General features: G+C 53.4%; 11 protein-coding genes, 1 long non-coding RNA gene and 1 pseudogene across 26 annotated transcripts; 9 read left to right on the top strand and 4 right to left on the bottom strand.

Annotated features, from left to right (window-relative positions):
* The first annotated feature begins 21394 nt into the window (after window positions 1–21394).
* Window positions 21395–29128, top strand: DES (desmin). Its single transcript, XM_061187697.1, has 9 exons — window positions 21395–22093; window positions 23347–23407; window positions 23529–23624; window positions 23740–23901; window positions 24062–24187; window positions 24594–24814; window positions 26463–26506; window positions 28029–28111; window positions 28324–29128. Exons 1-9 carry the CDS (start codon window positions 21516–21518, stop codon window positions 28363–28365), a joined length of 1413 nt encoding a protein of 470 aa, XP_061043680.1. The 5' UTR covers window positions 21395–21515; the 3' UTR covers window positions 28366–29128.
* An 8087-nt stretch (window positions 29129–37215) lies between these two features.
* On the top strand, window positions 37216–92786 carry SPEG (striated muscle enriched protein kinase). 7 transcript variants are annotated; one of them, XM_061187752.1, is made up of 41 exons: window positions 37216–37594; window positions 46701–46790; window positions 46873–47209; window positions 50327–51627; window positions 53450–53593; window positions 53937–54119; window positions 63120–63295; window positions 63530–63618; window positions 64547–64722; window positions 67156–67416; window positions 68544–68702; window positions 68801–68990; window positions 69097–69320; window positions 71720–71839; window positions 72085–72189; window positions 72757–72963; window positions 73348–73471; window positions 73586–73761; window positions 76359–76471; window positions 76820–76988; window positions 77236–77332; window positions 77434–77634; window positions 78673–78730; window positions 79329–79406; window positions 79525–79703; window positions 80228–80254; window positions 80889–81041; window positions 81224–81266; window positions 82297–82365; window positions 82607–84563; window positions 84869–85000; window positions 87706–87822; window positions 87932–88099; window positions 88193–88315; window positions 88490–88657; window positions 88787–89402; window positions 89896–90135; window positions 90220–90443; window positions 91249–91324; window positions 91577–91726; window positions 92089–92786. In XM_061187752.1, the coding sequence occupies exons 1-41, from the start codon at window positions 37216–37218 to the stop codon at window positions 92279–92281; spliced, it is 9792 nt and encodes a 3263-aa protein (XP_061043735.1). In that variant the 3' UTR covers window positions 92282–92786. The 7 variants fall into 7 exon arrangements, with proteins under 7 accessions (XP_061043735.1, XP_061043692.1, XP_061043703.1 ...); XM_061187720.1 differs by lacking the exons at window positions 37216–37594; window positions 67156–67416; window positions 68544–68702; ... (28 more) ...; window positions 91577–91726; window positions 92089–92786 and adding exons at window positions 44071–44140; window positions 45103–45145; window positions 46071–46100; window positions 66041–66507; XM_061187735.1 differs by lacking the exons at window positions 37216–37594; window positions 67156–67416; window positions 68544–68702; ... (28 more) ...; window positions 91577–91726; window positions 92089–92786 and adding exons at window positions 44109–44140; window positions 45103–45145; window positions 46071–46100; window positions 66041–66507 and having other exon boundaries at window positions 46873–47032.
* A 2822-nt stretch (window positions 92787–95608) lies between these two features.
* Window positions 95609–97504, top strand: SPEGNB (SPEG neighbor). Its single transcript, XM_061205180.1, has 4 exons — window positions 95609–95736; window positions 96082–96389; window positions 96978–97119; window positions 97312–97504. Exons 1-4 carry the CDS (start codon window positions 95609–95611, stop codon window positions 97448–97450), a joined length of 717 nt encoding a protein of 238 aa, XP_061061163.1. The 3' UTR covers window positions 97451–97504.
* Window positions 97505–98105: 601 nt separating this feature from the next.
* On the top strand, window positions 98106–105154 carry GMPPA (GDP-mannose pyrophosphorylase A). The gene is made up of 13 exons (XM_061205192.1): window positions 98106–98196; window positions 99101–99161; window positions 99267–99364; window positions 100250–100353; window positions 100622–100808; window positions 101168–101227; window positions 102278–102408; window positions 103447–103581; window positions 103695–103792; window positions 103961–104007; window positions 104191–104283; window positions 104406–104574; window positions 104853–105154. The coding sequence occupies exons 2-13, from the start codon at window positions 99122–99124 to the stop codon at window positions 104951–104953; spliced, it is 1263 nt and encodes a 420-aa protein (XP_061061175.1). The 5' UTR covers window positions 98106–98196; window positions 99101–99121; the 3' UTR covers window positions 104954–105154.
* Window positions 105155–112993: 7839 nt separating this feature from the next.
* On the top strand, window positions 112994–135228 carry ASIC4 (acid sensing ion channel subunit family member 4). Of its 2 annotated transcripts, XM_061205220.1 has the most exons (10): window positions 112994–113677; window positions 129312–129456; window positions 129543–129670; window positions 129861–130023; window positions 130530–130586; window positions 132544–132697; window positions 133904–133995; window positions 134072–134151; window positions 134484–134588; window positions 134789–135228. In XM_061205220.1, exons 1-10 carry the CDS (start codon window positions 113096–113098, stop codon window positions 134885–134887), a joined length of 1605 nt encoding a protein of 534 aa, XP_061061203.1. In that variant the 5' UTR covers window positions 112994–113095; the 3' UTR covers window positions 134888–135228. The 2 variants fall into 2 exon arrangements, with proteins under 2 accessions (XP_061061203.1, XP_061061194.1); XM_061205211.1 differs by lacking the exon at window positions 130530–130586 and having other exon boundaries at window positions 113029–113677.
* On the bottom strand, window positions 116770–119003 carry LOC133100765 (uncharacterized). The gene is made up of 4 exons (XR_009702524.1): window positions 118956–119003; window positions 118055–118199; window positions 117113–117304; window positions 116770–116818 (listed from the first exon to the last, which is right to left on the bottom strand). It is a non-coding gene; the product is annotated as an uncharacterized LOC133100765 (long non-coding RNA).
* A 780-nt stretch (window positions 135229–136008) lies between the features above and the next one.
* On the bottom strand, window positions 136009–140868 carry CHPF (chondroitin polymerizing factor). Its single transcript, XM_061205232.1, has 4 exons — window positions 140354–140868; window positions 138737–139310; window positions 138048–138227; window positions 136009–137715 (listed from the first exon to the last, which is right to left on the bottom strand). Exons 1-4 carry the CDS (start codon window positions 140665–140667, stop codon window positions 136456–136458), a joined length of 2328 nt encoding a protein of 775 aa, XP_061061215.1. The 5' UTR covers window positions 140668–140868; the 3' UTR covers window positions 136009–136455.
* A 321-nt stretch (window positions 140869–141189) lies between these two features.
* Window positions 141190–146657, top strand: TMEM198 (transmembrane protein 198). Its single transcript, XM_061205246.1, has 5 exons — window positions 141190–141478; window positions 141791–141995; window positions 144215–144790; window positions 145844–146046; window positions 146401–146657. The coding sequence occupies exons 2-5, from the start codon at window positions 141830–141832 to the stop codon at window positions 146536–146538; spliced, it is 1083 nt and encodes a 360-aa protein (XP_061061229.1). The 5' UTR covers window positions 141190–141478; window positions 141791–141829; the 3' UTR covers window positions 146539–146657.
* Window positions 146658–147403: 746 nt separating this feature from the next.
* Window positions 147404–167108, bottom strand: OBSL1 (obscurin like cytoskeletal adaptor 1). Of its 3 annotated transcripts, XM_061187770.1 has the most exons (21): window positions 165809–166908; window positions 163960–164229; window positions 163624–163875; window positions 163156–163458; window positions 162689–162985; window positions 161140–161412; window positions 159751–160023; window positions 158852–159124; window positions 155742–156014; window positions 154688–154963; window positions 154327–154614; window positions 153863–154138; window positions 152967–153236; window positions 152555–152827; window positions 151277–151543; window positions 150306–150418; window positions 149608–149764; window positions 149271–149432; window positions 148861–148965; window positions 148284–148553; window positions 147404–147552 (listed from the first exon to the last, which is right to left on the bottom strand). In XM_061187770.1, the coding sequence occupies exons 1-21, from the start codon at window positions 166818–166820 to the stop codon at window positions 147404–147406; spliced, it is 5832 nt and encodes a 1943-aa protein (XP_061043753.1). In that variant the 5' UTR covers window positions 166821–166908. The 3 variants fall into 3 exon arrangements, with proteins under 3 accessions (XP_061043753.1, XP_061043757.1, XP_061043748.1); XM_061187774.1 differs by lacking the exon at window positions 147404–147552 and having other exon boundaries at window positions 148276–148553; XM_061187765.1 differs by lacking the exons at window positions 147404–147552; window positions 148284–148553; window positions 148861–148965; ... (8 more) ...; window positions 154688–154963; window positions 155742–156014 and adding an exon at window positions 158155–158455 and having other exon boundaries at window positions 165809–167108.
* A 743-nt stretch (window positions 167109–167851) lies between these two features.
* On the top strand, window positions 167852–170506 carry INHA (inhibin subunit alpha). Its single transcript, XM_061187786.1, has 2 exons — window positions 167852–168149; window positions 169515–170506. Exons 1-2 carry the CDS (start codon window positions 167888–167890, stop codon window positions 170345–170347), a joined length of 1095 nt encoding a protein of 364 aa, XP_061043769.1. The 5' UTR covers window positions 167852–167887; the 3' UTR covers window positions 170348–170506.
* A 5450-nt stretch (window positions 170507–175956) lies between these two features.
* Window positions 175957–176687, bottom strand: LOC133091980 (UBX domain-containing protein 2B-like; annotated as a pseudogene).
* Window positions 176688–183881: 7194 nt separating this feature from the next.
* STK11IP (serine/threonine kinase 11 interacting protein) lies at window positions 183882–198244 on the top strand. Of its 5 annotated transcripts, XM_061187798.1 has the most exons (26): window positions 183882–183940; window positions 184110–184195; window positions 186275–186480; window positions 186692–186766; window positions 187045–187140; window positions 187539–187646; window positions 187772–187843; window positions 188873–188999; window positions 189242–189345; window positions 189475–189570; window positions 189822–189863; window positions 190061–190207; window positions 190385–190469; window positions 191015–191320; window positions 191493–191698; window positions 192009–192125; window positions 192224–192401; window positions 192899–192952; window positions 194078–194302; window positions 194397–194500; window positions 195521–195618; window positions 195722–195900; window positions 196107–196188; window positions 196393–196463; window positions 196932–197179; window positions 197840–198244. In XM_061187798.1, the coding sequence occupies exons 2-26, from the start codon at window positions 184135–184137 to the stop codon at window positions 197987–197989; spliced, it is 3237 nt and encodes a 1078-aa protein (XP_061043781.1). In that variant the 5' UTR covers window positions 183882–183940; window positions 184110–184134; the 3' UTR covers window positions 197990–198244. The 5 variants fall into 5 exon arrangements, with proteins under 5 accessions (XP_061043781.1, XP_061043790.1, XP_061043798.1 ...); XM_061187807.1 differs by lacking the exon at window positions 192899–192952; XM_061187815.1 differs by lacking the exon at window positions 187045–187140.
* A 12344-nt stretch (window positions 198245–210588) lies between these two features.
* SLC4A3 (solute carrier family 4 member 3) lies at window positions 210589–223558 on the top strand. 2 transcript variants are annotated; one of them, XM_061205262.1, is made up of 22 exons: window positions 210589–210662; window positions 210993–211158; window positions 211768–212045; window positions 212185–212300; window positions 212710–212909; window positions 214532–214680; window positions 214831–215011; window positions 215491–215626; window positions 215908–216091; window positions 216520–216619; window positions 217067–217251; window positions 217927–218152; window positions 218361–218579; window positions 218888–219036; window positions 219213–219407; window positions 219857–220075; window positions 220429–220518; window positions 221044–221210; window positions 221677–221930; window positions 222253–222422; window positions 222574–222747; window positions 223394–223558. In XM_061205262.1, the coding sequence occupies exons 1-22, from the start codon at window positions 210612–210614 to the stop codon at window positions 223469–223471; spliced, it is 3687 nt and encodes a 1228-aa protein (XP_061061245.1). In that variant the 5' UTR covers window positions 210589–210611; the 3' UTR covers window positions 223472–223558. The 2 variants fall into 2 exon arrangements, with proteins under 2 accessions (XP_061061245.1, XP_061061242.1); XM_061205259.1 differs by lacking the exons at window positions 210589–210662; window positions 210993–211158; window positions 211768–212045 and having other exon boundaries at window positions 212228–212550.
* The last annotated feature ends 53681 nt before the right edge of the window (window positions 223559–277239 follow it).

Here is a 277239-nt window from a genome sequence, read left to right on the forward strand (position 1 = left end):
ATTAAAAAAATAAGTGAAAATAAAACTTAATTCAAATAAAAATAAAAGTGCATTGTCTGATAGTTAAAAAAAGAGTACATGTTAATGTGAGCAATTCAAATATCAACAAAATGCAAAACTTAGAAAGTGAAACTAAATGTTTGAAAAATGGAACAGCCGGTCTTAATAAAAACAAAACCAGGAATTCCCTGACGGTCTAGTGGTTAGGACTCCGCGCTTTCACTGCCAAGGGGGCAGGTTCAAGCGTGCCAAAACAAAAACAAAACAAACAAAAAAAACCCAAATCCTCTTAAGAAACCAGAAATCTACAGCAGACATTAGTAGGGAAATATAGAAGTGTCCCTGTTCAAATCAGAAGCAAGGTACTGATGAGCTATTATCACTGGTAGTCAGTGTGGACCTGCAGTCAGAGCCAGTGTCACAAAACAAACAATTATATATAGAAAAGCACAGTCTGTCACTATTTGTAGATTATTTGATTAGCAAGAAAATAAACAGACAAGCTGTTAGAACTGGAAGAAGGGGTGGCCTGATTGGAAATATCATCGGCTTTCCTGTACAGTAATCAACCAGAGAATATAATAGTAAAAAGGTCTTATTTACAAGAACAAGAAATACTATTAAATTCCTAGGAATGAGCACATGCATGACCCAATCTCACTGTAACCAGGGAAATGCAAGTTAAAAATGAGATACCATTTTTGATTTGTCAGATTAGCAAAAGTGAAAAAGATTGGTAATATCAAATGTCGGAGAAGGCTTGGAGTAATGGAGTATGCTTTTCTACCCAGTTTCTGTGGTGTGAACACTACCCGTGGCTGATTCTAAGCTGCCAACGTGAACTGAATGTGGAGTTGGGAAGGAATGTGGAAAAGTACACCATGGTGTAGATTTCCACCAAACAGATGTAATAGACACAAATAACCTTAGGAACATAGATTTATAGTAAAATAATTAGGAAAGTGATGATTTTTGAGTATTTATTATCTGTTTGTAATATAATTTATTTAATTGTAAGTTTAAATAATTTCATTTTTAATGATTGCTGTGTTTCACAATAGGACCACAAAATTCCTGGAAATTTGACAATCAGTTCTTATGAGCGGGTCCAAGTCGGTTCTACCACACAACTTCACCCATACTCTACACCTTTGTTCCTCAAGTTGTGATTCGTTGACCTGGGAATTTTTCAGAGATTCAGAATCTCAAGGTTTACCCCAGACCTACCGAATCAGAATCTGCATGTTAACAAGATCCCTAGATGATCTGAATTCACATTAAATTTTGAGACACAGTGTTTCAGAGTACCGTATGGCAGTAAACAACAATGTGAGGTCAATCTTTATGTATTATCATACGAAAAAGGGCCAAATTTATTGAGTGAAAAAAAAAGTAATTTCCAGAATAGTATTTATAGGACAAGAGTATTTTGGTAAAAGTCTCACAGTGAGCTAAATTCCTAGATTTTATATAAATATGTATGTAAATTCATGGAAACGGGTTTGGAAGGAGAGTGGTCATCTCTGGATAAGGAAATGGTATTGGGTATGAAGTGAAGAGTCAAGGGGGGACCTCGGCTATCCACAAAAAAGTCTCTGAGAATCATTCTTGCCCTCAGCCTCCAGAGAATACCTTCCCTACCAGCCCTTAGTTGGTGTTTACAATGCTACCATTATTCATTTATCTTCTTGGTTTAACAACTATTAAAGTGCAAATGCCTGTGAGTTAACATAGCAGAAGGTTACACATTTCAGTGTGAGTTGATTTGATATGTGGGTCCTTTCTGATCCATCAGTTTATGAGAGAAGGTTCCTAAGTAGTAATTTGTCACATAATGCATTTGGGATACAGAAGACCAAAGCAAAGCTGTAAGGAAGAGAAGGCATGTGGAGTGTGTGTGTGTGTGTGTGTGTGTGTGTGTGTGTGTGTGTGTCCCCTGCCCTGTCTGCTAAAATGGATGCAGTGAGGAGCTGAATCACATGATCTTGATTTCCTGATGCCAAGACAGCCCTGGGTATCTCATCGCTGGTAGATATCTTGGTTGTTTCGATAAGTAAATAATTTGCTTCTGGGTAGAATGATAGGGTCTTGCATAACACGGTACAATTTGTTCTCTTACGTTGTTGAAGGGCAGTTTAGTTTCCAACACGTGTCTTCTGCTCAGGTCCTGTTTTCCAAGTAAGACTCAGCTGAGTAAGAACTGCAAATCCCAGGATGCCTTGAGATGAGTAGCTCAGGCAATATTATAATTTTCAACCAATCATGTTCTAGGAGGGAGGTTTGAAAAGCATTTTATATAGTTACAAAGAATGAAGTGCCTCTACAGGTACAATTTCCAAGATATATTACTAAGTGAAAAAGCAAGGTGGTGCAGAATAGCTGTTATGGTATGTTGTCATTTGTGAGTATAAATACACAGATACACACATATTCTTATGTGTTTAATGTATGTCAGGAGCCACAAAAAATGGTAACTGACTCTGGAAAGGAGAAATGGGGTAGCTGAGGGCTGGGGAGGTGGGTAGAAGAAACACTTCCTTTATCCTATAAAAAGGATTCCTATGAATCCTATGAATCCTTTTGCACTTTTTGAATTTTTTTCCTATGTGTGTATGTAGAAAAACTTTAAAAAACTAAATAAGTAAAAACTAAATAAAAAGTTTAGAAAACTAAAACTTTAAAATACTAAACTAAAAAGTAACAGGTGGAAAGATGATCTTTAAATACTTTCTGTGACCATCATTTTTGTTTTCTTCTGTACCCTGATTGAGTTGGTAAGCATTTGTTGGTTAGCATTTAACCCTAAAGCCTTCAGTTTAAAAATACCTACTTAGGGGGGTTCCCAGGAACTGAGATCCCACAAGCGTGCCGCATGGCCAAAAATAAAAAATAAAAAACCCCACTTAAAGCTGTATTATCGGGACTTCCCTGGTAGTCCAGTGCTTAAGACTCCGTGCTCCCAATGCAGGGGGCCTGGGTTTGATCCCTGGTCAGGGAACTAGATCCCACATGCCGCAACTAAGACCCGGCGCAGACAAATAAATAAAATTTTTAAAAAGGTTACATTGTTTATTAAAAAAAAAATCCATATTATCCTCTGATACAGAAATTGTGTCGTTTGTGTTGGATGGAATGTTTCTTTTGATATTGATATTTTAAACAAAAAGTAAACTGCGAATGAGGTAGGGAAACCCTCAGAAAAAGGTACCCAACTCTATTAATTCCTCACCTACACAAGAACTACAAAGTATTGATCCTACCTCTTCCCTGTTCCTCACTCTTCTCGTCTCCACTCCCCTCCGAACCATCATAACTCATCTGTTCCATCTATAATCACTCCTTTGCACACACGTCCATGTTCCTTTCTTGCTCTAGGTTTGCTTACTTGTCTGGCGAAAACCGAAACCCTGACAGCAACCAGCTCCCCATGCCTCATGTCTGCACCTGGCCCATAGTAGATATACAATGAATATTTATTGAATGGATGAAATTTTTTAAAGTGATTGTTATTTGTGAGAAATGGCCCTCGTAGAATACTCCCCAGCAATAAAAAGGAACAAACTATTGATAACCGCAGCAACTTGGATGGATCTCATAGGCATTATGCTAAGTGAAGAAAATGACAAAATTATAGATATGGAGAACAGAGGAGTGGTTGCCAAGGGCCAGGGAAGGTGGGGGAAGGGATGGGTGTGACTCTAAAAGAGCAGCGCAGGGAACATCTTTGTGGTGGTGGAATGGTTCTGTATCTTGATTTTTTTTAAAACTCTTTTTAGATCAGACTATTTTTTACAAATATTTATTTATTTATTTATTTATTTGGTTGTACTGGGTCTTAGTTGAGGCAGGCGGGCTCCTTAGTTGTGGCATGTGAACTCTTAGTTGCAGCATGCATGCAGGATCTAGTTCCCTGAGCAGGAATCGAACCCGGGCCCCGTGCATTGGGAGTGCGGAGTCTTAACCACTGCGCCACCGGGGAAGTCCCTATATCTTGATTATAATAGTGGTTGCGTGACTACACATGTGATAAAGTTAGGGATGCCTGTGAAAATACAGGACACCCAGGTAAGTTTGAATTTCAGATAAACAAAGGATAATTTCTTAATATAAGTGTGTCCCAAATATTGCATGGGATATACTTACACTAAAAACAAAATTTAACTGAGTGTCCTTTATTTTTATTTGCTAAGTCTGACAATCCTGGATAACATGGCATAGAACTGTACACACACATTTCACCAATGTCACTGGCCTGGTTGTGATACTGTACTGTAGTTGTGTAAGATGTAACCATTGGGGGAAACCAGGTGAAGGGTACACAGGACCTCTCTGTACTATTTTTGCAACCTCCTGTGAATGTATAATTATTTCAAGATAAAAAGTTTTTTTTTTTTTTTTAAAGGCCCTCAAAAGAAAACCAACTGTTCCGTGATAAAAACAAAGAGATATAGGGAAGTGCTGGTGATTAACCTTGGGAGTTTTATGGAGCATTGTAAAACCAGCATGTCACATAGGTCTTAAGATGTTTCCCTCTCAAATGTCAATGACCTTGTGTAGTTATTGACAGTATAACAAAGTGGTTAAGCACGTGGGCTCAGGATCAGACACCCCTGGGTTTAAGTTCTGGCTCCTTCATTGACTGGCCATTTGCAGTGCTGTGATGGAGCCAGCTCACACTCTCACCCCTTCCAACTCCACATTCAGTGACTTCAGGCTGGTGGCTTGAGACCGGCCTGGGAGTATTTACACCACCGCAATTGGTACATCCTACAAATCAGGGCTTTGTTCTTTTCCTCCAGAGAGCTGACTGTTAAACATTTACCATCATACCACAGACACTGAGCCTCAGTTTCCTCACCTGTAAAGTGGGGGAAGATAACAGTAATAACCTTATAACGCTAGGAGGATTAAATGACATAATGCATGTGAAGTGCTTATCATTGTTTGTCAAATAATAAATGATCAGTAAATATTAGCTATGATTACACACTACTATATAGAAAATAGGTAAACAACAAGGACCTACTGTATAGCACAGGGAACTATATTCAATATCTTGTAATCACCTATAGTGGAAAAGAATCTGAGAAAGAATATATATATATATATCTGAATCACTTTGCTGTACACCTGAAACTTAACACAACATAGTAAATTAACTATACTTCAATTAAAAAAAAAATGTTAAGAAAAAGTTAGCTATTATCATCTCTGAATCTTATCTCTCATATTAAACTGTGAGTAACTTGAGGGCAGGTTTATGCCTTACTTTGATACCTTTAGTGATTGGCACAGGGCGTGAAACACAGTTAGTGCTAAACAAATGTTTAGGAAATTAACGAATAAACCACAAGTAGTAATGACTTGAGGGGCTACACCTCCAGAAAATGCACATTTCATCAGAGGTGTTTTAGGGCACACTTCTTGATCTTTAATCTTGGAGGTTTCAGGCCCTGTAGCAGGCAGCTGGGGAGTTCTGGGGAGCACTCACACCCCCAAGGCTAGTGGCTGCCCTTGCAGGCCTGGCCCTGACCTCCTAATGTGCCCCTGCAAAGCCGGCTCATGCCCCCAGGTGGCAGGGAAAGACCCTCACCTCATCTTCTAGGAGCCAAGATGGGGCGCTTCTGGCTCCGAACCTCTCTGACTAGAGGTCATTTAATCCTCGCTGGATTTGTCCTGTTTATTTTGGTGAACAGGGCTGTTTAATTTCAGTTCGTATTTCTAGGTGTGCCTGCTCATTTTTCTTCCCTATTATGTACTCTTTGCAAGCACTTGGGTTTGAGTAAATATGTCTATAAAGATCCAGGGACTGGCTTATTCTTTGTCTGGTATTTTAATGGCCTTTAAACAGTGCCTGCTCAGGTAAGCATATTATAGATGAATCGAAAGTTAGAGAATTCTGTTCTCAGTGGCTACTGACTCCTTCCAAGCTGACAGCTGGCCACCAGCAACCTCTGAATCACGGCTTTTCATCAGTAATAAAGTATCAAAAGCCGACACCCATCTCTGGACAGAGAAACCAACCAACCCTGGTCAGCCAGATATGGGACCTGGGGACCGTGGTAGGTATTTCCACTCCAGGGCAGTGTTTAGGATAAGAATACCTAGAGTGCTTTTTAAAGTGCAGATTCACGAGCCCCACACTTGAAAATTCTTCTTCGGGAGATTTGCACGAAGGCCCAGGGGATGCACATTTTTAACCATGCTGCAAATAATTCTATCTTTAGACCATTCTGAGAAACACTAATCTAGATTCCCGAAACCACGAGCGCCAATGGGTGGGCTGCTCTTGAGCTCAGTGCCCTGCTGTGGGGTGACACGGAGAGAAGTTAGGGAGCTAGATTGGGCTGTTTGGAGCATTTCCTTTTTATTGGCCTCGCTGTGTGGCTTTCAGGACCTTAGTTCCCCAACCAGAGATTGAACCTGCGCCCTCAGCAGTGAGAGTGTGGAGTCCTAACCACTGGACCACCAGGGAATTCCCTGTGTGGAGTATTTCCATCACCACTTAGCACACTGTTCTGCCAAAGTTAACCAAGAGGATGATGAATTCGTTCCGGTGAGCCACTTGCTCAGGGTCTAAGTTGTCAGCAACTTGAGGACAGGGACGAAGTCTTGTTCATCTTTCTATCCCCCCAGTCCCTGAGCCAGTGCATGGCTCACAGCTGGGCGCTCTGCGCTGGCTGGGACCTTCCCGCAGGAGAATACAGGCCTGGAATGCAGCCCTGGTTACCTCAGGGTAGCCTGGGAGCCAGTTGTTGGGAATGGACGTGGCGGAGAGGCTGAGCGCCGTGGTCACCTGCTGGCCTCCTCCCGAGCTGAGCCCGGGTCTGTCAGAGGCTGAATGGGCACCACCAGCCCCTCCCCTGCCTTGACCCCTCTGCTCTGAACTGCAGGGTCCTGGTCTATCCCACAGGGCCCATTATGATATCATCAATGCAATTTGAAACAGTAAGGTCCTCACAGCACCCAAGGGTCAGTCTAGCCTACTGTGGCCAAGGGTCTAAATGATGACCCTTGACCTGGGGAAGGCTGTCCTGTATTCCAGGAGGCTACAGAGGTCTGTTTCCCCTGCTCAGACTGTGAGCTCCAGGAGGGCACAGCCCACATCGGCCTTGTTTATGCTGAGTCCTTAGTGTCTAGCACAGTGCCTGACATGTAGTAAGTGCTCAAAGGTTTTTTTGGGTGCATGAGTACATGAATGAGAGGCTTGGCTGGCTCCAGCCATCCATTCGTTTATTCATTTGACAAATATGTTTTGTGCACCTGTTGCGGGTCAGGCTCTTGTCGATCTGAATAAAACTCCTTTTCTGTCCCGAGGAGCTCCCAGCCTGGTGGTGGGATGCCAGAGACACATCCTTTGTGTAATGGTCCCTGACAAGGGCTCTATCCGAGGTCTAACGGAGGTGGGGTTGCAGGGAGGAGCACACGATGGCAACGACAGGCTCTTAAGCCAGAGGAATGGTACATGGTCTGGCAGGATTTCCCCGGCCTGGGTAGGCGAGCCCCATCGGCCCCAGGGCTCTGCCTGTGCGGACGACCAGGCTGCTTGTTTCTGCTAATACTGCAGCAGGGTGCATCTATAGAAGCAATCTATAGCACACCATTTACAGCCATAACGAAAACACAAAAATCAATCCCCAGCGCTCACTCCCATCAACAAACGTGCTTGCAGAGCCTTGTGAGTGTGGCGCACAGCTTTAAGGTGCCACGGGAGATACAGGGATGAAAAAGTGAGGACTCTGACACAGGGGACTTTGAATCTCCCTGGGGAGACAGGACACATGGAAATGAGATGATCAGTCACGCAGAGCGAAAGAGAGTATGCCAAGTCGTGAATGCAGGTTCTGGAACTGCACTGCCCAATACACTAGCCACCAGCCGCCTGAGCAGCTTGAAATGTGGTTAGTCCGAATTGAGAGGTGCTGTACGTATAAAATAATGTATACATCAGATTATGACAAAATATTCATACATCTCAATTTTTGACCATTGCTTACATGTTGAAATAATAATATTTTGGATACATTGGGTTAAATATATTGATCTCACTTGTTTCTTTTACCGTTTTAAAAGGTGGCTACTAGAACATTTGAAATGACATATGTGGCTCCCGGTTACATTTCTGTTGGACAGCACTGGTCTAGGAGTTGAGGGGACCCAGCGAGGGCCCAATAGCCTGTGCTACTACAGTTGGGAAGAATTCTGAGGAAATGGAACAATTAGGAGCAAGCAAGAGAACACTGAGGAAGGGTGTGGGAAGACATTTGAGAAGTTTGATCATGAAGGGAAGGAGGGGAGATGGCAGCTTAAGGAGGCAACAGAGTCCCAGGAACCATGTACACATCACCGACCCAGCCCTTCCTCCCGTTCCTGACATCTTCCAAAAACATGGTGGTACCTCCAGTCACCCTCCCATGCAATGACTCTGGAGGAAGGCTCCTTCCTCTCAATCCTGGACAATGGGGAGTTGGCCTGTGAGCTGGGTTTAGATGCTAAGTATTGGCTGATTCTCAGCCCCGGGGAAAGGGAAGTGGTGGGGGAAGGGAAGGGAGCTCAGGGACCCCCGTGCTGTTGGAGCAAGGAGTTTGGTCAGTGTTTGAAATGGGGAGGACTTCTCAGAGGAGCAGAGTGGGAGGAGGAAGTCAGCCCTCAAACCTGGCCAGACAAAGCATCCACTGTGGACACATTTCATCAGGAGAAATCAGGCAGCCTGAATCTGATGTTCCTGCCTCTGCCCTTCCACTCAGCCACACGGAGAAGCCGTAAACACTCAGATACAAGGATTAACTCTGCATGTGGTGTCTGGGACATTGTGAACAACTCTTGGCAGCTGTGTTAAAATTGATCTTTCTAACCCCCAGCACCTAGGATGTGGGGCCTGGTACACAGCCAGTGTTCAATAAATATCGATGGATGGAGGAAGGAAGGAAGGAAGGAAGGAAGAGAGGGAGGGAGGGAGGGAGGGTGAACAAAATACAAATCTGTCACAGTCCAGAAGTAGATACTTGGAAGGGGCTACACTTGTTCTATGCTAGAGTTTTGGATGTGGGCAGCAAGAGGGGTCTCTCACAGGCCAGATCCCATAGTGTCCAGGTCAGAGGAGAACCGATGCCCAGCACACAGCTTCCACCACCCTACCTCCCTGCCGCAGGGCCCTGGGCCCACAAGTTTTGAGAGACAGTGTATGTCCAGGCTGTAGCCTTCCTGGGTTAAAGCTCTGCTCCTAGTCTCTTATCCTATTAAGTACTTTTTAAAAGCCTCTTACGGCCTCTGTAAAAGGAAAGATAATGTGAAGAATTCCAGGAGGGTTGGACGAGCCTGTACCGGGCTGGGGGTGGCTGAGTTAGTTCCTGGACCAGCAAAGGAAGGACTCCCGAAGCACATCAGAAGCCTGCAGTTTTCCGATATGGCCACTGGAGGGCACTTCAACCAAGTAATAACAGTTCTCCTCCACCTCTGTTGTCCTTGGAGAGCCCAGATTTCAACAAAAGTTTAAAAATCATCACAATAATGATAGCTGTCCTGGTTGAATATCCAATAAGGGGCTAAACGCCTTAAACATATATCATCTCATTTAATATTCACTACAATTGTGAATTATTTTAGCTATTTAGAAAAAACTGAGGCTTAAAGGAGCCGAAGAATTTACTGAAAACCCCCTAGCTAAATACAATTTGGGAGTAAGAACCTGAAACCAAGCCCTTGGGCACTGACTATAAACAATGAATACACAAGAAGCTGAAAAGGAGACTGGATAGAAGCAGAGTCTGCTACACAAATATTGTTACTGAACAATTTACACATATATGAAATTGGAAGCCGTCTTACAGATAATTTGTACGTTTCATACAGTAATGTTTCTTTTTTTCCCCCGAAATGATGTAATTAAATAAATGAAGTGTTTCACAATTCATGGTGTCTTAACTTGGAGGAAATAAAGTCATTGTAATACAAGGCAGGAAAAGATATTTTCGTTTAACCACGTACCCAGAACTGTTCTCAGCACTCTATGTAAAGTAACTCAATCCTCGTAGCCACCCTCTGAGGGATGCACTATTATGATCCCCATTTACAGATGAGGAAATGGAGACTTGGAGAGGGAAGCGACCTGCTCAAGGTCACATGGCTGGTGCGAGGCAGACCTGGGATTAGGGGCCCAGGCAATCTCTGGAATTTGGGAGACCGGGCTGAAGCTGGCCCTTGAGAGGGGAGAGGGTAAGAGTTTCATAGAAAGAAGTGCACTGTGGAGATGAGGGTATTCCAGGCAGAGGGAATTAGCATGGGCAAAGGCTCTGAGGAGGTGGGAGAAGACGAGGTGAGGAATCAGGATCGTGTCAGGCCTGGGCTACAGAGTCCACATGGCAGAGACTTGCGCAGCCAGAGCTCCCTGGGGCCTCCTAGGGGTGGGGAAAAGAAGAGGGGAACAGCAGGAGTGCCCGGGATGGGGCTGGGTGGGGCGATGCTCCAGTGCAGGGAAGAGCGGAGGCCACCCTGCCGCCACCCCACCCCTCTCCAGGGACTGGCAGTTTGGGAAGTGCAGTGTGTGCTCAGGAAGCAGTCGGACTGGATTACAGGGAAGATTAAAGGAGCTAAATTGGGCCTGAGGCTGGGGGAGGTGTGCGAGAAGGGAGCAGCAAAGGGCCAGCAGCTGGAGGACCAGGAGAGGCTGCCGGGAGCTAGGGGTGGGGGCGGGGATCCCACAGCGGGCAGGAAGCCCTCCCGACCCCAGTAAGGCTGGAATGTGGAGTCACCAAGCAAGGGCATCCTCACTTAGAGGGAGGTGGGGGAGGGATGGGGGCAGAGACCCAGCAAACTCGGCTGGGGGTTGGGGGGCAGGGGCCCTGGGGGAGGTGGAGACAGACCTGGAGGGGGAGGGGGAGGGGGAAGAGGAGTGACCCGGAGAGGAGGGGAAGCTGTGGGCAGAGACTCAGCCGGAGCCCCGTCCTGAGAGGGTGTCTGGCACTGCAAGCCCATCCAGGCTGGGGAGTGGGGACACAGGCTGCCTGTCGGGTGTTGGTGGGGAGCCCGTTGCACTACGCTGAGAAGCAGCTGGAAGTGGCCTGGGGCCCTGGAGCACCCTCCTGCAGTCCCAGCTCCCCCTTCCCAATCCCCTCCCCCAGCCTGAGTGGCAGCGCCGGCTGTGGCCCCTCCCAGCCCCCAGGGCAGGTGGTCAGTGGTCTATTCTGGTACCCAGGATGGCTGGGGAGCCTGGGGAAAGGCAGAGGGAGAGCCTGGCCCATCTTTTTGAGGCTGGATGGGGAGGGGGCAATGGGGGGGCTCTCTGGGACAGTTGGGGAGATAGAGTTCTGAGCACTGTGGGTGGGGAAACAAAAATTCCAGTGCTCTCCGTTTTCAACAAATTGTATCTCTCAGGACCTTTAAAATTGGGAAGAGGAGCGTATCTGGGATGTCTTTAGGCTCTGGGGCCTGGGAGCAGGGCAGTGGGAATCCCCAGCAGCTGACAGTGGGCCCCAGAGTTTCTTTAGAACCTTGAGGCCACAGGACCAAGCCCAGCCCCCAGTCCCAGTCTTCCAGGCAGCCTCTCCAGGACAGAATTGTGGGTGCTGTTGCCTAAGGCCTCCTCCCAGGCCTGTTGGGGGCAGTCTGGGGCCAGGGTGCCCTGAGGGGAGCCTCTCCAGCCTGAGGGGGAGCCCCAGTGCCTGACTGACCTGACGGTGGCACAGGGCAGAGTGGCCCCAATATTCCCCAGACAGGAAATCTTCAGTGTCCCCCAGCTCCTGTGGGATGAAGGCCAGATCCCTCTGCTGCTGGTCCCTAACTCCCTAAAACCTGCCCCTTCCAAGCCCAGCCCCCTCTCTGGAGGGCAGTGGAGTTGGGGAGAGGAGGAGGGCAGAATGTCAGGAGGGATTTGTCCACTACTGGACAAAGGACTTTTCAGTGGAGATCCCCGGGTAAGGCCAAGTTAAAAGGGGAAGGACCTAGAGCTGAGCCTGCCAAGTCAGTCTATGGCAAGGCCTTAGCGACCACACAGAGAAATGAGCTGGGTTTCTAGGAGCCATGGACTTAGGCTCAAAACCAGACTTTGTTTTTACTTGCTGTGCAACCTTAGGGAACTTACCTAACCTCTCTGAGCCTAGTATCCATAACTGTAAAATGAGGTTAATAGTTACTTCCCAGTGTTGTGAAGATCAGAGATGCAGTGATTTTATGTGGCAGGTGTCCAGAATACCATGCCTAGTATACAGTAAGTGGTAGCTACGTTATTATCAGAGGCAGCATAGCCTGTGATAGAGAGATTTGGAGTTAGGCAGTCTCGGCTATGAATCTTGGCCCTCTATCTGCTGTCCTAAAGCAAGGACTCAAGCTAGTTCCTGGACCTCTATGAAACAGTTTCCTTATCGGTCCAAAGGGGATAAAATATTTTAGTAATGGCTGGCACTTACTGAACGCTCACTGTGTGCCGGGCACTGTGCTAAGTGCTTTACGGACAATTTCTCATTTAATCTTCCCCAAATCCTATGCTGCTTTATCATTTTACAGGTGAGGAAACCGAGGCTCAGAGGGGTGAAGCAACTCACTGAAGAGTGGTAGATCCTGTTTGAACCCAGGCAGCGGCCCAGCAGCTGCTCCCCAAATTCCTTCCCTTGTCCATACCTCCGCGGAGTCAAATGGAACTTAGGCCATTGACTGTCTATCTGGACAGGTGTGAGAGGGTAGACGACTGGGGCTATAAAAACAGTGAGAGACTGGGGGCTTCCCTGGTGGCGCAGTGGTTGAGAATCTGCCTGCTAATGCACGAGACACGGGTTCGAGCCCTGGTCTGGGAAGATCTCACATGCCACGGAGCAACTGGGCCCGTGAGCCACAACTACTGAGCCTGCGCGTCTGGAGCCTGTGCTCCGCAACAAGAGAGGCCGCGATAGTGAGAGGCCCGCGCACCGCGATGAAGAGGGGCCCCCACTTGCCGCAACTAGAGAAAGCCCTCGCACAGAAACGAAGACCCAATACAGCCAAAAATAAATAAATAAAAATAAATTTAAAAAAAACACAAAACACTGAGAGACCAAGAATGGGTGTCTTCTGGAACCCAAGACTCACTTTCATTGTGTATTTGGATGATTCAGAGAATAAGCATTTGAGCCAGCAGTAAGAACAGCTCAGGGTGCTGTCATGGGCTGTGGTCTGGAGTGGCAGAGAAGACCCTGGGGTCTGAGTGGACTCCGAGGTGACTGTGACTCAGTTGGCTGGAGGAAGAGGAGGTTGAGCCTATAAGGCTATAGATAGCAACTGTGCATAGCGGCCCTGTGAGGTCATTGCCAGCCTGCTCAGCCCCTGTTTAAAGCACTCTACAGCCTCAGAGGGCTGTAGAAAACCTGGAAAGCACCCAAGACAGCAGGGATATGACCAAACTGGAGGGGCTGAAACCAAAAAAAGCCTATGAAGAAAGATGAAAGGAATGGGGATAAAGCAGGGAGAAGAGAGGGCTGAGTGATGGCACTAAGAACCTGGCAGAGAATTCCAGGGAAGAAAGGAAGCTGCTTTTCTCTATCTGGGTTAAGGTCTAAGAAAGAAAGAAGGGGCTTACATTTCAGCAGAGGGATTAGAGTTAAGCCTTGAGCGACTCTCTAGGGTGTGAGTCTGTGGGTAGGTAGAGAAGCCCATGAAATCCCCTTCCACGGAGGTTGGAGCAGGGCTCAGTGCCACCCTACACCTTCTCAGCTGCTCCCAACTCACCCTGACACCTTCCCACTCCAATTCTCACACCCCTGCCCCTCTTCCACCCAGATATACCCTAGTCTGGTCAAAGAGAGTTTTCTCTTGTTCTTCTTGGGGGTTTCAGCTGAGGGAAGGGTGCGTGTTTGTGCTGGGGAGAGAGGGCTCCCCTGCCTCTTTAGGAAATGGCTCAGGACTGGGGGGATTTGGAAAAGTTCAGGGGTATCCTCCACAGATAGGTGGGAATTGTGGGGAGGTGGCTGGATGTGGTGGGGGGAGAGATGTGCGGGGACAACTGAGACTCCAAGAGCCCAGGAGGGGGTGGGGGGCTGCATCCATTTTGTTGGGCAGGACCAAACGCTCACACAGTCAGGATGGGAGCCAGGGGAGAGGGAGGAGGAGAGGCCGGGCAGTCAGGGGGAACCTGGGGGGAGGGAGAACGTGTGTCTATGGAGGAGGCCGATTCCATTTCTGCTGGCAGGTGTAGCCACGTCTCATCAACACTTGGTGGGACTGGGTCTGTTCTGGGGATGCGCCAGTGTCTGGGTTTGGCTTGATGATGAGTCTATCTGAGCAAAAAGGCTTCAGAGAAGGCAGCCCAGGGAGGCAACTTTACAGAAGAAAGGGCCTCTCTCACTCCTCTTTTGGGGGTCAGAATGGGGGGGGGATGTCCAGGATATTTCATTTTAAGCAAGGAGAAACTGAAACCCAGAGAGGGGATGCAACCAGTCCAAGGTCACTCAGCTTATCCAGGGTTGCCCAGGACTCCGGCCTCCTGACTCCCAGCCATATGCTGCTTCCAATGCACCAGGATGTCTTCCTGGGGACCTTCCCTTCATGCTAGCAAAGCCCCCTCCTCTGCCTTCAACCTGACTTCTGTCTCCGTCCTCCCCACCTCAAACCTCTTACTGATTCAAATAACACCTGAAATTTACAGGATGTTCAGAGTCCACAAAGCATCTCCACCATCTCATTAGCTCCTCCCCTTGAGGCTCAGCTTCCCCCCCCCTCCCCCCCTCCCCCCCCCCCCCTCCTCCCCAGTCTGCAAGGCATCCTATTTGGTAGAAGTTGGGAGCTGGGAGGAGGTGAGATTAGCCTCAGACTTCTCCTACTTTGGCAGAAAACCTGCAGCACTCCATGTCTGTAAAAGGAGTGTGGGGCTGGAGGGTGTTGGAGCCGGGGCTGTGGAGCCTCCCCAGAGAAGGAGCTAGGTCAGGGGGGTGGGGTGCCATGAAGGAAGGGGCCCAGGAGAGGGTCTGGGGTCAGGAGGTGGAGAAAATTGGGAGAGGGAGGCTAGGAAGCCTTAAGCCAGTGAGATGTGGACGGTGGCAGATGAGAGGGGGTGGATTGCTGGCTGAGCGCGCGGCAGGGGGGCCAGTGCAGCGAGAGGGAGATGAGATTCAGGGAGAATCCTGACGCCACCCTTCCAGCTGGGCCCCCCAACTCAACCTCCCCCTGGTGATATCAGGAAGAAACAATTGCCTCTGGACATTCCTTCCCTTTTACAGTCACTCCCGGCTCCTCAGCCGCCTGTGGAGCTGAGAGGAAGATGGGGGTGGGGCGGGCAGCAAGGAAGGGGACCATCGTGGGGAGGGGCTCTGGGAGCACTGAGGCAGGGAGGGCTCAGCCAGGGACCGCTCCATGTCCCACCCCCTGAGCCCAAAGACTCAGGATGTCAGAAGCTGTGAGGGCTCCAGAGATGACGCAGCCTGATCCCCTTTCACATCTAGGCATGACAGGGCCAGAGAGGAAACAGGAATTGCCCAGGTAGTTCAGATGGTTAGTTGGTAAACTTCCAGGATAAGCACCCACATCTTAGCCTCTGGCTGACCACCCCACCTCCACACCCCCTTGCTTGGGCCTCCTACCTCGCCACAAAGCTGAGGCAAGAGCCAGGTCTCAGAGTTCATACCTGCTACACTGTCCCCAAGGCTCTCACGCAATGGCTGTCTCCTGGCCCAACCCAGCTTAGGATGGAAGCATGAGGATGCTGGGAAACAGAAAGAGGAGGAGGATGGGCCCTGGACAAAGGGACAAAGGCAGAAAGAGGCAGATGGGCCCTTGATAAAGGGACAAAGGCAGAAAGAGGAGGATGGGCTCTTGATAAAGGGACAAAGGCAACCCTGGAGGTGGGGGTCAGTCAGTGGAAGGAGGGCGCACCGTGGGGAGGCATCAGCACCGTCTCACATCTGGGATCCTGGAGTAGACCAGGGGTGGATGAGATACTCCCTGACAGGGCAAGGTGGAAAAGTTACTTCTGGTTCTCTCCTTTTTGACCTCTTTCAGTTTTTTCCTCAATCCAAATGCCCTGTGCTGGCCAAGTCCGTGTCCCCATCCCAGCGATCTACCCATAACAGCCACCTGTCCCCTATCCATGCCATCTATGGGGTCTGGGAGGTCCTTTGGGTCGCCAGGGCCCTTGTCTTCTAGGGAGCCCTCTGTGAGGTTCAGAGATCTGCCCAGGCATCCACAGCCCTCTAGTCACTGAGCTTAGGGGAAGGCAAGGGAGAGCTTGGCAGTGTCACCCAGCAGAAAAGAGGCTGTGTGGCTGAAGTGAGGTGAACCGAAAGCAGAGGTGAGTGAGCTGAGGTTGGCAGGATGGGCAGGGCCAGTTCTGTGGGGCCTTGGAAGCTATGATGAGTTTGGGTTTTGCTGGTTCATTAGTTCAGGGAAGGGAGAGAAATTGGGAATGGTGAAACAGGCAAAGTCTCCAAAAGGCATGAGCACTGCCCCCAAATATTTGAAGAGTGGATCTCTGAAAGCGGTTTCTTCTTGCTCTATTTGGTTCCCAGGGCGGAATAATAGGCATAGCAGAGACATCTCCTGGGTTCAAATATAAGGAAATGTTTTCCAACAGCCAAGCTGTCCGCTGTCCCATAACAGAGGCTTGTTAGGTACCCAATACTCTTTGTGGAATGGAATGGGCTGCCTGGAGTTCCCAGGCAGTAGAGGGGTTCAAACTAGAGCAGTGCTTGCTGGAGTCACAGTAGAAACTAGTTAAGCCTTAACTGAGAAGTGGGGGTGTGGGATTGGTCGACCTCATGACCTATGAAGTTACCTCCAACCTTAAGTTTCCAAGATTCTCCAAGGTCAGAGTAATCTGGGAAGATTTCAAGCAAACAACAGGACTGACTTCCTTCTATAATTGATTCAACAAAATATATTGGTAACACCCATTGTACAAGGGACCATACCATGTGCACACATTTATAAATTGTCCCCTTTTTCCAGCAAACCCTGAATGAAATGGTTTGTCTTGGTGGACCTTCCCGTTTCCAATATTATTTAGCTCAGGTGAGAGGTGTGACCACAAAATAATGTGAGTGCTACATTTTTTTTTTTTAAACACCTTACCAAAATTTATGTGTTCAAAAGTTTATCCCAAGGATGTTCATATCAGCATTGTTTATAATAGCAAAAGACTGGAAAAAATATAAACGTCTATCAGTAAAAAATTGGCCAATTGGCCAAATAAATTATGGTAAATCCATTCAGTGAAATACAAATGAGGAGGGACTTCCCTGGCGGTCCAGTGGTTAAGACTCCGTGCTTCCACTGCAGGGGCCACGGGTTCCTTCCCTGGTCAGGGAACTAAGATCCTGCATGTTGTGCAGCATGGCCAAAAAAAAAAAAAAAAAAAGGAAAATAAATACAAATGAGGATATTAAGAAGAATGACTCAATACCTCCCAATAAAGAAAAAAGTAGGACAAGACAGCTCTCTTGGTGAATTCTACCAAACATTTCAGAATTAACACCAACCCTTCTCAAACTCTTCTAAAAATTTGAAAAGGAAGGAATATTTCTTAACTCATTCTATGAGGTCAGCATTAGCCTGATACCAAAGCCAGACAAAGACATACAAGAAAATAAAGCTACAGATCTATATTCTTTATAAATACTGATGCTAAAATTCTCAACAAAATATTAGCAAACAAAATTCAACAGCATATTAAAAGGATTATACACATGATGACATGGGAGTTTTTTCCTGGAATGCAGGGATGGTTCAACATACGACAATCAATCAGTATAATATACCACATTAATAGAATAAAGGGAAAACCCCTCATGATCAACTTCATTTACAATAGCAACAAAAAGAATAAAATACTTAGAAATAAACATAACCAAGGAGACATAAGATTTGTACATTGAAAGCTACAAAATATTGCTGAAATAAAGAAGACACAAAAAAATTGAAAGACATCCAGTATTCACTGATTAGAAGACTTAATATTGTTAAGCTGTCAATAATACCCAAAGTGATCTGCAGATTCAATGCAATCCCTATCAAAACCCCACCAATGTTTTTTGAAGAAATAGAAAAACTCCTTCTATCTAAAATTCATACGGAATCTCAAGGGACCCTACATAGCCAAAACATCTTGAAAAAGAACAAAGTTAGAGGATTCACACTTCCTGATTCCAAAACTTACTACGAAGCTAGAGTAATCAAAACAGTGTGGTACTGGTGTGAGGACAGATATATAGGTCAATGGAATAGAATAGAGAGCCCAGAAAAAAATCTTCACATATATGGCTAAATTGTTTTCAACAAGGGGAAAAGGACAGTCTTTTCCATGAATGGTGCTGGGAAAACTAGATATTCACATGCAAAAGAATGAAGTTGGACCCTTACCTTATACTATACATGAAAATTAATTCATAATGGATCAAAGACATAAAACTGTAAAGCTCTTAGAAGAAAACACAGGGGATAACATTCATCACATTGGATTTGGCAGTGATTTCTTGGATATGACACCAAAAGCACAGGCAATAAAAGAACACATAGATAAACTGGAGTTCTTCAAAATTTAAAACTTTTGTGCATCAAAGGATACTATCAAGAGAGTGAAAAGGCAACCCACAGAATAGGACCTCTTGAATTATGTGCTAAGTACATTACCCATCCAGATAAATTATCATTTTTTTTAGCAAGTCCAGTTCTAAGCAGTCCTCAGGGGAGTCTAAAATCTTACTCCAGTGGTGCTCCCTGCCTGGTTCAGAACATGGTTTGGAATGCTCCTCTTTCACCTGCCTTCCAACCCTCAGAGTGTTGTTTTGCTGCCCTCCATGGCAGCAAATCCTCAGGGGTGGAACCAAATTTTGGAAGCAGCTCCAAGTGATTTTGACTAGAGAATAGATGGTGTAATTTATTTATTTGTTTTCTGCCTCATTTCACTAAGGAACTGAGGCCTTGGGCTGGTCCGAAGGGCAATTTCCTTTTGTGGTCTGGAGACTATTCACAGAGAAGAGTCCCAAAAGTGTTCTGTCCTCCCTAATATTGTGGAAATGGTTGCACAGTCTCCTACAGTATATTAGCCAGGATTGTTCTGGTTACAAGTAACAGTAGCCATTACCAAGTGTCTCAAGGAAAAATAAAGGAAAAGTTTATTGGCCCCAAAGCCAGGAAGGACACTGGGGAAGCTCACAATATTGAGGGGAGAACTGCAGAACCAGGGCCCCAGGGGATGGAATTTAGGACTTCTAGCCCTGCATTCTCCTCCTCTCTGGGTGTCTCTGTTTCTCCTGGCATGCTGACCTCTCTTTCTTCCTGTGCCAGAAAGAACTCCCCAGTGGGCAGGAAACATGGTTACCACAGGCTCCAGTTTAGTAATTCCAGTTCCATCTATAAATTCCAGGGTAGATCTCTGATTGGCCCCGCTCAGGTCTAGGCTTGCCCCTTGAGCCAATCACTGTAGTCAGAGGGATGCAGTTGTAAGACTGACTGGGAGCTGAGTCACCTGTCCACTCATGGGTGTGTGTGTGTGTGTGTGTGTGTGTGTGTGTGTGTGTGTGTGTGCAGCAAAATAAGGGGATGGGAAAGAAAGCTGCCTGAACTAAAACAAGGACAGTGCTGCCTGGGATGTGCTAAGGATTCACATGATCTCCAAAATTCTCCAGGAGCCTACAGTCTAGTTTGGGAGACGAGACACAAAAATAACCAGAACACAACAGCTTGCACCGACTCGAAGGCTGGATAAGAATACCTGGAACTCCCCACCCACCTCATAAGCTCGTCTCTAGGATAAAAATTAGAAACTGAATGTGAAAGGGCTTTGCAAATACAGCAGCAACAAAGCCCTTTGCAGTTCACCTGGCACATTCACACCCACTCTGGGGTCAGACTGCCTCAGCCTCCTGAGCTATAAAATGGGAATGGTACTACTTCCTACCTCATAGGGTTGTCAGAGAATTGGGGATCATGGGTGGGGAGTGCTTAGCAGAGTGGCACACAATGGGTACTCAGAATACATAAGGTGTTATTATCTGCATATTGTTACCTGAGCCTCTTCAAAGCCCTAGACGGTAGACACAGCCAGGATGACCACTCCCACTTTATAGTTGAGGACACAGAGAAGTGAAGGACCTGCCTGCTTGTAATTACATCTGCTGGTAATGGCAGAGCTAGGGTAAGACCAGTCCCCTATTTCCAAGCTTTGCCTTCCAAAAGGGTCAGGCCTGAGAGAGGCCTGTAGAGTGCCAGGTGAAGGTACAGAGAGACAGCCAGCATTCATGGAGAAGTAGGGATGTCCTTAGGGGTCAGCCAGTGCCTTGTACTAAGGAGGAGGCCTGTGAAGGGATGGACAAGCCCGCTGCAGGGCTCCATTCCTGCTGGGGGCTTGGAGCATTATGGGGGTGGGAAGTGACTGGGGCTCATCACCCCAAGCCTTCCTCCACCATCTGACACCCTTGTCTCCTCAAGTGCTCGGCCCCCACCCCCCAGAGCTCCTCTCCTGTGCGCTTGTTTCCCGGACTGATGCATTCTCCTCTATAAATACCAGCTCTGGTATTTGGAGTTGGCAGCTGTTGCTGCCAGGGAGATGGCTGGGTTGACATGAGGCTCCTGACAAAACACAAACCCGTGGTGTGTGTGGGCGTGGGTGGTGTGAGGAGGGGTATGAATCAGAGAGGGGGTGGGGGAGGGCTCAAGGGGGGCAGAAGGCAGGCGAAGCTGGTGGTGCAGGGTTGAGAGTGTGCAGTTATGTTATAATTGTTATAATTGGAAACTGAGAGCCTACCAGACCCTTTCTGGAAATCACCCTGTTGTTTATAAACTTGAGGCCCTGCCCTCACCCGTAGGGGGGAGGAAAAGGGCCTTCACTAGTTCAGAGGGAAACTGAGGCTGGGAGCTGGAACCCAGGGGCTAGTGGACACACCTGAGCAGGCGGGCTCTGGCAGGGATGGCTGAGTGCCCCGGGCTGGTCCCCCCCATCCTCCCTGCCTGTCTAGAGACCCTCCCCCTCTAGGCCTGGCTAGTGGGCTCCTGGTCTTTGCCTGAGCCCTCCTAAATGTTCGTCACTTTCAGAGGCTCTTTAGAAAAAAAGGTGATTTGGAGCCTTTCTTGGAAATAGGCCTTGTCCCTTCAGGAAATGACCCAAAGTATCTGCTTGCAGCAAAAAGGAGCCCCTCAAACTACATGGAAGCCTCTCCCCTGCTCTCTCTCCTGCCCGCAGGCAGGCGGGCCTACCTGGGGGCTCCAGACATGCTTGAGCCCTGGTGAGGCGGTTGGCAGGCCCGCCCATCTTCTGCCCCCCCTAGGTCCACCAGCCTCTCCCACGCCCCTCAGGGGCCCCGCACCCGCCGGCTGAGGGGCGCAGGCTTCTTGCGGGGAAGCTGGCCTCCCTGCCCCCACGACAGAGGCCGCCCTTTCCTGGCAGGACAGCGGGATCCTGCAGCTGTCAGGGGAGGGGCGGCGGGGGCTGATGTCAGGACGCATACAAATAGTGCCGACGGCCTGGGGCCCTGTCTCCCCTCGCCGCAGCCACTCTCCGGCCGGCCGCCCGCCGCTTCCTCCTCCGCGCCGCGCCGCCCAGCCTCGCCCTCGCCGCCACCATGAGCCAGGCCTACTCGTCCAGCCAGCGCGTGTCCTCCTACCGCCGCACCTTCGGCGGGGCCCCGGGCTTCCCGCTCGGCTCCCCGCTGAGCTCGCCGGTGTTCCCGCGTGCGGGCTTCGGCACCAAGGGTTCCTCGAGCTCGGTGACATCCCGCGTGTACCAGGTGTCGCGCACGTCGGGCGGGGCCGGGGGCCTGGGGTCGCTGCGGGCCAGCCGGCTGGGGGCGACCCGCGCGCCCTCCTCCTACGGCGCGGGCGAGCTGCTAGACTTCTCGCTGGCCGACGCCGTGAACCAGGAGTTCCTGACCACGCGCACCAACGAGAAGGTGGAGCTTCAGGAGCTCAACGATCGCTTCGCCAACTACATAGAGAAGGTGCGCTTCCTGGAGCAGCAGAACGCGGCGCTCGCTGCCGAGGTGAACCGGCTCAAGGGCCGGGAGCCGACGCGGGTGGCCGAGATCTACGAGGAGGAGCTGCGCGAGCTGCGGCGCCAGGTGGAGGTGCTCACCAACCAGCGCGCCCGCGTCGACGTCGAGCGGGACAACCTGCTGGACGACCTGCAGCGGCTCAAGGCCAAGTGAGGACCCAGCGCTCCCAGAACCCCCCTCTCCATGGGCTGGGCGCGGGAGGCTAGGCCTGGGGCTGGGTCCAGCTGTCAGCACCCTGTCGTACCCAGGGAGAGGGTCGTCTACCTGTGTCCCCCCGGGAGGGGAGAGGGACGCCAGGTCTCTCCCCTGTGCCCGCAGTCTGCAAACGAGGAATTTTCTTGGGGACATCATGGGATGGAAACGGGAGACCTTGGGAGACCAGGTGCTTCTTAAAAAAGTATCTTAAGTTGCTGGGGGTTGGGCAGGCACATGGATGGAGAAAGGAGGCCCATGTGCAGTCAGAGGGAGAGGGGAGGTTGGTAGAAGACAAGGAAATCTGGGGCCAGCAGTAGCTCTCAGCTCATCTGTGATGAGGCCCTGCGGATGGGGATAGAGAGGGGATCTTGGCCCCTGGGCCCGGCGGAAGCTTTCCAGGGGGGACCGATAAGCTAGAGGAAAGCGGAGAGTGGGTGGGGGCCGCAGCCCTCAGAAAGCTTGGAGGACCAGATGGTGGGCTCCACCAGGCTCCCAGTATGTACAGGCAGCAAGTGTAGTGAGCCGAGTCACTGGCCCACTACCCAGGTCACAAATGTTAAATGAGCACCTGCGTGGGCCAGGCTGGGGCTGGGGCCTGGGAACGCAGAGGTGGATAAAATAGACATGGTTCTTGGACCTCCCTAGTGGCGCAGTGGTTGGGAGTCCGCCTGCCAGTGCAGGGGACAGGGGTTCGCGCCCTGGTCCGGGAAGATTCCACATGCCGCAGAGCAACTGGGCCTGTGCGCCACAACTACTGAGCCTGCGCTCTAAAGCCCACAAGCCACAACTACTGAAACCCGCAACAAGAGAAGCAGCCACCTCAATGAGAGGCCCGTGCACCACAACGAAGAGTAGCCCCCGCTCACCACAACTAGAGAAAGCCCATGTGCAGCAACGAAGACCCAATGCAGCTAAAATTAAATAAATAAATAAATATTAAAAACAAACAAACAAAAAAATAGACATGGTTCTTAATCCCAGGGAAGTCACAATCTGGTGGGGACATAGACTTCCAGGGTGTGGCTCCAGGGCAGAGATTGGGCCACTTCCTGTTCCCTCCCTGTGTGGGCGGGGCCTCCTGTCTCTATCCAGCAGCCAGGCCTCCTCTCTCTGTCCTGAGCCCACTCCCTGGGAAGCCCCCAGTCAGTCTTCTCCACTGCCAGTTTTATCCCCACCAACTGTCTGTCCTTCTGCCTGTCTCTGCCAGGATGCAAGAGGAAATTCAGCTGAAAGAAGAAGCGGAGAACAATTTGGCTGCCTTCCGAGCGGTGAGCCCTCTTTGGTCCCCCAGCAGCCTTACCCCTTCTGTCCCCTCTGTGTCGCCCTTGGTCTCCCTCTGCCCTGACCGGGTGATCAGTGACCCTCTCCCTCTCACTTGACCTTTACCAGGATGTGGATGCAGCCACTCTAGCTCGAATTGACCTGGAGCGCAGGATCGAATCTCTCAACGAGGAAATTGCGTTCCTTAAGAAAGTGCACGAAGAGGTATGCCCTTGTGAAAGCAGCTGGAAGGGGGGTGGTGGTGCTGGGCTCCGGGAATGGGGGTGTGAGGATACGTGCGGGGCCTGGTCGGGGACTGAAGCCCAGCTGTACCCTGCAGGAGATACGTGAGCTGCAAGCCCAGCTTCAGGAACAGCAGGTCCAGGTGGAGATGGACATGTCCAAGCCAGACCTCACGGCCGCCCTCAGGGACATCCGGGCTCAGTATGAGACCATCGCGGCTAAGAACATCTCGGAAGCTGAGGAGTGGTACAAGTCAAAGGTGGGACTCTGGCCCCTCTGGCCCCCTCAATCCCAGTTTGGAGGTACTTCCTATGGCTCGCTCCATCTTTGGGGAGGAGGGTGATCCTGGGGTCTCTATGCTCCCTTGCCCACCCCTACCTGTGTCCTGGTCATCTCAGGGCCCCTCTCTTTGCCCTTAGGTGTCTGACCTGACCCAGGCAGCCAACAAGAACAATGATGCGCTGCGCCAGGCCAAACAGGAGATGATGGAGTACCGCCACCAGATCCAGTCCTATACTTGCGAGATCGATGCCCTCAAGGGCACTGTGAGTCCCTGCCCACCTTGCCTGGTCTAGCCCTTCCTGTCTGCAGCTCACACTCTGTGACCTCGGGCCCATCACGGAGTCTCTGTCTGCTCAAATCTACCACAGGGATAAAAAAAGATAGGTGGATTCCCAATGGGGCTCTCAGGAATCATGGGACTCCGGCGTGGAGGCGAGGAGGCCGAACAGTCATGCTCCCTTGTATCAGTTCTGTTCTCTGAGTTTCCACATGAGACTTCATTTGAGTTCAGAGTTCCCTGGCTCAGAAGAGTTTGACAAGCCCTAGACTTGGCCATCTGGGGTTGCCTCCCAGCCCCAAGGCTGTGCCTCTCTCCATCCTGGGCCCCGAGTGTCTCCCCCACCACCACCACCGCAGCCTGTCCTTGACCCGGGCGCCCCTCCCCTGCAGAACGACTCGCTGATGAGGCAGATGCGGGAGCTGGAGGACCGCTTTGCTAGTGAGGCCAGCGGCTACCAGGACAACATCACACGCCTGGAGGAGGAGATCCGACACCTCAAGGATGAGATGGCCCGCCACCTGCGCGAGTACCAGGACCTGCTCAATGTCAAGATGGCCTTGGACGTGGAGATTGCCACCTACCGCAAGCTGCTGGAGGGCGAGGAGAGCCGGTGAGGGGCAAGGCAGGGGCTGGCCGTGGGCTCCTGGGGGGTGCTGGGGGCCCATTCCTGCCCTGAAGCAGGGCTCAGGATCACCTTCACAAGATCTGGAAACAATATTATACGAGTCCACCACTCTGCTAATTGCAGAGAATTAACCAAGGCCACCTGGGTAAAAAGTGATTTAATTAATAGCTTTTATAAAAAGAGAAGTATAAGTATTCCCACATCCATCTTCAGAATTAAGAACCAGCAGCATAAAACCATATTCAGCAACCAGTAATAAAACATTACTGCCAGTCAAGAGAAAGATGGAAGCAGAGCGGGGAATGATGAGGAAGGAAAGGGAGGGGGCAGATAGAGACAAACAGAGACAGAGGGGCTTGGACACGATAGGCTAAGAGAGAAGGTGCAGAGACTCGTGCTCAGAGGGTGCACACACACGCACATGCACATGTATACACACACATATGCTCATAGGAAAAGACACAATGATACGCTCAGAGCAAATCACCTCTAGACACAGAAAACAACATACAACCAGAAAGGGACACGAGGGAACCTTCTTGATTGATGGAAATGTTCTATATCTTGATTTCAACTGGTGGTTACATGGTTGTAGACACTGATCAAAACTCACTGGATTGCACACTAAAAATCTATGCATTTCACTATGTAGACTTTTTAATATACATTTATTTTATTTATTTATTTAATTTATTTTTGGCTGCGTTAGTTCTTCATCGCTGCACGCGGGCTTTCTCTAGTTGCGGCGAGCGGGGGTTACTCTTCGTTGTGGTGCGCGGGCTTCTCATTGCGGTGGCTTCTCTTGTTGTGGAACACAGGCTGTAGGCGCATGGGCTTCAGTAGTTGTGGCACATAGGCTCAGTAGTTGTGGCACGCAGGCTCAGTAGTTGTGGCACACGGGCTTAGTTGCTCCATGGCATGTGGGATCTTCCCAGACCAGGGCTCGAACCCGTGTCCCTTGCATTGGCAGGCGGATTCTTAACCACTGCGCCACCAGGGAAGCCCCTTCACTATGTAAACTTATCATCAATTAATAACAGGTCAATTACTCAACAAAATGATGCCCATTGATACTCACAAAAATGATAAAATCTGAAGTTTAAAAAAATCGGCAGACATATTTAGATACAGATTTATACAAAGAAAGATTTCAGATGTTGTAGAATAACATCTGCATATAATGACCCCTTAAGTGGCATTGCATTTTCCCAGCACTAGGCATAAATGGGGGTGGCAGCTCCTGGAACTTGCCCTCAAGTGAATGGGCCAGAGGTTCCCAGCCTGACTGGAGGGTGGGCACACACAGTGGATGTCACCCACAGCTGCCGTTGATACACCCTGCAGTGCCAAGGGCAAGAAGGAAATCCTGGTGCAATGGAGGGTGCAGTGGTGTCGGGGGTTCTGGTGTCACACCAGCAGGTCAGAGATGGAATGGGTGATCCTTCCAGAAGGGACAGTTCCTGGGACAGCTGGAGTTGGCCTTTGGCCCCATGCCCCGAGCAGTGTTGGAAGTCAGTGGGACTGGGACAGCTGAGGATGGTGTTTACAGAGGACCAGGGCAAGCTTTGAGGGGTGATCACAGAGAGAGATGGAGGGTCCTAACCCTTTGGGGGCTTGGTCTCTCCCCTTTCAGGATCAACCTCCCTATCCAGACCTTCTCTACCCTCAACTTCCGAGGTGAGTGCATGTTGGCAAGTGGAGGCTGGGGTGGCAGGGGATAGGAGTCCAGCGTGGGCACTGCCCAAGGCCAGCCAGGAGGGGAGGATAGAACCGTAGGGACAGGGCTGGGGTCTGGGGAAGAGAAAGGGGGCTGCTACAGGAGGACGGGGGAGTTTAGATAGAGGCGCCTTCTAAGAGAGGGAGCTTTTAATTTTATTTTATTTCATGGTATTGTATTGCATGACCATGTCCCCTGCACCTTCTGGGAGTATTGAATGGCCAGTAGTTTCTGTTTCCTAATATGCCCAAACTCCAAGGTACCAGGGGTGTCCTTGGAGACCAGGCAGCAGGAGCATCTAGAACCATATATCCTGGGCTACAAGGCACCCACCACTCATTGTCTGTTTGGCAAGTTGCCAAGCACTCCCCCCCGCCCCCCCCAGCTGCTTGTTGAACACCTCCAGTTTGCTGGAGCAAGATGTTGGGTGCATGTTTTAAAAAATGAAGCCAAACCTTAGCAAAGCCAAACAATCAAAAGAACGAACTCCTAGGGCATTCTGCCATTCTGATGTTAGTAATATGCAGATAGAGTGGTTTCCAAACCCCGGAGAGCAGAAAAACATGCTATAATGATACATTAGGAAAGCAAGCTGGAGTCCTTGGCAGCTTCGCCTTTCCTAGATCAAACCTTTTATATATTCGATGTTCATTTTCATCAGGAAAAAATATACGCCGTGCTCCACCGAGTTACAATGTTCATCACAGGCTGGTTGCCTGCTAAGGAGATTCACCAACACCAAACTCATAATACCAAGGACCTAAATTTGACCCTTCCTATAAAACTCAGAACGTCTCTTTTCAGTTAGTAGTTTATCCAGACACCAAGTGTGAGCCTTGCATTTAAAATCGCTTAATGGTTTTACAAGCCAATAGTTCTGGGCCATTATAGGGAAAGTACCATTGTTACCATTTAACTGTGGGGAAACTGAGGCACAGAGGGACAAGTGACTGGCCAAGGGCACAATGAATCAGTGACTGACTCCTCTCCATCTCTCTTTCATTAAGACATCAAACTGCTCATCTGGAGTCTTAAGGGGGCTGGGTACCATGAGGTCCTCCAAAAGAGTATCTTGGTTCTGGGCTTTGGGGTCCTGTCAGGGTACAAATTCATGCAGGGCTCTCCTGCAGCCAGGGGTGTAGAGGGAGCGAGGAGGTGTGTGTGGGGGTGGTGGTGGGAATGCTGGGTGGCCTGGGCCTCGGGGATCCCCTGCCGTCCTGAACCCGCCGGCACCTGGAGCACATCTGTTGGCTCCTGATCTTATCCCAGCCCTGGGACAGGTCCCTGTATCTGCAGAGCCACCTGTTGGGTGCTGGGCTTAAGGACAGGTGAGGACATTTTGCTGAAAAAGTAACAGGCCCGTCTTGAGGGGGTGGGCGTCTTCCGGGCTCTGCCCGGTGGGACCAGGGAAGGACTCCCAGCCACAGGAAGAGCCCAGGTGTGGCCTTGGTCAGTCTGAGTATGTGGATGGATCTGTTATAGAAACAAGCCCCGAGCAAAGGGGTTCTGAGGTCCATACCAAGAAGACAGTGATGATCAAGACCATCGAGACCCGGGACGGGGAGGTGAGTGGCCTGCCTGGTCCCCTTACCCTTGACGGGGACCTCTGGGGTGTGTCCGGGGGGCTGTCAGCCAGGTGCTTTCCACCAGCTGTGCTGGTTCAGGCTCCTGCCTGGGGGCAGAGGGGATCCTGCTGTGCTGGGGTGGAGGTGGCCCGGGGCCATGGCTCCATTCTCTGGCCAGCACTGTGTTAGACTGGGTTTCTCTTCCTCTCCAGGTCGTCAGTGAGGCCACACAGCAGCAACACGAGGTGCTCTAAAGCCAGAGACCCCTCTGCCATCAGAGACCATCCTCACCCCTGTCCTCACTGCCTCCTAAAGCCAGCCTCCTTCTATCCCAGGACACCGCACCCAGCCACAGTGCTCCCCTCACAGCCTCTGACCCCTGCTCACCGACCACCCCTCATGGTCCCCACAGGGGACGTGGCTGAACCCTCTCAGGCACAGGGAGCCCCCTGCTGTGTGAGGTGTGGATGTTGGAAGTGAGTGAGCCTGGCCCTTGGCTGCCCTTGTAGTGTGCTGGGCAGAGCCGGGATGGAGCCAAGGCACAGCAGTGGCCCTGCCCCTCCCACATCCATGACCTCAGGCTCTAGCCTCTGGCTTTGGAGAGGGCTCCAGAGCAGGCTGTAGGGACCCCGCAGGGTCAGGCTCAAGCCCCATGGACCTCCCCCACCCCCCCTCCCCAGCCTGAGTCAGAAAGGGCAGCATCCTCAGCAAGCCAGGCAGGTAACTAGGGACACAGCCCTCTGTGGAGACTGTGGGGCTTGAAACTGACCCCACGGTCCATTACTTTCCCAGGGTGGGCTTAGAAAGCAGGGGCTGCAAGAGGGAACCCCCGAAGGTGCCAGATGTGGGAGCAGGAGATTCAGAAGGAGAGAGGGTGGGCGAGATGCTAGAGAGAAGAGAGGAGAGAGGCAGAGAGCGGTCTCAGGCAGGTGGCCGGGGTGCCCACTTCCCTGTGCCTGCCCCTCCCTTGCTGCAGAGGCTCTGGACAGAAACAATAAAAAGATAAGCACAAGCCTAGCATGGCCCCTGCTGTCTTGACTGCCTGTCTCTGGTGAACCCCAGGGCCCTGTCGCACCACCTCTTGAGATGGACTGTGTGCTGCCTTCCTGCCCAGCTAGACTGTCCCCCAGGGCCTGTCACCCCTTCTGTCCCCAGAGCCTCCCAGCCTTGCTGTATGTGTGTAGCATATGGGGGAGGGGGCTGGGCAGGGGTCTTTGGTTGGGGAATCACAGATACCTCTCGTTAGGCCCCAGTTCCAGGACTGACCCCACAGACTGGCTCTGAAGTAGGGCTCCCTCGGTCCCTTCCCTAAAGAAGCTTACACTTTCTTCCCACTAAACCTGCATCTTTTAAGCTCAAAGCCAGATTCAGGAAAAATAACAATGTTAAGAAAAATAGAAAGCCCTATCTTGTTCTTGGAGAAGAAAACTCAATACTCTAAAGATGTGATGTCAAGTCATCCTATGTTAATTTATAATTTCAATGCAATACAATCTCAATTAAAATACCAAAGGGAAATTTAGGGAGAATTTGGGAAGATGGGAGGGGAAGGTAGGACATATTAAAAAAAAAAGGAAATCATGGAATGAAACATTAACACAGGTACGTTAAAGGTTTCTGTGGGGAAACCTTAATTACTCAATATAGGGCGTGGGGGCATTTGGGTAGCCATGGGCAAGAGCAGGAGTGAAAGCTGGCTGTCTTTACACTCCTTCCAAAAAATAAATTCCAGGTGGATCAGAGATTTAGGAAGCTTGATGGATCCACATAGGTCTCAGCCTTCCAGCCACTCCTCAGATTTAAGGGATTACACTTCAGAGGTGGGGAGAGGGTAGAGATCACAAACATGATAAATTCGGACAGTCTGTAGGTGAAATAACTCTAATGGGGTTTTACTCTTAAAGTCCCTAGTGTGCCATTCCTAACTGGCTTTTTCCAGAAGCTTCCAAAGCCTTTCTGGTGTCACTTTCTCCCCCTCCTTGGATGTGGCCTTGGCTCACGAGTTGCCAGGCTCCCCCTCTAGCTTGTGTGGTCCCTCCCTCCAGGAAGGACCCCTTCTTCGACGTATGCTATCCTTCACCTTGCCCTGGGAGCATCTGGGGCTACACCCCATGTCCACACCCTCTGCCACTGGTGACTAATGTCCCTTTCTTTCCCCCAAATTCTCCAACGGAGTGAACCCTGCAGGCCCCAGAATGCCCCCAATCAACTGGTGGTGGAACCCCAAATGAAATTAGAAGTAGCATTTTCTGTGTCTTCACATTGGGATCAAGGAGGAGGGATGGGTGAGGGGCTTCTTAACCGCGAGCTTGTTGGGGGCGCTGGAATCAGAGCTAGTCTCTCTGTGAGAGAAACACCTGGGTGAGGTGGGCCTGAGTGGATAAGTGGTGGTGTGTGTGTATCTGTGAGTAATCTCCGGAGCCTCTCGCCTCTTTCTTCTTTCCCCTGAATGAGTTCCATGCGCTCACCTACCCCACAAAGGATAAAGGGACACAGAGGTCAGAGAAGGTCTTAGAGTCATCCCTACCTTCCCATAAAAGGCTTAGGTGCAGGGACTTCGCTGGTGGCGCAGTGGATAAGAATCTGCCTGCCAATGCAGAGGACACCGGTTCGATCCCTGGTCCGGAAAGATCCCACATGCCGCAGAGCAACTAAGCCCGTGAGCCACAACTACTGAAGCCCGTGTGCCTAGAGCCTGTGCTCTGCAACAAGAGAAGCCACCGCAAGGAGAAGCCCACGCACCACAAAGAAGAGTAGCCCCGGCTCGCCACATCTAGAGAAAGCCTGCGCGCAGCAACGAAGACCGAACACAGCCAAAAATAAATAAAATTAAATCTTTAAAAAAAAAAAAAAAGCTTATGTGCAGACTGGTCACTAAGAAGGAGGGAGTGTAGGACTTTTAGACTCTCAGATCCAGACCTCAGAGTCCCCCAAGCAATGACCTCCACAATGTGGAAATCCCCTCCCCGGCCTTGTCTCACACCTTGATGAGCAGTCCTCAGGCTCTGCTTGAATGTCTCTGGGTCCGAGAACACAGTGCCTCCTCGGTAGCCCCTTCTAGCTGGGACAGCTCTGAAGGTCAGAAAGTCCTTCCTTCTCAGCACACATCTGCCCCTGTGACGGCTATCCACCTGTCCTCGGAGAAGAGGGGAGGCCCAGGGGAAAGCATTCTCTGAGCAGAGCCTTCCTGGGACTGGAGATTCTGGAGATTCTAAGCCCTCTGCTTTGTCTTTCTCCTTAGGAGCTGAGCAGTGACCCAGGAATCTAGGGCAGAGGAAATGGATGTGGGGCTCCCAGAGAACGGACAAAAATAAACCAAAAAAGATCTGGGTCTCATGTGGTCGTACACATACACCCAGACCTTCAGTGTGCCCTCACCCCGCGCCCACACATACACCCCATCACCTCCATGGCAAATCCTCTCCCTGCTCCTTGGGACACTGGCATCTTCTCCTTCAAGACTCTGCAACCACCAGGTGTTAATTCACCCTTGGCATTGCTGGGTTTTACCTCCTTCAGCCATGAGTCATGGGGGAAGGGGAAGGGAGTTAGAAGGTCAAAGTAGTGGTGCTCTAGTGGGAGCATATGAGCGGGGGTTGAGACCTCGGTCCTGTCTTCTGCTCCTCTGTACCCTACCCACAGCACCTCTGGACCTTCTGCCCTCCTGAGCCTAACCAGAAGACAGTGGGGTGTGTGACTAAGCCATAAATTGTGCAGTTGGAAGTATTTTATTTTTACTTTTGAATACAAACAACAAAAGGTTTAATGCTGCATGATGTTTGTTTAATTGTAGAGTACAACCGTATAAATAGAAGGTAACAGATGAGGTCTTAATATGTGTTTGATTCAGTATTTTTTGAGCATATAGACTGTTTTCTAAAGTACTGTGGAGGAAAGTTAAGCTAAATAAAATACACCCTGCCCTCTAGCAGCTCAGAGTCAAATACTAATACAGTTCTTATGGAATAGAACCCAGTTGTTACTTGTGTTGTTAAAAAAATGTGAAAATCCATGAGAAAAGCAAATAAAAATGCAATACCAGCATGATTATTTTTAAATCTGTAATCAGAATATTGCAAACTCTTCTTAGAAAATCTAGGAAATACAAAATTTATTAAAAGAAAACCAAAATCACTCTACTCAGAGATGAAAAAAAAAAAAAGACTCTAAATACTGAGAAATGAGAGGGTTCAGAGAGGGCTAACCAGCTTCGCACTGGACCGGTGGGACCAGTTCCAGACCAACTCAGGCCCCACTTGAGGAGGTGGAGTGGGAAGAATTGTGGAGGCAAATAGGTCCCTAAGCCAAGAACTGAGGTCTCAGTGGGTACTTTCCTACCCTGTCTGTCCACTCTGGCTACCCTGCCACCCCTCTCCCTGGAGACAAATCATTCCACCCATTCACCGCCTCCCTCATTCCTCCTCTGACCACAAGCCTGACCAGGACACATATGCAAATATATCATAGACCTTTAATTCGACACCTAAAATGTCAGCTACCCAAGGGCAAGGTTTTCATTCATTTTATTCACTACTACATTCCTGGTGCCCAGAAAAGGGCTTGGTCCACAGAAGGTGCCCATCAAATATTTAAATACTTGTTGAGTGAATACCCACTGGGTCCTTTTATTTACTTTTCTCTAAATTAAATATTTATCAGAAAGGCTGATGGTCCCCACTTCATTCACTGATTCAACAAACAGTGAGCTTTTACCATGTGCCAAGCACATGGTGCATCATTATGACTTGGAGGAAACTCCCCATGGCCCAGAGAGGTGGAGTGAGCTGTCAAGGTCACACAGCGTATCAGTGGCAGAGGAGTACCGGGGCCCCTGCTCCTTGGCCTCCAGAGCGCAGATTTCTTTCCATGACACCACAGGCTTGTGACTGCAAGGCAGGGCAGACTGGCAGTACACACCAGCCCGGTGCCAGGCCGCAGGGCACTGTGGGGCCATTCTGAGGGACAGATGAGCGCCTTGCAGCCAGCTGCTCTGGGTGAGGGCCCTGGTTAGGGCCTGAGGGCTTCCAGTGTCACAGCTAGTGCAGGCTCCTCCAGGAGAGGGCGTCCGCGACTTGCAGGGGCCTGTACCCTCCCTACCCAGGCCCACACACTCCTGCCCACACCTCAGTGAATGCCCCCATTATGGACATTCAAACAGAAGATGCACAAGCCATGTTCCAGGCTCTGTGCCAGGCCCTTTTAAATAGTTAATATTCATTTTAATATTTAATATACTAATTTAAAGCCATCACAACAACCTACGTCAGATCATGTAATTCCTTGGCTCACAAAATCCTCTGAGATGACTTCTGTTTTCACTAGGAATAAAAAAGCCACGGCCAGGCTTCCCTGGTGGCACAGTGGTTAAGACTCCACCTGCCAATGCAGGGGACATGGGTTCGAGCCCTACTCCGGGAAGATCCCACATGCTGCAGAGCAACTAAGCCCGTGAGCCACAACTACTGAAGCCCGTGTGCCACGAGAAGCCACCTTAATGAGAGGCCTGCGCACCGCAAGGAAGAGTAGCCCCTGCTCGTTGCAACTAAAAAGAAAGCCCGCGTGCAGCAACGAAGACACAATGCAGCCATAGATAAATAAATAAATAAATAAATAAATAAATAAATTTATTAAAAAAAAAAAAAAAAGCCATGGCCTACAAGATTCTAGGTTACCTGGCCCCTGCTGCTTGTCCAACCTCTTGTCCCTCCAGTCTCCCCACCTCACTCCCTCCAGCCCCGCTGGCCTCCTGGCTCTTCTGGAGCCCACAGGGCATATCCCACCTCTGTCTGAAGCAGTCCTGCCCAGACTTCTACCCCGTTTGCCTCCCTACCCCTTCAAGATTGGCTCAACTGCTCCTAGCGAGGCCAATTCCCACCGTCACCCTGTTTGAAAGTGCAAGCCCCCCACTACACTCCCATCTCCCTTATCCTGCTCCATTTTCCCACAATACTCATCTTCTTCTAATGATCTCTATCATTTCTTTATTTCTTTATAGTTGTCTCCTTCCTCGAATATAAGCAACATGGGGGCAGGAACCCTTGTCTGTTTTGTTTGCTGCTATTTCCCTAGTGGCTAGCACAGCGCCAGGCACACAGTAGGAACTCAAAAATGTTTGTTGAATGAATGAGTAAACCCTGAGTTGGGCTACCCCCAATTTATAGATGAGGAAGCTGAGGCTTAGAGATGTTAGGTGACTTGATCAAGACCATACAGTTCATTTATTCAACCAACCAGCCAACCAGCCAACATTTATTTGCAGACCACCTACCGTTTTCCATGCAAATTGTTGAGGCACAGTGGTAGGAAGTTTTGGATTATTGGTTTTTAAAAACAGTCTTGAATCCTTTGGTATTTATTTATTTATTTATTTATTTATTTATTTTGGCTGTGTTGGGTCTTTGTTTCTGTGCGAGGGCTTTCTCTAGTTGCGGCAAGTGGGGGCCACTCTTCATCGCGGTGCGCGGGCCTCTCACTATCGCGGCCTCTCTTGTTGCGGAGCACAGGCTCCAGACGCGCAGGCTCAGTAATTGTGGCTCCCGGGCCTAGCTGCTCCGTGGCATGTGGGATCTTCCCAGACCAGGGCTCGAACCCGTGTCCCCTGCATTGGCAGGCAGATTCTCAACCACTGCGCCACCAGGGAAGCCCCAAATCCTTTGGTCTTGGTGTTCCATCTGCTTACAATGTCTTCCCCCACATTTTTACTTTTTAGAATTCAATTTACATTTAAGAATTCAATTCAGCGTCAGTGGTTGCCTGGGTTGGGGAGGGGGCGAGGTTGACTACAAAGGGGAGGCTCCAGCCGATCTTTAGGGTGAAGAGACTGTCCTGTACGGTCCTGGGGTAGCAGATGCACAGTTGTCTGCATATGTCAAAACCAGGAGAACTGCACATCGCAAAGAGTAAGCTTTAATGTATGTAAACTAAAACCAAAGATTTTATTCCTCAAGGCTCTTGGTCCCTGTAGGCATAATTCAGTATTTAAATTGTTTCTTCTCTGCCCTCTCCATGCACACACAGACACAAGCACACTTCGACTTGGGCCTCCCAGAATGACGGGGTGGGGGGCATGGGGGGTGAATAAGAGTACCTTTCTCCATCTAATGACTCCCGGCTCTTCCTTTGGCTCCCCCCTGCCTTTCCCAGGCTTCATCCCTCAGGGCTCAAGGTCAGGCCTGTCTCTCACCTAAACACCTTTTTAAACTTTTTGTGATAATCGTAGATTCACATGCAGTTATGTGAACTAGAAACAATACAGAGGGACTTCCCTGGTGGCCCAGTGATTAAGGCTCCGCACTCCCAATGCAGGGGGCCCAGGTTTGATCCCTGGTCAGGGAACTAGATCCCACATGCTGCAACTAAGAGCTCGTATGCTACAACTAAAAGATCCCACATGCTGCAACGAAGATCCCGCAAGCTGCAACTAAGGCCCGGCGCAGCCAAATAAAAAAATAAATAAATACTTTTTAAAAAACCCAATACAGAGAGATCCTGTATATCATTCATCTGTTTTCTCCCAATGGTAACGTCTATAGTACAAGATCACAACCAGGAAACTGCCATTGATATAGCCCACCTTCTTCAGGTTTTACCAATTTGTGCACTCAGTGTGTGGGTGTGCGTGTGTGTGTGCGCACGTGCATTTAGTTCTGTGCAATTTTATTGCATGTGTAGATTCATATGACTACCACCAGAGTCAAGATACAGACTGTCTCATCACAAAAGTCTCACTTAGACTTTTAAAAGCAGTAATGTCCTATCTTGATGTTTCTCAAGGTACAACTCTTAGATGCATCAGAGTCACTGGGCTACTGATGTACCAATTCCTGAGCCCTCCCAGCGCCCCATATTGAACCTGCACCTGTGGGAGTGGAGCCTGGAAATCTGTATTCTTAACAGAGGCCATATTTTGAGAACCATGGGTCTAACTGCCTTCCACGTCTCCCATCTCGAATCCACCCTCCACACTGTGGCTGCTAGAGGGATCCTTCTAAAACACACCTCTGACCACATTCTCCTACTGTTTAACGCCCTGCAGTGGCCCCCATCAGCCACCAGGATAGAGACCTTAGAAAGCAAATGTCCTCTTGTCAGGCCCCACCTCTCACCTCCACTCACCTCACCCCACTGCGGTTCAATCCCTCCAAACTCCTCTGATTCTTTTTTTGGCTTCGCCGTGGGGCTTGCGGGATCTTAGTCCCCCGACTAGGGTTCGAACCCCGCGCCCTCGGAAATGAAACCGCCGAGTCCTAACCACTGGACCGCCAGGGAAGTCCCCAAACTCCTCTGATCCTTAGCACACGTCATCTACTTTCATCATGCTCTGATTTTGGTCACACTCTTCCCTCTGCCTGGAACATCCTTCCCACTCTTCTCTGCCTGTTGCAACTCTATACAACTACTCATTTTTTACAAATGAGGACTTGGAGGTTGAGAGAGGTTTGATGTCACCCAGTAAGTAAGGGCAAGACTAGCTGGGATCCAGTCCACCTGACTCCCTGCTCCAGGTCTTACTGTTCACCAGGCTGTCCTGGAGTCTGCAGGGACGCCACTGGTCCCTCTTCCCCAGGGTCTGCTCACCTCCACTTGGGCCTGCCTGCCCATCTGCCTCTCAGAGGTCTCACCCAGGACCTCCTCTCCCTCTCCCGCAGCCGCGTGGGGCTGGGAATCAGGGGCCTGAGAGGAGGGAGGAAGGGAAATGGGATTGAGCCCAAGGGTAACCCGACTCCATGAGTGGGTGGCTGGGGGGTGGGGCACACCACGGGGGAGGGGGCTTGGAACACGTCCTCGGGGACCCCCTTAAGCCAAGGCGGGCGATGGGGGCTCCTAGAGGGGGAGAAGGAGCAGAGTGGAGTCCAAGTCCCCTCCTCTGCTGCCCCCTCCCTCCACAGCTCCCTCGGCAACCCGAGACGGGGGGCCTAAAAATAGCCCCCGAGGCGCAACCGCGGCCGCCCTGGTGACCTTCTGGGTAGCACAGGCCGAAGGCGGGCGGGCAGCAGGAAGGCAGGGCGCCGGTCCCCCAGGACTCATCTCCCAGGGCAACAATCCCCCGGGTGCCCCCGTGGCCGTCCGGTTCCAGCGTCCCCCCAGCCCAACTCGCAGAGACCATGCAGAAAGCCCGGGGCACGCGAGGCGAGGACGCGGGCAAGAGGGCACCCCCCAGCCCCGGGGTGCCCCCGAAGAGGGCCAAAGTGGGGGCCGGCGGAGGGGCGGGGGCCGGGGCGCCCGTCTTCCTGCGGCCCCTGAAGGACGCGGCGGTGTCTGCGGGCAGCGACGTGCAGCTCCGGGTGGTGGTGAGCGGGACGCCCCAGCCCAGCCTCAGCTGGTTCCGGGATGGGCAGCTCCTGCCCGCGCCGGCCCCTGAGCCCAGCTGCCTGTGGCTGCGGAGCTGCGGGGCGCGGGATGCCGGCGTGTACAGCTGCAGGGCGCAGAACCAGCGGGGCCAGGCCTCCTGCGAGGCTGTCCTCACAGTGCTGCCGGTCGGAGGTAATGGGGAGGTGGGGGCCAAGCCTGGCAGGGAGGGGTACCCACAGGTAGAGAAGGGTTACCTGGGCCACACCGGGGAGGTACCTGTTCATCCAGCCTTCTTCCCGCATTTCTGGCTTCTCAGCTGTGCTGACCCAGGAGTGCCCATCAAGAGGAACGTGCAGGGAAAGGGGTGTCAAGGTAGAGAGGCTCCCCACAGAAGGTCAGAGGTTAAGGGTCAGCATTTGGTAAGCAAAGCCTGAGCCCCACCCAGGCGTTTCTGGGAATTCCATAGTGGGAACCCTCCTAGTTTCCCTGTAGAGGGAGGCTTCCTGGGGAAATTGTTTTCATCGGCTCTGATAATTTAGACTGGAGACTCCTAATCAGCCTCTTACAGGTGCGTGCATGTCTGAAGGACGAGGCCAGCTCCCCTGGTCTGCTGCGATGTTGAGGGGATGGGTCAGAACTCCTCACAGGCCATTGCTAGGGCAGGTTGGTGTGGTCAGCACCAGGCCGGTTGGAGGAGGCCAGTGGGTGGACAAGTACGAACAGGGTGCAGAGTATCAGGGAGTAGAGCTAGGGCTGGGGGCTCCTAGGCATGTATGGAGGTGAGTGCTTGAAAATCCACATGCAAGCACGCCCGTGTGCATGTGCGTGTGCACGTACAGGCTGTGCGGGGTTCTGGTGGTACCAGCAGTTGAGGGGTTTGTGGAGTTGGTATAGAAAGTGCATGGGCCATGTCTGTCTGAAGTTCAGAGGGCATGGAAGGGGGATGCTTAGGCCGCTGTTGGGGACCCTGCCTGTGTGTGTGAAGGGGTGGATGATCCCCGCATTCCGAGGCAGAAGGGGAGGGGTATGAGACTGGGCCTGGTGCTCAGGGTCCTGCTGGGGCTGATGTGGGTGCAGGCCAGGGCGGAATCTCCTTGGGTCAGTGTTTGGGCTTCCTTTTTGACTTCCTCAGCCCCAAGCCAGTTCTTCTCTAGGCTGAAGACATAGCCTCAGCAGACTGAGTCTTAAGAAATAGAATTCTGAGGAATTAGGCTGCAGCTGGAGGAGATGGCAAAGAGCTTGGGGTCACTGAGTCTGCCCTGGATATTTTCAAGAGGGAATTCTCACTCCAGCTGGGTAGTGTCATATAGGGTACATCCTTGGGGGCTGAGGGGGAGGCATACCATGCCACCCGGGTTACAGTGGGACTTGGGGGCTCTAGCATCCTGAAGGAACTCAGCAGCTGGAGGGAAAAGAAGGCCGCAGGGTGCAGCTGTATCAGGAGCTGGAGCAGGGGCTCAGCCTCCCTCTGTCAGCATCTCCACTGTCTCCCTAGCCCTGCCCTGCCCACCTTCCTCTTCAATGACAGAGAGGGCCAAGGCTGGCTCCTCTTGGCTGCCTTCGCACTTGGCCAGGTAAAGGCTTTCCTTGCACCCTTCTGGGGTCAGGGGCTGGGGCCCATCCTGGCGGAGCTCTGAGCTGGGGAAGGATTGGACTGCTTGGGGGTCTTTGCTCTGATGCCCTCAGGGGCAAAGGGGACTGAAAATAGAACATAAATAAAGGCACAATAGATAGATTGATGAGAATACAACTTGGAGGAGAGAGATATTGGGCAGAGAGAGGAAGCGCTGAGAAGGAGCTTGGTGTCATAACGTTTGTTTAGAGTCAGAAAGGACCACAGAGAACCCCAGGTGCAAAGGCTGCCTTTTACAGGTGAGGACACTGTGGTCCAGAGCAGAGGGAGAGGCCATCACTAGCTAACTAGCTGAAAGACAAACAGCTAGTTATGTCCATCCCAGAACTCAGAACCCAGTCCTTTTGGCTTGGGCTCTGGGGGCATTTTACCTCTTAAGTTCTGGAGGGAGGAGAGAGAAAAGGGAGGGGGAGCTGTCCATTGTATGGAGAGTAGTAGCCCAGCCCTGGCCTTTCTGAAGATGAGAGGCTCCTAGCCTGTCCTTGTCCCCCAAAGTGGGGAGAGTGACATCATGCTAGAGCTCCCCAGACCCTCTGTAATCCGGGTGGCATGGTTGGTAGAGCTGAGCCGTGGCTGGGCATACCTAGCCAGAGGCTGGGAGGACGGTCTTCAGGCTGCTCTGGCAGAACAGCATGTTTGAAAGGCTGGGGTGAGGAAAAGACCGTGGGTGCTGGATTGGGGGCCTTTTGCCAGTCATGTTAAAACAAGAAGAGGGTTGGGCTGCAGCAAGTCACATTTGAGAACTTTTTCATGCTGGTAAAATCTTTGCCCCAAGAGCAGGTTTATAATTATGATTAATTGGTAATAATTCTTAGTAGTATTGATCATTCGTAATAATATGAATAGCTACTATGCTGCTGTGTGGTAGGCAATATGCTATTGTATCCTTTGATATATCATTTAAGTCCCAGAGCAACCCTAGGGAAACTGAGGCCCAGAGGGATTAAATGAAGCATCTTGGTTGTACTGATAGGAGGTGGCAAGGCAGGGATGGAAGCCTGGGTCTGTCCCACTGCAAAGAACCACATGCTTAACTCCTATGCCCCTCCAACATGATTGGCAAGGGAGGGGCTTTGCTTTGGTGATGTTGGGGGACTGACTGGGTGAGTCTGTCTTCCTCTTCTTCCTGTTGCCCGCCCTCCACCAGTCCCTGCCTAGTGACAGGTCCTGGTCAAGGTCAGTTGGGCAGGCAGCTCAGCATTGCTCAGACTTACTCATGGAAAATTTCTTGGTTGGGATCAACAGCAGGAGGACTTCAGGGTTCTCGAGGAAGTCCAGCCAGGACCTGGCTACAGAGGGAAGAAGACAGTATCCTGGCTGGGATTGCTGTCTGGCTCGGCAAGACGGGGTGATGCTAAGGTTCCTGGCACTCCTGAAGCCTGAGATGTTAGCTCAGGGATAGAGGGATATTGGCATGGCTTGGGGAGGCTGGGGCCTTGAGGAGACAAGAGGGCTGCAGGCAGGAGAGTTTGGAGGATGGGAAACAGGAGGGTGGGATTTGGGGTGCAGAAATGAGGAAAGACCAGAAATAGTGAAGATGGCAGAGATGCAAGATACTTGCAGAATATGTCACATGTGTAAAGCACCCTATCTCATTTTGGTATTTAAACTTCTAAGCCCCAGGTTACTGTTATGACCATTATATGTATAAGAAAACTGGGGTTCAAAGAGGGAATTTACCCCAGGTCACATGGCTAGTGAGGTGGCAGGGCCAGATCTGAAAGCTGGGTCTCTGGGTCTAGGTCCACAGTGCCCGTCCTCAGAAAGAGAAGTGTGGGAAGACTGAGGCAGGGATCTGTCAGCCTGACCATCCTTCTGTCAATATCCCCAAAGCCGTCTTCTGCCTCAGTCTCCAAGATAGGCAGGCATGCTGCTCTCTCAAAACATCAGGCTCCCACTTGCATGGGCTGAGGAGCCATGTGCCAATCAAGTAACCAGAGCAAGCGCCACCATTAAAGCTTGGGGCATGTGTGACCGGAGCGGGAGGCCTGCACTGAAGGATAGGGGGTAAGGAGGAGAGAGCACAGCCAAGGGAAGGCGCAAGCTGACAATGCTGACCGTGTTTGGCAGTTGGAAGTCTCATAGCCAGGGCCTGGGAGACCCTGGTGCCAATCAGAAGGACCAAAGGTCAACAGATGGTAGTGAACCACGCAGGGGACTTGAAGGCATGGAGAGGAGAGATTAGAGAGAAGGAGAGAAGGCCAATTAGCAAGGGAAAGGTGGGGAATACACCAGGAACTGCATGCGGGTAGATTGTGCAGTAGCATCTTTTTCACCTACAATGTGGAATGTCCGGATGAAAAGCCAGGAGGAAACTAGTATGGAGTTGGGAATGGGTATTTAGAGTGGCCCCCTTCATTCATGCCAAGCCCTAATTAGGGAGAGGAGGAGGGGCCAAAGAGGGAGCAGTGAGGAGCCCTGGGAGGGAAGAAAGGGAAGAACAGAGAGCCCATGAAGTCAGCCAAAGCCCGTGCAGGAGAACTTTCCTGAAGCTAAGGCAGGCCCTCCCAGGAAGATCCTGAGTGGAAAGCAAGATTGTCACTTCTCCAGTTTCTGGAAAAGGGTCTGCGTCAGAACAGAGAAGGAAGGCTGGAGAATGAGCTGCTCCAGGAAGATTTACAGTCCCCATCCCCCCATCCCCATCCTCTCCACCAGCAGCTCTGTCACCCCTTCCCATGTGTATTGAGTGCCCACCGTGTGCCAGTCACTGTGCTAGGTGCTTGAGATTTATAAGTGGGGGAGGGGGAAGACCAAAATTCTTGTCCTCCTAGAGATGACATTCTAGGGAGGGGACACAGCTTATATGCAATAAACATAATAAATATGTGAAAATGATATAGTATGTCAGAAATACAGAGCAGGGTAAGCAGGAGGAAGGAAGGGATAAGACTGAAGCAAGGCAGGAGAGAGAGGGGAGTGGAGGTCTGGCTCAGAGGAGGGTCTGTGTGAGAGATGAGGCACGGCATGATGACGGGTTTTCTCTGGTTAAGGAGAAATGCTGGCGGGGCAGAAGTTGGAAGTCTGGTTTGGGGAAATGGCGGGGGAGCCCAGCTGCCCAGGCTTGGAGGGAAATGGGACATTCTGGGGCCAGCTGGGGCCCTGAGAGCATGCCCCAGGCTGGCCTATATGGGTGAGCAGTGCAGGCCCAGAGCAGGAACCCAGAATCTCATGGGCCTCTCCTTGGCCCAGCTGTCCCGTCACTCAGGCCTGCTGCCCATTGGTTATTTTTGCTACGGAATGTGCCAGCCCCTCGGATTCTCCTGGGCAACAGGGGCTCAAGTTACCCCCTCTCCTCAGTCAGCTCTCCCATCTGTGAGTGGGTGTGTTTGGGGGTGGGCAGGGAAAGCGCCTGTGTGAGTCCAGGGTCCTCTGGTTGGAACTGATGTGGACATGCACATGTACCCTCTCATTGCACGTCCTGTGCGTGTGTCTGTAGGCGCAACCTCTGCTTCTGGGGGTCTGGGAAACAGGACCACCTGTAGGCACTGAGATTGTACAAGACATGACCTAAAACTTTAAAGGGCCACAAACTCAAATAACTTCAGGAGCCAAGTAGAAACTGAAAAGGAGCGAGCTGCTGTTGTCAGCAGCTGAATTTGAGCGTGTTTGCCACGCAAAATATTGGGCAGGCTGAACAAAACTCATCAGTTGGCTCTGTATTTATTCTGGACCCATGCTTTAAAGAAAAAAAGTTAGGCGTCCCACTGACCAATCAGCACATGAGGCTTTATGGCACAGTGGTCAGTAACTCAGTCACAGTGCCTGGGTTAGAATCCTGGTCTCCCAATTACCAGCTCTGTGACCTTGGGCAAGTAACTTCTCTGTGCCTCCGTGCACAGATTAAATGAGTTTATTTATATCAAGTGCCTAGGACATTCCTCAGTACATACTAAGCATGCTGTCAGCATTAATGATAATGACTTAGTAGTCACATCTCAGAAACCAGATTGGCACTACTTGTGCAGGCTGGGGTGGGAATTTGGATCTGGGGACACATGGAGGCACAGAACCTGTGTGGCTTTGGCTAAGTGATAGGACTTCTCTGAGCCTTAGTCACTTATCAATGAAATGGAGTCAGTTACATGTTCATAAGGGTTTCAAGCTCACCGTGTTGTTGTCAATAAGGTAACGTTTATAAAGTGCCTGGCATTTAATAAATGCTTAAGAAACTTAGTTATAATGATTGTTGGGGCGGGTAGTTTTGTGTAGGCAAAATATGCATGGTACCAAATGAGAGGAGGACAAAGAAAATTTGGTGAGTGTGCTCACCTGTGAATGAGAAGGTGGGTTATATGTGTGAATAATAGGAGCATCTCTGGGCACCTTAGCTCGTGTGTGTGTGTGTGTGTGCGTGTGTGTATGTGTGTGTGTGTGCGCGCGCGCGTGCGCGCCCGTGCGCCAAGATGCACAAAGTACCTATCATCACTGAACTCGAGGGCCCTCTCTGGCTTTCCTAAGCAGCCTGGGGGGATTCGCATTCTGGGTATATGTCACTACGAGGATCCTTGCCCTGTGTATGATCTGAGCGCCCCCGCCAGGCGCCACTGCCCTGCGGCTTGTTGGGTACTGCCTAGCAAGGCGGACGCGTGCGCATGTTTGTGGAGTGAGCCAGTGGGGATGCGGCTGACCTTCCGGAGCAGCCCCGCTGGAGGCGGGTGGGGGTGGCGTGGACGCCGCGTTGGGCGGCCAATGAGAGAGTGGCCCGAACTCTCCTAGAGGCCACGGCACCCCTTTCTGTGCCTCAGTTTCCCCAAGTGCCGATGCGGGGCGGGGGGGCCGCGAGGCGGGTGATCGTCGCCCCAGGGGACGCAGGGGAGCAGGCGAGGGAAGGGGCGTCCGGTGGGGGGGGTGCGGGCTGGCGGGGGAAGGGCCGGCTCCGGCCGCCGCCGCCGCCGCCGCCGCCGCCGCTGCCGCCTTCCCCCAGCCTGGGCTCCCGCGGCCCCGAGGCTCCTTCCGCCACCGGCGCCGGCCCCCACCCGCTCCCCGCCTCGCCCCGGGCCCCGCCTCCGACTCCGCCCCGCCCCCGCCCGTCCCCTCCTCGCCCGGCCGCCGGCCCGGCCCCCTCCCCCGCCATGAAGAAGCTGTGGGTGAAGAAGCGTTTCCAGGTGAGGGCTCTGGGGGCGGGCGGCGCAGGGAGGGGGCAGGAAGGGCTGGGCGCCCCAGAGGGAGGGCGGGTCGCCGCGGCCGGGCCCGGGGAGGGGGCGCCGGAGCCGCGCCTGCCCAACCCCGGTCCCCGAGGCCGCGGGCCGGGCGCGCTCCGGGGGGCTCCCCAGCCTGCGTCAGGCCCCTCCCCTCGCCCAAGCGCAGACCCCTCCAGCGCCCGCGATCCCCACGACCACCGGGGAGGCCCCCGCAGCAGCCCTCGGCGTGGAGCGCCCACGGGCTTCTGTGCCACCTCTCGTCTCTGTCCAACCCCTGGCCCCCGCCTGGCTCTCCCCAGCCCCCCACTCCGGAGCCTTCCATCTTCCGGTGCTCCTGAAAGCACCGCGCAGGGATCTGCGCTGAGCTCAGTGCATTCCCCAAGCCCTGCCCCGTCCTCCGCGGACCCGGGCCTCCTTCCTGCTTTCGTAAGGCTCCGGCCCTTTGGGGGATCTTGCCCTCTGCCCCTTCATCACCCTCCCTGCCCTCTTGACACCTATCCCAGCTGTCTGTCCTTCCCCCAGTAGGAATCTGTGTCCTGGTCCCTCCATCTCGCAGTCATCCAAGCATGTCCCACCCCCGCACCCCCACCCCCAGTCTCTTCCTTCACATCAGTCAGCCTCTGTCTCTGGGGGGTATCGCTCAGGTCCCCAGTCCTCTGTCCAGCCTTTGGCCCTTAGTCCTCTCTCCTTCCTCCCCGCTCCTCCCCAGAGGCATGCTGGAGCTCCAGCTGGCAGGCCTGACAGGCAAGGAAGAGTGGAGACATTCGCTACAGGGGAAGCTAGCTGCCCGGGGTCTCTTCCACTTCCCCCACCCACATTGGCCCCTGGAATGACTTTCTGTTTGATATAGAGGTTTGGACGAGAGGTATAGGAAGGTCAGAAGCAAGCCTTCCCCTCAACAACTCATTCTGGCTTTTCTCTTTCAGAAAACCGGCCACTCCCGCCGGGCCTTTGGCCGACTCACCCATGGTGCGTGGACCATGAGCTGCCTGCTGTAACCCATGAGCACTCCTCCTCTTGGGTCATGTCCCTTCATGAGGCACCCAGGCCTTGAAGATGGCCCATGAGATGCGGGACCCCCCACATGCCCACACTCACCCACCCACCCAAGAAGGCCCCTTGCAGCTGAGAGAGGACCTAGCAATGGGGGTGAGGGGTTAGCTGGCACACCCCATCATGGGCCTGGGCTTACTGTTCTCCAAATGTGGGCCCTGTGGGGATGAGTTCAGTGCCATGCTTCTATAACCAGTACACGGCTCCTGCTTGTCATGGCACCCGGGGAGAAACTGAGGCACAAAACCTGATAGAATTTGGGGAAGTTAAAAAATGTGCCCAGGAAACTTTGCTCCTAGCCTGACCACATTTCTGAGGACCATTCAACAGTAGAAGAGAGGGATCGGGAAGAGGGTGCCTGTCACATCGTGATGCAGAACAGATGGGGAGGTTCGTTTGAAAGGAGAGGTCACAAGGCAGATGCACAATGCAGATATTGTAATAGAGGGTGGGCCTGACCCCTAATGGGGGGCCTGGGTCTGTGGCTGGGCCGAGCACAAGTAGGTGTGTGTATGTGTGTACATGTGTGTGTGTGGCCAGTGGGAGCACCAGTGAAAGTGCCAAGGATGCCAAATCGTTTGGGTAGTTAGTTGAAGAATCTGCCAAAGCACATGGGCTCCCCAGTGCGGGGCCCTGTGGAGCCTGCAGGCAGTCAGTGAATGAGAGATGCTTTGCCCATCCCAGGTGTCTTCCTCCCCCCACTCCCATCCCAACAGGGCATCTCTGGGCACTGGGTAGCCTCATGGCCCCTCTGTCCTGCCTGCCCACCGTGCCCTACCCCACAAACCCTCTGATAACAGTCTGTCCATGTCTCTCTCCTGCTGCTCCTATGGAAGCGAAGTTTTCCGCTCCTGCAGAAAGCAAAGTTACGGTAGGAAACTGGCTCCTGCCCTAGCCCTCCACTTCCCCACTTCCCTGCCGGACCCCGGCCTCTCCTCACCCTGCCTCAGCTGCACCCTGATGTGTTCCGGCTGGTTTGGGGTGGAGGACAGGCTGGCCCTGCGGTTGGTCGAGTGCCCTGACAGTACGACTCTGAGGTGACTCCCCTTTGTTCCTGGGGTGCCAGAACCCAGAACTTAGAGCCTTGGAACCTAGGACCTTATTATTTGGGGGGCTGCACAGGAACTTAAGTTATCACTGACAGGGGAGGAGGGAGAGGGGCTGCAGCCCTGCAGTCCATTAAGTGGCCGGGAAGGGGGACTGTAGGTAGCTTTGAGGGCACCACCAAGGAGGCAAGGGTGAGGAGCCAAGGGCCCAGAGATGGAGCCAGGGGACTGGCATGGGAGGGGTTACACTGCGCCTCTCAGGATGGGCAGCAGGATGTGGGGAGAAAAGGGGGGGAGGAGATAGATGCTGGAAGCCCTGCCGGTGGCGATACGGAGCCTCCTGTGGGGGAGGCAGGAGGTGACAGAGGGAAGAGTTGGAGTCGGAGGGAGGGGAGCCCTGCCCACATAGACCCCTTCTGCTCCAGACTCGGAGACGGGCGAGGATGACATCAGCGACGTGCAGGGGACCCAGCGCCTGGAGCTTCGGGATGACGGGGCCTTCAGCACCCCAACGGGTGAGCTCTCTGGGGCGCTCACAGAGCCGGCAGGCGGCCTTCCCACAAGAGGTGCCTCGCTTCACTGTGCTCCTTTCTCTAGGGGGCTCCGACACCCTGGTGGGCACCTCCCTGGACACACCCCCGACCTCCGTGACAGGCACCTCAGAGGAGCAAGTGAGCTGGTGGGGCAGCGGGCAGACGGTCCTGGAACAGGAAGCGGGCAGCAGGGGTGGCACCCGCCGCCACCTGGGCAGCCCAAGGCAAGCACAGGCAACCGGGGCCGGGCCACGGCACCTGGGGGTGGAGCCGCTGGTACGGGCGTCTCGAGCTAATCTGGTGGGCGCAAGCTGGGGGTCAGAGGATAGCCTTTCGGTGGCCAGTGACCTGTACGGCAGCGCATTCAGCCTGTACAGAGGACGGGCGCTCTCGATCCACGTGTAAGTAATGGCCTCACCTGGGCCCGCACTGTCCCACCTTACCATGCCGTCCTGCACTGCCCCTCACTGCTCGTCAGCCTCCACCCCCCCCATCCCCTGCACCATCCATCCCTCTGTGCACTTCTCCACCCCCCCCCCCACTGCTTCCACTCCTGGCCCCCGCTACCCACTCTGTCTTCCCACACGGTTCCATCCTCCTCCTGTGCCGTCACCACCCACATCCTCTTGCTGCCACCTGTCCTGGCTCACTGTGCCATCTCCATGGTCTCGTGGACCCCTCTCTCCCTTCCTCGTCTCCTCCAAAATCTCCACTCTCCCGGGGGCCCTCTCCAGCCTCACCCATTCAGGCTCCAGTTGTCCCCAGGATCCCCCCCACCAGGGGCCCCCTCCGTGCCTGCTGTCTCAGCAGCTGCTGCCTTTTCATCTCTCTGCACATTCCTGTTCCCATGTGGGCCTTTTTCTGGGAGGAACTGAACCTTTCCGCACGGCAGCTCCCGGGAGAGCAGGAGGGAGCAAGAGCACAGCCAGGAGACAGAAGCGAGCGAGGTGGTCAGGGGGTAGTTGGGGCCAGGGGCCTGGGAAAGCAGGGGGATGTGAGGTGGGTGGAAGGCAGAGGGCTGGGGCAGGGAGGAATGGCGATGGGGGGGGCCTAGGGTGGAGGCAGAGGGCTGGAGTGATGGAGGTGGAGGCATGTGAGGATCTTGCGGGAGACGCCCAAGGGTGGGGTTGAAGGTTGTCCTGGTAGGCGGTGGTGAGGAGCAGAGGTGTTGGAGGGAGGCATTGGAGCCATTTTTGGAGATTGGAGGCTGGCAGATACAGGAGGGAGTGCTATGGTAGAAGAGGGGAGTGGCTGATGAGAGAGGTATTAGGGGGCATTTGGGGAGCTGACGGGGGGCCTGATTCGTGATGGGTATGGGTGTGTGGGGGAGGTACCACCATGGAGGAGAAAGAAAGGGCCTGGTGGGGGGAGGCCTTTGTGAGAGTGGCTGAGGTTGCTAGCGGTAGGCAGGGGAGAGGTCCCGGGCAGGCGCAGGGGAGGCGCCCTTGCTTTATCTGGTTGGTGCTAGCCAGGCACTCCCGTGCCCTGGACTTGCCTTTTCCTTCCCTGCCTTTCTTTGCCAGGCCCCAGCCTGAGCCTGGAGTTGCTATGGCAACTTCGGAGGAACCCATTTCCTTAGTGATATCTGTGGTACAGAGGCTGGCCTAGAGCTCGAGACTGCCGGCAAGAGGCCTCCTCTGCTGTCCCCAATTTCTCTCCATGCCTCACCCAGTTCCCAGAGGCCATTCCTCAGGGACTTTGTTGTCCCTCCCCCAGAGTAGACTCTGCCTCCCTGTAGGTGGCTGGCTGAGGTTCTGCTCCCTAGGGCACTCTGGATTGCATCCCCGCCCCCCACCAGAGGTGAGGTCTGCAGTGTAGGTGGCTGACCCGGGTAGTTTAAAACATCCTGACACTCGGGCATCCCTAGAACTTCTGCTCTTGGCCAGTACCGTACTATTTCTCCTCCCTTCTGTGCCCCCAAAATCTCATTTTGCAGGAACAAGGGCTCAGAAGCCAGACTACCTGCGTTTCAACCTAGCACCAACCATTTACTAGCTGTGTCACCTTAGTAAGGCACTTCACCTCTTTAAGCCTCAGTTTCTTCATCTGTAAATGGAGATAATAACAGTCCTATCGCAAAGGACTGTTGTGAGGATTAAATGACTCAGTGCATTTTAAGCATTCAGTACATGCCTGACACATGATAAGTACTCAGTGAGCCACTTGATAAGTTTTTTCTTTTGTTTTTTTTTTTTATAAATTTATTTATTTATTTTTGGCTGCGTTGGGTCTTTGTTGCTGCGCGCGGGCTTTCTCTAGTTGGCGGCGAGTGGGGGCTAGTCTTCGTTGCGGTGCGCGGGCTTCTCATTGCGGTGGCTTCTCTGGTTGTGGAGCACGGGCTCTAGGTGCGCGGGCTTCAGTAGTTGTGACTCACAGGCTCTAGAGCACAGGCTCAGTAGTTGTGGCGCACAGGCTTAGTTGCTCCGCGGCATGTGGGATCTTCCCGGACCAGGGCTCGAACCCGTGCCCCCTGCATTGGCAGGTGGATTCTTAACCACTGCGCCACCAGGGAAGTCCCCATAAGTTTTTATTAAGCTGTCTCTTATGTGTTAGGTATGACGCTAATATCTCAGATTCCTTTTTTTGCTAATTTCTATACTTGATTTGCCCCTAAGAGTCCAGATGGGGGAAACTGAAGCCCAGCTCTTGGGCATCAAAGCTCTGAAGGTGAGAGGGGCACTCTGGGCTGACCAGCTCCTTCCCTCCTCCTCTCCTCCCACACCCACTGTTCAGGGCCATGCAGTAGTTATTCAGGAGCTGAGTTATTTCGGAGCATACCCCTCTGGGGAGTTTCTGTGTTTCTTAGGGGGGTTTTCAAGGACTCAAGGTAACTTTCCCAGGGACAGGACAAAGTCAAAGCCCTGTACTGGGGGCAGATTTATCAAAGGGAACAGGAACCTGGGTTTCCCACTCCAGGGACCCCAACTGCCTGCCACCTGCTGTTAGCACTGCTGAGGGGCTCAGGTCTGAGGAGGTGCTAGGCAATCTCAGGGATAAGGGCATTGCTCCTGGAAAGCTTATGCCTGTTCTTCCAGGGGCACGGTGAAGGGGGTATGTCCTGCTGAGGATGGGCAGGGCTGTGGGGGCCAGCTGGGGGCAGGAATGAGTGGGAGGCTGCATTCCTGAGAGGGCCCCTCCCCATCCAGCCCTCCTGCCTTCCCTCACCACTTCATCCTCCGGGTGCTAAGCCTCATTCTTTTCTCTCCCACCACTCGGTTCTGTTTCTGCTGTTTCCCAGCTTCTGGGGCTGGGGGGAGGGGGCTGGCCAGAGCCCCTGGGACTGAGTCTGTACCTGGACCCAGCCACCAGCCCAATCTTCCGGTGCCAGAGCTGCCAGCCTCTCCCCAGCACCTGCTCTGGCTGTGCCTTCCTCTTGGGGGCGGGGGGAGGAGGAGGGGCTGGCCCATGTCACCCCCAAGCCTTCCCAGCATGCCCACCGCCCGATTCCTGTCACGACCTGAAGGTCTAGGAGGGGAGGCCCCCTGAATCTTCTGCCCCTCTTCGTCTTGGTCCTGCAGCAGTCTCCCTCAGAGCGGATTGCACAGGGAGGAGCCTGACCTTCAGCCTCAGCCGGCCAGCGAAGCCCCACGTCGCCCGGCCCTCCCGCCTCCCTCCAAATCCGCGCTGCTGCGCCCACCGTCCCCTCGGGTGGGTAAGCGGCCCCCACCGGGACCCGGCGCCCAGCCCCCAGCACCCCCCACACCGCCCCACCGGCGCACCCGGGAGCCGGTGCCGCCTGAGGACGCCACCGCCGAAGAGAAGCGAGGGAAAAAGTCCAAGTCTTCGGGGCCCTCGCTAGCGGGCACGGCGGAGTCCCGGCCCCAGACGCCCCTGAGCGAGGCCTCGGGCCGCCAGTCGGCGCTGGGCCGCTCTCCGAGGCTGGTGCGCGCCGGCTCCCGCATCCTGGACAAGCTGCAGTTCTTCGAGGAGCGCCGGCGCAGCCTGGAGCGCAGCGACTCACCGCCGGCGCCCCTGCGGCCCTGGGTGCCCCTGCGCAAGGCCCGCTCGCTAGAGCAGCCCAAGTCCGAGGGCGGCGGGCCGTGGGGCACGCCCGGGGCTTCGCAGGAGGAGCTGCGAGGGCCGGCGGGCAGCGTGGCCGAGCAGCGACGCCTGTTCCGGCAGAAGGCGGCCTCCCTGGACGAGCGCACGCGGCAGCGCAGCCGGGCCTCTGACCTCGAGCTGCGCTTCGCCCAGGAGCTGGGCCGCATCCGCCGCTCCGCGTCGCGGGAGGAGCTGGTGCGCTCGCACAAGTCCCTGCGCGCCACGTTGCAGCGCGCTCCGTCCCCTCGAGAGCCCGGCGAGCCCCCGCTCTTCTCCCAGCCCGCCACCCCCAAGACCCCGCGGGCCTTGAGCCCCGCCGCCGCCCAGCCGCCCCCTGCCAGTGTCGCGGGGAAGCCCGGGGATGAGCCAGGGAGGCCCCGGAGCCGCGGGCCAGCGGGCAGGACGGAGCCGGGGGAAGGCCCGCAGCAGGAGGTTAGGCGCCGGGACCAGTTCCCGCTGACCCGGGGCAGAGCCATCCAGGAGTGCCGGAGCCCCGTGCCGTCCCCGGCCGCCGATCTCCCCGAGACCAGGACGAAAGCGCCCCCGGGTCGGAAGCGGGAGCCCCCGCCACAGGCCGTGCGCTTCCTGCCCTGGGCCACGCCGGGCCAGGAGGGCGCCGCTGTGCCCCAGACCTTGGAGAAGAACAGGGCGGGGCCTGAGGCCGAGAAGAGGCTGCGCAGAGGGCCGGAGGAGGACGGCCCTTGGGGGGCCTGGGACCGCCGAGGGGCCCGCAGCCAGGGCAGAGGTCGCCGGGCCCGGCCCACCTCACCTGAGCTCGGTAAGGCCTCGGGGAGGGTAGAAGAGGTGCTGAGACCTGGGTGGGAGCGTGTCTGGGAAGAGGGAGGCTGCTAGGCAGCTGCAAGGGTGCGGTTTCCCAGGGAAGGCATGCACCCAGGTTCGAGTTTGAGTGAAGGATTGTGAAGGCCCCTTGTGTATAACCTGCCCGCTGGTGACGCAGAGTGTGAGAGTGTTTTGATGGAGGCTGGGCGGAGCCGAGGTGTGAGTAGAGACCTGGTGCCCAGTGTTTGCTATAGGCCCCCTGAGTCCAGTGGCCTGCTGGCCCTAACCGTGGACCTAATGGTGGGGGGAGGTACTGTGGGAACCTAAGGAGCCCCTCCACCCCCCACCCCTCTGTGGGGGAAGAGACAGAAGCCCGTCTCAATAAATAATTGGTCATGTCCCTAATTACAGGTGAGCTTTGGGCCAGCCAGTTCTCAATATTTACCTTCCCATCCCGGCACCATCTCCTGACCCATCATAGCTACTAAGATCTGACCTAGCCTCCCTTCTAGCCTCCTCTCTCCCATCTTTGAGTCCCTGCATGACTGAGCTGACTGTGTGTTGTCTCTCAGTCTTCCCGTGGGTGGTGGCCAATAGCCAGAATGCCCCTGCTGCCCCTAACTCTGCCTAACTGAACATCAACTTGGGGCCACTCCTGGAGCGAGACAGAGGAAGCCGTCCTTGACTCGCTGCCACCTCAGCTGCTTTCTCAGGCCAGATACCTCTACCCCCTGCTCCTAGGACGCCCTGTCAGTATCTCTTTCAGTGCCTGTACCACCCCTGGTTTTTTTTTTCATCACGTTATTTTTCATTTTAGTATTACTGTCTCAAAATCTTTAGAGATGATTAGGCATCTGTTCATGATCCTGCTAGCCACATTGTTGCATATCCACAGCCATGTCCCAGGCATTGTGTTAACTGGGCACTTAGGGATGTTACTTTATTTTAATCTGTATGTCAGCTCTGCAAGATGTTGGGTGTTATTTATCAGCTCCATCTTACAGATAAAACTGAGGCACAGAGGTTATCTAATTTGCCCAAGGTTATGTAGCTAGAAAACAGCGTAATTGGGATGCTCACTGTTCTTTTGGCTACATACGCTGTGCTTTATCTAGCTTATAGAATGTCAGAATTAGAAAATACCCAAAGAGAGCCACAACAGTGGAGTTTTATGATCTCTTTGTGTGTACAAGCTTCCTGTAAGCAGGGACTGCATCTTATTTCCTGTTGTGTCCCTGGTACCTGTACAGAGTAAGCAGTAAGTGCAGTATTACTGTTTGATGAATGAACACAATCTAAGCTGATCTTCATGAGTCCTCTCAGATGGCTACCGGAAGCACCTGCCACTCCCTCTTTTGAATCCAGTGGCATCACTAGTTTGATAGTTCACCACGTGTTGCCCTGTGACACTATCATTGCTCAAGTCTTGGTTTGCTGTTGGCTTGTCTGCTGTCTGTTTGGAAGCTTGTGAAGTCTTGTGCCCCTGAGAGCACCTTACACAGGGCCTGATCTACCAACCCTGATGACTGATTTGTGTAAAGACATACACAGCACAGTCCCTGTCTTCTTCCAGGAACCAGCACTCTAACTGTGGCTGAAATTGAGCAGCCAAACCATTGTAGAGTCCAGGCCGCCCTGTCCTGTTTAAGAACTCCCTTCTGTCTTCCTTTCTTTCCTGTCTCAGGGCATTCAGGAGAGAGGCCCTTTGCTCCCTAACCCTTGCCTTCTAGAAGCCCCTCTCTCTGGGTTTGCCCCCTCTCCCCCTGAGTCATCCCCACAGGGACCGTGTCCCCTGACCCTGTCACCCATGTCTCCGGCAGAGTCTTCGGATGACTCCTATGTGTCTGCTGGAGAGGAGCCCCTGGAGGCTCCAGCCTTTGAGATCCCCCTGCAGAATGCGGTGGTGGCCCCGGGGGTGGATGTGCTGCTCAAATGTATTGTCACCGCCAACCCCCCACCCCAAGGTGAGCTCTAGGCCTGGGGCCAGGCTAACATTGAGAGAGGGAGGGGAGATCCCCCCCATCCCTGCCCCCCACCCCAGTCCTCAGAGGGCGGGGTAGGGTGGGTGAAGGGGGGAGATCATCTGCTCCATGGGGCTGGCTGGGCTTCTCTGTGTGTGTGTTAGGGGAGCTTTTCCAGAATCCCTTGAGAGAGGGGAGGGCAGACCTGGGCTTCTGTGACTGAGGGGCATTCCTCGGGTTTCCCTAGGGTGGGAGAGGAGTACCGTAGGCTCTGTGTGGGGTGGGGCGAGCCCCCGTGGGCCCCTTTGGGCAACGGCAACCTAGTTATCCCGCTGCTTCCGCACAGTGTCCTGGCAGAAGGATGGGTCCTCGCTGCGCAGTGATGGCCGCCTTCTCATTCGGGCCGAAGGCGAGCGGCACACCCTGCTGCTCCGCGAGGCCCGGGCAGCCGACTCAGGGAGCTATACAGCTACTGCCACCAACGAGCTGGGCCAGGCCAGCTGTGCTGCTGCGTTGGCCGTGAGACCTGGTAGGGAGCCTGCGGGCCCTGGGGCCGGGTGGGGTGAGCAGTGACCCTTCCCATTCCTAGCCTGGAGCTTGGGCTCTCAACCAGTGTGCAGTCTGTTCTAGTGTGTTGGCTGCTCTGGTGGAAGCATTTTAAATGGCCCTGGCCTCAGGGCAGGGGCCAGATTCCCAAGGCACACACCAGATGGGCCAACTCATGAAGTCATTGAAATTTGTCTTTAGCGTCATCTAAATGCCATCCTCCCGTGGCATTTCCCTGATCAGGGTCCTGTGGAGAAAGCAAATTATTCTTGAGTCTCAGAGAAAAAGAATCTCCCAGCTCAAAGGGCTTAAAAGCCATCAGGAGTCTTCTGAGGCCATTTCCTGTCTAGAACGGCCACCCTCCCCACCCCCGCAGTAAAAAGAGATGCTTTTAAGTGCCACAATCCTCCCCCACTCCCTTGCACCTTCTGTGAACCCAGAGCCCTAAAGAAGGTGCAGCTGAGAGCGCCTTTCGGGAGGTGGCAGTGGCTGAGGCTGCCTCGTTTTCTATTTTTATGAAAGTTCTTTCTTGGTGTCGGACTACTTCCTTTGGGTTTAAGCCCACTTTCTTTCAGGTTGAGGACTGGTGTCAGTGTGCATGGCCAGTTCAAGTCATTCAGGTTGCTGGGCCTGACAAGGTGCTAGCCCTGGGCGGGGAGTGGCGGGGCGGGGGATAGGTGAGGCTGGGTAGGGGGTGTTCCAGAAGGAAAAGTCGCAGACTCAACCCTTAAGGACATTATCACTGGGTAATGAACTTAGATCAGAGGACCTGGGTTGGCGGACAGTGCAGGGCAGATGAACCCAGTGCCTAGAACAGCCAAGTGGTCGGTCAGTGTTGTGGGATGCTGGACTGAGAGACATCAGAGCCCTGAAGGAGCCTGGGAATTAGATGGGCAGGGGGTGGGGCCGGGCATGCCTGGAGAGGGAACAGCACGCACTGTTCTGTCCCTTTCTTTCACTCAGTGCTGCAGGAGACAAGATTACAGAGCCCAATTTGCTGTGGTCCTGGGGCCTCAGCACCTTCACGATTAGGGAGTTCTTGGTGGCATCTGACCTGAGTCCCAGTCCTGCATTAGATCCTTTGGGCCGCACATGTCTGGCTTTGCAGAACTGCAGGTCTCCCTCTTCCTTAGCTTACGTACACCTCCCAGGAGCCCGTGTGTTAGGCTTTCTCCTTCTCCTCACCCCTCCCACCACGCTGAATCATACCCATCCCTCCACTGCATGCTTCCGTCCTTCCATCACCTCTGGGATCTGCCTTCTGACTCAGCTCCCAGCTCCCCTTAGGTGGCTCGGACCTGGCTCCTGGACTCCGGTCAATACCTGGCTTGGGCTGAGATTTGGCATGGGGTTGTGGGCGGGTTGCCCCAATACTGGCTTGGGGCCATTTGGGAGCCTTTTAAGGTTGGGAAGGAGGCTTGGGCAAGGCAGCTGTCAGCACTTGACTGGGAGTTCTGCATTCGCTACGCCGAAGCTCCCTGCACTTCAGTTTCCTCGTTTGTAAACCAGAGATAATTATACCGTCCTTACGAATGAAAGCAAATGTGTGAACGAGCTTTATGAACTGTAAAACTGTAGACAAATGTTAGTTGTTAGCGTCATTAAGGGGTGATGTGCACAGGAGCATGGGTTTCCACGAGGTACCTGGGAAACTGCCTCTTCCTCTTCTGCCCTTTCTTCAGACTGTCTGTGCCTTGGGGACTCCTCCCCTGCCCTTGCCAGGCCTGCAGTCCCTCCATATTTCCCAATCCCTGGGTCTTCAGCCCATCACAGCATCTCTGTGCCTCCTCCACCCTGGGGAGCCAGAAAGCTTCATCACAGTAGTCAGCTGTACCAGGTGTTGGGCCAGGGAACAGCTTCCGTAAGTCAGGCTGGCTGGAGGGCCCCAGGGTTTGAGGGGCAGGCATGTGAGTCTAGATTTGGCTGTCATGGAAAAAGCAGATTTTCTTACCCTACAAGGCACTGTTTGGTCCAGAGCAGCTGGACGGGGACCAGTGGACCCAGAGGGCAGCAGAAATGGGCGGAACCAGTGGGTGGCACAGACATTTGGCGAGGGAGGGGGTCCCAGGCCTGGAGTCTGTAGGGAGTGAGGGGGCGGAGCAAGGGAAGGGGGTGTGCGCTGTGGCTGGGAGCGGAGCGGGTTGGGGGAGGGAGTGTATAGCGTCTTGTGGGAAGAGGCCTCACGGAACCACCTCCCTTTCTTGCTCCTCACGGCCCCCCCCTGCTAACCAGGGCTGGCTTCCCAGTGCCCTCTTGGGGTTCCCCCCTCAACAGGACAAGCTTTTGAGATCCCACAGATCTCAGTTCCTGGTTGGGAACTTCGGGAACAGGGAGAACTGAAGAGGTAGTTCCCTGAGTGCTGTGATTTGGGGGGCAGAGCCTGTCTTCACTGCCTCTGACAGCCCCACCCCCGCCCTGGCTCCCTCCCAGCCTGCCCCACCCCACTGTTAAACTCTGCGGAGACCATGGTCACGCTCCCAAAGGGGGTGTGTGGATTGGGGCGGGGGGTTGGGGAGTGTGGGAGGTGTGCTTAACCGAAGCTAAGCATTCTCAATGCTGCCCGCATCCATCACACAAGCCTTTACTGAGCACCAATCGGGTGCCGAGTGCTACATCTCTCTAAGCAGTTTCTTGTGTTTGGAGAGTGCCAGATACTTTTTTTCCAAACCCTTTCACATTTTTTCCCTTACTTGAGCTGCACTGCACCACATATACCCCTTGGAGAGGGACATCTCAGGTAGTAATATTACCATTTTACAGATGGGAAGATGAAAGCATAAAGTGACAGAGTTAGCACAAGGCCAGCAGCCTTTACTGAGCATCTATAATCTGCCTAAGAATGTTAAAAGCAATAGGTGATTTAGGGTGATGGAAATAGTCACCTGTGAAGCAGATAAACTTAGTATGGATGGCAGAATAAGATAACATGACTCCTTAGCATTTACTGCATGCTTCGTGTGTACCAGGCCCTGTGTTGATTGGGTTATCACATTTAATCCCCCCCTGGGAGATAGCCTCTATTATCATGCCCATGTTACAGATGAGGAAGCTGAGACTTGGAAAGCTTTAGTAAATTACTCCAGAGCATCACTAATCATAGAACCGATGATAGAAATGTTCTTACATGCACTAAAAGGGTAGCCACTAGCTACATGTGGCCGGCCGTTGAGCACATGAAGTGCGGCTAGTGTGACTGAAGAGCTGACTTTTCCATTTTATTTTAGTTAAAGTGCACTGAAATAGCCTAAGGAAGCTAGTGGCTACCCTACTGGGGTGCTCAGCTCTAGGAGCAGAAGCCACTGGGAGGCCGGGTCATGAAATGAAGCCCTGTCCCTGGGTCTCCCAAACCTGTACTCCAAACTACTGTGCTGTACCGTCCCCTTTCCCACTACTCTGAAAGGGTTCAGGGTTAAGGTAGAATTGTGAGCATGAGCTCCTGGGGCAGGGGGTGGGGAGGCAGAGACTATCGATGCCCTCTGTGGGTGGGTCAGCCTGGGGGGAGGGTTCCTCTCCTTCCTCTCTGAATCCCCACCTTCCCCGTGGCTCTGGTTCTGCTTTGTTTCCCTGAGTGCCTGGTGTGCCCATGCTCAGCTCACCCCCACCGCAGGCTCTGGTCAGGAGTAGCGGGAATATAGGGGATTCGTGCACCCGGGCCTCCATCCTGCTGCCTTCAGTCCTCCCCTCAGGCACAGGTCTCATATATTTGAGCCCAAGGTTCTAGCATTTTCCAGCTGAGACCTTGGCTTCTATACTTCCCCTCAGCTGGCCACCGTGTTCTCATCTACAAAGCAAGGGTCATTGTAACTCCTGGGCTACTTCCTTGATAAGATTTGTGAGGCTCTGTGGGGCTAATGATTTAGCTAAGGACATTTTGGCCAGAGGATAAGGCTTAACAAAGCTCATTCTGGTCCCACGTATAGGACCAACACCACCATAACAGAAAAGAGGTAGTTTATTGAAGGTCATGAATATAAAAGGAAAAGAAGAAGAAATCACGGCACCAACATCTGCCCCCCTCTTTTCCTGGCCCTGGTCTTGGCCGGCTGCTGCAGAATTACAGGTTTTCCCTTGGGAAGGCAGTGGCTGCCCATGGAGAGGATCTTGAAATGCCACACGGCCCTTTTGTCCATCCTTGATGGGGGTTTGGACAGCATCTAAGAAACCAGTGTGGTCCCTTGACCCGACTCAGCCCTCCCTCCCCACTCCTGTCTACCAGAAGCAGGTCGGCCCCAATCGGTGCCTTCCCCCAAGGCTGTTACCTCAGAATGGGGGTCCTCACGCACAGCTGTCAGAAGAATGAGGGTGGGGAATTCCCTGGCAGTCCAGTGGTTAGAACTCAGCGCTTTCACTGCCGAGGGCCTGGGTTCCATCCCTGGTCGGAGAACTAAGATCCTGCAAGCCGTGAGGTAAGGCCAAAAAGAAAGAAGAAGAAGAAGAATGGGGACCTAATCTACCATGGGTGCCAATTTATCTAAACATGCAGCAACCCCAAGTAACACATGTAGGGAGTTAACCGCTTCCATGGCTAGGTCAGGCTGCCCAGGTGAAATTCTCTCCGCTTCCTTGTCCATTTTAAGCCAAAACGGAAACATTCTCAGCACAGCCCTTCTCCTTTTCCAAGGGGAGATACTCACGGCAGCACCTGCGGAAATTCCCAGCTGCAGGCCAGCCTGTGCATTCTTTTCCCTCACTTCCGCGGTGGGATTGCACAGCAGACATATATAGAAATCCTGAGACGGTGCGTGTGGAGAGCCGGCTGTGAACAGCCAGACCATTTATGTACGTGCTGTGAACCTCCAGCATGTTACTCCTTCCTCAGAAACCTCACGGAGCTCCCCTTTGCCTTCAGAGTGAAGGCCACACTCCTGGCCTCGACCACCTGGACCTGAGGATGACCCAAGGGTGGCTGGAGGCACCTGCTCCAACACTGCCATGTCCCACTTCTTTCTTGTTTACCCAGTTCTGAGCCAGAAGGTTGAGCTACAGTTGTCTGCACACGCTTTCTGCCTTTGAGCATTTGCTCAAGCATTTCCTCTGCCAGGAAACCTGCTTTTTCCTGCTTAAACCAAACTCTTAATTCTAATACCACCCTTCCATCAGTTTTCCCTTCTTCCCTGAGCCAAAAGCAATGTCCTGCTCTCTGTACTTGTCTGGCCCTTATCTGCCCCTCTCTTGCCGCCTTATTCGTGCTTGCTGGTATAGTCGTGTGTGTATCTGGTTTGTCATCCCAACCAGCCAGAAGGTTCCTGAGGACATCACTATGCCTTCACCACTGTCAGCCCTTCCAGCCATACCTGAGGCCCTCCTGGACAGTCAGGGGCTGAGTGGACCGCAGGGACTGTGTGTGAGGTGGCACAATGGGGGTAGAGACTTTCACAAGGCCCTGGAAAAACCTGGGTCACATGGAGAGGCTGGGCGGGACCTGCGTCTGCAAAGGGTAACGAGGATCTGCCTGAGAGTGGAGGTTGGGATGGCAGAGGAGACCACAGAGTAGTGGTCCTCAAAGTGTGGTCCCCAGACCAGGAGCGTTGTCAGCACCTTGGGAATGTGTTAGAGATACGTGATATCAGCCCCAGCCAGACCTACTGGATCAGAAACTCTGGGGCTGGGGCCCAGCGAGCTGTGATTTAAGGAGCACTCCACACGATTCTGGTGCCCGGTGAACTCCGAGCGGCACTGCCGTGAGTCAGGGACCTTGCGCCAGGTGGGAGGCCCGGTGGTGCAGTGCGGAGCATGTGGGCTGTGGAGCCAGGCCTCCAAGGTTCGGAGCCTGGCCTTGAAGTTTGTTAGTCGAGTGAGGTGAGACTTAGTGATACTACCTCTTTGGGTTGTCCTCCTCCCATGAGGGTCCCAGGGGTCCCTAAACTTTTGTGTGCATAAGAATCACCCTGGGGGGTGCCTTTTAACAAATTTCCCGTGTTTCTTCAGGTCAGAGTAAGGCCCAGAAATTTATAGTTTAAACAGGCTCCCAGGTAGTCCTGATGTGGGTGGTTCAGGGACGACTCTGAGAAACCCTGATGTAGAGGGCCCTGCGTGACGCCTTTCATGCAGGTGGCTATGACTATATCCATCCTGGGGACACCTTAGGGGATGTTGAGATGCACTGGTCTGGAGATGAAGGGCTTCCCAACTTGTGGGCTCCCCAATGCCATTATTTTCATTAAATGAATCTGACCTGGAAGCAGTGTTGAAAGGCGAGACAAGGGCACAGAGTGTATAGGGGCAGCACATGGCGGGCATATGTGCATCTTAGATTTGGGGGGCACCTGCTGTCGTCTCCCTGGCTGGTGTAACTATGTTCCCCACAGTGAGAGCCAGGCTTGTGGGTGGAGCAGGGCTGGGATATAGGGACAGAGATGGTTTTGGCAGTGGAGCCAGTGAAAAGTCGGGTGGCACCAGGGCCTGGTGTGGAGCCCCAGAGGCTCTGCGAGCTGGAGACAAATCCTTGATCAGCCTCCTTGTTCTTGCAGTTCTGGGGGTACAGAGGGGTGAGGGGCCACTGCCTTGTTTTGAAGAGGCCTAGTTCTGACTCCTTTGGAGCCTGAGCGTCCTGCCTGGGCTGCTCTGACAGTTCCCCTCTCTAAGGGGCTTGAGGACTCCTGAATCACTTGGTCCCCTGATGCCCCTAGGGTGCTATTCCCCCAGACACCACCAGGGGTCTCTGGCTCCCTGCAAACCCTGCCCATCCAGCTCTAATCTCTGCAGTCCCTCCCTGGGCCCTTGAGCTGCTTCAGTGCCGTGCAACCTGGAAGTGACCCCAGAGGAGGAGGGAGTGCCTTCCTCCAGGGACCATGCCAGTGATCTCAACATCAGCTAGTGGCCCAGCCCGGAGCAGAGGCTCATCAAGTGCCATCCTGACTTCCCTTTCCACCCCCATGTCAGGACAGCCAACCTGAATGGTGCCTCCCCCCCCCCCCCCCCCCCCCCGCCCTTCTTCACTGGGAATGTTGGGAAACACGGGTCACAGCTTGGGAATGTGGCCCTGGGGCATGGGTGATAGGAGGCGGGAGAAGGCCATGTGACCTCTCCTCAGCGGCTCCCCTGCTGTGCCGCTCTTTCTCCAAGCCCCATCGCCACCAAGTCCAGATGGGTGCTAGTTGTGAGGGGTCGCTGAGGGGAGCAGCCTCCATCCTCCTGACTGTTGGCTCTGGTGGGGCTGACGGGGTGAGGGACCGTTGCCAACAGGTCCCTGGTAGAGCCTGTAGGAGGGGGGTTGGGTGCAGACCCAGGAACCCGGGGGGCTGCTGGGCCAAACCTGCCATGGCAGGAACGGGGAGGCAGAGGTGGGATTCCGGGCCCCTCAAGTTGAGGGGCCAGCATCTCTGGGAAGGAGGCCGAACAGCTCTCTGATTCTTAGCACCAGAGAAGACTGGGTATGGCCCGGTGCTAGAGTATTTGAGGCTTGTTGGTGTGGATTCCAGCATCAGGGATCTTGGCAATTTGGTCAGGGAAAGGGGCACCACAGGGGCCATTTGCCGTCAGTACCTCCTCTGGTGGACACATCAAAACAAATGGGTCAGTGCGAGCATGTTGGCTGCTGCAGTGAAGTGCCACCCCCATCTTCCCCTGGGGACTGAGGCCCCCATCCTTTGAGTGGAGGTGCCACTGAGGGGGCTTTGTTTGTCAGGGTCCAGAAGCTGTAAGGAGAGAAAAGGCAGATCCCGCTGCTTGGGAATGAGCAGGGTGGCTAAATACAGCTGGCTGCTCTGCCCCTCCCCTCTCCTCCCCCTCCACTCCAGGGCCCAGGCTGCTTGTGGTCTCAGCAGGCACCACCTCCCCAGCCAGCTGCCTGCCTGCCACCCAGCCTGTCCCGGCCTGGCCAGCCCTCACCTCCTCTTTCCCCCTCCTCAGGCTCCTTCCCCTCCCCCAGGACCTCAGTGCAGAGCCTCAGCAGAGTGAGTGGGGCTGGGCAGGCTGGGCTCCTGCTCCCTGGGGAGCCGGCCGGCCGGGGGTGGGCAGTGGGCAGGCAGCCGGAGGGCCTGGTGCCAGGACAGAGCCTTCGGGGCAAGCGCAGGCTGGGGTCCGTGTGCAGAGTCTCGGGGTGAGTTGGGGTGCAGCCCTGCCCCTGGCATAGCCAGAGGGGCTTGGGGTGGGGGGTCAGGAGGAGGGGCCAGGGGGCTGCGGCAGATTCATGTCTGTATTTGGCAGTCGGATAGGAGCCAGCTCAGTGAGGCTGGGCCCCTGGCCAGTTGCAGGGGAGGGCATCAGGGCTCTGGGGACACCCCTCCCCCAAAGCAACGCTGGTGCCCCCTCCTCTTCCCCAGGCTGAGCTGCCCTTCTCCGTGGATGAGTCAAACTTTGCTTTCCCAGCCCCTGAGAGTTCTGGGGTCTCTGCTGTAGGGATGGGGCCAACAGGTGTCCCTGGGGTATCTGGGGCAGGAAGCTGAGAAGGGAGCGGGGGAAGGGCTGGCTGGACAGTGCTGCCTCATTGGCCCTGGCACTGAGGTCAGGATAGGGCTTGTCTGAGGTGTGTGTTCCTCTGCACCAGGCCCGGCTCACCCGAGAAACACGTGTCCAGGTTGTGCCGCTCTGGGGTCCAGAGATGTGAACCACCTGCATTGGGAGCCTGCAGTTCTGTGCCGGGAATGTGGGTTCCCTGCTCCGGTGGAATTCCAAGTCTCCCACAGGGCCTGGGAATGGCCCCTCTGGTGCCTGAATCCTTTGCCCCAGGCTGTTCCCTATGGTTCCCCCACTCAAGAGGATCAGGGTCAGGGTTGGGAGAGTCTGTGGCAGAGCACGAGTCAGGGGCTCAGGGACAGGAAGCACCTGGGCAAGGTTACTCAGCGAGTGAGTAGGAACCCCGGGAAGTGAAGTCAGGGCAGGGTTGGCCTGTGGGAGCTGCCTGAGCTCCTGGGTTCTGGGACATTGCAGACCTTATCAGGACCTTGATCCCAGGCTGTTACATCCAGTTCTCTCAGTCTCCCTGCCCCCCTTTCTCCCCTGGCATCTCTATGCCACTACCTCTCCTGTGTCTCTCCTCCAGGCGGGTCCACATCCCCTTTCAGCAGCCCTATCACCTCTGATGAGGAGTACCTGAGCCCCCCAGAGGAGTTCCCAGAGCCTGGGGAGACCTGGCCCCGAGCCCCCACCATGAAGCTTAGTCCTGGCCAGAACCGCCGTTCCTCCGACACTGGCTCCAAGGCGCCCCCCACCTTCAAGGTCAGATCCCTGAGGCCAGCCCCCAGATCCCTGGGTGCCCCTATTCCTTTGTGTGGCCCCTTGGTCTTGGGGCCACACCAGGCTCCAGTAAGGCCTGGAGCCTGGTCCCATTAACCCTTCTTATCCAGAGCCAGCCTTAGACTGGTGTGGAAGAGGCCTCTGTCCCAGATCCCCCTGCCCCTAGGAGCCAAAGCTGGGCCTTGTCTCACCTGACACTTTGGGGTCCCCCTTCAGGTCTCACTTATGGACCAGTCAGTAAGAGAAGGCCAAGATGTCACCATGAGCATCTGTGTGCAGGGCGAGCCCAAGCCGGTGGTCTCCTGGTGAGTAGCAGTCACTGACCACCATCTGCCAGCTTCCCCCACTCCAGGCTGGGCCCTGTGAAGCCTGGCTTTGGGTGGAGGGCAGTGGACCCTTTGTGCACTTCCCAGTGATCTGCCCGGGGGGGCCTCATCCCAGGTGCAGTGGTGCCACTACCCCCAACGTGCCCCTGCCCCTTGCCTGGTGTTCATGCTCATTCAGGGCTTCCCCTCTGGGGAGGGGTTTGGGTAACACATGGTCTCCTGTCTGTCTGCTTGGCATGACTAGCCAGGAGTCATCTCACTCCTGAAGAAGCCTGTCCCCTGCCATTCCCACCTCAACACCCATCCTTTGACAATAGGGTGATTTTTGAGGCCTGTTCTGCGCTCGGCCCTGTGCTAGACCCACACACAACAATTTGTGTCTGAGCTGCCAGAGTCCAGAGTTAAACTCGGGCCTCAGCTGCAGTGCTTCATCCCAGGTGCCATTTGATTACTCAGTTCACTTAGCTTCCTATCGGTTTGGGTTCTGTTTTTCATTTTTAATTGATTATCTAGTCCCAGTGCGATCTTTTAACATTCATAGTCCTTTTGGGAAGTGGGAAAGCTATCTGTTCGTTAAAATAAATAAAAACAAAACATGAAATCTAAGAATTGTTAAGATCTGAATAGCTTTGGTGCTGCTCTAAGTGCAGTTAGGTTCCAAGAGGGGAGAGACCCAGGTGGGCAGAGGGGGCTGGAAGTTCCTGGAGGGGGTGGGATGGCAGAGTCAGGGTGAAAAGCTAGCCCCGTAACCCAGGGGTGAGGGGTGCCCACAGTCAGCGGGATAGGTCTGAGGAGTGGACAGATGATGTGGAGGGAGGGGAGGCCTGCTTGGCTCTGCAGCCCCACTTCCCCACGCCTGCAAGTCAGGACCTTGGGCCCAGGGACTGAGTTCTAGCCCCTCTGACAGGCTGAGAAACCGTCAGCCCGTGCGCCCAGACCAGCGGCGCTTCGCCGAGGAGGCAGAGGGTGGGCTTTGCCAGCTTCGGATCCTGGCCGCTGAGCGGGGCGACGCCGGCTTCTACACTTGCAAGGCGGTTAACGAATATGGCGCTCGGCAGTGCGAGGCGTGCCTGGAGGTCAGAGGTGAGTACCTCACACTCTCTACGCACCCCCTGCCCTGGACCCCGCCTTGTCCCTGCCCAGTTGTCAACTTTGACACAAGCTTAGTTATAGCATGCCACAACTGAGAGGGCCTTCGAAGTCCCGAAGTTCAGCTGCTTGTGCTGTAGTTGAGTAAACTGAGGCCCAGAGAGGGGAGGTGATTTGCCCAAGGCCACACAGCAAATTGTTCAGTGCTCAGTTTCCTACACAGTACTGCCTTCCCTACGCTCAAATCACGCCTGCCCTGGTGCCAGCCAGAGAGACCCTGCTTCGTGTTGTCGGCCGTCTTCCTCCCACACTCTTCTAAGCCTTTGTCACCTTGCCCTTGCCAGGCCCCTTCCTCACACCCACTCCCCACTCATCTCTCGCCTCCTCTATCCATCCCATGGCTATGCAGAAGATACTGTGGTTGGGGGTGGCAGTGGGGAGTGTCTGATAGTTGGACCCGTCCGGAGGGGCCCTTGGAGTGACTTGGGCATGGAGCATCGCAGGGCCCCCAGGGGTGTCAGGGTGAGCAGAGCTGGGAAATGTGGAGAGGGCTGGGCCCCCGGACTCGGGGCATAACGGCGGGTGGCCTTCTGGGCGTCAGGGACGGCAGGCCCTGGCCAGGCTGCCCTCGGGGGTAATGGTTTTCCTCGTGAGAGCAGGCCGTCTGCCTCACATTCTACTCACCCTTCCCCGTGGGCAGTTCAGGGCCAGGAACCCCTCGGTAGCTCCACACTCAGCCACCACCCCTCTCTTCCTGGCAGAGGCCAGCTCTGAGGAGACCCCCAGCCCCCTGTTGGAGCCTGGACCCTGAGAGTCATGTTCATCTCCCTGGGCACCCCCAGCCTCAGTTCCCCTGCCCTGTGCCTCCGGTTCCTGGGGTTGCCACCTCCTCCGTCTCTGAACTCTTCAGCTCTCACCCCCCTGAACCCAGCCCCATTCTCTGGCCTGCTCCTTCCCCTCCAGGGTCTGGCTCTGCCTTGCTTCTCTGTGTTAACCCACATCTCGGTGCTTCTCTTTCTTTGGAATTCTTCCCACTATCCCCCAGGCTTTGGGGTGCCCCTGACGCCTAGGAATGCCTCTCCCTTGGTTGCCCAGGGCCTCTGCCTGCCCAGGAACCCCGGAGACCTGGCCTCTGGCTGACTGCCAGCCCTCACCCCAGCGCTGACCTTGGGGGAGCTGAAAGTGGCAGTGCCGCCCTGGCTGTTTTAGAAGGGCCCTAGCCAGGTCTGCGTGCGCGTGCGTGCCTGTGCGTGGGTGTGCGTGTGCTGCACTAACCTGCCGCTTGCTGACTGAGGTTTTTGTCTGTACACAGGCGAGTGAGCTCAGGGGCCGCCTGCGCTCCCCCCGCTACCCTCCGAGCCGCGCCCCTGTCTCAGGCACCTCTCGGACCTCGCTGTGTTTCACTGCCTCCTGCCCACAGACCCTGCCGGCCCGGACCCTGTCCCAGCCTCCCCTCCCCTCCCCACCCACGCAGCATCCTGGGATAGCCCATGAGCCCCTGTGGACCCTTCCTCCCCCAGTGGACATATGGCTGGGCAGGCTGGGAGCCCCCCCCACGGACTGAGTGCCGGGAAGGGGCGGCCCTGAGGGGTATCAAGACCACCCCCCAGTCTGTCCCCGAAGGGGAGCACCCAGCGAGTGCATGTGCTGCCGCTGCTACAGGCCCTGTCTGTCTTTCCGTTTGTCTGTGTGTCTGTGACAGTCAGGGAAGGAAGCCTCCGAGGTGGTGTGGGGTGAGGCAGAGGGGGAGAGGACAGGGCATGGCATCCATAGGATGGAGGGGGCCAGAGGGGCAGGGGGCTGTGGACAAGGGGATCAGGGGGCACTGACCATTCCCGATATGGGTTTCAAATGGCACAATACTTTTTATTTCACAAGAGACCAAAAGCCAGAGGCCCCTGGGCCTTGTGCTGATGAAGAGGCCTGGCTGAGTTCTGGCCCGGGGCAGGCTTAGGGCCCATTTGGGGCTCCCTTGTTCACGGCGAGGGCCAGGGATGCTCTGGGAGTGAGGGAGTTAGCCAGGCTTGGCGCAGGAGTAGGGGCCTGCTGTAGTGGGTGTGGACATGTTCAGAAATACCTGTTTCTTAGCTCAAATAAAGTCCAGTTTGTACCCAGCTGGTGTGCTGTGTTTTCTTTTTCTGCCGCCGTCTCTGCCCCTATGTGGCCCTCTCAGTTTTCATGCCTTTGATTCCCTCCCACTTCCCCTGAGTTCACCCTCTCTGTCCCACGTGGGATTGCCATCCTGAAGCCAGGCCTGGGAGCTCCTTGCTGTCTTGGCCTGCTGGGTGGGCGGGCTTTCCCTGTCTCCAAAGGAACAAAATGCATCTCTCTCTCTGTGTCTGTCTGTCTCTGTGTGTGTGTGTGTGTGTCTCCCTTGCCCCGTGTTTCTCTGCTCCACGTGTGCCCCTTGTGGCTGCTTTCCCCCAGCGCACCCTGAAAGCCGGTCCCTGGCCGTGCTGGCCCCCCTGCAGGACGTGGACGTGGGGGCCGGGGAGATGGCGCTGTTTGAGTGCCTGGTGGCAGGTCCTGCCGACGTGGAGGTAGACTGGCTGTGCCGAGGCCGCCTGCTGCAGCCCGCACTGCTGAAATGCAAGATGCATTTCGATGGCCGGAAATGCAAGCTGCTGCTCACCTCTGTGCATGAGGACGACAGTGGCGTCTACACCTGCAAGCTCAGCACGGCCAAAGGTAACTGCCCGCTTGGGCCAGAGGGCTGCCGCCGGCACCCAAGAGCTGGAGGGAGGGGAGTGGAGGTGAAGGACCGGGTGCAGAATAAGACGCCCAGGAAACGGGGCTCCATCTCCTGGGAGAAGAGCGGTGGGGTGGGAGATGGTGCTGTACACCTGCCTCCATAAATCAGCACTTGTTGTCGCAGCTGACACAAAGCACGTTCTGTGTCAGTGTTCGCTATGGTTCCTGTTAGGGAGCCAGCTGCTGAAGTGTGGTGACCACACCTGCGCTTGGGTTCCAGTTCTTGCCCTGCCATGTACCGGCCACGTAACTTTGGACAAGTCATTTCATCCCTCTGAGCTTTAGACTGTTCATCTGTAAAAAGGGATCATGATAATACCTACCTCATAGGGGAATCGATAAGACTAATGAGATAATGTATGTAAAGAACAAAGCACAGCACCTGGCAAAGTGTAGCACCTCATAAATGTCAGCCATTGTTATTATTAACGACATCTCTGACCTGGTCTTCGTCCTCATTTGAAGAGCTGAGATAATGCCTCATCTGGTTGTGGTGATGAGCACCTAAGGTGACACTAGAGGGGCTTTGTAAGCAGGAAAGGATCAGGTCAGCGTAAGGGGCTCTTATTTCCCCCAGAAGATTCTGTGTGGGGTGGTAGAGTGGGGCACAGGGGCATTTGCTCTGGGTCTGGGGTGCGGGTGAGGGAGTGTGGGCACAACCCAGGGGCAGAGGAGGGTTCCAAGGGTAGGGGAAAGGGGTGTGGGGGAGGGAGTGGGCTCGGCTTCTAGACCCTTCTCCTAGTGCTGTGCTGAGATTCATCCTGGGTGGGCAGGATGAGGTGAGGGGGGGAGAGCCAGGCCGGGCCCTGGAATCCTGCCATATCCCCAGCCACCGTGGCAGCCTGCCGCCCACCCTTGCTGACTGCCAGCCTCCTGAGATGGTCCGCTCTTTAGATCCTGCCCATTGCCTCACTCGGGTGCCCTGGGACCTCGCTGGGCTCTTGCCAGGCTCCAGGTTCTGGCCCAGCTCCTTTTTCCTGCCCAGCACGAGGGCAGGACCCACGGGTCGGGGTGCCTGGGGCTCTGTGGCCTTCCCTGCCCCAGTGCTGACCCCTCCGCACCAGATGAGCTGACCTGCAGTGCCCGGCTGACTGTGAGGCCCTCGCTGGCGCCCCTGTTCACGCGGCTGCTGGAGGATGTGGAGGTGCTGGAGGGACGTGCAGCCCGCTTCGACTGCAAGATCAGCGGCAGCCCGCCCCCCTCTGTTACCTGGACTCATTTTGGTATGGCCCTCCGCCCTGCAGATGTTGGGGGATGCCCCAGGGCCAGAGGGCAGGGCCCCTGGCTGAGGCCACTCTGCACGCCCGCCCCTCCCTCCCAGGCCGCCCCGTGGTGGAGAGCGAGAACTTGCGACTTCGGCAGGAAGGAGGTCTGCATTCGCTGCACATCGCCCACGTGGGCAGTGAGGACGAGGGGCTCTACGAGGTCAGTGCCACCAACGCCCACGGCCAGGCCCACTGCTCAGCCCAGCTCTACGTGGAGGAGCCTCGGACGGCTGCCACTGGCCCTAGGTACCACCCGGGGCCCCCGGTGCTGCCAGGGCTGCCTCTGTGGGGCCCCGGCCCTGTGGTGGGAGGTGCGGCTCCAGGCCTCTGGGCAGTTGTGTGGTTCTTACAGCTCGAAGCTGGAGAAGATGCCGTCCATCCCCGAGGAGCCGGAGCAGGGCGAGCTGGAGCGGCTGTCCATGCCCGACTTCCTGCGGCCGCTGCAGGACCTGGACGTGGGACTGGCCAAGGAAGCCATGCTGGAGTGCCAGGTGACCGGCCTGCCCTACCCCACCATCAGCTGGTTCCACAATGGCCACCGCATCCAGAGCAGCGAGGACCGGCGCATGACACAGTGTAGGTGTCCGGGAAGGGACCCTGCGGGTGTCCCCTCCAGCACCGTCTTTGCTTGCAGTGCCCGCCCCCTCTCCCTACCCTCGGGCCTTCCTTTTCTCACCTGGTCAGGGATGGGGCGTCTGGGAGAGGGGAGCCCAGAGAGGCTTTGGGGTCACTGCCTCCTTCCTTGAGCCCACACGGCACCCATCTGCTGGGTCACCACTCTGGGCCTCGGTGTCTTGTTAGCACTTACTGGACTGGCAGTCCAGCCTGCTGCTGGCCGTGGGCAAGTTACAGAACGCCTCCAGGCCTCAGTTTCCTCATCTGTGGTAGGCTTGTTGGGAGAACTGAAGCAGTTAATACACAGAAGCACTTAGAGCAGGGCCTGGCAAATAGCGAGGGGCCAGTGAGTGTTAAATCTTAGCGTTACTGCTGTTATTGTTGCTGCCATCACCATCCGTGTTGATGAAGTGATGCTGCTCACGCCCCCCTGGAGAAATTCCAGTGAAAAGCCTGATGTAGGTCGTGTCTGCTGTCAAAAGGATGCTTGGTCCAGGGTTGTTCAGTAGTAGATAAAGAAGACAGAGCAGGGAAAAATACTTTCTCACGGTGTATCTCAGTTCCATCCTTGAAGGAGTCTGAGTCTCGTGTGAGAAAGTCTACCTATGCCTCATCAGACAGTGCCACCCCATGACCCGTGGTGGGCTCCTCGTACGGCTGCCACGTGACAAAACTCCCCTCTCTTAAGCGCTTCCTGAGTGCCAGGCGCTGAGTGCTAAAGGCCTGACGTGATGGTCTCACCTTCCTCACCACGGGCCTGTAAGGCAGGTACTATGACCCCTGTTTACAGATGGGGAAACTGAGGCTTACAGAGGGACAGGGGTTTACCCAAAAGCAGACAAATACCGTCTGACTTCCTAACCAGGACGTCCCCTGTCACCCGTGCCCCACTCTCCCCTCCCATCTCCAGTGTCACCACTGCGGCTCTGACCCTCCCCTCGGCCCCCTCTGCCACTGACTTTGCTCAGCCCACAGGCTTCCTATCTCTCAATCTGCTCTGAGGCCCCCGGTGGGTGTCTGTCTCAGGATCTGAGCCGGCGCCTCTGCTTCTGTCTGTATCTGGGGTCAGTGGCAGCCCTGGGCTTCTCTTCCTTTATAAATAGTGTCAGCAGAGATGAATGAATGGGTGGGTGTTCCATGCAGAGATAACCGCTAAGAGAAGGGAGGGGTGTTTGGGGATGGCCCTGACGTCAAGGAAAGAGGACAGTGCAGATCTCTTCCCCTTCACGTCCCGCCAGGGATGGCCTCCTGACCATCATTCAGGAAGCATGGTGTAGGGAGAGGGCTTTGGAATCAGAGGGAACCAGGTTCAAGCCATGGCTTCATCATTTATTAGCCGTGTGACCTTGGGACAAGTTCGTTAATGTCTCTGACCTCACTGGTAAAATGAGGATACTTTTGCAGGGTTGCTGAAAGGATTATGGAGAAAAAATGTATGTCAAGTATCTGGCATGGGCTGGGTACAATGCAAACAACTCGTACTGTAATTTATAATCTAATGTATTTACACTTAACTGCATGCAAGGCATCCAGTTCTGGGCCTGGCAGGACATACAAGCTCTGTCATTAAGGAGCTTACAGGAGGCGTGACGTGTGCAAGAAAAGAGAAAGGACCACCCAAAGCTCTATGAGCTGGGCGCTGGAGGTCCTGGGGAGGGAGTCAGAGATGGAGGTGCAGAGGGGACCAGGGGCGTGGAGAGGAGTTCCCAGGGCTGGCACTCACTTGAACTGCATCTTGAAGGAGAAGGAGGCCTTAGGTAAGAGAAGAATGGTCCAGAAGGGAGGAATTTTGTTAGCAAAGGCCTGGAGAAGGAACTCATGTGGCTTGTTCAGGGACCTGATGGTAGGTCAGGATCAGGACGTGTAGGAATAGCAGGAGACGAGGCTGGACGGGAGTTTGGGCTGAGGGCTTTGGAGGTCACCTAGTTAGCAGTAGGTGCCATTAAGGTCCCTAGATAGAGAGATCACATGCGATGCTGCTGGTGGGGTGTGGACCGCACGCGTGGAGGCTTTCATGGGCTCTGAGCTGCAGATGGGACCGGCAGTGGCTGTGAGGATGGAGAAGAGGGGGCTCTCCAGGGCAGGAACCCACAGAGAGTGAACTGGCGTGGGAGGAAGATGAGAAGTGGCTGGGCCTGTAGTGCTGGAGGGACAGGCAAGAGGTGCAAGGCTGCAGGTGTGCACTTGGTAGCCTGGACCTAGAGTGTGCTGCACGATGGACACCCTTCTTGTGTCTCCCCCACCCTTCCCCTCCACCTGTAGCGGGGTGGGGTGAAGGGCCAGGCCTGGGTGGCATGGGCCCACCCTCCAAAGTATCCTCCTAGCTCAGACACGGTATCACTGTCCCACCCCGCCCACAGACCGGGATGTCCATCGCTTGGTGTTCCCTACCGTGGGACCTCAGCATGCTGGCGTCTACAAGAGCGTCATTGCCAACAAACTGGGCAAAGCGGCCTGCTATGCCCACCTCTACGTCACAGGTGAGGCAGGTACCCTCCCGGTCAGCTGTGTGCACAGCCTAGCCTCTGGCCCACCCAGGGGCCTGGGTGAGGGCGGGGCCTCCACACCAGTTCCCTCCCCCTCGGTCCCCTGGGAAGCCAGCTGGCCTTGCCTCTGCCCTCGTGGCTGTGCCCCTGGCCCCCAGCCCACTGCCTGGAGGCCTGGTGATCCTGTGGGGCCATTGAGCCTGAAAGGACCCAGCGGACGTCAGACCTGTGGCTTTCAGATGTGGTTCCAGGCCCCCCAGATGGCGCCCCACAGGTAGTGGCTGTGACCGGAAAGACGATCACACTCGCATGGAACGCCCCCAGGAGCCTGGACATGGCCATCGGTGGGTCCAGCCACACAGGGCTATGGGTGGGGGCGGGGGCACTGAGGGGGCCAGGAGAGGAGGGCAAGGCCCAGGGGGACATACAGGTGCGGGTAGGAACGGATGGAGCCTGGCCAGGAGCGGCTTTGCGGGCCTCCTCCCCATGGTGGACAGAGCCCTGGCTCTGGGTCAGGAGAGGAGAGAAAGGGGGGCTGCCACGTGCCCTTCTCTTCTCAGAGGGACTGGGTGCTTGGGTCGTGGTCCTGGGGAACCCCTCTCCTTCCCTGTGCACGATCTCCTACTGCTCTGTGCCTCAGTCTCCCTACCTCAGGTAGTAGCAAGGAATCGGGACTAAGTCAAGGTCCCTCCATGCCTGTAACTGGATCCCATGCCTGACACCTCGTGGGCTCTGAGCCTGGCCAGGCCTGTGGCTGGGCAGGAGCAGATAGGGGGCGGGCAGAAGCGACAGGAGAAGCTGAGGCAGGTCCTCAGAGCAGACTGATGATGAATCCCTGAGTCCCGAGCCAGCTGAACGGGGGCGGGGGGCACCCCAGCAAGGTCCGCCTCTAGCAGCTGCCTCCCCACCAGACCCGGATGCCCTGACCTACACTGTGCAGCACCAGGTGCTGGGCTCAGACCACTGGACAGCACTGGTCACGGGCCTGCGGCAGCCTGGGTGGACGGCCACCGGGCTGCGTAAGGGGGTCCAGCACGTCTTCCGGGTCCTCAGCACCACCATCAAGAGCAGCAGCAAGCCCTCGCCCCCCTCTGAGCCCGTGCAGCTGCTGGACCGCGGTGAGCCTGGTGTTCTGTGGGGCGGGGGCGAGAGCTACTGGGCCAGGGAACTGGGTGTCCATGGAGGAGGCTCCAGGGCTGGTGTGGACGTGATAACTAGGGCGGGATTGGCGTGGCTGGGCGCGACCCCTACCTGTCAGAGTGCTTCCTTCTTACTCCTAAAAGCAGCACACGCAGTGGGCAAGGCTGAGGCTCTGGTGTCCAATCCCAGCTCTGCTGCTTGCTTCTGGCTGAGTTCCCTAGACACGTCGCTAAACCTCTCTGTACCTCGGCTTCCTCGTCTGTAAAAATGGAGCTCGCATGGCGATTGGGAGGGTTCAAGGAGCAGTGGGTGCTGAGGATCTGGTGTCAAGCCCAGCATAGAGCCAGCCCTCCTGCTCCCAGGCCCGCCCCTGGAGGAGGCGCCCGCCGTGCTGGACAAGCCAGACATCGTGTGCGTGGTGGAGGGACAGCCTGCCAGTGTCACCGTCACCTTCAACCACGTGGAGGCCCAGGTCGTCTGGAGGAGGTGGGGCCCACCTGGCATGCCCTACTCCTCACATGAGGCAGTCCCGCTCCAGCCGGCCAGGCCGACCTCCCTGGGGCTGGATCCTGGGTGACCTCCCTGTGCTGTGTCCCTTAGCTGCCGAGGGGCCCTCCTAGAGGCCCGGGCGGGTGTGTATGAGCTGAGCCAGCCAGACGATGACCAGTACTGTCTTCGGATCTGCCGTGTGGGCCGCCGGGATGTGGGGACCCTCACTTGCACTGCCCACAACCGCCATGGCACACAGTCCTGCTCGGTCACACTGGAGCTGGCAGGTAGGTGACAGCTGCCTCCTTCCCTCACCTCCCTCTGAGGCCCACAGCCCTCGCCTCACACCCCCAGGTGAACACACCCACCTGCCAATCCTATGTCTCCCCTCTCAGGCCTGTCCATCATTAGATAATACTATAATTAGATAGTACTGCCATAATAATAGCAGTACTAGTAACAATAGCAGTACTAATTAGATACTTATTGAGCACCTAGTGTGTGCCAGGCTCAGTGCTAAGTACCTTACATGTATCACCTCATTTAATATTTACATCAACCCTGTGAGATGGAGTCAGTTATTATCGCCATTTTACAGATGGGGAAACTGAGGCCCAGAGAGTGTGCTAAGTAACAGGCCCAAGGTCACACAACCTAAAGTAACAGGCCCAAGGTCACACAACCTAATAAGTCAGGAGCTGGGATTCAAGCCTGGATGCCCTACTCCAAAGCCAGCCAGTGTTCTTAGATCCTGTGTTAAACACAACAGGAAATAGTACTTCAAATGAAACAAACTGGGAGGAGGTGGGGGACCAAGTCAATTTAAAAAAGAAAAAGGCCCAAGTGAGGCATCTTATCCCCAGACTCCCAGCTCTGGGGATCCTGGCTACTGCCCTTTCACACAAGCCTGTTTGACAGGGCCTTCCAACCTTTGCAGTGAGGACCCTTTTTATAATTTCTCCTTTCGAGATGTAGTCTCTCAGACTGTAACATGCATGAAGTAGTAATTATCTTGTTTTCCGGTTTGTTAATTAACTCTAGACATATGTAACTACCACTCCGAACGTCAGATCAGCGTGAGCTAAACAGTGTTACCTGCTGAGTAGATAAGATTCCAACCAAATGCAAAGAAAGTGACATTTTAGTTAGCACAGGCCATCTTATCATGGGGTAAATGTACATTTTCTAGTGCTTTAAAAAAAATTGTTGCAGTTCACTTGAAACCTTCTGATCCTTTGACCTTCATAGACTGACTTCTGTCACTGCTCCCATCCCCACTCCCAGCAGACCAGGGACCAGATTCCTAGAGGGCAGGGCAGGCAGTCTTAAAGTAGGAGAGAGGTGGCAGTAGGGTGTGTGAGGAGGAGATGTGGGGGCGCTACTGGCCCCGCGGTAGATGGGGTACTGCTTTCCCTTTTATGTGTCTTCCCCTTTGCCCAGCTTCCCTCCACCCCACCCTGGCACTTCCTACTCAGCCACCGCTTTGCTCCTTGGTTGTGTGTGTGTGTGTGTGTGTGTGTGTATGTGTGTGTTTTGTTTCGTCGGCCGCACTACGTGGCTTGCGGGATCTTAGTTCCCCGACCAGGGATTGAACCTGGGCGACCCGCCCCGCCATGCAGTGGAAGCACGGGGCTAACCACTGGACCACCAGGGAATTCCCAACCACTTTGCTCCTTGACAGTACCATCTGCAGGACTCATCTTTCTTCCCAGATATAGGAGGAGCCCTGGGGTTTGGGGAGGCTCTGGACACTGAGAGCCCTGCAGCCAGCGTGGCTGGGACAGTGACTGAGGGAGACCGAGTCCCAGCTGGCCAGGGCTAGAGCAGGCCTGGGGCTTGGATCCACACCCCCTCCTGCTGTGCCCCACCCCCTACCCCCCAGGTGGGTGGAATGGCCTCTTTCCTCCACACCTGCTCTGCTGATGCATCTTCCCCAGGATGACCTCCCCCTTTATCTGTATAAAAGTTGAGCTGTGTGCCTGTGGCCGGGTAGTGCTCCTTGCCCAGCACCCCTGCTTTTCCCTCAGGGCCTCTCTCCCACTCCCTTTAAAGCCCAGATCCTCAAACATTCTCAGAGGAGGGGGAGGGCACCAGGAAGTCACAGGCTTCTCCGAAAAGCACAAGCACATTGGAATATGTATTTAATTCCATCATGAGAATTAGAAGCTGCTTTACCAGGAAATAACACAACCGCATGTTATGTGCAGAGAATAAAATCAGTCACATGTGGGAGAACTAAACTGAGAATCGGTACCCGTGGATTCATCTTGCCATCTCCCAGATGGTTGAAGTCCCCTTAAATATTTAAATAAGATTCAGAGAGAAAACTTCAAGATAGAGGCAATGCCCTCCGTGAACTTGATTCAGGGTCACAGACTGAGCCGCCTGCAGGGCCCAGGACGGTTAGAGTTCGAGAAGCCCACGGTAGGACTGTGCTGAAGGGCCACCACCCACAGGGGGCAGTGCCGGCCACTCCTCGCCAGCCCATTAATGCAGTGAGGGAAGCAGCTCAGGACAGCCAGTCCTGATTTTCCAAGAGAGGCAGGAAGTCCAGATTTCTTTTGTGTGTGAAAATCTCCTAATTTCAAAGCTGGCAAATGAATACTGAGAGCCAAACAAAGCAAGCCTGCACCCCCGGCTTGGGTTTTCTGAGATTTGGAGAACGTCACGTTTGGATTTGCAGGGACAGCATTTGGTCCAGGCCAGGAACTCATGTTGCTGGGGGCGGAGTTTGAGAGCCCCAGGGTGGGCTGCTGGGGCTCTGGGGGGGGGCGGGAGGGGGGTCTGGTGTTCTGCCTGAGCCAGTTGCTGAGGGAGGGCTTAGAGAGGCAGGCCCCCACATTCTCTCCCCTCCCTCCCCCACCCTCACCCCTGTGTGTTTCAGAGGCCCCTCGGTTTGAGTCCATCATGGAGGACGTTGAGGTGGGAGCTGGAGAAACTGCTCGCTTCGCCGTGGTGGTTGAGGGGAAACCACTGCCGGACGTCATGTGGTACAAGGTCAGAGGCTGATGAAGGCCTCCATGGAGTCCGAGCTGGGGCTGGCCAGGAGCCTAGGGGGAAGGGAGGAGTGATTTCCTGGGGGCGTGGGAGGGGTCAGGGGAGCCTGGACCGAGAGCAGAGCAGTTGCCAGAGGTGTGATAAGGAGGAGGAAGTGGGACCCAGAGGTGCTGGTGACACTGGGAAGTAAGGGTGGAGCTGATCCTGGGTCTGAGCAAGGTCCCTAGGGCGGAGATAATGGTGGGCCCTAAGGTAGGGATGAGACTGGGTCTCTGGCGTGGAGGTAAAGCTGGGTCCCAGGTGGAGGGGAAGCCAGGCCTGGACTGGAGGTGACGGCCACCTCTGCAGGACGAGGTGCTGCTGACCGAGAGCAACCACGTGAGCTTCGTGTACGAGGAGAATGAGTGCTCCCTGGTGGTGCTCAGCGCGGGGTCCCAGGACGGAGGCGTCTACACCTGCACGGCCCGCAACCTGGCTGGCGAAGTCTCCTGCAAAGCAGAGTTGGCTGTGCACTCAGGTGGGCTGGAGTTCAAGAGGAGTAAGGCCAAGTGCTCACCCAGGAATCCTATGTGAGCGCCCTCCCACCAGGAATCACTCACCCGGCCCTTCACTCCAGACCACCACCTCCTCCAGCCCCAGCAGCTCTGCCTTGGGCGCCAACATTCTTGCTTCTCTTCCTTGTCTTCCATCTGCCCTCCCTGTCCCAGTCTCTTGCCCTCATTCCTTCTTGCCCTCTCCACCTAACACCAGGCATCTCTCCTCAGCTCAGACAGCTATGGAGGTGGAGGGGGTCAGGGAAGACGAGGAGCAGCGAGGAAGGAGACTCAGCGACTTCTATGACATCCACCAGGAGATCGGCAGGTGTGGGGCTAGGAGGGGGTGTGGTGTCCGGGGCCCAAGGGAGGCTGGGCCTGAGGCTCAGCAACGCCTGAGCCCTGTCTGCTCCCCGTGTCCTCACCCAGGGGTGCCTTCTCCTACCTGCGGCGTGTCGTGGAGCGAAGCTCCGGCCTGCAGTTTGCAGCCAAGTTCATCCCCAGTCAGGCCAAGCCAAAGGCATCGGCGTGGCGAGAGGCCCGGCTGCTGGCCCGGCTCCAGCATGACTGCATCCTCTACTTCCATGAGGCCTTCGAGAGGCGCCGGGGACTGGTCATTGTCACCGAGCTGTATCCTGGGACAGGCTGGGCGGGTGGGGGACACATGGCCTGAATGACTGGTCCTTGTAACAGCCAATTAGCAACACGTTTCACACTTTACAAAATGGTCCCATTGACAACTGGGAGTTCTGAAGACATCTTATAAATACTTCACAGAGTGGAGTCTGGAGACTTGTGTGAAAAACAACATTTTTTAGCTTAAATTTACATAGCGCTTGATGTGTGCCTGGCAGTGTTCTAGGAGTTTTACAGATATTAATCTATTTAATCATCACATATGCTTATCTCTTGGAATTTTATTATCCTCATTTTATAGATGATGAAACTAAGGTATAGAGAAGTTAAGAAACTCACCTGAGGTCACACAGGTGGCAAAAGGCATGTGATTTTTATCATGAAATGCAATACAGTATATCTGAACATTTGCAGTGACCCCATTAATACTTGGCTTTATTTGAGAGGCTCTTCTCATAAAGAATGGATTTTATCCTTTCATAAGAGCTATGGTTAAACAAAGTCACACTGAGGTAAGGATGCTGGATGGTTGGCTTGTCACTGCCACTAGCAGGGTGACGGTGTCCTACATGCTAGCCTCCCAGTCTGTACTGTTAGAACCCAAACCTCAGTAAAATGACAAATTATTATGTGTCGTGGGCCTTCTGGGTCATTCTCAAATAGAGTCAAGGAGTTCCATCCACAGTCAACAAAATGCTGCTCTAACTTGATCCTTATAGATACTTCACAAGATGGGTGAGAGGAGTCTTATCCCTGTTTGACACCGGAGGGAACCTAGGCTCAGAAAGGTTAGGTGACTTGCCTGAGATCCCACAGCAAGTGAGAGTTCAAGCAGGGTTGTCCCATCTAAGCACCCAGATGACAGGGGGAAGAGGGAAGGTGCAGTTGCTCACTGGTAGCAGATGTGCTTTTCGGGGAGGGAGGACCCTGTGCTGAGCTGGGACCCGACTTGAGCTCCGGGGGTGGAGGGCACTGCCTAAGGCAGGCCCAGCAGTTGGCACTGGTCACTGTTCTCCTTGATCCAGGACATAGCTGCACAGAGGAGCTGCTGGAGCGAATGGCCAGGAAACCCACCGTGTGTGAGTCTGAGGTGAGGGCAGTGGGTGGTAGGGGCCAGGTTGGGCACCAGTGTTCACCCACCTGAGCTCTGAGACCCGAGGGGTGCGTCCTGGGCATGCCATCTGTGCCCACGAATAGGCCAGGGGTGGTGGTGGAGAGCACTGTTAGGTAGGCAGCAAAGCCCCCTTCCCCCATCAGAGCAGACCCCCACGCTGGGACTTAAATTGTCTTCTGAAAATTTCAGCACCCACCCTGGCCCCCAACTCTGTTGTTTCCCAGTATTCATCACATAAAGGTTCCTCAAGCCTTACCCCAGGAGGAGCCCCATCTAGACTCTGTTCAGTCTCAGTGCTGTCCTGCCATGTAGGACTGTACAAGTTGTGCACTGCACAATTCTTTTTATTATCATGCAAATGGCGCTCTCCTATAATGGTGCTGTGCCCAACTTGTGCAGCTGTATATGGAAGCCCTGAATCTCAGTAACCCCAAACCTATGTTTCAGCCCCCTCCACCAGCCACCTGAAGGCCACTTCCCAAGCATGGCCTGGCTTCTTGCTACAACCCTGGTGGTGATCAAACGTAATACCCCCCCCGCCCCGCCCCGGACTCTGGGCCTCCTGTTTCCACAGATCCGGGCCTACATGCGGCAGGTGCTAGAGGGAATATGCTACTTGCACAAGAACCGTGTGCTGCACCTGGATGTCAAGGTGAGATGCAGGTGTGGGGTGGGGAGCGGGCAGCGCCTGTGGGTGTCCTGTGGGAGCCAGGCACTGGGGTGTCCTCCCCGCTGCACTCAGCTCCCGTGTCTTGCCTTGTGTCCCGCAGCCTGAGAACCTGCTGGTGTGGGATGGTGTGGAGGGTGAGAAGCAGGTGAGGATCTGTGACTTCGGGAACGCCCAGGAGCTGACTCCGGGAGAGCCCCAGTACTGCCAATACGGCACACCCGAGTTCGTGGCACCCGAGGTTGTCAACCAGACCCCTGTCTCTGGGGTCACTGACATCTGGTAACGTTGGCATACTGGGCTGCTGGGACGGGCCAGGGCAGCTTCCCTCAGTGCCATGCTGAGGGCTCGCTCAGTGGCAGAGAGGAGCTTTACTAAGCCCGGATGCCTACTGTGACAGTTGGCTGGTGGCATTGCTCATGGGGGTCTCCTGCCCATGTCACTACCTCCCCCTCATCCATTAGGGCTGACCCAATCACTCAAGGCCTCAGCCCTCACAGTCCTGGGTGCTGGGCCTCTGCACCTACAGCCACCTTGTCGCCCCCAGTGAGGCAGGCACGGTCTCTTGGTCCCCAGACTCCTCTGGGCTTCCTAGGCCGGCCCTGCCATGACCCTTGAGTCCTCCAGGCATGTCGGGATCTCTGGGTTCAGGGTCCTCCCCCAAGGAGGCAGCCCTGTGCCCATTTGTCCACGGCAGTGTTCACAGGGAGGACCTTTCCTCAGTAGATCAGTGGTAGCAAGAGGATTGCTCATTTGTGGTGGGAGCTGGGCTGTCCTCTTATCCATCCACTCTCCTTTCCCCTCAGGCCCGTGGGTGTCGTCGCCTTCCTCTGGTAAGGACCCCTCTGCACTCAGGACCCCGTCCTCTAACAGTCTCGTAGCAGGCCCGCCCCTAACGTTTGCAGAGCCTGGGGCAAGAGAGAAGTTGGGGGCCTGCAGCCTGCCTCTTCTCTTCTGCACCCTGGTTCCTTCCTGCACTGGGAGGGGCCTCACATGCATGAATGTGGACGCCCAGACTGAGTGTCCAAGCTCTGTCCGCCACCACACTCCTCCATAAGGGGTGGGCACACGTGGCGTGCTTGGGAGGCCAGTGCCGGCTCAGTGCCATTTAGGCAGGGAACTAGTCCAGAACATGGGCTACAAAGGGAAGGCCCAGGCTCCGGGGGCATATCCCCTTGGCATAGGCTCCTCACCTCAGGGACAGGCCGCGGCTGGAGGAGGGCTGGAACAGGTCCTCTAGAGCACGGGCCTGGGATAAGGACCTGGTGGCCCAGGGCTCAAGGCAGTACTGCCTGCTTGCCCATTCAGGGGATCGAGTAGGGGCAGGGCAGGCAAAAATCTGCAAGATTCTGCCCAGATTCACCCAGCCTCCGCCGGTCCCCGGCCCTGTGCTCCCACTGGCACCCCACTTTGTCTCAACTCAGCCCCAGGGCCCACCTCTCACTCCAGCCATCTCCACCCCTGCAGCCTGACGGGAATCTCTCCGTTTGTCGGGGAGAACGATCGGACAACATTGATGAACATCCGAAACTACAATGTGGCCTTCGAGGAGACCACGTTCCTGAGCCTGAGCAGGGAGGCCCGGGGCTTCCTCATCAAAGTGCTGGTGCGGGACCGGCTGTGAGTACGAGGCCCGAGGAGCCTCCCCCATGCAGAGTCCCCTCAACGCCGCCCCTACTCCTGCCCAAGCCTCCGCCCATAGACAGTCAATCCCCCAACTCCTTAGAGGCCCCGTTTTCCCAAACATTTATTGAATGAATGAATGAATGATAAATCCCTTCTTAATCCTCTTTCCTTTGCAGGAGGCCTACCGCAGAGGAGACCCTAGAACATCCTTGGTTTAAAGTGAGTCTTGTCTTGCAAAATGGTGATAGAAGAGGTGGAAGGAGCGAGAACGTTATTAACAGCTCCATTTTATTGAGTCCCTAGTGTGTACAGTAACCATGATATGCATTTTATTTACATATGATCTGTTAGCCTGACAATAGCTCTACAGAGGAAGGTATTATCACTCCCCTTTTGCTGATAAGGAAACTGAGGCTCAGCTTGGGGTATCATGGACTCCGAGGCACAGGTCTGGACCCCCACCCCTCATCCTAGGGATGGTCATCTGTGTTCTCCCTGGCTCTCGAGACCAGCCCCAGTCCTCCTCACTCCTGTGGCTCGCCTCCATCCTGCCCTGGTCCCACACAGTGTGCTTGGTGGGTGGCCTGGCTGTCTTGTCCTCTTGGTTTTGAACTCCCTATGGCAGAGTTCTCACTCATCTTCAAACTCCAGCACTGCAGGGCACAGCGCCAGGCAGAGGGAGGGGTTCAGCAAATGACCCAGAAAGAGCGAGTGAACAAACCGTCCAGGGAGCATTGTGCTGGGTCAACAGAAGGCTGAGGTCATTCTGGTATCTGTCCTTGGGGTACAAACCTGGTCTCTCAGATCAGAAATGAGCTCTGAAAAGGTGGCTGAGGGAAGCATCTGAGGTCTGGCCCCCCAGGGCTCCAGATAGATGTCTGGGGCACTGTCTCTACATGGAGACAGATGGTGAGCTGGGGAGCAGGGTTCAAGCTGGGGGCCTGAGCACAGGCCTCCCAGGGCAGCCAGTGCACCAGGACAGGGCCTTGAGCCCTGGTGTAAGCTCTGAAGCCTAGGAGCCACCGATTTCCTGCCTCTCCGCTTAGGTTCAGGGAATTTGTCCACACGTGGGAACCTTGACTGTGGGAGTTATTGTGACAGATCCCCTGGGAAAGGGAGCCCCAGGAGCCCAGACTCGACGCTGCTCTGTCTACTGTCCCCTCCTGTGGACGTTGTCTCTCCGTTGCCAAACCTGGAAGGTTAGGGTTGACAGAGGACTTTCCCTCAGTCCCTCTTTCTTGGTTTACAGGCACAGGCAAGGGGCGCAGAGGTGAGCATGGATCACTTAAAGCTATTCCTCTCCCGGCGGAGATGGCAGGTGAGTTTGGCTGGGCCCTGCTCTGTGGCTTCATCTTCTCATTCTACAGCCTTCTCTCTCTAACCCTGCTTTTTCTATCAGGTGCCCTCACTTCTGCTCATCTGTCTTCATCCACCTTTTAATTCTCTCAGCTCCCACTTCTGCCTGCCGTAGGCCTTCTCCCTCGGGGATGAGGTGGGCCTGAGTGGGTCAGTTTGGCCCCATGGGTCCCTCAGGTCTGACTCTAGTACCCTGTCTCCAGCGCTCCCAGATCAGCTACAAGTGCCACCTGGTGCTGCGCCCCATCCCTGAGCTGCTGCGGGCACCCCCGGAGCGGGTGTGGGTGGCCGTACCCAGAAGACCACCCCCTAGTGGAGGGCTGTCGTCCTCCTCCGATTCTGAAGAGGAAGAGCTGGAGGAGCTGCCCTCAGTGCCCCGGCCGCTGCAGCCTGAGTTCTCGGGCTCCCGGGTGTCCCTCACTGACATTCCCACTGAGGATGAGGCCCTGGGCACCCCAGAGGCTGGGGCCGCCACCCCCATGGACTGGCAGGAGGAAGGAAAGGCCCCTTCTCAGGACCAGGAGGCCCCCAGCCCTCAGGTCCTCCCCTCCCCAGGCCAGGAACCCAGCCCCCGGCGGGGAGAGCTCCGGAGGGGCAGCTCGGCTGAGAGCGCCCTGCCCCGGGCCGGGCCGAGGGAGCCGGGCCGGGGCCTGCACAAGGCAGCGTCTGTAGAGCTGCCGCAGCGCCGAAGCCCCAGCCCGGGGGCCACCCGCCTGACCCGAGGAGGCCTGGGCGAGGGCGAGTATGCCCAGAGGCTGCAGGCCCTGCGCCAGCGGCTGCTGCGGGGTGGCCCTGAGGATGGCAAGGTCAGCGGCCTAAGGGGACCCCTGCTGGAGAGCCTGGGGGGCCGTGCCCGGGACCCCCGGCTGGCTCGGGCGGCCTCCAGTGAGGCAGCACCCCACCACCAGCACCCACCCGAGACCCGGGGCCTGCAGAAGAGCAGCAGCTTCTCGCAGGCTGAGGCGGAGCCCGGGGGCCGGCACCGCCGAGCTGGGGCGCCCCTCGAGATCCCCATGGCCCGGCTCGGGGCCCGCAGGCTGCAGGAGTCTCCCTCCTTGTCCGCCCTCAGCGAGGCCCAGCTACCTAGCCCTGTGCGGCCCAGCGCCCCCAAGCCCAGTGTCCCTAAGGCTTCAGAACCTCCTGTCGCCACACCCAGTGATGCTGCACAGCCCTCGGCACCCCAGCCTGCCCGAGAGAAGGCCCCAGAGTCCACGCCAGAACCAGCCCCCAAGCCTACACAGCCCCCCCTAGCCCCGCAAACCCTAGCGGCCCCCCTCACACCCTATGCCCAGATCATGCAGTCGCTCCAGCTGTCAGGCCACGCGCAAGGCCCCCCGCAGGGCCCTGTCGCATCGCCGTCGGAGCCCAAGCCCCACGCGGCTGTGTTCGCCAGGGTGGTCTCCCCACCTCCGGGAGCCTCGGAGAAGCGCCTGCCTTCGGCCGGGGCTCCGCCAGGGCCAGCCGAGAAAGCCCGGGTCCCTACGGTGCCCCGCAGGCCAGGGAGCAGTCTCAGCAGCAGCATCGAGAACCTGGAGTCGGAGGCCGTGTTCGAAGCCAAGTTCAAGCGCAGCCGTGAGTCGCCCCTGTCGCGGGGGCTGCGGCTGCTGAGCCGCTCGCGCTCCGAGGAGCGCGGCCTCTTCCGCGGCGCGGAGGAGGAGGATGGCATGTACCGGCCCAGCCCGGCGGGAACGCCGCTGGAGCTGGTGCGACGGCCCGAGCGCTCCCGCTCCGTGCAGGACCTCAGGGCGGTCGGGGAGCCGGGCCTCGTCCGCCGCCTCTCGCTGTCGCTGTCCCAGCGCCTGCGGCGGACCCCACCCGCGCAGCGCCACCCGGCCTGGGAGGCCCGCGGTGGGGATGGGGAAAGCTCAGAGGGCGGCAGCTCGGCGCGGGGCTCCCCGGTACCGACGGTGCGCAGGAGGCTCAGCTCCACGCTGGAGCGGCTGTCGAGCCGCTTGCAGCGCAGCGGCAGCAGCGAGGACTCCGGGGGCGCGTCGGTCCGTAGCACGCCGCTGTTCAGCCGGCTGCGCAGGGCCACGTCCGAGGGCGAGAGTCTGCGGCGCCTGGGCCTCGCGCACAACCAGCTGGCCGCCCAGGCCGGCGCCACCACGCCTTCCGCGGAGTCCCTGGGCTCCGAGGCCAGCGCCATGTCGGGCTCCTCAGGTGAGGAGGGGCCCAGGAGGGGAGAGTGGAGGGCGAATGTGTGAACGAGTGTGTTTGGAGTGCGGGTGTGGGGCTGGGATGACAGGTGCGCTGGAGGGACGCTCTGGGAGAAGGAGAGGGCCGGGGACACCCACCGCAAAGAGGCTCAGGCGTTTCTGGAGGCCCTGAGAACGGAACTGGCAGGGCTGGGCTGACAGGAGGCGGAGGGGCAGAGGCTGGTGTGGGAACAGGCTAGGGTCGGGGCCAGAAGTTCTCTATTCTCTCGTACCGGCTGGGCAAGTGCTCTTGGGCCTGGTTCTTAGCAGCTCCTGCAGAAAGCCGAAGCCGCCTGCGCTGGGGCCTCTCTCGGCTGCGGAAGGACAAGGGGTTGTCACAGCCAAACCTCTCTGGCAGCGTCCAGGAGAATTTGGGTCACCAGTATGTGCGCAGCGAGTCAGGTAATAGAGGCCTGCTCGGTGAGTAGTCCCCTTTGAGCTGCCCGGGAAGGTCACAGCCGGGTGGGGAGATGGCCCACGTTGGGGGAGCCCTGGCAGCGGTGGAGGGAGCCTGGAGTCAGGAAACGACAACAACAACAATAATAGCAGCAGCTACCGTTAATTAGCAATGCCAAGCATCCTATTAATCACTTTACAAACATTGCCTCACTCAACCCTCCCACATTGCTTAGGAACTATTCTCGTCATCTCCCTGTCTTACAGGTGAGGGAACAGAGGCTTCGCCATGCTAAGTAGCTTGTCCAAGTCACAGAGCTGGTAGTAAGTGGAGCAGCCAGAGGGCTGGACTGTATGATCCCCTGCAGTCAGAGCCCACAAGTGGCTTCGCGACATCATACTAATGCCTTTCTTTGGCCAGCCTCCTCCCCGGAAGGTCTCTGTCACTGGGTGTGGTACTGACGGAGCTCGGGATAGGGCTCCCTGCCTCTCAGCCCCCCTGCAGATGTGTGTATGCATGAACATGCTCCCAAAGACACCCTTTCTCTCCCAGCCTAGCGGCCCGCAGTCTGAACTGTGCCTCCAACCTTCCATTTCTCTGTAGCCCCAAACACCCGATCGCCCCTCCCTGTCCCCTCTGCCCCTACAGAAGGCACTTCGCACAGATAAGCAGCCTCTAGGGCTCTTTGCTGGGGGGAGGGACACCTGGGATATGCCCTGGTCTGTTTCTCTTGCCACTTGTCCTGGGGCTGCAGGGAGGGAGGTATTCTCCACCTGGGTCACCTCAGTCCTCTACCTGAAAGGGGGGTGTTACTCAAGGACGACAAGCAAAGGTTCAGGAGGCCAGGGTTTCCAGACCAGCCTGCAGAAAGCAGCAGGCCCACCAAACCGGGCTTCGTGCAGCACCTTTATCAGTCACCTCTGTTCTTCTCCAGTTTCTGATAAAACTCCTCAGAGCTGTCCCAGATGCGCCTCAGCCAGGCTTGCTACTGGACACGTAACCGTGTCTCGCCTTGGCCAGGGGAGCCAGGGCATCTCACCCGAGGCAGTAGACGGTGGGGCTCTAGTGAGGGAACAGGAGGGAGGGAGGCCAGCTGGTGGGGGCAGTGGTGGAGAAGGAGCGGGGAGAGAGAGGGAAGCCAGCACTGAGGCCTGGGGACAGCTGATCCCTTCCCACCTGGGGCGTCCCTCCCACCTCCGTTTTGCTTGTGCAGCTGATTTCTTGCCGAGGCGAGGCTGTGTCCCCTTACTTCATCCTCTCCCCGCTCCCCGCAGGAGGAAGGCCCCATGTCCACTTTACCAACTAGGGCTGGCCCCTGGGGAGATGGGGGTGGGACTGGCAGAGCTGGGCCAGGGTCACCTTTCACCTCTCCTCCTCGGCTCCCTCTCTCTCCCCCCTACCCAGTACCCTCACTTGGTCTGAAGGCAGCCCATTGACGAAACTATATTCACTTTATGTTATTGGAGCCTCGGTGTGGGACCCCTCCTTGGGGAACACTAGGGTACAGTGGGAGAGGGGGCACGCTGTTGTCCTGATCATCCACTTCTGCAGATCCTCTTCGGCCCAGTTCATCCGTACCCCACTCCCTCCTGATTCCGCAGCCAGGCAGCAGCTGGGGCTCCCAGGGGTATCTACCTCTCAGCTCTTCCTGCCCACATGAAAGAAATCCACCCCCTGCCATCCCTGGACCAGAATGGGATTTTCTCTAAAAAGACATTCCCAGGGAGCAGGAGTGCAAATCCTCATGGCACTAAGGAGCCACAGGCCAGCAAACACCTGGAGCAAAGACATTGGCCATCCGCAGCCCTGCCGTGGGCCCATTCACCAGCCGGCTGTGAAGCCAGCTTTGCTGAAACAGCCTCTTCCTCTGGGGGTCTGTGCCTGGCTTCTCTACTGGGCATATTAACAAGATAATAATCACAACAACAATAGAAGCTAACATCTTTGAGCATTTATTATATGTTAGACATCTGCTAAGCGCTTTACATGCCTCTTTGAATTCTCATAACAACCCTCTGAGCTGGGTGTTATTAGTTTCCTCAATTTACAGACATGGTCCAAGGTCATGCAGATATTGTCTGTTTCCCCTTCAAAAGCTCTCACCACTTAGCTGACCTGAGGGAGTGCGTAGAAGGTCTGGGACGGGCTCCCCAGACCCCAGGGGACATGAGGGATGGGAGAGACTGACACACACTTTCGGGGTCTGCCCCGGGTTTGCCTTGACTTCAGGTCTTTTGAGATTGCACATTTTGACGGAACATTTGTTCACTCCTGGGAGTCTCAGCTCAGGTCACCAGCTCCTGTCACTTGCCCTACGGTGCCCCAGAAGTCATAGGTATTGCAGGAGCTTAACCATTGTAGTTTTTCAATATTTGTTTTTGTTTTATCTAATAAGTGCTTACAGAGCACTTACTTAGCGCCAGGCCCTGCTCAAAGTGACTTACAAACATACGAGGTAGCAGCTACCAAGCATCTTCAATAGTCAGTAAAAGATAATTCTACACACAGTGAATGCCTGGGAAACTGATGCTTGCCCCAAAGGAGATTCTCAAAGGCAAGGCCTTCTACTTCCCACCTCTGACTGGGAAGAGATGGCCTTTCAGTCTGCTCCCTGAAGGCAGCGCCAGCTCTCACATGCATCCTCCCGTCGGTCAGCAGCGAGTGAGCCAGGGTCCCCGCAGACCCATGGCTGTCTTTGCTCTCCCTCCAGACTTCCCCCCGGTCTTCCACATCAAACTGAAGGACCAGGTGCTGCTGGAGGGAGAGGCAGCCACCCTGCTCTGCCTGCCAGCGGCCTGCCCTGCACCCCACATCTCCTGGATGAAAGGTGAGGAGAGATCACTTCTCCCCCACAGAGAGGGGTAGGCAAGTGGCAACCGGGGGTGCCCAGAGGGGGCTTCACTCAGCAGCCCCTCCTGCTCCTCCTTTGCCCCCAGACAAGCAGTCCCTGCGGTCAGAGCCCTCAGTGATCATCGTGTCCTGCAAAGACGGCCGGCAGCTGCTGAGCATCCCCCGGGCGGGCAAGCGGCACGCCGGCCTCTACGAGTGCTCAGCCACCAACGTCCTGGGCAGCATCACCAGCTCCTGTACCGTGGCTGTGGCCCGTGAGCCCGGGGCAGGGACCAAGGGGGATGTGATGGGGGACGGCCCCTAAGCTAAGGCACAGGGGCTCACTGTGGCTCCCTTTCTCTTGCCAGGCATCCCAGGGAAGCTAGCTCCTCCCGAGGTGCCCCAGACCTACCAGGACACGGCGCTGGTGCTCTGGAAGCCAGGAGACAGCAAGGCACCTTGCACGTACACGCTGGAGCGGCGGGTAGATGGTGAGGGACCGGCAGGCTGGTGGGGGTGGGGGGGAGGGAGGGCGGGGGGAGGGCAGAGAAGCTGGGGAGACAAGTGCCTTCCCCGGGCACAGGTCCCCAGGCTCCTCACAGATGGCACTGGGAGCTTGGGCCACCCCTTCTGTGGCCTCAGCCCCTCCCCCATGCTGCCTGTAGGCGAGTCTTCCTGGCACCTCGTAAGCTCGGGCATCCCTGACTGTTACTACAACGTGACCCACCTACCAGTTGGCGTGACTGTGAGGTTCCGTGTGGCCTGTGCCAACCGCGCTGGGCAAGGGCCTTTCAGCGGCCCTTCTGACAAGGTCCTCGTCAGGGGCATGCGAGGTCAGTGGGACAGGGTGGGGGATGTCCAGAGAGGGCAGGGGACTCTGAGTCCAGGGTCCACCCCCTCCTTGGAGCACCCGGTTTTGCGCTTGGGGCACCATGGTGATGATTTTCTCTGTCTCCACTTAGACTCCTCAGCTCTGCCATCTGCTGCTCACAGAGACGCCCCTGTTACCTCAGGGCCAGCCAGGGCCCCGCCTCCTGACTCTCCTACCTCACTGGCCCCTTCACTGAGCCCCTCCCCAGCTCCTGCTCCCCCAGGCCCCCAGTCAGCCCTTCTCAGCCCCTCATCTTCCCCAGCACCCCCCAGCCAGGCCTTGTCCTCACTCAAGGCTGTGGGTCCACCACCCCAAACCCCCCCACGAAAGCACAGGGGCCTGCAGGCTGCCCAGCAAGTAGAAGCTACCCCACCCAGTGCCCAGGTCCCCCCGAGTGAGCCCAAGCCTTCCGTCCCCGACACTGGGACCCCGACCACAGCTTCCACCTCTCAAGGGGTGAAAACAGCATCTTCCTCAACTCCCCTGTATATGGTGACCTCCTTTGTGTCTGCACCACCAGCCCCCGAGCCCCCAGCCCCCGAGCCCCCTCCTGAGCCCACCAAGGTGACTGTGCAGAGCCTCAGCCTGGCCAAGGAGGTGGTCAGCTCCCCTGCGGGTGGTCCCCCCAGTGCTCCCAGGCCAGAGGGCACCACTCTTCGAAAGGGCCCCCCTCAGAAACCCTACACTTTCCTGGAGGAGAAGGCCAGGCAAGCAGGGCCAGGGCTGGGGAAGGGAAGGAGGACAGAGGTGGGGAGCGTGTGGAACTTTGGCAACACAGGGATTTGGAGAGAAGACCAGCCTGCTGGGGCCTGGGGAGGGGGCAGGGAGCCGGGGGAGGGGACGAGATCTGGGTCCTTAGCATGATTCAGTTCAGATTTTCTCTGTGCCAGGCACCGTGCTAAGTGCTTTAGCCATATGATCTCATTTAATATTCACAACTGAGAGGGAGACACTGCATTATTCCATTCCACAGATGGGAACACTGAGGTTGGAGAGGTTATGGGATTTGCCTGAGGTACTGAGCCAGTTAGTGGCAGAGCTGGGGCTCAAACCCAGGTTCCTGGGATTGAACTCCAGAGCCCCCCCTGGGAACCACAGCATTCTTGCCCCCAGCAGTCGCTGCTACTCCCTGCTTAGCCCACATAATGCAAGTGTTCCCCTGTCTCCTCTGAGCCTATGATATCCCCCCCCAACGCACAGGGGCCGCTTTGGTGTAGTGCGCGCCTGCCGGGAGAATGCCACCGGGCGAATGTTCGTGGCCAAGATTGTGCCCTATGTGGCCGAGGGCAAGCGGCGGGTCCTGCAGGAGTACGAAGTGCTGCGGACACTGCACCACGAGCGGCTCATGTCCCTGCACGAGGCCTACATCACCCCACGTTACCTCGTGCTCATCGCTGAGAACTGCGGCAACCGGGAACTCCTCTGTGGGCTCAGCGACAGGTAGCTGGGCATTCTGGGGGAGCAGGAAGCAAGGATGGGGGGAGCTGAGCTGGGATATCACCTGACCCCCCCCCATTCCTCTAGGTTCCGGTATTCAGAGGACGACGTGGCCACCTACGTGGTGCAGCTGCTACAAGGCCTGGACTATCTCCATGGCCGCCACGTGCTGCATCTGGACATCAAACCAGACAACCTGCTCCTGGCCCCTGACAACGCCCTTAAGATCGTGGACTTTGGCAGCGCCCAGCCCTACAACCCCCAGGCTCTGCGGCCCCTTGGCCACCGCACGGGCACGCTGGAGTTCATGGGTGAGGGCACCATGCCAGCCGGGGGGGAGGTGGGGTACTGCCAAAGGGGCAGCAGCCAGGGCTCACCCCACTTCACTCACATGTGTGCCATTTATTGAGTGCTTACTGTATGCAAGCAATGAATTAAGTCCTTTCCATGGATTTTTTTCAGTTTCTCTTTGTAATAGCCCTGGAGATTGGCATAATATTACCCCTGTTTTACAGATGAGGAAACAGAGGCGCCGTGAGGTATTTGTTCAATATCAGACAGTTATAAATGGTAGTGCCAGAACTTGATAAAGCTAGAAAGACAGGAGAATCAATTATTAATTTATTTAAAAAAGGGGAACCAGCTACCATTTAGCTACCTGCTAAATACTTTCTGTTCGTCATCTCCATTCCTTAGAGTAATTCTGCAAGCCACACTTTACAGGTGAGAAGATGGAGAGCCAGACAGGTTTCGTACATTGCCCAGGGCCCTGTCGCTAGAAGGGGCAGGCTGGGATTAGAGCCAGCCAGGCTGATTTCGAAGGTGTTTAATCTTGGTGTGGGCCACACCCTTTGTGAATGGGCGCCCACCTTCGGAGCTGATCCAGGAGAGCTTGTGACCCTGGTTCTTAGCTCCTCTGCAGTTCTGGGGACCGCCCACCATTCAGTGCCTGGGCTGATTCCTCAGGTGCCCCACATCTCCCCTGGGGGCCACTCTGCCCGCTGGCATCCAGGGCCTGCTGCTCTGGTTGTACCCATGGTCTGGGGCCTCCTCTGCCTCTCCCTGGTCCCTTGCCACCAGGAAGCTGGTTCAACTTGGCCTCTTGTCTCCTGTCAGCTCCTGAGATGGTAAAGGGAGACCCCATCGGCTCTGCCACGGACATCTGGGGAGTGGGTGTGCTCACTTACATCATGTGAGTGCCCCCAGGACCCACCCTCTGCCTGTACCCTCCCCCCCCGCCTCCCCAGCCACACATGCATGTGCACACTCGTGCACGCACACACTCGTGCACGCACACACACACACACATACACACACGAGTACCCAGGTGCGGGTAGCCTTGTCCCCGAGCGCTGTGCCCCTAAGAACCTCCACACTAACGTCCCCCTGGACCTGTGGGTTGACCCTCAGTCTGCATCTGTCAACTGAACTGTCTCTTCCACAGGCTCAGTGGACGCTCCCCGTTCTATGAGCCAGACCCCCAGGAAACGGAGGCTCGCATTGTGGGGGGCCGCTTTGATGCCTTCCAGCTGTACCCCAACACGTCCCAGAGCGCCACCCTTTTCTTGCGAAAGGTCCTCTCAGTACATCCCTGGTGAGTGGGTCCCACATCTGCCAACCTCCCAGCATTACCTGCCTCTGGCCTCAGACTGCCCTGGCCCAGCCCATGCCTAAGCCCCCAACTCCTCCCCCGCCCCAGTAATACACTGCTGCTGCTACTACTACTACTTTTCCTACTCCTACTCCTCCTAAGTGGCTGCACTACCACCATTTAAAGCCCATAACAGCCCTATGACGTAGGCAGAATCACTGTCCCCATTTCAGAGACTGGGAAACTGAGTCCCAGAGTTGTCTAAGCTCACTCACTAGGGGCAAAGCCCTCTGGGAGGGTGGGGTCCCCCTCCCTGCTCTGGGAGCCATGCCTGCAGGCTCACTGTCCCTGGCTTCCCCTGGCAGGAGCCGGCCCTCCCTGCAGGACTGCCTAGCCCACCCATGGCTGCAGGACGCCTACCTGATGAAGCTGCGCCGCCAGACGCTCACCTTCACCACCAACCGGCTCAAGGAGTTCCTGGGCGAGCAGCAGCGCCGCCGGGCCGAGGCTGCCACCCGTCACAAGGTGCTGCTCCGCTCCTACCCAGGCAGCCCCTAGTGGCTCGGACCACAGCCCGGCCTCGGGCTTCGACTCGGGGTTCCTGCTGACGCCCCCTGGACATTCCAGGGCCCACGCTGAGCCGGGTGGGCCCGGGGCTTTGGACACCAGCAGCAGCAACATCCGGCCGGGCTATTACCTCATGGACCTGCGGGGACAGAGACCCCGGGCTTTGGCCAATGCCACCCGGCCAGAGCCAGAGTGGGAGACCTGTGGTCCAGGCTGGGTGGGGTCAGGAACAGGAAGAGGGGCAAGAAGGGAATGGGCAAGTGACGAGGAAAAGAAGATGAGGAATAGGGAAGGGGAGACTCTCGGAAGGTTCTGGGGGAGGGAGACAGTGCATCTGGGGGAGAACCAACCCAGGAGGGTGTGAGTGGCTGAAGAGGAGGAAAAGGGGGGAGACCAGGGTGTCTACAGGCCATGGGCTGGGAGTGTCAGTGAAGCAGGGACAGGACATGTAGACGGTGCCAGGAAGCCAGAGCCAGTATGTGAGAGAGGGCAGTGAGGTGGGGGAGGGAGAGGAGAGATGACTCAGGTGGGGCTGGGGTGGCCAGCTGCCAGCATCCCCAGAAGGAGAAGCATGGAGGGCTGAAGGCTGGAAGTAGTGGTCTCTTGAGCCAGCGGTCTCCTCCTATCCCAGTGGATGCAGCTCTGGGCACTGTGCTGGCCCGAGGATGTTCTCATCACCTCTCCGTGGCCTTCGCCCTTCTTCCCATTAGTATTTATTTATTTATTGACTTTTATGAAGTCTCTCTGCCATCCAATCCCTACTGCCTATGTTGTCCTGACCTTCCCCCAAGCCATTCAGGTGTCTGTGCAGCTGTCTGTCCGTCTGTCTGTCACAAGGAAAATAAAAACGGCAAGCAGCAGGACCTATGTGTGTGGTCTATGGGGAGGGATGGCTAGGGGTACAGGGGGTGCACGATGCTGGGGGTACTGGGACAGGGGCATTCCAGCCTTCTCCGGGCCAGTGAGAGCCAAGGTATACTAGCTAGCACCTTGGGACCTTCCTACCCCACCCCTTGACCCTCCTGGCCCCTCACTTCTCCCTTATTCCTAGAGGGAGGAAAGATGTAGGTCTGTTTCTCCATCGAAAGCTTCTGGAATCCTGGCAGGACCACTGAATCCCCACCACCGCCCTCTAACCAGACTGGTGGCCCCCACCTCTTCTCACATGTTCCATCATCACAACTGGGAGGACGCTGGGCTCTGGAATGGACCAGCCCACACCCCAATCCTGGCTCAGCCTTCTGCACTCTGCCCAGGAGACAGGGCAGCTCTGGTCCTGACCCCTGGGGCAGAGGGGGTTTCATCAGGATGATTGGTCAGAGCAGGATGTGTGAAGAGCTATAGAGGAAACCAGGACAGGCCCACGTGCCCACGCTCTCAGTGTTGGAGCACCGATCAGGACACATGGGGTACCAGCTGCACAGGGCAGCTGTGAGTGCTCTGGTTGGCGTGTCTGCTGTGATGGGGCTGTAGACGATCATTTTCCTAGGGCCCAGGGACACTCAGTCTGGACCTTAGTCCCATGGCAAGCCAGGGGTCCACTGGGGGCTAAGGGGCCTTGACTATAAGTGCCCCCTGCGGTGCCACAGAAGGGTCACTGGGTCCTATAACTGAGCTGCCCTGCCCTGAGGTGGGGGGAGGGGGAGCCAGTTCTTGTGTCCGGAGGGACTTTTCCCCCCTGCCCCTCCTCCCATTGCAACTCTGCTCTTGGCAATGTAAAAGGAATAAAGGCTTTCACCATAAGCAGAGGGAGCTGGTGCTGGTGTGTTGCTGATTGAGGTTGAAGGCCCCTTGGATGTAGCCCAAACAACACTTTGCCCAGCCCACCCCAGTCTCTCTGGCTTCCCAGGACCCCAGGGAAGAGGCAAACCCCATCATCATAAAAGAAGAGGATATTAAAGCCAGCTGGAAAGGGCCAGAGGAACATTTCCCACCTGCCATTTTAGCGATGAAGATATACAGTTTGCCTGTGAGAATCTCTAATCCCCTACACACTGCAAGTGTTTTCATATAAAAATCAGGTGCCTGAACTCATATCTTGATAAATGGTAAAATTCTTCTCCCGTCCCCCCTCTGATCTTGAGCTTCCGTCTCATCTCCATTGGAAATGGCATGTGAACTGCTTGTTCCAAACCCAGAGGAGCAAAGGTAATTTATGTCAGCAGAGCCATGTCAAAATTGCTCTGATCAAAAGGTGACAGCGCTCCGCACCTGGGCGGGCAGTTACAATGAATAGAAGCAAGGCTTACCTGGTGCCCTGGCCTGGGCAGACTGGACTCCAGGCAAGTCTCAGAGGGATTAACCCCTTCATCCCAGGTGCTCTGATGCCCCTATGCACCAGCTGATGCCCAGAGAGGGAGCTTGGGCAGACCTAGAGTTTTAGAGTCAGTATTAGTGCCAGTCTCCAGGGACAGTGTAGCCCAGCCGGACCCGACCATGTCACATGGAGGGGAGTGAGTGGAATGGGGTGGCAGGAGAGGAGGCTGTTCTCAAAAATCTTTAAGGTCCCCTCTAGGTTTATCTCAGTTTACCACTGGGAGGCACAGTGTGGAAATGACAACCCTAGACTCCTGGGGTGGGGGGAGTAAGGCGCTTCCGGATTGGTTCTGACTGCCGCGTGGCCCTCTCATAATTGGCTAGATGGACAGTGAAGTCCATCGCTATTCTGGCTTCAGTCAAGGGCACCTCCACAAACACTCGCACCCCTTAACTGACTGTGTCCAGGAAGGACACGTTGTCCCACTGTCCAGGGACTGACCTGAGTGTAAACTACCCCAGCAAGGAGCTGAGTCTCTTGTCGACCTGAGGCCTTGTCTGGTCCTCCTGGGAGTGGGATGGCTACCTCCTGCTCTGGGAGGGCATGGGGCCACATCCAGCTGCCCAGCTGTCAGGGCGCTGACGTGTGATGCACCCCAGAGCCGCTCGGGTTTCCCCCCGGGGCTGCCCCAGTGGCTGAGTTAGCATCCCAGGCATCCTCAGGCTAAATAAGGAGACTGTTTGGGTCAGGGGGCGGGGGCTGGGGTCCCCAGGGGCTTGGGGCAACCACGCCAAACAAGGCAAGGAGAGGAGTGATGTATAAAACCTGGGCCTGGGGCTGAGCACCTGCCCGCGCCCTTGCTGTGCCATCTGGAAGGGCTCCGTGCCTCCTGCTACACAGCCAGTGGACCCGAGTCCTGAAGTTGATCCCTCACGGTGAGTTCAGATCCTCAGGTCAGCCCTAGACACTCCCATGTCAGGAGATGTTCTGAATCCGCAGGGTAAGGGCTGAAGTTTGGAGTCTCTGTGTCAGCCTAGACCCCTTTGTTTTCTGTTTCGCAGATGTCCAAAGCAGCTCCTGCCAAAAAACCAGTGGCTGCAGCCCCGCCTCCAGGATGTACCCTGGATATCAAGGACCCCCAGGTCCAGAGGGCGGCCATTCGCATCCAGGCCTCTTACCAGGGCCACAGGTGAGGGGGAGCCCTGGAGAACCTCTGGAGGAAGGGAGCTGGAGCTGCAGAACGCTCATGACTGCATTTGGGGGATGGACAGGGGCTGAGCACAGTGTCATGGACCACTGGGGTCACTGGACTTAGGGGAGAGCAGTTACTGAGGTGTGGAAGGGTGGCTGACACAGAGTAGACAATTTTATTAGGGTAACAATTCAGTAGCCATCACCTTCCCTACCCAGCCCCATGTTTAAGGGTCTAGTGGGCTGAGGGGGTGGGCAGGGGACGGTGTACGGATGGACAGGGCTGCAGGCCGCCCGGGGCCGTGTCATGGGAGCTCTGGGCCCTGACCTGGGCCGCGGGTAGGTCCCGGAAGGAGCTGCGCGAGAAGGGGCCGCCGCGAGTGCTGGAGCCGCTGAAGGACGTGGTGCTGATTGAGGGCAGCGCGGCTAAGCTGACTTGCCGCATTTCGGCTTTCCCGGACCCATTCATCCGCTGGAGCAAGGACGGCAAGGAGCTGCGCGACGGGCCCAAGTATCGCTACGTCTTCGAGGACCCTGACGTAGTCGCACTGGTGGTGCGCGACGGCGAGCTGGCAGACCTGGGCCAGTACAGCATCAACGTAACCAACCCCTTCGGCCAGTGCTCCGACTCGGCACGCATCCTCGTGGAAGGTACGCGCGCCCTGGGTGCAGTGCCACCGTGCAGAGCAGCACCACACAGCGGGCGGCCGCAGCCGGCTCCAGCCGCGTTTACCTCTGAGCCTTGCTGAGTCCGGATGGGGATGTGGCCCAGCCCCGGCACAGCCTAAGGCGCAGAACGGGGCGCAGCGCCGGCCGCGCGTAGTCCTTTCCTACCCCAGAATTCTGTCCCATACAGCCTAAGGAGTCCACTATGGGCGTCAGTCACTCGATTCCAGGGCCTCAAGGTCACAGCGAGCCAGAAGCAGAGCCAGGGTTAGAGCCCTGGTCTTCTGGCTCTCAGCCCAGGGCAATTTCCAAGGCGCCGGGAGATGTGTAAACATTCCCGGACTTTCACCCCTAGAATCTCTTTTGATCCTCCCTTCACCTCTGCGAAGGGCAGGATTAGTCCCGTTTGACAGTTGAGGAGATGATGCCCCAGAGAGGCTAAAGACTTGCTCAACGTCACACAGCGAGCTTAAATCCATCTCCTACTTAGAGCAGGGTATTAGCTGGGGAGGCGATGCCCCTGCCCGCCTCACCTCTAGGTTCCACACTGGGTGGCCCTTTCCCTTCCTCTAGTACCGGCGAAGATTCAGAAGGGACCGGATAACACTAAGGCGCGCAAAGGCACCACGGTAACGCTGACTGCCGAGATCATGGGCGAGCCTGCGCCCGACGTGGGCTGGACCAAGGACGGGGAGGACATCGATGAGGACGACAGGTGTGGGGGGGGCGGGACTTGCAGCAAGGACAGCGCCTGGAGCAGGAGCTTGGGCGGGACGGGGCCCAGAAACTGGAGGGAGTGGGATGGGGGCGGGGAATTTGGGAGGCGAAGAACAGAGCTGGATAATTAGCCCGACCAGGGCGCGCGTAAACTGACCGCAGGCCCTGCCCTCCCCTTCTTCCCACCTAGAGTGTTCTTCGAGATCGGCAGTACCACCACGACGCTGACTATCCGCCGGGCCACGCCTGAGGACAGCGGCAAGTACGAGGTGTACGTGGAGAACAGCCTGGGCATGGACCAGAGCTTCGCTCGCTTGGACGTGGCCTGAAAGGGACCCTCAGACCCTTCACCCTGGCTGGAGCCCCGGGTGGATGGGACAGACAACCCTCCTTCATCTTGCTTAATAAAGCTGCTCTCGCTGACCCTCCGCGTCTATTCGGTTCTTTTGAGACGCCATTTCCCCTGCATTTGCACCCACGCTTTATTCCCAGACCTACACCCCAAGGTCACAGAATGTTGGGGTCAGAATGTTTGGGGAGTGCCTAGTCCAGTGCTTCATTCTGCAGACAGTAAATCTGAGATAGAACTTCTCTCACGGTTAGAAGTTCCTTCACTTCCCAGACAGACTGGCAGAGGAGTCTACGACTCCGCCTTCTCTCCTTTCGTAAACCTCAAGCCCCACCCTCTCCTGGGGGTTTGCACTCTGGGCCCTCCCATTTCAAGGCTGGCCACACCCCCCTCAGGTCTCTAGCCTCGCTCTTCCCTGTGACCCGGCTCTAGGCTTTGGCTGGTACCCCTAGGCCCTTTCCTAGACAGCTTAGGTCCTAATCTTAAATTCCAACCTCTGCTTCTCAGGCGTCATCCCTCTTATTTATATCCGCCCCTAGATTCCTTGGCCACGCCCCCGTACTTTCCCATAAATCCCACCTCCTCCCTCGGTTAGAAAGCAAGGAGATAGTAAGAACTACAATTCCCGGCAGACTCCGCGAAGGAGTTCTCGCGACTTGCGAGAAGACACGTGCGCGGAAGGAGCAAGCAGTAGTGGGCGACAGATCTGGCGAAAGGGAACTAGTGGTAAAGGGAGCCAGTGGTAAAGGGAGCCGGTGGAGGGGCGGCGAAAGGGGTAGAGGGCAGAGGACGGACGGTAGACCGAGAGAGGCTCGGAGGCCTCGGCTGGCTTTCCGCACTTCCGGTCTTGTGTTGGTTCCACAACCCCTGGCTATGCGAGGCTAGGGTTTATTAGAGTCAGTTGTGGGGTTCAGAGGGTTAGCAATCAGTTCTCCGAATCCAGCGATTCAGTACTTGTCGTCAGTATCGGTACTCAGGGTTTGGTAGGTTCGGTGTTTGGGATGCTAAAGGAATCTGTCTTTGAGTCAGGGTTCATCACCTAGAGATTGGTTTTAGGATACAGGTTCAGCCTATATAGTTTTTTTTCCCTAGGATTTGGGATGCATCAGATGCGGATCAGTATTAGTTCAGTACTTGGGATTCATTCTTAGGATTGTAGTTAAATATTTGGGGCTCAGTCAGGGTCTGGGGTTCAGTATTCAGGGTTCACTATTGGGGTTCAGGGCTTAACATCTAGAGTGAGGATGCAACAATTGGGAATCGGTGGGTTTGGGGTTTCGGTTTTTTGAGGTTTGGGGTCTGAGAAGGGCTTCTCTTGCTGAGTTTCTGAGTTTGCTGAATTTGTGGCCAGAGGGAAGTCTGTTAGGGGTCAAATTGTGGGGTGTGAATTTCAGAATTTGGGTGAAATCCCTGTGGGGTTTGAAGGCTGGCTGGAGGCTGGGCTAGGATTTGAGTTGTGTGGGATTTGTGAGGTGTTGTGTCCGGGGCAGGTCTATATTGAACTTCGGATTTACATCCTCCGAGGGGACTAAGTGTTGCTATTTGGGGTTTTGGGGCTTGGTTGGGGTCTGAGTCAGGTTCCTGGGTTGGGGTGTGAGATCTGAGCCTGACTTCTCTGTTGGGATTTGAGGTTTAGGTAGCAATCGCCATCATGCTCAAAGCTGTGATCCTGATTGGAGGCCCTCAAAAGGGTGAGGAGCCAGGGGAATTGGGGGAGGAGGTTGGGCTGGAGTGGTTGGTGGGGTGGGGACAGAGGGAGGCAGGAAGCTGAAATGTGCTTCTTTCTCCTCTCCCAGGGACTCGCTTCAGGCCTTTGTCATTTGAGGTTCCCAAACCACTGTTTCCTGTGGCGGGGGTCCCTATGATCCAGCACCACATTGAGGCTTGTGCCCAGGTAACCCCATAGGCTCCCCTCTCCCACCTCACTTCCTGCTCATCTCCTTCTTGCTGTATTTCCCCCTTTTCCAGCCGTGACCTTCCCACAGGGACCACCATTTACAAGTGAAAATGTGAATGTCGCCCCCTGGAGTTGTGCGGTACAGCTACTCTGCTGTCTTCCCCTAACCTAGTGTTTCCTCTGGCCTTGTGCTCAGATTGCACTCCTATTTTTAAAGCATGGAATGTGGGATCAGGCAAGACTCTTAGAGACAATTTAACACTGCAGCAGGGGGAACCTTAATGATAGCAAAGCACAGAACTCATACCTTTGCTCACTGTGGAGCTAATTTCTTTATTGCTTTTGGTATTGAGGCAGGCATGGTTTTATTTGAATCCAGTCTCTGCCTCCTGTAAGGACTTGAGCAAATTTCCCATCCTTTCTGAGCCTTAGTTTCCTTATTTGTAAAATGGAGGTGATTAGACCTGCTTTGTGGGGTGGCAAAGCTTGCAATGATGTTTGTAAAGTGCCTTGTACAATGTAGGCGCCTGATAAATGATATCCTCATCTCAAGCTCAGATTGACACATAATAAATATGGCGGAAAATTATGGGTTATTCTTTAACGCAGCTTGGTAGGCAAAATCTTCCCTAGGGTGAGCCCCAATTCAGATTTGAGGGGGCACGGGATAATAGAATAATAAAAGGTTAAAAGATCAGGGGCTGAGACTTCCTCCAACTTCCTCATTGTCCAGAGGAGAAAACGGGCCAGAGTGGGAAAGTGAGTGCCCAGGGGCCCCATAGCTGAGAATGAAACTGGTCTCTCCAGACTTATGGGCCAGTACCAGGGATTTCTCCCTCCTTTCAGATATTTTTTTCTTCCAACCTCTTCCCTTGTCCCCAGGTCCCTGGGATGCAGGAGATTCTGCTCATTGGCTTCTACCAACCTGATGAGCCCCTTACTCGGTTCCTAGAAGCTGCCCAACAGGAGTTTAACCTTCCGATCAGGTATTTGTGCACACATGCTGTATGGGGCTGGGGGGTCAGTGCGCTAAGCCTCTGGTTCTCGGGAGTGGGGTAAGTCAGCATTCGCCAGACTTCACCCTCACACACTAGGAAGATTCCTATTTGGGCATCTTTGAATCCCTGAGTATATTGCCTTCTCTGTGGGCCTCGGGCAGGTATAACCCTGGGAGCAGGAGGAGTCAGGTGCCCAGGCTCCTGGTATCTGTCTCCTCTGATCTCACTGAGCTGGCCCTGGGGTCCCTGGGGACAGGTACCTGCAAGAATTTGTCCCCCTGGGCACAGGGGGTGGTCTCTACCATTTCCGGGACCAAATTCTGGCTGGAGGCCCCGAAGCCTTCTTCGTGCTCAACGCTGACGTCTGCTCTGACTTCCCCTTGAGCACTATGTTGGATGTCCACAGACACCAGCCTCACCCTTTCTTGCTCCTTGGCACCACGGTGAGGGGGCCAGGGGGGCTGGAGGGTGCAGAGGGGGTGATCCAGAAAGGTTTCTGGAATGCAGGATGTCAGGGAGGCAGGGACAGCCCAGGCGGTGGGATCAGGCATCAGGAGGGAGATGTGCCTGAAACCCCAGCAGTGGTGGAGGTGGTGGTGGAGACCCCAAGCCCTTTGGCTGCTCAGCAGTAGGGAGCGGGGGAGGAGTGGCGGCAGCTGTCAGTTCTCACCCTTGCTGAAGCCCTGTCCACAGCAGCAGAGATGCGTGCCAGATGCTATAGGAGAGGGAAAGAAAGAAAGAGAAAACAGACCTTGCTGCCGTGGAGCTGGCAGGTCACTGTCTCAGTGTGTCTGTCTTTCAGGCTAACAGGACACAATCCCTCAACTACGGCTGCATTGTAGAGAATCCACAGACGCATGAGGTGAGAGCAGAGAGGGGGCTGGCTGGGCGCTTGCTCTGTGTAGCATCATTCCCACTCCGCCTCTAGAGAATGCTGGAATGCTTTGGGATGGGCCCCAGTCTTGTCAAGCAGGTGGGGCATACCCTAAGTTGTTCATCCTATATCCTTTCTAGAGAGATCGTCGAGAGTGAAGGGGTAACAGTAGATGAATGATCAGGGTGCTATGAGAGCACAAAAGGAGGCCCAACCCAGCCTTGTCTGGGTGGGGGAGGGGAGGGCTCCCTGGAGAAGGCAAGGTCTGAGCTGAGTTTTAGATTTGTTTAGATGACGGAGACAGGAAGGCGTTGCATGTAGAGGGACCAGCATGTGCAAAGGCCAGGAGGCAGGAAACAGCATGCATCCAGAATTATGGAGGGAGGAGCATAATCATCAAGGCAGAGGGTCTCTGTCCTTGTTTGTGAAGCTCCCTGCCCCTGAGCCTGACTGACTTCCATGCACCCCTTTTATTTGTTCAAACTTTAGTATTAAAAATACATGTACACACACACACACACACATGAGGTTTTTTTTTGAAGTTTTGTGCTAGGCACTAGCTAGGTGTGAGGGAAACACAGCCGAACGACAATCCCTGCTTCTCAGGAACCCTTGGACTAGTGGGAGAGACAGTCAAAAACCAACCATCGCAAATGATACAAGTGCTACCGGTGAGGTGTGGCCAGAGGCCAGGGGTGCCCAGACCTGAGAAGCCAACTCTGGGGCAGAGTGGACTCATAGAGGAAGTGACAATGCCAGCTGGGTTTTGAAAGCCGAGTTTTCCAGATGAAGAGATGGGAAGGGACATTCCCAGCGCAGGCGTGCGGCAGCATGGAGTTGTGTTCTGGAAGCTCTGGGAGGTGGGGAGGAGACAGGCCTGTAGTTCAGACTTATCTTGAAGGTGAAGGCCAGCGGCAAGATGCAGTCTGCATTTTAGGAAGACCACTCTGGCAGCAGGGAGGACCTGGAGGTCAGAGGGTCTTAGGGGGTGATGGCAGTGGCCTCTCCTCCACTGATCCCAGCCCACTGTGTCCTCAGGTCCTGCACTATGTGGAGAAACCCAGCACTTTTGTCAGTGACATCATCAACTGTGGCATCTATCTCTTTTCCCCGGAAGCCCTGAAGCCCCTTCGGGATGTCTTCCAGCGTAATCAGCAGGATGGGCAACTGTGAGGCAGGCCCCATGGCCCTGAGACCCCAAGTGCCCCCGGTCACAGACCAGCCCCCCCCCCCCCAGTCTCTGCAGGCTCCACCTCCACCCGCTCACCTTCCTTCCCCTTCTCATCTCTACTTGTCCTCTCCAGCTGGGCCTCCCAGTCCCTCCCTTCCTAACCTCATTCTGTCCCTCTTCCTTATCCATCCCAGTTCCTCTTCTGTCACCGCCTGCCCACTCCCCTTCTGGTCCATTTCTCTCAAGCCCTGAGTGTCCCAGAGATGCCTTTTAGAACAGACGGCAACACACACAGTTGAGTGCACACAGGCTTGAGACACACACACACACACACACACACACACACACACACACACGTGTACTCTCAGGCTGAGTGCCCCAGAGCCCTGCTCGCCACAAGCCAAAGTCCAGGGTCATCCTCCTAGGCCTGGAACCTGTTCCTTTCTGTGGATCCCTGCCTTTGCTCCCTCCTCCCCCGCCCATCTCCCCATCTCATGCCTCATTCACTCATCACCATCTTCTCACTCCCATCCATCTCTCTGCTTCTCTCTCCATCTCTCCCGGCCTCTCTGTCTGTTTCTGCTGAGCTGGCATCTCCACCATCTCTCTGTTCTCTCTCTTTCTGTGACTGTCTCTGCCCCCACCAGCTGCCTTCCTCTGGGGTGAGTCTGTCTGTGTTTCATTCCATCCAGTGAGTGAGAGGGAGGGTGACCGGAGGCGGGGTTCAGAGGAGTGGATGGGGTGGGGGAGAATGGGAAAAGGGGGAGGAGCCAGGTCTGGTCCAACTCCATCTGGATGTGGGGCAGGATGAGCAGCAGGTCTGTGCCTGGGGGCACAGACAGCTCAGGGAGGAGAGGAGGTGATGTGTATGAGGGTGATGGGAGAGCTTCCTGGGTTGTGAGCATCCTTTTGGAGCAGATCTGACCAGACCTGGAGAGGTGGTGGGATTCACTCTCATTCCTATCCCCAAGAGACTGTTGGCCCCCAGTTGGGCTCAGCTGGGGAACTGATGTCAGCATCCCTTCCTCTGTGCCAGGGAGGACTCGTCAGGCTTGTGGCCTGGGGCAGGTACCATCCGCCTGGAGCAGGATGTGTTCTCCGCCCTGGCCGGGCAGGGCCAGATCTATGTGCACCTCACTGATGGTATCTGGAGTCAGATCAAGTCTGCAGGGTATGGGAGGGGCCTCTGATGGGGTGGTTGGGTCACCTGGAGGTTGAAACTTTGGGGTGGTGGGCACAGGCCCTGCTGGCCCCTGAGCCCCTGCACCACTTTCTGGCCCCCAGCTCAGCCCTCTATGCCTCCCGCCTCTATCTGAGCCAGTACCAGCTCACTCACCCAGAACGCCTGGCCAAGCACACCCCAGAGGGTCCACGGATTCGAGGTACCCATCCGGCCCCAATTCCTAACCTTTGCCCCCCAGCCCAGCCCCCTCTCCCCTCTGAGCTGTGACTCCTGACCTTAGATCCAGACATGAAGTCTCAATCCCTGCCCTCCCTGAACCAGATGTGGTTTGGGGTATTTGCCCCCAGGTTCTCTCTTCTGCTTCTAGGAAACGTTTACATCCACCCAACAGCTAAGGTGGCCCCATCTGCTGTGGTAAGTGGTGGCCCAGCCCAGGGGAAGCATGGGTGGGGCGGTACAGATACCTCCCGTGCTCGTGCTCGGAGTAGCGGTCTCTCCACTTTGTCACAGCCTGTCCTATGGCCTCAAGCCTTATCTGTTTTATGAGGGGATTGGATTTGGGGCCCTCCAAGGCTATGGTTGTGCTCTTCTCCACAGCTGGGCCCCAACGTCTCCATCGGGGAGGGGGTGACCATAGGCGAGGGTGTGCGGCTCCGAGAGAGCATTGTCCTCCACGGAGCCACACTGCAGGTAGGCACCCAGGCACACCCAGCAGCCGTGGCACCCCAAGAGGCTGAGGGGAGGGGTGAGCCCCGTGGGCTCTGTACCTGGCCCCTTCTCACCCCCTCACCTCACATCGTCCTGTTTGGCAGGAACACACGTGTGTCCTGCACAGCATCGTGGGCTGGGGGAGCACCGTGGGGCGCTGGGCCCGCGTGGAGGGTACCCCCAGTGACCCCAATCCCAACGACCCCCGAGCCCACATGGACAGTGAGAGCCTGTTCAAGGATGGGAAGCTGCTCCCTGCCATCACCATCCTAGGTATGCTTCCCAGGGCCGTAGGCTGTGAGAAACCTCCACAGGTGATGGCTGTGCCCTGTGGGAGCATTTGTGTGTGTGTGTGTGTGTGTGTGTGTGTGTGTGTTTATTCCTTTAGCAAACATTTACCCAGTGTCTGCTCTATGTGAGTCACAGGGGGTATGAGGCCAGGGCACAGATGGGCAGGGAGGGATCCCTCCCGGATGGCGGTGGCCCCCAGCTCTTTGCCCCTCGCCTCCCCCCACCACGGCCTCCCCCTGGTGCCCTTGTCCACACTGCAGGCTGCCGCGTCCGGATCCCTGCCGAGGTGCTCATACTGAACTCGATTGTTCTGCCACACAAGGAGCTGAGCCGCAGCTTCACCAACCAGATCATCCTCTGAGGGGGGCTGCCTGAAGTTCCCCCCAACTCTGATCCGCTCCCCTTGAGGCTCCTGCCTGCATGGCCAGCCTCTGTCCAGGAGGGACCGGAGGAAGCCAGCCAGGCTCTTCCTGCGCGCACGCGCACACGGGGAGCAACGTGGGTGGCCGAGGGACTGGTGGCCTCCCTCTCCACTCCCTAATAAACCCGGGTGAACCTTGGAGCCAGTAAGGACTCCGCTTGTGCCTGGGCTGGGGGTGAGAGTGGAAGGGGGGTGGCTGACTCAGGCCCCCCCCACATTAGCATTTAAATTGGAGTCGTTGCTTCGGGCTCATGCATAATGAATCTGGAGCCCTGGTAAATCTCCCCCTCCCACTGCCTCAGCCCCTCCTGCTGCTCTGGAGGAAGGCCCTCAAGGCTCCCAGCCGGCTGGCCCCCGCCTAAACCCCTACCCCGACGCCGCCTCCCTGTTCCTCTTCACTGGGCCCGGCTCAGGCTCCAGAGTGGAAGGATTCCGAAGGGAAGGGGGGAGGGTTTCGGTTGGGCAGTGGGGTGCGGGCTGGGAGCCCTGGGCCCGAGGGCGGATCTCCCGGAGCCGCTCTCCTCGGTTGCTGCTGAGCCCCGGCCCGGCCTGCTTTCTGCTCTGCCAGCCCCATCTGCTCCCAGCCTGGCTTTTGGCGGGGTCGGGGTTTCTCTCCCGCCCGAGGCCTGGTGTCTGCCTCCTAGTTCCTGGCAGGCAGGGTGGGCCTGAGCTGGTGCCTTTCTCTCCAGAAGCACAGTGGGAGCTACTCCGTTCTGGGAGGGGAGGGGCCCTGGCCACCTCCCACCACCCTGGCTCTGCTCTTTGGGGGGGGTCTCAGTCTTCCTTCCACATTCCTGAAGCCCCAGAGATACCCAGCCATCTCTCGTGTTTGCCTATGACCCCCGTGTGCCCCTCCCGGTGCCCCCCTTTCCCCAGCTGTGGGTGCAGAGCTTAGTTGCCAGATGAGCGGGTAATGATGGTAATCTGCTAATTGAGAGGAATCTAATTACCCGAAGAGAACGGGGGGGGGGGCAGGGCGTGGGTGGGAGGGAGGAGGGGGTCCTGGCAGCAGGCAGGGGTGGCAGGCAGCAGGGTGCCGGGGCCTGGTTATCAGCACCAGGGTCTGGGACAGAGCCCAGGATTTCAGAGCTTCAGAGCTGGGCTGTTAGGAAGATGCACTTTCTCAGGAGCTGGGCAGAGGGCGGCCTGGGGATTGGGCTAGGTGTGACCACCTCGCCCCTGGAGGCCCTGCAGGCTGTGTCAGAGCGCATGTGCGTGTGAAACAGTCGGGGGTTTTAGCGGTCCTGACCTACAACCTGCCTGGACGCAGCCCTTTTCCTGGTTCCCGTTCCTGGTCCCTCCAGTCTCTGCCTCCAGCCCACACCTTCCGTCACCTCTGTATGGGGTCCGGAGGGGTCTGCAGATGCCTCCTCTGGGCTGGGGTCAACCCCCTGAGGGCAGGGCTGGGAGAGGGGTGGGCCACAGGGCCAGGGGCTGGGTCCCTTCCTCTCCTCCCCCGAGTCCTGACCCTTCTGTTCCGAGTGGTTGGCAGAGGCCATGGCAGCTTCATCATAAATATGATAATTTAATTATTTTCTCAGCAAAACACCGTGAAATCCAATAAGTCTGTGTCAGGCCCTGGCCCCCGGGACCCCCCCTCCTGGGCCCAGTGGGGGTGGGGATAGGCACTGGACAGGGACGGGGTCAGTGTTTAAAGTGAAGGGGGGTTAGTGAAGCTGAGGTCTCTGTGGTGCGCCCCCCCCCCCCCCCGCCAAGCAACGCGGAGGGCGTTACTGATGTACAGGTGCTCAGGTAGAGCGGGGTCTAAGGAGAGAAGTTCCGATGCCCCCCACTCCTCTCCAGCCTAGTCTGCCCTGGGAGGGCCTAACATCCCTCCACCTCTGAGGGCACAGCCCAGAGCCCAGGATGTGGGAGTACCCTGCCTCCGGAGGGGAGAGGGCAGGGAGCCCCCTTCACCACCTCTGGGACCTCATTGGTCCTGTAAGGGTAGGAGGGTGCTGGCCCTGTGAGAACAGAGGGAACTGGGGTGGGAAGTAGGGGATGAGGGGGGAGGGATGCGGGGGAGGGGTGCGCTCTTGCCATTAGTGCTTTTTTCAGTTTCCATAAAAAGATTATTCTGTAAAATCAGCGAGGGGGAGCGAGCTGGGGGCCGGGGAGGGGGGCGGGTCCCTGGCACTGAGCTGGATGGGGTGACGGAGGAGGAGAGCTGGGGACCGACCGGGACTGAGCGTGGAGAGAAATTTGGATGGGCTTCGGGAGCCAGCTAGGGGGAAGAGGCCGAGCCAAGAACACAGACTGGGGGGAGGCTGGCCAGGATGGGGTGGGGGGAGTGGCAGGGCCCTAATCTCCCTCCTGCCTGGGCCTCCTTCCCACCCCCATCCCCATCCCCTCCCCCTGGCACTTAGCAGCCATCATGGGGGAGCAGATTGCAGCCCCCTCCCCCTCTCCGGGAAGCAGGCACAGCTGGGGCCCTGCCACATCTGCCGCATCAGCACGGAGCACAGCTGGGTGTGCCCAGAGCCGCGCTCCCCAAAACAAAAAGTTGGGGCGGGGGCCAAGGAGAACCCAGGCCCCTGAGACAGACGCACTGACACTTCTGCCAACAGACACAGACTCGTCGAGGCAAAGCTACACTCACCACCACACACGCTCCCTCGTGTGCAGAGACAGGAGAACTGACAAACATGCAATTACTCTGCCCCGCCTGCCGCCCTCACCCTTTCCTCCTCCTTCCCTTCCTTCCCTCCAGGCTCCCCTCCACCACCTTGGCCACCTCTGAACCGCTCTCGCCCTCGTCTGGAGGGAGCAGGGGCTTCACCCTCCCCAGGCACACGCTTCTGGGAGGCTTGGAGAACAGGAGAGCAGGGGGTGGTAAGGGGCATCTGAGTCCGAAGCTTGAGCCTCGGGAAGCCAGTGCCCCCCTCCGTGCCCATGCCCCTCCCCACAAAGAAACCCCCTCTGAAGCACTGGTCCTTGCCACCCTGGACGTGACGGGGTCTCCATCCCAGGGCCGACTGGCTGGGCACCCTTGAGTGTGGTCAAGGTCCCCGTGACACTCTGTGTTCCACTGGCCGCCTCAAGGAGGTGATGTCCTGCACGTCCAAGTTCTAGCCAGAGCTCGGTGGCTCCCAGGGCCAGGCCCTGGTACTCCCGTCCCCAACAATCTGCAGTACCCTCCGCTCAGCAATGCACCCCTCTGCTTAGCTTTGCTACCCCAAAAGGCGCAGGGTATGGGGCCTCCGTTGGTGGTGGAAAAGTCCCCCCTACTCAGCAGGGGTGATCAGGAGTCCCTTCTCCCCGCCTCCACCATCCCGCTTCCCAGGCGATGACCACCTCTGGCCTCTGATTAAATCCTGCCCCTTTGCAGCCCTCGTTTCTCGCTCTCATCTCCTTGGCCCAGGTGTCTTGCCCTCAACCCTCTCCTCCCTGCCTCCCCCCACCCCCGTGTCCCACGCCTCGTCCCCGCCCCTGCCCCTCAGAGCTTTAATCCCTGCTGCTGCTGTGCCGCCTTATCTGCTCCCAGCAGCTTTCGCTGCTGCCAAGCCCTCTCCCCCTCCTTCTCGGGATCTTCTTCCCCCCTCCTTCCCCGGTTCTCTCTTCTCTCTGACCAGCACCCCCTGGCCTGTCTCTGCCTCTCAGGCCCCCCATGATGACTCCTGGCTGACACCAGATCTGCACCCCAATGCCCTTTGCTCTCTCTCCAGCCTCAGCCCCGAGGTTGCAGCTGCCCACCCAGCCCCGCACCGATCTCCTTCCGCCTCAACCCTCCCCCACAGGCCCCACAGACTTGGTCAGTTTCTGACCAGCCAAGATTTTCCATCTTTCTTCCTTCCCTGCCCACTCCATCTCCTGGCCCCCTCCCCCGGTTCCTCCAGCAGCCCCTCAATCTTGGACATGGTCCCCTTCAATCCCAGTAACCCACTGCCTCGGCTTGGGTTGTTGGTGCCCGCCACAGGAGAGGGCTCAGGGCTGGGCAGGGCTGGGCTGGTCCTTGGACAGGGTAGGGTGTGCAGAGTGCTGGCGGGCAGTGGGGGCAGGGCCTGGCGGCGGGACGCTAACCCTCTTCAGTTGCCTCAGATCACGTCCGGGCCTCCCCACCCCCTTCGCTGGAACTCTCATTAACCGCTTCTCCTGCCTCGTCCGCAGCATAAATAACCCAGATAAATCAGCCGCCGTCCGCCCCCCGCCCCTCGGCCCCCGCACAGCCCGTTTGTCACCGCTGCTCGCTCACCAGCCAGGCCTGGCCCAGTCCCGGCCTCCGCCTCCCCCATCCGTGTCCCTTCCCGCCCACGTCTGTCCCACACTGGCTCATGCCTTGGTCCGCAGCAGAGCCAGGCCTGGGACAGGTGTCTGAGCTGGGCAGGGTGGCAAGGGGTGTACTCTGCGAGCAGGGGGAGACTGGGGCCTCCCCCTAGAATGCTATCTAGGAGTTTGGGGGTCATGTCATTTAGGAGTGGGGCCACCCAGGCTGGGAGTCTAAGGCCCACAAATGGGGGGAAGGGGCAAATGCAGCTCAGCTTGGGGGTCCCTGCTGGGAGAAGAGGCAACCCCAGAGCTCGGGGTGCAGGATGGGCCTTGGAGCCTCCTTGGAGCCCCACAAGCAGGATCCTGGGAAGTCTCCAGGTCTACCTTTTGGAGCATTTTGCCTAAAGAAAACCTCCGTGCCCCCTACCAGGTGTTCTGAGTCAGAACCCTCCTGCCCTCCCTACCTCTCTGCCCCCCATTCCCATGCCCTGCCTTGTCAGGCTGTACAGATGGCACTCTAATCTCTGCCTCTCAGTCCATCCACCATTCTCTCTCTGTTAGGAAGCCTAGTTCAGCCCCTGGGGGGTGGGTGGAGAATTGGACTGCGAACAAATCTGGGGAATGGGGACAACTGGTGGGCAGAGGATGCCTGGCTGAGGCTTCACATCCTGACCCTGCACTCCACACTCCCCCCCGCTGCCCCTCCGGAACCTGCACCCACATTCCCACCCCCAGAGTCCTTGGCAGCCCCTCCCCCTTTGCTCACACCCAGCTTGGGTCCTGGCTAGCCACACTTGGCCCTGATGCTCACTGCAGGGGGCAGCTGGTCCCCTGGGAGTGGGTGGGGGAAGCGGGGAAGGGATGGGGGAGCTTGGGCGCAGGGCTGGGCGTGGGGGTGGGGAAGAAGCTGGGCTGGGCCCCAGGGACCAGCTGGGCAATGAGCCGGGGAAGCAGCCGGGAGGCTAAATGAGGGAGATTATCACCCAACTGCAGCCGGGCAGAGAGGGAGGCAGGCAGGGAAGCAGGGAAAGGGAGGGGAGAAAGGACAGGGGCCAGAGGGGAAAAGGGTGTAAGGGGACAGGGTGGGTGATAGAAGAGGCTGGGGGAGTGGGGGGAAAAGGCCAAGGGATGGCCTGAAAGGACATGGGGGGGGCTCCCACTGAGCACAACCATATCCCTGGGGCCTGGGAGACTGGAGGATGAGGACTTGGGGACAATTGAAGACAGCTTGCTGTAGGGCAGCGGGGGTGGGGGGGGGACATGCAGCTAACTGCTGCTCCACTTCCCGGTGGCCTGGAACTCCCCTCACCACCCTGCCCCTGCCCACCCCCCAGTACCAGCTTACCACCCAACTTCATTCCTTCTAGAGGTTGAAGGCTCCCCGACATGCCCTCAGGAGAAAAGAGGGCGTGCTTCGGGCTCGTGATGGAGGCCAGTATGTTGGGGAGAAAGACCCTGTGATCTCACTGGATGGCAGGACAATTTAGTGACACACACTGAGTCCTGGGTGGCAACCAGTGCTGGGGAGAGCTTGGGGGGCAGTTCCCCGCTTTCCTGGCAGAGCCCCAGACTGAAGTAACCTTAAAAAAGCAATTAAATCACCTTTAAAAAAAAAAAAAAAACCCAGTAAAGAAAAATCAATACCAGGAGAAAGGGGAAGAGAGAGGCTGGGGAGGATAAGGAGGTGGGGGAGGAAGTACTGGAAGGGTCTGGTAGTCTAGCAGGGAGGGGTGAGCATGGGAGGGGGCTGCCCCTGGGCAGGGGGCAGAGATGGGGACAGTCTGTCATCGCTTGGAGGCTCTGGGTGCTAACTCAGCAGCTGCTCTCCGTGCCAACCCCTTTCCCCTCTGGGATGCTGCCAGATGCAGCCCCTGACCCCAGGGGTCTCAGCTCCCCAGCTTGGGGGAGACGGCTTGTGGGGAAGCCCAGCCAAGGGGCCGCTGGGGAAGCTACGTTGATGAGAGGCTGGAGACAAACCCCAACAGGGTGCCCCAAAGGGCCAGGGTTGGTGGGCGGCTGTGTGTGGGTGGGCTCCGTGCTGGGATGACCTGTGATGGACGGGGCCTGACCTGGCCTTGCAACCAAGGGTGAGCAGAGTGGTTCCCTGCTCCCCAGGGGAGCCATCCCTGGGCCCCTTTCCCAGGCCAGGCAGGGGCTGCGACCGGCAGGGCAGCCCCGCTGCAGGGGAGGGGTGGCCACTGGGCAGCGGGTGGACCTCGGGCTCTAATCCCCAGCAGCTGCTGTTTTCCTCAGATCGATTCCCTTCTCACTTTTTTTTTTCAGCTGCCGGTTCCGCGGCTCGGATCGATGGAGCCGCCTCCCCCGCCCCTCTGAGCTTCCTCTCCCTGCTGCTCATTAGCGCCCCGATTAATCAGCCCCCCCTTTCCTCTAGGGGACAAGTACTTCCTCTCCCATGAGGGCTCTCGCTCTCACACGGGCCCCCCTCAGAGCACAAGCTGCTCACGGTGACCACCCCCACCCTGGGGGCACCCAGGCATCACCTCCTCTCCGCTGGCCGCCAGGGGCCCCATCCCTGCCTGTGATAGCAGCCCGCATGCCTGCTTCCTCTCCGCAAGGCGGCAGCCACCCCAGGGCTCCCCTGCCCCTCTGCCAGGCGCCCCCTGCATCCGTTTCCTTAGGACTGCATTCCTTCCCATTCAAGCGCAGCACATTTCTGCTCCCTCCAGCACCCCCATTTGGGCTCTTCCTGACCTCCGTTCCACACCCTCTCACCCACATCATACCTCCTCTGCTCCCTGGCCTGTCCACCCAACACGCTCCCCCCGACCCCCGGCCTGGCAAGGGATCTGGGAAACATTTGGGGAAGCAAAGCGGCCACAGATGTGCAAGTTAGCCAGGGTGCCCTCTGTCCCAGACACACGAGAGACTGAGTTTCGGGGGTGGAGGTGAAGTCGGGGAGAGGGCGGCCAGCATCCCAGAGGGGGCAGGGGTATGGTGGGTGTTAAGTCGGGAGCAAAGCTGTGGGAAAGCCAAGAATCTTGGTGGAGCCACCATTGTCCCCTTGTCTGTCTCGCCTGCCCTTCTCTGCTCTGCCCTCCCCTCCTCTCCCTCATTCAAACAAGTGGCTCTCCCAAGGAGTTTCTGGAAGCCGCGGTGAGTGGGGTAGTGGGGTCAGGTGGTGGCTGGGTGGCTGCAGTCAGGAGTCAGGGAGGCCAGGAGGTCGGGGATGGAGTCGGCTGACCCCTCCTGGGGTGCGGTCCAGAAAAGTGGCAGAATGAGCGAAGGACTCCGGGTGCAACCCTCCTCTCCGGGTGGCCTGGGAGTGGGGCCATGCGGGGACCCCACGAATGGCTAGGGTGTAGCAAGAGTTTGGGGCTATCCCGACGAGGTCTCAGGCATCAGGGACGGGCGATCCCTGTCCCGGGCTGGGGGCTGCCCCCTCCCCTGGCCTGGCTCCTGCCGCCCGTGCCGCCGGTGAAACGCTGTTGACATGTCCTGAATTATTAAGCACGGGGTGGGCTCCGGAGCACATGCTGAGCGGAGCGGCTGGGGCTGCGCGGCGTGGCGGAGCAGCGCTCGCTCCCTCGCTCGCTCGCTCGCTCGCTCGCTCGCAGGGACACACGCAGGGGCTGACAGCTGTGCCGGTGCTGATAAGGGAAGCCACAGGGAGACGATCGAGGAGAGAGACAAGCGGCGGCAGAGGCGGCGGCGGCAGCGCCAGGGCTGCGGAGCTGCCGGGAGTGGGAGTGACTCCCCCACCTCAGGTCCCCACCCTGTCCCCGTCCTCTTCCCGTTTGCCCTGAGTTTAGAAGAGCAGCCGCTGCCCCCGCCGCCACTCCGGAGGGCACCGGAAGCTGCTGGCCAGGGAGGGACAGGGGCAGGGAGGCTCCGGCCAGTCCCAGCAGCTGGGCACAGATGCCGATCGAGATTGTGTGCAAAATCAAATTTGCAGAGGAGGATGCGAAACCCAAGGAGAAGGAGGCAGGGGATGAGCAGAGCCTCCTGGGGGCCGCGCGGGGGGCAGCAGCCCCCCGGGACCTGGCCACCTTTGCCAGCACCAGCACTCTGCACGGGCTGGGCCGGGCCTGTGGCCCAGGCCCCCATGAACTGCGCAGAACCCTGTGGGCACTGGCCCTACTCACCTCGCTGGCTGCCTTCCTGTACCAGGCGGCTGGCCTGGCCCGGGGCTACCTGGCCCGGCCTCACCTGGTGGTAATGGACCCGGCTGCCCCAGCCCCAGTGGCGGGCTTCCCGGCTGTCACCCTCTGCAACATCAACCGTTTCCGGCATTCGGCACTCAGCGACGCCGACATCTTCCACCTGGCCAATCTGACCGGGCTGCCCCCCAAAGACCGGGACGGGCACCGTGCCGCTGGCCTGCGCTACCCGGAGCCCGACATGGTAGACATCCTCAACCGCACTGGCCACCAGCTCGCCGACATGCTCAAGAGCTGCAACTTCAGCGGGCACCACTGCTCCGCCAGCAACTTCTCCGTGGTGAGTCCTGCCAGCCGGCCCGCCCAGCCTGGGGTGGCCAGAGGCTGGCAGTGGGGGAGGGAGTGGTGCGCAGGGCATCCTCACCAGGGCTTCCCCTCCTGCCGCCGCCAGAGGCTGGCCTCGTGTCGCCCCCAAGCCCGGTGCTGCCCTCGGGCTCCCCGGCATGGAGCGGTGGACGCTCGTGGGGGCTTACCCTCCTGCTGCTGCCACTCCTCTTTGGGCTCTGCCGCCGCTGCAGTGCCTAGGTCTGGGGGCCGGGGGTCCTGGAGTGGGCCCGGGGGCCCAGAAGCTGGTCAGCTTGCAGGGAAGGGACGCACCATGCCACAGCCGGACCAAGTGACCCCTGCTTTCCTCTTGCTCTCCTTTTCTTCTGTGGCCACTGGATTCTTCTCCCCACCCAACAGGGGCGATGGGGAGAGGGTGTTCTGGGTGCTCCAGCAAAGGAGGGACTCAGGGCTGCCTCTGGGGGAGCTGGCCCGGCCGGCAGGCTGGATAGAGCCGATCTTCGCGTACACTGGGCGCCAGTGTCTCTTATCTGTCTCTGTGTCTCTCGCACACACCCCCTTTCACTGACTCCCTCACACATCCCTCTTTCATGCTGCCCCTCCAGCTTCTCCCGCTTTCCAGGCCCTCCCTCTGTTTCTTGGTTCTTGCTGCTCCCTTGCCCGGCTCTGGCTCTTACACTGAGGATCACTCATTCACTCTTATGTGCATGGCTCACCCTCAGTGCTGCCCAGTGTACACACACACACACACACACACACCCCTACTGCATGGGGACATAGTTTCCTGCACACTCTCTCACACACACTCAGTGTCCCTGTCACTACACTCACGTGCACACCTCCACACCCACACACCCGGAAAGCTGCTCATCCCCGTGCCACGTCCCAGCTCTTACTAAGCTGCTGAGGACAGGGTCACACCGTGGATGCCGTCCCCCCTTGTGACACCCCCATCTACCTCAGCCCCTGCTCCCCGTCTCTCCCATATGTGCGAATACACACACACACTCTCACGAGGAGTGGAGTGGAGTGCAGTGTCGGCTTGGGCTACCCTCCCATGCACACCTCCCACAATCGGGTGTGTGAGGCGTGTGTGGGGGGTGTGTCTTGTATGCTGTCTGTCTGTCTGTCTGTCGGTGCTCCGTTCACCCACCGTCACAGGCTGTCTATTATTCCTGGTGCTTGAGTTGCTGTCCCCAGTCCACAGTTTACCCCCGGCATTGTGTACGTGTGGTGTGTGGGGTGTGTGTTTTCATTCTTGGGACCACCGCCCAGCGCATGTGCAAATCCATGGCATCGACGTGGTGCCCATCCAGCCCAGCCTCCAGCGCCAGCCCCAGATGGGGACCTTTTCCTTCTCATGGCCCGGTGCCCGCACCCAGGCTCTCATTCACTCACTGCCTCAGTAGCACCAGGAAACGTGCTCCACCCGTGTTCCTGCCCCCACCACGCCTGCAGCCTCAGGGTCCTCCTGCCATTGGATGGCGGGAGTTGCGTAGAAATGGAGGAAGGGATGAGAAGGAGGATCGTGCTGGGAGAGGAACTGGGGCGGGGTGGGGTGGGAGGGATGGCGCTGGCCTGTTGTCCAGCTGCACGCCCCTTCTTCCAGGAAAAAATCACCGCTCTCGAAGCGATTGTCCCTAAGGAGCAGTGTGTGAATGTGGCCTTTCGGGTCAGTGGGGCTCCTCTGTGAGACATCGTCACCCCTGAGTTTTGGGGGTGGGGACAGAGCCCGTGTCAGCAGGTGCTGTTGGGGCAGAAATCAATGGGGGCTTTGTGTCCCTGAGTGGGAGTTTGTGTCCCAGGCCCCGGTGGCGGGTGGAAGGGCAAGGGGAAGAGTAACGAAGCCTCGGGGGGAGGGGAGGGGAGGGGAGGGGAGGAAGAGATGGAGGGGCAAGGAAGCAAGGTGAGGGAGGCAGGGGGTAGCTGCCTGGCCTCCTGGAAAGGAGAAGGTGCCTGGAGGATATGGGAACAGGGAGCCCCCTGATTAAAGCTGGCGAGTCCCTCTTAATTTGGGGATGGCCAGGCAGAGGTGAGGGTGGATATCCCACAGGCCCTTTCGTACCCTGAGGATGGAGAGAAAAGGACAGAAGTTTGTGGGTCTCTGCTCTGGGGCTGCAGCGGGACAATGGGGGGCAGAGGAGCAAAGCAAGCACTGGAGGCCAGGAATTCCCCTTGGACCCACCTGTCCCCTGGGGAATTCCGGTCCCCCCCACTCAGCCTAGTCCCCATACCCTTCTGCCCAAACCCCAACCCCCATCTGCTGAGTGTAACGCTCCCTTGGACCTGGCATTCTAAGGCTGAGTCTGCTGCCAGTTTACAAGGGTCTGGGATTATGGTTGGGATGGGATGATCCATGGTAACGGGGAAGATGGGGGCGTATGGTGTGGGCAAGACTGGAGAAGGGGTATGGAGACAAAGACATCAGGGGTCTCTGATGAGGACATGAGGTCCACAATAGACTCCGTGGTGAGAATATGGAGCCCATGATGGGGATTTGGGATCTATGGAGGGGTGATGGGTGCAGGAATCAGTGGTGGGTACCTGCCAGGGCACGTGTGCTGAGATGGTCAGTGACAACGACGCGCTTTGGGGAAGGTATGTGTTTTCTGTTGCTTTCCCCATTTCCTCCTTCCCACTCCCCACTCTGCTGTGACCTTTCTTCCGGAATCCAAGTTAATAAATGTCACATTTTCCAGCCTATTTTTACTCCGGGTAATGTGCCCTCCCCCAGTCCCCTCAGCTGCTGCTCTTGCTTCTGTTACCACTGCAGTCGCTCTCACCGCCATGCTCCCTAATATCCCCTCACTGGTTCCCAGTCAGTCACTCAATCAACACGGAGTTCTGAGCACCTACTACATGCCAGGCTCGCTGCCAGGTGCTGTGGTGGAGAACAAAGAAGGGGAGCCTTGGTCCCCAGTCCCTGTCCTCAAGCAGCTTCCAGTCTTGTGGTGGAGCTGGGATGGGGACACTTAAAAAGCTTAACCAATGGAAGAGTTAACCAGCCATGCAAGCAGTGTCAGGAGGTGCCGGGATTAATTGCCAAACGAGGTAAATGGATAGTAAGAGCCTGGGTTCAGAGAGAGAGGCCATTCTGGGCTGAAGAGGGCTGGGAAGGCTTAACGGATGAAGCAGGCTGGGCGAGGTTTGGAGAGGAGGGGAGGGGAGAGAGGCGAGAGAGAGGAGTGAGGCTCCCACCTCTCCACCCATGTGCCCCTCCACCCAGCTCACCCCATCTCTTCTCTTTCCCGCCCCCCTCCTCACCCAGTCTCATACCAACCCACTCCCACCTCCACCTCCTCCTTCCACCACCACTTATATGTTCTCTCTCTTCCTCCTCAATTCCTACCACCATCCGCTCCCCCACCCCAGCGCGCCAAGCCCCATCTATACTTTCCCCCCTGCGGCTGCTCTCAGCCTGCCCACTTACTAGAAGGCAGAAATCACTCTTCCTAGGCTTCGTTTCTTCAGGTGTAAAATGCGGCTCTAAATTCCAGTGTCTCCTCTCAGCTGAGGACTGTACGGTGGAGCGGTCAAGTGTGTGGGTTCTGGAGCCAGACCGTCTGGATTCAAACCTTGGCTGTGTGGCCTTGGAGAAGTTAGCTTCCGTGAGCATCAGTTTCTGTATTCGTGATATAGAGTATTAGAACCTAAAAAAATTCGGGTGGCTGTGAGGATTAAAAGAGATGGCTGTAAAGGGTGTAGCACACTGCCTGGCACACATGTGCACTCAGAGTGTCAGCTCTTAGAAATGCCACCACCCCAACTCCTGGCCCTCTTTAACCTGACTGTTCTCAGCACCACCTGCTGTTTTCCAACCTATGTGCTGGCATCTTCGCTAGTCTCCGTCACCTAGCCTTCCTCCTCTCTTGACCCTCAAGCCTCCGCCCCCAACCCTATTATAGCATCCCCATGCTTCCCAACCCTCCCCAGGATTCAGGCATGCGTGTGCATGTGTAGTAGTGCATACACTTGAGATCCGTGCTGTCCCACAGAACACTCTGTGATGACGGAAATATCCTGCATCTGTGCTGTCCAGCGTGGTCGTCACTAGCCACACCGGCCAGTGAGCATCTGCAGTGTGCTTAGTGTGACAGAGAGAATGAATGTTCTATTCAAACAGCCGAGTGTGGCCAGTGGCTGCCATATCAGACACTGCTGCTCTAGGTGGTCCTGGGGACGTGGTTCAGGCTGCCAGGTTGGGCAGGGCTAGGCTTTCCAACTGGCATCAAAGGATATAAAGTGATGGTGGTGGGCTGTGATCAGAAGTCCGGCCACCTACTCTCCGGGCTGAGGTCCCAGATTGAGCTGAGGATGGGGCCTGTGTCTGGGGACATCAAGGTGTCTGGAAACACCACATGAACAGATATACCTTTCTTCCCAGGTGCAGGACGTGACCTTGGTCTTTTCCATTCTATTGTCTGGAAAATTGAGGCATGGGGAAGGTAGAGAATCCATGAGGAGGCAGGGGGAGGGCCAGCCCCTCTCTGTGGGGTCCTCCGGGGTCCAGGCAGCCCCTGGAGGGGTAGGAGACCAGAGACCTGTGGGCGCTTCCCTGTTTCTATCCCCTCTCGGGCTCTCAGCCTTCCCTCCCCGCCTCCCAACCCTCCTTCCCCACACGCTGGTGACTGCCACCAGCCGTGACTATTAATCACTCGCCCTGTTCTCTTCCTCTCTACTAATCAGGCACAATTAGACAAGGCCTCTTCCAGCTGGGCAGTCCTCCTCCCTGCCCTCTTCCCTCCTCTCCCCGCCCCACCCCAGCTCAGTCAGGACGGCTCTGAGGCAGAGGGAGCTGCGTGCCAGCCCTCCATTACTCTCTGGCTCCCCCAGCCCACAATTCCAGGCTCCTCCGCCATCCCCTGCCTTCTATACAAGCTTCCTCCTGAGCCCGCCCCTTCCCTGGTGTGGTCAGGCCGGTACTGACAGTCTCTGCACCCACTCCTTGATTGTGGGAGGGGCTACTCCACAAACATCCCAACTCCATGCCTTCGCCACTGGCTCCGAGGGCCTGAGGGCTGCCCCTTTCCCCCGTGACTCAGGAAGGGAGAGGATTCCCCCTGAGGCCTCTCATCTACCAGATGAGCTTACCTCTGACCCTCATTCCCAGCCCAGCCCTCCGGCCCCACCTTCTCCTGAGGCGTGAACCTTGAGAACATTTAGTTCAACATCTAGTTCAGGGATGGTCCTGCCTTCGGGAGCCAGGCAGATCAGGTCAGAGAAGGCACACAGTAGGGAAGGGTGGGGTATGAGGAGAAGTGAAGGTCACTTACCCTTGAAGGGAGCAGCTGTTTTTCAGCCCCAGCTAACTGGTGCCCTGTGGTCAGGGATGCCCGGTGTTAGGGGGCCTTCCAATTTGTCCAGAGAAGCCCCGAGTCTTGATTATTTTAATTAAAAATTTCCTGAGTAAAAAAAATATTCAGAGGGCTATCTACAACTCCGACTGCAGGACCCAGCGTGCCTGCCCTCCCCACCGCTGGCTGCTGCCCCTCAGGCCCTCCTGGAGGGGGCGCTCTCAGCCTGGCTGCCTCCCATTGGCCGGTGGAGTTGCTGGAGGGGGATTTGAGCCCAGCAACCAGCGGCAGGGACTGTTACTGTTACCCAGGGCTGGCCTGCAAGGGCAACGGGGAGTGCCAGGAGGGACGACGTGCCCCGCCTGGCCCCGCTCTGCAGCCCTGTGGCCTCTTCATTAATCAGGAATCAGCCCCGAGCTGGGCTCATTATCAGCTCAGCTTCTTGTGGCACTGCCGGAAGATGCTGATTAGCATTTGAAGAAATGGCCCCCGCGTTTCCCTCCTGTCCTCCCTCTTTCTACCCGTGCTCCTTCCTGGACCCCCACCCCGGCCCTTCTGCTTCTCGGGAGGAATCTGCTTCCTCTCGCGGCTGGTGGCAGGGCCGTCTCTGCCAAGCCCAGGCCAGGGACAGAAAGGACCAGGACCAGGGGGCAGGGAGGCAGGAGCACCCCAAGGAGCAGCAGGAGTGCAGAGCTTCGGGGCTCCTCAGGCTGAGGTCACTGGGCGGAGGAGGGGGAGTGAATGCGGGGCGGAGACTCAGGGTGGTGGGGAGAGATGGGCAGCCTCCCTGGAGGAGGGGATGAGAGGGCAGCCTCAGGCTGTGAGTGTTACCAGTGTTTCCCTGTCCTTCTCCCGGCAATGCCACCTCCTTGGAGCAGCTGGGCAGAGGGGGTGGGGACAGCCAGAACCGTGGACAGGAGGCCTGAGGGTTTTGGGTTTTTGTTTTTTTGTAAATCCTGGTGGAGGCTTAGGGTCTTGGAGCCATCCCACATGAATGGGGGTGGGAAGGCAGGAGGAGGACAGAGACCCCGTGGGTGGAGATAAGAGGCTTCAGAGTGCTGTGTGTTTTCCAGAAGAGGGAGGGGGTATCTGCAATTCTTCCCCGGTTCTCAGGCCCCGAGGCCGGGGCTGGCAGCGCTGAAAATCCAACTCCCCCCCCGCAAATGTTCACCATGCCCTTGGGACACGCATTTTGAGTCAGAGGGGGAACAGTTCCAGAAAGACAGGCATAGGCAGCAGCAAGAGAGTTCAGAGACGAGCCACGGGATGATTAAGGGGAAATGGAGGATTGATTTAGGAGGAAAGATTAAAGGAGCTAAATCCATGGCGCTTGGCTCAGCGGTGACTAAGCGTGGACAGGATAATAGCTTACAAATGTGTGAAAGGTGTAAATACCAAACGGGGGGAGGGGAGGCGGCTCGGCGGGCCAGGAGAGCGGGGCTGGGGGGCTGAGGAGGCCCCCGGAAGGGCTGGGGGCCCTTGGGCGACTGCCCGGTAGGGCTGGTTCCTCTCCAGTAGGGGTGCGGGGTGAGCAAACGGGGTGTCGGGGAGCCCCGGGTTCCAAGCAGGGGTTCCATTTCGGGGCCGCAGCTTCGCCGGCCTGTGCTGACCTCCACGTCCCACTCCCGCCCCGCTGAGGATCTGAGGCCGCGGGTTCAAATCCCATCCGAGTCCTTCTGCGCCCCTCGGCGCTGGGCCTTTCCCTCTGCATCCATCCGCTGGGACCCGGGTCTCCGCCCCGCCGTGCCGGCTCGCGCCCCTCGCTCCTCCCCGGCCGCGGAGGGCGGCGGAAGGCGGTGTCTCCCTCCGCGGTGGAAGCCTTTGGCGCGGCTGTGTGCCGAGGTCACTTTGCCGAGGAGCCGGGAGCCGGGGGAATGCAAATGAGGCAAACCCAGGGAGGAGAGCGGAGGAGCCCGGAGGAGACGGGAGGGAGGGCGCTCGGGCGCCGTGATGGATGCCTGCCCCGCGGGAGGGAGGAGGGGGGCAGCGAGGAGCACGAGGCGGTGGGTGCAGCCTTCTGGGTGCGGCTGGGCCCAGCCTGGAGGCTCGGGTGCACCCGCGGGGTGGGGGCGATGGCGTCCCCACCCACCGCCGCCACCTCCTCCACCTCCTCGGTCTCGGTTCCTGAACTGCCGCCAGGACACGGATGCGATCCACTGTGTAAGCAAGCTCTTAACGAATAACTTTGCATCGAGGGCTGGAACATCAGGGAAGGACTTCGTTACAAGTTAAAAATATTCCCGTCTGCAAAACTGACTTTCTAGGGTTTAAGGCTTATGCGGTCGCTACCTGGGAACAGGTTTGGCTCTTTACCTGCGTCCTGGAGGCCCCGCTCTCTCCTCTCCAGTGGAGACGCGGCGCATCCTGAGTTCACCGTGTTCTTCCACGGCCCCAAGCGCTCCGGGCTCCCAGCTCCAGCTCGGCCTCAGCCTGGAGTCATACGGCCTTGACTGTCTCCTACTTCACTACTGCCCACACATTTACATTTGCTCAAACATCGTACCCATTTCCTCCTAGACTCACAAGCACTTCTACCTTGGAGAAGAAGTCGCCTTGAAAAGCACCTGGGTGGCTGGGGGCTGGGGGGATGCTGCGTTGACCCTGTGGGGGAGGGCAGGCGCACTAGGGGCGGGGGGTGGGGTGGGGTGGGGGGGTATTCTCCCTGTGTCTGACTGTGGTGTGATCAGATGCCTTTCCTGGGTGGATGAGTGCACTTGCTCTGGGAAGCTTTACTCTCCAACCCAAGTCGAATTCCTGTTCCACTCTCAGGGGACTTGGATTGGTCTCCCTATCATACCACCTACCCCAGCTAGTAATGATTTGCCTATCCCTGGGATTGTTGGTTTTGTGTGCTTTGTTCACCACTGCTGTACACCTGGCTCCCAGCCTAGGTGCTCAATAAACACTTTTGGAATGAATGAATGCCTCTGGGGCCAGACAGCCAACTCCCTCAGGGCAGAGACCAGTGATTTTGTTCTCCGAATCATCCCCAGCAGCAAGCATAGTACCTGGCATATTGTACAGGCTCAAGGAACAGTGTTGGACAAGTAAGTGTGATGTGAACACCCACCATTTCTTTTTTTTTTTTTTAATAAATTTATTCATTTTTGGCTGCGTCGGGTCTTCGTTGCTGCACGCGGGCTTCCTCTAGTTGCGGAGAGCGGGGTCTACTCTTTGTTGCGGTGTGCGGGCCTCTCAATGCAGTGGCTTCTCTTGTTGTGGAGCATGGGCTCTAGGCGCGCGGGCTCAGTAGTTGTGGCACGCAGGCTCAGTAGTTGTGGTGCACGGGCTTTGTTGCTCAGCGGCATGTGGGATCTTCCTGGACCAGGGCTCGAACCCGTGTCCCCTGCACTGGCAGGCGGATTCCCAACCACTGCGCCACCAGGGAAGTCCCCACCCACCATTTCTTGAGCACCTCCTATTCACTGGGGCTGTGCCAGGTATGTATCAGCACACAGTGGCTGTGAGCGCAGAGTCCAGTGCCAGATCGCCTGGTCCCCTCCTCTGCCACGTCATGTGACTCTGGCCAGCTCCTTACCCTCTCTGGACTTCCATTGTCTTGTCTGTAAAATGGAGATGTTTAGAAACCTCCAGTAGAGGGTTTTTGTGAGAATTAAGGAGTTAATTTATATAAAAGGCTTAGGACTTTGCTTGCCACAGAGTAAGCACTGAATAAATGTTAACTGTGGCTATTTTTTGTGTACATTATCTCTTTCCTCATAACACCTCCGACGATGCCTATTATTATTCCTATTTTACAGATGAAAAATGGAGGGTCAGAGAGGTTAAATGACTGAACCCGAATCCCACAGACAGTAAGGGCAGGGCTGCAGGCCTGTACCCTCCTCTGATAGGAGAGCCAGATCTCAGATCCTGGGGGGTTTGCTCTGACAGAATTCCATCCTCTCCCACAATTGCTGAGAGAGCTTTTACCAAGGTGCATGATGCCATGTGAGGATGGGCCCAGTGGGGAGCCAAGATCAAATGGCTGCACCATCTTGGCAAGAAGATTCCCTAAATGGGCTCCCCTGCTTTCTTGAGCACCTTGCATGCATCAGGATGGACTTATCTCTGATCCTCACTACTAACCTTAGGAGGAGGAATTACCATTCCCCCTTTTACTGATAAGTAAACTGAGGCTCAGAGAGGTTAAATCGCCACCCAAGGTTGTTTGTCCAAGGCTGGTGGCAGAGCCAGGATTTGAACCCTATTCTGTCAGGCTCCAAAATGTGCACTCGTTTTTCCATGTTATGAAGTTTAGGTGGATCCTTTTCCAGCACCATATTCAATGGTCGATCTCTGCCCCAGTTTGGACCTTACTGGTCTCCACAACACTCTTATTACTAATATTGAGGGCTCATGTGTATAATTTTACCTTGCAAATGCCTTTCACCTACTTCATTTCTTTTGAGACTTATAACCACCCTGTGAAATAAGTCGAGCAGGAATTTCTATCCCCACTTGACGGATGAGGAAACTGAGGACCAAAGAAGTCAAAAAAATCACTTTACTAACCAAGGTTACACAGCTGTCACTGGTGGAGCCAGAGCTGGCATCAGGGTCTACTGACCCCCAGGGGGGTGATGGAGGTTAGTGGAGAATGCTGGGGCCCAGTGGGGGGCGGGGGACTGGGTTCTAGTTCTGAATGTGCCCTCTTTGTTCTGTATGCCCTTGGATATGTCCCTTGCCATCTCTAGGCTTCTGATTTGGCCTTTGTACAATGAGGGTTTGGACTGAGTTACCTCCCAGTTCTGACCAGCGCAGACACCCCAGGCATTCTGAGTTGGTTCTATCTTCCCTGGCGAGGACAGAGGAGGAGAAGGCTTTGAACCTGGATGCTTGGGCCACCCCTGAGTGAAGCTGGGGCCCGAGAGCCATCTGACTTGGGATGCTAGCCACAATCCAGGGCAGATGAAGATGTACCCGCTTCCATTGGCCCACTCTGGACCCCAGGGCACTGCAGGATTAAGAGGAGTTTGTTCCAGGGCCCTAAGTGAGAGGCATGGGGCTAGACCACATCAGGAGAGGGCTGATGGAATTTGGAGGGATAAAGCTGCCATGGAAAAGAGGGCTGGGGGGAGGTGCCAAGGCCTTGGCAGAGGCAGGGTGCCCAGAAGGCGCTGGAGATAAAGCCCAGGCTGCAGATTAGCGCCGGGATTAGCCCAGCCTTGGCTGTTCCTGGCTGCTTCTTATCTCCTGGAGGCCCGGAGCCCTCTCCCCCACCACTCTGAGCCCTGGCCCTGCTAATTGCCTGTTAACCCTGTGGGCTCCATGACTGCAGGGAGGATGAGGGGGTGGGGTGGGGAGGGGTGGGTAAGAATGCGAGCCAGCCAGCCAGCCAGCCAGCCAGCCAGGGAGAGCTTTTCAAGGAAATGGGAGCTGTGGACAGATGGAACTCAAGGGACTGAGAGAGAAGCCACTGCTCAGAGGAGCAAGCTCTGGACGGATCTCTCCGACCCTGATCATTGTCTAGGGCAGACCTGGAGGGGAGGGCAGGGAGAAGGAGGGAAGGGCGCCTGGGGAGGGGTTCCTGGCTTGGGGAGGTGGCTTTAGGCCCAGGGAAAAGTCAAGAGGAGGAATACAAGAGTCAGTGACTGGACACCTAGACTAGAGAATAGACAGAAAAGGAAACAGGATAGAGATGCAGCGGGCAAAAGAACAGAGAGGCTGGGGGGCAGCCAGGCCAATGGGAGAAAGGCGAGGCCAGGGTGATGGACAGGCTGACAGAGGGCAAGGGACAGAGACACAGGCCAGATGGATAATTGATCAGATGCTGAGGACAGACAGGCCAGGAGGATGGAGAAAGACCTGAGAGATAGACAGATCAGGCGACCGAGGCTAGGGAGATGGACAGACCCAGGGCAGGGTCCAGGCCAACACTAAAGGGGAGGTGGTCCGAGAGGGACAGGCAGAGGGCTGGCAGGAAGGAAGCTGGTCCAAGGGTCTGCCTGCAGCACGGACATAGACCTGTCTAGAAGCCGTCCAACCTAGGTCCAGAGGGGTTCAGCCCAGGGCCAGGGGGATGGACCTAGGAGTGAAGGCAGAGAGCAAGGGAGGGCCGAGAAGAGGGAGAGCCAGATGGAAGAAGAAGGTGGGCTCTGAGATGGGGACAGGGCCCAGAGGCTGAGGCTGGGTCGGGGGGGGCGGGATCTGGAAATAGCCCCTTGGCCCGTCAGGGCACATCCTGGCCCAGGAGCTGCCCCTTTCCGTGGCTGGACTCTGGACCCTCAACTCCTGTCCACACACCCTCCTCTGGGGCCATTCGGGAGAGAGCAGTGGACAGCCAGTGGGACCCTGTGGCAGAGCGGCCGTGCCGTCTCCATGGAAGAGGTTGTGGGCTGTGCTGCTACCAGAGTTCTGCCACTTAGGAGCTGGCGGCTCCACTCGCTGCTGCCTGCCTGGCCCAGGGACCGTCTCCAGGGCAACGCTCTGCTCTGCCCCGCAGTTGGGCCTGACCCGGGCTGTGCAGGTGTCCTGGCCCTGCCAGTCTGGCCTGTCCACTCCCTGCAGAGCATTGTCCATCAGCAGACCCAGAGTCCTTCCACCCATCTCCCTTTGTCACCCCAACTCTGCACAGTCGCCTCAAAGCAGGCGTACCAGGTAGCCACCACCATCTGAAGCCACTGGAGCCAAAGCCTTCCCAGTTGGCTCTGCCCTGCACAGGGAGAGGCTCAGTGTCATGTAGCCTGTGGCTGTGTCTATGTGGTGGAGGTATCCAGTAGGGAGGCTGCCCCAGCCCCACCCAGGTTCAGGAGGCTACCAGACTCATTCATTCACTGAACACCTACCAGGTGTTTTATAAGCACTAACTCTGCTTTGGCATCAGGCTCAGTTCTGCTCGAATCTCTGCTGTCATTTACTTGCTGTGTGCCCTTAGCCAAGTCATTTTCCCTCTCTGAGCTTCCTCAACATGAAACGGGGGCTACAATGCTTACCTCATGTGGTTTTCTTGGAGGCTCAAAGGAGAAAATAGATCAAAAGTACAGGACCCAGTACAAAGTGGGAATGTTTGATAATGTTCACTTTGCATTCCTTCCCTCGACCTCACTCCTCCTTCTGCAAATTGCACTGGGCTCTGGGGATACCAAGATGATGAAACGGGGCTCCCAGCCTCAGGGAGTCCATGGTCCCATAGGAGAGACCATGACAGTGCCCAGCGGTCAGGGTCAGCCGCTGCACACTGGGGGGCACGAGTGAGCAGCTCACTGCTGGGATCCCCCACGCAGCTCATGCCTTGTTTAGCCTCCCAACTGGAGCACACACTGGAAAACGACTGCAGCAGCAAGAGCTGATTCCAGCATCTTCTTGGCCCGAAATAGGAAGGGGGTGAGTGCTTTGGGATTTGGGGCAAATACTTACATATTCCCCCCATCTGCCTTTCCCACACCACTGAGGACACAGGGATCTTGCCTTCAGCCCCCTTCAGGGCTCTCCTCCCTCCAGTGACATGTAAAAGCACAGGTCTAGAGTCAGGCTGTCTCGCTGGACTCTTGTCCCTTCGACTAGGGCCTTTCTACTCACGGTGCGGTCTGCAGACCAGCAGGTTGTTAGAAATGCAGAATCTCAGTCCTGCTCCCCAACACACGTTCACTGAATCAGAATCTGCATTTTAGCAAGATCCCCAGGTGCTTTGTGTGCACATTAAAGTTTGAGAAGCACTGATCCTGGAGACCTTGGCAAATCAGCCAACCTCTCGGAGCCTCAGTTTCCTCATCTGTAGGATGTAGGGTCATTGTGAGATTCGATTGGAAAGAGCATATTAAGCATTTAGTGCAGTGCCTGGGGCAGAGCGGATGCTCTGGGACTGTCAGTGATGCCTACTCCTGCCCCACAGATGGACACACAACAGGGAGCTGCGGCAGGGGTGATACAGACAAAGTCAAAGACTGGAACCCAGAAGCCGGCGAGGGTGCAGAAGGAGTGGGGGAGGGACAGGTGAGGAATCGAATTGAGAGGCAGCAGATATGGAGAAGAGAGTAAGGAAGGTATAGAGAAGTAGAGTGCAAGGGAAGGAGGGATGGAAGAAAAGGGGTCGAGCGTTGAGACTCCAGTCTCATTTCAGCTGGATGGGGCTGAAGCAGGAGCCGGGGCTTGGGGTGGTGTAGGCTTGGGTTGGGGGAGTTGCCAGTAACGGATTGCACCTCTCTGAGCTCTGGTTTCCTCATCTGTATTAATCAGGCTAATTAAACCTACCTGATACCAGAGTGGCTGAGGAGATGAAATGGCGTGGCAGATGTTGCCATGTTTTGTAAACTGTACAGTTCTTGTTATTTGCGTGCTTTTGTTTTGGGAATCTGAGGCGGGGTGTTCGGGTGATAGAAGAACTGTCTTGAGAGGGGAGAATCAGCAGGGCAATTAACCTAGGGGCATGGGGATGGGAGACAGCCCTGCCTCACAACGAGGGCACCCCCAGGTCCCCAGTTCTTAGAACTCCTCACTCCTACTGCCCTCCACCCAGCCCTCTCCCTTCCACAGCCTCCCTCTGGAGCTAGGCATTTAGGAATCTTTTCCCTTACACTGCCTCATGCCTTTTCTCCCAGCTTTCACCAGAGTGAAAATGTTCCCAAGGAGAGGGGCCAGGGAGAGAGAGAGTGATTCAGTGCGCTGACCTCCTTACCCCCAGGGAAGGTGCCGCCTGTGATGGGTTTGACCCGGGGGCTGGTCTCTGTGGGGTGAGCCTGGCAGGGGGGAACTCCCATCTGCCTCTCCCTCAACCTCCTCCCCACCCCAGCTGCTTGCAACTCCCAACGGCAGCTATGTCCCCGCCAGAGCCTCGGCTTCCATCTCCGGGGCTCTGGCGCCATCTGGTGTCCACATGGTAGGACTCTCCGCAGAGGAAAAGGGAAATTGGCAGCTTCTGCTCTGGCGGAACCGTTTATTAAAGTATCCCTTGTGCCCCGCACTGGGCCAGGTGCTGGACTCATTGCCCCTGCGCAGCATGAACTCTAGTGGGGGGAAGATGAGCAATGAACACGGAGGCAAACAGATAAGCAAGATCATCTCAGGTCTTGATGAGGACTTTGAGCAAACCAACAAATGCGTTTGATGAGGGGAGGCTGACGCTGGGAACGTGTGTGTGGTATATGACTGTGCATCTGAAGAAGGGACACAACCTCAGGCTTAAAAGATGAGCAGCTATCCATGCCAACTGGGGGGAGGGGAACATTCCAGGTGAGGGAACTGCGTGAACAAAGGCCTGGGGAGGGAAGTCGCTCCGTAAGTTTGAATTTGTCTCAGAGATCTGGGAGTGGAAAGGCAGGAGACAGAGGCAAAGGTCACCTCACGTGGAGACCTTCAGGCAAGGGAAGGAATTTGGCTTTATTCTCTGGGAAATGGGAAGCCATTGGTGGACTGCAAGTTGGCAAGTGACTTGATTGCATCTCCTCAGTTTAGAATGAGCACTCTGGCTACTGTGTAGTGAATGGCTTGGAGGGAGAGGCAAAGACAGATGAAGGACATCAGTTAGGAGCCTGCCGCCATGGCCGGGGAGAGATGATGGTGAAAGGGGGACATGAGATGGAAGGAAAGTAGATGGATTCTAAATAGATATTGCCTGGGACAGCAGCTGGATTGTATGCCTGGTGACCCCTGTCCCATATCCCAGCAACCAACCTACAGGGAGAGGGAGAGTTCAGGGATTCTGACTTGAGAAACTAGGTAGATAGTGGGGCCCTTTACTCATAAGAGGAGAATGGGTCGGGGACAGGATTTGGGAAGACATCAAGAGTTCTGCTAATTTTTAAAAATCAATTTATTTATTTATTTATTTTGACCGTGTTGGGTCTTCGTTGCTGCACGCGGGCTTTCTCTAATGGCAGTGAGCGGGGGCTACTGTTCGTTGCAGTGCGCGGGCTTCTCATTGCGGTGGCTTCTCTTGTTGCGGAGCATGGTCTCTAGGCACGCGGGCTTCAGTAGTTGTGGCACGCGGGCTCAGTAGTTGTGGCTCACGGGCTCTAGAGCACAGGCTCAGTAGCTGTGGTCCATGGGCTTAGTTGCTCCGCAGCATGTGGGATCTTCCCGGACCAGGGCTCGAATCTGTGTCCGCAGCATTGGCAGGAGGATTCTTAACCACTGTGCCACCAGGGAAGTCCAAGAGTTCTGCTACTGATATGTTAAGCTGGAGGTGCCTTTTAATCATCTAAGAGAGGATGTCAGTAGAAAAGATGGAGCTCAAGGGAGGCTGGGCTGTCCGTTGGTTGCTGGGATATGGGACAGGGGTGACCAGGCAGGTCTGGTGGCCCTCACAGGGGACAGGGAACCCTAAGCCTAAGGCATTGTCTTTCCTCTCCCCCCCTCCACACCCCCGCCCCTCCCGCTCCTGTCTCTTATCCCCAGGTCTATACTCGCTATGGGAAGTGTTATACCTTCAACGCGGATCCACAGAGCTCACTGCCCAGCCGGGTGGGGGGCATGGGCAGTGGCCTGGAGATCATGCTGGACATCCAGCAGGAGGAGTACCTGCCCATCTGGAGAGAGACAAGTACGCAGGCGGGAAAGGGACAGGGGCTCCGGCCTGGGTCCTCTGCCTGGGATGGGTTTCCAAAGGTCCCCATCTCTACTGTGCAGACGAGACATCGTTTGAGGCAGGCATCCGAGTGCAAATCCACAGCCAGGAGGAGCCACCCTACATCCACCAGCTGGGCTTCGGCGTGTCCCCAGGCTTCCAGACCTTTGTGTCCTGCCAGGAACAGCGGGTGAGCACCTCCAGCTGGGTCCTGGGTCAGGCACGGGGCCGGGCCTTTGGGCTCAGAGGGGATGCTGACCAGATCTGCCCCCCAGAAGCTCGCATCCCACCAGCCCTCCCATGGACTTTACTGGGGCTGTGGGCGCCGGAGGGCCGGGTGGGACGTCTGTGCGTGACCCCGTCATGCCCCACCTCTGCAGCTGACCTATCTGCCCCAGCCCTGGGGCAACTGCCGAGCAGAGAGTGGGCTCAGGGAGCCTGAGCTTCAAGGCTACTCGGCCTACAGTGTGTCTGCCTGCCGGCTGCGCTGTGAAAAGGAGGCCGTGCTTCAGCGCTGCCACTGCCGGATGGTGCACATGCCAGGTGGGCACCCCAACCCCCTGTGTCACCCTGCCAGGCTCCAGAACCTCCAAGGGCAGAACACTGCTCATGTGCAGGGGGGCAGGTGCATGTGTATGACAACGTGTGTGCGCATCTCTGCCCACCTGAGTGTACATGGTATGTGTTTGGGATTTTATGCCTGTTCTCACATATGTATATGGGATGCACACATGCATGTTTGTGTGCCTGTTAACATGTATTTATGCGTACATGTACTTGTGCATATCTGTACTTTTGTACTTGAGGTTGTGTGCATGTGCTTGAACACGTGCATGCAAATGCATGTGCATAAGTGTGTGTGTGCAAGCACGCATGGATTTACGTGCATATATGCATGCGTACATCTCCATGCTTCTATGCACAGGCATGTATAAATTCACGTGCGCACGTTTATGTGTGTGCATGCATGTGTGTGCCCACATTTGGGAATATGGGAGGGGATAGTGGATGGAACTATAGACTCCAGGAATAATCTTCTCTCCTTTCAGGCAATGAGACCATCTGCCCGCCAAATATCTACATCGAGTGTGCTGACCACACACTGGGTCCGTGCTGCCTTCTCCCCTCCCTGCCTCTCCGTCCCCCTCCTCCTCTTCATCTCTCTGTGCACCCTGCTCCTCACTGCCTTGGCTCCCCTCCTCCCAGTCTCTTCCTGGGGTTTTTTCCCTGGGGGTTGAGCCTTATCCCATACCTCCAGGGGTCTGAGGACCTTTGCAGTTGTGGTGGAGGCAGCAGGGTGGGGGGTTGCAGAGAACCGGAACTGAGAATGAAGGGCGGGGCTTCTCATCTTGGTTCAGCCAATGAGCTTGCCTCTCTGGGAAAGTGAAATGACTTCTCCCTTGGTGTGAGGAAAGATGTATTGCTGGCTATCGATGTGGGTAAGGCAACCCCATCTGTCCATAGGTCTCGCCTGATCCACACTTCATTCATTCATTCATTTATTCATTCTACAGATGTTTACAGCCTGCACTGGTGCCAGAGGTAAAAGTGGGAACAAGAGCCCTGCTCTTGTGGCGCTTACTGCCTAGCGGGGCTGTGGATGGGCATCACAACACAGCGTGTTAGTCCTCGTGTAGGGAAACCTCAGCGATCCTACAGGGCCCCAGCAAGGGCATGCAGCCTCACCTGGGCAGGCAGGGAGGATTCCCAGAGGAAGTGACATATGAGCTGAGACTGGAAGGGTGTGGAAGAGTCAGCCAGGTGAAAAGGGGGGAAGTGTTCTAGGCAGTGGGAACAGCTCGTGCTAAAGACCTGTGGCCAGAGAAAGTGTGTGTGTCTGGAGCCCCGAAAGGTCAGTGTGGCTGGAGGTCAGAGAACAAAGGAGGGCGTGGAAAGTGTGGAGGAGGCTCTGGGAAGCCAACAATGGCTTAAGGCAAGGCAAGAATGTCTTCTGATTTTAGGAAGGGGACTCTGATTAGATGTGAGGATGGACAAGTGGGGAGGAAGACTAGGAACAGGGTGACTGGTCAGGAGAGCACTGCGGTAATCCAGATGCTGGGGCCACGGGGGCGGGTTTGAGGTGCTGGGGCAGTAGAATCACACCTTCTGTGTCCCACACACCAACTACATCCGCCAAAGGGGTGATTGAAGCGTGTTTAATGAAGGAACAGATGTAAGTGGGGATAAGAGAACCACAAGGGGTGGTGAGACTCCACAGAACTAAGGAGCCTTTCTTCCCCCCGCGCCTGAAGGGGCAAAGGGAGGGGTTGCTACTGGCACCCAGAGAGGGACCTGTGGCTGTCTGAGATGGACAGGAGCCGGGAGCCGGGACCACAAGAGGAAAGATGCAGCCTCTGCCAACCTAAGCCCTGCAGTGAGGAAGCCAGGGAAGAAATACCCTGGCATCTCTCCCCTCCTTGCCCTGTGATCCTGACGGGGTTTCCCATTGGCCAAACCCAACCCAAAGCCACAGGACAGGGAGTCTAGGTGATGCATTTGGCAGAGATCAGCATCCTGGGACAGAGCAAGGTGGGGAGAGTGGAGAGTGGATCTGAAGGCGCGAACAGAGAAAACCCAGCATACTGAGCATAATGACCCTGCCCATTTGTTCTTCTGTCCGTCCATCCATCCATCCATGTATCCACTCATCCATCCACTCATCCATAGGCATATGTGAAAACATGCATAAATCCCATTCATCCCAGCATCCTCTCCAAGCCCCTCATGTGTCCGAGGCCTCATGTGGTTGACTAGCTCTGGTGGATGGCCCGTGCCCTCCCTCTGAGCCATGAGGACCTCTCTGTCCGTGGGGGCTGGGCAGCAGAGGGATGAGCCTATAGGAGTGTGCTGGGGGTTCTGCCTCCACCCACTTTCTTGGATGGTCTGAAGCTGGTCCAGGAAGGGACTCCCAGCCAGTCTCCTCCAGGCAGTGCCAGTGCTGGCCAGACCAGGCCCTCAGTGTGGGTGTGCCTGCCTCGGGACAGCCCCTAGGCTTCCTCCCTGCAGCTGGTGGGCCTCTGGGCCATCCCACCCCGCACAGCAGCTGGCGCCTCTGTGTTGCAGATTCCCTGGGTGGGGGCTCCGAAGGCCCGTGTTTCTGCCCTACCCCCTGCAACCTGACCCGCTACGGGAAAGAAATCTCCATGGTCAGGATCCCCAACAGGGGCTCAGCCCGGTACCTGGCAAGAAAATACAACCGTAATGAGACCTACATACGGTATGTATGAGTGTGTGTGTGTGTGTGTGCGCGTGTGTGCGTTCGTGAGTGTGTGTCTGTGTGTGGCGGAGGCCACCCTCAACAGGCCTGGTGCATGGTGGAGGCTGGGAGTGGGCCGCATCTTTGTTAATAAGAGTCTCCTGCCAGGAATGCCTTTCACGATCTTTTTCTTCTGGTTAACCCCTACCCATCTTCCAAGTCGCATCCTGTGTCTCCACCTCCAGGGGAGCCCTTCTTAGTCCAAACACCTTTCACCTGCACTCCCACAGCACCCTGTACATACCTCTGTCGTTGCGTTTACCCACTGTTTTGTGTTTGCATGTCTTTTGCATGTCTGTTTGTGTGTCTTTCTCCCCCAGCAAACTGGAGCCGTTAAATGCATGTCCAGTGAATGCTGTGCAGAGGGAGAGGAACTGGAAGGGATGGGGGAGGAGCCAGGTGGCCCACAGGAGGGGTCCCACTGAGCCTTGGGCCTGGTACCCTGCAGCCAATGTACCAATGCTGAGCATCCTCTGAGTGCCAAGCCCAGCGCTGGCTCCTATGGGGACAGAGATGATTATAACACAAAACTCATGCCCCAGTTTGTGGATGGGGCCATGTTTGAAGGTGTGGTACTGATTCTTAGGCCCCAGGAGAGATGAATGTGCATAGGGGAAGCAGGGGAGGCATGAGCTGGGCCTCTGAGCACCCCGGGTTTGGGTCCGTGAGAAGAGGAGAGAGGGGAGGCATCCCAGTTAGAGATCTGTGGGCTGATGTCAAGACCAGCCTGAGCAGCAGGGAGGCTGTGTGGAAAGAAGCAGATAAAAAAGCGGTCTGGATAAGAAGGTACAGTGCAGCTGATCATGGGCAGTCTTGAAAGTCTGGAAGAGGAATTCTGGAGTAGACCGTCAAGCAATAGGGAGCCACTGAAGGTTCAAGAGAGGTATGGGGATGAGGCAAAGTGAATATTATTTGCTGCTTTAGAGAAGGCGGGGGGGTGGGGGGGAATCTTGCCGGCCCAGGAGTTTTGTTTTTTTCTCCCAGGCCCTTTACTAGCCCTCAAAAGATGAAGCTGACAGGCATCTGGGCCTGTCTCCCCTCACAGCTTTTGGGAGCTTCTTGGCACAGGGGGGCCTCAGATCTGGATCTGCTGGGCCTGGGATGTCCCGCCAGCCGTCTCTTCAGGAAGACGGCCCCTTAGGGATACCCTGCTTCCTGTCTCTGCAGGGAGAACTTCCTGGTCCTAGATGTCTTTTTTGAAGCCCTGACATCCGAGGCCATGGAGCAGCGAGCAGCCTACGGCCTGTCAGCCCTGCTGGGTGAGCCCCGGCCCCGATTCCATGGGGGTGGACCGGACCAGCCTGCCCCCTCTGACACTGCTCTCGTGCTTCCCAGGAGACCTCGGGGGACAGATGGGTTTATTCATCGGAGCCAGTGTCCTCACGCTGCTGGAGATCCTAGACTACATCTATGAGGCAAGGGATGGGGCCCTGGTGGGGGCCACCCAGATGGGGAGTGGCAGGTAGGAGGAGGGGCTGGGGGGAAAGCAGAGGGGCAGCGCAGGCTTCCTGGTGGAGCTGGACTGGTGGGAGGTCAAGCTCAGGGTTATTTACCAGGGTCCCCTGACTGGTGGGAAGGCCCGAGCGCGCTGAGAAGTCAGGAGAGGGGGATGGGTGAGGAGGACTGGGGCATCCTAGTGGGGGTTTGCTGGGCCAGCAAGTCCTATGAGGTGGGCCTGGTGAGGCCCGTCCTTCTCCTTTAGCGAGTTTCCTGAGCCCACTGCTATCCCCCCACCCCGAACCCCCAGGTGTCCTGGGACCGACTGAGGCGGGCGTGGCGTCGTCCCAAGACCCCCCTCCGGACCGCCACTGGGGGCATCTCCACTTTGGGGCTTCAGGAACTGAAGGAGCAGGTGAGGGTGACCGCTGTAGAGTATGCAGCCAGCGTCCTCTCCCAGGACTGAATCCCCCCATAACTTCTGAACTAGCCTGCGGGAAGGGGTTCCTGGGCCCCCCTGAGGCCTCTGCCCCAGGGGACAGGGAAAGGCTGGCTGTGTGAGGCTTGGGGGTACCACTTGAGCTCTCCCTGTCCCACTCCCTCTTCGCCTCGCAGAGTCCCTGCCCAAGCCAGGGCCACGCTGGCGGAGGCACCGGCAGCCTGCTCCCAAACCACCACCCCCCAGGAGGCCTCTTTGAAGACTTCGCTTGCTAGGATGGTGCTGCGTCCAAAAGGACCCAGGAGTCTGGGACTCCAGCCCAGATCCCCACCGTAGTCTCCCGCTCTTAGGACCGAAGGCTTGGGGGCAGCTGAGGGGAAGAGGACGGTGCTCACTGGGAGGGTGGGGACTCGGTCCCTGCTCTCACCCACCCTAGTGCCAGCTGCTTTGCACAAGGGTCCCTCTTGTCCACACCCTCCACCCCCAGGCTGGTGCCCAGGGAGGGCTTGGGACCAGGCCATGGGCCCCAGTGGAGGGGAGGAGAAAGGGAGGTGGAAAAAGGGGCCCACCCCAGAGGGGGTGGAACTCTCTGTACATTTGTATATATTTAGGGAGGACAGGGCGGGGGTGGGGATACAGATGTAGCAGGTGGGTGGGGCTATGAGGGTCAGTAATTTAGAGACAGCCAGGGTCCCAGCCCTAGAGTGTCAGCAGGAGAGGGCAGGCCACCAGGACTCAGGACTGCGGGGCTGGTCCTGCTTCCTGCCCCTCTCCAGGCCCAGCTTCCCTTTTGGCAGGGGGAGTGTGTGGTCCAGCAGGCCTGGCCCAGCTCCCAGTTCCCTCTGCCCCAACCCCACTCCCAGAGTCCCCTCCACAGGGAGAGGCAGATCTTTCAGAACTTGGCTGAGCTTGGGGGTGGGGAAGGGGGCCTTCTCAGGCCTCTCTGCCTCCAGTCTGGTTTTATAAAGTGCTGACAAAGTTGGGAATAAAGAGGCATAAAGAATTCTCTGTGTGTATATGTGACTAAGCTGGGAGCTGGGGCGGGGCTGGGCATATGCATGACTCCGTCCCTGGGAAAAGGAAATACAGGCCCCAGCCAGGACAAGGAGCCGCCATCCTCAAAGCCCTCCCTGTCCCCATGCCTGCCTTTCAAAAACTCAGGAATCACTAGCTGGGACTTCCTGGTGGTCCAGTGGTTAATGCTCTGTGCTCCCAATGCAGGGGGCCTGGATTCGATGCCTGTTCAGGGAACTAGATCCCACATGCCACAACTAAAAGAGGCCGCACGCCACGACTAAAGTCCCGCATGCTATAATGAAAATACCATGTGCTGCAACTAAGACCCGGCGCAGCCAAATAAATAAATATTAAAAAAAAAAAAAAATGGAACCACTAGTCCACACTCAGCCAGTTTATTAAAGGCAGGGAGCTTCATCAGGACTGCAGAGGAGAGAGGTTGGGCGACACCGCCCCTCCTCTCTCAGCTCCCCCCTCTTCTCCAACAACTCATCTACAGCCCAGCCCCCCAGGGGACCCTAGGAGGTGGGGCTGGCGTCAGGCAGATTGCACTGCATAAATACTCGGAGGCCACAGCCTGAATCAGCAGCGTCAAGAGGGCAGGGAGACCGGGTTTGGGGCAGAAAGGGGTGGCTCCAAGGGTACCTCTTCCAGGCTTGCTCTAAGCCCAAGGGTCCCCCAAGCCAGAGAGAGGGGGCCAGCGGGCTGCCCTGGGGTCTGAGGCTGCGGCCAGCCCTGTCCTGCGAGGCTGGCAGGTGGCTCTGGGTGGCTGGGGAAGAGCGGGGCGGGGCACCGCCTTGCCAGGGTTCAGGGGCGCAGGGCGGGGTCAGGTGCTGTTGCCCTGCTCCTGCTCGAAGAGCAGCATGGCCAGCTGGGTGCGGGAGCCGAGGCTCTCGAGCGCACTCTGGCGGCAGCGGTGGTACAGGTCCTCGCTAAGCCGCGCGCTACACGTCTGGGCCCGATAGCGCTGCAGCAGCGCGGGCTCCACCGCCCGCAGCACGTGCAGGCTGGAGAAGCGCAGGAACAGCTCATACACATCCAGGCTCTCCAGCAGCTCCTCCTCCTGCTCCGAGGCCGCCGCCAGCCGCGCTCGGGCCGCCACGTAGTCGGAGTTGTAGAAGCAGGCCTCGCTGGCCGCCTGGCGATCAAAGCGGCCTGTGTCTCGGCCTAATTCAGGGGGTCCCGGGCCCTGGGGTGGGGCGACGGCCGGGTGGAAGGCCTGGAAGTGCATGGGAAAGAAGGCTTGCCAGCCAGAGATGGCATGCATGCGGCAGCGGTTCAGGAAGTCCGGGGTGAGCACCGTGTCTGGCCCGGCCAGCAGGAACAGCGTGTCCAGTGGGTGCTTCTTGGAGAGCAGATCCATGAGGCGCAGCGGTGAGGGTGTGGCTGTCTGCACGCTGAGCCAGGGCACCCGGGCACCGGGGAAACGCCGCTCCAGCTCTGCCACACGGGCCTTGACAGGTGCAAAGACATCGGCGTGGGCCGCCCGCTGGGCCTGTCGTGGCTCATACAGTAGCAGCAGGGTCAGGGTGGCCGCAGAATCGCCAGGCTCCAGTGCGGCCACGGCGAAGGCCTCCAGGAAGCCAGGGGCCAGGTCACACTCGGCTGCAGCCAGTGGCAGTAACACGGTGAGACGCGAGGCCTCGGTGACATAGGGCACGGGCAAGATCTCCACGCGACTCAGTGGCCGTAGCAGCTGAACTCGGCGGGTGAGGGGCCGGCGGCCACCCTGGGGGGTCAATGCCTCCAGCTGCAAGTCCAGCGTGTACTCCATACCCCGGGCAGGATCGAAGCGTCGGTAGCCATTAACCAGCTGCTGCTTCTGGAGCCGCAGGGCCGGGTGGTACCGGCGGTTGAGCTCCTCCAGGGCTGCCCCCAGAACATCGGCCACATCAGCCTGGTCAGCCCCACGCAGTGGGCAGCGGGGCGAGCCATCAGCGCAGGAGAAAGCATGCTGCTCTGTGAAATAGTCCCAGCGCAGCACCTCAAAGCGGGAGGCCGGGCGGGACGGCGCTGGAATGCCCACGGGCCAGGTGGCTGCCCGCTCCCCATCCGCTGCCAGACGGCTGGTGTTCTGGATCTCCCACTGGGTTGGAGGAACAGGCCATGAGCGAGGCATAGACCACAGGGGCCAGCACACAGCTGGGGGGCTGGGCAGGCAGAAGGTGCCACTCAGGACAGGTTCCCAGTCCCTTGCCAACCTCTGCCCACCCAGGGCCCCCACTTATTCTTTCCCCAGATGGAGGCAGCCTAAGGGTTAAATGGGGGTCTCTGGAGAGGCTCCAGAGAAAAGGTAGAAGCAGACAGGGACTGGGAAGCAGGTTTGTTCTGTGATTCTTGTGCTAATTTTGTATTTCCCTGGGATCTCTGAGACCTCTCAGGATGCCCTCACCCCCCCACCTCCAGCCCAGACCATACCTGTAACTCCTGGATCTCCTGGTATGTGCGTTCCAGTTCAGCTCGGGCAAAAGCCTTGTGCAGCTGGTACATGTGCACAGGGTCACGGACAGGGTGAGCTGTCAGGGCACTGCGGAAACGAGGGTCCCCCTCCTGCACGGGCTCCCCAGGGCTCAGCTCCAGGTAGCTATAGTGGACTCCCTGGGGAGAGGAAGGGAAGTGGGAAACATGAGGGGACAGTCGCACCCCCCCCCCCACCCCATAGTTTGTGTCTCATTCCTCCATCCTATGACGTGTTGTGGACTTGGGGTCAGAATTCTGTGGGCTTCAGTCTACCTTGACCAGTTGTGAGCCTGTGTGACCTTGAGCAGCCTCTGCTAGCTCATCTGTGAAACGGGCATGCATCCTATCTCAGAGCTGTCCAGGGGCTCAAATAAAATAATAATGGCCAACACCAAACACCTACTATGTGCAAGCCTCCCTTATTTTTTCTAATCCTTATAAAAGCCCTGAGAAAAAATTATTTCCATTGGTATGGATGAGGATACAGAGGCTCAGGAGATTCAGTAATTTACCCAAGGTCACAGGGATAGAAGATGACAGAACTGCATGGAAACCCAGGCCCATATCTCCAACCACCCCCTCTGCCTCTCAGGGGGAAGTGCACACGCCCAGACAGGAGGCACCAGTGGGGTGGCTTATCTTCCTACCTCGTGGCCACCAGTGCAGCCCACCCCGGTGGCATCGAGGATGCAGCGGCCCAGCCACTCATCCGGGTGCGCACTGACGATGTCGTTGCGGCAGGCTTCCAGGTGGGGGCGCAGCTGCTGCAGCAGTGTGCGTGACAGCAGCACCCCAAAGCCACCGTGGCAGTAGCGGCCTGGGGCGGGCTCTCCACTGATGAAGTCCTGGGGCCGGCCCAGATAGAGGTGGGCAGCGGCTGCCAGGCTGAGGTGGCCAGCTAGGCGAGCCAGTCCGTGCGCCTCGGTGTAGGTGGCATCGGGCACTAGGAAGAACCAGTCAAAGTCGTTGCCGTGCTGCTCCAGCAGGTGGCGCAGTGCCAGGTGCAGGTGCCCGATGGGCCGCTCCTCGCCTAGCGTCACCACGGCCATCCCCGGTGGTGCCCGGCGGCCCCGCGAGCCTGTCAGGAACACCACACGCTCTAGCCGGTGCCCCAGCGTGCGGTTCACAGCCACGCCCAGTGTGGGCAACGTGGCCTGTGAGGTCAGCACCGCCACGAGCAGCCTCTGCCTGATGCCCAGCTCTGTGCTGATGTAGCGGGTCCTGGGGGTGGGGGAAGAAGATGGCACAAGGTTACTAAAAAGACAACAGGGCAGGTAGAGGGCAGCATACACAGGCTCCGGCAGGTCATGTCCTCTTTGGGCCTGTTTCATTTATGAGAGAATAACAACTCTCCCCCAGGGATCACGAGTATTTAAGGGAAATACTGGCCTTACCATAGTGCTTTTGGGAGATGGCATTATCCATGCAGATATGAGAGATATATTTGGGGTCTGATTCCCTGTTTCATTACTTAGTGGTTGAGTCCTTGAGCAAGTTATTAAACCCATCCGAGCCTTGGGTAGCCTCATCTGTAAAATGGGGCTGATTGTATCTCTTTAAAGCACTTAGCCAAATGCTTGGCACATAGGTGCTCCACACATCATGTATACACTTATTTCTAAATAATGTGCCATTATACCACAAATACATCACATAAATGATGTAACAGAATAAACGGCATAGAGATGTAGTGAATGTGTTTGGGGGGGTCAGGGGTTCCAGAAACTTACCTTCCGTAATACAGAAGGTAAGTTGCAGAACTGGAATTTGAACTCGGTGTTACTTCGGAGAAATTATTTCAACTCATAGGCAGAGAGGCATTAATGGAATGGGTACATCACCCTTTTCCCACAAACCTCCGCCCCCCCTCCCCCAGGTGCCCACCCAGGAACAAGAGATACAGGTAATCCTAGTTCTCTCTTTTCTCTTTCCCTCTCTCTATGCACCCACTCTATATACTAGTCATTTCTCTAAACCTAACACCGAGCCAGGGAGCTATGAGGACCTCTGGGGGGTCCATGGGGTCAAGCAGGTTTAGGGCAGAAGCGGGCAAGTTCTGCCCAGGCCTGGATGGGGCCCAGAGAGGCCTCAGATGGGCTCCAAACCTCCCTGGGAAGCAGGGCCGTCGGAAATTATCGGGGCCCAAAGACTTCCTGGCCGGTCAGACCCTTCCTTCCGGGGCCCGACCCAGCCCCTGGCGGCCTCCACTGCGCGTCCGTCCCAGCCGGTTCCCAGGGGGTGGGACTGGCGAGTCTGATCCCTACCTGACGGCCTTTTTGGCGGCCTGGCCAGGCTGTGCGGGGTGGTAGGGTAAGACACGCGGCTCCCAGTTCTCCCCGGCGCCTGCACCGGCCCCGGGCCTCTCGCGCTCCGCTCCGGGCTGCACCGAGTTGGGCCGGCGCGCCGCGTTGGTGTTGCCGCGCGGCGGCAGCTCAGAATCTCCGGGTTGGGGCGGCCCTGGGCCACAAGGCTCCTCCACCCAGGTGACGCTGAGCAGGCTCAGAGTGAAGCCCAGGGAGATGCCCACGGCCACGGGCCCTGCGGGCCGCAGCACCGACAACAGCAGCGATGCCCGCATGGCGCCCGGACCGCGGGCCCCCGGCCCTGGAGCAGCCCCAGAGCAGCAAGAGGAGGCTTCGAGGGGGCGGGACCGGGGAGGGGGCGGATCCGGAGGGCCCGAGCCAAGCGGGCGGGCCCCCCTCCCTCCCCGCCGAGCCGAATCCCCTGCGCCGCGTTCCGATCGCCCTCCAGCCGCCGCTCGGTACCGCGCAGGGTCCCGGCGCTGGGCGCGGGAGCCTCAGCCGAGGCCGCCGCTGTCCGACGTGTCACTGGGAGGGCCCCGCCCCCGGGGTGGGGTCTCGGGCTCCAGCTACCGGAGAGGGAGGAGAAGGGGGAGGTTAAAGGGGAAGGACCCCCGGAAGTGCCCCCTCCTCAGTGCGGGAGAGGCAGACGTCGGGGGCGGAGTCCCCTACCTCCCTCCGGCGTGGTTGGTGCGTCCTGTGTGACGTCAGAAGCAGCCCGCCCCTGCCTGGATGGTGCGCCCTGAGTGACGTAAGGAGCAGAGGCCGGAGCTGTCCATCAGCACCAAAGGCCGCGGGCGGGCTCAGGGCATGGGGCCGCGGCTCTGGGGCAGCCCGAGCCCCTACTCCTGCTCCTTTCCCTTCCCCAGGCCCAGCCTAAGTGCCCGGACGTCGCGGGACTGGAGTGCCAGCCGGTGTTGGAGGCGGAGCGGCGTCGCCGCCGCACAGGGACCGGTCCCTCCGGCCCAGCAGCCCCCTTCCCCTCACCGCGGACTTTTACCGGACACCAGTCAGCTGGAGCCTCTGGCGCCCGGCAATCCCGGCCGGAGAGCCTCCTTCGCTCAGAAGCTCAGGTCGCCTCCAGCCCAGGTAGATCTTGGACCATCCCAGATTTAGCCGCCCACAGACCAGTCTCCTGGCTGCCTCCTCACCGGCAGCACACTGCCCTCATCTCCCTCCAACCCAGTCCCCCTTTTAACTTCTTCATCCCAGCTCCCTCTAGCCAGGCACTTCCCCCCCCCTTTGTCTTTGTCCCTTACTTCAGGGGTGCTTCCAGAGCTGTGTGATGTGGGCACCACTCCTTTGTCCACTGTGTCCTTCCCTAGTTCTCCACTCCTATTTTCACCCTTATCCTGGTGGAGACCCAGGACTCCTCCTTGACCCCAACTTCCTCTCTGTCAGGCTGACGTGGGAGGGTGACTCCCTACTGTTCCCAGCACTATGCCGGGCACTGCGGCGACACTTCGGTTCCAGCTGCTGCCCCCCGAGCCAGATGATGCCTTCTGGGGTGCACCCTGCGAACAGCCCCTGGAGCGCAGGTACCAGGCACTGCCAGCCCTCGTCTGCATCATGTGCTGTCTGTTTGGAGTCGTCTACTGCTTCTTCGGTGAGACCCTATCTCATTCCTCACTCGGGCCCCCCACTGTTTCCTCAAGTTATTTTCCTGAGGCACCCCAAACCTTCTTTAGAACTTTACCACTACCATGAACTAGCTTTCGTTTCTCTTTTTTTCATCCCACACGTTTGTAGATAATTTAGACTCTAGATCCTAGAGAACACAGGGTTTTGAATTAGGCATGCTTGAATTTGAACCTGGTTCTGCACTTTACAAATTATGATGCCTTGGGCACATTAAGCTTTCTAAGCCTCAGTTTTCTCATCTGAACAGTGGGAACAAAGATATTTGTCTCACACGGGGGGCGGGGGCGCTGTGAGAATTAGTAAGCACTCAATAAATAATAGCTATTGTGGTGAAGATGTGTTTTGGTCACTGTGCTAGGTAGGCATTGAAAACATTTAGGAGGGTGAGTTAACTTGGTCCCTTACCACAGGGCATATTGTCTGATGAAGAAGAGACTTCTGGAACATTCACATCTGTGATACATATCAGAGGAAGCTAAATGATACATATTAGAGTCACACACATGGAGATGTGTGTACAAGTCAGCCTCCAGTAATTGGGGCCGCTGTGGATAGTTGTCCAGGATGCACAAGGGAGTTCAGTTGGAAAGGCAAGTGGGGGCTGAAATCCAGCCCATGCTCTACTTGCCAAACTCTAGACCTTGGCACAAGGCTGCTTTGCCTAGAGGAAGGCACAACTATTTCTAATTTGCACCAAGGTGCCAGATGGTCTAGTGGAGTAAGTGCCCAGTGACTCTACAGCAAGAGGTACAGAACTTCAGGTAAAGGAGAGCTTTATGGGCTGGGCATCCAAGGGACGCCTCCAGGCAGAGCATTATAGGTGGCTGGATGAAGTGAAAAGGAGGCTTGGAGGTCTGAGTTCCAGGTTGAGCAGAAGTGGGGCAGGACTTGTGCTCGGCAGCCTTTACATCTCCCCCTCGAATGGCTGGATAGTAGGCAGGGATGGGAGGCAGATGGTCCCTCCACTTCCACCCCCAGACTCTGGACCAAACAACTGCAGAGTGGGCAGGGGGAAGAGCCCCTCTAAGGGTTCAGGACACATTCTGGGTCTCCAAGGAGTCCGTGTGACCTCGCCCCCTCCACTATTCCCACCCAGTCCCTCTACAGTTGCTCAGTGCAGCCTGCCATTCCCTCTCCTGGGCTTCCCGGACACCCTACCCTTCTTGGAGGCTCCCACTCTCAGGCTCTTGGACTCTTTGAGCCCTTGTGCATGCCCTACTCCTCTTTCCGACCCCAGAACCTCCTGGACTCCAAAGCTTCCCCTCATTCTTAGAACGGACTCTCCTCTTTATGACCTTTCTCTTTGGCTCTCCCTGACCCTTTGACCCCCATCTCTGACTTCCATCTTCTCAGCTTTTCAGGATCTACAAGTCCCTCACACTTCCAGGTACCCTTAATGGGCCTAATGGCCCTATAACCTCCACTTTTCTGAAACACCACAGCCACTATTTCCCCCGATAATCCTCTCTGACCCCCTATGACTCCTTGTAAGCCCCAGTGACCCCCTAAGTACCCCCCAGCTATCTCATTACCTTCCATCCCTCTGACTCCCTCTATTACTCCTAACATAGGGGAATCCCTATGATCCCATCATCTGTTTGCCGCCACCATGATTTCAATGATTCCATTTCTCTGGCTTCAGTATTACCCTCGCTCAGAAACCATTTCATACTCTCAATGATTCCACATCTGTCAGTTCCCCTAACCTGAAAAGACCTCATCTTTCTGAACCCGTGTGACCTCACCTCTCAAGTTCTTTCTGACTTCCAAATGCCTCATCGCCCTGAACAATCCCTCTTGAAAGAGCCCAGTGACTCTACTGCTGATCCACTTGTGACCCCAGGGGCCTCTCTCTCTGACCTCTATGATCCCAAAGACCCCAGTGACCCTATTACTGAGTCGCCCTTGACTCCAGTGATCCATCGCTGTCTCAGAAATCCAGCACTCATCTCAATGACTGCCGCTCTGTTTTCCCAGTGACTCCCGATGACCTATTTCTCTGATCGCCCTTGACCCCAGTGGTCCCTTCACTGCCGCCCTCAGGACCCCAGTGACCCCCAATTCTCTGATCTTAGTGGCCTGCCTCTGGTTCCCCTGGGATTCCTTGTCCTTGACCCCTCTGACCTCCCACCTCCAGCCCAGTGACCTCGTTTTGGGCTCTCACTAGCCGCTGTTCCCTTCCAGGTTACCGCTGCTTCAAGGCAGTACTCTTCCTCACTGGGTTGCTGTTTGGCTCGGTGGTCATCTTCCTGCTGTGCTACCGAGAGCGGGTGCTGGAGACGCAGCTGAGTGCCGGGGCGAGTGCAGGCATCGCGCTGGGCATCGGGCTGCTCTGCGGGCTGGTGGCCATGCTGGTGCGCAGCGTGGGCCTCTTCCTGGTAGGGCTGCTGCTCGGCCTACTGCTCGCCGCTGCCGCCCTACTGGGCTCCGCGCCCTACTACCAGCCAGGCTCTGTTTGGGGCCCCCTGGGGCTGCTGCTGGGGGGCGGCCTGCTCTGCGCCCTGCTCACGCTGCGCTGGCCCCGCCCGCTCACCACCCTGGCCACCGCCGTGACGGGTGCCGCGCTCATCGCCACGGCCGCCGACTACTTTGCCGAGCTGCTGCTGCTGGGGCGCTACGCGGTGGAGCGTCTGCGGGCCGCCCCCGTGCCCCCCCTCTGCTGGCGGAGCTGGGCCCTGCTGGCACTTTGGCCCCTGCTCAGCCTGATGGGCGTTCTGGTGCAGTGGCGGGTGACCGCCGAGCGGGACTCCCACACGGAAGGTGAGGAGGCACAGGTCAGGGTGGGCGTGAGAGAAATGGGTGCTTGAGGGGGGGTGGGTCTGAGCGACGGTGGATGGGGGAAGGAGCTGTACACACCAGCAGCGGAAGGCCTCAGCTGAGTTAGAGAGCTGACCGGCTCCGGGTCTGGGAGCTTCAGTGCCCGGACGGGCACTTCAGTGCCACCATTCCTGCCACAACAACAGATGGAGCAGCGGCTCTGCGCCAGCCCATTCCAGGCACTGGGGATGCAACAGAGACAAAACAGGAAGGGCCCCTGCCCTGATGGGGTTGCATTCAGGGTGGGGGAGACAGACACTAGACACGCACATTAACAAGATAATTCCCATTGTGTGGAGTGATACGAAAGAGATGTGCAGAGTGATGTGAAATACAGACAGGGTGGCCAAGGAAGGTCACTTGGAAGAGGTGACATTTAAGCAGAGACCTGAAGGATAAGGGGCCAGCCATGCAAAGAGCTCGAGAAGAGGGAATAGCAAGGGCGAGGGGAATGAGCTTGGCCTGTTGAGGAAGTCGGGCGGGAGTGGTGGGTGAGGGATGCCGATTGTATGGGCACCGTGGGCCATGATGAGGACTCTGGATTTCATTAGATGGGTGGTGAGATGCCACTGGAGGTTTAAAGGAGGGAGGATATAGTCTAATTTAGCATTTGGGATGCTCACTCTGGCTGCTGAGTGTAGAAAGCATCAGGGAAGGCAAGCATAGAAGGGGAACCAGTGAGGAGGCAGCTTAGTTGTCCAGTCGAGAGATGATGATGGCTGGTCTAGGTGAGTCACCTATGGCTCCAGACTGGGAGAGGGGTAGCAGCTGGGAAGCAGGCACCTAGAGTCTAGGAATCTTCCATAAAGACCTTTGGAAGAAAAGAACTGTGGGAAGTCCCATCTGGGAGGTGGGACACCAGCAAAGTAAAGGAGGAGAGGTTTTGGATGAGGGGAATCTGGGAGCCTGGAGCCCTCAGGTTAGAAGGGACAGGGAGGCTTGGGCGAGATGAGGCACGTGGGCCTCTGAGACCCTGCTCTGCCCACCCCTTCACAGTGGTCATCAGCCGGCAGCGCCGTCGTGTGCAGCTGATGAGGATTCGGCAGCAGGAAGAGCGCAAGGAGAAGCGGCGCAAGAAGAGACCCCCAAGGCCTCCCCCTAGAGGCCCCCGGGCTCCTCCAAGGCCTGGGCCCCCGGACCCTGCTTATCGGCGCAGGCCAGTGCCCATCAAACGCTTCAACGGAGACATCCTCTCCCCGGTGAGCACCCCGAGTGGGGAGAAGGGAGTGTTGTAGACTCTGTCCAAGCAGGACTGGGCCTTCCCCAGGGGCTGGTCACTGTCTAGAAGGCCTAGCGCTTGTCCACCCATCGTAACCCCTGTACTGGGAGCCTGATGGGTGGGGGAGAGGTGTCCTGAGCGCGAGTTTGAATGAGGTATAGTGCGGGGTAGCGTCTCAGAGCTGCGGACTCTGGGTGTGGTGAGGTCCTAGGCCGACAGCAGAGCATGATGCGTCTCAGGCTTGTGACAGTGCAGGCTGAGGATGTCCGCCTGGGGGGCTTTCAGGGCAGGGGTCTGCAGCGGCACTCTCACACCTGTGTTTACTCTCCCACAGAGCTACATCCAGAGCTTCCGGGACCGGCAGACAGGGAGCTCGCTGAGCTCCTTCATGGCCTCGCCCACAGACGCGGACTATGAGTACGGGTCCCGGGGACCGCTGACGGCCTGCTCTGGGCCCCCCATGCGGGTATAGCAGTCTCTCTGCTCCTGCCCGCCTACGCTCATCGGTCACCAGCTCTGCCAGCTTGGGGAGGCCCGTTGGGCCATGACTCAGCCCACCTGGCCCTGCGGCCTTTGGCTGTCTCTTTCCCCCCCCTGGAGAGGGATGGCCTGGCCGCCAGAAGGGAGGACCTGTCTCAGGCTCGGCCTGGCCTGAGGGGAGAGCCTCCGCCCCAGCTCCCGAGGCGCTCCTGAGGGACGCGAGTGTGAGCCCCGCTGGGGTGTGCTCAGGGTTGTGTGTCGCCTGTGCGTGCGTGCGTGGAGGGGTGGGCTTGGAGAGGACACTGGGACCCCTGCCTTAGATTTCTGATTGGTAGGGCTTCTCCGAGGGTGGCCCTGCTTCCTCTCCCACTGCTGGGGTCCCATGGGCTACTCTCCTGCATGTCTAAGCGGAGGAGGGCTACCTTCCTCCCCCATCGCCTCCACCTCTCAGCCAGACTCATCTAAGACTTCTTGTCCTTGTCCATGGGGCAAACTGCAGCAGCCCTCACCCTGGTCCCCTGTCCTCTGCAAGCCACCAGCCTGAGGGCAGTGGCAGGGAATGGGGGTGGGCGGGTGCTGCTCTGGGCTGGGTTAGGGAAGGGGGCTGGGGGAGGGGCTTAAATGCACGGTGCATGTCTGGTGTCGGTCATGCCACCCTGGACACCTCATGCTTCTGTCTCCCCCCCACCCCACCCTGTTTGACATCTTTTATAAACGTGCCAAACTGTGAGGCTTCTGCCAGGAGTGGTGGTCTTTGGTGGCTGGCACTTCCATGGGCCAAGATGGAAGCACTGCAGCCCTTGGTCCCCGGTGCCACTCACTACACAGGGGCTCCAGGCAAGTTCTGCCCTCCCACGTCACACAGAGAGCCAGGAAAGGGGCTGTACCACTTTTATTGTCTCCCAACACCTCTGGTTCCCCTCCCTCCCCACCCCTTCCCAGGGTAAGGGCATGCGCCTTCCAAGCTGTCCGAGGGCACCCGCCTGGCCTGGTTCGGTCCTCCTAGCTACCTGTGGAGGAATGACTGCGAGTGGGGCTGGGGAGACAGTGGGCACCACACTCCTCTCCCCTGGCAGAGCCTGGGCACCCACACAGGAAGAGCTGGACCCTCACCCTCTGAACCACCCTTTCTAGGCCTCTGTCAGGGCTGTCTGCGGGGGCAGGAAAGTGAGGGTGGCCAGTCAGAGGTGGGGAAGGTAGGCACCTGAAGGGAACACAGGAGTTCAGGTGGAGAGGGGGGCACCTCCTAAGTGGAAGAGGAAAGAAATGGGACTAGCAGAAGCCCTCTGCCCAGGCGGAGTGCAGCTTGCTGAGATGGGCAGAAGCCAGCTGGGCAGAGAGCAGGAGAGGGTGAGGTACAGGCGGGGGGCACAGACCAGGGGCCGGTAGGTGGGAAGGAGAGGAACTTGGGTACAAATGGAGCATTCAGGAGAGACGAACATGGTCCAGAGGCAGGAGGGAGTAAGGAGAAGCTCGGACAGGAAGGGGTGTAGAAAGGGTGGAAAGAGCTGCCCTGAACCGAGTGGTTCCTGTTGAGAACACGGGACTCCCTCCTCTCCTCAGCCCTGGCTGTGATCTCCCGCCTCCCCATTCCCCACCTCCAACACATCTCAGAACCAGCTCGCCGTCCCAAGTCTTGGAAAACCTGCAGGAGGTGTGTCTCAGCCCACCAGCTCCTAGGAGACCCCTGGCCAGCCGGCGTGCCTTTCTGACCTCTGCCCCGTCGGCTTTACTCACCCTCTACCAGCAGCCGTGTGTGGGCGCTGTCCTGGCCGGCCTGGCAGCAGTAGGTGCCCTGGTCCTCAGGTCGCACGTCATGGATGACCAGGCTGTGGGTGTGGCCATGACTGCGCAGCTCGTACTTGTCTCCCGGGCACAGCGCGACCCCCTCCCGCAACCAGCACACTTGGCCCCCCGAGCGGGACACAGTCACCTCCAGCACCGCCCGGCGGCCGACCAGAACTGTCTTCTCGCGAGGGGGGCGGCGGCATATCTGGAGAGGCAATGCTGGGGGTGGAGGACGAGGGCTTAGGTTAATAGGGACACGCAGGGCCCCAGGAGGAGAGACGCATGTTCCCTCCCGCTGTGGCCTCCACTCCTGGTCTTAGACCTCTATGCCACCACCCCGTTTCTCTCTACCCTCAACCCAAAGTCTCCTGCTCCCCAGGAAATACACTGCTCTCTGTGATCCGCCCCCGGAGAGCCCCGGGAGGAAGGGGTGGGGAAGGTAGGGTTCCTCGGGCCAGCCGCCAGCTTGCCAGTTCCAGGGAGAAGACAGTATTCACTCCAGGTCGTCCATGCCCCAGTTGCTTACCCTCCACCTCTAGCTGAGCCACGGACTGGGCGGGTCCCGCCTGGAAGCGGACCTCACCAGAGTCCTCCGCGCGCAGCTCGCTCAGCACCAGAATGTGTTTCTTCCCTGGGGGTGAAGGGGGCGCTAGCGAGGCCGGAGCCGCCTCTGGGGAGGGTTCGGGGATGAGGGTGGGGCCAGAGTAGGTCCCCGGGTCGGTTCGAACGCGGTAAGTGTGCGCTGGGCGGGGCGGAATTGAGATGTCGAGGGGTAAGAGGGGAGGTCCAGGACCGAGGGCTCAGATCTGGGGGCCAGGGAGAGATCGAGAGACTGCTCCTTGGGCCGTGGGGCGGGGCCCATTTGACCTGGAGGTGGGACTTATCCTGGTAGGGCGGGGCAGCGAGGGGCCAGAGCGGGTAGAAAGTCGGTCAGACCTTCCTGTCGGATGCGGACGCGGCCTCCGGGTCTCAGCGGGCGGCCTCCGAGCTCCCAGCTCCCGGTGGTCTCGACCTCCGACACGGTGCACTCGAACGTGGCTCCGTCGCCTTCGCGGGCGCTCACCGACCGAAGCTCCGAGAGGACAGACACCTTGCGCTCTGGGGCGGAGCCGGGGCCGTGAGGTGGGCGGGGCGGAGCGGAGGGGGCGGTACCATGCCCCGCCCACGCCCCGCCCCCCTCCTTGGACGCCCCAGAGCAGGACCCCGGGGCAAGTCCGGTCCGCAGCCCCCGCACCCACAGCTGTGCCCCGCCTGGGCAGCGCCCGGTACCCACCGCGCACCACCAGGTGGACGGGCCCGGCTCGGGCCATCCCCACCACGCAGCTGTAGGTCCCGGAGTCCAAGGGACCGCAGCGTCGCAGCTGGAGAAGGCGGCGGGTGCCTAGGGCCTGGAGTCTGATCCGAGGGCTGGGGGTGAGCGGCTGCCCGTCCTGGGGGCGGGAGTTGCAAAGGGTCGTGGTGAAAGCTCGTCTGGGCACAGACGGCCCCTGCCCTCCTCGTAGGCGGCCGCGCCCTCTGTTTATGCCAAGCGGTTTCGAGGCACGTTTATGCTGTGGAGCAGGGCCGTCCCGCGCCTTCCGGGACCTCGCCAGGAGTCTCATTGGGAAGGTGTCACCCTTTGGGGACGTTAGGGCTGAGAAGGGAGCCACGGGCGCGGGAAGCACAGAGTCATGTACTGCTCATAACAGCCATGCGTGTGGATTCTGGAATCAGGAAACCTGGATTCAAATATGGGCTCTACGTCTGCCCCTGGGCAATACTTCACCCCACTGAGCATCAGTCTTCTTATAGATAACATTGGAGATAATAAGACCTGCCTCATAGGGCTGCTATAAGGTTTAGAGGATTAAATGTAAAGTAAATCTTAGCACAGTGCCAGGCGCGTGGCTTAGTGAGTATTAGTTATTTCTGTTGGGGGTTGTTATTGCTGTTATGATGCCGAGGTGGGCTGGGCTGGGGCTGGGCTCTGACCTTCTCCCAGGTGACATCAGCCAAGGCCTGGGAAAGTTCACACTCGAAAGTAGCTGTGTCACCCTCGGTCACTTCTAGGTCCTGTGGCCCCCGCACAATGGTCACTGGGGCCTCTGGGAGTGGGAGAAGGCAGACACATTGGGCACAAGGGGTCACTGGTGGGCACATTTAGACAAGGTGATCAACAGAGGCCACCAGTGAGTGGGGGGCATGCTGGGACAAAGTGGTCCAAAGGGGATGCTGGTCAGTGGGGGACACAGCGGTATCAGAGGGGTCAACAGGGTAGGAATGGCCCGCTGGGGGTCGGTCACATTTAAGGTGGTCAGTGGGGGACATGCTGGGGCTAGAGGGGCATAGGGGAAACTGGAGCAGACATGCCAGTGGAATTACCCATAGGCAAGCGTGGTCAGTGGGGGCCACACTGGCTGGAATGGACAGGAGACACTGGCCAGTGGGGGACACCATGGGTTCACAGGAGCAATGGGGGGGGACCCTAGAGCAGATGTGGTCAGTGGGGAACACACCAGGGCTACAAGCAAAAATGGGGGACACTGAGGCAGAGTTGCCAATGGAGCCACCCTTTGGCATAGCCAGTGGATTGTTGGGACTTGGGTGGTGAGAGGGGCACACTCAGACAGGCAGAGGGGGCTGCAGCAGGCAGGCGTGGTCAGTGGGCTCACACTCAGAGTGGCCAGCAGGGCCGTGGTTAGGCAGACAGACACCACACCGGCACAAGCACCTCACAGCAGCACAGTCAGTGGTCCATTGGGACGGGGGGTTGGTGGAGACACACTCAGGCAGGGCAGTCACCGGGGCCATACATGGCCAAAGGGTCAGGGGAGTCAAACTCTGGCAGGGAGGTCAGTGAGGGCCACACTGGGACAGGGTCAGTGGGGGCCACACGGGTAGTGGGATCAGTAGAATCACACCCAGAGCAGTCAGCAGGCAGGCAGCGGTTCCAGAGGCCGCACCTCTCACAGTGAGTCTGGCTGCACAGCGCAGGGCATCCGCAGTGAAGGAGATGCAGCCCGAGTCGGCCAGGCCCAGGCCACTGAGTACCAGGCAGTGAGCGTGGCCCTCTGCGTGAATTTGGCACGTGGGCCCCGGCTGCAGCCGGACTCCACCCCGGGCCCACTCCCCGGTCACATCCTCCTGGGACAGCTCCAGCTGGAAGGTGGCGCTGCCCCCCTCGATGACGGTCACATCCTCCAGAGGCCGCAGCACCCTTAGCTGCCTTGCTAGTGGGAGGAGATGGGGGAAGAGGGAGGACGAGGGCTCCAAATCTGGGCGGGGCTTTCGGCACCCCCCCCGCCCCCCCCCCCCGCCACACACACACCTTGGCTCTGCCTGCACCACCCCTAACACCCAACCTCGTAAGGCCCTATAGAACAAAGTTCAGAACCAGGGTGCAGGAAGAAGGGAGCAGAGCCATTCAGACTTGGGTGGAGAGAGGGGCTTACTAGGGTTAGGAGAGGAGATACATGAAGGGGGTGATGTGTGGTTAGGGGGGTGAGGAGTTTGGGTGAGGGGTGCTGTGACACTGGAGGAAGCACAGAATTTGAAGTCAGACACACCAGGACTGGACCCTGCCACATAGTTTGTGTGCTGTGTAACCTTTGGCAAATTGCTTGACCTCTCTGGGCCTCAGCTTCCCCAGCTATACAAGGTTAATAGCATTGAGACATGGGTTTATTGTGATTAAATGAATGAAGTAAATTAGAAGAGAATACACATCACCAACAACCATTTACCAAGCTCTCTGTGGGTATTTCTCATATTATCCCAATCAATGTTCCCAAAGACCCTTTTTAAAGAAAACTTGGCTCAGAGAGGTTAAGTAATTTGCATGAGGTCACACAGTTAATAGAGGGCTCCATCTTGGGGGTGTGGGTGCTATTTGCCAACCATCCCTGCTTCTCAGCTGGGCCCATGTATCCTGGGGCAGGTGACTGAAGGATAAACACGGCAAGTCTTTCTGGAGTATAATATTTACGTTTATAGCAAAGCCAACTTGGACATACGAAATGAAATGCAAAATCCACATGGACTTCTAAGGTAAATAGAAAACATTAGAAAAAGAAGAGTTTTGCTTTGGGCAGGCTGCTTCAGGTCACACTCCTGGGGGTCAGCCAGGGCTGACTTGCCTTGTGGCGAGGGGCACTTTGGTGGGGGTCTGAGGGGCCCTGGGCCAGCCAGGAGAGACTGTGCCACAGGGCGGGCTATGTGTTAGGAGAGGACGGGGCACTCACGCTTCACGCTGAGCCTGGCCAGGGTGCGATCGTGGTGGCTCTCGCAGCCGTAGGTGCCCTGGTCGGCCAGTACGACGCCGTGGATGAAGAGGCGGTAGACGTGGCCATCCTGGGCCGTGGACAGGCGGGAGTCGGGTGGTAGGGGTGCCCCACCTCGCACCCAGCGCACGGCCCCTGCCGCACCCACTCGGCCTGTCTCTACTTCGAGGCACACGTCCTGGCCTTCCTCTGCCCGCACGTCCTGCAGCCGCCGCAGGAACAGCAGCTCCGTCTCTGGGGAGAAAGAGAGAGGGGGCCATGGAGCCTGGTGGGCTGACCCCCTGCTCCCTCTCAGGGATCTGTCCCCTGTTATGGCCGGGGCTGGGAGAATAGGTTCAGGAACAAGACTATTGTGTCTCCATCAGGACCAAACCTCGAACATGGAGCCGGGCACTTGTGGACGTGCCCCCTGCTTGGGCAGTCACGGTCCCCGCGTCCTCGAGCTGGCAGCCTCGCACGGTCAATATGCGGCTTGACCCATTCTGGGCCACCTCTAGCTGGGGCCCTGGGGTGACAATGGCCCCATTGTGCAGCCAAGTGACGTCGGCATCTGGTGGGGAGACTTCACACCGGAACGTGGCGTCATCACCCTCGTGCACAGTGAGTGGTGTCAGCTCCGAGCCCAGCTTCACCGGCGGTGGTTCTGGGGGGTGGGGTCAGGCAGTGAGGTGAGCTGGGTCTTTCCGCCTCCCTCCTCCTCATCCCCTCTTCATCCCCTCATCTCCAATAACAGGCCCTCATCCTCCAGTTATTGAACAGAACCTTCCTGAGGACCTACTGTGTGTCAGCCATGAGGTGTTTCAAAGGACAAGATGTCAACGCCCTGCTACTCCTAGCCACCTCCGCCCAATGCTGGCCTGGCACCCCCCTCTCTGACTCCCTAATAATAGTAGGTCATTTACTATGGACCCGATTTATCTCATTTAACTGTCACAACAGCCCTCTAGGACAAGCACTATCCCTCCACTTTGGAGCTGGGGCTCAGAGAGTTTAAGGAAGTTGCCAGTGTCACACAACTACTGGGAAGCAGAATCCAGATTGGAACCTGGTGTGGGCGGTGCTGACTCCAGAGCCCTGCTTTTAACCACTGGTCTGTGCCCCTCCTATTATTTGAGGGTTCCTGGAAAAGGGAGCCCTGAGCCCTCATCCCAGGAATAGTCACGCATGCATTGGTTGGAGCCAGAGGCAGCGAGGTGGGGTCGGGGCGCGGGGGCCCAGAGTGGTTCGGGCGTGTGGCCCTTGGGGGGTCAGTGAGGGGTGCACTGTTACCTTCCACGCTGACGAGGAAGATGCGGCTGTCCTGGGGCGTGTCGCACAGGTACTCCCCGGCGTCTCTGCTCCGGGCCCCCTGCACCCGCAGCACCTGCCTTGCCCCGTCCTGCTCCAGCTGCACCCGCCCCTGGCTCGCCAGGCGCTCCCCGTCCTTGTACCAGCGCACAGGTCCCCCCGGCCGGGAGAGGTGCACCGCCAGCTCCAGGTCCCCGCCTGGGGTGCTGCGAACCCTCGTCTGGGCTGCCTCGGGGTCCACCACCCGCACTGGGGGCTCTGTGGGCTCAGAGCCGGGGGTCACCGGGAGGGAGTGGCCCGTGGGCCGGGAGGAGGGCAGTGGGAGGCAAGACGGGGAAAGGGACCGAGAGCGGTGGGGCAGGGGGTGGGCCAGGTGTGCTAGAGAAGGGGGAGACTCATGGGTTTCGGGGTGCGACTCTCAGGCTTCCTGCCCGGGCTATACTCACCAGCCACTTGGATGGTGAAGCTGAGGCTGGGGGCCCCCGGGGCTGCCCCTGACTGGCAGGTGTAGAGGCCTGCGTGGACCGGGTCTGCAGCCCGGATGCAGAGGACACGGCGGGGGCCCTCGGCTCGGAGCTCCAGGCCCTCACCCTCCTGCACCGGCCTCCCGTTGTGGCTCCAGAAGACGAGGGCGCCAGCCCGAGACAGTTCACAGCTCAGCACCAGCGGCTCCCCGGGGGCCACGCAGAGAGGGCTGGGGGCTGTCTCTGGGGCAAGGAACTGGACTGGGGGCTCTGGACAGAGAGGAGAGGTATCAGCTCCGTGATGCCCCCACCTCCCGCACCTTGGCTGGCCGGGAGCACCCACCAGCCAGGCTGACGTTGAAGGTGACGGCTTCATCACGAGTCTCACACACATACTCCCCGGCGTCCTCAGGCTGGGCGTGGGGCAGGGTCAGGGTGCGAGTGGGCCCCTTGGCACCCAGCTGCAGGGCATCTGATGCTTCCACCTCCAGCCCATCCTTGTACCAGCGCACCCGGGACCCAGCCGGGGCCACCTCGCAGCGCAGCTCCACGCGCCCTGGAGCCCCGAACTGCAGGTCCAGGGAGCGGGCCGCTGGATGCACAATCCTCTCTGGAGTGGCTGGTGGGTGGACAGAGAGAGGGGAGAGTGGGCTTGGCCAGCGGGCCTCTACCTGCCTCACCACTAGATTCTCAGCCCTTTGCAGTGCAGCTTTTGGGAACGGTGCCACCTACAATCCGTGGGCACTCGCTGCGTGCCAGGTGTGCTAAGCACACTGCAGCTCTTTTCTCAGCTACTCCTGACACTCCCTATTGTTGGCTTCACTTTATAGATGAGGACCTGAAGCCTCTTTATCGAGAACTGACTTGCTCTAGGTCACATGGGAAAAAAAGAGGTAGACCCCCACTCACAGCCACATCTATCTGACCCCAATGCACATCCCTCCCTACCCCACCTGCACTTCCTATCCCCTTTGCCTGCTCTGCCTCCGATCACCACCTGAAAAACCATCTATTTTCCTTATTTGCTGTCTGTCCACTCTCACGAGAAGGCAAGCTCCATAAAGACAGGTTTTCTCTCCTCGGTTCACTACTGTATCCCTCAGCATCCAGAACGGTGCTGAGCACATCAGTATTTGTTGAATAAGTGAATGAATGAGTGCTCCTGATTGCTGGGCTCTCTCCACCAGGTCTCTGGTCATTGTCCTGATATGATTTGGGCAAGTCAGGGCTCTCTAATGGCTGAGAATGAGGAGGCTGGGGGAGGGGGAAGGCTGGACAAGGGGAGAGCTGTGTGCAGCAGTCAGGGACCCTGAAGGTGCAAGAACTGGGAGGGTTGGGTGTCTGTCCCTCAGCCTCCTGCCTCTTTTCCTCCCCAGGGTGTCCCACAGACTGCCCACCTGTGACGGTGACAGTGAAGAAGGCTGAGTCGTCTCCAGCGTCGCACACGAACTCGCCCCCGTCCTCGGGCTGGGCAGCAGGTAGCACCAGGCGGCGGCGGGGCCCATCACTCTCCAGCACCAGGGCCTTGCTCTCCTCCACCTCCAGCCCATCCTTGTACCAGCGCACGGGGGCGTCCTCCCGCGACAGCTCACACATCAGCACCACACACTCCAAGCTCACGGCGACCAAGGTCACCTCGTCCCGGGGGTATATGATGCGCACCGGGGGTTCTGCAGAGTGGGGACAACCACAGCCTGTCACAAACTCACCGTCAGCCTCTCTGGAGCCATCTGGCAGCATGAAGTCCCGGTCACCCACAATCATAAGAGTAATAAGGATAATAATAGGTCCAAAATCTGTTCTCTGAAATGCCTGGGGCCAGAAGTGCTACAGAATCCACAATGCTTCCGATTCCAGAAATGGTGCGTTTATCATATATCACCTACCGCCCTCAGCCCCCACTGTGGTCCCCCCCATAATCAATCACATTAACATTTCTGCAGTGTAACATATAGATAGATTCACCCTAAGCAGGCTAATTAAAAAGTACAAATAGCTTCACGGAGTTAAGTTCAGGTTTTACTGAAATGACTTTTAATACCAAACTTACAAAAAGCCTTTTGATTTTGAGGTTTTTTTTTTTTTTTTTGATTTCAGAATTGTGGATAAGGGATGGTGGATTTGTAATAGCAAGTACTTATATACAGCTTGCTAGAGTTCCAGGAACAGTCATAAGCACTTTACACCCTCGTAGCAATCCTAAGGAGTAGGTATTATTTTATACCCATTTCCCAGATGAGGAAACTGAGGCATGGTGTGATTAAGCAACTTCCTTATGGTCACAGCTGGCTATACCTACTCGAGGGCAGGAGGAAGAACTGCCATCTGATAAAGGGAGGGTCAGACTCTGCAAGCAGTGGTAAGGACTCCAAGCCAAGGCTTGCTGGAAACTCAGTAATGAATTTTGCATCTGTGCATGAGTTGTCAACACCTAAGACTTCCCCAGGGATATTAAATGCTGTTTCTAGGAGTTCATCTGCAGCTGCTCTGGAGTGGTCAGTCTTTCACAGAAAGGAGCCATGTCAATATTGGTGGTGACCAGTGCACTGAGCCCGGGCCTGCCCATGCTTTCACGTACCTTGGAGGTCTCCCAGAATCAAGTCTCCAGGACACTTTCGTGTTCCTTTAGCATTTGGCCCCCTTGTGGCTGGGCTGGGGAACTGCCAGCTTCCTGGTCTAGGTCTTTGCAGAGGTGTGTACGGGCAGATGTGCCCACCAGTGCACACTCAGCCCTTGCCTCCGCCTCCTCCCTAACTGGGCTTATTCTAAGAGTCTACAAGATGCAGGCTGGTTCTCTGAGGCCCAGCAGCACCAGTAGATTGCAGAGTGCGGCTGCCTGAGTGATGGGGGAGGTGATGGAGGCACTGGAGTGAGAATGGGGTGCAGCCATGGGGCTGGGGTGCCTGCACAGCTGGGGCCCTCAGCTTGGCATCAGACTTGATTCTCCTGGTCCACACAAGGTGTGTTGTGTGAGCTTCTTATGAAGAATCTGGTGTTTTGCGGGGAGGCCAGTTATGAGCTGGAATGTGTGTGTCTGCGGCCATTATGTCTGGCCAGGGGTTGGGGCGGGAGAGGTTGAAGGGATTCACTACGGGACAGAATATGTGCAGAAAGGCCTCTTCGGCTTTGTGACTTGTGTGCTTCAGGCTGCACTATCTGGGGTGCAGGGACTCGGGGGGCCCTAAGTAGCTCAAGCCTAGGCTGAAGCATTGTTCCTAGGGCAGGGCAGGGGCAGGGCAGGGTAACCAGATGATGCCAGCATCAGGATGGTCGCTCCAGTGCAGCCAGTGGGTTCTTCTGTGCCACCCAGAGCTGCCTAGGTCCCACACTCCCCATCCCCCTCGCACACACACTGGGATTGGCGCTGTGGGCTGCAGTCCCAAAGTTTCTGGCACTGAACCGTCACTTCCATAGTCATCCTGTGCTTTCCCGATTTGAACATTCTCTCCCCACCTTCAGCCCAAACCCTGACCCCCACTTAGCTAACTCAGCCGCTGCTCCAAACGGCCATTTTGAAGGCACTTCCTGCCTGCCAACCAGGTCAGCAGCCCCCAGCTTCGGGCACCCACTGCACCCTATCATGACACCCGGCAACCCTCACTCTGAGACCCTCTAATGTGTCCGGCTCTCCTGCCAGTCTGGGCACTCCCGGAGGGATGTACGCATGTGTGTCTGTGAGCTGCTCAGTGTCCGGAGCCCACCCTGGGGCTGGCTCCTGCGGGTGGCATGGCGACCGACTTTCCCCGAGGCCCTCCCTGACCTCCAGCTCTGCTCTCTTGAGCCCTCATCCCTCACAGCACTTGTCACGAGGTGTCACTGTACATTTATTTGCGTGTTTATTGGTTAAACACAGGGGTCGCAAACTCAAATGCCCACGGGGGCCAGGTAAGGTAAGGTCAGTGGCTGAAGTGGTCTGGGGGGAGCAAAAAGGAACAGCGGGCAGGGTGGGACAGAGGAATGTGGGCCCCGTGTTACAGGGGCAGCTGCTACTCAGCGCCAGCTGTTCGTCGCCAAGGGGGGAAGCGGGACCAGAGGCGCCGGGTCTTCGGCTTTTTCAAGAGGACGCATAGCTCCGGGTTGTTATTTGAACTGTCCTGACTTTGGTAAGACTCTGCAGGCCAAACAAAACATATCTGTGGGCTGTATGGGGCCCTAGGGACTGCCCGTTTGCGACCCCTGGTTAACGGCTGCCTCCCCAGCTCTCTGGCAGCTGGGAGCAGGGACCACGTCTGCAATATGCACCAGTGACCCGCAGCACCTGGCCCAGTGCCTGACACATAGAAAGTGCTCAATAAATGAGCCGGTGGAGGATAGCTATTCCTGGCTTTGGGCGCCGGGGAAGAGCCTGCTTATTCGAACACGGACCCTGGGGTCTTCCGGGCAGGGCCCCCCAGTCCATGCACCTGCAGCCCCCCCCCCACATGCTAGCTAGGGGCTATGTGGCCAGCTCCCCCAAGGGCTCAGGACTGTCCTCTGGTGACCGTGGGCAGCTGGGGTGGGCCCACACCTGTGACAGTGACGGTGAAAGAGGCAGACTCGTCATCGATTTCACACAAGTACTCGCCCGAGTCCTCCAGCTGGACGGCGGGCAGCACCAGGCGGCGGACGGTGTCCTCCTTCTGCAGGAGCAGCGCAGGGCTCTCCACCACCTCTTCGCCATCCTTGGTCCAGCGCACCTCGGCCCAGGGCCGGCATAGCTCGCAGGTCAGCACCACGCGCTCCAGGCGCACGGCTGCCACGTACACCTTGCCGCTGGGGTACACGATCCACGAGGAGACATCTGGAGGACAGGGACAGCTGTGGCCGGGCGTCAGGGGCTGGGGCCGAGGTGCCTGGCTGCCCCACCTGATCCACGCCTGTTCCCTACTCCTGGAAGGTGGGCTGTGTGTTGAAGAAGAGGGTCTTCCCTCGGACCATGGCTCACAGCTGCTCGGACAGTCACTCACAGTTGGGGCACGGTGGCACAGCGGGGACTGTGGTGTCAGCCTCGGCTGTAGAAACTCTCTACATTCTCTGGGTTGGGACAGGGACAATACGAAGGGTAGGACTGGGGAGAGGAGGGCTGGGTGCCCAGATGGAGCTGGGGTCTCCTGCAGGCCTCAGACCTTCTGACCCCTCTGGTGCCTGGGCCCACCCACCCTAGACCCTGCCCTGTGGTAGCACTGCCACCCCTAAAGCTCCCCTTGGAGGATCTTCAGAACAGAGAAGGCAGGCTTTCCTTTGACTGGTGTGTTTATGACAATGCATTTTCTGCGGGTGACTGAACCTCAGGGTGCAGAGCATGGGTTGGGGAGAAAGCTAGGGGAAGGGAAGCAGGGGCTGGGAACAGTGGCCCAGGAGTGTAGCAGCTGCCCAGGCAGGGGCAGGGCACACCGTCCCCCTCCTGTGGACTGCCTGGAGCCCCACCTGTGATGGTCACGGTGAAGTAGGCGCGCTCGTCCCCAGCGACGCACTGGAACTCGCCCCCATCTGGAGGCTGGGCGGCGGGCAGCACCAGGCGGTGATGGGGCCCCTCGTTCTCCAGCACCACGAAGTCGCTCTCTTCCACCTCCTGCCCGTCCTTGTACCAGTGCACGGGGGCGTCCTCCCGGTCCACCTCACAGGTCAGCATGACGCACTCGGAGGTTATGGCGTGCACAAACACGTGCTCCCGGGGATCCAGGATGTGCACAGGGGGGTCTGGGGGGAGCAGAGATGGGGTCACACAGACACCCAAAAACAGGAGACATGAGTGCACACTGGCTGCTTGGCTGGGGTGGGGTGCTCTGGGGCAATGACACGGACTACTGAGGGCGTGGTGGGTGCGGTGTGACAGATCACATGGCACTGGAGTGCTCTGTGAGTTCCCAGAGGATCAGAGGGGGTTGGCTGGGGACACAGAGGGCTTCGTCTAGGCTGAGAGGAGGTCACTGTCGCAGGTCACATCAGGGCCGTGCTTGCTGCTGCTTTTTCAAGGAAGCCCCCGGAGGGCTGATCATAGGACGGGGAAGAGGTGGGAACAATTTAGCGGTGATACCGTGGGGCAGCGCTCCCTACAGGTAGTGAGTTCCCCGTCACTGGGTACATTCAGGCAGGGGCCAGAGGACCTTCTGGCAATGGGGCCACTCAAAGTGAGAAGATGGAGATGGATCAGTGGTTCCTGAGTTGTTCTCCCAGAGTGGCTCTCCAGGCTCTGTCCTGGATATTCTGGCTCTGGAGGCCTGGGGGAGCCTATGCACTTATGGCTTCCAGGGTGGTTCTGAAGCAGCCAGACATGTACTGGCTTCTGAGAGCCTCTGGACCACTGCACCTAAAACTCCCTTTTGACCCTGGCCGCCTGGGGCACTGGGATAAGCAGTCCTGGGTGTGAACCCACCTAGGGTATTTGCTGCTGTGTGATCGTGAGCGAGTTGCATAACCTCTCTAAACCTCAGTTGCTTCACCTCTCTAAACCTCAGTTGCTTCATCTGTGAATGGAGATATACTGCCCCTCACGTAGTTGTGAACACTGAATGCAAGTGTACATTTGAAGTATCCAGCATAGGAACTGGCTAGTAGGTGCCTAACAAATGTTAGCTCCCACCTCCCTTCCCTTAATTGAATTGAGGCCCCCCCACTTTCCCGCCAGCAAAGGGTACATGGGGGCCAAGCGTGCTGGAGGGTGGTGCATGGGCAGTGTGATCTGCAAACATGTCCCCTTGCCCCCTAGGGCCCCTCGGAAGGGACCCCCAAGCAGGCAGACCAGGGGGGCAGGGTTCACACAGCCCCCAGGGTCAGCCTCAGCTGGGGGGAGCCCAGGCCGCCACGGTCCCTGACCTTGGACGGAGACGCTGAAGAAGGCTGAGACCCCTTCCGTTCTGCACTCAAACTCGCCACTGTCCTGGACCTGGGCCTCAGGCATGATCAGGCGGTGTTTGCGCCCATCCATCTTCACCACCAGCGACTCGTTCTCCTCCACCTTCTGCCCGTCCTTGTACCAGCTCGCTGGGAAGTCCACCCGGGAGAGCTCACAGGTCAGTACCACTTGCTCCGAGGTCGTGAAGGTCAACGACACCTTGTCCTGGGGGCTCAGGATGTGCACCGGGCTCTCTGCTTGGGGAGAGGTGTGGTCACGTGCAGCACCCTAGTTGTGCTCTGCTACCCCAATAAACACCCCACTCCAGGGTATGTGCTCAGGGTAGGGGGGTGGGCACATCAGGCCGGATGATTGCCATCGATGCATTTGTTGGTTTAAAAAATTAGTTTTGGGCTGGGACTTCCCTGGTGGTCCCATGGTTAAGACTCTGTGCTCCCAATGCAGGGGGCACGGGTTCAGTCCCTGGTCGGGGAACTAAAATCCCGCATGCCGCATGGCGCGGCCAAAAAAAAAAAAAAAATAGTTTTAGGCTTACACACCAACTCTTAAGAGCAGTGGTTTTAGTGTGCATAAGAATTCCCAGGGAGCCTGCTGAAAATGCAGATTCTTAGGCCCCTCCCCCCAAGCGTGCAGGGGCCCGGGAATCTGCATTATAAACCAGCCTCCAGATGACTCTGATGTTGGTGAACCTGGGTTGCATTTTAGAAATGTTGCTCTGGTTGCTGGTTATTTCTCACTTTGTCCTCCTCCTGGGATGCTGGCAGCTAACCACCTCAAGGCCCTGCACTTGGGTACTGAGGAATCCCTTGATCGGCCATACAAACTCCAGCAATGGTGCAATGGCAAATGCCAGCATGTTCCCTGAACTTTCAGACCCCTACTAAGATCTGTCGTCCTCAGGGAGGCCTCATTCCCTCTCCTTCCCTCTTTCCCCAGGTGGCAGAGTGTGATTCTGAAGCCAGACCGCCTTGGTTCATAATCCAGCACCAGCACTCATTAGCTTTGTGACTTTGGGCAAGTCACTGAACTTCTCTGTGCCTCAGTTTCCCCATTTGTAAAATGGGATGACGAAAGAATCCATCCTGTAGGGCTGTTGAGAGGACCGTGCTAATTAATATATCTAAAGCGATTTAGGATTGTGCCTGGCACACAGAAAGTTGCTCCGATAGCGTTAGCCATTACATGATAGGGCAGGAAGCAGTCAGGGACTAGGAGCCAAGGTCTGTGTCTCTGAGATGAGAAACATGACAGATTTCTGCAAACCACAAAGTGCCCCAGAGAATTTGGATATGATGCTGGTGAAGATAACTAGGGGTCCCCTATACGTTGTGCATGAGTTGAAACTGAACTTCTGGATCACTGAGCCCTCTATCTGAGCTAGCTCACCATGGATGCTCCTTACTCTCTTGGCCCAGATGTGAGAAGCAGCAATAGCATCGGCCTCATTTTGCTAATGGGACTTCTGTGTCTTGACCCTATCTGCCCACCCTGGTCCCCACCTGCACGAACCTTGGATGGTGAGGGCAGCCGAGTCCTGCACACCTGGGCAGCTGAAGCCAACCAGGGCCCCGCTGTCCTGGTGCTTGACAGCTTGCAGGATGAGTCTGTGCTGAAGGCCCTTCTGCTCCACCTGGTACCGCAGGGCCCCAGGCTCCACCTGGCCCTCTGGCTCATTACTCTTGAGCTCTTCCCCATTAAGGAACCAGGTGCCCTGGATGATGGTGGAGAGATCGAGGGAGAAGACGGCATCTTCCCCGTCATACACCTGCACGTCGTCCAGACCGGCCACCAGGCGTGCTGTGGGCACTGAGATGGGACAGAGTTCGTCCATCAGAACCAGGGGCATGGCAGAGGGCAGAGACTGGCAGGTAGAAGGCATATAACAGGACTGAGGGCCAGGGAAGGGAGGAAGGTGATGGGGAGGGTGTGACTTGGGGTACAGCGGTTGACAGCCTGGGCTGGCAGAACCGACTCACCGAGGTGAGCAGACCCATGGAACACGACATGGGAGCTGCGGCCGTGTTCGCTGACGGTGCAGACGCGGAAGCGGTAGTCGCCCTCGGAGGGCACACAGTCTCCCGGCACCTCCACGGCCCCAGCTTTCTCAATGCTGAAGCACTGGATCCAGTCTTCTGAGCCTACCTCCTGCCGTTCCAGCCGGTAGATGAAGGGGGTCTCGGGAGCTGGCTCGGGAGGCTTCCAGGTCAGCAGGACCGTGTTCCTGTGGCCCTTGAACATTTCTGCCAACACTGGGGGTCCCGGGGGATTGTGCTTGACGCCTGAGACAAAGGCAGGGTTTGCGTCCGAGCCCTGCTCCAGCCTCCCACAGCCCTCTGACCTGAAGTCCACTTTGCCAACCCAGACTGTGGCATCTGATCACCCTCCAGCCCTGACCCTCCTGTCCAGCCTTTGAGGAGGCTGCCTAGGGGTTTGCAGGCCCTCACATTTGACTCTGAGCAGAGTGGTGGTACGGGAGTTGCCCAGGCTGAAGGTGACCTCGCCAGCATCTTCTCGGGTGACCCCTGGAAGGACCAGGGCATGCATGTGGCCGGAGCTGCTCTGGCAGGTGGCTGGCAGGTCCTCCCCATCTCGACTCCAGCGCCCTTCCACCCCAGCCTCGCGGGTCTCCACCAGCAGCACCGCATTCTCTCCCTCAAAAACATCGAGCTTCCGGGGCAGCCGCTTCAGGATGGGCCCTGAGACACGGATGGGAGTCCGTCAGCCCGGGGTCTGGGCATCTGCCTGCCTCGGTCTCGGCCTCCTCCCACTGGCCAGCCGACCTTTGACCGTCACGTTGGCCACGGTGCGCACCCGGCCGCGCATCTCGCACAGGTAAACTCCGTCGTCATCTGCCTTCAGCCTGTGGATGATGAGGCGCCGGACCGTGCCCTCCTCGATCTGCTCGTACTTGCGGCAGGGCAGCAGCCGCTGGTCCTCGCGGAACCAGGCCGTGGGAATGCGGGAGTTGGGGACTTTACACTCCAGCACCACAATCCCATGCTCCCGGCCCTCCACGTCCTGCAGGGGCCTCGTGAAGCGGAGGCGAGGCTCTGTGAAGAAGGGAGAGACCAGAGAAGGCTCTGGAGAGGGCCCGACCAGGAGGAAGACTCTCCTCCCATCATCTACTGCCTAAACCCACATTAGCTCCGGCCAGCAGGAGCTCCCAGAGCCAGCTCCGGCCAGCTCTCCCAGAGCCAGCAGGCATTGTGGAATCAGAGAAACCCCCAGAAGGGAAGTCAGGCGACCCATATTCTCATCTGACCCTGACACTCGCTAGCCACATCACCTTGACCAAGGCCGCTTTCATGATCCTGGGTCTCAGTTTCTTTACTCGTGAAGTGGAGAAAGGGATGGAAGGGCTTGGACCACATCAGTGATTTTCAAATTGTTCCCTGGGGCCCTTCACAGGCACCACCCACAATTCTGCAAAGGTTTGAGTTGAATTTCATTTTGAAAGTACTTGAACCACTTTCAAAACTGCATTTTACAGAAAGAAAGCACGATGATGGAAACAGCCAGTGGGTTCACTTGGGCTGCTGGGGAAGCACGTCTGTCTTGTCATGCGGCTCTGGGAAGCTCTGCCATCATGTTGGGCTTTTCTCTCCTCAGGGGGTTAGAGTTCAGCCCTGCCCGGCCAGTCTGTACACATCAAACTGTACCCAAGAGGCCACTACTGTGGCACAGGTGCCACATGCTTGACTGCGTGCCAGGCAGGGCTCAGGAGATTTGCCAACTTTTTTTCCTCTGAGGGAAAAAGTTGGGTAATAACTAGTGAAGGTATAATGTCATGAGTTGTGATGAACTCCTAATATGGAGAGCTTTAACTTCCAGTGTGAGTTTGGGGTGTTTTCCCTCCCTGAATTTTCTATTTATGAGCAATGTAAGCATTTATTAAATACTGTTGGGGACTCAACTTTGATATATAAATTTCCTCTCCTTCACCTTCTTCTTCTTGCAAACCTGAGAGCGGTCTAATGAAAGAATAGTCAAAAATTGCGGGGCATTTTTTTTCTCCCTCAAGTTTTCTCCCTTTGGTGCGAATCAGGAGTTTCTCAATGTGACACCTGCAGCTAGGCCTTCCCCATAGGGCTCACAGACTAGACGCAGTTATGTATGGTTAAAATGTGTATATTCAATTAAATAGACCCCTTGTTCTCACTGATTGACTTTATAAGTACATGTTATAAATTTGGATTTAGAAGTTTACACCCACAAAATGATCCTTTTATCTGTCTTATATATTGGGGCCCCAGATGGGATTTCCATCCCGGGACAGGTTGGTGAAATAACAAAGAGGTTGAAAAACAATGAACTACAGGAGTTGTAGGTCCCTCTGGGTCTGTACATGAATCATTCCTTAAAGCCCTTTATCTAAGAGTGGTTTTCCACCATCTGCCTCAGAATCATTTGGGGGAGCTTGCTAAGAAGTTCCTGGAGTAGGTACCCTGCAGACCTACTAAATCCGAATCCCTGGGGGATGGGAGGTGGGCGGGAAATGGCATTTTAATACTCAGCCTCCCTTACCCCCCACAGTCTTCTGGGCACTGAGTGGGGCTGGAGTTAGGGGGGACTGGGAGGGCGCTGGAGGCCCCTCCCCAGGGCCCCGGCCGCCCGGGGGCGCCGCGGTACCTTTGACATGCAGCTGCACGGCACTGAGCGTCTGGCCCGCCGAGTTGCGCGCGGCACACACGTAGAGCCCGCGATCCTTGGCCTGGCAGTAGAGCACCTTGAGCACGAAGCCGCCGTCGCGGTCGCGGTACATGAGGCGGCGGCGGTCAGGGAGCAGCGGGTGGCCCTCCCAGAGCCATTCGATCTCGGGCTCGGGCTTGCCCATCACGTAGCAGCGGAACTTGGCGTGCTTGCCCTCGTTCACCCAGAAGGTCTTGGGCGCGCACTTGAGCGGCTCCACCACGGGGCTGGGGGCCTCGTCCGGGTCCTCGGGCGGGCTCTCGGGGGGCTGCTGCACCTGCAGCAGCGCGCCGGCCCGCGCGTGGCCGTGCGCGTTGCGGGCGTGGCACACGTAGACGCCGGAGTCGGGCAGCCGCGCCGCCAGGATGCGCAGCGCCAGGCTCGCGCCCGGGCGGCCCTCGGCGCGGCCAGATTCGAGGGAGAAGTGGCTACTGTCCCACACTTCGTCCAGCGCCATCCCGTCCTTCTCCCAGTACAGCGTTGGCGCGGGGAGGCCCCCCACCTGGCACTCCAGCACCACCTCCGCCCCCCGCAGCACCCACTGGGACCGGGGCCCCGTCAGGAACACCGGGGCGCCCTCCCCGGCCCCGGGCGGCGGCCGCAGGCGTTCGGCAGGCTGGGGCTCGCGCTCGGGGGCCGGCGGCTCCAGCACGGTGACGGCGGCCGCCGCGTAGGCCTCTCCGGCCGCATTGCGGGCGCGGCACACGTAGACCCCCGCGTCGGTGGGCAGCGCGCCGCTCAGCAGCAGGCCGTGCTCGGCGCCGTCCGCCGGGAAGCTCAGGCGCTCCGAGGCCGCCAGCTGCTGCCCGCCCTTCTCCCACACGACAATGGGCGGAGGCTCCCCCAGCACCACGCACTTGAGCTCGGCCTCGGCGCCACTTACCACCCGCACGGGCCGCGGGAAGCGCAGGAAGCACGGGGGGCTCCCCTGGTCCCCCGAGCCCGCCTTCATCGCGGCGGCGCGGGGGAAGGCCGGGAGCGGCGGCGGGAGCCCGGGAGGCGGGGCGCGTCTGGGGACCGGGCGCCGGGACCCGCGGGGCTTTCCCCTGGCCGCCCGCTCCCGGTTCGCCTCCTTACCCTCGGCCCGGAGCTGCGGCTCTGGCGGCGGCGATTCCCGGGTCGGGGCCCAGGGCTCAGGGGGCAGTCCTTCCTGTTTGCCTCCCCAGCGAGGGGCCCCGCAGCCTCCCCTGCCTGCGGCCTGGCTTCCTGCTCCGGAGAGCCAGCCTTCCCAGCCCCCTCCCACAGCCAGGGCCTCTTTCCCCTCCTCCCTCCCACCTCCAGCCGCCAGGTCCCCAGCCGCCCGCCAGGCTTGGGCCTGAGTGGCAGAGGCGCCTGCAGCTGCCAATCCCCAAAATATTCTCTGATGACACAGCTGGAGGACGAGAGCCCAGACTGGCTCCTCCAGGCCAAGTTTAGAGCAGGCGGGACCACCTGCCCCCGGCCCTAGCCCCAGTTCCAGCCCCCACCCCAGCCCTTCCCCCCAGGACTGGCCCAGCAGCTGCGTGGTTGAAAGGGGCCCCAGAAACTCTGAGGGGCTGGCGCGCTCTGTCTCCCTGACAAGGAACACTTTTAGGAGCTGGCAGACCCCAGCTTCCAGGCTCCTGTCCCACCTGGTGTCACCTCTGCTCTGGGTGCTGGGTTGTGACTCACTGTTTGTGTGTGTGTGTGTGTGTGTGTGTGTGTGTGTGTGTGTGTGTATGTAGCGGGGAGGGGTTGTACGTGTGGGTCAGGTCACTTGGGGTGAAAGCCCTCGCCAGCCCCTCCCCCACATTCCTGGCGGGAGTGGGAGATAAGGCTCAGGGCCACAGACATCTACGTCAGAGATAGGAGGTCTCAATGCCATGGGCAGGGGCAACTGGACTGCGGGGCGTGGGAAGGGCTGGGGAAGACTGGGGTGAGAAGGGTAGAAGAGGGCGGGTGGTGGGATGGGGAGGGCAGAGTGGGGAGGCCCTGGGCAGACCCTGGCAGAAGGGGCACGGGGCAGGGTGTGGGTTCACCGTTGGCAGGGCCAGGTGAGCTATGTGGCCTCAGCTGCTCCTCTTGCTGCTGGCCCCACGGGGTGGGCATGGCTGCCATGGGCCGGAGCTGGACCGGGAACTTGTCCTGGCCAAGGTGAGGGCCTTGTTCCTGGATGCCTTGGGAGCCCCCGCGGTGACTGGGGAAGGTGGGAATCCTGGAGTCAGGCGTCTGCCCCGAAGACATGCTGTGAGGGGCTTCACGCGCAGGGGCTCTGAGCCCGAGGAAGAGGATGTCTCCCAGGCCATCCTTTTCCCGGTTACAGGTAACGAGGGTGGGGAGCTGGCACCTTGACTTTGATAAACAGTGTGGTACTGCAGGGGCTTGGGAGCCAGGCAGGTCTGCGTTTGAATCCCAGACCTGCGACTCAGCTGGCCTTGCAGTAATGGACCAGTTACTGAACCTTCCTGAGCCTCTGTCTCCTCATCTTTAAAAAGGGCAATAATGCCTACCTCTCAGGATTAAGTGAGATGGTGTATCTATCGTGCATGGTTCACAGGAGGCATTTGGGAGATAGTCGTCTGGGAGGCCAGGGGTCTCTAGGGACAGAGATATCTGGGCATGGGCCCCTTCCTGCCATCTTTCCTTCTATCTTTGCTTTTGTTCCCTGCTCCAAACACTGTTTCTTTAGCCCCAAGTAGCTGAGACTTGAGAAGGTATCAGGGATGCAGGAGAAAGATTAGTTGGGAAACTAGTCTACCTTCTCTTGAGTTCTCTCCTCATCTCCCCATGTTGCACTGACTCAATAAGTAAAGCCCTCCTCTGGCTAAACTTTCTTGTAATCTGGCCCACTTTGCTCTCAGAGAGGATCCCTTGCCTCCCTGCACTTCGGGCCCCGAGCAGCACAGTGAGTGTGACTTTGGGATCAGGCAGAATCCCAGCCTGGCTGCTTAGTAGTTAAATGACAGTTCATCTTTCTAACCCTCTGTTTTCTTATCTGCAAAATGGATCAATTGTGAGGTTTATATTGAGATAACCCACATAACAGTACAGCCCCAGTTGCCAGTTCTTCAACTCATGCTGGTTCATGATTGTTTGGTGCCATCTATACACCTGTCAGGGTAAGGATGCCAACTGCATTTTCTTAGAAAGCACTGTCCTTACTCTGAGTTACATCCTTTCTCCTCCCCCGTCCTCCTTCTCCTCCTTCTTCTTGGTGTTAACCTGCCTTTCTAAGGCGGAATTATTTTAAAGACTTTCTCATGCAATATTTCTGACATGTAAAAAGACATAAAGAGTAATATAACGAGTGCTTGTGTACACAGCATTCAAGGTACCATTTCATAGTATCAGATGAACAAAAATTTAAATATAACTATCAATTCTAGGCGTTGGTGAGGGGAGGAAGTGCAGGGCCTCTTACACATCGCTGATGGGAATATTAATTGGTAAAACCACTTCAGAGAGAAGTTGGCAATGTCTGGTATTTTTGTAGTCCTTTAGTGATGAAATAACAAACGGGGAGCCTCTGTCAGTTCCCCCGAGACTGAGGAGAGTCCCGCATCTGGCAAAGCACTCAGTAGAGCGCTTGGCAAGCTCATGAGTGGCAGCCACATACCTCCTGCTGAGGAGGAGAGTCCCGGGTTCTGCCAGTCAGGGCTGCTCTCTGCCTTCCCTCTGCCTCCTACAGATGCCAGCCTCGGGGACGAGCCAGCTGCCGGAGAGCTGGCCCAGGAGGCCAAGGAGGGCCTCTTCACGTATGTGTTCCGGCCATCCCAGCACACACGCAGCCGCCAGGTGACGTCGGCCCAGCTGTGGTTCCACACGGGACTGGACAGGCAGGAGACAGCAGCCGCCAACAGCTCTGGGCCCCTGCTAGGCCTGCTGGCACTGTCATCCGGGGGTCCCACAGCTGTGCCCATGTCACTGGGCCAGGCACCCCCTCGCTGGGCTGTGCTGCACCTGGCCGCCTCTGCCTTCCCTCTCCTGACCCATCCCGTCCTGGTGCTCCTCCTGCACTGTCCTCTCTGTTCCTGCTCAGCGCGGCCCGAGGCCACCCCCTTCCTGGTGGCCCACACTCGGGCCAGGCCGCCCAGCGGAGGGGAGAGAGCCCGCCGCTCCACGCCCCCGCTGCCCTGGCCTTGGTCTCCCGCCGCACTGCGCCTGCTGCAGAGGCCGCCGGAGGAACCCGCCGCGCATGCCGACTGCCACAGAGCGGCCCTCAACATCTCCTTCCAGGAGCTGGGCTGGGAACGGTGGATCGTGCACCCTCCCAGTTTCATCTTCCACTATTGTCATGGGGGCTGTGGGCTGTCCACCCCGCCGGACCTGTCCCTGCCAGTCCCCGGGGCACCCCTTACCCCTGTCCAGCCCCTCTCTTTGGTGCCAGGGGCCCAGCCCTGCTGCTCTGCTCTCCCAGGGACCCTGAGGCCCCTACGTGTCCGCACCACCTCGGATGGAGGTTACTCTTTTAAGTATGAGACGGTGCCCAACCTGCTCACGCAGCACTGTGCTTGCATCTAAGGGAGTCCTGCTGGTGGCCAAGTCCCCACCATTACCAGCCTGGAGGAAGGGCAGGGTTCCCACCTCCCCGCTCCTTCCACCTCTCTGCCTGGAGGCTCCCCTCCCTATCCCGTCCCTGTCCCACGGGTAACGTGACAATAAACAGCATAGTGCATATGACTCGGTTGTATTCTTAGGCTTCTCTGACACGTTGTGCGTGTCGGGGTGAGGTCTGGGCCCCGGGAGCATGGGATTGTGGGATCTCAGGTCACTCAGCCTCACTTGACCTCAGAGATGTGGGGTTCACCGGCTGTAATTGGATGTGTATCTGGTAGGAAGCTACAATGCCTGGGGATGACAAAAAGGTGCTTCCCAGCTCAGGACAGCCACTCTGGAGCCAGAACTGACCCTCATACAAGCCGGACCTGATGTGTCGGTTGGGTGGCCTGCTGTGCACACCTCATAGTGTCTACGCCCAAGTGGCCTAACTGCCCCCTCCTTGCCACACTCTGCCCTAGCTGATGGATGCCTAGCTCAAGGTCAGGTGATTTAAAGATGTGCCCTGTGTATCTTTATATAATCCCTTAACTCAGCCCTTAATGTCAGACGGTGGAAAGGCAGAGAAACCATTTGCTCTTGTGTGAACTTGTGCCCACACTGAGAGCCCAGAGTGCACAGAGTCCTTTTCTTTTCTTTTCTTTTCACGTTGCATCTCCTATCAGTCCATTCTGCCCCACCTTGACTGGGCCCCGCTTCCCTGGCCTTCCTGCTTTCTTTTTCACTCTCCTCCTTCTCCCCTTGGTCTTAGTATCCTCCTGCCCTGCCCTAGGTCCTGGCTGTCAGCCAGTAGGTTCCATCCAGTCTCCCTTTAAGGGGTGTGTGTGTGTGTGTGTGTGTGTGTGTGTGTGTGTAGGGGGAGGGTTGGGGATGTTCAGGTCCCTCAGATTGAAACTCGAGAGCACCTTCTGATGTTGACTGCACAACTGCAACGTGTAGTTATGCTAACACAAGACTCCCTCCTACTAACCCAGATCCACGGGGTGTGGAGTGGGCCGGTAAGTTCCTGCCCCAGGAAGGGGTGTGGAGGGGGGAGAATCCCATCCTGTCACCTTAGGCTAATGCCTTCTCCCTGCTTGAGCTGAGCTGGGTGAGCTATTGTTCCTTACAGCACCAGAGCCCCCAGGGCAGCCCACTCCGACTGCATGAGGCCCGGTCTCAGTTGATGCTGCTGCTAGGGAGTTGGGAACCTGCCTGTTGACAGGCCTGGGTCCCTCCCAGCACCTTCATCGACACCCAGCATTGCAACTGCTATGCTCAGGGCCCCTGGGCTCCCTACTCAGGTGGGGGACTGGGGAGAGGGCTGGTTGGGCTGGACCAGTGGTGGGAATGGGAGATTTTCCTCAAGGCCGTCTAAGCACCGCTCTCTCCCTGTCTGGCTTCCCTTGCCTGGTCCCCCCTGCCCTGAGCGAGGCTTGTCCCTGGGATCTTCAATCCTCCTACTAGGCTTAGGATGCTCCCTCTTCCTGCTGGGGCCGTCTAGGACCCTGTGATGTCCAGGCTTGCCCTGTGCCAGGGATGTGGATGTCATCTGAGGGCTGCGGACACTCTACCTAGGGCCACACGGTTCTCTACTAGGCCAGTTAGCAGATGGGTGTTGCTAGGGAAGTGTTTTCACATATCTGACACAGAGTGAGAGAAATGAGTGCCACATAGTAACTTTCACAAAGCCAAAGGTATTCTTTTTAAAGGGCTGCCCTGTATTGTAAAATTATCCTTCCTGTGTGTGTATGTGTGTCAATATGTTATTCCTTTTATGATATTATAGTGATGGTAGACGGTAGGGGTTTTGTTTGTTTGTTTGTTTTTAAGTTTTTACTTAACAAAATTAAAACTTGGCAATTCTAATTTGGATCCTAAGATTTTTCTTTGTAATTTTGCTGCTGAAATCTGTGAAATCCTAAAGTCTGGGAGTCACTGGTCTGGGCCACCCTTCCAGGGTCTCTAAGGCTTTTGATTCCACTAAGCAAGTCAGGAAGAAATGTCCACCCCTCCCTATGAGGGGCCAACAGTGGCTAAGAAAATCTGTCTTCACTCCTGGCCATGAGACTAAAAGCAGTAGACTTCAGAGATTTTCCCTGTTCCCAGTGGTAATCATTAGAGACATTTTGAATAATCTTCATTCAGAGACAAATTGAACAGAAAATTCAACTCAAACTGGCTTAGACCAAAAAAAAATAGAATTAAAAAAATCACTGTCTTATGACAAGTCCACAAGCATAGCTGGCTAAGGTATGGCTTGATTCTGGGGTCAAAAGACACTACTGTACCAGGATCCAGCTATAGGCTCTACATCCCCCGAGTGAGCTCCATCCCAGGTCCAAGGCAGCCTGGGTAGTTCCAGGCTCTCATCATCACACCACTTGGTCTAGCAGGAGGGAGTTTGCTTATAGAAGTCCCAGATTGGGTCTTGGTGGCCTGACTGTCCTAATTAGGGTCATGTGCTCCTCCAGGAAAGGTGGCTGAGGGAACAGAATGAGTTAATGACTTAGATCATGTGTCCTACCCCTGGAGTCCAGAGCCTAAAGCACAAGGTGAAGTTATCACCTGCTTCCCCAAAGTAGAGTGCAGTTACCACACAAAGGTGGGATAGATGCTGAAAGAAAAGTACTGCTGGTTCCTCCTCCTAATTATCTCTCAAATCAAGCCCTTTCTCTCTCTCTACATAGACACTATTTTGCCATTTAAGGGGAAATTCTTTTTTTTTTAATTGAAGTATGATTGATTTATAATATTGTGTTAGTTTCAGGTGTACAGCAAAGTGATTCAGTTATATACATATTTTTTCAGATTATTTTCCATTATAGGTTATTACAAGGTATTGAATACAGTTCCCTGTGTTATACAGTAAATCCCTGTAGCTTATCTAATTTATGTATAGCAATTTGTATCTGTTAATCCCATACTCCTAATTTATCCCTCTCCCCCACTCCCTTTCCCCTTTGGTAACCATAAGTTTGTTTTCTATGTCTATGAGTCTGCTTCTGCTTTGTATATAGATTAATTTGTATTACCTTTTAGATTCCACATATAAGTGATATCATATAATATTTGCCTTTCTCTGACTTACTTCACTTAGTATTGATATTCTCTAGGTCCATCCATGTTGCTGCAAATGGCAATATTTCATCCTTTTTTATGACTAATATTCCATTATATATATTATATTCATATATATATATATATATACACACACACACACTACATCTTAAACCAATCACCTGTTGATGGGCATTTGGGTTGTTACCATGTCTTGGCTACTGTAAATAGCGCTGCTATGAACACTGGGTACATGCATCTTTTTGAATTAGAGTTTTTGTCTTTTCTGGATATATGCCCAAGAGTGGGATTGCTGGATCATATGGTAGCTCTATTTTTAGTTTTTTAAGGAACCTCCATAGTGTTTTCCATAGTGGCTGCGCCAATTTACACTCTAAAGGGCGATTCCTGATTGAGCAATTCAGCAGCCTCCTTAACCAGTCTCTAAGCCGTCACTCCGTACCTCTCCAGTGCATGTCACACCTGGTGCCGAGAGGATAACTTCTTTGGTGATTTCATCCCTTAGGTGACTGAAAAACTTGTCTACCCAAAGTTCAACCTGCTTTGTGTGGTATAACATCCCTTTACAATAGACCCTACACCTATCCTTGCAGACTTGGAGTGATCCAGTCACGAGCTAAGGGATGCCAGCAGCCTCTACAGGTTGGAAGAAGCAAAGAACAGATTCTCTCCTGCAGTCTCCAGAAGGAGCCTGTGATTTGTTACTTTACATGGCAAAGGGGACTTTGCAGATGTGATTAAGGTTACTACAGACCTTAAAGTGGGGGGAGATAATTGTGGATTATCCAGTGAGCCCAATCTAATCCCATGAGCCCTTAAAGACAGAGAATCTTTCCTGGCTGCTGTCAGAGAGTTGTGATGATAGGGAAGAATCAGAGAGATGCAATGTTGCTAGCTTTGAAGATGGAGGAAGGGGGCCAAAAGCCAAGGAATACAAGCAGCCTCTAGAAGCTGGAAAGGCAAGGAAATGATTCTCCCTCAGAGCCTCTTGAAAGGAATGCAGTCCTGCCGTCACCTTGATTTTAGCCCAGCGAGACCCATACCAGACTTCTACATAATCGTAAGATCATTAATCTGTGTTCTTTTAAGCCACTAAATTTGTAGTGATCTGTTACGGCAGTAACAGAAAACTAACCAGAAACAGTGACCAAAGATGAGGTGGTGTCTGGGAAGAAGAAAACCCTTTTCTATCATTCCTGATGTAGTCTGCCTCATCCAGGAAATACTTGGTTTCAGTACAATTTAGAATATTTATGCTGGTCATTCTTTAGATCCAGTATGTTTGACAAAAAGTACATTCCTGAATTTCTACACTAGTTTTGTCTTGGAGTAGAATATATTCCGGGTTGAGCAGTTAGAATAGTGTTAACATAGTGTGTCCCCTAGAAAAATGTGTTGAATGAAAAAATGAATGTGATCAAGACAGGCTCTGAAAGGGATGGTAATCATTTGATTTTAAAGTGCTGTTTAACACGTATTCCCAAGGATTGCTGACCTTAATGTCTTTTTGTTTCTAGTTTATGATGGTCATAGCTCTATAGGTAACAATGCCAAGCTGTATTTTTTGATACTAGTGATATAGCTAAATCAATAAGTCAAAAAATGCATAAAATCTTAATAGGAGAAATAATTGTTGAATGATCAAACTAGTTCAAAATAAGAATACAAATACTTTTCAGTATATATCAAAAAAAATTTATTTGACAAAAAAGTTTCTTAATGGCTGTTGGTCAAGGCAGCATCGAGAAACTTTAATGCAAATTCTACCAAATGATTTATCAAAAAGGGGTTTTGTCCATTTTTTTTTTCCTGCAAACAAATGTGGTTACATTAACACTGAGCATGTAACAAACTGGTTTGCCTGGATGTTTAAATGTTATCAACATAAAACTAAAACATATTTATCTCAAGATCTATTCCTAGTCCAAATGTATCTACACTAAGGCTGGAAGACAGAATAAGAATAAAACCAAAATGTATCTGTAAAGTAATAAAAATAATTTGATTGTTTTTATGCTGGAAGTATGTTTCTTATTAATACGGCACATCATCTTTCTGATCTGCTACTGCTTGGATATTCTTAAGAATATCTGTTTCAGGCTTTCATCAGTGAGCTCTATGGAAATGAAGCCCAAGAATAAAGTCAAGAGTTGCAGATTCAGGATGGGACTGTACAATAAAGTCCGGAACATCCAGGATCCTGTGTGCAATGTATCAAATGACTCTCATTGGCTAACCTGATTGGAATTTTTGTCATTGGCACGGAATCGTCAACAGGAACAACTGCATTAAGTATTGACTTCTCTTCTGGGGAGGAAGGTGTATTGACTATTTCAGGTGTAAGGCTTCCAAGTTTTTGCTTTCTCTACTAAAAGCCTTGAACCTTATTCTAGGTTGTATGTATTCTTGATCTTGATGATCCTCCATGTCCAAATTCACTTGGCCATTCTGAACCAGTTGCAGAAGCGCCAGAGGAATTTCTTTTGCAATCTTCTGCTAGCAATAATGCCACTTTAAAGGATTTCTAATATTAGTTGCTGAATTTCAGGTATACATGCAAAGAGAGTCACCCTTCCCTTAACAGACTCAAGAAACTGAGCATTTGTTGGGTTCGTTGTAAGGTCTCAATTCTCCATCATCTAAACTGAAACTGTTGCTTCACAGTTTAAGCAGAATCTGATATCGTGAAGCTGATTTTCTCCACTGATGCATTCAGATCACTTACAAAAGGAATGACCCAATCTGTATCCTCCACCTGTAGATGACTTAGATTTGTCATCACCCGAAGCTCTTGAGGCTTAATTCAGAGGGACAGTCCCATGTTCCCTCGCCTCTTTGAAAAGTTCATTCACAATTTTCCCAGTAGAAGGTCGAATTATATGTAATCCACTGTACCCATGTTCACTTGAATAGAACCTTACTATGGAACGATGTGGTGGTCAGCACCTTAAACGAATGAACATCTCCCCAATAGTGGGAAAACATTTGGGGTGGCATTTGTGGGCTTTTAAAGACTGTAACTTTAGGTCTATCAGATTAGGAAGATTTGCATTTCACTTCATATAATTCTGCTAAGGCCAATTTATTTCTTGATACATCATCGCTTTGGTTGTTTTCAGGTTTTTTTTTTTTTTTTGCAAGCTCTTCATATTCTTATTAAATTCTGCAAATCCTGTGCTTTTGGGGGCCACAGCCCTGAAGACCTCCTCTCCCGACTCTGCGGGCTAGGTGCTGCCTTGGCCATTTTCCACCAGCTCCCTGGCTTCTTATCCTTTTAATGTTTCTCTCCATCCCCTCCCCCGCATTTTGTCCTACTCTTTAGTTTGAACAAATTTACTAAAGTCTTTGCTCACCATTGCTTTTTGCCTCTCACTTCTTTTTCTTGGGCTCCTTTTTCTTGGTACTGTTCTATCCTCTTTCATTATTTATTTCAGAGCAAGTCTGTAGGTGATAAACTTTCTGAGTCCCCCACTACAGAAAAAGTCCTTTTATTTTTGCACTCGAATGATGGTTGGGCTGTGTATGTAATTCTAGAGTCAAAGTTATTTTTCCTCTGAATTTTGAAAAATTCTCTCCCTTTGCTTCTTGTATCCTGTTTTTCAATGAGACTTAACGTCTATATGATTCTCATACCTTTGTAATTCATCTTTTTTTTTTTTTTCCCCTCATTGGAAGTTTTCAAGATTTCCTCCTTACCATGGCATCTGAAATTGCATCACACTAGATTTCATGTTAGTTTGAAAAAGGGATCCTAACTGGCATTTGGTGGGCCCTTTCAAACTGAAGATTCATGTTTTTCTTCAATTCTAGGATATTTAGTTCTTTATTTGAGTATAACTTCCTCTCATATTCTTTCTATTTTCTTCTTCAGAACTTTATTATTAGCTGATATTGAAAGTGTTAGATCGATCCTCTGTGTATCTTAGCTTTTAAAAAAATAAAATACTTTGCATATTTGGTGTTGGGCTATGTGATAGAAAAACATATTTACTCAGTCCTCCGGGTCACACATGTACCCTTTAGCTGTGCTTATTCTGATCATTCTTTTGAGGATTTTGTTGCTTCAGAATCATGTTCAATTTTTCAGCTGATTTAAAAAAATCAGTGTGATATCCTTTTCCACCCAAGAATGCTAAAATTATTCTAAAGTCTTGGTCATGCTCTGTGATCTATTTCACTACATGAAAGCTCCTCTATGCATTGATATCTCTTTTAAGATGTTGACTTTCTCCCAATGTTTGGTAATTATTGGTTGGAAGCTCACCCTTTACCGCAGATTCCAGTCTGATTGTTTGTACCCTCCTTAGCAAAAGGGGTATGAGATAATGTCACGGTGTACATCAAAATCTTGTCAGTTACTGTTGGCTGTTGGGGGATATGCTGCGAGGTAGGGTGTTTTGGCGGCTCATCTTCTGCAAATGGCTGCTCCCTTTACCTCCTACGTGTCACCAGTCACCAGGAACACTGTCCTTTCTCTCCATCTAATGGTCTTATATCCACTGCTCCTACCTGAAGGCAGACAATCCTGCTGGAATTTCTTGGCCCCAGGAGACAAGAAGGGGGAGTGTGTGTGGAATGGCTGACATGCTGTGGCATGCTGAAAAATCAGTGCGCTGTTGATGGCTCCTGAGCCCGGGACCTCTCAGGATCCGCCCTCTCTGGGCACGGAGTGCTCTTGGGGCTGTTTTCAACTCCTATGGCAGTCTACTGCTATGCACATTTTGAGCTGTGGTTTTCTTCTCTGACCAATTTGCACCTGCCATCCTTCTTTCAGGGATTCCTCATGATTTCTGGCCCACCAAGGGCTCTCCTTGTTGTCCAGGATGATTATGAATTTATTTACTTATTTTTATACGTTTTCTGTTATTTCTAACCATTTGGGATGGGAGGTAGAGGCTGCAGCATGTATTCAGTTTGCAGTTTTGGACAGGAACCATCTCCCATAGCACTGTCTCTACCATAACATGCATCATGTTTGTGAGAGACAGCATAATGGCCCCTTCCCCCAAAGATGTCTATGTCCTAATCTCCAGAATCTGGGCAAATGTTATACCTACACTCTAAATTTACACAATGTTATATGTCAAATTTATTTAGTTAAAAATATTATGTTAGGGCTTCCCTGGGGGCGCAGTGGTTGAGAGTCTGCCTGCCAATGCATGGGACCCGGGTTCGAGCCCTGGTCTGGGAAGATCCCACATGCCGCGGAGCAACTGGGCCCGTGAGCCACAGCTACTGAGCCTGCGCGTCTGGAGCCTGTGCTCTGCAACAAGAGAGGCCGCGATAGTGAGAGGCTCGCACACCGCGATGAAGAGTGGCCCCCGCTCGCTGCAACTAGAGAAAGCCCTCGCACAGAAACGAAGACCCAACACAGCCAAAAATAAAAATAAATAAATAATTGTATTGGGCTTGTATTAAAATAAAGAGTCTTTATAAAAAAAAATGTTATGTTATATGGCAAGGGAGAAGTGAGATTGTGGATGAATTAAAGTTGTTAATCAACTGACCTGAGAATAGGATGATTACCTCGGATTATCCAGGTGGGCCCAGTGTAATCACAAGGGTCCTTAAATGCGGAAGATGGTGGCAGAGTCAGTGTCAGAGTGATGTGATGTGAGAAAGACTCAGTCAGTCACTGCCGGCTGTGAAGATGGAAGGGGCCATGAGCCAGGGAAGCAGGCAGCCTCTTGAAGCTGGAAAAGACAAGAAAACAGATTCTCCCCTGGAGCCTCCTGAAAGTAACAAAGCCCCGCCGACACCTTAATTTTTAGCCCAGTGAAACTTAGCCCATTTTGGACTTCTGATCTTCAGAACTATAAGATAATAAATATGTGTTGTTTCAAGCAACTGTTTGGTGTAATTTGTTACAGCGGCAATAGGAAGCGAATACAATGCTGAGATGTGATTACTGGAGTCTCTCTTCCACCACACTGCCAGCTCTTGAGAACAAGAGCCATACTGTTGTCGCCGGTATTTACCTGGAACCCAGCACCGGATCTCGCACATAGTCAGTGCTCAGTAAATATTGGTTGAACGAATGAAAGAATGAAAGACTGCTCTGAATTTGAGGTTCTACAGAGGCTCTGAGATTCCAAAGCAGGCTCTGCCTTTCCCCTTCCCCTGGTCCTGGAGACTCTAATCCCTCTGATCTCACTTGTCTCTTGTTTTCACTTAGCAGGTTTTATTGCTATTCCATTTGCAGCTTCTTCCCTTGCTGTGGACCATTTCTCTCGTCTCTTCAGCCCTGCGTGTAGGCAGAATTGAGATGGAAGACACTTGGCACATAAGTACCTGACTTTACCAACAGGCCTTCCCTGGGTTATGCCTGAAACGTGACTTTTTCTTCCTCTCCGAGATTCTGCCTGCTTTCTTCTCTTCTCCATAGCTGCCTCCATTCACATTTCCAGTCAGGCTTTTGCTGTTTTCCCACCAGCTTGAATGGGGAATGTAGTTTTCATCTCATCTTTTCCTTTCTGTGTTCTGAATTAAGCACAAGGCCGATCTTTCTTATAGCCCTTCTTAACCCCCTTCTCAGATCATTCCATGGGTTTCCAGGCTAGATAATGAAAAGAATTAAAGGCACCCTCAGGTGACCTCAGGTTTTCTATAAAGTCACTCAGGGAATCCCTCAATGTATTTTGTGCAGAACTGCAAATTCCTCTTGGGCTGGGTGACCATAGCTGCTGTTGGGTCACTAAAATATTGTTATTTTGTGGCTTTTCAGCCAGCCATTCTCAGGCTCTGGCTTCTCTGATTTCGCATTGAACTTGGCTTCTGCCTCTCCAGCTTTCCCTCTGTGCGCCTCACATTCAGTCTCTCCTGGAACCAGGCAGGATGCTTGGTCACGGTCCAAAGCAGAGTTCTCATGCCAGATCTCCTCCAGTACTGCTTATTTGTCCCATATGTTTGATTTTGGTGACTTGGTCAATGCCTGGACCAGTCTTTTGTGGCTCAGTCTGGCAGCAGAGCCAAGAGACATGGTATGTGGTTACTAACGTAGCAAGAACTGCCTCTGACCACTCAGTCCTGGGGCTGAGGGGGCCAGGCACACAGACAAAGTAGTGCAAACTCTTTTACCAAAATCTATTTTTGGAGGTAATATATGCACCTCTTCATTCCCTTCCATTGTGTCCCCCTCCCCTGCTGCCTTCCCGATCCATGAAGATACCTAGTTCAGGAAACAAAGAAATCATCCAATTTCACCCTCCCTACCCACAATGCAATTTCAAGTGTGAAATTTTCATTATGGAGGAATCCTTAGGTTTCGGTTATCCGATCTGCTGCAGGAGTCTGTAGTGCCAGAGTGGTGAGGTCCAGATCAGAGACAATGGCTCATGTCCTGAAGATGAACTTCTGTTCCCCCGTGGGCAACCGTCCGGGGGATTGCATGCTCCAAGGCAGCAGAAACAAGCAAGCTTTGGACCAGGATGCTGAAGTTTGTATTCTCTGGAAGCTGATTTTGTCATTCTTGTATGAAGATACCCTCTCTTTCCTTCTCTCCATTCCTGCTGCCTAAGTTATAACCAGCACACCTTCCCTTACCCCTTTGGTAACAAGCATTTTGCAGATGCTACCCCAGGGAACTTAGGGGTGGTAGGGAAGCTACCAGTGGCAGCCGCTTACAACTCACTTTCCTCCTCACACAATAACATGGGGCTGAAACCTGATGCACATTTCTGATTTTAGGTGGAGTGTTATTCCTGCGGAATAAAACTCAGAAGAGTGTTTGTAAATTAAGAGCATGATGTCATGGCATTTCTTTGAGGAACATAATTTCATTCATGGTAATATGAAATTATGCAGTAGCAAGCCCTGTATATTATATTACTTTCTAAGGACAATTTTTTTTTGAAATGGCATTGCATGCCTTTTTAATAAAGATAATAATTCTTTAAGAGGTGAATTTGAAATTCGAACTTTAAAGAGTCCTTACATTTAATTTTTAAAACAATGTTTAGCTCTTTAATCCTCCTGGAATTTAATGTGTGTGGTGTAAGGGAAGGAACTTAGTTTTTTTCACATGGACAGCTAGTTGTCCCAAAATTATTGAACAACTCACTTTTTTTTTTATACCGTTAAAATCAATTTTATCATGGATAGTAAAAAAAAAAATCCCCATGTAATCTTGGTTGTTTCTGTCAATATTTGTCTATCTCTTTGTCGGTATCGTGCTGCTTTGGTTACTGTGGCTTTATAGGACATTTTGTTATCTGGTAGGGCAAGTCCCCTCTAAGTGCCTCTTATTCTTTTTTCCCCTCGAAGTTTCTTGGCAGTGCTCATATGTTTGGTCTTCCAGAGGAATTTAAGAATCAACTTGTCAAGTTCCAAAATCTTCCCATTGAAATTGTGATGGAAACTGCATTAAATTGACATCATTATAATACTGAATCTTCTCATCAGGAACATGTTATCTTTCAATTACTTAGGTCATTTCTAATGTCCTTAAAGTTCTCCGGTTTTCCTCATATATATATGGCATATTTCTCAAAATGTTGTAGGTTCTCTCTTTTTCTGTTATGGTGAACGGATAATTTTTTTCCCTTTCAGACTTTAAGTTTTTGCAAAGGTTTTGTTTTAGTCCAGGTCCTTATGGTAGCACTTTACAGAAATACACTCAAACTAACTTAGGGGAAAAAAAAGGGGTGGGGTGGGGAGAATTCTTTGGAAGGTGGCCAAGGCCTCCCCTGCAGGCCAAGGGCAGAAAGGGGAGTGGGCCTCACACAGGGCTGGAAAAAAGAACTGCTTGGTCTCTTCTTGTTGCTTCTCTCAGGAGATGGTTTCCTCTCCCTCTGTAGTTCAGCTTTCTTTGCTGCTCTTTGTCCCCCTTTTACATTCAAGGGGATGCAGAACAAATATGGCTATAGGGGCTACCCACAGGAATGGTGAAAAACGATGTGGGCTGGAGAGGCACCCCTGAAATTGATTTCAAAGCACTACAATGTCAGAAACATCAAAAGAATCTGTCTCTTCTTGTCTAAAAAGGATAGAATTAGCAGTAACAGTATAGGAGAACCCGCCCTCCCGGGTTCCAGGCGATTGATAAACAGGGACTGACAATCATCACCCTTATGGGATTAATAATTCAACAAAAATATATTGAAACCTACTGTAGAGCACAGGGAATTCTACTCAGTGCTCTGTGGTGACCTAAATGAGAAGGAAATCCAAAAAAGAGGGGATATATGTACAGGTATAGCTGACTCACTTTGCGGTACAGGGTAAACTAACACAATATTGTAAAGCAACTATACTCCAATTAAAAAAATATATATATATCTCGAGGTCCTACTTTTACTTCATATTTGTATACTGCTTCGCTGATCATGACGTGCTTCCTCTTAGTCCCTTTCACTGTCTTTTTAGGCTTTGGGCTCAGACCACACGAAGTATGCCATAGTCGCCAAACTGTGTGCTTTAGTGGCATAACTTGCCATTTCAAATAATTTGTCTTCAGAAAAGAAGATCCTTCAAATTTTGCAACTTGGGATAAAGATGACTATGACCTTATTCCTTATTCCTACTCTCAACTGGCTTACGATTCATTTTGAAAATAAATCAGAAAATTGGGCACTACATTAAAAAAACCCAACCAACCAAACAAACAAACCCTCCTTGAAAACAAGAAATTCTGTTAAGAGACATTATTCTTAATCTAATTCTGTAGTCGACGTCTGTTATTTGACCAGGAGCCAGGTGAAAGCTACAACGGGAACTTGGCAGTCTCAGCAATATCGGTTACTAACTGAACGACCTTCCCAAGTAACCTAAGCTTTGTGAATCCGTTTTCTCATTTTCAAACCCGAAACAATAACAACTTTTAAATTCAGCTGTTAGAAAACAAAGCAAAAACAACAGCAACAAAAAAAACAAAGGACGAGGTGCACGTGGAGGGCTAACAATCACTAATGAGAGCGCCCGATATTGATGAAGGAAAAAAGAAAAGCGAGTCTGGAGCGAGATTAAGTAAAAACTGTCAAAGAAACCCCAGAAATGGCACCTCCGCCAGCTCCAGCTCTTTCACACATGTCAAAAAAAGTCCCTCCATGGCGGACACGTTCTCCTTTAATTGAAAAAGGAGTGTTCACTTTGGACGAGTCTTTTCCTTACTAACAGAAAATTCCTTTTCTCTAAACTTTGCTTCCCCGCCCAGTTTGCAAACAAGGAGTCAGATTTTCCTCACTGGCTCGGAGGAGCACCGCCGAGCCCAGCGGGCGTCTCAGGAGGTGCAGAGCCCACAGCTGGGCGTGATCAACGGAGGCCCAACTTGCAGCAGTGCTCTGGGCTCAAGCAGCTGCCACCGCAGAAGGCCCGCCCTCGACAGAACCAGCGGGCACCGCCCCCCATCCGACACGTTCGCACGACTTAGGGCGTGGTTTCCGGCAGCGGAGGCCTGCTTTACGGCCGACCCTCCCGCGCGCCTTTCTTCCGGGGCGGGACTTCCTGTCCATTATTGATAGGCGCCGGGAAGCAGAGCTGGTGGCAGGATTATACAGGAAGGTAAGTCTGGCTGGCTAGACCTTATGCTCCTTGAAAGGACACCAAGGAGGAGCTCTTACTCGCCCTCCTTTTTGTTTTTTTTCTCTCCGCGAGGACTCGGTTTGCGCGGACGTCTTGGCCATTTGGCACTACCACCCACCTGAAGCTCTTCCGCTTCCTCTTTGCTCAGGCTCCGCCCCCAGCGTCCTGTGGCCATGACTACCGCCCCGCGGGACTCCCTGGTGTGGAAGCTCGCTGGGCTGCTGCATGAGTCCGGTGAGTAGACTTCCGGTTGGGCTGGGGCGAGATGGGGTACTTCCTACCTTCCAGAGAAACGCCCCCTAAGAGTCATGGGGTTACAGCTGTTTAGGGTCACGAGGGTTTGGGTGTCGAAGAATTCATTTCTTTACTCCTCCGGGGTTTGTTCTCTCTGTTGTCCTTTGTCTTTTGACAGTCTAGATCTTAGCCATCCCTCGAGGCCAAACTCCAGTGCCACTTCCTTCATGCGTTCTCTGATACTCTCAGAGGGAAGTGATGGTTACTTGGCCATAAGCCCCTCGAGACCAAGGACTGGTCATAATCATCGTTCTGTGGCAAAGCACTAAGTTTAGCATAATTAAAAGCACGAGATTTGAAGTCAGACCCACCTGGGTTGGAATCCCAACTCTTTCAAACTTGACCAAATTGTTTAAGTTTTCTGAGCCTTAGTTTTCCTCACCAGGAAAACGACATAATGATTGTACTTACCTCAAAGGTTGCTATGGGGATTAATTTTAATTCACATAAAGCATTTAGAACAACGATTGCATATATAGTAAGTGCTCAAAATTGGTAGTAATTATTATAATTTCTTTCCTTGGAGCCTGGGCACAGTGGAGCCATAGTCGTTGTTCAGTAATGGATGGCATTAGTTGTGGTAGAACAAGTCCTGGCTTTGAGATCAGATGGACAGCTTCCTACCAGCTGTATGATCTCAATCGAGATTCTTCTTTGAAGTCCAATTTCCTTATTTGTAAGAGAGTGTTAACAGTGCTTTTTAGGAGATTCTGATGACATTTAAATGAAGTAACGTGTCTGGCACATATTACTCAACGTTAGCTGCCTTCCATCACTCTGCACTCCTATTGATGGTATCTGGAATCTCTATAGCATTTTTACTTTCTGGCTTGTAGTACTAACTGTGCACATGTCTTATCTCCGCTTGTAGACTGGGAGGCTCTTTGAGCGTGGGGAGAGTCCTTGAACCTTGTCTGTATCTATCCTCAGTGTTAAGTACATAGAAAATCCTTCATACAAGGTTGTAGGAGTTGATAATTTATTCAGCAGAAATCTGACTTGGTTCCAGGGGTTAGGGCTGATGGTGTGTGTGTGCGCGCGCGCATGCGTGCATGTGCAGGGACACAAGTGACTAAAGAGGTAGCAGGAGGGAGAGTGTTGCAGTGATGGAATAGATTTGTATCTTGATTGTAGTGGTGGTTACAGGAATCTACATGTAGCAAAATAGCATAGATCTATATATACACATTGTACCAATGCCAATTTCCTGGTTTTGATATTGTACTCCATATAAAATATAACCATTGGGGATTACATTTTAAAGGTATGAGGGACCTGTCTGTACTAGTTCTGCAAAATCCTTCTAGTCAATCCTTATTTTTTAAAAAAACTTAAAAAAAATCCTCTTTGCCTACCTTGTAGTTGTACTTTTTTAGTTGCAGTAATGAATACCAAAGATGCCCTCAAGGATGAGAGTCTCATTGGAGAAAGCGGTTTTAACATGGGGAGCAATAACAATACCTTAGTGCTATAGAGTGGTTATTTCCATGACATGTATTTTAGTGTTGTTTGAAAGTTTCTTTAAGTGCGCATGTTACTTTTGCAATCAGAAAAAAAAAATACAGATAAAGCAATCAACTTTAATGTAAAATGAGTGATTATGGGGAAAAGTTCAGCAGTGTTGTGTGTTGAGAAAGCTTCCTGGAGAGAAGGTACGTCTCAAGCTGGGCAGAGTGGAAGGGGGTGTGTCAGAAAATGAGGAGGCTGGGAACCAAGTCGACTGTATTTCCAGCACTGTGAGTAGGCCAGGCTCTTTTGAGCAGAAGGTGAAGGAAAATTTAGAAAAGTTGGAGTCTTGTAGTGAAGCAGTCTGCTACATCAGGCTGAAAAGTTAGGAGTTTTTGAAGGTAGAGGAGAGCTGTTGAAGACTTTTGAGCAAGGAAGAGGTAAAAAATTTGATCCTGTAGTGGAGGATCAACAATATGAGTTGGAGTGGGTGTATCCTGGGGTCACAAGTCTTAGAATAAAAGGAAAGAGCCTTTTCTTATGTGCTCCTCCTGTCTGCCCCTCTCCCTGCAGGGGATGCGGTCCTGTCTGGCCATAGCACCCTGAGCCTGCTCACTGCCACACTGCAGCAGCTGAACCACGTATTTGAGCTGCACCTGGGGCCATGGGGCCCTGGCCAGGCAGGCTTTGTGGCTCTGCCTTCCCACCCCGCCGACTCCCCCGTCATCCTCCAGCTTCAGTTCCTCTTCGATGTGCTGCAGAAAACGCTTTCACTCAAGGTTCTGGGGTGGGAATGGGGTAGGATATACAAAAAGCCCGAAAGAGCAGTGGAGGCGGGGCTGGGGGTATGGCATGAGTGCACGAAGTCTGCAGGGCCCAGATTCAGATGAGGTGAGAGCTGTGCTTGGCTGTGCTAGGGAAGAGAGGCCAAGGAAAGGGACATGTGCTGGACCTCAGTGACCTGAGTGTTTTTTTGGTTTTTTTTTTTAGCTGGTCCATGTCCCAGGTCTTGGCCTCCCAGGGCCCATCAAAATCTTTCCATTCAAGTCCCTTCGGCAGCTGGAGGTATGGGGTGTTGGGGGATGTCAGTGCACGAAACCCAGCTTGAGCAGCCATTTGGGGCGGGGAAAGAGATGTGGCCTCTTTTGGTAGGGTGTGGGGGGCAGACCTGAGTGTGCTCGTTGCTCTGCAGTGATGTGCCACCCACTGTCTTCCACTTAATGCTGCCCTGAACCACAGGTGGCTTTGTCATCTTTTCCTGCCTCCCTGTTGGGAGGCGGGGATGAGACCTCTGTCTTCTGTGAAGTTCAGTCTTCCTCCCTCCCTCCCTTCCCTTGCCCCAGCTCCAAGGTGTCCCCCTCCACTGCCTCCATGGCCTCCGTGCCATCTATTCCCAGCTGGAGACCCTGATTTGCAGCAGGAGCCTCCAGGCATTAGAGGTGAGGAGGGTGAGGGGTGAACCTGGATGCCTTGTCCTGAGGGACGTGGAGGACCAAGCTCTGGGGTTCACCCTTCTCTGCAGCCTTCCCTGCCTCCTGCCTCCCACCTCCCTCTGGACCCAGTGTCCTTGCTCCCTCTGCTGTGTTCCCGCAGCACTCTGTGCCTGTCCATATGTTTACAGTCACGCCTAGCATATTGTATGCAATATCCTCATGTCTGCCTCCCCGCTCTGCCCACAGTGAACTCCTTGGGGACAGGGCCCTGGGCTTTCTTTAAGTCTTCATCTCCAGACCGAGCTCAGTGTATAAAGAGTGAATGAACGGCCGGCTGATAGAGCGTGGTCTTGGCATGGTAGGGAGGGGAGAGTGGAGGTAACAGCACCTGCCTGCCTGCGCAGGAGCTCCTTTCAGCCTGCGGTGGTGACCTCTGCTCCGCCCTGCCCTGGCTGGCGCTGCTCTCTGCCGACTTCAGCTACAACGCTCTGACTGCCTTAGACAGCTCCGTGGTGAGTGAGCCTCAGAAGGGGCTTTGGGGAACTGGGGAATGACGGGGATGGGTCCTTAGGGAGGAGGGCCAGTTGGCTGCCTGGGGGCGTCCCATTTTCCACTTCCTTTTCCCGTCCCCCCTCAGCGTCTCTTGTCAGCTCTGCGCTTCTTGAACCTGAGCCACAATCAGGTCCAGGACTGTGAGGGTTTCCTGAGGGTGAGTAGGAACAGCCTGGCTGGGCGGGTGCCACTGGGGCCTCTAATTGTTCTGCTCTGATCCTCTCTCCTGGACTCCTTTTGCTCCCACCTTGCCCTTGCCCCCGCCCCCAGGCCCCTAACCCCCTCGGAGCCGCATTCTGGGAGGTGGTACTGTTTGGAGGCACAGATTCCAGCCTAAGACAAAGCAGTGTTCAAATCTCAACTCCTATCCCTGTGTGATTTGGGACAAATTAGTTAGTCTCTCAGTTTTTTTATCTGTAAAGTGCACATCCTAGGAGTACCTACTTTTATAGTATTAAAATGACTGTGAACGGTATCTGATGTTACGTAGCCCAGTGCCTAGCTCAGAAAAGGGTAGCTTTCGTGGTGAGGATGAAGAACACTTCTCCCATGTCTCCCTGTCAGAGATAAAGCTGGATACTAGTTAAAATGGTAATAAACTATTTGTGATATTTAATTAGTAGTAAAACTATTTAAATCAGTAATAAGCTATTCAGCGTGAACTGAACTCAAGTTTGATCTGTGCATCAGTGGGCGTTTTCAACGGAGAGTGAGCTAGTGGGAAGGGGGACGATGGAGGGCCTGAGCAGATTCTCTCCTTGACCAAACTCTAGACGGGTTCCTCTGAAGTCAGGGAAGTGGAAATTTACGAAGAGCAGGAAACGGGCATTGGTCTGTGTGAAACCTGTCTGGTTTGCTAACTGGCACTTTTCGAAGTCCCATGGAGGCTGGGAGACCTGGGCCCTATCTTCAGGCATTGGCTGGAGCAAACTAAATCCTTCTGGCAGCCTTGAGTTTTTCTGGGCAGCGGTGTAAGGGGGCTGGAGTTGTCATTCTGGAGCTATCAGAAACTGGTAGATTTGTGCAAGCCTTAATGTGGGGGGAGGTGGGGGGTATGAAATCATTTGTGCTGACAGTCTGCAGTCTTTATAGGCCAAGGTTGAGGCCTAGTCGAGAAGAGGGTTCAGAGGAGCCTGACTAGAGTCTGGTCAAGGAGAGAATCTTCCTCACCCCCACCCCCTCCCAGGACTTGTCTGAGCTCTGCCATCTGGACATCTCCTATAACCATCTGCGTCTGGTGCCGAGAATGGGACCCTCGGGGGCTGCTCTGGGGACCCTGATACTGCGATGCAATGAGCTCCAGAGCCTGCACGGTGAGTGGGGGAGATGGGGCGGCCAGGCTGTAGGGGAGGGCGGGGCAGACGTGGAGGGGAACGACGGCAGTGTGAGACTCGGCGGCCTGGGACCCGTGTGCCCCCAGAACCTCTCATGCGGCCTTCGGGCAGGTCTGAGGTGCCCAGGCTGGCCTTTCTGCTGTGCCCCCCCAACCCTGCCCCCCACCCCCTCCACCCTTGCTCACCCGCATGCCCCTCCTCCCCTCTCACCCCTGCCCCAGGCCTGGAGCAGCTGCGGAACCTGCGGCACCTGGATGTGGCCTATAACCTGCTGGAACGACACAGGGAGCTGTCGCCACTGTGGCTGCTGGCTGAGCTCCGCAAGGTGAGGACCCAGGAGCTAGCTTTGCGCCCCTCCTTCCTTCCCTCCCTCCCCCCGATGCTGAGTTGCTCAGCATCCCTCCTCACACGGGGGCGCCCAAGGCCTGCCTCAGCCTCCTCTTCCTGTCCCCAGCTCTGCCTGGAGGGGAACCCTTTGTGGTTCCACCCTGAGCACCGAGCGGCCACCGCCCGGTGCTTGTCACCCCGTGCCAGGGACGCTGCTGCTGGGGTGAGTGGTCTTCCCGCGTCTGCTCTGCCTTCCCTTTCCTGCCAGGCCTCCCCAGCCCCTGCACCCTCTTGCCTCTCCACCCCCATCCCTAGGCTAGGGACCAAGGCCTCGGACCCCCTGCGTATCATGCTGTTCCCCCTCGCCGACCCTGCTGGTGCTTACAGGGCTAGGAGGACCCCCAGCCCTGGCTTGGGGCTCCCCAGGGCGTGTGCTCCCCACCGACACTACCCTCCCCTTTTATCTTCACTCAGTTCCTTCTTGATGGGAAGGCCTTGTCACTGACTGATTTTCAGGTTCGTGTGGTGGGAATGATGGCGGGATCGATTTGGGAGGATGTGAAGGGAGCGCACTGGCTGAGGGAAATAGAGGGCTGTGCGGGAGGGGGCTGCCTGCTCAGCTGGCAAGCGTGTCCCGTCTCTCAGCGAGCTCGGGCGGGACAGAGGTGCTCCCTGGCTCCGACCTCTTTCTCCTTCCTGTTGCCCCACGCCAGACCTCCCCATCCTCAGGGCTTGGCCCCATGGCCCCACCTCTGCCCTGGCCGGTGGGGAGTACCACGGAAACCTCCGGCGGCCCTGACTTGAGTGACAGCCCCTCGTCGGGGGGCGTTGTGGCCCAGCCCCCGGTTCGTAAGGTTAAGGTAAATGGTGTCCTAGGCTGCCTCGTGCCCGGGGTTGGGTGCCTCAATGGTGGCTCTGGTTAGCCGATGCACTGGGAGTAAGTAAGGGCTTATCCTTGCCTGTGGGTGGGTGTTTTGGGCAGGTTGGGTGGCAGGCCCCTGGCTTTCATAGAATGTGGTCCCTCTACCCGACCTCAGAGCCGAGTCCGTGTGAGGCGGGCGAGTATCTCGGAACCCAGTGATACGGACCCGGAGCCCCGGACTCTGGACCCCTCCCCGGCTGGTGAGTTAGCCCACCGCCAGCCCCCCTGCCCCCATCCAGTGCGCTCCAGTCTTCTGGCTGGGAGGACTTTTATTTTTGGTGGAGTGGAGCATTGTGAGGGGCCTCGTCGTCCTTCCGCTTTCCTTTTAGTCCGGGGAAAGGAGAAGAGACTGCTCCTGGGCAGCACTTTCCAAAGGGTTTTTCAAGGAACACTGTTTCTGTTGGATGTCAGAGGTCAGGCGATGAAAGGATTCCGTGGCCCGGTCAGTCTGGGAAAAGCTGTGTTAAGCGAGAGTTAAGTAGTTTCTTCAGGACGTCTCAGGACCTTAAATGTGCTGCTCGGTCTGTCCAGTCTCCCAAAGCAGCAGGTGCCGCGCGCTTCTGAGGCGCACGTGACCACAGTGTCCCACAGAAGGCGCTCTGGGACGGGCTCCCTCCGACCTGGCTCTCCCCCTGCCGTCGCACCCCCTTTTACCTCACCCGGAGGAGCCCGCTCAGAAGAGGCCGGGGCCGCCGGGGATCGTGGCGGTCCGGGCTCGCTGAGCTGCGCTCCCCCGCCTGCCCAGGGCGGTTTGTGCAGCAGCATCGGGAGCTGGAGCTCATGAACAGCTTCCGGGACCGGTTTGGCCGTGACTGGCTGCAGTACAGGAGTCACCTGGAGGCCTCCGGGGCCGCTGCCCTCGGCACCCGGCCTCCGGACGCCCCGAGCCCAGATGCTGTGCGCGGCCCTCCGCCCCCTGAGAAGGGGTCTCCACAGGAGGAGGCAGAGGCGGTCAGGGTGGAGCCGGAGCCGCAGGAGGAGGAGGAGCTGGAGGAGGGAGAGGAGGAGGGAGGAAGAGAGGAAGAGGAGGAGGAGCAAAGCGAGCTGGAGGGTGAGTGCTCGCTTGCCGCGCGGGGGCGGCCCGGCCGCGGACGTGTCTGGGGGCTAGGAGACCCCAGGTGCGGGCTGGCTGACCCCTTCGGGATGGACGGCCACCCCACGGGGGGGCAGGGTCTTGGCTGCCTGTCTCTCCTCACAGGGTCCCTCTCTTGGTCTCTCCTCAGTGGAGCTCTGCCGCCCCATGTTGGTGTGTCCCCTGGAGGGGCCCGAGGGCCTGCGGGGCAGGGAATGCTTTCTCTGGGTCACTGCCGGCCACCTGTTTGAGGTGGAGCTCCAAGCAGCTCGAACCCTGGAACGGCTTGAGCTCCAGAGTCTGGAGGCAGCTGAGATAGAGGCTGAGACCCAGACCCAGAGCGAGCCGGTGCCCGAGGTGAGCGGTGGGAGCCGGGGTTCTGGAAGAGGCGCTGGGCTTTTTTCGGGAGCCGACTCTGACAACATGGCGTTGGGTGCCAGGCACTGGGTGGCATGTTTCCCACACTCTCTCTCTGAGCTTAGAGCCTCGGAGGGGCGCTGAGGGGGGGAAGGTGGGCCCCAGGCGGCTTGGGAGGCGGGGCTGAGGAGCAGAGCTTCTGGGCTGGAGCATGGCCGTCAGCAAAAGCATTCTGACGGAGTCCAGAGCTTTGTTTTCCTCCACGCTCGCAGTGTAACCCTCATCCCTCCGACCCCCTCTGCCTGCGCAGGGCTCAGATCCACACCCTGCGGGCCCCGTCCTCGTTCTCCGCTTCTCCTACATCTGCCCCGACCGGCAGTTGCGTCGCTATGTGGTGCTGGAGCCAGATGCCCAGGCGGCTGTCCAGGTGACGGGGCCTGGCGTGGGGCCCAGGAGGCTGCGGGAGGTTGGAAGCCCGAGGGCTGGGGTCCTGCTCACGGCGCTGTTTGGCCCGCCCTGTTTCAGGAGCTGCTGGCTGTGTTGACCCCAGCAGCCACCTTGGGGAAGCATCAGCTTGGGGAGGCGAGGGACCCACCCGGCGGCAGACTCCAGTGTCTGCGCTGTGGCCACGAGTTCAAGCCAGAGGAGCCCAGGTCGGGACTGGACGGTGAGGAAGGCTGGAGGCCTCTGTTCCGGAAGACAGGTACCAGCCCTGCCTGCCCTTGAGCTCCCTACCCGCGCGCCTCCTGCCGCTTCAGGGAAAATGGTTTTGAGGTGGGAGTGGGGAGGGGGAGCCCTAGGGCAGAAAGGAGTGGGGACCAACTTTTCTGCCTGGAGGAAAAATTAAAACCGTCTGCCTGCCGCATTCACAAAAAAAGAAAGAAAGAAAAGAAGAAATTACATCCTTTTTTCCCCCTTAAAGTCAGGAAATACAGTCTCTGTAACTGCTTAAACATACCCATTATTTTTTCATAAGTTGGAGCCTTTCTCTCCTTTTTTTGACTAATATGTCAGAAACGACATAAAACCTACGGAGCCCCCACTGCAGTGCTGGGTCCTCTGGCTGCGGAGTAGGATGCTGTGGGAGTTGGCTTAGATTGTCCTTCCCTGACTGACCTTGTGAGCTACTTGATACCGAGCAGTGCCTCGTGGCATCTCTTCACATCCTGTTCTTTAAGACGAGAGGTTTTTCCATTACAGACCAGTCAAAAAGCCACGTCTCTGAAGACACTGAAGAAGAAAGAAATATGCTTGGTAACACCTGCGTTGAAATGTATGATTTTTATTAGTCATTTTTCCCTTCTTGGCAGCAGCTGGAGCAGGGGTTTAAATTTTATTCAGAAAATTGAGCCCTCTCCATCCCCCACCCTGAATTTGCCCTGGCAGCCGCAGCCCCCCAAGGCCCAGCAGCACAGTGTGTGCAACGGAAAGAGCCCCACGCTGGCCCCGACCCTGTCTGTGCACCATGGGTCCTGTGGCCCTGGGGGTCCTTTCGGTGGTGGCATTCGTCATGAATGTTCCTGTGTGCTCCATTCTCCTTTGATTTGAGCCTCAGTCACCTCATCTGAGCAGAGAAGAGAATGGACTTGCCCCGTGACATTAGGAGATTTAAAAGTGACAAAACGGCACCAGGCACAGTTGCCTGGCACAGAACCAAGGACCTCCACAAACGGTAGCTGCCACTATGACCCCCCAGCCATGTGGTCTCGGGCAGGGTGCGTCAGTCATTTGATCCTTGCTTTCCTTACTTGCAAAACGGGCTCAGGAGAGTTTTGATACAACGTCAAAGGGTCTAGCACGTCCCCAGTGCATTGTAGCTGCTCAAAGAATGTTTCCTTTCTCATCGCTGATCTGTGTCCTGGAATCTTTACCCAATTCCATTCCCTCATCCTGACCACCCTCTAGGATAGATACCCTCATCCTTCCCATCTCACAGATGAGGCACCAGGCACAGAGCGCTTAGGTGACTTGTCAGAGTTGCTTAGATGACAGCCTTCAAGTAACAGAGCCTGGAATCGGACCCTTATCTGTTGATTTGGGGCTTTCAGACATCGAGTACACGCCCAGCCCAAGGCTGTGTGAGGGGCCCAGAGCAGGGCCTGGCTGAGTTTGGCCCTCTCTGAGGCAGCCTGAGATGAGAAGGCAGGGTGTATTGAGGAGGCTGTGGGCCGAGGCTCCGGGCTTGCTCATCCCTCACTGGGGCGGGGAGCGATTGGTCAGCAGCCGGTCCTGCAGAGGGCATCAGGTGGGCTGGGAGCGTGCGGAGCAGCTAGCGTGTGGAGCTGGAGATGGGGGAGTGGGGAGGGAGTGCTGTGAGCACAGCGGGCGGGTGTGGTGCTGTGTGTGTGATTCACGGGACTGTGCCCATCCTCCCTCCAGAATCGCCTGCTGTGTGTCCAAACTGTGGTAGTGATCACGTGGTTCTCCTGTCCCCTGGAACCCCCAGTGGAGAACAGGGACAGGGAGAGCAATCGCCGGCCCCCTCGCAGTCCCCGAGCCCCGGCCACGGCCCTCCTGGCCACAGTGCCTACAGCACCGGGGCCGGCAGTGCCCCATCTCAGGCACCGGCCTCCCGTGACCGCCACAGTTGGAGCCTCAGCCCCCGTGAGTCTAGGCGAACGGAGACGGGGGTGTTCGGGGGAGGGGCCCTGGAGCCAGGGTGGCCGGGGCAGGCTGACGGCCCACCGCTTGCCCCCAGCCCCTGAGCGCTGTGGCCTCCGCTCTGTGGACCACCGACTCCGGCTCTTCCTGGACGTCGAGGTGTTCACCGATGCCCAAGAGGAGTTCCAGTGCTGCCTCAAGGTCTGTGCCAGCCTGGCTCTACCCTGTGCCCGCCTGTTTCCACCACAGCAAAGTGTGTCCAGGCGGTTGCGCTGGAGCCCCCAGGTCTGGCTTCTGGTTTAAACTCCGGCAGCTGCTCTCAGTGTGGCTGTGGACACGTTTCCTGGTATTTGAGTCTCCGTTGTCTCCCCTCTACCACGGGGAGGATACTGCCTACCTCACCGGGTGTGGAGCACACGTGAGAGCCGACGTCTGCAGGCTGCCTGGTGCAGCCCCTGGCACTTAGTAAATGGGGTCTCCGGCCATTATTGTATATCCCCCATGCCATCAGACCCTCTCTGTGGAGCTCTGAGCAGCTGCAGGACACTAAGGATCTAGAAGACATCGGTCTTGCCCTCCATCTTCTCTTCTGGTGCGAGGAACAGCCTGTCATGACGCGGTGTGCAAGCGCTGGAATCAGGCTCAGGCCGTAGAGGGGCATCTGATCCAGCCTCTGTGGGCCAGGGAAGCCTCCGCTTCCTGTGGTGATGGCTAAACCAAGTCTTGAAGGATGAGTTCCATAGAGGGAGGAAAAGAATGTTCTAGGAAAAGGAAGCAGTAAATGCATGGAGGCCTGAGAGAGTAGCTAGTGGGGAGAACTGGCCGTGATCGGGACAGCCACGGGGTGGGGGTCCTGAGAGGAGTCTGAACAGGCAGGCAGGGCTCATTCAGGAGCATTGTCTTGTGTCGGCCACGGAGTTTGGACTTCAACCTGAGTCCTGCGGGAGCCACTGCAGGCCTTGGAAGCAGGGGAGTGGCAATAGGTTTTGCGTTTGGGGACAGTTGTTCTGTCAGAGGGTGGATTGGAGGGGGCGAGATGATAGGCAGGGAGACCTGCTAAGAGCCTGCCGCGGGTCTGAGTGCAGGCGGGGCTGTGGGATAGAGAGCAAGGCCGATGGAGAGGCTGGGATGGACGCGCAGTGTCGCCGGTAGCTCGGCCCTCAGCCTGGCAGCCGCCTCTCTGGTTCTCTCTGTTTCACATCAACTTCCTCTTCCCCTTAGGTGCCACTGGTGTTGGCAGGGCACCCTGGGGAGTTTCTGTGTCTCGCGGTTGTGTCTGACCACAGGCTGTACGTGTTGAAGGTGACAGGGGAGATCCGGTGAGTGAGCGGGGCCACGGCCAGGGAGGGGTCCGTCTGGGGCCCCCATGCTCTCACTCTGCTCTCGCTCATTCCTGCCACTCTGCCCTCACTGTCTCCACAGCGGGCCTCCGGCTGGCTGGCTGCAGCCGACCCTGGCCATTCCCCTGCAGGATCTGAGTAGCATAGAGCTGGGCCTGGCAGGACAGAGCCTGCGGCTGGAGTGGGCGGCCGGGGCAGGTGGCTGTGTCCTGCTGCCCCGAGATGCCAGGCACTGCCGGGCCTTCCTGGAGGAGCTTACGGGTGAGAGAGGGAAGGGGGAGGAGGGAGGGTAGGGTGGGGGCCGAGGGCCACAGCGCCAGCTCTGGTGCCCGCAGCGGAGACAGCCGGGTAACGGGACCCATCCCTCTTGGAAGTTCCGCAGTGCGGAGGATGGGAAGGTGTTGAGAGGTTGGGATGCAAGAGATGGAGTCTTTGAGGGCTCCCTGTCCCTGGCTGGCTCTGTCCAGATGTCTTGCAGTCTCTGCCCCCCACCCGGAGGAGCAGCGTCAGCGCCACGGAGGAGGAGGTGACCCCGAAGCATCGGCTCTGGTGAGTCGATAAGGAGGCTGAGGCCAGGCTGAGGCCCAGACGGCTGCTCGTGGAGCACGGGCCCTCTCTCCACAAGCCCCTGGTCGGGCCCTGAGCGCCCATGCCTCCTGACCCGGGCCTGGCCTTCTCCCCACTCTACCCCCTCGTGGTACTTCCCATCCCCTGGCTGACCACTCCTTCCTGGGCCTGCCGCCTTCTCCCCAGGCCGTTGCTAGAGACAGACCCTTCCTTGGAGCCTCTCCGGTTCTTCTATCTTCGGGCATTCCTGGTTGAAGGTAAGGCCCCGGCCCCCCAGCCCCCCAGCGCCTCTCCGTGCCTTGTAGCAATTCTCAGTGCTGGGATGTGGACTTCCTACCCAAATAACAGCCTCGGTGTTCCCGGCCCCTCTGGGAGGGGCCAGGAGGTGCCCTGGGGCGTCCGTGGCTCAGAGACCTTTGCTTTTGGGCCCAGATCGTCTGGGTCTGCTCCACCTCATCCTTGTGGTGAAGACGAGAGCCGGTCCTTTCCCACAGGGAGGTGGGGTGGTCGGGCAGGTTCCCTTTGTCTTGGGCCTCCGAGATCTTGGAGGCTAGAGATCCCTGGCGTTTGGGAAAGGGGGGCCTTGGCCCCCAGAGGCACAGGCCGCATTGTGGCTGCCTCAGTGTGGTCACTCCTCTTCTGAGCAGCGCTGGGACGCTGCCCGGGGGATCTGGGCTCTTCCATGGCCTTCTGCTCCAGGCCTCACCCTGCCTCTTTCCCTCCAGGGCCTTCTACCTGCCCTGTGTCCCTGTTGCTGACTCTGTCCACCCTGTACCTGTTAGATGAGGACCCTATAGGGTCCCAGGCGGAGCCCCCTCTTGCAGCGGCATCGGGCGAAGCCTCTGAGAAGGCCCCAGCCCCCGGGCCAGGCCCTGCGGTGCGTGTCAGGGAGCAGCAGCCGCTCAGCAGCCTGAGCTCCGTGCTGCTATATCGCGGGGCCCCGGACGACCTGCGGCTGGTCTTCTACGACGAGGTGTGGGAGCGCGTGTGTCGGGCCGTGTGGGACTTACCACGGGCAGTCAGGGTAGGGGGACACCGAGGATCAGGGTGCAGGGAACTGGGAGGCTGTCACGGGGTTTGGACAGTAGGGAGGGAGGCAGTTGTAGGCAGCGGAAACACCCTGGACTTGAAGCCCAGCCTTGTGTTAGCTGGGAGGCCCTAATGAAGCACCCGGCTCCTTGGAGTTCGTGTCTGATGGGGCCCGTGTGCCAGCCGTGTGGTCTTTACAGCCTCCACGTGAGGAGGTACTATGATTATTAGTCCAGTTACAGTTGAGGACGCTGAGGCTTGGGGATGTTAACCAACATGCCCAGGTCACAAGTGGCAGAGCCAGGAACTGAACCCCAGGCAGTTCCTTGGAATTGACTCCAGGACTGATGATATTCTGGAAACAGGGAGGGTTAAAGAAACCAGGTGGTAAATGCGAAAGCCCTTTTGGGGCCTTCAGTCAAGGCTGATTGGGTTCTGTTTAAATAACTCAGAGTCGGGATCTCTTATGGGGAGTGACACAGGCTTGGGGATGAGAAGAGGCCATGAACCAGGGAGGGGCAGCGGGTCCCCCTGAGGCCTTCCCTGCCTCCCCTGCTCTGGTGTGGCCCTTGTGAGTCTCACCTCACTACTGGTTGTCTGCCAGGTGTCCCGGCTGGAGAGCTTTTGGGCACTCCATGTCATGTGTCCGGAGCAGCTGACGGCCCTGCTGGCCTGGATCCGGGAGCCCTGGGAGGAGTTGTTTTCCATCGGACTCCGAACTGTGACCCAAGAGGCTCTAGACCTTGACCAGTGAGGCTGCCATGCTGGCCCCGCCCCCGGCCTCAGGAGCCACGGCTACAGATGTTCTCTCTCCAGACTCTGGCTGCGGACTTCTCTGGCCTTTGGGCACTGGTCAGCAAGGCCCCAAATGACCCACAACTCAGGGGCAGGGTGAGAGGACTGGTCCAGCCTCTAGATGACCTGGCCCAAGGGAACGGGCTGAGTGGTCAGAAGGAATGTTTCTCCTGCACTTTTTCTCAGGTATCAATAAAGTTGTTTCCATTCCGGATGCCATGGGTGCAGTTGGATGTGTCACTCGTGAGGCCTGCTGTTCCCCTACTACTGCTAACAGAAACTGCCCCGCCCATGGCTCTTCCCCAGCGGACAGGCCAAGCAGCCTTGTTTGAACTGTGAGACCCCATCTTCCAACCCTGCTTTTTGCCCCCGCTGATGGGATCCAGTAGGACTCCTACCCATGGGCACCAGTCCTCAGCCAGCAGCACCTGTCATGAGGCCTGGTGTGGAAATCACTGCCTAACAAACAGCTGGGACAGTTACATTGTCCCTCTCCTGAGTTTCAGCTGGGAACTAACGAGACTCTCAGGCCATTGGCAGTGGGAGCTGAATACGAGTGTGACTGGCGAGCGGGTTCGTGGAGCCGGGCTGTGGAGGGAGGGCAGGCACCTGGTGGTTTCCGTTCCTGCCTTCTTCCCAGTACCGCCTCACTCAGCCCAGGGGCCTGGTTGGGTTGAGCCCACTCCTTTACCTGTGTCTCTGTGGCTGTGGTGATCGGTTCAGGAATTCCCATGTGGCCCGGTTTGGCCTACCAAGGCCCAGTCCTGGCCTTTTGCTGGAACAACCGAGAAAGAGGCAAGTTTCCGCCAGGAGGGCTGCTGAGAGGATGAGCCTGCAGCTGCTGGCCCTGAGGGGAGGTGGAACCATGCCGAGACAGGGAGGCAGAGCTGAGAGCTGGGGCAGGCAAGGCCAAGTCTGGGTGGTGTCCGTGGAGTCCTTGGGTCCAGTGTGACTGCAGGCAGATAGCCCTGGAATTTTAGGTTATGTGAGTCAAAGGGGACCCCCTCCTTTTTCCTGTTTGGCTTCAGCTAATTCGAGCCAGATATGAGCCGCTGAAAGGGTCCTAACTACATACACCCCTATTCTGACTTGACCCAGCCTGAGTAGGGATCTGTTTCCTGCACCCAAGAATGAACACAAGGGGAGTAGTGGCTCCCACACGTTCGTGTAGAGAGGTCCTGGTAAAAGGGCTTGGGAAGGGAGTGTGGGGACTCCCTTTGAGCCCCAAAGCCTGGCTCTGGTTGAGTGTGTGTGTGGTTTTGAGAACTAATGGGTGGGCCTTATTTCGGGAGCAGGTACGTGCCAGGCACTGAGTTCAGTGTTGACAGTCTGCTCCACGCAGGGGTCCTGGGAGGTGGTGGCATCTTGTTACAGGTGAGGAGACTGAGGCCTAGAGGAGGTGGATGATTTGCCCAAGATCTCATCAATAAGTAGAGGAGACCTGATGAGTCCAGGCTAGTATGACTTCAAACCTGCGCTGTCAGCAAACCACTGGGTGCACTGCCTGCCCCTTCACTGCAGAGCGTGGGCCTCTGTGCCAGCCCCGCATAGAGAGGGATCACTGCCCACCTTATCCTGGGCTGGGGATCTCTGGATAACCGTACACTTGTCTAGGACGGGGAGGCCCAGATGCACCATATTTGAAGTTTTTCTTTCCTCCAGAGTGCGGTGAGATGTTAGGAGAAGTATTAATTCATGGGTGGTTTTCACCCCTCCCAGCTGACTGGAGAGAACAAGGTGCCGGATCTTGCAGTTTTAAGTGAAAGGGCTAAGCTGTAAGAAGAGATTTGAAAGGGACCTTAACTAGATAAGAGGTCTGGAGCGGGAGAGGGGAGGGTTTTTAGAGAAGAGCATTAGAGGCAGTGTCGGTGCAACTCCCCTGACATTGGGGGGCTCTCAGGGTGGAGGGCCCTGTGCCTTGCTCCCTGTTTGGAATTAGGAAGGACAGTGACCTGTCAGATGCTCCCCAGGCCACCGGGGCAGATGGAGATATGGCAGTTGGGAAGGACCTGGCAGAATAGGGCTGGTGAATAAAAACAAAAATAAATAAATGGGACCTAATTAAACTTAAAAGCTTTTGCACAGCAAAGGGAACCATAAACAAAATGAAAAGACAACTCTCAGAATGGGAGAAAATACTTGCAAACGAAGCAACCAACAAGGGATTAATCTCCAAAATATACAAACAGCTCATGCAGCTTAATATCAAAAAACAAACAACCCAATCAAAAAATGGGCAGAAAATCTAAATAGACATTTCTCCAAAGAAGACATACAATGTTGGCCAAAAAGCACATGAAAAGATGCTCAACATCACTAGTTATTAGAGAAATGCAAATCAAAACTACAATGAGGTATCACCTCACACTGGTCAGAATGGCCATCATCAAAAAAATCTACAAACAACAAATGCTGGGGAGGGTGTGGAGAAAAGGGAACCCTCCTACACTGTTGGTGGGAATGTAAATTGGTACAGCCACTATGGAGAACAGTATGGAGGTTCCTTAAAAAACTAAAAATAGAGCTAACATATGATCCAGTAATCCCTCTCCTGGGCATATATCCATAGAAAACTATGATTTGAAAAGATACAGACACCCCAATGTTCATTGCAGCACTATTTACAATAGCCAGGACGTGGAAGCAACCTAAATGTCCATCAACAGATAAATGGATAAAGAAGATGTGGTACATATGTACAGTGGAATATTAGCCATAAAAAAAAATGAAATAATGCTATTTGCAGCAACATGGATGGACCTAGAGATTGTCATACTGAGTGAAGTAAGTCAGAGGAAGACAAATATACCACTTTTATGTGGAATCTAAAAAATGGTACAAATGAACGTATTTACAAAACAAATAGAGTCACAGGTGTAGAAAACAAACATGGTTACTCGGGGGAAAGGGGCGGGGGGGGATAAATTGGGCGATTGGGATTGACATATACACACTACTATATGTAAAATAGATAACTAATAAGGACCTACTGTATAACACAGGGAACTCTACTCAATACTCTGTAATGGCCTATATGGGAAAAGGATCTAAAAAAGAGTGGATATACGTATATGTATCACTGATTCACTTTGCTGTACACCTGAAGCTAACACAACATTGTAAATCAGCTATACTCCAATAAAAAGTAAAAAAAAAAAAAAAAAAAGTGAGCAAGATCAAAAAAAAAAAAAGAATAGGGCTGGTGACATTTGCTCAGATTTCTCTTGACTGGAGAAGGGAGGCGGCCCAGAAGATCCTGCGGGCCTGCAGTGGGGCCTGGACGTCAGCTGAGAGGGTGCTGCAGGGGTCACTGCAGGAGAACGGGATAGGCCTGGCCCCCATGTGGGCAAGTGACCAAGTCAGACTTGAACTGTTTGAGTTTAAATCACTGATTGGGCTGAGTTTACCAGAATGTTACCAGGCTGACTTTTCTGTTGGTTAGAAATGGGGACTCATCACGAAGATAAAGTTGAGTTATAGAGGAAAATGTTCTAGTTTTGCACACCTGAATTTGGGGCACCACTATGTTTCTGGAATTCCTATCTGTTACCGTTGGAAAGGTCAATGCTGAGGGTTTGGAAGGCGTGGCCATAGAGGGCAAGGGAAGTGGTTCTTTCACGGCGGTCTAGGGGGTGACTCCCTACCCCTGACTAGAGGCCTTCAACTTAGGGTTCCCCGGGGAGGGGATGTGTTCTGATAACTTAGGCCTCACTGGAAAGCTTTGTTTTGGGAAAGTCCAAGGCGGGGGTGGCTCCTGGGACTGGGGGGCGGGGAGAAGACTTAAATCCTCCCGGGGTCCTGTTCCACCCTTGACCCAGCCAGCCCTCTGCAAACCCTGGGCCCCGGCAGGATGGAACCGTGTGGGAAAGAATCGGTGCCACTGGAGGACAGTTACTCAGCCTCAGGCCCTCCTCATGAAGGACCGAAAGTCCCATATCGAGGTCCCTGGATTCCGGGGAGGGAAAAGAACGGCTGGGCCCTGGCGGGGAGAAGGCATCAGGGTGGTTAGGGCCACTCTGAGCAGCTGTGCCTTTCCTGACCTCCATGTGGGTCAGCATTGTTCCTCTCCTGAAGCATGTGCATTACATACTCATTCATAAATCCACTGACTGGATGCATTTATTCATTCCTTCACTCGACAGAGATTAATAGGACACAGGTTCTATGGCAGAGCCCATTAGAGCATGTGTCAGGGCCAAAGGTGTTCCCCAGTGGCTCATAAACTACTCCCTTGAAACAACTACATTCTCTGGGCCAGGACTGCAGGGAGGATGTGGTGGGGCCAGTATTTGAGGCTCCTTTGAAGATTTATAGAGGAACACCCCTAAATAATGATGAAGGTAACAATCTAACAGCTGTGGCTTAGTGAGCCCTTACTATGTTCCATGCATTGTTCAAAGCATCTGATCTTCTCAAGTGTTTCTCCTGTTCCTCTGGTTGTAAGATACAGAGCCAATAAGCTCAAGAAAAGAACCCTGAGTGTACAGACATGACCCAGACCTGGAAGGCTGGTGCTGAGGCCCCAGAGACGGGTTTTTCCTGTCTCTTGGAGCCAGATGGTTTCTCTCTCCCATCCCCAGCAGGGCCCAGGTCTGGTCTGGCTGGAGAATGGGGAGGAAATGGTGTGAATCTTGGAACTGGCCAGTTGGGAAAAGCTGGCCGGGGTGGAGGTTCCCTCAGCGACAAGCCTCCTTCTGCAGGGGTGGAGGGGCCCAGAAAGGATGGTGCAGAGTTTCAGGAAATAAGTTCACCTACTTCTGTTTTGCGCAGAGCTGGCCTGAATTTTTAATTGAAGCAAATTAAAACTTCCCAAAAATATTAGTCCACTTTCTTGGCAGTGTGCACACCCCCCTTCCCCATCAGTGATTTTGCACCATCTGCAAACAAGAGCCCGTGCTGGTCCTGATGAAAGCCTTCTCCAGCCTCTGGCCCAGAGCTACCTTTCATGGAAGCCGGGCCCGTGGACAAGCACATTCCCAGAAGCCCCATCAGGTCATGGTCCGGATGGGGCAGAATAATCTCCAGTCATTTTAGGGTGATCTGGAAAGATGTGTGAGGCTGGGGGACTTGAAAGAGGAGCGTCTTCCATTTCCTTGTGCTTAAAATCTCTGGGCACAACTTTGTTTTCTGTAACAATTCAACGAAGTCCTCTGCACCCTTTGTCCTGCGGATGCTCTTTGTTTGGTGAGCCAGAGGACAGAGGTGCTGGTGTTGCCTGCTGAGGCCATGACCACTACTGGGAGCGTCTGACCTTTAGCTCTGCACCCCACCTGGAGGAGATGCTGGGACACACCTCCTCCTCAGACCTTGCTACATTCTGAGAAACTGGGGCTGCTTTGCCACTGACACTTGTGCACAGACGTCAGTCTGCAGGACTTGCCTTACACACCCTGGACTGACACCGGAGATGGATTTGTCCGCTCAGTCTGGCCTTTCCCCTCCAATGAGTGCTTATCGATTGCCTGTCTGGCCTTGGGCTTGCTGGCAGTGGAGGCCCAAGGCGGTGGAGGGAAAGGATTCACTCCCTGAAATTGTACATAACAACATATGTAGAAATAAGGTGGGAGGGGATAAAATATACATTCACATTTGCTTCTATTTGTGTAAATAAATTCTGGAGGGAATAAACAGATATTTGTGGTAGGGGATGAAGATGAGAACACAGCAGAAGGGGGAGAGGGGTGGTATTGACTTTTATGTTTTATTTATTTTTTACTTTTTAGCTGAAAAGTATTTAAAGAAACGCTTAATGTGTTATGATTCAAAAATTATATTAAAAATTTATATGAAGCCCTGGGGGGCGGTCAGTGGCCAAACTGAGTGGTGTAAGCTTTGATTCCTAAGACTTTGGAAGAGGGGAGCAGGTCAGCTTGAAGACCCATCCCTCTTTCTCAATGGGAGAATGTCCATCTTTGCTGATGAATCATTTCATGAGGAGTGAGGGGTGACGTCCTTCTCCTCCGTTGCCAAGTTGCTGCGGTAGCTTCTAAGAAGACCCCTCCCAGACTGGTTAGCTGTGGCTGAAATTTCACGCGCTGTTCTGTGTGGCTGCTTTGCCCATCTCTGGGTGCGTGCAGCATTTTGCATCCACCTAATCAAGAGTCAGTGTGTGTGATGGTCATAGAGGAAAAGGCACAGGGGATTTAGACCCAAAAGATCCTGGATTATGGTTTAGTTTTGCATCTCACTGTTTAACCACAAGCAAGCAACTTGCCCTTGCTGCTCTGTGGCTCCTTCGTCTACAGTGAGGAGAGGAGACTCATCAATATCTTATCCAGGTCACCAAATTGTTGAGTGCAGTGATGTACATGGAAGCACTATGTGAATCATAAACTAGTAAATAAATGCTGTTTTTAAAAGCCCTGCCTGTTTGTTATTACAACCTGCTATGTTGCCTAGAAATGCCCTTTGTAAGCAGAGAGGGAAAGCTTGCATCTTCCTGCCTGTGTGTTTATGAGTGGCTATTTCTCCAGGGTGCTTCAGAGGGAACCTCAGACACTGCTGGGGACGTGAGCAGACCATGGCATGCTTTCTTCTTGGCCCATCCTCAGTCACTTGATCATCTTGGACTCAGTGACTTCTACGCCCTCCACAAAAACATTCTTCAGTTTATTAGTTACTATAACTACTTGTGCACTCGCCTTCAATGCCACAGACATTACTGAGCTCCTAAAGTGTGCCAGGCTCTCTGTGAGAGGAGGGGGTGGGATATGAGGATGAACCAGACATGCTCTGGCTCTCAAGGGGCTTACCGCCCATGGAGGGTGTGGGAAAAAGCACCTTGGAGCTGGGTCATGAGGACAGGAAAGATTACGGAAGGAGAATATCATCATAACGGCCATTTTGGAGCATCTACTTTGTACTAATCGTTTCATTGACATCACTGCACTTGGTACAACCCTGAGGGAAAAGCGTGATCTCTAGTTTACAGGGGAGGAAGCTGAGACTCAGGTTAAGAAAGGTGATTCTCACCAAGGGGATGCTGGATCTCCAACTCCGGCCCTTCTTCTCTTTCCCTGAAACCTTATTGCCTCTTAGACCTTCCAGGGTGCCTACCCTCTAGTCCTTTTAAATCTGCCCCCTTGTGGTACCAGGTTCCAGAGATACCGCATCCTACCACCATCCACATCCTCAGCACCCAGATACCTGTGCAGATGCCATTCTTTCCTGCCACGGGGCCTTTCCTGAGCTCTTCCTTCTGCCCGGGATGCTTCTCCTGCTTCCCCAACACACCCCTCTTTGCATGGCTGATTCTTTCGTACCCTTCAGGTCTTAGTTTAATTGTCTCCTCCTTACAGAGCACGTTCTTAACTCTGCTAACTGAATGTTCCCTGTAAATGTGCTTCCCCCCATGGCGCTTGCCACATTTCATAATTATGATTTATGTATTTGCTTGTTTGTTGTCTGTAAGCTGCCCCAGGGCAGGGACCAGGTCAGATTTTCTTCACTGATGTATACCCAACACCTGGCGTAGAGTGTAGAGTGAGTGTGTGGGTCTCAGTTTACACACTTGGGAGTGCAAGAAACATTACATTTTCAAAACAACCTTTTATTTCAAGCCCCCATTCCATGGGGTTGGCAGGACTTACTGACCTCCCCCCATCTCGGGGAATGGGGGGTAACCTCCTTCTGCTTTGCTGATCGGGGAGGGCAAAGGGTGGCTCCTCCACCCCCTCCCTCCCCTCCCCAGTTTCTGGCCAAGACACTGAGGGTCTTGCTAACCTTTTCTTTTTCTTCCTCTGCAAGCCTCCCTAGGTTTTCTGAGACTTTGGCTCTGTATGAACAAAAGGCAAAAAGGCTTGCTGGCTTTCTGTCCCACCCATTCACCCAAAATGACAAAATCCAAAGCAGGCTAACTGCTTGGGTGGGGTTGGGGGAGAAGAAAGGACCTAGACTCATATGTCAAAATGTCACCCTAGCACAGATGAATCCGTTCCTCTGGAGCTGAAAGGTGGGCTCTGCAGGGCGAGAGAAACCTCAAGGGCAGGTGGTGTTGTCCTGGGATTGGGTTTGTTTCAAAGCTGAGTCCAGGCTTACTGATGGACACATGGATTATGACAGGATAAACCACTGCAGAGTAACAACAATAGTAAATAAGAAGAATGACATTTATTGAGCACATATTCTGTGCCAAGCATTGAACTGGCATTTATATACAGCATCTCTAACTCCAGAGTCTGGGCTTTTTATCAAAGCCACGTTACTTCTCTAGTAAAAAATAAAATAAGGTCTTACTCATCACGAGGCCAGTCAACAGCATACGGCACTGGGTGCTCTTCTGGGAAACAAGGAGGAGATACTGTTGGCAAGAGGGAATTCCAGGCCAGTCTCAGTGACAACCTGGTGCTACCTGAACCCACACCCTATCATCTCCCAGAAACTCTTCAGCCTGCCAAGTTAGGACTATAATTGCAAAGATTGGTTCATTGGCCAAGGACTGTCAGAATCTACCCTGGTGGAGTTAGATCTCGGATCTTTCTGTCTTCTTTGAACTGGCGTGGTTGGTATCTTCAGTTTGGCTGGAAGACTTACTGCGCTTTGAGATATAAGCCAACTTCTACTTATTTCATGTGTGTACATTTCATCATTTTTCAAATTGCAAGTTACCTGAGGGCTTTTGTGTCTCTTTGATTTGTAGTAATATTGAAACTAGCTTAACGTTTATTGAGCGCTTACTATGTGCCAGGCACTGGTCTGAGTGTTTCACACAGATGAACTCATGTCATCCTCTCAACAACTCTGTTCTTATTGCCATTTTGCAGATGGGGAATCTGAGGCCCATAGAGGGTAAATAACTTGCTCCAGGTCATGCAAGTATCAGTGGCAGAGCTGGGCTATGAACTTGTGCTGCTTGATCACTCCCCTATATGGCTTCTAGTAGCAAAGATGAAGTCTCCTTAAAAAACTCATCTGGGAAGCGAGTGGTATATTTCAGTTTGTGCTCATGGCACGGAAAGTTTAACACTTGTGGGAAGGCACCAAGGCGTGGTGGTGGTGGGCACGGGGCGCTGTGGGTGTGCGGATAAACATGAGACATGAAGCCAGAAGCCCTTGGGTTCAATTCTCCGTTATGCTGCCTATGAGCCTTGGACCTTGGTCAAGTCACTTAAACTTCCTGAGCCTCATTCTTCCCACCTGTCAAATGGGATTAAGACGCTCTACCTTAGAGGGTTGCTGTGAGCTCATGAGAATATGAATATTAAAGTGGCTTGTGCCGAAATTTAAGGTAATAAGATGATCATGGTTGTTATCTTTAGGATTGAAGGATGGAGTTGGTGAGGAATGATGCCGTAATAAGAGAGGCAGGGGTTACCCGGGCCTGCTAATAGGACATTATTCTCTGCCTTGCTCTCCCCCAGCTCCCTGACATTGGTACCATTAACGCCTGGTGCCTGTACAGCTCGTGCCCTGGACTCAGACCCCGTTTCTCTGATTCTATCAGTCAGGACGCCAAGCTGCAAACAGCAGCTACTCTAAGCTGGGAAGGAATTTATTAAAGGGAATAGTGGTAGTCTGGGGAGGAAGAGAGAGCTGGGAATAATGAGCAGCCACTTCACCAGAGCTTCTATCTTCTATCATTGGGCAACAAAACCTCCACCACACACACACACACACACACACACACACACACACACACACACATGCATACAGAATGGCCATCCTTTGTGCATGCAAGGAGCACTCTTTTGTCATAGGAATGAAGACCTCATAGGGAACTTTCCACAGGGGACTGACAATTACAGATGCACAGTGAAAAAGCCTCCCGGGTGCCAGCAGATCTGAGTGGGAATAACGAAAGCACACACTGCTGTCTAATAGGATGAGTTGGTATGAAACAACTGGGGTCGTCAGCATCTCTTTCTCCACCCTGGAAGGAGAGGTGAGCATGGGTGTCTAGAGATCCTTGGAGGGGAGATTTCACTCCATCTCACTCCCCATGGGTTAGGGGATAGAGGAAGGGGCTTGCAAGGCTAGAGACCAAAGCTGCTGACTGGGCAGGGGGTGGGGGGAGTCCCCAGCTGGGAAGAGGATGGGAGTCTGAGGGCCCCAGGAAGGTGAGGCTTGTGCTCAGGCTGTTCCCCGGGGAGGGTGGGGCCTCAGCGGGATGAGTCGTGTGGTAAGGCAACAGTGTCCAGGACCCAGGCTGGCAAGACCCTCCCCAGGCTGTCTTGGTATTAAAGCAGGTGCTGTCCGACTTTACAGGCTAGAAGACAGGGACGGGGGCCATGAGCAGGACAAAGGTGTCAAAGGTAGACTGAAGGTCAGAGAGCCCTGGGAAAGGTTCCCAATCGGGGAACTCCAAGTCTCCTGTGTGTCTCTGAGCAAGGGCAGGCCCTGCCAAAACACTCAAGGTACAGACCTGGAACCGAGTTACCTAGCTCAGAGCGATAAGGGATTGGGGCGTGTATTAGTGTGCTAGGGCTGCTGTAACAAAGTTCCACGAACAGAGCAGCTTAAACAACAGAAATCTGTTGTCTCACAGCTCTGGAGGCTGGAAGTCTGAGATCAAGATGCCAGCAGGGCCCTGTTCCCTCTGAAGGCCCAAGGGAAGGATCTGTTCCAAGCCTCTCTCCCAGCTTCTGGTAGTTCCTGGGCTTGTGGCAGCACAACTCCAATCTTCACATGGCGTTCTCCCCAAGTATGTCTGTGTCCATATTTCCCCTTTTTAGAAGGACACCATTCCTATGGGAAAGGAGCCCACCCCACCCCAGTATGACCTCATTTCCAAATAAGGTCACCTTCGGAGGTACTGGGGGTTAGGATTTCAACCTATGAATTGGTGGGGTGTGTGTGTGTGTGTGTGTGTGTGTGGTGGTGGTGGAAGGGGACACACAATTCAACCCATAACAGATGGGTCTCACATCCTGAGTTTTGGGGCACAGTTCACACACTCTGCTTACACACAGCTGGCTCTCACGTGGGCATTTTGGTTCACGCTCTGCACACCCTGTGAGACGGGGAGGCCGAGCACATCTCTTTCCCTGAAAGAGGCTTGGAGCGGTAAACGGCTGTGGCTGGGACATACACCGATGATGCCGTGTCAGCACCTGCTTCCCAGCTGTGACCATGGCAGGGTAACAAGCCTCCCTGAATCTCTGTTGTGGTGAAGCCAAGATGAGTATGGAGAGGGCCCAGCACCGGGCTGCTGGTGCAAAGCCAAGGGCTCAGCGGATACTAATTGCCTTCCCCTCTTCCCCCGACGGCTCTGAATGTGGAGAATCTTCCCTCAGGTTGAGCTGAGACCCAGGTGAGGACAGGGCTGGGAGAGGGTAAATTACGTGCCCAAGGTCACAGGGTTAAACCTCTTCCCCACACAGAGACCATCATGTCAGCACCCTGTCATGCCCTGCCCACCCCCGCCCGGGCAGGCGTTGGTTTCTCTCTCCTGGGCCTGGCCCCTCTCCTGACCATCAGCTCCACCCTGGGTTCTCCCCCAACATCCTCCTAAGTTCTCCTCAGGATTCAGGGACGTGGCTCCACCAGCTATTAATGAGGGGTTGTTAGGGACATGCGCTAGGTGCTCAGTTTCAGCGAGACCCCCAGAGGGTCAAATTGGGATCCAGTCGTTCCTTCCAAAGACCTTTGCCCTTGGAAAAGGAGATGCGATCTCAGGGGGTGGAGGAGGGAGAGAGAGGGTGTAGAAACTGAGCCGCAGAATCTTAGAGCTGGATGGAACTTCGGAACACCCCGATTCCAGGCCCCTCTGGCTACGCTGGGGAAACCGAGGCCCAGGGAGGTAACTGCCAAGGTCAAATGTTGGGCGGTGCCTGGTGGCAGAAGCCAGGCATCTGAGGCTATACCGGGACCGAAGGGACAGGTGGTGGGTGCTCCCGTAGGCCTGAGAGCTCAGTTCCCAAGGTTGGAGGGGCTGGCGTCTGCGGAGGGGTTGCCTCCATGGCTCTTGCGGGGAGGGGAGGCTAAAAGCAAGGTGGTGCGTGCATCTGGGGATTGTGGGAGTGGAGGGCGGCGCACCCGCCCTCGGCAACGCGTGGGGAGCCGGAGAAGGGGTTGGGGGGCAGGTGGGGTCCTGCGGTGGTCCGCGCGTGGGGGCCGGGCCGGCCGGGGCGGGGTGAGTCACCGCCCGCCCGCTCCCATTGTGCGGCCCGGCGGCGGCGGCGGCTGCGGAGCTGCGGAGCCGAGCGAGAGGAGGTGGAGCCGCGGGCTGCGGGCTCCGGCGCCTGCGTCCGCCCAGCCCGCCAGGCTCGCTGCCTCCGCGGGCGCCCCCAGGCCGTCCGGCCCTGCGCAGCGACAGGCCCCGGAGCGAGCGCGGGAAGGAGATGGGGCGCGGCGGTCGGCCCGAGCCCCGCACGCTCCGGAGCCCCGAGGTACCGCAGGGGAGCGGCGGGCCGGGCCCCGGGGCATCCCGGGCGCGGCGGGGCCTCGATGGTCGCTCGGGCGGGCGGGGGATCCAGCTCCGGGGAGGGGGAGGGGGAGGGGGAAGGGGGGGCGGCCGCGCGAGGCTCCTGACCCCGCCCTCCTCCCCCAGGGCTCCCCATTAGGTCCGCGCAGCGCCCCCTTCTTCTCACCCGGGTCACGGGTCCCTCAGTGAGTCAGAGACCCCCCAAGCCGCCTCTCCGGACATGGCCAATGGAGTGATTCCGCCGCCCGGGGGCGCCTCCCCCCTACCCCAGGTGACTGACGCTCGCGGGGGTGGGAGAAGAGGAGGGGGAGGGACCTCAAGGAGGAGAGGGGGGTCTTCTGTTCGACCCTGGGACCCCCAGATCCAGGGATAGAGCTGGGCGGGAGATATGGAGAAAGAGGGGGACTTTTGGTGTTTCTCGGATCTGTTGCCCCCTCTCCTCCCAAGCCCTGGAAGCCTGGGAGGTTGACCCCAGCCTGGGCCACAGGGAGTAGAAGACGAGTCTGCTGGTCTCCCCCATCTGCACCTAGGGCTTGGAGTTGGGGTGGGTGTGTGGCGTTCATGGGTCAGGGTTCCTTAGAAGAGGCTGTTGGGTTTGCAGGTCCGGGTGCCCTTGGAGGAGCCCCCTCTGAGTCCAGACATGGAGGAGGAGGATGATGACTTGGGCAAGACCTTGGCTGTGAGCAGGTTTGGGGACCTCATCAGCAAGCCCCCGGCCTGGGACCCCGAGAAGCCCAGCCGCAGCTACAGCGAGCGGGACTTTGAGTGTGGGTAGCCTGGGGACCCCTAGTGTGGCCGCCCTCACCGCCATCACCTTCATTGCCACCATCACCGTGCTCACCACTGGCTTGGTCACCCGGTGTCATCTTATGCTGGATGCTGTGCTGGATGCTGTGCTGGGCCACCATGCCATGTTAAGTCATCCTGCCTCACTTACCCATCACCTGTCTGCCTGCTAGGGGAGCTGAGCCCCAGACACAGGGGAGATGTAGGGAGATAGGCCTGAGGCCTCCCTTGGTGACCTTTATCTTCCTCAAGGCTCTGTCATACCTCTGGTCCTGCTCTCATCTCTCTGCCACCTCTCCTCCCCTCCTTAGCTCTGCTGACTCTACCTTTCCCTTCCTTGCTGTGTCCTGTCCTCTCATCCCCGCATCCTCCCTGTCACAACCTCCCCTCTCCATCACTCCATCCCCCGACTCTACCAGGCCTTCCCAATGACAGGCTATGGATACAGGTGTTGGGGGGAGCCTGACTCTGGAGGAAGGACTAGGGTGCCCTTGTTTGAGACCTTGAGCTAGAATAAGGTGTGCGTCCCTAGGGTGGTGAGGGGCCCCCTTCTGCTGTGGGGACCCCAACCAGCTCTCCTGCACCCTCAGTTCACCGGCACACATCCCACCACACCCACCACCCGCTCTCGGTGCGCCTGCCTCCACCCCACAAGCTGCGGCGACTGCCCCCCACCTCTGCCCGGCAAACCAGGAGGAAGAGGAAGAAGGAGAGAACCTCTGCTCCCCCCTCTGAGGGGACCCCTCCCATCCAGGAGGAGGGGGGAGCCGGAGTGGATGAGGAGGAGGAAGAGGAGGAGGAAGAGGAAGGGGAGTCTGAGGCAGAACCTGTAGAACCTCCACCCGCAGGGTCCCCACCGAAAGCAAAGGTAAGATCTGTCCCCAGGGAGGGCTGGCTGCTCAGGGAGAGGAGGGGAGGCCCGGCGGGGTGGGGGGGAGGCGGGGCTGAGTGGGGGGATTGGGCCTGAGTCAGGGCAGGGACCCAGGGCACACGGGGTTTATCCACAGTTCTCCATTGGAAGTGACGAGGATGACAGTCCCGGCCTCTCGGGGAGGGCCGCCTTCACCAAGCCTCTGCCCCCGGTGGGCCCGCGCTCCGACAAGAGCCCCCAGCACTCGGTCAGGTACTGGCCTCCAGCCCAGCCCAGAGCAGGTCCCAGGCTCCTTCCTGACCCCAGTGAAGAAGCTAGGAGGAAAGGAGACGGGGCGGAGGAGCTGGGGAGGGCGTGCCCCTTCTCTGCATGATTGACAAGGAGGAGAGAACCAGAGGGCCGGCAGGGAGAGTCCTCCAGGAGAGAGAGAGTGTCCGGGTGAAGAGGAGGATGGGGACAAAGAGGAACTGGGGACCAGTGCAATGGGGGCAGGAAGGTGGAGGTAAGCTTTTTGCTCTGCCCAGGAGGAGCCTGTGTTTAGTCCCCAGGGGGCCTCTCCAGGCCCTGTCCCAAGCTGGGGGAGGGCAGAGGAACCCCCTAACCCGGCCCATCTCCACCGAGGTTCCCTGCCAATTTCAAGGCTGCCATGTTGCCTCCTCAGCTCCCCTAGTCCCCGGGCCCGTGTCTCCCGAGTCGCTGGAGAGAAGAGCCGGCCACGGAGCCCGTCAGCCAGCTATGACTTGCGGGAACGGCTATGCCCAGGCAGTGCCCTGGGCAGCCCGGGTGGCCCGGAGCAGCAGGTGCCCACTGATGAGGCGGAGGCCCAGATGCTGGGCTCCGCGGACCTGGACGACATGAAGAGTGAGTGACACCCACTTCCGGGGGTGCCCAGCCTATGAGGGACCTTGGAGAGGCTCTGTGTTCTCCCCCACCCAGGGCTGAGCTCCTCTGCGGTATCCCTGTTTGCTGGAATGTGGCCAGTGATGGGGAGCTCACTACCTCACCAAGCCATGCCTCGGGTGCCAGAGCTGAGATTTCCCCTCATGATGCCTTTGCCCTTCCGTGCTGGTTGTGTCCTCTGAGTCACCCCCGGAATAAGGCAGCCCTTCTTCCACATGACGTTTGGAGACATCATTGTAACCCCCTCCCCCGAGGCTCCTCTTCTCCGGGCAAACTCTTTTTACCCGCTTCGAACCAGTGCTCTGAGTCCCAACCACTCCGCCAGGCCCTGCCTCTCCCTGTGTCAGGAGCCTCCTACTCCCATCACACCACCATCGGCCGGGCCTGGCTGTGATCTCGGCACATTCCTTCCGTCTTATCAGTGCCCTGGTTTCTGTGCCACCTGTCCTCACCCATGGGGCTCTGTGCCCAGCCAGGGGCATCACCGACCCCGCCCTCCTCCCCCTTGGAACCACAGTGTGTGTGCAGGGGTGGGGGGTGGGGGTGGGTTGGGAGGGGGGAGGGCTCTGAGCGCAGTACGTCATGGAAAGTTGCCAGGGCCTGAGGACAGGGACAGGAACAATCCGATGGCAGCAGCAGCAGCAGCGGCGGCGGCGGCGGTGGTGGGATGGGGGGGGTCAGGGGGAGGGCGTGTTTACAGACCTAGAGTGCGGGCTGGAAGCAGCAGGGAGCAGGCTTGGGGACCTGGGGAGTCGGGGTCAGGAGGCCCGGCCACTTTCAAGCTCTGGTTAGACCAGGACCACTGCTGTCCAGGCTCCTACCTTTCAGGAGAGCCGGGGCTCTAGGAGGGAGCAGGGGCTGAGGCCTTGGCCATCTGGGGAATGATGAGCCCGCTGGAGGAGGTCACAGAGCCCAATGGGGCACTGAGCCCTGGGCCCGGGGACGCTGAGGGTCAGAGCCCTCAGAGGGCTCTAGCCCCCAGCCCTCGAGACTCGCTGGCCTCAGAGGACTTAGAGATGTTTGTGCTGGACCTTGAGGACTATGACCTGTGGGAATCCATCAGGGGCCAGCTGAGCCCCATGGTGGGGGGACCGGCTTGTGAGTAACGGGGCTGCTGGCCTTCCCCCAGCTGCGGGCCTGGAAGGGGCAGATGGGAAGGAATGGAGAAAAGCTCTGCCTGAGTCCGTCTGGATGTGTACCCATGGGGGAGTACACATGGGTGCCGAGGGGCACAGGGAAGGTGCTGAGGGCGCGGGGCCTGGCGACTTAACGTGGGTCCTGGCACTGCCGAGTAAGAGGCTGTGGCCATGACCGGGGCTATGGACTGAGTTGGGCGGTCTGCCTTTTTACTGTGGCTTAGCCAGTGTCCCCGTGTGACTTTGGACTAGTCCTTTCCCCTCTCTGGGCCTCAGTCTCCTTATGTGTGAAATGGCCCAGCTGGACGATATGGTTTTGTCGGCATGGTCCCTGGGTGACTGTGGCGCTCCCCCGAGTAGAATGTCTGGGCAGAGCTGGAGGGGCTGGCAATGACCCCGAGGCCCTGAGCTGGAACCCTGGGACCGCCAAGCCCATCTTCTCCGCAGGTCACCGGCTGGAGGACAACCCTGGCATGCGCCGGCACCTGGTAAAGAAGCCGTCTCGGACGCAGGGCGGGAGGGGCAGCCCCAGTGGCCTGGCCCCCATCCTGCGCAGGAAGAAGAAGAAGCAGCAGCTGGACCGGAGGCCTCATGAGGTACCGAACCCCGAGGAAGTGAGCCTTTGGATTCTTCTCACCTCACCTCCCCCCTTCTCCCTCCCTCCCTGCCTGGCCCATCGCCGTGTCCCCAGGACAGCCGGTCCCACCTGGCGGTCCCCAGGCCTTCACCCTGGGTGCCCACCCCAGGTGTTTGTGGAGCTGAATGAGCTGATGCTGGACCGCAGCCAGGAGCCCCACTGGCGGGAGACGGCCCGCTGGATCAAGTTTGAGGAGGACGTGGAGGAAGAGACGGAGCGCTGGGGGAAGCCGCATGTGGCCTCGCTCTCCTTCCACAGCCTGCTGGAGCTCAGGAGGACCATCGCCCACGGTAGGGGCCCTGCAGGCCTGGGCCTAGAGCTGCAGGCCCTCTTCACAAACCACAGAGCTCGACCTGTGCCGGGCTGCCCAGCTCCAGGGACTGCTCCCTGGAGCCCTGGGACCAGGCGAGGTCTGGCTGCCACTTTGGGGACATGGGGTCCAGCTGCCTGCACAGCCATAAGCTCTGAGGGGTGGGGCTGTGCCCAGGTACCTGGCACTGTACCTGGGGCACAGTAGGTATCTGTCCACATGCAGTAAATCAACAGATGACCCCTTCTCTGGGCAAGGAGGGGCTGTGCCCTCACCCCTTGCTCTCTTTTTGCATCCCTCTCTGGCTGGGCTGTGGCCACATGGAGCTGTGTATGCACCTGGGCACATCAGGTGCTTGGCTCACCCAGCATGTCTGCCTGCCCTTGGGGAGCAAGCCACTGGGGGGTGGTTTTTTTCTACCTCACGGGACCGTGCTCCCTCCCCTGACTGTGCCCCCAGGAGCTGCCCTCCTGGACCTGGAGCAGACCACTCTGCCAGGCATCGCACACCTCGTGGTGGAGACCATGATTGTGTCTGACCAGATCCGGCCGGAGGACAGGGCCAGTGTCCTTCGCACCCTGCTGCTGAAACACAGGTGCCAGGGTGGGGCGCCTGGGAGGGCGCCTTCAGGTTCAGCTGCCTTCCAGGAGCACAGACTCTACTGAGTGGCTCTCGAGCCTCTGCTTGAATACCCCCAAATGATGGGGAGCTCATTCCTTCTTTATCTTTGGACAGTACCAACCGTTAGAAAGTTCCTTCTTACATTGAGGCAAAAAGGATGGAGGCCCTGACCCTCCGTTCCTCATTTCCTCATGACCTCAGTCCACCAAGGGGCTGTCTTTCTAACCTGCCTTGCCCCCTCTGCCCTCTCCCCAGCCATCCCAATGATGACAAGGACAGTGGCTTCTTTCCCCGAAATGCGTCCAGTTCCAGCGTGAACTCGGTCCTAGGGAATCATCACCCAACCCCCAGCCATGGCCCCGATGGTGCAGTGCCTACCGTGGCTGATGACCTGGGGGAGCCAGCCCCACTCTGGCCTCAAGACCCTGAGGCCAAGGAGGTCAGTCGCCTTGCTCTGACCTGGGCTGGGGGATGGGGAGGGCTTCCAGTTTCAGTGGAGGCCACGGATGGCTTCATTGAGTGGGTCAGGAAGGTTGGATGCCGGGCACCATACTAGGGATGTGGGGGACCTACATTCAGGAGGGACCCCTGCCCTGGAGAAACAGAAATTTTAAATGGGATGACGGGGCAGACCCAGGGGAGCCATTTAAACAAGGTAAGGCTGAGATGTAGGAGGGGGCTTGGAGGAGGGGTCCAGATCCTGCTGTGGGGCACTTCACCAATAGTCTCCACCCTGGCTGGGGAGGGAAAAAGCAGGGCCCAGATCCAGAGGTTGGTGGGCAGAGTCCAGGCCTGGAACAAGGGATGGGAGGGCCTGCCATGGCCTCCGGTCTGGGTCCCAGCCCTATTCCAGTTCTGCGTCCTCAGAAGCCCCTCCACATGCCTGGGGGAGATGGTCACCGGGGGAAAAGCCTGAAGCTGCTGGAGAAGATCCCTGAAGATGCTGAGGCTACTGTTGTGCTTGTGGGTAAGGAGGGCTGGGCCCTGGGGGCAGGAGCTGCAGGGCATGGATACCTCCACCATGGTCTGCTTGTCTTGACCTCTGGCCTGCAGGCTGCCTCGTCCATCCCCAGCCAGGCCCCCACCCTGCCCCTGGTCTTCCTCTCAACCCATCTTCCCTAGCCCTCTGCCTGCTTCCCATCCAGTTTTCTGCTATCTTGGATTGCTTCTAGTCCGTATAACTCCGTTGTGAGAATTAGAAAAAAGCACCCCTTCCTCAATACCCTTGATTTCCATCTGCCGGTAAATTGTAATAAATGTACAGACATATAAACAAATAGGGCTTCTTTAGATTAGGGTTTCTTTATGCAGTGCACAACCTGCTCAACTGTACATCATGGCCCCAGATATCCCCCCAGGGCCTGCCTTGACCGCTCCCCTTTGCCCAGCACCCTGTGCCTTACTGTCCCCCCAGGCTGTGTGCCTTTCTTGGAGCAGCCAGCGGCAGCCTTTGTGCGCCTGAACGAGGCTGTACTCTTGGAGTCTGTGCTTGAGGTCCCCGTGCCGGTTCGCTTTCTCTTCGTGATGCTGGGGCCCGGCCACACCAGCACTGACTATCACGAGCTTGGGCGCTCCATTGCCACCCTCATGTCTGACAAGGTGGGTCCAGCAGCCCCCAGGCTGGGCGTTCTAGGCCTGTTCCCCTGAGCCCTGCTTGTTCTCGGTCCCTCTTGCTGCCCCCAGTGGTATCCATGGGTGCAGGGGTGCTAGTGGCCCTTCGGGATGGAGGCAGCGCTCTGGAGTGGTGGAGGGGGAGGTGAGCTGAGAGGGAAAAGGGAGCCTTGGGCTGGGGCTGTGGGAGGGGACAGGGAGATGGATGCAGGAACGAAGAAGCCCAGACGCTGAAGCTTTGGATGTGACATGAGACTCGAAAGGGAAGCTGGGCTTGGACAGGAGGGTCCTCTAGCCAGGGGTGATGTTCGAAATACTTCCCAACCAACAGGATGTGGGCACTCTCCAGTGAGGATGGAGATTGGATTGGTAACGCTATGCCAGGCGTCATCCCTTCAGTTGTTGCATTGTGGAAAAGCCTGGAGGCTCCCGGGGGAAGAGCGCGGGCACTCCTGGGGGTTTGGGAGGTGTTCAGGGCTGTGGCTGCCTGCCGGCCAGCAGGGACATGAGTCAGAGTTTTGACAAGTGGACTGGACCTGTGTATGTGGCTGAACGTCCACCTTGCCTCTGGCTCTCTGATGGCCCAGCACCTCCTCCCCGAAGCCCCCCCTTCTCAGGGCCTCCCTGGGCTGTGGGCTCAGCCCCTGGCTTTCCTGCCTCCAGCTATTCCACGATGCTGCCTATCAGGCGGACGACCGGCAGGACCTTCTGAGCGCCATCAGCGAGTTCCTGGATGGCAGCATCGTGATCCCCCCGTCCGAGGTGGAGGGCCGAGACCTGCTGCGCTCCGTGGCTGCCTTCCAGCGCGAGCTGCTCAGGAAGCGGCGGGAGCGGGAGCAGACCAAAGTTGAGATGACCACCCAGGGCGGCTACGTGGCCCCTGGGAAAGGTCAGACCCTTTGGGGCCCGGAGCCCCCTGAACACATGCCCCCCCCACGGCTCCCAAGGCTCTGACCCCAGCCCCATCCCGACGCTTGAGCCCTGCACGTCAGCTTCCAATCCCTGACCCAGGTCTCTGCACTGCGTCCCAGGCTGGGAAGGACTGGGCCCAGGGCCTGCTCCAAGCACGAGGTTCCAGCAGCCCCTTGTTCCCCCAGAGCTGGCGATGGAGTTAGGGGGCTCCGAGGCGCCCCCTGATGACGACCCCCTCCTGCGCACTGGCTCGGTGTTTGGGGGGCTTGTCCGGGACGTGAAGCGCCGGTACCCGCACTACCCCAGCGACCTGCGGGACGCCCTGCACTCCCAGTGCGTGGCTGCCGTGCTCTTCATCTACTTTGCTGCCCTCAGTCCCGCCATCACCTTCGGGGGGCTGCTAGGTGAGGGGGCGGGAGGAGAGGTGAGGGGGCTCGCTGTCACCTGCAGGGTTGCTGGGTCAGGGTGTCCCAGTGGTCACTGTGGGATGACAGTGAAGTGAGAAGGGGTGGGTGCAAGGGGTGGGTAATCCGGGGTGGGGGGCTGGTGGTGAGAGGCAGGAGGGCTGAGAGTGGTGAGGGTCCCTATCTACCACTCTGGGGGGCTGCTCCATTTTTCTTGGGTCCCCAGGTTAGGGGAAACTAGACAAGAAAGAGGGGCCAGGTAGAAGGAGCCAGGCCAGGGCCGTCCCACTGACCCTTGCCCGCCCCAGGGGAGAAGACAGAAGGACTGATGGGTGTGTCTGAGCTGATCGTGTCCACGGCTGTGCTTGGTGTCCTCTTCTCTCTGCTGGGGGCCCAGCCGCTGCTCGTGGTCGGCTTCTCGGGGCCACTGCTCGTCTTCGAAGAAGCCTTCTTCAAGGTGACAGCCACCCCGCCCCTCCCCAGGGGTCACCTGCTCCACCCCTGGCCCAGGTGATGGGCCCCTGCGGTCTTTCCCCCTCCTCTCCCTTGGGGTTCACCTCCTGCCTGTCCCGTGGGGCCCTGAGGGCCAGGTCAGATGGCTGTGGGTAACCACCTCTCTCTCCCGACCTCTAGTTCTGCCGAGCCCAGGGCCTGGAGTACCTCACAGGCCGGGTGTGGGTTGGTCTCTGGCTGGTGGTCTTTGTCCTTGCCCTGGTGGCCGCAGAAGGTAGCTTCCTGGTCCGCTACATCTCACCTTTCACCCAGGAGATCTTCGCCTTCCTCATCTCGCTCATTTTCATCTATGAGACCTTCCACAAGCTCTACAAGGTGGAGGCCCTGAGAGGCCTTGGGGGGGGTGGGTATAGATGGGGGCTGGGCAGCACCCTGGGAAGGAGAGCCTGGGGTGAGGGTGCGGAGCACTGCGGGTGGAGGGACGAGGGGGAAGGCTCTGTAGGGTGTGGGCATGGGGGTTGAGGACGCCCTAGGGCTAGGTCTGAGCTGAAGGGCAGGGAGTCAAACCCAGAGGTTTGAAGTCCAGGATTCACCTGAACAGGTATGGGACGGAAAGGGGACGTTGTCAGGGCTACGGGTCTGGGGGCCTTGGGTCACTGTATGTAGAGGAAGGGCGTCTGTGTGTGAGATGGAGCTGGATGTCCTGTGTTATGTTGCCCGGTCAGGTGTGGGAGGGGCCAGCCCTCTCCCTCACAGGTGTACTGATGCTATGAAATCAGGCACCTGCCCAGGTGAGCACTAGGGCAACCTTGTAACCCACACAGGTGTTCACGGAGCACCCGCTGCTGCCGTTCTACCCCCCTGAGGGAGCCCTGGCAGCTGAGCCGGACCTGAATGGGACTGCCCTGCCCCCCACCGAGGGGCCGCCGGGCCCCAGGAACCAACCCAACACGGCTCTGCTATCCCTCATCCTCATGCTCGGGACCTTCCTCATTGCCTTCTTCCTGCGCAAGTTCAGAAACAGCCGCTTCCTGGGTGGCAAGGTGCGTGGCCGGCGGGAGTGGGGCCTGTGGACCCCCTGTGGGTGTCCCTCAGTTCCTGCTGTCACTGCCAGGCTCCGCTCTAGAGAGGGGCTGCCCCCTTCTCCCGGTCATGGGAGACCTCAACCAAGTCTGTGCAGCCTCTGCCCCTGTCTGAAGCCTCAGAGAAGTGTAATCAGGAGAGGAATGCCCTCCTGGGCTGGGCTGGCACCTGTGGGGTTTAAAGGGACAGGTCAGGGGACTTCTGGCTCCTGCTCAGGCCCAAGAAGGGTCCGGGTAAAAAACCCCCATGTTAGTCTCCTGACCCTCCCCTCCATCCACCTTTTGTTCCCTTCCCCTCATTGGCTCCTCTCAAGGCTCGCCGTATCATCGGGGACTTCGGCATCCCCATCTCCATTCTGGTGATGGTCCTGGTGGATTACTCCATTACAGACACCTACACACAGGTGAGTGAGTCCCGACCCCCTCTGGCAGCTGGTTCTCACCCCAGGGCCTTGAGAGGCAGGCCATAACATGTCCCCATTGCCCCAGCAGCCAGTCAGGGCTGGAACCCAGCTTTCCTAGTGGAATGGCTACGTGCTGGGGCTGCACAGGGGTGGGTAGGCTGGGGGTTTCAGAAGCAGCTGTGTGGTCCAGCTGAGGAGGCCGGCCAGGGGGTCTGGGGCTGTGTGTGACCCTTAGTCAGGACTCCTGGAGGAGCAGGTGTGGGACTGGGGGCAGAATGACAGGTGCCCCCGCAGCAGGTCTCCTGGCAGCTCCGGGGCTCAGGGAGAAGGTATATCATTTCCTCATTCGCTGCCAGACCCCTTGGAGGAACAGTGACTTTGGAGGATACAAAACTAGTTTTCCCCAAACCTGTTCACACCCACATTCCCCGGAGCCCTGGTACTGGGGACACAGAGCTGGGTGGGAGCAGCTGCTACGTGGAGTTGCTAGCGGCCCTGAACCCGGTCTTCCTTCTGGTCATGCAGAAGCTGACGGTGCCCACGGGGCTCTCAGTGACCTCCCCCGATAAGCGCACTTGGTTCATCCCGCCCCTGGGTAGCGCCCGTCCTTTCCCGCCCTGGATGATGGTGGCAGCCGCCGTGCCCGCCCTCCTGGTCCTCATCCTGATCTTCATGGAGACACAGATCACTGCGTGAGAGGGCTGGGGGGAGGAGCGGGGAGCCGTGGGATTGGCGGCCGGAGGATGTCCGTGGGCCTGGGGCATGGTTTCCCCGTGGTGCTTTGGCATGGTATCTGTTACCACCACCACTTGCAGGGTGGCACTTGACAGTCCTCAGAAAACCCTGGCAGCAGGTCCTCTCCGCCAGTGATGCTCACATGTATCTCATTTTGGTTAAACCACAATGACGTGGTGAGAGCTGGCATCTGGCTTTTGTGGTGTTTTAAATATCCACAGTATGGGAATTTGGCTCAAATTTGCTTAAATATGAGAACTTCAATTTGAGAACTTGAAAGAGGAAGCCGGCAGGTCCTGGGAGAGTTCTGCTCTGCATGTCCTTCCCCCTCTACACCGTCCCTGCTGTGTGTGCCTGGCCCCATCGCTGGCCAACCCCCCCCCCCCGCCCCCACCCCCACCACTTCCCATCCTCTCCCCGCAGGCTCATTGTCAGCCAGAAGGCGCGGAGGCTGCTCAAAGGCTCCGGCTTCCACCTGGACCTGCTTCTCATCGGCTCCCTGGGTGGGCTCTGTGGCTTGTTCGGCTTGCCCTGGCTCACGGCCGCCACCGTCCGCTCGGTCACCCACGTGAATGCGCTGACCGTTATGCGCACTGCCATTGCTCCCGGCGACAAGCCCCAGATCCAGGAGGTGCGGGAGCAGCGGGTCACTGGAGTGCTCATCGCCAGCCTCGTGGGTGAGAGCGCCCACCTTGCACGGCCCTGGTCCCCACCCCACAGACTTGCGTTCTTAGACCTTCAATCCTTTCTCCATCCCAGGCTTGACCCAGATCCCTTCTGAGTTTCCAAACGCATCATGACTAGCCCCTGCTCTGACCCCCAGACCTGCTTCTTGACACTGCATGTGCCTTTTTGCTTGAGCCCTTTCTCGGTTCTCTATCCTGTTGCATCTTCTCTTGGTCACAGTGATGAGGCCCGGCTCATCCCCTCCCCACCAGGCCCATCTGTCCTCACGGGGGCTGCCTGAGGGGTCATGTGGGTGTGTGTCACCTCCTCCAGGCCTGTCCATCGTCATGGGGGCTGTGCTGCGCCGGATCCCGCTGGCTGTGCTCTTTGGGATTTTCCTGTACATGGGGGTCACATCGCTGTCTGGCATCCAGCTGTCCCAGCGTCTGTTACTCATACTCATGCCAGCAAAACACCATCCCGAACAGCCCTATGTGACCAAGGTAGGGCCAGGAGGCACAGAGGTGGGGCGACGGGGTGATTGGAGGGGGGTGGCGAGGGATCCCTGGGCTGGAGATGGACTCTGAAGGCTAAGTTGGGACTTGGGGACCCGAGTTCCTAAAGATGTGGTGAGACCTGACGCCTGTTCCCCAGGTGAAGACCTGGCGGATGCACCTGTTTACGTGCATCCAGCTGGGCTGCATCGCACTGCTCTGGGTGGTCAAGTCCACGGCGGCCTCGCTCGCCTTTCCCTTCCTGCTGCTGCTCACGGTACCTCTGAGGCGTTGCGTCCTGCCCCGGCTCTTCCAGGACAGGGAGCTACAGGCGGTAAGGGAAGGCGCTTGGGGCAGTCTTAGGGGCTCGGGCCCTGGGTGCCAGTCTCTGCTGTTGTGTGACCACAGACAAATTACCTAACGTTCTGAAATCTCATTTTCATCCGTGTGACGTGGCTACTAATAGATTCCCCCTTATAGGATCGTGGTGAGGATTAAACACAAATCCAGGTAAAGCAATGAGAACAGTGGTTTGGTGTGAAGGAAGCACAGGGCTGCTGTAGACAACTGTGCAGGTTGTGTCCTGAACAAAAGCACACAGCTGAGGGATGAGCGGGCGTGGGGTGGCGCTGAAATCCATTCTGAGCCCTGTTTTTGTCAGCTAGAGGAAGGGACATCTTTTTGAAAATCCTCTGCCCACGCATGGTGTACAAAGGTACCACAGGAGCTCAGAGCCCCAGGAAAGTACTTCTTTGTGGTAGCTGCTATCATCATTATTATTATTAGGAGGTATCGCTGGGGGGTGACCTGAAGGTTTTGGCCAGAGGGAAGTGCTTCAACCTGGGGCCACAGTCCCTGTAGACAGTGAGGCTTGGAAAGGTCTAGGGGCAGTGAGGGCTGCCGGCCCAAGGAGGAGCTGGGGAACGGGAGGCAGTAAGTCCGCTTCCCTGCCTCTCCCAACCTTCTGCCCCCTTTTGCAGCTGGACTCTGAAGATGCTGAACCAAACTTTGATGAGGACGGCCAGGATGAGTACAACGAGCTGCACATGCCCGTGTGACCCTCCACCATGGTCCCCCTTGGAGACCCCGACACCTTAGTGATTGACACCAGGCCCCAGTCAGAGCCCAGCCCCAGGGCCAGCGGGCTCCTCATGACCCAGAGACGTGCCTGGAACCACTACTGATGCCACGGCTAGAGTGGCCCCCTGACTCTGCCCTGGGCGCTGACCTCGTCTCACCCAGGCCCTTTCACAGACCAGACTGGCACAGGCTTTGAGCTCATTATAACCACACTCCCTGTCTTGTGTCTGCCTCACTTTCTTGGTTCCATCTCTGGTTTCTCGGGTCATACTTATCCATCTGGAATTGGAAGAATTCTGTTTTCAGGGTCGTCAAAATCAGGGAGAGTTTTGAGGCAAGGACAGAATTCTTGGGGGAAAGGGAGAGAATCAAGACCACAGAAGGTCAGAGCTGGATCTTATCAGCACCCCCTCGACCCCCCCCCGCGAAGTACACTTGAGGAGCTGGAGGCTCAAGGTCTGGCTCAAGGTCACATGCTGTTAATCCAGCCCCTGCTGAGAAGGGGGAGGTTGGGGGACGCTAGAGGGACGAGGTTGCTCTGCTTTAGTCACTAGGGAAATCAGAGCGTCCCAATGGCTGTGGGCCTACAGAGGGGAATGGAAAATGTTTATTTTCTTTTCCTGATCCTTGGCAGTCCAAAGAGCAGGGACAGGAGCTGCCCAGTCCCCTAGACGCCAGGGTGGTGCTGGCTTTGGGGTCCCTGGACCATTTTAGAGCCTCCAGGCTTAAAAGAGAGGCAGTTCTGGGATTCCTGAGGCCACTCCTTGCGTGCAACAGTCTTTGTTACGCCAGAAATAACCTGGGAGGCCTTGAAGAGGGTGCAAACTGGGAGCCCATTTCGTCACAGTTGCTAGGCAACCAGCTGTATGGTTGAGCGGCTGTCCCTGTGTTGCCCTCTGGTGGCCGCTCTCTCACTGCAGGCTCTGTCTGGACTGGGCCCGGGTAACACTGCCACCTGGTGGACCCGCTATGATCAAAGGTCCCATTCAAGCACATTTAGTTCCTCATTTGGAGGCAAGGGGGTGGGGCAGAGAGGTTCCATGGGCAGAGGTTCCATGGACAAAGCCCCGGGCAGCTCTGAGCGTCCAGAGCCAGGATGCCTCAACCCTACGTTACCCATTTACTCTGGAGGTGGCCCAAGTTCTTCCTTACCTTTCCCCAGTTCCCTCCCAGGTGTTCAGGCCAACAGCTAGAGCCCTGAAGTTGGTCAAGAAAGAAGGGACAGATTGCTGTGAGGCTATTTGTTTTGTTCATAAGGAAGAGAGGTGCCCCTCCAGCTGTCCTGGATTGTCGTTCAGATTTAAGTATTTCAGTCCAGTCGGCTGCTTCGGTCTCTAGCGCCGCGATAGCCTCCAACTGCATCTGGCCTCTGACTGATTCTCCTGGCCTACATGAAGGCAAGGTTCCTTTTCCCTTAGATTGGCCAAGGCCAGGTGGAATTTCAGAGGAACTTCGCCAAGGAGCAAAGTGAAGGTGAAACACAAAAAACTAGAACACAGACGTGTGCAGAGCAGATTCCAAACGCAGAGGTGGCAGGGGCCACACATGTAGATAGGCTTGGCTGAGAAGCTTTGCACGCAGGACTCTGTTCCTTTCCTGAGCCCTAAATCAGGTTGCCTGGTCCCCCCATCGGGGCCTTAGTGTGGGCGGACTTCCCTGTTGGGTCTGTGGGATGCTGAGACCCCACCCCACGGGAAAGAACCTGCTTCTTCCAGAGCCCCTGAAAGCAGTGACCTGAGCCCTGAAGACTCAGCTCTTCATTGGACACAGGTTGTGTCAGTCATCTCTGCTTGGCGAATAGCTGAGAAGTATGGGTGTTGCTTAGCTGGAAAATGAGAAACAAGAGGGCGGGGGTTTTGAAACTGAATGAGTCTTGGTCCTGGCTAGTGGGTCAGGGCGGCCTCCAGTATGACTGGGCCCTGAGGCCTCAGTTAGAACAATAGGTGAACAAATTTCAGTGAAAGATCGAGCCAGACATAACCTCGGGGTATCAACATGCCCCTTCCGCTTCCCCCAATGGGAAAGGACATGAATAAGCCCTAAGAGCTTGGAGTCTTAAAGACCACGGCCTTTAAACCACCCTCCCCCGGCCCCACCCCCCAAGGGAAGGCAACTGCAGTTTAGTGAAGTACAAGGCTGTAGTTGACCAACACACGCGCTGGGCTGGGCCTGGTTAGGGGGGATTATTTCTCACCCAGGGTGGGGGCCTGTGGAGGCTCTGAGGGCACTTAGGGGGCTGAGCAACCCAAACTTTTGCCAGGGATGGGTCCCTTGAAGGATGGCAGAGGACAGAATGACAGTGGGGGCCAGGGGAAGACAGGGGTGATGGGACAGTGGCAAACCCACCGGAAGACAAGTGGCCTGGCCTTTCAGAGATCATTTCAGAGATCATCACATTTGGGGATATTCAGAGTTTGTCCTGAAGCCTTGGTGTTTTCTCTGACTTTCTCTTCACTGACCCTTCAACCTTATCTTCCTGGGGGGCTGCAGCTTGGCTGAGGCTGCCTTCTTCCAGGTGTGGAGGGGAGCCAAAGGAGAGGAGCCGCATCCGGCCCTGGTGGCACAGCTCTGGGGGACTAAAGGAGGGTAGAGGCCGTGGTACTTTTGAGTGACAGGCGCTGCTACCGTCTGCTTTACAGTGGAAGCAGCTTGGCGAGCGGGCACATCCCAGGTGGCACAGGACCCTTCCAATAAGGAGGATAGTGGGCCCGTTGCCATCTTAGCCTTCTCCTTGTGGCTCTCTGTGTGGGGTTAGGGCCGCATCCTGGGCAGCTGCCCCAAGCTTTCAGTATCCTTGGTCTAGTTCAAGCCCACTTCAGGCCCAGAGAAGTGCTAATTCATTCTTCTGCTTTGAGCAAAGAGAGCAGCTGGCATTTCCTTGTTCTGTGCTGAAGATTCAGCTCACTCGTGGTCTGATGACCTCGTGAAAACTTCTGGCTGTCGAAGCTCACAGACCATCTGCTTGGATTGCCCCTGCCCTCTCCCTTAGGGCACAGAACCTGGCAATAATATGTCCCGTTTGGCAGCCGGTGTGACATCTCATCTTGTATCAGGTGACTCAAATAATGATCGTGCCTGTTGACACTTAGAGCTCTCAAAGGGAATTCTGAAAGTGGAAAAACGAAACAGAACTCAAGGGCACTTGCACCAAACGCTGCCCGTACAGCTGGTGCTTAAGCCGTTGCTGGAAATAACAATCAAACAGGTTCCCGGCAAGCATCGAGCCGGGGATTGAATCCAATGTGGCAGATAGGAAACTCAGAGTGAAGAGTTTGGGTTCTAGATAAATAAAAGATATAATTATCTGAGAGAGAACTTGATCAGTTGTGTGATTCACCACTTGTGCCAAGAGCAAACTTCAATATTTGTAGGGTTTATGTTTTAGAAGGAAGATTTAATATTTGAAGCCTCTGCTTCGATTATTTTTAATTTTGTTAGAAATGTTTTTCTTGAACAACGCTTTATCAAGTGCTGACTAAGCAGACAGTCGTTGGGATGTTCTCTGGGTGGTGGGTGAGTCCCATTTGGATCTGGGAGCCGAGAGGAGGAGCAGGGAGCTCCGGGGACAAGGCTGCTTGGACCATGGGAAGGGAGGGACAGAGAGCAGGTGGGGCACAGCTGGAGATGGAGCAGGGGCTGGATGCTGCTGGAATGACAGAGGGGGAGGGGAGCGCTGAGGAGCATGCAAAACAAGACTTTTTAAAAAAAATTTTATTGGAGTATGGTTGATTTACAATGTTGTGTTAGTTTCAGGTGTACAGCAAAATGAATCTGTTATACATATATCCACTCTTTTTTAGATTCTTTTCCCATATAGGTCATTACAGAGTACTGAGTAGAGTTCCCTGTGCTATGCAGTAGGTCCTTATTAGTTATCTATTTTATATATAGTAGTGTGTTTGTGTCAATCCCAATCTTCCAATTTATCCCTCCCCTTCCCTTACCCCCCAGTAACCATAAGTTTGTTTTCTACATCTGTAACTCTATTACTGTTTTGTAGATAAGTTGATTTGTAGCCTTTTTTAAGATTCCACATATAAGCAGTATCATATGATATTTGACCAGACTTTCTTTAGAGACTCTCTTGGCATGCCTGCCAAGGCACCTCTCCTGCCGCACCCCCGTGACTTGTACTTGTCTATCTCCCTTCTCGGCCGTAAGATGGGCAGAGACCCAGCCTGTGCCTTTTTTGTACCCTGAACAACAACAAAACAATGCCTGGTCACAGGGTGCTCAGGGCATACAGCTGAGCAGGTGGCAGAGGAGGAAGGGCCAAGAGGTCAAGGACACTGCCCTGCTGAGGATCCAGTGACAGCCAAGGTGACAGCAATAGAACTTTTAAAGAATTCTGAGAATGTTCCGGTTTTCATGTTTGTTAGTTTCAATTACAGCCGTCACTTTCTCTGTGTCTGTTAGTAAAAATCCCCCCAAAACCCAAAGAGGCATCGTGGGTTTCTTTCCCAGCCAGCTGGAGGGAGAGATGCTGGCGAGGCTGCATACCAGGCTGATGAGTAGACAGTGGCAGGTGGGAAAGAGGAAGCGCCATCAGAAGCCCCAGGAGCCATAGGAGACAAGATGAGACATGGACAGGAGCCTGGGAGATGGCCCTGGGGTTCCAGCTGGCAGGAAGGTTTGCGTTCTATCTTAGCTGTCCTGTTCCTGCTCCACCAGTGGTTCTTCAAAATGCTAATGATGGAGGGACGAGAGCATCATCAATCTGGCTTTTGGAGGGCCCATTGTGTACAGGGCTTTTTTGGTAAGAGTTTTCCCCAAGGATGGGACCCCTGGAGGCCACCCCTATGCCTTGTTTTCTCTCCTCCAGCCTCTGCTCATTGGGGCCCAGCCCTACCCCCTCTTCCCACTATAGCTGACAGTCATCTCTTATTGTCGCTTCTCCCTAGTGTGAAAACACAAATACATGGTATGTATATTTATTTTAGAGAGGGCAGGAACCATGCCTATTTCTATGCTGTTTACCAAGCAACTGAAAGGGCTGTACGCAGCACACTCTAATGTTTGGGCTGGTTGGCTGGGGCTGTGATCTGTGACCTCCTTCCTGGCTCTGCTGACTTTGCTGTTGTTGAAGGCATTGTGGTTGAGTGGTCACAGTGTGGGGCTGGGAGTTGGGGGTCCTGGGTTGTAACCTTAGTCCTGGAACTGGTTGGTGACTTGGTTATGTCCTCTCATCCTTCTGGGAGGTTAGGGGTTTGCTCCAGTGCTTCTGATGTGGACCTTGTTCTTCCAAGAGACCTTGGTCATTGTAGTGCCTGCTTTGGGAGGGTGGGAAGCAGGAGGCTGTAGTGCCATGGTAACTCCAGACAATCTCTGGGAGAAGGTACTAGGCTTAAGAAGTTTCTTACTTAGCCTTACCAGGTAGAAGGGAGCATAGATCTTGGAGGGAGCCTGCTCTTCCATTCCCAGGGCAATTAGGAACTCAGGGACCACAGTGGGTAAAGTAGGGTGAAGAGGTGGGGCTGAGCAATGACCTTGGAGAATGACCTTGGGAGTTATGACTGAATAATCAAACAAAGCTCTGAGAGATAACCAGAATTAAATTAGATAGAAGTTTAACATCCATAAGAATTGTGCAGCCCCAAGGGATAAGAATCATATGAAAAGAATGCAGGATTCTTTAAAGTTATATGGGAAAAAACATAGCTACCTACTTTAAGAGTCAAATAATTACAAAATCAGGTATGGGTCTTGGATGGGGGTCATGCACTGGGCTCTGGTTTGAGAGCCAGTAATCAACCACTTGTATCTAAGGGAGTGATCTCTTTGGCCACCTCCATCTTTAAGTCAGAAAATTAGAGACTGCAAATAGGGCTTGACTGGTCCACAGAGTCACCAGTGAGGATGCAGTCAGCATCCTACCCAAAATCTCATGGATTAACAACTTCAGAGAAAAGGAAATTATCTCCCTTATGCGTAGACATTTCAGTAGCCTAGGGAAAATTAAAAATTCAGCACACAACTGTTTAAGGGAATCAAAGCTGTAGTTTTAATATTTTCAAGTTCAAAGAATTTGTGCATATATTATTATCTTAGCCCATTCAAGGTGCTATAATAAAATACTGTAGACTGTGTAGCTTATAAACAACAGAAAATTATTTCTCACACTTCTAGAGGCTGGGAAGTCCAAGATCAAGGTGCTGAAGATTTGATGTCTGGTGAGGGCCCACTTCCTGGTTCATAGATAGCAGTTGTCTTCTTTTTTTTAAAAATTGAAGTATAGTTGATTTACAATATTGTATTAGTTTCAGGTGTACAACATAATGATTCAATATTTTTATAGATTACACTCCACTTAAAAGTTACTCTAAAATATTGGCTATATTCCCTGTGCTGTGCATTACATACTGATATCTTTATTTATTTATTTTTAAAATATATCACTCTCTCTTTTTTTTATTTGGCTGCGCCATGTGGCATACAAAATGCAGGATCTTATTTCCCTGACCAGGGGTCAAACCCATGCCCCCTGCAGTGGTAGCATGGAATCTTAACCACTGGACCACCAGGGAAGTCCCTCTTATTTATTTTATACTTAGTAGTTTGTACCTCTTAATCCCTTTCCTCTATCTTGCCTCTCCCCTACCCCTGGGGAGAGGTAACCACTAGTTTGTCCTCTGTTCTGTTTGTCTGTTTCTGTTTTGTTATATTCATTCATTTGTTTTATTTTTTAGATTCCACATATAAGGGAAAACATACAATATTTGTTTTTCTCTGTTTATTTCACTAAGCATAATACCCTCCAGGTCCATCCATGTTGTTGCAATTGGCCATCTGTCTTCTTGCTGTGTCCTCACATGGCAGAAGGGACAAGGGAGATCTCTGGGGTCTTCTATAAGGGCACTAATTTCGTTCATGGGGACTCCACCTTCATGACCTAATCACCTCACAAAGGCCCCACCTTCTAATATCATCACTTTGGGGGTTAGGATTTCAACATATGAATTTTGGTGGGGGACACAGACATTCAGTCAATAGCAATGATACTTTATGTTCATACAATTTTTAAAAAAAATTTTATTTATTTATTGTTGGCTGCATTGGGTCTTTGTTGCTGCGCGCGGGCTTTCTCTAGTTGCGGCGAGTGGGGGCTACTCTTCATGGCGGTGTGCAGGCTTCTCATTGTAGTGGCTTCTCTTGTTGCGGAGCATGGGCTCTAGGCACGCAGGCTTCAGTAGTTGTGGCACGCAGGCTCAGTAGTTGTGGTTCGCGGGCTCTAGAGCGCAGGCTCAGTAGTTGTGGCGCACGGGATTAGTTGCTCCACGGCATGTGGGATCTTCCCGGACCAGGGATCGAACCCATGTCCCCTGCATTGGCAGGCGGATTCTTAACCACTGCGCCACCAGGGAAGCCCCAATGTTCATACAATTTTAAAGAGAATTTGGCTATTAGAATAATAGACCACTAACATTCTTCTTTTGTGCTTTCACTTGAATAATTGATTGAGATTTGTGATTTTAAGTTGAAATCTAAGTTTACGTATAAATTGGAAATTTAAGAGAATTTAAACTTGACTGTTTTTTGTATGCTTAATTTATTAAATCTATAAGAGTCACTTTAGTACGCGGGAAGGTTTGTCAGATGAAGTACTTAAAAAAGGAATTGAATATATTACATTTATAAAAGCTGCTTAAAATGTTAAAGAGGTTTAATTAGCTAAGTGTATAAATGGGACTAAACATTAATCAAAAGCCCTCTCAAAGTGATTGTTAATATTTGCTAGACTTATAAATAGGATAATAAGCTGATGTTTTAAAGCTTAAGGAAGAGCCATATATTTCTGAATCTACACATTTAGTAAATCAAATTCTAATTTTCAAGACCTGAGTAAAGCTATAAGTGGTCTTTTTCATGCACAAAAGCCACCCTCAAGGACATAAAAAACCAGTGATCAGGTCTTCAGCAGTGTGGAAGGGGGGAGGGTGAGTGGGAAGTGCAGAAGGGAGAATAAGATTTTAGTGTCATCTGGATTGTCTTGTTCCCAAGGTCAGGCTAGTTAGTGCATTCCACCCAATGGCCACTTGCTCATCTCACAAGGAGAGACTATAATTAAGTCACTGTGTGGGCGGTCAGAATAGCCGACGGGGGCATTTGGCAGCTAAGATAGTGAGCTGCGTTGTTGTGGCTTTGGACTCCTAGCAGCCCCTCTCAGCAGCCCCTTCTAGGTTGAGTTCCACTGCTATGTTAGCTGTAAGTTACTCCCCAAATCATTTCCCCTAAGTAAGAATAAAGATGTCTGTGGTAGAGGCTGAGGTTTTTGTTTCCCAGAGGGGTTTGCAGCTGAGAGCCAGTGCAATGTGCAATCAGTCAGAATGCTTACTGGCACCCAATAGAAGTCAGACCTAGCCAATTTAAGCAGAAACAGAGCTGTTGAAAGCCACTCATAGAACCACTGGGAAAGTAGGAGAATCCAACTCAGAAGTGACATTGGCCAGAACCACAAAGACACGTCATAGAAAAAGTTTGGCGAGAATGCTGCTGTCACCACTGAGCATGAGGTGCTGCGGTTTGAGCCCCTGGTGGTGGATGCCATCCCTGGTACTGCTGTCATGGCTGCCCCTGGAATGGCCACCAGACGGATCCTTCACTATCCTGCTGCATCACTAGTGCCTGATCCACGGTCCCAGGTGGATGCATCTCCTTGGCCAAGCTGACATCATGTGTCTGTCCCCAAGCTGCAGGGAAGGCTAGGAATGAGAGCATGTGGCATTTTTAGCTTCTGTGGTGGCAGATGGTCTCTGACTCCCTCTGAAACTCATAGCAGTGTGATGTTGGAGCCAGCTTACAAGAGCCAGTTGTTAAATTTTAGGGACTGGTGAGCTGGTTGTTGAATACAGCTTTTATTAAAAAATAAATGACAGTAGGTATACTCTCCCCTACTCCTTCTGAAAAGTACAACTAACCCCCCTGGATACTATATATAAAAGAAACACAAGAAAACTGAAAGTAAAGAAGGTGGCAGACCAGGAGGGACCTTGGGAGAGGAAGAACACATCGATGAGTTCCTTGGGATTTTTTTTTTTTTTTTTTTTTGCCTCGTATTTCCAAAATTTAGAGCTGAAGTAGCTGGCAAGTCAGAAGTGTCAATGAGTTTGAAAAAAAAAAACTCCAGCAAAGTCTGCTTTTTCTAGCCAAAGGACCAGGAAAGGAACAACACAGCAAGACAGAAAACTTTCGTACAGTAACCACCAAACACCATAGAAAACTGTGGCCCCATTCCCACCCGTGCCAAGAAAGGATAAGTGGGGAACCCTGATTTCCAACCTTGAGAGACTGTGGCAAGGCACTTCAACAACGCTGCTGGGGTGGTGTCATAGAGGCCAAGTAGGGGGCCTGGATTTCCACCCCACGTAGCAGTGATGAGGCCCCTTCTCCCTCCCACCAGGGTGGTTTTAGAAGAGACCTAGTGGGGAGTTGGAACTTTCACTGTTGCCCAGCAGTAGGAGACAGAGAAGAATATGATATAATGATAAAAGAGTCAATCCACCAAGAAGACTTAACAATCCCAAATGTGTATGCACCAAACAACAGAGCAAAGAAATATGTGAAGCAAACACTGAACTGAAAGGAGAAGTAGACAAATCACAAGTCTAGATGGAGATTTCAACACTCCTCTCTCAACAACTGATAGAACAATGGGTAGAAAATCATCAAGGATGTGGAAAAACTCAACCACACCATCAACCAGTAGGATCAAATGAGCCTTATAGAACAGTAACCCAACAACATCGGAATACACATTCTTTTCAAGTGATCATGGAGCATATACCAAGATAGACCATATCCTGGGCCATAAAACAAATTGTAACACACTTAAAAGAATCAAAATCATACAGAATTTATTTTCTGACCACAGTGGAATTAAACTAGAAAATCAACAACAGGAAAATAACAGGAAAACTTCAAACTTGAAAATTAAATAACACACTTTTAAATAACCCATGTGTCGGTCAGCGTTGGGCCCAGCGGCTGGAGGCCAGACTCACCACGCACACCACTCTCTTTTGAAAGGGTAAGAAAAAGAAGAGGAAGAGAGAGAAACTACAGGAATCTACATCAGAGACATAATCTCGGGGAGAGGAACCAAGATGGTGGAGTAGAAGGACGTGCTCTCACTCCCTCTTGCGAGAACACCAGAATCACAACAAGCTGCTGGACAGTCATCGACAGGAAGACACTGGAACTCACCAAAAAAGATACCCCACATCCAAAGACAAAGGAGAAGCCACAATGAGACGGTAGGAGGGGCGCAATCAGAGTAAAATCAAATCCCATAACTGGTGGGTGGGTGACTCACAGACTGGCGAACACTTATACCACAGAAGTTCACCCATTGGAGTGAAGGTTCTGAGCCCCACGTCAGGCTTCCCAACCTGGGCGTCTGGCAATGGGAGGAGGAATTCCTAGAGAATCAGACTTTGAAGCCTAGTCAGACTTGACTGCAGGACTTCGACAGGACTGGGGGAAACAGAGACCCCACTCTTGGAGGGCACATACTAAGTAGTGTGCGCATCGGGACCCAGGGGAAGGAGCAGTGACCCCATAGGAGACTGAACCAGACCTACCTGCTAGTGTTGGAGGGTCTCCTGCAGAGGCGGGGGGTGGCTCTGTTTCACCATGGGGACAAGGACACTGGCAGCAGAAGTTCTGGGAAGTACTCCTTGGTGTGAGCCCTCCCAGAGTCTGTCATTAGCTCCACCAAAGAGCCCAGGTAGGCTCCAGTGTTGGGTTGCCTCAGGCAAAACAACCAACAGGGAGGGAACCCAGCCCCACCCATCAATAGTCAAGGTGGATTAAAGTTTTGCTGAGCTCTGACCACCACAGCAACAGTCAGCGCTACCCACCACCAGAGCCTCCCATCAAGCCTCTTAGATAGCCTCAACCACCAGAGGGCAGACAGCAGAAGCAAGAAAAACTACAATCCTGCAGCCTGTGGAACAAAAATCATATTCACAGAAAGATAGGCCAGATGAAAAGGCAGAGGGCTATATACCAGATGAAGGAACAATAAAAACCCCAGAAACACAACTAAATGAAGTGGAGATAGGCAAACTTCCAGAAAAAGAATTCAGAACAATGATAGTGAAGGTGATCCAGGACCTTGGAATAAGAATGGAGGCAAAGATCGAGAAGATGCAAGAAATGATTAACAAAGACCTAGAAGAATTAAAGAACAAACAAACAGAGATGACCAATACAATAACTGAAATGAAAACTACACTAGAAGGAATCAATAGCAGAATAACTGAGGCAGAAGAACGGATAAGTGACCTGGAAGACAGAATGGTGGAATTCACCGCTGCGGAACAGACTAAAGAAAAACGAATGAAAAGAAATGAAGACAGCCTAAGAGACCTCTGGGACAACATTAAATGCAACAACATTCGCATTATAGGGGTCCCAGAGGGAGAAGAGAGAGAGAAAGGACCAGAGAAAATATTTGAAGAGATTATAGTTGAAAACTTCCCTAACATGGGAAAGGAAATAGCCACCCGAGTCCAGGAAGCGCAGAGAGTCCCATACAGGATAAACCCAAGGAGAAACACGCCGAGACACATAGTAATCAAATTGGCAAAAATTAAAGACAAAGAAAAATTATTGAAAGCAACAAGGGAAAAACGACAAATAACATACAAGGGAACGGGAGTTCCCTGTAACCTCATAAGGTTAACAGCTGATTTCTCAGCAGAAACTCTACAAGCCAGAAGGGAGTGGCATGATGTACTTAAAGTGATGAAAGGGAAGAACCTACAACCAAGATTACTCTACCCGGCAAGGATCTCATTTAGATTTGATGGAGAAATCAAAAGCTTTACAGACAAGCAAAAGCTAAGAGAATTCAGCACCACCAAACCGGCTCTACAACAAATGCTAAAGGAACTTCTCTAAGTGGGAAACACAAGAGAAGAAAAGGACCTACAAAAACAATCCCAGAACAATTAAGAAAATGGTCATAGGAACATACATATTGATAATTACCTTAAACGTGAATGGATTAAATGCTCCAACCAAAAGACACAGGCTTGCTGAATGGATACAAAAACAAGACCCATATATATGCTGTCTACAAGAGACCCACTTTAGACCTAGGGACACATACAGACTGAAAGTGAGGGGATGGAAAAAGATATTCCATGCAAATGGAAATCAAAAGAAAGCTGGAGTAGCTATACTCATATCAGATAAAATAGACTTTAAAATAAAGAATGTTACAAGAGACAAGGAAGGACACTACATAATGATCAAGGGAATCAATCCTAGAAGAAGATATAACAATTATAAATATATATGCACCCAACATAGGAGCACCTCAACACATAAGGCAACTGCTAACAGCTATAAAAGAGGAAATCGACAGTAACACAATAATAGTGGGGGACTTTAACACCTCATTTACACCAATGGACAGATCATCCAAAATGAAAACAAATAAGGAAACAGAAGCTTTAAATGACACAATAGACCAGATAGATTTAGTTGATATTTATAGGACATTCCATCCAAAAACAGCAGATTACACTTTCTTCTCAAGTGTGCACGGAACATTCTCCAGGATAGATCACATCTTGGATCACAAATCAAGCCTCAGTAAATTTAAGAAATTTGAAATCATATCAAGCATCTTTTCTGACCACAACGCTATGAGATTAGAAATGAATTACTGGGAAAACAACGTAAAAAACACAAACACATGGAGGCTAAACAATACGTTACTAAATAACCAAGAGATCACTGAAGAAATCAAAGAGGAAATCAAAAAATACCTAGAGACAAATGACAATGAAAACACGACGATCCAAAACCTATGGGATGCAGCAAAAGCAGTTCTAAGAGGGAAGTTTATAGCTATATAAGCCTACCTAAAGAAACAAGAAAAATCTCAAGTAAACAATCTAACCTTACACCTAAAGCAACTAGAGAAAGAAGAACAAACAAAACCCAAAGTTAGCAGAAGGAAAGAAATCATAAAGATCAGAGCGGAAATAAATGAAATAGAAACAAAGAAAACAATAGCAAAGATCAATAAAACTAAAAGCTGGTTCTTTGAGAAGATAAACAAAATTGATAAGCCATTAGCCAGACTCATCAAGAAAAAGAGGGAGAGGACTCAAATCAATAAAATCAGAAATGAAAAAGGAGAAGTTACAACAGACACTGCAGAAATACAAAGCATCCTAAGAGACTACTATAAGCAACTCTATGCCAATAAAATGGACAACCTGGAAGAAATGGACAAATTCTTAGAAAGGTATAACCTTCCAAGACTGAACCAGGAAGAAACAGAAAATATGAGCAGACCAATCACAAGTAATGAAATTGAAACTGTGATTTAAAATCTTCCAGCAAACAAAAGTCCAGGACCAGATGGCTTCACAGGTGAATTCTATGAAACATTTAGAGAAGAGCTAACACCTATCCTTCTCAAACTCTTCCAAAAAATTGCAGAGGAAGGAACACTCCCAAACTCATTCTATGAGGCCACCATCACCCTGATACCAAAACCAGACAAAGATACTACAAAAAAAAAAGTACAGACCAACATCACTGATGAATATAGACGCAAAAATCCTCAACAAAATACTAGCAAACAGAATCCAACAACACATTAAAAGGATCATACACCACGATCAAGTGGGATTTATCCCAGGGATGCAAGGATTCTTCAATATACACAAATCAATCAATGTGATACACCATATTAACAAACTGAAGAATAAAAACCATATGATCATCCCAATAGATGCAGAAAAAGCTTTTGACAAAATTCAACACCCATTTATGATAAAAACTCTCCAGAAAGTGGGCATAGAGGGAACCTACCTCAACATAATAAAGCCCATATACGACAAACGAACAGCAAACATCATTCTCAATGGTGAAAAACTGAAAGCATTTCCTCTAAGATCAGGAACGAGACAAGGATGTCCACTCTCACCACTATTATTCAACATAGTTTTGGAAGTCCTAGCTACGGCAATCAGAGAAGAAAAAGAAATAAAAGAAATACAAATTGAAAAAGAAGAAGTAAAACTGTCACTCTTTGCAGACGACATGATACTATACATAGAGAATCCTAAAACTGCCACCAGAAAACTACTAGAGCTAATTAATGAATTTGCTAAAGTTGCAGGATACAAGATTAATGCACAGAAATCTCTTGCATTCCTATATACTAATGATGAAAAATCTGAAAGAGAAATTATGGAAACACTCCCATTTACCATTGCAACAAAAAGAATAAAATACCTAGGAATAAACCTACCTAAGAAGACAAAGGACCTGTATGCAGAAAACTATAAGACACTGATGAAAGAAATTAAAGATGATACCAACAGATGGAGAGATATACCATGTTCTTGGATTGGAAGAATCAATATTGTGAAAATGACTATACTACCCAAAGCAATCTACAGATTCAATGCAATCCCTATCAAATTACCAATGGCATTTTGTATGGAACTAGAACAAATCATCTTAAAATTTGTATGGAGACACAAAAGACCCCGAATAACCAAAGCAGTCTTGAGGGAAAAAAACGGAGCTGGAGGAATCAGACTCCCTGACTTCAGACTATACTACAAAGCTACAGTAATCAAGACAATATGGTACTGGCACAAAAACAGAAACATAGATCAATGGAACAAGATAGAAAGCCCAGAGATAAACCCACGCACCTATGGTCAACTAATCTATGACAAAGGAGGGAAAGATATACAATGGAGAAAAGACAGTCTCTTCAATAAATGGTGCTGGGAAAAGTGGACAGCTACATGTAAAAGAATGAAATTAGAATACTCCCTAACATCATACACAAAAATAAACTCAAAATGGATTAGAGACCTAAATGTAAGACCGGACACTATAAAACTCTTAGAGGAAAACATAGGAAGAACACTGTTTGACATAAATCACAGCAAGATCTTTTTTGATCCACCTCCTAGAGTAATGGAAATAAAAACAAAAATAAACAAATGGGACCTGATGAAACTTCAAAGCTTTTGCACAGCAAAGGAAACCATAAACAAGACGAAAAGACAACCCTCAGAATGGGAGAAAATATTTGCAAACGAATCAACGGACAAAGGATTAATCTCCAAAGTATATAAACAGCTCATTCAGCTCAATATTAAAGAAACAAACACCCTAATCTAAAAATGGGCAGAAGACCTAAATAGACATTTCTCCAAAGAAGACCTACAGACGGCCATGAAGCACATGAAAAGATGCTCAACATCACTAATTATTAAAGAAATGCAAATCAAAACTACAATGAGGTATCACCTCACACCAGTTAGAATGGGCATCATCAGAAAATCTACAAACAACAAATGCTGGAGAGGGTGTGGAGAAAAGGGAACCCTCTTGCACTGTTGGTGGGAATGTAAATTGATACAGCCACTATGGAGAACAATATGGAGGTTTCTTAAAAAACTAAAAATAGAATTACCATATGACCCAGCAATCCCACTACTGGGCATATACCCTGAGAAAACTGTAATTCAAAAAGACACATGCACCCCAATGTTCATTGCAGCACTATTTACAATAGCCAGGTCATGAAAGCAACCTAAATGCCCATCGACAGATGAATGGATAAAGAAGATGTGGTACATATATACAATGGAATATTACTCAGTCATAAAAAGGAACGAAATTGAGTCATTTGTTGAGATGTGGATGGATCTAGAGACTGTCATACAGAGTGAAGTAAGTCAGAAAGAGAAAAACAAATATCGTATATTAACGCATGTATGTGGAACCTAGAAAAATGGTACAGATGACCTGGGTTGCAGGGCAGAAGTTGAGACACAGATGTAGAGAACAAACATATGGACACCAAGGGGGGAAAACTGCGGTGGGGTGGGGATGGTGGTGTGCTGAATTGGGCGATTGGGATTGACATGTATACAGTGTTGTGTATAAAAAAATAAAAAATAAAAAATAAAAATAAAGAATACCTGAGTTGGGGGAAAAAAATGTTTTAGAGGAAAAGAAGGACGCAAACAAAAAAAATGGCAATTTTACTAGTGACAATCTCTATAAACCTATTATATACACATAAACGTGGGTAATATTTGTGTGACTATAAACAAGAATTCGATGGGAAACATACAAACACGCGGTTGAGTTTTATAATTAAGCGAATGATTATTTTTAGATGACAAATTAATAAACAACCAGCATTATGTTTTGTGGGATTGTCACTTGTATTAAGAGGTCACCCAATGAAAGCTGGGATAATGAGACATATAAACATAGAAGCAGCAGACATGCAATTAGTGCCAGCATGAAAAGTCAGAGGTTGACATTACGGAGTTTGGATAATAAATTTATTTTTCCTCGTAAAGTCTACATGCACAGTGAAGTCAAAAAGCCTTTAGAAATGGCTGTAATTTTGTCTAGTTAAGGAAAAATAATGATTCAATTCACCAAAGGGTGTGTTATACTATTCCCAGTCATTATTATATTTATTTTGATCATTACAATCTTGAAATTGTTTCGCCACACAAACATTAAAGTAGAATCAAAAGTGTGTATAATGCTGATGAAATTATTCTAAAAGTCAAATATATACATTGAGTATCTTCCTGGATTAATTTATTTTTCTCTTCTTTTAAATACTACTAATAATGATTTTGATCAAAGAAATGCTCAGAATATCTTCAAGTAAAAAATGTTTTTTATGAAGACAAGCAAGTACAAATACTCTATATTTCTGAAAAATATAAAAGATTCTTATTTGTGACACACTAATATGCTTCTAGAGACTAAATCGGGAGTTTCCAATTTTTTTGGCATTTCAACATCTTCCATGGCAATATGTAATCTACCAATCCTCTAAAGATATTAAAAATAATTTGATTATTCTTAGATATAAATATTTTATTTAGAATACAAAATATTTTCATTGTTGGTTACTATTTTATTAAATTATATATAATTCATTCAATTGAATGAAATGAATAAATTGTTAGTCATATAAAACCAAACTTGGACTTTTTTTCATTTAATAACAATGGTGTGTGATAATTAAATGTTTAAGAAAATTATAATTTGTTTCTAAATTAATTTTTAATTGACATTTTGTGTCATACTTGACTTCGGGACCAAAGGGATATTGAAAGATAGGAGGAAATTTTATTATGCTTGTTTGAGGAGGTCGTTGAGAAAACGTGACACAGGTTGACCCTCAAGCTGGATGGGGCAATTTGTGGCTCGTCACCCATCTCCTGTCCTGGGAATGTACATTCTGCCCACCATTCCTACACTAGGAGCTGTTCCAAGGACACATTCTTGAGAGAGCGAGGTGGTGTTGAGACAATCTGGATGGTTGATGTGACTGAACCCAGTTAAACCTCTATATAAAATTTTAAGATTGGCGTGGGCAGTTGCAAAGATCTACTCATCCAGTAGACACACATATAAGTTCCCCTGTTTATTAAACCTGCCACCTACCAAGCTAGGGTGACCTCCTCTTTCTTTGGTCTCTCCTTGCCTTCTGTGTAAGGGGTCCAGTTTCAGATTTTACCTCAGGAACTCCTGCAGTTGTGAACCAATGATGTTTTAAAACATCAGACAAAGACTGATTTCATTCTCTAATATTCATAATTGCATTTTCATTTAAAAAAACCAAATGTTTTATGTTAATATTTTGTATTCTAAGTAAGTTCCAGTTTATTTTAATATTTAAAAAGCCAAATTGGTTTTAATCATCACTGTATTTACTCTTTTAAACACTTGCTTATTATAGTATTGAAAAGCCTTGAAGTTTTGGGTTTTTTAAAAATCGAATGTCAGTAGATGAAAGTATCTCAAGATTATTTGGAGGAAAAGTTGCAGAATTATTATCATTGTACTTTCCTCAGTGTATTATGTTACGATAATAGAGTTTCCTATGTTTCCTATTTTTTTATCGATTATAATAATGACTAAGAACTTTGAGAATAAAAAAAAATTTTAAAGATTTTTTCAAAATCTTCATTTAAGTTTATCTTACAATCAGAAATGTAACAATCATAAGCATGCATCTTAATACATTTTTAAAAGTCAAGCATACTCAGGTAGCCAATATTTGGAGCAAGAAACAGAATATATTAGGAATAAACAAACCTCTCTCATACTCCCTTCCGTTTATAGTTTTTCCAATGTTAAACCAACTTTGCTTTCCTAGTGTAACTGCAGTTTAGTTATGGTGGGGGTTTTGTTGTTGTTGTTTGTTTTTGTATATGCTGCTGGATGCAATTTCCTTAATTCCTGCGTAAAATTATTGAATCTTGTGTTCCTGAGTGAGATTGGCTTTGATATTTCCTTTTCTCATACTTTTTGTTCAATTCCAGGGCTAAGATTTTTCTAGTCTCATAAACTGAGTTAGGGAACAGATTCCATTCTGCTGTCCTCTGAAAGTGTTTAAGATTAGAATTGTATGTTTTCAAAGTTTATTCTAATTTGCTAGTGAAACATCTGGCATAGGTGTTTTCATTTATTTCCCCATCGTATTGTGGATAATTTAAAACATAACAAAATCTACCAGTCTTTGAGACAGAGCAGGACCCTATGGTCCTTTCCCCCATATCCTCTGCCTGCCTTTTTTCTGTAAAAAAAACTTTAGTCAAAGAATAAATTTAATCAGAGAAGTGAGAAAATGCAGAAAAAAAGAAAAACAGTCAAGTAAGAGAAAATAATAACAGTTTAGCCATTAAACAAAATCAAGGACTTTTAGTTCCTCCTCAAACGCTACAGGTAATATTCTGAGCCATGTCCTTTGAGCTGTTTTGCAGATACTGAAACCCCCGCCAGGTGGGAGAGGTTAACTGTCTGCTGCTCACAAGCACGGAGACCCCAGACCGGTTGGAACCTAAAGTTTGATGATCTTGACTCCTGATTACCTCACCACCAGCCTATCAGAATGTCCATGAGCGGATCACACACCCCCCACCCCCCAAACCTCCCTCCCTCACCCTGTCTTTAAAAACTTTTCCCTGAAAGCCTTCGGGGAATTTGGGTCTTTTAAGCACTACCTGTCCTGGCCTCCTTGCTTGATGCCCTTCAGTGAACGCTGCACTTTCCTTCACCAGAATCCAGTGTCAGTAGATTGGCTTTACAGCGCGTGGGCAAGCGGACCCGTTTGGTTCGGTAACATCTTCAGGTGAGAGCAGTTGACAAGCCACGGTTTGGAATCATTAGCCTGGATCAGAATCACCTGAAGGGCTTGTTAAGTCCTAGAGTAATGGGCCTCACGTGCAGAGCCTTTGATTCAAAATAAATAGGTTGGGGGCGGAGCATTTGCTCTTCTAACAAGTTCCGCAGGGAGGACGGTGCTGCCGGTGCAAGGACCACGCTTAGAGAACAGCGGAACAAGAGAGGTTAGTGCTTATAAAGATTTCTATATTATCCAACTTCAGCTACCAGCAACCTAGGACCAATCTTGCTTTATGTATATCCCTACCCCGTCCTCCTCAGCAAATTGTTTTGAAATGAATATCAGAAATTTTATTTCGTTTGTAAATATATCAGTACTTAACTCTAAAATATAAGAAGGTTATTTTCTTCATTGTTTTATGTTAATATATAGAAATGCGATTGATTTTTGTGTTTATCTTGTATTGTGTGACCTCACAGAGCTCACTTACTTGTTTTTTTCTTTTGGTGATTACTTGGGTTGGTCTACATAGATAATCATGGACACCTGCAAAGAGAGAGTTTTATTTTTTCCTTTGCTATCTTTGTGCCTTTTATGTCTTTTTCTTGCCTACTGTAGTAGCTGGAACTTCCTGTAGTGAGGAGAATGAGAGTTGTGAGAGCACGTCCTTGCCTTGTTTCCAATTTTAGAGGGAAAGCTTTGTGTCTTTTGCTATTAAGTAGGATGTTGGTTTTAGTGGTTTTTTTGTTTGTTTTCTGTAGATTTTCTTTATCAAGTTGAGATAATTCCTCTGTAACTTTCTGAGAGATTTTATCGTGTTGGATTTTCTCAAATAATTTTCTTTAGCATGTTGGAATCGTGGATTTAATTTGATTTTCAAATGTTAAATCAACTTTGCATAGTGGTTTTTTGCAGAGGGGTTGGTTTGTTTTTTTGTACTGTCTTTGGTGTCAGGATAATACTGGTCTCATAAAATGAGTTGGGAAAACTGCAAAGGAACCTTCAAATTTGGCCGTGGCATGGTAATTAGTGACCGGATAGCAATGTAAATGATTAGAACAAAACTTTCACTAAGCTTTGGAGTTAACATGAGGTTGAATATTGTCAATGTCAATATTATGAAAATTATTTTTGTTAAAATGAGCCTAAGCTGGGACTGAGTGAGAGATTTTAGTAAATATAAGTGAGTTTGTATTGAAGAGAAGCAGCCAGTAAAGATGGAGACTGTGGAGTAACCCAGATTAAAGACAAGCACCTGGGAGTGCTAAGTGGAAAAGAACCAGATTTGCAGGTAGAAAGATGCTTGTGGTTTTTTATTGGTGTTGTGGGTTTGGCTCACGCTGGCTCAGGAGGGCCCACTGTTAAAATTTCAGGAAGTTTGCAAGACAGTTGACTTCACGTTGGTAGCTTAAAATTAACCAGAGTAGGAGTATTTACACTATGGGAATTGGAAAATAGTACAAATCAGGATTTGAACTTCCCGTCACTGCCAGAGCCTGTTTTAAATATTTCCCAACATATCTCTGATTAGAAGACTCAGCTGATGGAAACATTATCAAATTAGATAAAACATTTAACATGAAGTTTACAATTGTAATTGTCTCTATATGATGGTAAACAAGTCTCTAAAATTTCACCTTTAAAAGCAACAAACGGATGTGTATGTACCAAACACATGCCAACTAAGTACTGGGAGGCTTGGGGAACTGGTATAAATTTTAGTAACATTTAGATATGTGGTTTAGGATTTGATTTCTTTGTGAAAGCATCATAAGGAAACAGAGCTATATGTATATTTTTAAATGCAAAAACTGTGTTAGATGATGCAAAAATTGGCTATATGATTGATGCCAGTACTGCAAGTCAAGAGCCTAGATAAAATTCTTTAATACAAGGTAAGAAAGGAAAACAAATGTTGTATTTCTAAATAAAAATGTTTTATGTAATGTTATTTAAGATAGTTGTATATAATTGTACTAACAATTATCAGTAGATTTTTATTTCGTCTAAGTTCCTCAGTGTTCATATATTCAAACTGATGCAAAGACTTTTAAAAAAAATATTTAGATTTGGAAAATAAAGTATCACATTATTTTCAAGTTTCCTTTATAATTAGGAATGCATGCTGTATTGTACAAAAAGGATCATGAATAAATTGTATTTTTAAACCTGGAAAAAAAAAAATCCATGCGTCAAAAAAGAAGTCTCAGGGAAATAAAATAAATATTGAACTGAATGAAATGAGAATACAACATATGAAAATTTGTGGGACACAGCTACAGCAGTGCTCAGAGGGAAATTTATAGTGCTAAATGCATACATTAGAAAAGGGGGAAAGTCTCAAATCGATAACCTAAGTTCCCACTTAAAGAATCCAGAATTGAGATGAGCAAACTAAACCCAAAGCAAATGGAAGGAAATATTGGGTTGACCAAAAATTCGTTTGGGTTTTCCATAAGATGTTACAGAAAAACCTGAACGAACATTTTGGCCAACCCAATAATAACGAGCAGAAATCAATAGAAATGAAAACCAAAAAAAAAAAATGGAGAAAATCAATGAAGTGAAGAGATTTTTCTTTGAAAAAGTCAAGAAAATTGACAAATCTCTAGCAAGATTGACAAAGAAAAAAAGAGAAGGCACAGATTAGCACTATCAGGAATGACAGGGGATATCATTACCAGCCCTATAGACATCAAAAGACCGATAAGGGAATACCGTGAAGAAGTCTGTACATATAAACTTGACAACTTAGATGAAATGTACTGTTTCTCAAAAAACACAAACTATCATAACTCACTCAATATAAAAGAGATAATTTGAATAGTCCTGTAACAATGAAGGAAATTGAATTCTTTAACAACTCCAGAATAAGAAGTCTCCAAGCCCAGATCATTTCACTGGAGAATTCTACTAAACATTTAAAGAAGAATTAACACCAATTCTACACAATCTTTTCCAGAAAATAGAAGAGGAAGGGACACTTCCTAATTCATTTGATGAATTATTTCCCTGATACCAAGACCAAAGATAATACAAAAAATGAAAACTAAAGACCAGTATCCTTCATGAATACAGATGCAAGAAATATTTTTAAAAATTAACAAATATAAACCAGAAATATAAAAAAGAGGGAGTTCCCTAGGGGCCTAGTGGTTAGGATTCCAGGCTTTCACTGCTGTGGTCTGGGTTCAGTCCCTGGTTGGGGAACTGAGATCCCGCAAGCTATGCAGTGCTGCCAAAAAAAAAAAAAAAAAAAAGAAAGAAAGAAATACAAAAGAGAATTATACATTATGACCAAGTGGGGTTTATTCCAGAGATGCAAAGCTGGTTCAATATTCAGAAATCAATCAACGTAATCCACTATGTTAACACATGATTGTATCAATTGATACAGAAAAAAGCATTTGACAAAATTCGACATTCATTCATGATCAGAACTCTCAGAAAAATAGAAATAGAGGGGAATTTCCTCAACATAATAAAGGGCATCTACAAAAAATCTACAGCTAATGTATACTTAATAGTGAGAGATTGAATGCACTCCCCTGAAGATTGGGAACAAGGTAGAACGTCCTCTCCCACCACTCCTAGTCAACATTGTGCCAGTGCAATAGGCAGGAAAAAGAAATAAAAGGCATACAGATCAGAAAGGAAGAAATAAAATAGTCTTTGTTCGCAGGTGACATGATTGTCTACATAGAAAAGCCTAAGGAATCTATAGAAACAAAACAAAGCAAAACTCCTAGAACTAATGAGTGAGTTGACAAGGTCAGAGGATACATGATAAACATATAGAAATCAATCACATTTCTATATCCTAGCAAAAAACATGTGGACACCAAAATTAAAAATATAATACCATCCATAGCCATGCAAAAAAATGAAATACTTAGGCATAAATATAACAAAAATGTTCTGGACCTATATGCTAAAAAACTATATAAAGTTTATGAAAGAAATCAAAAAAGACCCAAATAAATTGACAGACACACTGTGGTCACAGATTGGAAGACTCAACATCATAAAGATGTCAATTCTCCCTAAATTGAGATATAGTTAAAAATTTTTTTTTATTGAAGTATACTTGAATTACAATGTTGTGTTAATTACTGCTGTATAGCAAAGTGACTCAGTTATACATTCTTTTTCATATTCTTTTCCATTATGGTTTATCACAGGATATTGAATATAGTTCCCTGTGCTATACAGTAGGACCTTGTTTATCCATTCTCTATATACCAGCTTGCATATGCTAATCCCAAACTCTCAATCCAACCCTCTCCCACCCTCCTCCCCCTTGGCAACCACCAGTCTATTCTCTATGTCCCTAATTCTGTTTCTGTTTCTTAGGTGGGTTCATTTGTGTCATATTTTAGATTCCACATATAAGTGATATCATATGGTATTTGTCTTTCTCTTTCTGACTTACTTCACTTAGTATGATAATCTCTAATTTCATCCAGATATATAGTTTTAATTGAATTTTTATTAAAATCTAAGCAATATTTTTTGAAGATATATACAAGATTGTCCTAAAATTTATATGGAAAGATATAAGAACTAATAGCTAAAACAATTTTTAAAAAGAAGAATAAAGTGGGATGAATCAGTCTACCTGATTTCAAGACTTATTACATTGCTACAGTAATCAAAGCTGTGTGGTATTTGTATAGGGACAGACACATAGATAAAGGGAACAGAATGGAGACCTCATATACAGACCCACACAAATGTACCCAACTGAGTCATGACAAATAGTGCAAAAACAATTCAATAGAGGAAAGATAGTCTTATCAACAAAAGAGGATGAGGTAACTGGACATCCATAGGCAAAAAGATGAACCCTGACCTAAACCTCACACCTTATATAAAAATTAACTTGAAATAGATCACAGACTTAATTGTAAAACTTAAAACTATAAAAATTTCAGAAAAATATAGGAGAAAATCTTTGAGATCTAAGGCTAGGCAGAGTTCTTGGGCTTGAGAACAAAAGCATGACCCATAGTAGGAAAAATTAATAAATTGGACTTCATCAAAATTTTAAAATTTTGCTTTGCAATAGACCCCAAGAAGATGAAAAGATAAGTTACATAGTAGGAGAAAATATTTGCAAACTACATATCTGATGAAGGAGTAGTATCTAGAATGTATAAAGAATTCTCAAAACTCAACAGCAAAACCCAAACAATCCAATTTGAAAAAATAGGCAAAACACACAAACATTGCACTAAAGAAGATATACAGATGACAAATAAGCACATTAAAAGATGTTCAGTTTATTAACCTTTAAGGAAATGCAAATTAAAACTGCAAGATACCACTACATACCTATCAGAATGGCTAAAATAAAAAATAGTGACAATACCAAAGGCTGATGAAGATATGGAGAAACTGGATCACTCATACATTACTGGTGGGAAGGTAAAATGGAGCAGCCTCTCTGGAAAACAGTTTGGCAGTTTCTTAAAAACTTAGACATGTAAGTATCATGTGACTTAGCAATTGAACTCATGGGCATTTATCCCCGAGAAATGAAGAATTATGTTCATACAAAAACTTGTACACAAATGTTTCTAGCAGTTTACTCATAATAGCCAAAAACTGGGAACAACCCAGATATCCTTTCATGGGTGAATGGTTAAACAAACTGGAATAATAGTCAACAATGAAAAGGAATGAACTTTTGATACACACACAATCTGTGTGTATCTCCAGAGCATAATGTTGAGTGAAAAGAGCCAGTCCCCAGAGGTTACACAGTCCCCAGATTCCATTTATATAATATTCTTAAAGTGACAAAATTATAGAAATAAAGAACAGGTTAGTGATTTGCAAGGGTTAAGGAGGGGATGTGGGGAGGAAGGAAGTGGGCTGCTATAAAAGGACAGCATGAAGGGTCGTCATGGTGAAGGCAGTGTTATATATATTGTCTGTGTCAAGGTCAGTATCCTTGTTGTGATATTGATCTCAGCATAAAAAAACAATTAAAAAAAGTAAATCATATAAACTCAATTGAATATATTATATTAAAAACAAAGGTATTAAATACTCAAAAGTTGTCACTTCCTAATTATTTTATTGCTTTTACTATTATTGATGCTCCTGAAGTTATTTATGCCTTTTGTATCTGGATGGTGGAAACACTCTATAATGATGTGCCACGGTACCTCTCTTCCCAATTCTGCATTCGGTGACATCACATTGCTAAGCCTGAAATCAGACAGTAGGAGGATCTACACCACAGAAATGGGCAAACACTGCAAGTTAGGTCTCCCCTCCCTTCATAGCAGGTTGTTAAACTTTTACCAGGACACCAGTGCTTATAAGGTAAGGAATTTCCCAAACAGAAAGTGGGTTTAGATACTGGGTGACCACCTCACCCCCCAAATAACAAATGTCTATCAAAAAATGAATAATGATTCAGATCACTTATGAGAGGAAGAAGAAACTGGGCTCTTCTTAAGGCTACTTCCTCTCTAGTTCATTGCTACCCTCATTTTATACAAGGCAATTGTGGACTGCAGGTGAGGAGGGCTCTGGGGGAATGAAATCGTTACTGTTGATTATCTTGTTCTTTGAATATTCAGCAAAGAAATGGCAAGATGGTAGAACTACAAAAAAATGGAACCGCATGAAGGCTCAGATATCTTTGTACATTTCCCTAGGCGATATCCTCTCTACTCTCTCGCTATCATATTCTGATTCTTTCTTTAGCACCAAGTCTAGGGCCCATGTAGCTATTGGTTTTGCTCTTCCAGCAAACTTCTCCTTCCCATGCTTCTCCATTTGGCTATAGGTAGCATGGTTAGTGGGCGGCAGTGGGCCTGTGGATAGGGATCCAATCAACCATCCTATCCCATATTTTGGCCACAGTGACTGGTCCAAGGTGTGGGCACGCATGGACAAAGGGATACATGGACATTTGGTATGAGTTCTTTTCATCCACTAGGATTGCTAAATTGGCACTTGCAGCCTCCATGCCCCCTGCCACACAGAGAGGGCCTCTCTGCAGCCCGAGTGTGGCCAGCACAGAGCTTGGCAGAGGTGAGAGACAGACAGACAGACAGAGTACTATTTGGGCTGAGTTCCGGGGAGCCCCTGAGGCTCTGTTGCCTGCAGCTCATCCTTCCCAGGTAATTCCACTTTTTGCAGAAGCAAATTCTAGTAGAGGTATTTGGCACGTGCGCAGCCCAAAATTACAGATGAACACATATTCCTTATAGAGATTTCCCTGGTCTCCATGACTTCTCTTCCCTTTTCCTGTTCTTGATTTGGAATTTACTTATGTGATCTAAAACTGCCAGTCACAACCTAAAACCACGGGAAACACTTTTCCACCTAGGGATCTGATGAACTTACAGATAATCTTCAGAGGGCCCCTGAGTAGGCTGCTTCTCTCCTCTGAGTGTCTTTGGATGCTTCAGCCAGCCATGGAGTTGAGTCAGAGGCAGGGTAACAGCACGATTCTGCTGGTTTATAGCCTGAAAGAAATATTTGGGTAGAAATACACTTTTTTTTTTTCCAGTATGGAAGAAACCTCCAAGAATCAAGCCAAATGGTTTTGAGAAACATTTTGTGGTGGTAAACTGGTTGGGTGCTAAGACACCTCCATCTTTGGCTCCCATATTCCCTGATTTATTTTGACACCAGAACGTCTGTAAGTGCCACCATCTAGCCACATGCTAATTTTTTTGTCTATGCAAGGGTGTAAACTGCATATACTTTATTTCAATTAGCTTAATTGTTTTTGGTATTTAGTACTAATTGTCTTAATTAGCTTCCAAAGCACAACAATGCCGACAATGGTGATGACTACATCTTATCCATATGGTTACAGAAGACGGATGACTTAATTTCCCATCCTCAGGCTGTGTGAGTCCCAGGAGGAGGACTGGGCAGATGTGAGAGGAGGAAGATGTAAGTCCTCCAGAGAGCTGCTGGCCTTGAATGCAAAACCTGAATATAAAGAAGAGATGAGGAGGTGATGGACAGGGGAATAAAACAGGAGAATGAAGGATTTATGGAGAACTTGGGTCATCTATTTTCTAAATGTGCATATCATGGAGTGATGCTGGGTGAATAGTAATAACAACAAATTTCCCAGTGCCAGCAGGCTATGTTGGCTCTGATCTGAAGAGGCAATGTTTGAAGACCAAATTTTAGGAGACTGAAAGTGAGAAATGCCCCGTAGCGCAATCTGTCTTGGGAAAAGCTGGTACCAGTCAAAACCTGGGTGACATTTCTTGGGCAAATCTGGCTTAGAAGAAGTTCATAGCTAGTGCCTGGCATATATTGGGAGCTTAATATATGTTTTAATCAGCACCTGTCAGAAAATCCTTTGGGGTCAATCTTCAAAATATATCTAGAACCTGACACTTAGCACCTCCTTAAACTGCTGCTATCCAGCTCTGATCCGCCATCCTCTTTGACCTGCCTGCCCCTACCAGCCTCTCGACTTGTCTTCCTGCGTCTACCCTCAGCCCCTACAGTTTATTCTCAACACAGCAGCCAGAGGAATCTTTTAAAACATAAATCATATCATATCACTGTTCTTCTCAGAACCCTCTGATGGCTCCCATCTCACTCAGAATAAAAGTCGGAGTCCTTGTGATGACTGGCAGGGTCCTCCTACCTGACCTCCTCATCTGCTCCTGCTTTCCTCCACTTTCTCCACTGCGCCTTCCCTCAGTGTCCCTGGCACGCCCACACTTGAGGGCTGCATCACCCAATTCTGTACGCACCAGCCCCATGTGGCGAGTGACTCTCATGTTGGACAGTGCACAGATGGAGTATTTCCACCATCACAGACAGTTCTACTGGACAGGGCTGCCCTAAGACTTTACCCTGGCTGGAAAGCTCTTTCCAAAGACATCCACATGGCAAACTCCCTCAAATCCTGACTCTGCTCAAATGCCACCTTTTCCAAGAAGCCCCCCGCTGAAACCACCCAATTTAAAATCTCACCCCACAACCTAGTTCCCTATCAATCATTCCTGCTCCCCTCACTCTGCTTTATTTTTTCTATAGCACTTAACACCTTATAGCACTTTATATGGTTTAGTTATTTATTATACTCATGGGTTATTGTCAGTCCCCCCCATGAAAATGTATGCCCTAAGAATAGGGGTTTTTGCCATTTTTGTCCGCTGCTGTATCCCCAGCATCTAGAACAGTGCCTGGCACAGAGTAAACACTCGTGAAATAATTGTCGAAGGAATAAGTCAATGGATCAACATATTTTTTGATCACCTGCTGTATCCCAGGCTCTGTGCTAGGCACTGGGGATACATAGAAGAGTGAAATAGACACTGTTCCTGCTGTCATGAAGTTTCTAGTCTGGTGGGAGAGATAAGTAAACAAACAAGTACCTAAAGCAAATTCTGGGGAGTTCTATAGAAGAGACAAACAGGGAGCAGAAATAGAGGATATAGTGTGTATGTGTGGGTGTGTGTGTGTGTCTGGGTGTGTGTGTTGCGGTGGGGAGACTTTTTGATGAGGACAGGCCAGCTATGTAATGAAAGGTGGGGGGGGGGTCATTGCAGGGAGGGGTTGGAGAGTGTTTTAGAGGAAAGAGCATGTGCAGAGGCCCTGACACAGGCAGACATTCATGCAAAGGTGCGTGAATAGCGCATGTAAGATGCCCGTGAATTAGGAATCGTAGGTCAGTCACTGTCATCATAGATCTGCCTTCTGTGGCAACGCTACTCAGTGTGATCTTGAACGAGCAGTGTTCGAATCATCTGGGATCTTGTTAGAAATGCATTCACAAGACCAACCCCACACTGGGGAATCTGTTTTTAACAAGCCCTTCAGGTGATCCTGACGCTCACTGTTCTTTAATGCTGCGCCTCTTTATAGAATCTAAGCACATGGCGGGCATCCATACCCATTATTGGAATGAATGGGTGAATGAATGAATGAAAGGATGATGAGGGGATATGTGTAAGCTGAGGCTCAGATGATAATGAAATACAAAGAGATTCTTTCTTTATTGAGCCAAAGGTCAATCATTAAGTGCAAGAATGAAAAAGAAGGAAATACCTGAGTGTCAGAGGAACTCAGAGATTTGGATTTAGAGAGGAGGGTGAAAGGTATACCTGACAGGGGAGAGCAAAGGTTTGAGGTTGACAGGAGCATGACTTGATCATGGCAGAGAGGAGGCCACCGGCCGGAAAGGGCAGTTTGTGTGAGAGGAAGTGGGGAGGATGCTGGAAGATGGGCAGGTCTTTACTGCTGGTGTAGCAAGTACACAGGAGGGAAGCTGGCCTCCAGATGTTTTAGGAAGGTAGTGTTGTCATTTGCAAGGTGATTGGAGTGACAAAACATACAGTGGTCTTGGCATTACTTACAGAATACCTTGGCTATGCATTTAGTGCTTAGAAGAGCAGGAAAGTACTGCCACCATCTAGCATTTTCTGTATGCCACACGCTGTTCTAAGCCTTTTACATGCATATGCTGTTTCAATCCTTGCAATCCAGTGAGGTAGCTACTCTTTTATTTGACCAGTGAAGGGCTTGTGGCACAGAGGGTTCAGTAACTTGCCCAAGATCACCCAGCCGGTAAGTGTTCAAGCCGGTATTGAATCCAGGCGGTCTGGTTCCACTGTATGTTGCTGCCTGACTACACTGAGTCCAAAAGACCTTGGGAAACATCTCTGCCTTGCTGCTCACCAGTCCCCTTGGAGGCTATCTTGGGGTGGGGCAGGGGCACTTCAGAAAGCCCCTCTTTCCTAGCTCCTTCTTCCTCCCCTGGTGGTCTGGTGGTCCTCTCCCTGGTCCCACTCCTCCCCCCTCTACCCTCAGGCTCCTGTGGTTGGTGGGTGGGATGGTGCAAGTAGGAGGAGGGGCTGAAGGCCTGGTCCTGGGTCTGGGCAGGGGTGGAGTTGGATTTTATAGGGCCTGAAGTTTATGCTATCTGGGGAGTCTCCTTTAAGAAAAAAAAATACAAAAATGTCTTGTTTTGCAAATTTTATTAAATCATTGACCTTGTGAGTTCTTGTAGAACCCCTCTCTCCCCACCCAGGGCCTCCGAGGGGGCCTCATTAGCTTCTCAGAAAAGCTGCTTCTGGTTCTGCGCCTGGTTTTTTCCAGCCATCCCAGAGTGGAAAGACTAGCGTCTTTCTCTTGCTAATATCCATCTCCTTTGAGAGCAAAAGTCAAGCGCATGAATACGTTCCTGGAATCTCTTTTTCTCACCTCACCAAAGCCCTGGGGTGGCCTTTTATCATCCTAGCTGGGGAGAGAGCAAGGAAACCCCAACCTGCCACCTTTAGGAGAATAGGGGTTTATCAAGAGGGCAAGGCAGTAGGTGGAGGACCCTGCAGTGTTTGAGTCCAAAGTTAGGACCCCACTGCTGTGAAAAAGGAGCTGGCATTCTCCTGGCTGGGCTCCAAGGGACAGGCTGCCATCGGTTGCAACAAATGACCCCAGTTCCTTCCCTTTCGCTGGTTTCGTACTTATTTTAGCTTGTTTCTGCACATGTTTGATAAACATGGTCCAGTCAGGGAGTGGTCTTGCTGTAGCCTCATCAAGGACCTGGCCTTTTGTATAAGTAATTTAGCAGGTAGCAAAGCTAGATATGTAGCTTCTAAAGCCTTTTCCTGGCCCTCATCCGGGCTGGCAGGGCTATGCCAGAAACTGATTCTGGGGTGTTCTTAAAACAGGGACATGATCAAGGTGGCTTTGGGAGCATCAGTTGAGGGATTTGGACAGGATTCAAGCCAGGAGAGGCAGTGAGACAAGACCGGGGGTGGGGTAGGCTTGAGGTGAGGGATGAGGGATGAAGCTGGGAGATGTGGGATCAGGCTCACACATTTTCCACCATCGATACCCACCATGGGAGATTCTAATCAAAGAATGTGTCACTCCAAAGGGGGTAACGTGTGGCCTCAGCTTATGTGCTGCCAACTTCACTGTGGTTCTCCTGGGACTCCATTGAAAGGGCTCACTTGATATTTAAATATTCCCCTTTTTCATTTCCTCCTCTCTCTTTCTCTCTGTCTCTTTCTCTCAGGAAATTGACTGTAAATGGCAACTTTACAGACAGTCCTGAGCCGCAAATTAAGCTAAACCAGCAGTCCTGGGATTTACAATCATAACCTCGTGGAATTGAGCTATTAACTAATCCAAGCACACGTATATTTAGCCTCCAACCCTGGCTTTAGCAATTTCCAGTGGCACCTCGTCCGTCAGTAATTCTAAAATGGCTGGAATTGCTGCTGCCTCTTTAATCAGGTCTCAGGACCGAGGAGGCTGGGAGGCTTCTATTTTCTGCCTCCTTCATGTTTTCTCTGGAAGAATTGCAGAGGCCTAGATTGGATGTCTTTTTTTTTTTCCCATCCCCTGGGGAATCATGTGATAAGATTCGAAGTCTGAATATGGTAAAACTGAAATTAAGCGCTGAATGTTCAAGTGTCTTGAAATGTGTCCATTCCTTTTAAGAAGGACCACATTATTTGAACAAGAAGCAGAACAACAGGCAGAGCTCACCTAGAAACGGAAATGACCAGTGAGTTGTAAAAGAAATACTTGTTCAAGGTAACATGTCAATAAGGCAGATTGACCTTGAGAGCAGGAGTTGTTTTTATCAAGGTCTCCACGTAGCGAATACTAGTCCTGACTCTAAACGTGTGGACCTGGGCTGGGATGTCTCGCTTCTGATTCAGGCTGCTCTTGTTCAGCGGTTGCTAAGGGATGGGGATTTTAGGTGATGGATGTACAGCATTAAGTAACATCATGAGAAAGGGATTCTGATTAGAGTCACACTGGCTTGAATCCCAGCTTTACCATTTACTTAATCTCTCTGTGTCTCACTTTCCACATTTCTCAAGGGGATAAGATTGATTATCTGCCTTTTGGGGTTGTCATGAGAACTGTGTCTGGCACATAGTTATATAAGTATTTATTGTTATGACTATAACATAGTCATAAATAAATATAAGTATTTATTTTCAATGATTCTGGTTAGTTAAAGAGAAGGTCTCAGTTTGATGCTAACATGTCTTTAACACCCTCTCTAGGCATTTGCTAATTTCTCTTTAATAGAGAGCAGGGCTTAGTTTCAGAGTTAGCTAGACTGTAATGGTACTGTTTTTCATTATATTTATTTTTATGGTTACCTCCTATTTATATGACGAGTGAAACTGGCTTTCTCTTCATAACAGTGACATAACTTTTTAAAAAATTTAAAAAATTAAATTGAAGTATAGTTGATTTACAATATTGTGTTAGTTTCAGGTGTACAGCAGAGTGATTCAGTTGCATATATATATTTTTTCAGATTATTTTCCATTATAAGTTATTATAAGATATTGACTATAGTTCTCTGTGCTATAAAGTAAATCCTTGCTGTTTATCTATTTTATGTATAGTAGTTTGTATCTGTTAATCCCATACTCCTCATTTCTCCCTCCCACCCCCCCTTTCCCCTTTGGTAACCCTAAGTTTGTTTTCTAGTGACATAACTTTACCTAAATAAAATGTAAGTTGATTTAAACAAAAATATTGAGAAAATGGTAGATATAAGTGGAAAATGAAGAAGGTAAAATGATTACAGTGGGACATGACTGATGGAAGTAGTAGACTAGGTCACTTTGTCTAAAAGAATTTCCAGCACAAAAATATTGAGATTGGTGACATCTTTGGGCATTTTTACATTCAGGTGAGGGTGCTTAGCAGGACATTTCCTCTGGCTTCCTCCTGGCTTCTTTTTCTCTTTCACTTGTGAACGGCCACAGAGATGAGTCACTGGGTCAGTTGAGTGACTGCCCCATCCTATGCCCACGCCCTCCCCATGACCCTATCCCCTCCAACCTCTGGGATGGGGGCTCCCAGGGGAAACACGTAGACTGATCCTCAGTGCAGGGCACTGGAGTGGGGCTGTCACACTACATGGGAAAGTGCAATTTTGATAAACTGATCATTTTGATCAATCGTGAACAACTGATATGGCCTGGGTGAGCCTGAACCCAGGGCTTCCCTCTCCAGACACCAGACTCCTCACTCCTCCTAAGTGAGAAAGAGCAGATCTGCCAAGTCTCAGGAAAGCAAAGGGAATGAGCAGCCGCTATTTCCACTGAGGGAGGAGGCTGGGCAAAATTGAACAGAGGCAGAAAGACCCAAAGAACGTGTTTTTAGATACCATGGACGAATTGATTTAAAAAGATGGAAATGTAAAATTTTGGAAATGACATGATATAACTGACTTATTATAGAAAGGCAGATTTGGGGCTCATCTAAGGAAAATCTGGGTAACATAAACCATAAATTAATGGATAATATGGATGGCTGAAATATAGGCCTTTAATGAAACTCCCAACTGTGAGAATTTCTGTTTCTTTAACTATAACTTGGACTTTCAGAGTCCTCCCGTTGGGGCTCCATCCTAGGGCAGTTTGTGTCAGCTCTGGGCTGGCCCTATGTGAGGAAAGGTAGGCTACATATTTCCACTAGAATGTCCTGCTGTTACTGTAAACTAAAGTATCCTTGACTTTTCCCCTCCAAATCCTGTATTTGCATCCATGGTATTCCTGTTATATAGGCCCCAAGGTTCAAAACCTTTGGGGCCAGAGTTCAATTTCCCCCTTTATTTCTCCATCCAACCACTCATTAATTCCTCAAAATTTTTTTGAGTAATTATTATGTGATTATTATGAGCTCAATGTCTTTATGTTCATTCTTCTGGTTCATACTGCCATCTTCCTCAGTTGATTCATTCAATAAACACCAAATACTTAATGTGTACTGGAACATGACCTGTGTCGTCTTATGCCTGAATCCTTTTTTTAAAAAAAATTATTTATTTTAAAATTGAAGTATAGTTGATTTACAAGGTTTTGGGTATACAGCAAAGTGATTCAGTTATATGTGTATAACTGAATCTATATATCTATATCTGTTTATATCTATCTATTATCTATCTATCATCTATCTGTCTATCTATCTATCTCATCTTCTTTAACCATTTATCTGTCGATGGACATTTAGGTTGCTTCCATGGCTTGTTTGGCTATTGTAAATAGAGCTGCTATGAACATTGGGCTGCATGTATCTTTTTGAATTAGAGTTTCTTCTTTTCTGGATATATGCCCAGGAGTGGGATTGCAGGATCATATGGTAACTCTATTTTTAGTTTTTTGAGGAACCCCCATACTGTTCTTCATAGTGGCTGCATCAATTTGCATTCTCACAAACAACGTAGGAGGGTTCCCTTTTCTCCACACCCTCTCCAGCATTTATTATTTGTAGACTTTTTGATGATGGCCATTCTGACTGGTGTGAGGTGATACCTCATTGTAGTTTTGATTTGCATTTCTCTAATAATTAGCGCTGTTAAGCATCTTTACATATGTTTGCTGGCCATCTGTATGTCTTCTTTGGAGAAATGTCTATTTAGGTCTTCTGCCCATCTTTTTTATTGGGCCATTTGGGTTTTTTTGATATTGACCTGTATGAGCTATTTGTATATTTTGGCAATTAATCCCTTGTCGGCTGCATCGTTTGCAAATATTTTCTCCCATTCCATAGGTTGTCTCTGAATTCTTGATTACAGTTCTGGGTATATAATTGGTGCTTAGGAGGTACCTATTTAATTAATATAAAGGTGTCTCAGTCTTCTTTCTTTTGCTGAGGATGTTTTTGTTGCCTTGATGGGGAGAAAAATGCTCTCATGATACCCTGGTCCAGTCTGAATCTCTAGGACTTCCCTGACACTGATGTCCTCTTGGGGACCAGGTCTAGGGATCTACCCTTCCTTGTCCTCCTAAAAATCCTATCCCGGGTTTATGAGAGGGTAGCTGGACATCCATGGAGCTTAATTCACTGGGTGTCCAGATGGCCAGACAAATGAAGGTATGAATCTGCAGGCAGCTGAGGGGTGGAGCCGCAGGTGGACATCACCAGAGATGCTCTGCCTTAGGTCCTTGAACTTTAAGTTAACCCACCCTCTGCTTTCATTTCCAATTAGTTTTAAGAGAATCTTTTTCCACTGGGGGAACCTAAGTTAGCATTTTTTATTACTAAAGGTAATTGACAAACCATGTGGAAGTATTTATATACTTAAACTCAATCCCTGTTTGGAGAAACACCTTTTTTTTAAAAAAGTTCTTCGCCCATTTATCTTTTTTTTTTTTTTAAATTAATTAATTAATTTATTTATTTTTGGCTGTGTTGGGTCTTCGTTTCTGTCCGAGGGCTTTCTCTAGTTGCGGCAAGCGGGGGCCACTCTTCATCGCAGTGCGCGGACCTCTCACTGTCGTGGCCTCTCTTGTTGCAGAGCACAGGCTCCAGACGCGCAGGCTCAGTAATTGTGGCTCACGGGCCTAGTTGCTCCGCAGCATTTGGGATCTTCCCAGACCAGGGCTCGAACCCGTGTCCCCTGCATTGGCAGGCAGATTCTCAACCACTGCGCCACCGGGGAAGCCCGAGAAACACCTTTTTGATATAAGCTGGGTGCTTTGTTATAGATAGAGTTGTCCCTTGCTCATTGAACAAATAATCAGACTTTAATGCTGGGGGTGCATGTTGGAGTTGAGAGGAAGATGGCTCTTAACATTTCATTACATATATTTCAATAGAATCCCCTTGGGGTAAATATTTCTTATTCTGGAATAATATGTCGTTGTTTATAAAGAAAGATTTCTTATTCAACAGTAAAATGGTTTTGTTATTTTGATTACATTCTCACTCCTTGGTAATTGTCTCATTTTCCTTTTGTAAAAGGAATTCAGACACCTAACAAACACAATTGTACGTTGACACCAATTCAGATCACCATGAAGAATTTTATGGATAGAATTCAGTGCGTTGTGAATACCTTCTTTGTCCACATTTGGTTTCCTCCAATCAACCGTGATTCATAGGTAGCAAAGATGTTCCCAGCTGCTGGAAAATGAAGCTTGAAGTTCATGCTGATAAGGAGAAAAATACCTAATTCAAATTCCAAGAATTATTTGACCTAAATCAATTTCAACTTGAGAAAATAGGGTCAACTCTCTCTACCCCAGAAGAACCACGCCAGTGATTAAAAAGTAAATCTTGAAGAATTAAATTATGCTGTTGTTCAGCTTTCACATGCACATGTAGGAAAAAAAACCCAGAGCATCAAAGGCTGTCGGAATAACTCAATTTAGTGATGGTGGCAAAGCACTGCTGAAGAAAGGCTTTTCTAGGCAGCGAGCTTTGCTCCAGGGAACTGCTACACACTTCAGTTGGTATCCAAGAGAAAAATCTTCCAAATGAATAATTTTATGACTTTCAACCACACACATACTGCTTGAATATCAAATTATTTCAAATGAGAACTTCAAAAAGATCTACCTGTTAAATGAGTAAAAAGCCCTAAACAGCTGCCTAACAGAACAAAGAGATTTGGATTAAAATGCCAAACAGAGAGGGATCTGGAGGGGGGACATTGTTTTGCCAGGAGTCCCAAGACATGTCCAAGTTAGAGTTTACCCTCTGATGGAAGGGGAGCACTGACCCCAGGATTTTAGAGATAAATGTACAATTGTGTTAGGTGTCTGAATTCCTTTTACAAAAGGAAAATGAGACAGTTGCCAAGGAATGAGAATGTAATCAAAGTAACACAACCATTTTACTGTTGAATAAGATAATCCATCCCTCCTTGTTTTACAGGTGAAAACACTGAGGCCAGAACACAGGTGTCCTGCCAGACCCCGTCCCAAGCCTATTCAGTATCTAGTCCAGACACGTCCCAGGTTAGTGTTCTCTGAGCAGCATGGGGAAAAGCTAGTGATTAAACTGGTCTGGGATGTAGGATTAACAAAAGATAGTGGTTTATGTGTCCACGATCCTAGATGCTATTTGCATTTTAAAAGGGAGCTTCAATACCTTTAACCCTTAGCTCATTGCTAAGGCAAGGATTTTCAGGCACCCCTCACCCATCTTTTATATCAACAAGTAGATATGTATGCATGAAGTTGTCTATTGAGTGTTATAGAGGAAAAGCTATGTTGGTCTGGTAGTTGGAAGATGCGAATTGTTGTCCTGACTCTGCCACCAAAGAGCCACATGTGACCCTGGGTAGTTTGGTTTATCCAAGATGAGCTTTAGAAAACTGGGCGCGTGGATTTTTTTTTTTTTAATAAATTTATTTATTTATTTATTTATTTTTGGCTGTGTTGGGTCTTCACTGCTGCGCTCAGGCTTTCTCTAGTTATGGCAAGTGGGGGCTACTCTTTGTTGCGGTGCACGGGCTTCTCATTGCGGTGGCTTCTCTTGTTGCGGAGCACAGGCTCTAGGCATGTGGTCTTCAGTAGTTGTGGCACGTGGGCTCAGTAGTTGTGGCTCGTGGGCTCAGTAGTTGTGGCGCATGGGCTTAGTTGCTCCGTGGCATGTGGGATCTTCCTGGACCAGGGCTCGAACCGGTGTCCCCTGCATTGGCAGGCAGATTCTTAACCACTGGGCCACCAGGGAAGTCCCAAGGTGCGTGGATTTTGCCCCAGGTTTCCTGTTTGTCAGGGAAGTAGTGAAGAAGATACTGGCTCTTGAAAGTGAAAATGCTCTGTGAGCTGGGAGATATGACAGCAGGGTGTATTCATCATGTCTTTTTGTTTTGTAGTTTTGATGCTTTGGTATCTTGGGGCCTTGCTGACTCTGGAGAGACTTCCCCTCCCAGGGAGAGCTAATTCCTAGAGATAGCAAATGACTCACCTGCAAGCCCACCACTCCAGAGCCCATACCCTCAACCACCTCCCGCATCAAATTGGTACACTCTGGGCCACTATCCTCCTGCCTTAATCACCTGCGGGCCAGGTACCACCCAGCTAGGGACAGCCCCTCTGCCCCAGCACCCAGCGACTCATTCAAATTAGCCAATGCTAAGCCTGCTTACCCTGCCTCACCTGTTTCTTCACGTGGAAACCACAATAAAGGCTCTTGACCCCATTTTCCCCTTGCTCCTGCCTCCTGACTGGCCCTGGTGCTTCCTTGTGTGTCCTGGGGTGTCACGGCGTGGCGCCTTTCTTTTGAGACCTGTGCGTATAACAGACGGTCTTTAAAAATTAATCAACTAATTATTATTTTAAAATTAAGACTTTATTTTTTACGAGCAGTTCAAAGTCCACAGCAAAATTGAGGGAAAGGTACACAGATTTCCCATGTACCCTCTGCCCCCGCACATTTATAGCCTCCCCCACTATCAACATTCCCCCCCCACCCCAGGGTGGTACATTTGTTACGGTTGATGAACCTACAGTGACCCAAAGCCCATGGTTTACGTTACTGTTCACTCCGGGTGTTGTGCATTCTATAGGTTTGGACAGATGTATAATGATAAGTATCCACTATTATATCACACAGAGTATTTTCACTACCCTAAAATTTCTTTGTTGCTTAATCTATTCATCCACCACCAACCCTTTGTAACCACTGATCTTTTTATTGTCTCTGTAGTTCTGCCTTTTCCAGAATGTCATATAGTTGGAATCTCACAGCATGGAGCCTTTTCAGATTGGTTTCATTCATTTAACGTTCCTCCATGTCTTTTCATGGCTTAATAGCTCATTTCTTTTAGCACTGAATGACATTCCGTTGTCTAGATGTACCACAGTTTATCTTTCCATTCACCCACTGAAAGACATTTTGGTTGCTTCCAAGTTTGGGCAATTATGAGTAAAGCTGCTATAAAAATCCATGTGCAGGTTTTTGTGTGGATGTAAGTTTTCAACTCCTTTGAGTAAATACCAAGGATTGTAATTGCTGGATCATATGGTAAGAGTATGTTTAGCTTTGTGAGAAACCACTAAAGTGTCTTCCACAGTGGCTGTACCATTTTGCATTCCCAATGAGAGTTCCAGTTGTTCCACATACTCTCCAGCATTTGGTGTTGTCAGTGTTCTGGATTTTGGCCTTTCTAATAGGTGGATAGTAGTATCTTTTTGTTTTTATTTACATTTCCCTGATAACATATGATGTGGAGCATCTTTTCATATGCTTATTTGCCATCAGTATATCTTCTTTGGTGAGGTGTCTGTTGAGATCTTTGACCCATTTTTAAATTAGGCTGTTTGTTTTCTTATTGTTGAGTTTTGAGTTCTTTGTATATTTTGGATAACAGTCCTTTATCAGATGTGTCCTTTGCAAATAATTTCTCCCAGTCTGTGGCTTGTCTTCTCATTTTCTTGACATTGTCTTTTGCAGAGCAGACATTTTAAATTCTAATGAAGTCCAGCTTATCAATTATTACTTTCATGGATCATGCTTTTGGTGTTTTATCTAAAAAGTTATCATCATACCCAAGGTCATCTGGGTTTCTATGTTATCTTCTAGGAGTTTTATAGTTTTGTGTTTTACATTTGGATCTGTGATCCATTTTGACTTAATTTTTGTGAAGGGTATAAGGTCTGTGTCTAGATTTTTTTTTTTTACATGTGGATGTCCAATTGTTCTGGCACTATTTGTTGAAAAAACACAAACTATCATTTTCAATGGAAGTCATCGCCTGGTCTGTTGGCTGTACCATACTTAAATAATACTAAAATCTATATTTAGAAATGGAGGGTCTAGGGACTTCCCTAGCAGTCCAGTGATTAAGACTCTGCGCTCCCAATGCAGGGGGTTCGATCCCTGGTTGGGGAACTAAGATCCTGCATGCCAAACTGTGAGGCCAAAAACAGCAACAAAAACCAGAGGGTCTGATTTTCATTTAGCTGGAATGGGATGCCACTTCTGTTAGCAGCAATGCCTCTGCTGCCCAGTGTCTGCCTTTGCTGGCTTGGTCAGCCCCCAGGCCTGCCCTTAAATCTTGGGGGCCTAGAATGCAACCTGTCCCCAGGGAGGGAGTGGTGACTCAGAGCTGGATGATGGGCAGCTCCTCCCAAGCCATGCCCAGAGCCATGGGCACCCCCAGAAACCACCTGTAACCACACTCTCATTGGCCTGAGAAGAATCTCAGGTTCTCCCTTCCCACTTCTGCTTCTGTTTTCTCTTTTATCTGGTTTCTCTGATCTCTGTTCTCTGGTGCCATATGTGTATTCTCCCACTCTACCTAATCATCTGCCCAGCTTTAAAAAATTTATGGAAGGCCCTCATTAGCATTTTTAAGTTATTTTTCATATAGGTTCTGCACATTCCTTATTAGGTTTATCCTTAGTTTTGTTTTGACTTTTTTTGATGGCTCCATTTAAAATGGGATTTTTTCTTTCATTATATTTTCAAATTAGTTATGTGTATATAACAAGCTATTGATTTTCATATATAAATTTTTATAGCTAGCCACCTTATTGAATTTTCCTATTGATTTTAATAGTTCTTTCTTTTTTGTTGTGTTTTTACTTGATTCTCTTTAGTATTCCAGGTGTAGAGTCAAAAGTAGGTGCAAATAATGATTTTTCTTATTTATGTTTATGACTCTCACAGCACTGTTACGTTATAGTGGTGAGAGCGGGCATTCTTCTCCTGTTTGCTTGGCTTTTCTATTTGGTTTCTCATGAGGATTTTGCCTCTCTGATTCCCATTTATGATCTGGGATACTGAACCTGAGTTCTGACCTAGCGCTCTGGGCTCTCGTTGGTTGGGAGTCAGAGGTGTTAGGGGCTCCGAAGTTTCTCAGGGCTTGGAATCCAAAAGGCTGATGGACCACTTAATCTTCTCCACGTCTCCAACACGTACCCCTGTCCCCCTCCCAACTTCTTTTTGGAACTTCCTCCAGCTTGACTCGTATTTTCAGGAGCTTAGCAAGTAACCTTAGGGGAAAGGAACCACAAAAAAGAAATAGTCACCTAACTAGCATTAATTCAATGAATTGTGTAATTAGGGGAACATATTAAGGCTGTATTTCTAAGTATTTTTGCCCTTAAATTTTTTTTTTTAACACTCAGCCACTTTTTGGGTGCCAGTGACAGAAATCAAAATCAAATCAGCTTAAATAAAAAGAGAATTTCTTGATTCCTATAAACAAGCTGCAGGGAGGACAGGTTGCTCATTCCTGCCTCCTTCGAGGACTGATTTACCCCTAAAGCTGGTACAATGGTGTAGGCAGCTTTGGAGATATTGTCTTTAACATAATAACAACCATCTGTGGAGCTCTTAGTAAGTCCAGGCACTATTCTAAGCACGTGACATACATTCTCATTTAATCCTCAGCACAACCCTATGAGGGGGGTGTGGTTACGCCCATTTTACAGATGAGGAAATTGAGCCTTGGTGAAAAACCTGCACAAGCTCACAGAGCCAGGAAAGAGGTGGGCCTGGGATTTGGAGTCATTCCTACTGAAGAGCTTGGGCTCTTCAAGTCTGTATACTCTCTTCTCTCTCCTCTCGAGAGCAGAGAAAAAAGTGAGCTCTCCTCATAAACTCCAGTTGGAAACATTCCTGAGCTTGGGCTCTGATTAGCCTTGCTGGGTCATTTGCCTATCCCTGGGCCAATCACTGATGTCAAAAGGACCAGTTACTAGAATAAGTCCAGCCTGAGTCACATGCCCATTCCAGGGCTATGGAGAACCCAATGGGGAAGGAGCTGTTGCCCAAAGAATGTGGGGGAGTCCTGGTTTGGGCAGACAAAATAATACATGTCCTCTCCAGCTCCCAAACCCAAACCCTCCTCTCCAGGTAGGCCATCCATCTTGTTGCTCTGGGAAGAAGCCTGGCACAATCCTGCCTCTGCATCTTTGTGCATGCCATTCTTTCTCTCTGAAATGCCCTTTTTGCCTAAGTCCTAGGTACCATGTCTCTTCTTTCTATGTGTAGGACCTTTCTTTAGAGAGCATCGAGCTTCCTCCCTTTCTGCTGATTTTGGGGAGTAGCTCTGTAGATTTCTTCAACTGTTTGACAAATGAGAAGGTGATTCTATTTTCTTGGGGAGAAAGAAAATCTTCCTTCACTCACTCTTCTAAGATCTTGCTCACCTCTTCGAACTTCCCAGCTGATGGAACTTAGTTGGGAATCAAAGCAGTTCAAGGTGTCTGTGCCAAGATATTAGCATATATACTGCCTCAGGCAAAGACACCACTGGAGCGCTCCATCTGTTTTGCCAAGTTCTCTTATGTAAGTGACAGCTGAGGGTATCTTTTAAGAAACATAGTGTTTGTGAATGATGTGTATTAATAGAAGAACAATGAGACACACCAACATGCAGAACTCACTTTGTGGGAGCAGGTTTTTTGCTGGAGGGTAATTTGGAGGTTTAAGGATGTGTAGGAAGAATGGCAATCAGGGTGGGGTGGTGGGTTAGGATGATGACAAGAGGGATCTTTTCATTTGTGAAGCACTGTTGGCAGGTGAGACTCCTCCGGGACCCTATCTTGGGGTGGACTCAAGATTCTGGAGAGACAGCCTTGAGGGGTTTGCTGGGGCCACTCCCCACTCTTCTCCCATCAGGTGAGAGACCACCCCATGTCTGACCCACTTGTGGCTCTGTATATTATCTCTAAGCTTGGGAGCGGTCATGCTCACGTGGTCAGTGTGGTGATTGTAAAACATGGCTCCAGACTTCTTTGGCACTGTTCCTATCAAGGGGTGGGGTCTGTGTCCCTTCCTGTTGATTCTGGACAGATTGTGACCACCTTGGCCAATAGAATATGACGGGAGGGCTGGAAAAGCCCATGAGGCTTCCACCTGGTCCTCTCACAATGCTCGCTCTCCAGAGACCCCCTCTTGGGAAGCCACTGCCCACCACGTTGTGAGAAACCCAACCCACATGGAGAGGCAACGTGTAGACAGATGTTCTGGCCGATCCTCTAGCCATCCCAGCCCAGGTGCCAGACATGCGCCTGCAGAAACCAACTTGAAAGCCCCAGATAATCAGGAAGCAGAAAAAAGCCATCCCTACTGTGCCTGAATTCCTGACACAGAATCTGTGACCAAAAGAAACTGGTGGTTATTTTATGCCATGAAGTCCTGGCTGTTTATTATAAAACAAAGATAACTGGAATAGTCAGAGTCTCTTGGTATAAAAGTACAACTGAGGGCCCCAGAACCCTCTTCAGCTCTGGTGCCAGAGAGTGATGTGTGTCCTGTGCAGAGGGGCATTCTTTGCAAATACTAGGATCCCAGGCTGTCTGGTATTATTTTATAAGCCTTCTAGTATGTAAAAAAAAATGATGCCATCTTGCCCAGGAGTATTTTCCTAGCTTGGAGTCTGCTTTGGCATCTGGGCACTCTGCCCTACTCTATCAGCCTTGATGGAAAATTCCAATAGACCTTTTACTTCTACAGCTATATTTAGTTTCCAAGAAGCAAGATTCAGGGGTTATCCCCATGGTTTGCCAACTTATATGGAAGATTTGATCTCAGTACGTTTCCTTCTCCTGTCATATTATTCATCTCCTGATTACTGAATATGAAACTGGGTTTAGATCGTTGAAGCTTCCAGGAGTTCTATTAGTCAATCAACAAACAGTAATAGACTGCCTGTGGAAGAAATAAAGAACTATGTGACTTAATATACACTCTCAAGAGCTGGTAATTGATTTGGGGAAATAAGACACATAGATGGAAAGTAAAATAGGCCAAAGATTATAATATTTCCAACATTTAAATAGTGTGTTTATCTTTGAGAATGGGTAGCAAGTACTTCTCACCTTTTTTGAGTCTGATGGGACCCAGGAACCCCCTTTTTTTAACATCTTTATTGGAGTATAATTGCTCTACAATGGTGTGTTAGTTTCTGCTTTATAACAAAGTGAATCAGCTATACATATACATATATCGCCATATCCCCTCCCTCTTGCATCTCCCTCCCATCCTCCCTATCCCACCCCTGTAGGTGGTCACAAAGCACCGAGCTGATCTCCCTGTGCTATGCAGCTGCTTCCCACTAGCTATCTATTTTACATTTGGTAGTGTATATATATATGTACATGCCACTCTCTCACTTCGTCTCAGCTTACCCTTCCCCCTCCCCGTGTCTTCAAGTCCATTCTCTACGTCTGTGTCTTTATTCCTGTCCTGCCCCTGGTTTCTTCAGAACCTTTTTTTTTTTTTTTTTAGATTCCATATATATGTGTTAGCATATGGTGTAAATTATTTGAAGCAAGAAAATTATAAAGACCTGCTGTGAAATAGAAAGAACCATTACAAACTTGGTAGGAACAGAGTGTTATTGTATCACAACTTAATACTAAATAGGCACTGAAATTCAGTTGTCTGTTTTAAGCAAGATTAGTGATTTTTGAAGCATCCTTTAGTCCAAGTCCGAAAAGCCAATATATTGTTTCTGGTTCTCTAAGATAGTTTTATACCAGCAAAAAATTATTCCTCAGCAAGTATGTAGTAATTATTAATTTCTGACTTACTTCACTCTGTATGACAGTCTCTAGGTCCATCCACCTCACTACAAATAACTCAATTTCGTTTCTTTTTATGGCTGAGTAATATTCCATTGTATATATGTGCCACATCTTCTTTATCCATTCATCTGTTGATGGACACTTAGGTTGCTTCCATGTCCTGGCTATTGTAAATAGTGCTGCAATGAACATTGTGGTACATGACTCTTTTTGAATTATGGTTTTCTCAGGGTATATGCCCAGTAGTGGGATTGCTGGGTCGTATGGTAGTTCTATTTTTAGTTTTTTAAGGAACCTCCATACTGTTCTCCATAGTGGCTGTATCAATTTACATTTGCACCAACAGTGCAAGAGGGAGGAACCCCTTTTATAATACATAAAATTACAAAAGAAACCAAACACTAAAAACCAAAACCAAAACCAAAACAAATCTGTGAATGTGGTAACAGCTAATCTTCTGTATTACCCATTAAATAAGATCTAACAGCAGTCTTATAACCACCATAATTTTGAAGTAACAATGAGTATAAATGACATACTGGAACCTGGGTGATACCTGCAACAACTGTAATATGGTACAAAATGTCTGTGATTTCTATTGGTGACAAAAGTCACAGGTACTGCTAATACATCTGTGCGGGGGATGGGGGGCATTCCTACATTTATAGTTGAGGGAGATGCTAAATTTTTTTTTAAAGCTATTGCTTTTTTCATTTTATTTATTTACTTATTTATTTATTTATGGCTGCGTTGGGTCTTCGTTGCTGCACGTGGGCTTTCTCCAGTTGTGGAGAGCAGGGGCTACTCTTCGTTGCGGTGCGTGGGCTTCTCACTGCGGTGGCTTCTCTTGTTGCGGAGCACAGGCTTTAGGCACATGGGCTTCAGTAGTTGTGGCACGCGGGCTCAGTAGTTGTGGCTTGCGGGCTCTAGAGCGCAGGCTCAGTAGTTGTGGCACACGGGCTTGGTTGCTCCGCGGCATGTGGGCTCTTCCCGGACCAGGGATCGAACCCGTGTCCCCTGCATTGGCAGGTGGATTCTTAACCACTGCGCCACCAGGAAGTCCCGAGACGCTAAGTTTTAATTAGAGGTTAGTGCAGGCAAAAAGGGTACATGGTCTTTGGCAAATTTAAAAACAATAACAAAATTGAAGTCAATCTTGCTTTTATTATCACCATGCACCATCAATTTAAAATAATATCAGTGACAAAAACATCCCTGCAGGGGCCGAAGATTCCCACTGCCCCGCCCTCCCCAACACCAGGATGCCACTGAGTAAGCGTGTAATTTTTCCCTATCCAAGTTCGCAAACCCCTAAATTCTACCCACAGACCCCCATGCCAGTCTCAGACTCAGGTTATAAACTCCTGTTGCGTGTTGTGTCCTGGTTTAGGGTAGGGGCTTTGGAATCAGATAGGGCTGGGCTTGAGTCTGCTGTGCTACTGATTAGTTATGTGACTTTGAGAAAACTGCTTAACCTCTTAGAGGATGTTTTTCTTCTCTGGAAAATGGGATATAATAATGTTGCTTTTCCCATCATTGTTGGGAGGATTCACAGAGATCAAAATGTGGGTGATGTGGTTTGTATTGATACACTGTTGGTAGGAATGTAAGTTGATGCAGTCACGGTGGAAAACAAGACGGAGATTTCTCAAAAAACTAAAAATAGAACTACCATATGACCCAGCAATTCCAGTTCTGGGTATATATCTGAAAAAAACACAAAACACAAAAACACAAAAAACACTAATCTGAAAAGATACACGCACCCCAATATTCATAGCAGCATTGCTTACAGTAGTCAAGATATTGTAAGCAACCTAAGTGCCCATCAACAGATGAATAGATTAAGAAGATGTGGCACATATATACAATAGAATACTACACAGCCATAAAAAAGAATGGAATTTTGCCATTTGCAACAACTTGGGTGGACTTAGAGGGTATTATGCTGAGTGAAATAAGTCAGACAGAGAAGGACAAATATATATCACTTACATGTGGAATCTGAAAAATACAACAAACTAGTGAATGTAAAAAAAAGAAACAGATTCCCAGATATAGAGAACAAGCTAGTGGTTACCAGTGGGGAGGGGGAGGGGGAGGGGTAAGATAAGGATAGGGGATTAAAGTGTACAGACTATTAGGTATAAAATAAGCTACAAGGATATATTGTACAACATGGGGGAAATAGCCTATATTTTATAATAACTATAAATTGAGTATAACCTTTAAAAATTGTGAGTCACTATATTGTACTTCTGTAACTCATATAATATTAAACATCAAGTATACTTCAATAAAAAAACAAAAGTGGGTGAAGTGGTGAACACTGCACCTGGCCGGTGAGGGAGCTCCATCAATGGTGGTGGAGCTGGTGGTCATAGTGACGGTTGCTCTTCTCAATGGCTCTGGGAGAAAGGAACTGATGTCCTGCTTCACCAGGTGAGAAAACCGGGTCTTTACATCTGCTGAAGGGGCTCTGATGGAGCGGGAGATGCCTGCTGCCCAGCTGTCACCCACCTGCCAAGGATGGTTGGCCTTTCTGATTGGTTTCCCCCCTCTACCATCAGCGTCCTCCTGTCCATAGTGGGAGCTGGGTCACAGGCTCCAGCTACTAGACCTGCTGAGGCTGCAACCAACCTGGGATGAGGTGGATTCTCCTGGACCCACTGGTATGTAGTACTGGGTTCCACAGCCCATTGGGAAGGCTGCACTGACGTTGCAAAGCCCAAGTCCCTCCTTACATGAAGACTCTTGACCTTGGGGATCACTCCCCTGTTAGAACTTGTGAAATCCTCCTGGTCTGGGCCACTCATCTGATACTTGATGTACATGTGGCTGTGGTTGTTTTTCTTATTCCCGCCGCTCTCCTCGGTTAGATCATAAATGGATGGAGGGCAGAGCACGGCAAGATAATTCCTCTGGATGGAAAGAACTTTTTATCTTCCTTCCTCCCTCTCCAGCTGATAGCCTGATACTTAATAAGTGCTTATTGGATGAATGGACAAATCAGTGGGGGAAGGGACTAGCCACAGGATCATGGGGCACTTCTCAGAGCAGCCAGCTTTGGGCTTTGCTGCTGCCAGCCCAGGTCTGCCTGTGTTGTGGTCTATCACAGAGCCTTTTCAAGTTCACACCGTGTGTTTGCATCATCGGGTCCTCTGCGGGGGAGGGTGACAGGCCGGATTGATCACGCCAGAAAGTCAAACAGCCAGTCAGGTGTGGTGTCTTCAGAAGGGTGGCTTTTCCACTTCACCTGGAGTGCACCTGGAGCTAAAACCCCTGATGCACTGGCCCCATACCCAGAGATTCAGATCTAAGTGGTCTGGGATGGAGTCCCCAAAGTTCCCACTGACCCTGGCTGAGAACCACTGCCCAACACTAACATGGAGGGGGTCCAGGCAGCTTGGGTGCTTTCGTGGGTCTGAGCGTGGGATCCCCACCTGCGAGCTGTGTGATCCTGGGTAAGTGAGGTAACCTCTTTGAGCCTCAATTCCTTCACCTGTAAAATGGGGTCATGATAGTACCCAGCATCTAGGGAGGTCAAGAGGGTCGAATGAGACCATGCATGCAATGTTCTTAGCACGTCTTAAGTGCTCAATAAACGGTCAACTGCCATTATTTTTATTGATTATTATTTTACTGACATGTATGAATGAAGGAGGGTTTGGGCCAGAAAGACGGCCCTGCCTTGACTCGCTCTTGTGCTGTGTTTTTGCGTAAATCTGGATCCAAAAACCCAGCGCACATGTACACACTTGTGCTGTGCTGTGCTTGGGGACAGTTGGTGCGGCTGTCCCAGACCCTCTGTCACAGCAGGCCACATGTCATTTATTATCCAGGCAAGAGGAATGTAAAGGAAGAGACTTCTGCACTTAAAAACACTTTTACTTTATTAAGAGCCTCTCTAATGTAAAAAACGCACACACAGTCACTTTCCACGGCAGCTGCATTACCATTATTTTCAACGCTCTGAGGACAAAATGAGATTAGGTGTGAGGAAGGGGCGAGGTAGGGTGAGCATGCAAGGGCTGGATTTAAATCCAATTCTGCAGGTTGAGCCCGTGTTGTTAATGCACTATTATAGGATTTGAAGGCAAGGGCCTCTGTGGCTTAATCCACGGTTTCTCCAACAACTGGGTCATTGGCAATGTTGCTGCTGCTTTTATTCTAACTTTATCAAAGGGATACTCAGAGAGAGAGCGCGCTAATTCTTAATTCCCACAATTTCTTGCCTTTAAGGCATCAAATAGACACTCCTGCCAGGTAACCTTTCGTGATCACAGCAGACCTGAAATAGAAATGTTTTAACCCTTTCTGATGATTAGACAAGGCACAGAAACACACCTCCCTGGTATCTTTCCACTCCAACAGATGAATTTCAAACAGGAGAGGGCAGAGATCAAAGAAGGACGCACATTTAATTACCTCACTGCAGCCACACATTTGCTCTGCCTGCCGGGAGGCCCCAAGAGCCAGAGCGAGAAGCAGCACACACGTTCACAGAGCACATATTTATCAAAGTGTTACGTGCTGGGCACTGCGAATGGTTCAGTGATTGAGAACTCAGTCCCTTCCAGAGGGAGTTCAGGGCTGAGCATGGGAAAAAGTGTACTAAAAGATACAACTGTGACCAGGGCCTTAAGAGTGCTGGGCAGATACTCTTCCCAGGCTGGCCTAAGAGCCATTATTAACTTCTTTCTCCTTTTCCTCATCTACTCTAGAGATTGGGGGAGTTAACAGTGTCATTTCCTACCCTCCACTGCAACTAGAAATGATTGGCGATGCACTGTGGAGGCATGAACTGTTAAGTAGAAGTCTGCCGGTGGGTTTCAGGAAAACTTTTACTTTCCTGACAAAAGAGGAGAAGAAGCTGGAAAGCAAAAATGATTTACCTGGAAAGCATATATGATGCCTGAACGTGTGGCACCCATCTTGCAGCCATGAGGTAATGAGCCTAAGACAAAGGCCACTGTCGGGCTGTTGTCTGGATATTGTGAGACCTTTCAAACAACTGGCAGCTGCCTTCCTTGAGACTTCTTGTTATGTGAGAAAAATAAATCCCTAAGCTGCTGTAAGTCAGCTTTCTACTCCCTGCAGCAGAGTGTCATCCTGATGGACAGAGAAAAGTACAGATGAAGTGTCGGGGGCCTGTTGAGGTGGGAGAGGTGAGTTGGCACAGGACGGGATCAGGAAAGGCTCCACGGAGGGGGTGGTGGTGGCATTTGAGTTGGGACTTAAAAGGCTTTAGCGTTCAATGTGTAGAGATGGGAGAGAAAACTATAGCGTGAGCAGAGGCGGAAGCTGGGAAAAGTGGTAAATTAGTGCTGACTGTTTCTGCAAGTTGTAGAAACCAAACCCAAACTAGATTGAACAATGAAGGATGATTGTTTACTTGTGTGATTGGAAAGCCCAAGAGTTGACTTGCTTCAGGCCCGTCTGGATCCAGGAACATGAATTACGTGGGCAGGAGTTTGTCTTGTCTTTCTAGCTCTTTCTCTCTTTGGCTTTGCTCTTAGAGAACTGTCTTTGAGTAGCAGACAAGCTGAATGGCAGCAGGTTAGACTCACATTCTCCCAGCTTAGAAATCTCTGGAGAAAGAGAAGTTTGAACTCTTACCGTTCATATATCAGGCCACGGCAAGACTACCGCTGGCCTTGCTTGGTTCATTTCTGATGGATGCAGCACAAACAAGGAATCTGAAAGGAGGGATCTCTCTGAAAGGGCAGCCTCAGCAGGGGCCCCACCTGCGATGTCCCGCCAGGTGTGACAGCCCCAAGGGGACCACAGGGAGTGAGGAAGGGATGAGTTTCCCAAGGAACCAGAAGATGGCGGGTAGGCAAAACCCACAGTGACTGTAATCCTCGATGAGCTCTTTGCTCGGCTGCAGCTAGATTGGGGAGCACTTGTCTCAGGGTCATCTGATCCGCCTTGACTGAAATTGTGAAGAATATGAGCTCAGGAAGGCAGGGCTTGCTGCGCTGTGCAGTCAGCAGCTCTCCAGGAGACACTACAAGGTTTCTCACAAGGCCAGCCTCTTCGGACATCTCTCCCACACTTATTACTTTCTTTCTCCTTCACCGGCCCTCCAGTTGGACGCATGACTATTTTCTTACTGTTAAGGACACATCTCTCTCTCTCATTCTCTCTCACTTTGAAGCAAAGAAAGGTACAGGAGGTTTGGGAGGAACAGCAAATCCCAGGCTGCTTACATTATCTCTGGAATGAAACAGAACCAAACGTGGCTTGGGAAGCGTAGCATCCAGCATCCCACATCGCCCTGCTCCCTTTTCACGCTGGATGGAGGCCCTTGTCATGACTCATCTCCCAGGAGCCTTGAGGAATCCTACCCCTGGGGGCCTCCCCTCTGGAATTGCTGGTAGCTCCTCCCCGGACAAAGGCATCAACAACAGAAACGAAACCACTGCTCTTGGACCAGCTGGAAACCTTGCAGGGCAGAGACTCTCTGGCTTAGGTCATTAGGCAAAGAATGGAGCTTTGTGCAGTGCAGGAGAAAAACCTAATTTGGATGCTCTGTTTCTTTGTTTCTGTTCAGCTCCGGAACCCCCCTACTCCCACTGCAGTCCTCTGCCATTAAACTAGTCGAGAAACCAGTCTTCTTCCTGCATTCATTCCACAGCTATTTATTGAGCTCTCATTATGTCCCAGACATTCTTCTTGGTTCCCTTCCTTTGCGGAACAAAGACTCTCCCACTACTTTTGAACACTAAATACAGGAGGCACCCTCTACCTCTGCTATAGAAGGACAGTTTTGAATTTAGTGCCCATCTTCCCCCCTCCTCCTGCCTCTGAATCCTATCCTTCCTTCTCCCCTTAGTCCTGTTCTTTTTTTCTCCATGACCTCTGGCTCCCCACTGGCCTTTGGAAAAATTCAATTTTTTGTGATTCTTTTCTTTTTTTTTAAAAAAAACTATTTATTTATTTGGCTGTGCTGGGTCTTAGTTGCTGCATGCAGGATCTAGTTCCCTGACCAGGGATCAAACCCGGGTCTCCTGCACTGAAAGGTGGATTCTTTATCACTGGACCACCAGGGAAGTCCCTTTTCTTCTCTTTTTAATATCTACAAATCTCTTACACTTGCTGTAGTTTGCCTTCTTATACACCTCCTGGCTCTTAGAGAAATACTTCTACTTGGAGGCAGCAAATGGGGTGGAATGAACAGGCAATTCAGATGAAAGTGCTGGCACCGTCACTCATTATTGTGACCTTGGGCCAGTGACTTAAGCTCTCTGAGTCTGTTTCTTCATCTGGACAGTGGGTATGATATTAATACCTACCCATAGGTCTTTGATGGGGATTAAGTGAAATGATTCGTGGGAAAGTACAATGCAGGCATTTCGTGTTCGTGGACTGTGCAGAAGGTAAGTGGAGCCCTGACTGTGGCAAAGGGACGTTCACACGCGCACTGGGAACCGTCTTGCACGTCCAGCTTCAAGATTTGGGAAAGCTCTTCCTTTACAGCGCTTCCCATCCTGGCCCCAGAGCAAGATGTTAGAAGCTGACTGAGACGTTTTCTGGATGAACTGCCCCCAAACATTCAGGGTTTTATGTTTCAGAACGTCTGAACAGGCTGGAATTTTAATCTCCCTTCCGTCACTCCTAGTCTCATTTTGGAAATGGACTTAAAGTCACCTTTTTGAGATTCTGAATGTGTGACCCCACCGAGTTATTAGGAGTGTCCATCTGCTGCTGTTTATAACATGGGCTCCTGACCCGGCTTCCCCCGCAGCTCGGACTCACCCGAAGACCCCGGGGCTCACTTATGTCATCTTGGTTCTCTGGCCTCTTGTTTTGTGCGTCACGTCTCTTGGTTTCTGATTTAGACTGGGCGTCTCTCAGATGCCTTGGCTACTGACTGTACATCCTGTGATTCTCATCCTGCCTTTCCCTCCACAAGCCCATCAGTTGCTACTTAGTCCTTTAGGTGGTCTAAGCCTTTTCTGGAACTTTCTGGTGGAAAGGCTGTCATATACCTATTCCTTCCTTGACCTTAAGCAGTACTGCTCTCCTTTTACTTTGAATCTATGAATTCCAACTGAATTCTTTATGCTCCAGTGAGACTTTATTTACCTGTGCATAGGATACATTCTTTACTTTCTCCCAAAATATATACTATGTACACATTATATCATTTGATTATATTTCATATAATGTATAATATTTCATGTACTATATTATATATAATATATATAACATTACATGTACAAGTTTCCCTGTGAGTCTAACACATTGGTTTTAGGGCTACGTACTTGGAAGGCTGAAAAAAAGAGGTAAAATAATGGGTCATGCTACCCCCTAGTGGCAGACATGGCAACCCACATCTCAGCAAAGGTGAAAGTTTTATATTCTCTTATCAAAAGTAAAAATCCAAAGACCACAGAGATGAGCACAGAATTTGGATAATTCCCTTATGTTATAGATTTAAGTGTATTTCTGCTGAAACCTGTATTTACTGATACGAAGATTTTTTTGGAGCTCTGTGATTTTAGCCTTCTATTTAGGGATAAAAGACTATTCTTGCATGGCCAAAAGGTATTATTTTCTTATGGATGCACAATACTGTAAACTATATTGATATGAATGAAATCATGTTTTCCCATACAGTTGATGTATTTTTTCTTTTTTTCAAAAAAAAAAAAACAACTTTCTGTAAAATTGAGATGTGTCTCACACCCCTGGGCATTTCCCATGCTGACAGATCAGATCAGGTCTTCTTCTGGCTCTGGTGCACAAACAGCCAAAGGCTGCTGGGCAGTCAAGGACGCTGAGCATCTGACTCCAGGCTGTCTTCTCCTGGAGTCCAGCAGGCAGCTGGGCAGCCCTGATTGGGTTCTCAGCTGCTGCTCAAGCTTCCTTTGGTCCCTTTTTGTTGATTCCTCTGAGTATCTCCACCTACTACCTCCCCCCCCCTCCCCGGGGCCCAGGCCCAGGACCTTGGCAATAGACATAAATGATCCTCCAGCTGCAAACCTGATATGCAGAGCTCCGATGTCCCCGAGTCCAGGGCCCGAGTCCAGGGCCTCGGCCATACTGAAAATATTTAACACTCACAACACACCAGAGCAGGGGAGGGCAGACTTCCTGAAAAGGGCCAGAAAATAAATATTTTAGACATGTGGCCCATTCTGTCTCTGTCACAACTCTTTTTTTTTTTTTTTTTAAACATCTTTATTGAAGTATAATTGCTTTACAATGGTGTGTTAGCTTCTGCTTTATAACAAAGTGAATCAGTTATACATATACATATGTTCCCATATCTCTTCCCTCTTGCATCTCCCTCCCTCCCACCCTCCCTATCCCACCCCTCTTGGTGGTCACA

This window comes from Eubalaena glacialis, chromosome 1, assembly GCF_028564815.1.
Source record: "Eubalaena glacialis isolate mEubGla1 chromosome 1, mEubGla1.1.hap2.+ XY, whole genome shotgun sequence".
Lineage (NCBI taxonomy): Eukaryota > Metazoa > Chordata > Mammalia > Artiodactyla > Balaenidae > Eubalaena > Eubalaena glacialis.

Bases quoted from the DNA above. Each gene is read 5' to 3' on its own strand.
- DES (XM_061187697.1), top strand. From the start codon at position 21,516: ATGAGCCAGGCCTACTCGTCCAGCCAGCGCGTGTCCTCCTACCGCCGC. The intron at 22,094-23,346 runs GTGAGGACCCAG...TGTCTCTGCCAG, and splicing joins CTGCAGCGGCTCAAGGCCAA to GATGCAAGAGGAAATTCAGC. The intron at 23,625-23,739 runs GTATGCCCTTGT...TGTACCCTGCAG, and splicing joins TTAAGAAAGTGCACGAAGAG to GAGATACGTGAGCTGCAAGC.
- SPEG (XM_061187752.1), top strand. From the start codon at position 37,216: ATGCAGAAAGCCCGGGGCACGCGAGGCGAGGACGCGGGCAAGAGGGCA. The intron at 63,619-64,546 runs GTGAGTAGCAGT...CCCCTCTGACAG, and splicing joins CCCAAGCCGGTGGTCTCCTG to GCTGAGAAACCGTCAGCCCG. The intron at 91,325-91,576 runs GTGAGTGCCCCC...TCTCTTCCACAG, and splicing joins GGTGTGCTCACTTACATCAT to GCTCAGTGGACGCTCCCCGT.
- SPEGNB (XM_061205180.1), top strand. From the start codon at position 95,609: ATGTCCAAAGCAGCTCCTGCCAAAAAACCAGTGGCTGCAGCCCCGCCT. The intron at 96,390-96,977 runs GTACGCGCGCCC...CCCTTCCTCTAG, and splicing joins GGCACGCATCCTCGTGGAAG to TACCGGCGAAGATTCAGAAG. The intron at 97,120-97,311 runs GTGTGGGGGGGG...CTTCCCACCTAG, and splicing joins GACATCGATGAGGACGACAG to AGTGTTCTTCGAGATCGGCA.
- GMPPA (XM_061205192.1), top strand. From the start codon at position 99,122: ATGCTCAAAGCTGTGATCCTGATTGGAGGCCCTCAAAAGG. The intron at 99,162-99,266 runs GTGAGGAGCCAG...CTCCTCTCCCAG, and splicing joins GATTGGAGGCCCTCAAAAGG to GGACTCGCTTCAGGCCTTTG. The intron at 104,575-104,852 runs GTATGCTTCCCA...TCCACACTGCAG, and splicing joins CCCTGCCATCACCATCCTAG to GCTGCCGCGTCCGGATCCCT.
- ASIC4 (XM_061205220.1), top strand. From the start codon at position 113,096: ATGCCGATCGAGATTGTGTGCAAAATCAAATTTGCAGAGGAGGATGCG. The intron at 113,678-129,311 runs GTGAGTCCTGCC...TCTTATCCCCAG, and splicing joins CCGCCAGCAACTTCTCCGTG to GTCTATACTCGCTATGGGAA. The intron at 130,587-132,543 runs GTCCGTGCTGCC...TCTGTGTTGCAG, and splicing joins GTGTGCTGACCACACACTGG to ATTCCCTGGGTGGGGGCTCC.
- CHPF (XM_061205232.1), bottom strand. From the start codon at position 140,667: ATGCGGGCATCGCTGCTGTTGTCGGTGCTGCGGCCCGCAGGGCCCGTG. The intron at 139,311-140,353 runs GTAGGGATCAGA...CCCCACCCCCAG, and splicing joins GCCGCCAAAAAGGCCGTCAG to GACCCGCTACATCAGCACAG. The intron at 138,228-138,736 runs GTAGGAAGATAA...TCCTCTCCCCAG, and splicing joins GCTGCACTGGTGGCCACGAG to GGAGTCCACTATAGCTACCT.
- TMEM198 (XM_061205246.1), top strand. From the start codon at position 141,830: ATGCCGGGCACTGCGGCGACACTTCGGTTCCAGCTGCTGCCCCCCGAG. The intron at 141,996-144,214 runs GTGAGACCCTAT...GTTCCCTTCCAG, and splicing joins AGTCGTCTACTGCTTCTTCG to GTTACCGCTGCTTCAAGGCA. The intron at 144,791-145,843 runs GTGAGGAGGCAC...ACCCCTTCACAG, and splicing joins GCGGGACTCCCACACGGAAG to TGGTCATCAGCCGGCAGCGC.
- OBSL1 (XM_061187770.1), bottom strand. From the start codon at position 166,820: ATGAAGGCGGGCTCGGGGGACCAGGGGAGCCCCCCGTGCTTCCTGCGC. The intron at 154,615-154,687 runs GTGGGTGCTCCC...CTCTCTGTCCAG, and splicing joins CTTCAACGTCAGCCTGGCTG to AGCCCCCAGTCCAGTTCCTT. The intron at 150,419-151,276 runs GTGCGGCCTCTG...TCCCACTCCCAG, and splicing joins AGCCAGACTCACTGTGAGAG to AGGCCCCAGTGACCATTGTG.
- INHA (XM_061187786.1), top strand. From the start codon at position 167,888: ATGTGGCCTCAGCTGCTCCTCTTGCTGCTGGCCCCACGGGGTGGGCAT. The intron at 168,150-169,514 runs GTAACGAGGGTG...TGCCTCCTACAG, and splicing joins CATCCTTTTCCCGGTTACAG to ATGCCAGCCTCGGGGACGAG.
- STK11IP (XM_061187798.1), top strand. From the start codon at position 184,135: ATGACTACCGCCCCGCGGGACTCCCTGGTGTGGAAGCTCGCTGGGCTG. The intron at 186,767-187,044 runs GTATGGGGTGTT...CCCTTGCCCCAG, and splicing joins AGTCCCTTCGGCAGCTGGAG to CTCCAAGGTGTCCCCCTCCA. The intron at 197,180-197,839 runs GTGTGGGAGCGC...GTTGTCTGCCAG, and splicing joins GGCTGGTCTTCTACGACGAG to GTGTCCCGGCTGGAGAGCTT.
- SLC4A3 (XM_061205262.1), top strand. From the start codon at position 210,612: ATGGCCAATGGAGTGATTCCGCCGCCCGGGGGCGCCTCCCCCCTACCC. The intron at 215,627-215,907 runs GTGCCAGGGTGG...CCCTCTCCCCAG, and splicing joins ACCCTGCTGCTGAAACACAG to CCATCCCAATGATGACAAGG. The intron at 216,092-216,519 runs GTCAGTCGCCTT...CTGCGTCCTCAG, and splicing joins AAGACCCTGAGGCCAAGGAG to AAGCCCCTCCACATGCCTGG.